At 42.0% G+C, this 236558-nt stretch overlaps 9 protein-coding genes across 16 annotated transcripts; 7 read left to right on the top strand and 2 right to left on the bottom strand.

The window, feature by feature from the left end:
- The first annotated feature begins 30085 nt into the window (after positions 1 to 30085).
- On the top strand, positions 30086 to 37977 carry fgf8b (fibroblast growth factor 8b). Of its 2 annotated transcripts, XM_054779175.1 has the most exons (5): positions 30086 to 30448; positions 30588 to 30624; positions 31407 to 31587; positions 33868 to 33974; positions 37507 to 37977. In XM_054779175.1, exons 1-5 carry the CDS (start codon positions 30390 to 30392, stop codon positions 37795 to 37797), a joined length of 675 nt encoding a protein of 224 aa, XP_054635150.1. In that variant the 5' UTR covers positions 30086 to 30389; the 3' UTR covers positions 37798 to 37977. The 2 variants fall into 2 exon arrangements, with proteins under 2 accessions (XP_054635150.1, XP_054635151.1); XM_054779176.1 differs by lacking the exon at positions 30588 to 30624 and having other exon boundaries at positions 30395 to 30448.
- Positions 37978 to 43662: 5685 nt separating this feature from the next.
- Positions 43663 to 52004, bottom strand: dpcd (deleted in primary ciliary dyskinesia homolog (mouse)). 2 transcript variants are annotated; one of them, XM_054780186.1, is made up of 6 exons: positions 51742 to 52004; positions 47706 to 47786; positions 47508 to 47632; positions 47194 to 47327; positions 46949 to 47051; positions 43663 to 43880 (listed from the first exon to the last, which is right to left on the bottom strand). In XM_054780186.1, exons 2-6 carry the CDS (start codon positions 47743 to 47745, stop codon positions 43776 to 43778), a joined length of 507 nt encoding a protein of 168 aa, XP_054636161.1. In that variant the 5' UTR covers positions 47746 to 47786; positions 51742 to 52004; the 3' UTR covers positions 43663 to 43775. The 2 variants fall into 2 exon arrangements, with proteins under 2 accessions (XP_054636161.1, XP_054636160.1); XM_054780185.1 differs by lacking the exon at positions 51742 to 52004 and adding an exon at positions 48490 to 48967.
- poll (polymerase (DNA directed), lambda) lies at positions 49058 to 58197 on the top strand. The gene is made up of 9 exons (XM_054780183.1): positions 49058 to 49098; positions 51401 to 51544; positions 51706 to 52003; positions 52554 to 52662; positions 53068 to 53406; positions 53935 to 54108; positions 55271 to 55399; positions 56826 to 56994; positions 57063 to 58197. Exons 2-9 carry the CDS (start codon positions 51430 to 51432, stop codon positions 57422 to 57424), a joined length of 1695 nt encoding a protein of 564 aa, XP_054636158.1. The 5' UTR covers positions 49058 to 49098; positions 51401 to 51429; the 3' UTR covers positions 57425 to 58197.
- A 5322-nt stretch (positions 58198 to 63519) lies between these two features.
- Positions 63520 to 83485, top strand: wbp1lb (WW domain binding protein 1-like b). Of its 2 annotated transcripts, none has more exons than XM_054780003.1 (4): positions 63520 to 63991; positions 75851 to 75953; positions 79036 to 79197; positions 80639 to 83485. In XM_054780003.1, exons 1-4 carry the CDS (start codon positions 63905 to 63907, stop codon positions 81409 to 81411), a joined length of 1125 nt encoding a protein of 374 aa, XP_054635978.1. In that variant the 5' UTR covers positions 63520 to 63904; the 3' UTR covers positions 81412 to 83485. The 2 variants fall into 2 exon arrangements, with proteins under 2 accessions (XP_054635978.1, XP_054635979.1); XM_054780004.1 differs by lacking the exon at positions 63520 to 63991 and adding an exon at positions 68045 to 74538.
- A 1302-nt stretch (positions 83486 to 84787) lies between these two features.
- On the top strand, positions 84788 to 94208 carry LOC129183047 (arsenite methyltransferase-like). The gene is made up of 11 exons (XM_054779850.1): positions 84788 to 84951; positions 85229 to 85262; positions 87289 to 87416; positions 87495 to 87645; positions 88265 to 88401; positions 89131 to 89200; positions 90984 to 91065; positions 91765 to 91896; positions 92072 to 92211; positions 92290 to 92412; positions 93103 to 94208. Exons 1-11 carry the CDS (start codon positions 84935 to 84937, stop codon positions 93202 to 93204), a joined length of 1116 nt encoding a protein of 371 aa, XP_054635825.1. The 5' UTR covers positions 84788 to 84934; the 3' UTR covers positions 93205 to 94208.
- Positions 94209 to 95592: 1384 nt separating this feature from the next.
- LOC129183046 (arsenite methyltransferase-like) lies at positions 95593 to 103351 on the top strand. Of its 2 annotated transcripts, none has more exons than XM_054779849.1 (11): positions 95593 to 95838; positions 96917 to 96950; positions 97407 to 97534; positions 98207 to 98357; positions 98491 to 98627; positions 98697 to 98766; positions 98845 to 98926; positions 100163 to 100294; positions 100424 to 100563; positions 100638 to 100760; positions 101562 to 103351. In XM_054779849.1, the coding sequence occupies exons 1-11, from the start codon at positions 95825 to 95827 to the stop codon at positions 101667 to 101669; spliced, it is 1119 nt and encodes a 372-aa protein (XP_054635824.1). In that variant the 5' UTR covers positions 95593 to 95824; the 3' UTR covers positions 101670 to 103351. The 2 variants fall into 2 exon arrangements, with proteins under 2 accessions (XP_054635824.1, XP_054635823.1); XM_054779848.1 differs by lacking the exon at positions 95593 to 95838 and adding an exon at positions 95971 to 96624.
- A 467-nt stretch (positions 103352 to 103818) lies between these two features.
- cnnm2b (cyclin and CBS domain divalent metal cation transport mediator 2b) lies at positions 103819 to 177237 on the top strand. 3 transcript variants are annotated; one of them, XM_054779455.1, is made up of 8 exons: positions 103827 to 105635; positions 157085 to 157228; positions 163473 to 163610; positions 167048 to 167217; positions 169676 to 169769; positions 170882 to 170941; positions 174357 to 174535; positions 175507 to 177237. In XM_054779455.1, the coding sequence occupies exons 1-8, from the start codon at positions 104147 to 104149 to the stop codon at positions 175786 to 175788; spliced, it is 2556 nt and encodes an 851-aa protein (XP_054635430.1). In that variant the 5' UTR covers positions 103827 to 104146; the 3' UTR covers positions 175789 to 177237. The 3 variants fall into 3 exon arrangements, with proteins under 3 accessions (XP_054635432.1, XP_054635431.1, XP_054635430.1); XM_054779456.1 differs by lacking the exons at positions 170882 to 170941; positions 174357 to 174535; positions 175507 to 177237 and adding an exon at positions 170126 to 170847 and having other exon boundaries at positions 103826 to 105635; XM_054779457.1 differs by lacking the exons at positions 157085 to 157228; positions 163473 to 163610; positions 167048 to 167217; ... (2 more) ...; positions 174357 to 174535; positions 175507 to 177237 and adding an exon at positions 151500 to 152086 and having other exon boundaries at positions 103819 to 105635.
- A 2700-nt stretch (positions 177238 to 179937) lies between these two features.
- On the bottom strand, positions 179938 to 210827 carry nt5c2b (5'-nucleotidase, cytosolic IIb). Of its 2 annotated transcripts, XM_054778854.1 has the most exons (18): positions 210569 to 210827; positions 206553 to 206672; positions 200382 to 200455; positions 193742 to 193859; positions 193524 to 193619; positions 193293 to 193384; positions 193145 to 193202; positions 192463 to 192556; positions 190461 to 190514; positions 190283 to 190366; positions 188360 to 188401; positions 188137 to 188244; positions 186496 to 186562; positions 186239 to 186409; positions 185444 to 185495; positions 185092 to 185152; positions 183120 to 183296; positions 179938 to 181761 (listed from the first exon to the last, which is right to left on the bottom strand). In XM_054778854.1, the coding sequence occupies exons 2-18, from the start codon at positions 206651 to 206653 to the stop codon at positions 181477 to 181479; spliced, it is 1734 nt and encodes a 577-aa protein (XP_054634829.1). In that variant the 5' UTR covers positions 206654 to 206672; positions 210569 to 210827; the 3' UTR covers positions 179938 to 181476. The 2 variants fall into 2 exon arrangements, with proteins under 2 accessions (XP_054634829.1, XP_054634830.1); XM_054778855.1 differs by lacking the exons at positions 193524 to 193619; positions 193742 to 193859; positions 200382 to 200455; positions 206553 to 206672; positions 210569 to 210827 and adding an exon at positions 193462 to 193513.
- A 4135-nt stretch (positions 210828 to 214962) lies between these two features.
- inab (internexin neuronal intermediate filament protein, alpha b) lies at positions 214963 to 218851 on the top strand. Its single transcript, XM_054778856.1, has 3 exons — positions 214963 to 216032; positions 216522 to 216646; positions 216761 to 218851. The coding sequence occupies exons 1-3, from the start codon at positions 214992 to 214994 to the stop codon at positions 217035 to 217037; spliced, it is 1443 nt and encodes a 480-aa protein (XP_054634831.1). The 5' UTR covers positions 214963 to 214991; the 3' UTR covers positions 217038 to 218851.
- The last annotated feature ends 17707 nt before the right edge of the window (positions 218852 to 236558 follow it).

A 236558-nucleotide genomic window follows, 5' to 3' on the forward strand; every position in this document is an offset into this window, starting at 1 on the left:
GAGCCGGCGCTGTCACCTGATCCGCTGTTATTTATTCTCAGAGGAGATGACGATGATGATGATGATGATGTGTGCATCACGGATGATGATAACAGGACAGACGGGGGGCGAGGGGAAAGAGAAGGTCTTCCACCTGCATCCTCGCTCGGTCCCACTGACCCGCCATCATTTATACTGCCAGGGCCCAAGTGCAAGGTTAGCGCCAGCCCCAGCCGCCATCAATCACTGCTGTGCTGGACGGAGAGAGGATGGGGGTCAACGCCTCTCACATGAGAGAGTATTTATAGATCACGGAGGAGGGAGGAAGAGAGGAACACATGAATGTGTGCCCTTGCAGCTTATTTTGTGTCTTTACGGAGAGAAGCACATACGATAGAAAAATAGTCAGCTCATGCCGTCCATTTGTGTGTAAAGCTAAATGCCATCCATTTGTGTCAGTGGAAACAGATGCAACTTTAACTCTATCCAATACTGTAGTATAATGTTGCAATCAGTGCTGTCATCCGTGAGGTAATGAGGTAAACAGCCACCAGAGGGCGCTCATTACCAACAAATGCATGTCAGATAGGCTTACTACTTGTTACGCGCCAACCAATCAGTCTTGGACATAGAAATAGAGGACACAATCATTTTAACTTGAAATCTTAATATTTGTGTTAGTACATCTAAAGTATATTTATGTAGTACTTTCTTCTAGCAGCTGGTTAGTTGTTTTCAGGTCTCCCACGGCCTCCTTTTATCCGCAGCCCGTTGCTGTCTGTCATGTTTTCAAACGTGCATGGCACGGGGAGATTCTGCAAATTTTGGTACCAAACCGATACTCGGTACTGTCACCAGTACTGATACTTTTGCTTGCAATGTTTCAAGATCATTGCGTGACTGATTCATTTGTTGATCGTGATTAGAATCACAGTAAAACACTGGGCAAAGATTTTAGGCAAACACACACACAAAAAAAATCAACAAACTAATTTATGAACAACCGAAAAATATAAAAGTACAACAACATCAACCAAAGCTTTTATTACAAATACTAGTTTCAGCAAAATAAGTCAACCACAGCAACAACTTCTCCTGGCTTTCATTGAAATCCTTGGCTTTCTGACCCCGACAGTGTGCGAGTTTGTAAACAATATCAGCTCAATATCAGATTACGTTATCGTCTAATATGTGTAACTGGCCACTGGCGTGTGGGAAAGACAAAAACATGAAAAGCAAGACAAATATGTTTAGAAATACAGATGAATGTTTTACTTATTGTGTTTTTTTTTTATGTCACAAGCAAGACAGAGCTGTTATGACTTTCCAAAAGTTACATTCGAGTCTCCAAAAGTGTCCAGTAAGACCAGAATAAGACCATCCAATGAAAAGATTTTTGTGGAATAGAGAATCTGGAGGAGTCTTAAAGGAAAACTGCCCATCATCCACACTCCTCATGTGAGTCGTGAACACATGAACTGCAAAAACAGCCGTACTTGAAAGAATCCCAAATGATATTAAAATGACAACTTTTCTTATTTCAAGCAAAACATTCTGCAAATGTCGCTTGGCTAGAATTCTAATAACTAGAATATTTCTCTCGTGACTTTTAAGAATATAATGAGTCCTAAAATAAGCAAGTTGTTCTTAATCACATCGCTAGATTGAAGTCAACTGTTCTTATTGTTAGGTAAGAAGTAAGCCAAGTGCTCTTATAAGATTCCCAAATTGAGATAAAAATGTGCTTTTATGATGCTAGATTTAAGCAAAATGTTTTTCTATATTTTAGATGTACAAGTATTATCCTTGGATTTTCCTGGAGACAAACAACCATTCATACCTGCGGACAATTTTTTTGAATCTTTCATATTTTTGGAATGTGGAAGCAAGCCAGAGGACACGGAGGTGTTCCGACAGCCACCGTGCAGCTAACATGTCTTCTCATCGGCATGTTAGTCATGTTGGTTACTCATTCCGCGGTCTGAGCTTTTCAACAAGAGGTCACTTATATGGATGGAACACTTTTATTGCAAAAGAAAAAAGTGTGATTGGATCTGAAATTCACTTCAATTAGGAAAACCTGTTGTCATAAACACGATCAGAATTTCCTTTTTGGCATGATTTGCATGTAAATTCACTATTTTTTACATTTTTCACATAAAAAAGAGTCATATTTTCTTGACACATTTACACAGATTTTATGACTGGACTTAATATAATACTAGATTTAATACTAGATTTATTATCATAAATCTAGATTTATTATCATAAATCTAGATTTATTATCATAAATCTTGGTACGTTACTACAAGCAAATGGCACCAATTCAGAGGAATGGCCCATACAGTACTCTACTTACAAAACGTGCAGTTACACAACATTATGTCTCGTCAAAGCACCTTCTTGCTGGAAAATATTGAGTGACTTGACAACACCCTCAGCTGGACTCGCAGCTGCACAATGTTTCCCCTGCAGATAGCGCCATCAAACCGCTTTCCACCCCACTCTCTACACCGACAGGAAAGCGTGACCAGTCAGATGTAGCGCGGTCTTCAGTGATGAGGATTTCTTATTGACTCCCCTCAGCCCCCACTTACCCTTGTCTCCCATTACACCCTCCCCACTCAAACGGCCCTTCTTGGGATGCGAAGGTTGGCATGGGGGGTAGTTGGGGTGTTTGATTGATAAGCGCCACCCTGCCTCAGCCTACTGACAGCTTCTGTTAAACATCCAGCAGGACTTATATCCACACCCCACCCCACCTTCCCAGCCCCCGCTTTGAAGGAGAACTGTCACTAGCTGCCGCTGTCACATACCAATCAGGTGCTTTCAACGCACTGATAATGTGCCAAGGAATTTCACCAGGACTGTATGGAGGGGAGTGGGGCTGTACTGTAGGCGGCGGAGATGTTTGCACTGCATGTGTTGTTTATTTCAAGCAGCTGAACAACAACATTCCACTGGAAAAGGATGCTCGCTTTCGATTTCCCAGCGGACAAAATTACTTGATTATTGAGAGAAAGCAACCAGCTCAGATGAGTTATAAGGCTGGAAACAAATACTTCCATTTTTCTTCAGTTGTTAAAGGAGGTCTGCTCCAATCCGTTTTTCAGGTGCTCCTCAGTGACCCAAATCCCAGATGTTGAAGGTGGAGGAGGCCGCATTCTTGGGTGATTAACGCTGTGTGACGACGTCCTCTAATTGAGATGTGGCAAAACAGGTCCGTGTGTATGTGTTTGTCTTTAGCTGCAGAGGTGGTGGTGGGGGGGGGGGGGGTTAAAGGGGTGACAAGGAGATAGTGTTGCTGATTGACATGTGAAGAGTGGCAAAAAAAAAAAAGTTCCGCTTTGGAATGCACCAATCTCCCAGCGTCCCATGTTGCTCGGGTCTGACGGTGAATTGTTAAAAGCATTCCTGGCAGTTAGGGTGAGGGTGAAAGGAGGGTGAGAAGAGACGGTCTGCTGCTAAAACAGGAGTTTGTTTACCCCTAAAGAGGCTTGAACAGTATCGGTGCCACCTTGAAACACAATCACACATGAAATATAGAAACAGTGAGAAAAGGACGATTATCATGCAAGCCTCCTCATTTTCATCCTATCGCTTTCAAAGCACTTAACTGAGCACAGCAGTTCAAAAGAGGATTGGTGGTCCCACCCCACCCCTGCCCACCCCACCATCCCAAACCCACCCACCAAGCCAGGGAAGGTGGTGGTCGTGCTCTGAGGCAAGGTCCATTTGGAGCGGCAGGTTAAACCGACCACACGACAGGGGCAAAAGGCCCCCACTTACAAGGTCTAATTGGTTTCACAGACTGCAGACTGCACAGGAAAGCAGGGAAGAGGAAAGAAAAAAGGCCGAGGGGGGTAAAGGGGAGCGCTGCAGCAGGGAGAGAGACAGATAAATGGTGGGCCGACAGAAGGAGGTCGGTACAGGAAGGAGGGATCAGACAGAGGACACCAGGGGGGACACTTAAGACAGACATCGAAAGTTTGATCATGTGGATGGAAAAGACAGAAACAAGCAAGTCGGTGGATGAATAGAAAGGAGGGATCAAGGCGACGTGGGAGGACACAGAATGATAGAAGGCTCTTGTTCCCATGATTAAATTGTTCCATTTTATTGTGACTTTTACAGCAGTAGAGAGACGGGTTGAGTTCGTGCAAGATGGTGGATTAGCAGCTCTCAATCCCAGGTGCATCACGTTAATAGTGATACCATTCAGATGCGCAACAGCTGCACTCTTTTATCACATTTGGACGTATTTCTGCCCAAACTGGGAACATATTTTAGATTTGACTTCAGTTCAAAGTACAGCAAACACAGACACATACTGGTATGGAAGTGTATTCGCTCAAAAGAATGTTTTTAGTCAATTCCATTTCATATTTAATACACAGTATACTCAATATGGTATACAGTAATCCTCATTTATCACAGTGATATGTTGCAGACCCCACCGTGATAAGTGAATTTCAAAGTAGGATTCCTTATTTAGAAATTAAATATTTCCGTAATTAGAGAATAGAAAACCAATTTATGACCATTTTTAGAGCCTCTAGACATGAAATAACATCCCTATAGTCACCTTTACACTCCTATTATCCAATATAGTAGACATAATAAGAGGAAATAAGCTGTTTAAGACCTGAATAAGACTCATGCTCATGTGTGCTACTGTACTATATGTTCCGTAGGGGACCTGAATGGCGGGCAGACAGGAAGGGACTATAGGGATTCCGAGCTGAGTTTCATCTTGCTGTGGGTTACGGCTGCAACAGTAGCCCGTGTTTTCATTACGGATTTTTATGACGGATTGTTGTGCCTGTTGTGAGGTATTCTAAACCTGCAATAAAAGCCTGTTTTTCCGTTTCCGTGTCTCACCGAACATTCCAGTAACGTAGCAGACACATAGAGACCACCGTAGAATACCGCATATCTCTGTGTAGCTTGTCAGCCATCCAAGTCATGGTAATCTGCAAAAGGTTGATTCGAGGCAAGTGGTGGACTCTTCTTGTTGGTTGAAGACGTCTCACCCTCAATCCAAAAGGCTTCTTCCGTTCAAGGTTTTAGGTGTGGAGCTCCTCTCTTTACACGTCCCTTCATAAGAAAGGAAAGACAGCAGCATAAACTCTGTTCACCTGCATCCCCAACACTGCGGCCACCGATGCGGTCAGGGAACGACCGGAACAAGACTCAGAACCAACCTCACGCTGGCCCAGATAAGCGAGTTACTTCAACTTTACCTTGGCACCACAATTCACCGACTGTTTCTACAAGCAGAAACATGGCTGTGCCGTGGGCTCACGTATGTAAGCCGTTTTCAAAAAATAGCATTTCAGGTCACCCAATGATGACACTTGATTTTCTTCTCTGGACTTTTTAATGATCAAAAAATGTAAAACAAATGTGACAGCCTAAGCCTAATGGCAAGTATTTCTCAGATGTTTTACAATGTTGTTTACAAGCTAATTGCTGATGCTCTATCCATTAGCTTACCAACATACAGTATATGCCTTCATTCCTCCACAGGAGATACAGTATGGCATGTTACACATATCGGTATTGGTATCGGCTGATATCGGTGTAGGAAATTGAGAGATGGAAAATATCGGCATATCGGATATTGGCAAAAAAGCCAATATCGGACATCCCTTATAAAAATACATAAGAAAGGTTATAATCGGACAAATACTTACAAATTCTCAATTTTTACAGGAAAATAATTTTTAAATGATAAAACTGCCTTAAAGCACAGTGGCCATTTGAACACACTATATCATCCCTTTACGATTCCATCATGTCTAATCTACATTTTATTTATTGTGTAAATAAGATCTCGGTAAATAACACGTCTCAAGGTAATGCAGTGTAATCATCATTAGGCTTAATTACAGCAAATTTGTGTGAATGCGTGTCAATCCCAAAAGGACATTTTATTACCCTGAAGGTCAGAGAGCAGAGCTGGCAACACATCGGCGGGAAGTCGTGAAGGCTCAAACATGCACAGACATGCAAGGCAATCTAGCAAAGTGAGAAAGCAGAATGGGCAAAGCAAACTGTATTTGCAAATTTTTGGTATTGTATATGCTTCCAAAACATGATGGAAAACAATTGCAGTCATTTTCTGAGCTCCATAATCTCCTCAATCTCACACACGGGGATGAAGTTTTAGTTCATATCCCAATTGCAGGATTATTGCATCCATTTACAAACCACCAGGTTTGATGGTATTTAAATTGATTGTATTCGTCTTTGTAAAAATGAACCAAACCACAAAGCAAAGTCAAAAAGCTGAGATAGCGTTGAGTGGAAAAAAATCTGGAAGTGCTCAGCAGATGAAGGAGTGACTTTGTGAGTCCTCAGAGTATTTATTTCTTTTTATATTCCGGTGAGCGTCATGTGTATTATTGGTAGGTATGGACCAACAAATGATATTCCCAGAAACATCTCCATGGGTGCTGTCACACGGCACGGAACCTTACACGTCTAATTTGGACTTTCTTCACAGAAAAAAAAAAAAGCTTGAAATCTTCAAGATCATATTTTCCTTTTTCTGTCTTTTTTTTGTCCTGAATATAAACAATTGTTCCCATCGCTGACACCTTTACCATCTTTCGGGGTTTATTGCTTTGGAGCATGTCCACGTCTTACATGTCTATGACATTTGTCCTCAATGGTCTAGACCAGACTAATAACGCATATAAATTCCTAAAGTGACTGGCATTCCCATTCCACGTAAAGTGATCTTCTGTCTGCTTGCCAGGAATGAGTGAACAAGACCACTGACACTCGTCTTCCACTATTATATGAGGGACTCACTAATTCTTATTGTTCCTGCCCTGCTCCTTCAGCACTGGATACCTGATGCAGATGTACCGTACAGTGGAAATCATTCATGGATTTTTAACTTTTCCATATTTTATTCACAGGAAACTATTTTTCAGCTGTAAAAAAAAAAAAAACATACAATCAAGTTACTGCAGGTTTTGACTTAGATTTGTATTTTAGTTCATTTAGCCATTTTAATCCGTGAAAATGCTTAAATTTAGGCAAAAAAAAAAGAAGTAAGCTATGCTTAAATATGCATAAGTTTTGACAAATAATAGGCTGTATTCAACAGCATGATTTATCAATTTATATATTTTTGAAAAACTGTGACGGAGTGACGCCGTAAAATTCAAACTGCAAACAAGTTTTGTCATGAAACTTTGATTTTGGAGCCTTTAGGCCACCATACAGATCACATAGAGAAATGTTTACCTTACCTTGGAGACTAATAATGTAGCTACTGACACAATTTAGGGTGTCGTGTTCGGTTCGGTTCAAACAAACTGTCACGTTTGCTCTGCCGGTACGGTTCATTTGGTCAAGTGTGAACACAATCAGCCAAACTGCTTGAGAGACGGGTCTTGAAAGTGAACTCTGGTGTGGTTCGGTTCGCTTGAGCTCACATGTGAATGCTACACCGACCGAAATCATGGACCAGTGTTAAAATGACAGTCAAAAGCATGCAGAGATGACAAATATGTAAGAGAAAAATGCAGTAGTGTCCCTCTGCTCTGGTCTCTGCTTCTGTTTGTGTGTGAGATAACGGTGCTCGTTGAAAATATTTTAGAAGCTTTTCATTCAACTTTAAGCCGCTAAAATAGATGAATATTAAAATAACCTATGTGTTCAACCCAGCAGATGTTTTGGTATTTTGGTTTGGAAAATGTAAGTTATGTCAGGACAGCTGTCCAATCAAATCTTTACTTTCAGCGTACCTACTTTACTGCACAGCATTTGGTGCCATGTCTAAAATATAAGTAAACCGCAACAAATTGTGCACCAAGTATCTTTTATGCATTTGTGGAGCACCAAAGCACAAGTGTGAACCATACTTGTCAACATTTGCATCTGAAATAAGGGACTTTTTCTGGAAAATAAGGGACATTTCTTCATCGCTCAAGTGTGGATCTGCTAACTAGTTAGCCCGCTGCTATACGGTATGTTTCATCTTGTATGTCCCGGCAGTGATTCCGTAGCCTACATATTAGCGTGGTGTGAACAAAGAATAATAGGAGCGTAAAGGCGACTATAGGGATGTTATTTCATGTCTACAGGGCTCTAATAATGTTAAAACCCGTATTTACAAAGTCATAAACAGGTTTTCTGTGCTCTGACTATGAAAATATTCATAGTCATAGTAATTCATAGTAATGTTTATTAATATTGAATCCTACTTTGTGGAAATTCACTTATCGCAGTTGGGTCTGGAATCAATTCACCGTGATAAACAAGTATACCTTATATTTGTAATTCTATTCATTTAGCCATTTTTATACTTGGAAATGTTTAATTTAGCCCAAGAATGTCATATTATTCAGTGCCGTCTTATTTTGTCAGTTTGGTTGTAGTCCCTGCCTTCTCCTGGCCTGTGTTTTCTTTTTGCAGATATGCTTGAGCGGGCTGGTGTGGGCAGGCTGGGCACACCTGGGGCTGATTGCTGGTTCCCCATTTAGGCTGACTGCTTGCAGCTGGTGGCTGCTGGTTCTTTGGTCTGACTCCTGCTCAACACTCAGATTGCTTTTCGTAGTTTTTGTATTAGGCCAGGCTAGCCCAGCTGCTTCCCAGCTCTTCAGCTAATTTTCGACTACTTCATGGTGTTGCTCTCTATTTTGTTTTTTGCTAATGCCATCGCCTTCTGTTTATGGACTATTTTTGCACTTTGCTTTATTAAAAAGACTAGAACCTCTCCACGAGATTTCAGCCTTTGCATCTGGGGTCCAAACCTTCATAAGAACGTCACAAAGAATACGTCAAATTTGCTTAAATATACATTTTCTTTACTAACAATACACCGTATTCCACCACAAAACAGCCATAATTTATTCATGAATTTATTCTGAAAAAGTGTGATAGTGTGAACAACTTCCATAAGTTATATGATGACCTATGGCAGCGCATTCAGGTACTTGTGGTAACAGCAGTGCATGAGCCATAAAGTAGGAAAAAAAACTATTATTTTACAGTCCAAACAACAGCACTGTAAATTCCAGTGTATAAGCCGTACCGCAAGACAAGCAGCATATGTCCATGTCATAAAATGGCATACTGAGGCGCGCACGAGTCCATGAGGACCAGGCAGCTCTTTATTTGATGGGAGCCAATCACGAGCTGTAAATAAAAACTCATGTCAACCCATTGGAGATTGCAGGAGGTCATTGCTCAACATAAAAGTCTGACTCACAGTGTCATCTTACAAACAACACTTACAAACTTAACACTCAAAGAGTATACCTATTAATTATACAAACATGTACCAATACGAATTTAAAGTGAGAACATCTGTTTTTCTATTAATGCACTTTGTTTGCAATGCTGCCTCTGTCCACCAGAAGGAGGCTGATGCCACTGCAGCACCCCAATTAATGCGTTGCTCAGATGCAATGCATTATGGGAAAAAGCTGTTTTTTTTCATTTGAAACTCATATTGGTACATGTTTGTAGTTTTTTTCCAGGTATACCTTTTGAGTGTTAAGTTGCTGTGTGATGAGTTTAGTCTTCATAGTAAGTAGACACCGTGAGTTAGACTGTTATGTTTGTGTTATGTTTGTTATGCTGTTATATACCCTATAATGCCGTTTCCAATGGGTTGATAAGCTCGTTGTATCCATAAATTAGCTGCACCGCTGTATAAACTGCAGGGTTCAAAGTTGAAGCGGACTTAATCTCCTTTATTAATTCCTAAGTGGTATTTTTGGAATGAAATATTCTGTTCCACAATTACACTGAGGTGGATTATTGACGTGCATGTGAAACGAGTGAGAGGAACTTGTTTTTTTCCATTTTGTTGGTCCCACTAGTGATATTCAAACTATTCTGCAGACAGCAAACATCAGTCCAGCCAAAGACGCCATCGTTGGCTCTCAACGTGTGATGGAATGAGACACTTTGTCATCCAAAAGAGAATCTCAGAAATGTAAAAAAAAAAAAAGAAAACCACAAAGAAACATTAATGAGCACACGGAGACGCTTGATGTCTGAACACTGGTGTGAGTAAACGTATAAGTTCAGTCTCCAAGGTGAAGGTCTGGATGGACAATGGAGTCGTGTCGGGCGATGAAGGGTTAAGTTGTCAGTTATTTGGAGGAGATAGAAGTTGAGAGCAGCCCATGAATCTTCAAGTCTCTATAGGCGCAGCATGGTAAAATAATTAGGCTTGCCTTTGAAGCAGACTAAATAAACACAACAGCACTCAACAGCGGCCCCATCCACTCTGTCTGTTCTCTCCCCGTCTTCACTTTCCCCCCCCCCTTTTACCTGCCACACTTAACCCCTCACGTTACCCACCCATAATCGCCATTCCTCCGTCTTCCACGCTTCTGTGATGGTGCACGTTCTCGAGGGGAGGACTGGTGTGGAGGAGGAAGGGAAGACGGGACAGGCACCAGGTGTTCCAGTCATTTTTAACAGTTTTTAAGGATGGACTTTATACTGAGGGGGTGTTGAAGGAACAGTGTTGCTGCAGCGTTTAGCCAGGAATCCAATAGCGTCATCAAACTGTTATGGCTCTCACGTTGTCTTTTAAACACCTGCGGGATGGAAAAAGAGTCAAGTTTAATACATTTTAATGCTTACTTCAATAGACGAGGGAAGGGAATTATTTTTGTGATATCTTTGCTTACTGGGGCCAAACCTCAACATGATGCACATGATCAACACCGTGGTCATCGCTGTATAAAATCCATTCAGTTTCCTGTTTAGACAAATATCGCCTATTCCCTTTCGGGTTTAAAAACAGTGTCCTATAAATCAATCAGATTTTATAACGCACTGACAATATTAAATACCACAACACAGCGGAACCCGTTTATGTCAACAATCCGTGGAACTCGAGTCAACTCATCAAGTCCTCATCAATATTGTGATTATTATAATGATAATCTGCAAAGGTTGAATCAAGGCAACTGGACATTTGTTTGTTGAGGACGTTTCAACGTTAATCCAAAATGTTCTAAATTTGAATTGTGGAGTATCACTATTTATGTCCCTGGCAGTGTTGCTTGGTCTCTCCTATGTAGACGCCGTTGCAATCCTCAGTGCTGTTTATGCAGCGCAGTGTAGGGAGAAGTGCAATGACCGCTACATTGGAGAGACCAAGCAACCCTGATGACCCATACATTGGAGAGACCAAGCATCCCTGATGACCTCTACATTGGAGAGACCAAGCAACCCTGATGACCCATACATTGGAGAGACCAAGCAACCCTGATGATCTCTACGTTGGAGAGACCGAGCAACCCTGATACAAATACACGGCACAACATACGAGAGCAGTTTCTTTGTGACGAAAGATGGTAAGAAGTCGTACTGCAGACATTTTTCATGTTTTTTTGCGTTTTGGAAATTACACATATCCTTGACATTATCGGCGCCAGCTTTTAACGTTGGGTGACCAAACGTCCTGTTTTCCCAGGACATGTCTTCACATTCTGTCCTGGCCGTCCACGCTTTTTTTTTGGTGTTGTTGTTTTTCAAATTGACCCCACCATTAGGGCACTCTGCTGTATGTGACGTAATCCCTGAGAGGCTGCGCGTGGGCGACTTTTTGAATTAGTGTTGCCAAAAAAGCTGCAAAAAGCCAAAGAAAAAGCAAAACACAAGCACGGAGTTAATCCTCCGACGCTTGTGGAGTTTAAGTCTCGTAAAATCGGGGCCGTCATGAACAACGACAGTGGAAATGACCACGTTCTTGTCACTTTAGGGCGCACATTTTTACCGAAAATACTGGTTACCTTCCGAAACCAGCACGTTCCTGCACAGGACCTTAAGTTCCTCTATTTTGTTTTTGGAACAATTTTCTTCCTGTTTTTGAACGTTCTTCCTTTGGGTTCTAGATAGTACAACAGTTTTCTATGGAAATGATCAGGCATCTTTGAGTAAACTTTGAGTATCATTTGAGTAGCTCGTTAGCAGGCGGAGGGTCCACGATTTATGTGTCCACTACAAAAGGCCACGATTTTTACACAGATTCATTCTCCAAGCTAAAAGATCCAACGATCATCACAGCTTGCAATACAGGTTACGCTTGACTGTGGATGTTTGTTTGTCTTCAACAAAACAAGATGCATGAGGGGAAAACATGTTGAATGTCTCTAGAAATCTACCAAGCATTCATCAAATAAATTACAACACAACATCCCCCCACAATGTTAAAAATGCATATTCCTAATGTTCAGTTTGCTCAGTGTGCATACTTGAATCACCCTATCGCAATCACACAGTTACTGCACTGCACCGATACGTTCCAGCAGTCACACCAATGTCCAGCACCAATACAACTAATTGTGGGGCTACGGAGGGGCGACACTAGGAGCAGCAACCTTTAAACGGAGCAATTATAAAACCGAGGGGGCAGTCGAGGAGCTGTCCTCACAGGGACTGTAGAAATTCTCACAATTTGTTCATTTTTTTTTCTTGAACCGCACCTCTTGGAGGACTGCAAGGAATCTTAAGAGTAGGACGGTGATCTCACCACCGTGTAGACTGACGGTGATGATGCATGAGGGACATTACGTTCGGCTCCAAAACTCCAGGTCCTCTTCTTTCTTTTCGAAGAAGGTGAGCCTGAGATAAATTCATGCTACAGTTTGGCTTACGAGCTGCCATCTGTTCACTGCCGAAACACCATTTGTGTTTGTTAGAATATGAAATGTTTCACTGTTTAATGTACACTGTTTATAACGCTGGAATCAGTTCGTGTTATTAGGCCACGGGTGTGATTCAAACATTCCACTGCAGCTTGTGATACTGCGTTCAAGTCGCAATATGGATTTGTTTGCTTTTCAGATCAGCTTCAGGTTACGAACTAGATTGTTATCCACTGATATTGCCTACAGTGGATTCCTGCACATTCGGGGTTCAGCATTCACGGTCCCGCAAATCGATCGCGAGCTACCTGGTTGAGTCGAGAAGGTACTGTCGCATAAAGGTCACTTTCTAGAGGTCATATAACATCAGTCAGCTCACCTCCTGATTCGCTGGTGCTAAGATTAAGTGCTGAACGGGACGTCTGAAGCTACACACGGAGATGCAACTTTCATCTTTATTACTCCGAGTACGGATAAACCAACCCAGAGTTAAGATGCCTGTATCTACAGCGAAAGTTATCCATTCACTTGTAGCGGCTAGTTATGTAGCAAAAAATATATAGTACTGGCATCCTGAACTCCACCATAGGAATGTGTGTTTTCTACTTTTCCGTTTGTGAAACTATTATTTCATGATGAATTGGAAAATGTGCCCATTGATAAAACTTTTTCAATAAGTTGCCTTGACTTCGGCTGCATTGTCTTTTGCGCCATCATTTTCGTGTCTTGTATATCTGTAACGTTTGACAGTAAATGCTAACTGGATGTCATGCATGAAGTGTGTCTCTAATGAAGGCTACGTACTGTATATGCTATTTTCACTGACATATTACCAGTACTCAGGTTATGCACACAATGAATTGGGAATTATTCAATAATATAAACTACTTTGATTACCAGTGTGTCAAAAATAGACATTTGGGTCTCTCAAAAAAAAAAAAACAGTCAATAATTTTTATTTTTTCTGAGTGTATCAGTTCGATTCGTTTTTGGTTTTTTTTGCCATTCGTTGATGGTCCGGGGCGTAACCCCCACAAAAAGGGGGATGTACTGTATCTCATGTATAATATATAATTACACAAACAATGCATTAATTGTTAATAATGTTTCTGGACCAAAAACCAAAAGTTACATGTTTAATATCCTCTTTTTTTCTGTAATTATTTGGTTTCATGTGACCGAGTTGAGTGTTGTTTCATGGGCCACCAGCATACACTACTTACATTTCTTCCAGGTATTTTTAATGAACACACTGTCTCTTTTACGCATGTAACGGAATAAAAAAACACTATTTGGAAGTTCTTCTTTGGAATCTTTTTTCTGGATATGCATATCCATGATTTCTTTTTTTATGTGTTTGTTTTTCAACTTTGTTGGTAAACATCCTAGAAGCTCCATTTACGGGCTGCCATGCGTTATTTAAAATAGCCACAAAATGATGATTTTTTTTGTTGTTTTTTTTTTGCCTTCCTCCCCTTGTAGCGTCAACTCTCGAAATTGAATGCGGCTCATGCAAACACGTACAGTATACATATACAGTACAGCGTGACGTAGCACAGATGGAGACATTTTTTTTGTCTGGAACAGCCCCAAGGAGATCAAGCCACATCTGGACGCTTCTGTCTCGCATTAGAAAAAACTTCTGTTAATGAATCTGATGAAATTAACTTGCCGTGCCGTGTTCCAATGACCAAACCCCTAACCTTAATGTTTCCTTTCTTGACAACGGCCCAGCTTTAGGGTTCATCTCATTTGTCTCATTTGCGGCCCTCCTCACGTGTGTATCCTCATAACGATGGAAAAAGACCATCTCTAGTTATAGGAACCTGTTTGAGTAAAATGAGCACTTTTGTTTGATTTTGTGAACTATTAACAACGTTACTCGTAAATTTGACATATAAATATTGTCTTTCAGAGCATTCATTTGGAGAAAATTACTTATACACTTCACTTCATTTTCTTTTGTTTATCCGGGTCTGGGTCACGGGGGAAGCAGTCCCAGTAGGGAAGCCCAGACTTCCCGGTCCCCGGCCACTTCTTCCAGTTCCACCGGGAGGACACCAAGGCATTCCCAGGCCAGCTGTGAGACATAATCCCTCCAGCTCTCTCCCGGCAGGCATGCCACCTGGGAGGCGTCCGTGTGGCATCCGGACTAGATGCCCGAGCCACCTCAAGGTTCGGTTTGGCTACTACTAGCAGGACTAGCCAGATTTAGTATTGTCCCATGTCTAGTTGTGATTTATTTTCATAATATTTTATGTGTTAGTACTGTGGAAAGGTTGACAATGACTATTTTAAGCTTACATTACATTTTACAAGTCCAACAATCCATTTTCTGTTCTGCTGGTCCCCATTAGAGTCGTGGGTAAGCTGGAGACTATCCCAGCTGACTTGGACTGGTCACGAGCTAACAACATACCTCAAATTCACACAAATGTACAATTTAGTCTCCAATTAACCTAACATTTGTGCTGACCTTTGGAGCTACATGTCTGGAGGAAATTGATGCTGAGTTATCAGGTGTGGGTGGAGTTTTATTACACCTCCACCGGTGACGTGCCGTCCAGGGAGGCAGGTGAAGCAGAGATCATGAAAAAACCTGAATAAATATTCATATCTGTCCATTGAAGTGTGTTATAAATGAAATCATTTTCAGTACGATTCCAATGGGTTTGAACATTTCCTGATGTAAAATTGATGAATTTGCTCATTCTGTCATGAAATACAGGGAAGAAACTTGAGACGGGGCATCATTATTCTTGCCAGTCGGACAATAAAATACAGACAAGTCATACTCCGAGGCACGCAGTACCCCTCCACACCGTGAAGGAGCGGGGGCATACTGTATGTGAGCTGGCCGGTGCCTGTTGTTGTCTTCCTTTTGTAGACACGAAAAGCCAATGCCAGCATTTTCTTTTAAATCCACAAACAGCAGCGCCAGTGTCAATGTGTCATTTAGAGTCAGTAACAAGTCAATGCAAATATTTTCATGCTCTGTTGAATGAACGAATTTGCCTGACAAGATGGAGGATTATTTATCCAAGCTCGAAAGCCTCTACAAACTGGACTTTCAGACAAAACAGAAGGTGATCACACAGTTTTTCCTCGCGTTTCAAAAAGAGGCAACAGGCTTTTATTGCACAATAACCACTAATAAAAATAAATCTCAAATGAAAACACAGGCTACTGTTGTGGCCATAACCTCGGTCAAGATGAAACTCAACTCCGAACCCCTGACATCACTTCCTGTCTGTCCCTCACTCAACTCCTCTATCACCGGAACACTTTTATTTATGTCTTAAACGGCTTACATTTTACTCTTGTTATGTCCACTATACTGGGTAATACAAGTGTAAAAGGCATTTTAGGAGTGTTATTTCATGTTTAGAGGGCACTAATAATGTTAAAAACTGGATTTAGAAGGACGTAAACAGGGTTTCTTTGCTCTAACTACAAAAATATTCTATTTATAAATAAGGAATTTCACTTATCATTGTTTGGTTTGGAACCAATTGTGATAAATGAGGGACTACTGCACTTTGGATACAAATAAAGGTAAGACCAAAAATGTTTTTCAGTTTTATTAATAAAAATAAATAAATCAATAGCACTTTAAACAAAAGTGAATTATTCTTGTTATCCTCTTAATGAGCAACCTGTATTAACTTAAAAAAAAAAACATCTAGTCCCTCACTAGCCATCACTGTTGCTAACTCCCCAGTAAGAAAAGTAGCTATTGGCTGTCCTAGATGATGCCATTGGCTAATTTGCATATTATTTGCATATGATGTCGTATCAGATGCTGTCGGAAAAAAGCATAACCTCGTAGGAGAGACAAAAAAGTGAGTCCAAACACCTTAATTGTGTTTAGAACTACAAATAAACTAGATTCCTGGTCTGTTCATTTAAAATTGGACATCACTTCATCAAAATAAAATAACTGTAATATTTTATCTCAGCTGGACTCACCTCCAGCCTCCAGTATGTACTTGTCCAGTGCTTGTTTCATTTATCTCACAACGTTCTTCCATCACGTTCTGACACACTGACAGGTAGGTGAGCGAGTCCGAATAAGGCTCGAATGTAATGAGTAGTAATTTCATGAAGATTAAGAAACATTGACGTTTTAGATCGCTCTGCAAAACGGTGAGATCCACCCCGACGGGATCACGACTCGTGCATGAGTGATTCATGGATGAGTAGAGCTCCACTATGCTCTCAGTGTGCCGCGGAAGCTGACTGTGCACTGACAGCTTGGGACTGCTTTGGGGCGGGGCGCCGCTGCTCAGTGAGAACAGAAACTGCTTTCACTTTTAAGTCCCCAAATACCAGAAAACTGTCCAATGGCACCAGAAAAAGTCACTAGATTTGTCAGTAGTTGCTTTTGAGAAAATATGTCGTCAAGAGGGATAGGAATGTTTTGACAAAGTCGCCAAGTTGTCAACACTGCCGGCCGTGGACCTCACCACACGTCACTGATCCTCGCAGCGGTGAATTAACACTAAAAAATAACGGCATTTAACATTTAACTCAAAATTCACTCTGTGGGAGTTTACATTTTTAAACCTCAAATTTAAATGCTACAATTCCTGATGTGACACTGGAACAGCACCTTGACTCTAATACCGTGCCGCCACTAGCAAGTATTCTCATGTGGAAGAGAAAGTGAACGTAAAAGTTTACTTTTGTACTTCATGACTGACTACGACTATAGCAAAAGCTCATGTTCTCCTACAATGTATCCACGGGATGGAAAAAATGATCACAGGATACTGAGAACGCAAGTACAAAGACCAAAACATGTAACGATAAAGATACAGAGAAAGATGAAGGTCGAAATGACTGAAAAGCACAGGGAGGTTTAAGTCCCAAAGGCCCACTGAATTTCCTCACTTTCTTCATTTTTTTTTTTTTCATCGTCCTCTCACTCCCAGGTCTGCACAGCTGTTTGCGAGCCGGGGGCTTTCTCCAGAGCCCAGATGAAAGAGCTGCCATAAGCAGGCCTGCAGGTAGGTCTGCTAAAGCCATTGCTTTGGCTGTCCACTGCCCACTGCATGAAATAAAAAAGGTAAGGGGGAATGGGAGAGGAAAACTAAAAGGAGACGATAGACTATGGAGAACCGAGAGGGTGAGATTGAAAACAAGGATTCAGTTAAAACAGATGGATAAAGAAAATGTTGAGGGACAATGAGGAGGAGAAAAGATGGAGATGGCGCCATGGAGGAAAATAGTGAGGGTGTGGGGGGTGGGGGGGGGGCGGATACCTGCTCTCAGTCAGCCCAGACCTCCCGCCTCCTCGCCACCCCCGATACCAGGAATGATGTCTGCTTTTATTGACTTTGTTAAAGCGTTTTCAATGCTGCTTCCTATGTGTTTACAAGATAGTAAATCATGGCCTGTGCACAGTCAGGGTTATGGGGCAAAATATAGAAGGAAACATCTAAGATGTCGGGTCACAAGAACACTTTGGATGTAGCCAACAACAACTTCGCAGCGTACGGCCTTGCTTCCAGCGCTTCATGTAACACAGGCAGCTTTCTACCTCTGTGGGGCCCTTTGTCTTCATCACTATCCTCACCATATGTTCACACAAGGAAGACCCACTCAAGTCACAGTGGCTTACAGGCATAAATGACAACGTTCTACTGCATATTGTCTCACGGTCCAAATAATAACAGGCAACATGCTTTGCTGATATCACAAAGTGGAATGAAGTCATGGGACTTTTCGCTGTTAAACGCATTAGATGATAACTTGAACGTGAAACGGGCAGAGATCACTGCTCTCTTCGGGAATACAAATCAGTCCCCACGGGATCCTGCGAGCCTTTTTTTGAGGCGCCTGAGTTTTTCCAAAAATTGCGATGGAAGTTGCAGCATTTTTTGGATGTTTGTTGCGATAAAAGGACCGCACGGTGGCCCAGTGGTTAGCATGTTGGCCACGCAGTCAGGAGATCTGGAAGATCCTGGTTTGAATCTCCGCTTGGGCATCTCTGTGTGGAGTTTGCATGTTCTCCCCGTGCGTGCGTCGGTTTTCTCCGGGTACTCCGGTTTCCTCTGAAATTCCAAAAACATGCGCGTTAGATTCATTGGAGACTCTAAATTGTACAAAGGTATGAATGTGAGTGTGAATGGTTTGTTTGTTTATACAGTATGTTTGTTTATACAGTATGTGCCATGCCATTGGCTGGCCACCAGTCCAGGGTGTATGGACGACGTCTCTCGCCCAAAGTCAGCTAGGACAGCATACCCCCACGACCCTAATTAAGCGGCACAGAAAATGAATGAATGAATGAATGAATGAATGTGGCGATAAAATTGGGAGAGAAAGTGAATGTTTCAATAAATCTGGACGTGGGTGGGGAATGCAGCGACACATTTGGACAGTTAGACAGTTGACATGCGAGTTTAAGCGCTTCTCGGGGACAGATGACGATGGTTGACTAAAATGTGCGGTGAAGTTGCGAGGATCGGACAAAGTTGCAAGGATTTGCAAGGATTTGCAAGATTGCAACATTGCGAACTCCGGGAAGGTCTGACAAATACACAATGTTGATAGCAAATGGTGCGAAGGGGCTGCCATCAGTACTGTACTGCTCTGTAATGTACTGTACTGTACTGTACTGTACTGTACTGTACTGTACTGTACTGTGCTTGTACTGTACTGTACCTTTCAATCACTGCAATTTGATTACATCCTACGCATTCACTTCTACAGCTACACTTGCACAATCCAAAAAGATCCAACATCCAACAATATATCTAGCTAAATAGGGTGACCAAAATGCAGTGGAATCCGTTTAAGTCAACCCTGTTTAGGTCGACAACCCATCTAAGTCAACCAACAGGAACTTCTGTACCTTCAAAGCATACTATTGTCTTCCGTGGTAGACTTATCAGCCATTCTTTCATCCCTTTTCCCACAGTGGCTCTTTTCGGCTATGTCGACAACTGCTTATGTCAACATGAGGTTTGGCGACTTCAACGAGTTCCACACTATTTTCACTCAGCACGATGCAACGATACACCACTGCAAACTACAACGACACCAATCATCCTGCTGTTCAGTACCTCTCCGATAGTTCTTGATTGTTTGAAGGCAGAATTGGTTTGTTCCTGTTGCGTCGTTTGTGAAGCATCTGTACTACAACTCATCATAGCGTCAGGTGTCACACAGACAAGGAACCTGTCAATACAAACTTCACAAGTCAGAATCAACATGAGGAAGCTTTGACCAGAGAGGCTTTGGTTGACTTGCATGGTCTGGGTTCAGTCTGGGTGTCTCCAAGGAACAAAACCAGTGGACAGTTTTATTCCAGATGGTCACAAAAGAAATCAAATTTCTCAATAAAAGAGAGGTGATGCTGGCCTGATGCATTCGCTTGCGGTTGTCGCTGGCAGTGTCGTTCAGAAAAATCCTTTTCCAGCGCCTGAAATATTTTCCTACTTCACGGCGGGCACGCCTAGAAATTTCAAGGGGCGGTGTCCCTCTTGCCCCTCATCTATCGCCTTACTAAGTTGCAAAGTTTACCTCCATATTCAGTTGTTCTAGTATGTGCTTGGTGCGGCTCACCACACTGTAGTATTTATATTAATACGGCCACCAGACTGAGGATACCTGAACTTTAGCCTCCTTCATGCATCCACGTTACAGCCTTCTGAGCCAGGTGACTTTATTATGGGCTGGCTCGTTGTCAATCGCTTTTCTTTGCCATTTGATGTCACACTCACACAAAAATGAGAAATGCTAGTCATTAAGAAACTACGGGTTAACTGGAACCACTAAAGTCCAACGCAACACAGACAAGGTTGCCAGTCACCATCCCATTACCTGTCTGAAATTCATTTTCCCTCCGGGAAAATAGAATCCCTGTCGGAAAATATTTATTTAATCTACATCCCAACGTGTTTAGCATGTTGGCCACACAGTCAGGAGATCGGGAAGATCTGGGTTGGAATCTCCATTGGGTATCTCTGTGTGGAGTTTGCATGTTCCCCCGTGCAAGGTTGGGTTTTCTCCAGGTACTCCTCCCAAATTCCAAAAACATGCGTGTTGGGTTCATTAAAAATTAAATGAAAAACAGCATTACCACATTAAGACTTGACACTGTAAATTATATAACGCACATGAACGCCTCACAGGGAGTACAGAGCACAACGTTGTTAATTGTTCTGTGTTCGTGATATGAGCAAATAAGTTAGTATGATGATTATTTTGTGCATTAAGAGTGTTTAAACTTGAAGATTGATTCATTGATATTGACAGCGGGTCTTCTTAATGGTACTGTGACTAATTAGTGCATTTTCCGAGCTATATGAGCCTCTCATTTGTTTCTTGACAGGATGGTTAGAGTTAGGGTTCGGGGTTAGGGGTTAGGGGTTAGGTTAGGTTTAGGGTTACTGACTATGTTAGAAAGTAGGGCTGTCTTTGACTAAGGATTTCCATTTGTTCGATTTTGTTGACTGTTGGAGTAAACTCATTTTTGCCTACATGACTACTAGTCGAATATTGTTTTTTTTGTTTTTCTGTAAGAGCACCGCTAAAACCTGTGGGCTCCAACGGCTGGTTTACGTGCAAAAAATGCAAGAAATGCACAGAGGGCACGCGTGTGTGACGTGCTGGCCGCAGACTGGCCGCAGAGGTCAAACAAACTCTACGGGCGCTTAGATTTTTATCAGGTTGCAAGAAAAACGTACACACTTTGTACGTCTTCATGTGCCATCCATATGGCCAACGTGTGTTTCTCATATGTTTTGCTCGTGTCAACTTTGGGCAAAATGTGTGTATGTGTGTCGTGCGCCACACGTGTACTTCACACACGTAATTAGTGCAGCCAAAGCACGTTCGTACGTCCTCCTGTGTTCATTTCTGTGCCTGAATGTGCCTTTGTTTTGATAATTATTTCTAATGATTATGTTTATGTGTAACATTCGTTGGCTGTTTTACTGATGCTTTGTATGCCATGTTGTTGCAGACCACAGCAAAAGAGCATAGAGATCACAGTCACCTCATCTCACCACAGCTCGTCACCACTGGTTACAAATAATATGTTTTAGAGCAACTATTCCAGCACCCACAAGCCACCGGCCTGGCACATGTCCCGGTGTATGTGCGTACATCCATGAAGGCACACACTCTTCGGTAAAGATTTCCTTTTCTAAAAAAAACAACATTATACAATGAAATACTAATTAAATATGCCAAACTAAGATGTTTTATTGCGAGTTTATTGAGGTTTGTTTTTTTTAAGCGTATCGGAGTAGGTGGTACATAACATTCAGGTCACATGTTTGAAGAGGTACGGGATTTAGAAAAATTGGAGAACCACTGCTCTACAGTTTTAAGTAATATTTGAGCTGTCGTACAAGTGCTAAATGCTGTAGTATATACATTAGGGGTGTTACCACGCACATATCAGACTCGCAAAACGAGATGATGGGATTGAGTCCATGAGAACGAGACGAGATTTTAACATTCATTTTAAGAAAAATGTAATGAAAACGAAGACCAGACAAACAAACTTTTTTTTATTTAACTGAGTCACAAAACAATGAAATGAATGTTGAAACGGTTTAAAATGTTTATTGTCCCACAAATTGATGCTAAACGATATCATTGTCAACGTTTTTTCAAACCAAATAAACCAACCAATCTAATGTTATGATAGTATATATTAAAAATAATAATAATAATAATAATCTAATAATAAATTAGGCTGATACTGTATCAAAATAGGCTATTTATAACAAAATGTATGTCAGAAATGTATGTTTGTGGTCACCCCCATGTAGTCAGAATGATACAATTTTGATCACATGACGTTTTCATATGATACGACCGTGATATTGATAATTGAATCAGCCTCCTCTGAATCAAATCGTCGAATAGATGAATATTCTATACCTTTTTGAATCGGTAAAATAATTTCAATTTGAAAAATGTTTCATGAAATTAAAGGAAAACTGCACTTTTTGGGAATTTTGCCCATCATTCACAATCCTTATGTGAAACATGAACACATATTCCACCTTATGTTGTATATTTTTGATGTGAGATTTCCAGCTCATTATGTCAGTACTGTTTGACTCTGACTCACAGGAGGAGATCACATTCAATGCACAAAGCTCTTTTTGGTCATGGGGAAACTTAACCAACCCTTAATCACATGGCTTGGTTTGGAAAATGTGAAAGTAGCCCCCGCATCCTTTTTTTCAGTATGCCGGCCTCGGTGGAAAAAGTCTGGACACCCGTGCCTTCGCGGGCCTTACATCCCCACGCATGTGTTACCACACGCAGGGGCTCTGTAATTTTGGGGAAATCTGTTGTCCGTGGCCTGCACGTAGAGGAAGTAGGGTATCAGGGGGGTTGCACTTATGGAGCAAGTGATTCGTGACACCCACGTGCTTGCCGCTGACCCTCCGTTGGTCGCTTTCAGATCGTGAGTGTGGCGTGTGACTCATGCTTCATGTAAGGGTGTCGTACGTTTCACTCGCCGGGGACGTACGTGTGTGGGCGTCGTACGAGGCTTGTGCCACCCACTCACTTCCACTGCAAGATGGGCGCACTGGCTTCCTACGGCACCTGTGACCAGGAGAACCAGCTGGAGGAGTCACCAGCCGCTGCTGTGGCCGGGCAATGTACACAATGTACTTTTAAACTTGCGACACACACACTCCCCCTCTGCATTGCTCTTGCGACCTGGCTGCGTGCAAGGTTTTCCTGCGTGCACACAGAAAATTATATGCATCCCAATTTTCTTTGTGCGTTCTGTCTGCTTGCGGGCCACGTGCGTGTCTCTTGCGATTTTCCCCATTTTTGCACGTAGCCAGCATGTACGTAGGGATGTAACTCCCCCTTTAGAGAGTGCATTACCGTAGCCTGTTACTACAGCTACTGCTGTCATTTGTCCATGGGCTAATTGCTACACCGTGTGGTATAATTGCGAGGCGTGGTTGTGTAGCCAAAGGCTGATGATGTAGTTTCTAATGTAGTAGCAAAGCAGCAGTGTTAATTATAACAGGTGCTAGAAGCTTTACACAAAAATACTGAGGTTTGAGTGCCTCTGCTACTTGGTGACGCTTATCATGTCTTCGTGTCTACACTCTCGTAGCCCGTTTTTATCTATTGTGTCTACCTTTCCATTGGCCTCATTTGCGAGTGTGTATTTTTATGTAGCACATTAGCAAGGACAGCGATACCTTTCACTTTATGGTCGCCTACCAGAGCGCAGACATTCACTCAGTGCTCCTCTGAGAATTGAACAGAAGTGCGCGCATCTTTGCCAAAAGGTTTTCTCTCCCAATGATCTCTGTCTTTGTCCTCACTCGCTGATACAGTACTCTGCATTCGTTAGCAAAGCCATCCAAATGAGAAAAGCAGCATCGGGAAGGCCGGGAGAAAAGGGAAAAAAGAATAGGGATCTGTGGCAAAACTGGACATGTTTCAACTCTTGTGAAGGCCTTGAAGCTTGGGGGGGGCGGTCTCAGGGGACAGCAGTCAGTTAGGTATGTAAAATATATTTATACGCTCACTGGACACTTCATTAGGTACACCTCCACAATCCAAAAAATATTCAGTACAAGACCATACTTGCCCCGGGAACTCCTATATGTTGCCCTTCTTTCTGGTCGCCCTTCCGTTTGAATAGTTTTCCATAAATTTCCTGTACTTTAATCAAAAAAAAAAAAAACCTCAAGTCAACTCTCAGGTACTTGTTTGTTTCTTGCGTAGACAAACCAGCAAACCAGGACGAGCTTGCGATACGTACACAAGCATTTTGTGACTTTAGAAGTGGATTTTTCCAGGTTTGACAAACCTTCGAGGCCTTTGGAGGCGTACTACTGCAAACTGGGCTGCGTACTAAGAAAATCAAAGGACGCAGATGCAACTTTGAAATATATAGATTCTCCTTTCTGGCATATAAAGCACTACAATCAACCAAGTAGAACACCAAGCTCCCACAATTTACAATTACTTGCCACAGTAGAATGGTAGGCAGAGCATTTAGTTATCAGGCTCCTCTGTTATGGAACCATCTCCCCCACTCAATCCAGGGGGCAGACACCCTCACCCTATTTAAAAGTCAACTCAAAACTCACCTCTTTGCTAAAGCATGTAGTTAGATTTGGGTCCTGATAAGCTAATACTCCTCAATGTTCCTTGGACTAAGACTAAGACTTGTGTCTTGATCTACCATCTAGCTACCATCTACTGTATCACTCTACTCTATTTTTATATCTTAACCCAACCGGTCGAGACAGACGGCCGCCCCACAGAGCCTGGGTTGTGTTCGAGGTTTCTTCCCCAGAGGGAGTTTTTCCTTGCCTCCGTCGCCAAGTTGCTTGCTCAGGTGGGGTTTCAGTTGCTGCTCTGTTTTTCACGTACGAATGTGGCCTCCATGTGTAAAGTGCCATGAGATAACTGCTGTTGGGATTTGGCGCAATAGAAATTAATTGGTTGATTGATTGAATATATTGCCATGTGCATGCGTGTCTGTTTTCCTCGTCTCCCGCCTCCAAACAGGCAGGAAGAGGATTCACTCTGTGCACTGGTTTCAGCACCTTGCCGCTTTTTTTCGACAGAGCAGCGGCATGAACTGAGTGAGCCCTTTTGTCAGTCACACAGTCTCCTCGCTCGGTGGGTGGAGGCGGGGCCGCTAGCATACACACACAGTATGGAAGAGTGGCAACTCGTGAGAAGCAATGCAAGGTAACTTATCTGAAATGAAATTAGTAGACTGCAATATATTGTCATATATTTTTTTTATTGTACTTTTCTTAGGAGTAATGTTAAAATTGCGTCTCATCTTGTTCCCGCTGGCCCGATCTCGTGCGTCATCTCGTCTCGTGAAGTGAGTGTCTCGTGACACCCCTGATAATTTATGGAAGCGCATCTTAACCACGGACCGCCATGACATGAGGACCGCTTGTACTCGTGGAAAACAAACCAACATCATCTTCAGGAGGAACGATTCCCAATTAAGGAGTTAGGATCCATTGATACCAAACTAGGACATATTTTAACATCACGCACAGTCAAAGCATTTGAGCGCTGGTGCATAGCCAGCCACTGGTGTGTTATGGTGAAACATTTGCGTTGCTTCAGGGGGAGTCAGTAAAAAGGTGCTGAATTATTCCAGGTGTCAAAATCCATCGTTGCAGCCCCCCACCAGAACTAATGAGGCAGGTCTATTTTCACCCCATAAATCAGGTGCGTCGCTTAGAAGGACTGATTTACGACTACGATGGCCTAAACTGGTATTATTACAAGATATGTTCTAGAGTGAACTGAAACGTGGGACTGCATTTACGACGAAGGAGCAGCGGTGTTAAAACGTGCTCAGGCTCACTTAGACGATCATCCAGTCGGAGGTGAAGCCTCTAACGTAGATTTGCCCTTCTGGTTCCGTTTAAACAGAACGGAAAGGCTTAAGATAAGTTTAGTGGTGGTGTTATTATATGTATGTACTTTTTCTACATGGATGAAAGTATGACGTATGTTATTTCTCTAGTTAAAAACTACCTAAAGAACTGATGAATACACACACAAAGAAGGCTACATCATTTTGGGATTACTGACTTTTGAGGCACAAAACATATCATATGATAATGTACACGTTCAAGTACATTTCCAGAATGAAATAGTGCCACAACAGGCTGCTGCAAAACTGAAAGGAAATAGGGAAATGAAAGTATAGAAAAATAAATGGTAAATAAAGAAAGGTCACACTTTGTAATAAGGCACACAAAAAGACAGTACCGGTAGTTACTGAGGAAGTAATGAAGAACTAATGAGTAGCGGTTAAGGTTAAGGTTAGGCAGGTTCGTCCCTCATTATCTACTGTCATATTGTAAAATGCTACCAAAAGAAATGATCAACTCTTTGTTTCCTACAAGATTGAGGTGATGAATTGGATGAGATAGTTCCACGGCTTGTTTTGTCTACATCTCAAAACCCGAAATAGCACAGAATATAAGTTGGACCACCTCAGGTTCTCAGGTTCTGGACAGGTGTGATACTACATGTGCGCACGTCTGACGGCGCTCACAGAGGTCGATGCTCAGGTGGTTTGCGTGGATGAAAACCGAGCGGGAACACCTCCAAAGCAGCGAATGGTAACATGCGGATCTGCTGCTCAGCGGGTCGTTGGGTCGTCTACAGGCTAGCTGTCGGAGGTTTTTGTCCGAGCTGCGTCAACGTAATGCACACTGCTTGTCTTCTGTGGCAAGTAATGATTTACCATCATATTGTATTAACTATACTAACACGCGCCTCACTGCACCTTTTAAGAAGGGAGTGCTGCTGTAGCAACACTTTATCGTTGACTTTTTATGGTACCAACTTATGGTGAATGGGATGTCTTTTCAGTGAAAAATCAACCTATTTTTGGGGAAAACATTTTTTTTTGTAAATATAAGCATAACAAAAATTGTGAATCCTGAATCGCAACCAGTTAACATTGTCAGTTTTCACTCACGTTTGCTTATTTGTGTGTTTTTTTTTTTTTTACATTTTCTTTCCCTCCTTCATCCCTGCATCATATATCTGCTGTATGTTGCTGATCTCTGTGGGCGGAGCTGCAGCTGCACACCTGCCTCCCATCAGTAATTACCAGGACTCTTAAGTCTTGCTTCCAAGCTTGCTCGAAGCCACATTTCACGTTTTTCCTGGCTTCGCTGGTGTCAAGCATGTTCCGCCTCATGTGGCGGAACCAGCAATTTTTCACCGGGGTGGCCAAGGTGAGACCATTACTCACATAGGGGTGGCAATAAGTTGATACCTGAATTGTCTAGATGGCCAGTGGGGTGGCCAGAGAGTGACCAGGGGTGGCCATGGCCACCCCTGGCCACCCCTGGCCACCCCGTAGCTCCACCACTGCTTTTGGAGCGTCTATTAAAGCAATTAATAGCTGAGCAGTGTGCCGAGGACATGTTTTCAATGCTTAGTTTCTGGATTCTGCTTCCCATCATGGCGGACAAACCCGCTCAGGGCTTAATACAGAAGCGGATGCCGATTGGCGCTCCTGTTTTAACTCTTGACTCCTCGGTTTACATGCCCACTCATGCTGCTACAGAGAGCTTCCATTACTAACAGATTTATGTGCTGAATCACGCTTCAGAAGTCAACATAGTGAGAAAACCTGACCGGAACCGACCAAAGTAATCATGGAAAACTTATCTACTGCTTGCAGTTCATGCAAAATGCGCTTTTATTGACGGCTCCTCCACATGGAAAGTTGTGTGCTGCAGTGAAATGCGTCCAAGCGGAAACGGCGGTTAGGCCGAACTAATGTTCTGCACCACAGAGTTTGCTGAAATTGTCCCCCAGACTGGCCGCCCCGTAGCTCCGCCACTGCCTGCCTCACATGTTACTACTGCTCGTGATTCGTATCTTTGCCCTTTTTCCTAACTGCTACTAGTAAGCTTTGTCCTTTTTGCTACTTTTCCTTTGCTGCTTTTTAGTCTTTTATTTGTACTTTGTTAGTTTCCCGGTGACAGAAGGTCACCGGTGGTTTTTGCTGTACTTTTCCACTCTTTGTTGTGCGGCCCCAGTTCCTTAATTAAACCCTGTTAAACCAACCAAACTCCTGGCGTATCCACCAGCCGCAACGTAAACATAGCCTCCATTCTTTTCACACTTAAACACGTGACCTGAACCAACTTTTTAAACACACAAATAAGTGACAACATGTAAAACACGACCTATCAGTCGTAGACATGGAGAAGGGGTAGGATTAAATCAACTGCTTCTTCCCACACCTTACAGCAGGGGTTCCCAAACTGTTCACAGTCGCGTACCGCATCAGACATCCATCAGCCATGCACCCTCTACTCCTGCACACTTAAACAACATAAACCACACAATCAAACACCTTTGATATGTTATTACATTTATTATACATTATGACATTATTTTAAAAAATCACGTCTTATTTTTCAGCTGCACACACGGCCGACTAACTTCAAACAGAGAGGCTTACGGGGTTTAGATACCGTATCTCCTGGCAGGTTTGTCTTCTGTTTGGTGAATTTATTTGCTCTCATTTAGCACACACTATCAGTCATCTTGAAAAAGCCTTCAAGATGAAAGATGTTTAATGCACAACATCAGCATCAAACTTATTTGGTCATCTGACACACACAACAATCAACAGCTTCATTCTGCACTGTGTGGCAGTTCACATGAGGCGTTCCATCACATTACGTAAATCTCAGTGTTCTGCGCTAACGTAGTCAGTCATTATAATTCACGCACCCCCTACGGTAGGGGTGGGCAAACTTTTTGACTCGCAGGCCATGTTGGGTTTAAAATCTGCCGGAGGGGCCGTCTATATACAGTATAGGTGGCATCAAGCAGGGCGACATGCTCGCTCACGGTGCAACGAAATGAAAATGCAACACATCCACAGCAAGTTAACGCGTCACATAAATCAACCACTAAGCAATTAACACAACACGTAACTTCAAACTGTTATTTCCAAATGCCAATGCAAAAATGTGACAAACGCGGCAAAATGTTGGGAGAAAGAGTACCACAAGCTACCCAGCATGCCTTGCGGCAGGGATATATGGTTGTTTTTTTTGGCATGGGTATTGCGAGTAAATATTTGTGAGCCCACATGGTGGTAAATGTAATCATGTGACTTGTTAAGCATGCCCAAATAAAGCAAAAGATCATCTTTTCAGGCATCATTGCAATGTGTTCATATGTTTGCACAATTGTGTATAACTCATCCCTCATTGTGGAATTGCACAACTGACAGTATGAACCTTGTGTGCACACTTGGGTTAAGCTGAAAGGAATGATTGGTTTGCATCTACAGCTATGCTATGTGAAAAGCATTTAGTGTTCACATGGAATACATATTACTTACATATGTCAGATGAAAACGTACATCAAGGTCTTCCCCGTGGGAGCAGAAACGCACCTCTAACCTGCAGCCGGGGAATATGTTCTAATGTAACTGGATATGTTCTTAAGTACATGCCAGCAAAGTTTTCCATGTGCTGACAGAACAAAAAAAACACACAATTCAACGTGATTTGACATGGATGAAGATATGCTCAGTTGTCGTTGACATGGTTTATGCTGTGCAAAAACACGCAAACGAGAGCACTTCTTGATGTGTGTGCATGTTTTGCCACAAATAAGCTCCAGCGTCTCTCGATGCTACTGGACGTGCATCTCACTCCCTGTAATAAAGGCATGTAAAGAGTTTCAACAAGTATTCGGTTTCAAATGCGCTCCAGCTTGAAGGCCACGCCTGCTCTCGCCGAGGATGTTGACTTTCACGCAAGTTTCGCTATTTAAATGTTGGATGGGCGCTGATGCTGCTGCTGGACTGGCGTGGACGCACGCAGGAGGAGACCGACTTTCGGCTTTTACGATCTGAACAGCGTACAAGGAGGTCTTTGCATCTTTACAAGGAATCGGTGTGGTCACTTTCGTGGATTTGGCTCGCCCTGTTTGTTAGATACTGTGCGTATCGCTGGTGCGCAAAGTTCCGCGCGTAAACGTTCCACTCTGCACAACTACCACTGAGATGCTTTTTGAACAGAGTTTCGTGTCAGCAGCAACGCTTTGCACGGATTTTCCCTTTGGATTGTTACAATGAAAACATTTGGCCAGATTTGAATGAGATGGAGATCGCAGCCTTCACCCGCAAGGGACACTGAGCGTCTATGGACCCCTTAAATTACTCCTAAACTTTGATGCTGCAGCAGGGAGAACTTCATTTGAATTTCTGAGACCTCCCAGCAGCGAATCAGCGGAGTATTCATGAATCAATATTTGAATTATTACAAGATGAGGCTGAGAACATCGAGGTTAGGTTATCTGTAAGTAAAAAAAAAAAAACACTTTAATAAATATGTGAGTTATTTAATTTAGTATTAAAACTTATTTGATATTTATTATATACATATATGTTTTCATTCATATTTTATTTTTGATATATTTATTCTTTTTCTGCCACAGGTTACTCCAGTTCACAGCACTTTGCTTTTACGCACAGGTAACTTTGTAAATTTGCTCTTCAATAAATCTATTTACTTTAATTAAAGCAAGGGTATACAAAGTGCGGCCGGTATACAAAGTCCATTGTCAGCTTACAGCTGCTTTTTATCGGCATATTTTAAAAATAAAATTAGTGTTAATGAGATATATTATTAAATTGTACACTTATTGCCACCTATAACCCAAAGCTAAGATGTTTTCTTCAGACGGTTTAGCATATATTGACCTCCACTGGATTAGTTTTAACGTCTTTAATGTCCAAAAAGTGACCCCCACATTCTTCAGATTTTCTGTATGGAAAAAGTTTGCACACCCCAGATTTTAAAAAATACGGTGAACTGAGTAATATCAAACAGCCATGATCAGGTATGATAATTGGACATTGCACAAATTGCATGTCTGTACATCTGCAGTGGGCTGCAATAATAATAATGAAGACATTTTATTAGGGGGGCTATGGCGATTGGCAAAAATTCAAACATCTTGAAAAGTGGCAAGATCTGGCTTTGACAGGTGATTGTTAAAACATATGTGCACTACTGCATTGAAGGGGGAGAAAAGTCAAGAAGGGGGTGAAAGATCACTGGTGGTTAAGGCAAATAACAAGCAGGGGAATTGTCCTCCCCGTGGGTCCTTTAAAGCATCCCTAAAATTGACAAACACCACTGTCAAATAATGACACATCAATTGAATAGAATGAATGATAAAGGCACGGTTCTCATGGGTTGTGGCAATTCTTTAGGAGTGAAATCAATGCGTATGTTTGCTGTTGTCCTGCAGAACACAGTGCAGTCTCCTCCTAATTTCAAGCAACATGTCACCGAGCAGAGTCGGCTGTCAGACCGCATGAGCCGCCGGCTGACTCGAACTTACCAACTGTACAGCCGAACCAGCGGGAAACACGTCCAGGTGCTGTCCAACAAGAGGGTCAACGCCAATGGAGACGACGGGGCGGCCCACGGTAAATGACAGCACTACATATCGATCCAGAATTTAGAAAAAAACAACATCCAATGAATATGGAAACCGAATTAAATGTCCATGTATACGCAGGGGAATGTCTGTTTCTATTTGGATCGTGTTACATGAACTGACTGACCAAGAGCTGTCAAATGACAACATTGTAGGGTGAAATGACCAACGTCTTATTCTTTGTCACAACCTGCAATGGTGTACACTTGCCTGGCGTGATGCTGAGTGGGGCTTGTGGACCTCATTCCGTTAGATGAGAAAGGAGACAATCATAAATACTAAATTTACAGAAATAATCACAAGTGAACATTGTTGTATTTATAGGAATATATTCATTACATGCAGGTATACCTATCATTGTGGTCAGTGTGGGTACATATACGTACATAGAGGGATAAGGTTTTTCCACAAACATAATACATAATAATCATATATAATAATCAGTATGAAACTTTTTATTATTAAGGGAGAAAAAAAATCCAAAGCTACATGTCCCTGTGTGAAAAAAGTGACGCCCCCCTAAACCTAATAACTGGTTGGGCCACCCTTAGCAGCAACAACTGCAATCAAGCGTTTGTGATAACTTGCAATGAGTCTCTTACAGCACTGGGGAGGAATTTTGGCCCACTCATCTTTGCAGAATTGTTGTCATTCAGCCACATTGGATGGTTTTCCTGCATGAAGCGCCTTTTTAAAGTCATGCTACAGCATCTCAATAGGATTCAGGTCAGGACCTTGACTAGGCCACTCCAAAGTCTTCAGCCATTCCGAGGTGGACTTGCTGGTGTGTTTTAGATCATTGTCCTGCTGCAGAACCCAAGTTGGTTTCAGTTTGAGGTCACCGACAGATGGCCTGACATTTTCCTTCAGCAGAATTCATGCTTCCATTTATCACAGCAAGTCTTCCAGGTCCTGAAGCAGCAAAACAACCCCAGACCATCACACTAACACCACCACATTTTACTGTTGCTATGATATGCTTTTTCTGAAATGCAGCGTTACTTTTACGCCAGATGTAATGGGACACACACCTTACAAAAAGTTAAACTTTTGTCTCATCAGACCACAGAGTATTTTCCCAAAGGTCTTGAGGATCATCAAGATGTTTTCTGGCAAAATGGTGACAAGCATTAATGTTATTTTTGTTCAGCAGTGGTTTTGGCCTTGGAACTCTGCCATGAAGGCTGTTTTTGCCCAGTGTCTTTCGTATGGGGGAGTCATGAACATGAATTTGTTTGATGATCTGAAACATTTAAGTGTGACAAACATGCAAAAAACATTTTTTCACACCACTGCAGATATAGAAGATGGAGGAATCTCCAATGAGTGCATATTGTGAGGTATATTAGCATACATATAGGACATAGTCTTGGTTAGTGCGCATAATATTGATTGTACATAATGGACATTCCTATTTGTAACAAATTGTTTTATTAATGACTGTATAGATTTTAATATGGACATGTTAAACTACACCAATAAAATAGGAACCTGGTCCATCCCACACACCGAGTGGTGGAATGTCAAGGAAGCCGTTTCATTTCTGTTGTTTTTGGCCGCCTGTGGAACAACATTTGACACGATTGCAAAACAACAGAAGCTTAAAGTGAGGTGTCAACATCCTTTATGAGTTATTTTGTGTGCTGGCGTTCCACAAATGGATCAAGTCATTGACACCTACTTTCAAGGCAGGCTATTTCTGGGCTTTGTGGCAAGAGATAGATTGCCAAAGTCCTGACCCGTCTGCAGCCGCCTTTCCACCCTTGCCTTCCATTCCTTCAATATCTGCCTTTAGGAGGCTCATTATGGAAGGAATGTTCCTTGCATTACTTCAGGACTCTGAGGAATATGAGAGGTGAGGCGGGCGTCCTCACACTTCCTTTCCTCTTTCATGCAGTCTTTTGTCTTGTGGATTTCTCACACACGCACGCCTGCTAAGTGGGTGTCACTCTTGTATGTGGCCCAAATCTGCCGACTTCTTTCTCTCTTTTTTGAAGCGCATCACAGCAACATCAGCGCAGACTTTTTGAAGACTTTGCTTATTTTTATATCCTCTGGATCACAAAAGGCTCAGGAGATGAGCACGTATGTCAGCCTCGCAATTCTGGTTCACCGGACAGGATGCTTTCAGATCTCTAGTGAATTCTGCTCTACACTCAGAGCCCATTGACAGAAAGACGAGCGAAGGTCGTCTTCACGGCAATATCACAAAATGATGGTTTGCACCACCTCTTCTCACTTTTACTTTCATTTGTGTTTGCCTGCGCAGCTAAACTGGAGGTGGAGACGGACTCTTTTGGGAGTCGTGTTCGCATCAGAGGAGTGAAGACGGGATACTACATATGCATGAACAAGAGGGGGAAGCTGATTGGAAAGGTAACTCTGACTTTGTTTTTTATTATTATTATTAGGCAAGTTTATTTCTAGAGCACAATTCATACACAAGGTCATACATAGTGCTTTACAGAAAAAAGGGCAAAATCACTTCATAAAATCTTTCCATAAAACAAAAACAAAAAATTAAAACTGAATCCAGCTAAAACTGTTTAAGTTGTGATATGCACAGTTGAATAGAAGCCTGGATTTGAACGTTGCCAAAGATGAGGATTGTCTCACATTTTCTGGAAGACTGTTCCAGATTTTTGCAGCATAAAACTGAAACGCAGCCTCACCGTGTTTAGTCCTGACTCGGGGCACCCGCAGGAGACCCCCTCCCTGAGCTTCTCAGAGCCTGAGGTGGTTCATGTGGCTCTAACATGTCAGAGATGTACTTTGGCCATCAAGACCATGGAAAGACTGTTTTAAAGTCTATTCTCTGTGCGACAGGAAGCCAGTGCAGAGACCTGAGTACTGGACTAATGTGCTCATATTTGCAGGTTCTAGTCAGCACTCGAGCAGCAGCATTGTGGATGTACTGCAGCTGTTTTTCAGCTTGTTTATAGAGCCCGGTGAGAAGGCCGTTACTGTGGTGGAACATGTGGAACAGTGTTGGTCAGGGGTGTCCAAATGTTCGGACTTTATTGGCCCTAAAAATAAAATATACAGTATGTATAATGAATGGGATATACTATTACTGTATATACAGGGGATACCCACACATTCACGGTCCTGCAAATTTGCGGTTGTTTGCTCAAAAAAATATATTTTTTGTTTTTTTGTTAAAAAATAGGCTGTTTTTTTCCGCAGAAAACACATCTCATTTGCCATTAGTCAGTAATCATTCCTAAATATGAAATGTACATCATACATGTACACTGTTAGAGAACCCATAACTTTATGTTTATGTCTTTTTGCTTCACTGATAATGTTTTTACGTGAAGCGTTGAGATTTCACACTCTGTTTGCTGATCCTTGAACACATCCTTGTGCTGAGATGCAAAAGTTTCTTTGGCTCAAACAGTCAATCCGGCCTCAAAACTCGCATTATTATTGGAATTACAACAGGCAAGCATTGTGGAGCCTCAGTCCTTCCTTAGCGATGAGTATTTGATACCGAAATGTGTTAAATACGTGACACATATTTACAGCTTATACGTGGATTCTGTCTCGATTGATAAATAGCAATTGAAGAGAGTTGGGGAGGGTTCTGGAGTTCTAAATCTAATCTAATAATTACAACATTATTGCAAATGTTGATCTGAAATCGAAGGAGAACATCAACATTGAGAAGGGGGGGTTGATGGCGAGCCATGTGTGAAAAATAGACATTTTTATTGCCGTCAATTACACTTTGGTTGTTCGCCATTCGCTGGTGGTCGTGGAATGTAACCACCACTAAATGTGGGGATGTATTGTATTCTAATCATTTGTTTTGTCACCTACAACACAGAGATAAGATAGCATATTGAACTGCACTCAAGTTCTTTTAGCAGCTTTTAATGTGCAAAATGTATCAAAGTGGCGCTCCTGCATCCTTAAATTTTTCTGTATGGAAAAAGTTTGGACACTCCTGGCCTAGGTAGTTTTAAAAAAGTCCAGTACTGTCTCTTACTGTTTGTCATGCTTTTCAAAGTTAACGCATACAGTCGTCCGTCGCCACTTCACTGTTTGAATTTTGCGGCTTCAATCCATCACGGTTTTTCCAAAATATAGGAATTCATAAATCATGCTGCTTTCTGCATGTACATGACAAAGTGTGATGAAATGAAATATTGTCGGCGTCAACATGCAAACATTATGAATTACCAGTAATAGATAGATAGATAGATAGATAGATAGATAGATAGATAGATAGATAGATCTCCAAGAGGAATTCACATTTCCAGCAGCTGCAATGATGTCATAATACAGGACAAGTTTCCAACAGGTTGTACAAAATATCAAAGACTGATCCAGATGATGGAATCATTCCGCATACCGTGATCCAGAATATGAAAAAAAATGGGGAATTGTCATCCTAGGAAGAGAACAAATGAAGCTACAAACATGCAACAAGCACCGTTACATATAGCCAAGACACTGTGGCATCTGGATTTGTTATATCTTCCAAAGATATGGAGCTAGATCCAGATCCAGCACAAAACCACCATTACGGAAAATGCAACAACTACTGAACTAACATTGATATCATTATGAATCCAAATGCTAATGGTGTGTTTTCATGGTCAAGGAATGTAAATATGTAGATAAAATACATGTAGGACATGTAGAATATTAATGCTGTAAATCCCAATATGGGGGGAACTATGGCGCTTGGTGCAGGTCTGTGCTCTGCGAGTGCTTTTCTAGTTATTATTGGGATTATTATGCTATTATTACTGTGTCCGTTGTGAGATCATTCAAACCTGCAATAAAAGCCTGTTGTTCCGGCAATCAAGTCTGATACTTGTGTGTCTCAGAGAAGGTTACAGTGAAATTACTGACACCTACTGGCCAGTGTACAATACTACATTGCATCTTTGAATGCATCTCCTGAATGTCTTCTATTCGTATTTTAATTGATTAAGCCATTTTTACGCTTGATTTAGGCAAAAAACTGGCTATTTTGTGCTTATAATTTGAATAATTAATGAAGTCGTTTATTGGTAGGAAATCCATCTCATTGGTGAAGCTGGAGTTGCACGTTAAGATGTCAAAGGCAAACTGCAACTTGCTTGAGGAGATGTTATGTACACGCAGCGAATATTTACACGCTTACTCACACATGACAAACCAACAGCAGCTGGAACAGGAAGTCACCCAACATGCCTTGTAGGTGACCAATGAGTGTACAATAGTATTGTTTTGCACGTAAATTAGCGCCTAAGCGTTTCTTCATATACGTGCGTTGGTTGCACTGTGAGTGAGGGAGGTTTGGTTTGATGGCCTCCTGCTGGTTTGCGTTTGGGCGTGCAAATCAGTCACGTGTCGGTCGGCAACGAATCGGCTCTAAGAAATGAAATGAAACAACAGGAGCCGGCTGGTGTCGTCAGGAGGCAATTGAGAGCCGATTTGTTTTTTTCCTCATCTTTTTCTCTGTTAAAGTGTGACGCCGTTGGGGCGGTTCAACACACGCAGCACACGGAGGAGGCGCCTTTGAATGGCAATCTTTACCTGGATGCTGCTTTTTCTTTTTGTTTTGCACTTTTTCCTTTATGTTTTGTTGGCGTTGTGTTGTTTGATTGTAAATTGTAGGAAATGTGCATGCGGCGATTTGACCTTGTCTATTGAGATTGTTTGTAATATATTTTTGTAGCTGTTCCTTGACAATTGAAATAAATCCATTTGAATAATAAAAACATTTGATATCATGCATGTTTTACATTAGTAATTCATTTTACACAATACACATCATGTGGTAATGAATTCATTTAAGACAACAAACAAATCTGAGCAGGGATCTACTGTACAATATTTCAGTTGCGTGATGAAAGAATGTTCCACTTTGTGGGCGTCCAAAATGCAATCACTTGTCTCTTTTTTTCCCCAGAGGAAGGGAAGAGGCAAAGACTGCATCTTCACTGAGATTGTTCTGGAAAATAACTACACGGCGCTCCAGAACGCCAAATACGAGGGCTGGTACATGGCTTTCACACGCAAGGGCCGCCCGAGGAAGGCCTCGAAGACCAAGCAGCACCAGAGAGAAGCCCACTTCATGAAGCGGCTACCTAGGGGGCACTTGTTGAGTGAGAGAAGGCCATTTGACGCTCTTCCTCTCTCCGTTCTTCCCCTAAGCAAGAGGACTAAACATTCCCATCAGCAGCGCTCCGGGGGCCGCTGAGAGCTGAAACCATGACATGAGAGGGGGAAGAAACATGTGTGTCTCTCCTTGTGGACCACTTTTGTGTTTTATGTCTAATCTCATAGTTACACTATTTCCCAATTCACTCAATTCATTCAATTAGTGGGAAATTTGATTCATTGATTTCTAAAGAATGTATAAAGTACGATGGAGCTAGACACGGCAGCTATCTGTTTTTTTGGGGGGGGGTTTCTGGTGGGGGGGTGTTAAAGCATCAGAGTTTGGCTTGATATTGTAAATCCCTCGAGGAGGCATTTTTATAAGCATTTTTACATGTATGAATATATTTGACTGTAAGATATGTAAATGACATCAAATGGATATTTATTGTAGAGCGTATATTAAAACCACTAAAGACTCCATTCTGTCATGTTGTTTTGGAATCGGATGCCAGCATACAAAATGCCGTTTGCCCCCCAAAACAGTTTTTTTTCCCCCCCCTCTTGGAGTCGGAGACCCAGATAACTGAAGGGCAATATCTGTGACAGGCCACAGAATTCAATGTGCTCAGCAAGTGAGACTTGGGCCTGAATGGCTGCAGCTACGCATTAAAAGCGATGAGGTCAGCCCACCATTTTGGCCCAAACAAAGGTTACCACCATGTAGTTGCATTTCTCACGATCGCACACCGTAACCCTCTGATCAAATGGGCCTTTGTGGAAGCTCATATAAAAGGGCATGTTATACAATAGCGGCTTGGAATAATAACACAAGGAGGGGTCAGTTATCAAAAAGAAGCCAGTCACACAGGGAGGGGTTGAAGGGGAGGGCGGGTGCAGAAAAAGCATCAGGGCCTGTGTGGCGAAATGTGGCATGGACTGAAAGAGGGGGAATGGCTGGGAAGAGGCATTCGGGAGTGAAAAGGAGGCAGAAAAAGGAGCCCTCTTCCCAGAAGCAGTTGAGCATGACCGTCAGAGGCCAAACGACAGGGGAGGAAGAAGCCCCCCAACACCCAGACCCGGCTGCTCCCGTCGTGCATGAGTTGGATGGCCAATTTGTTGGGAAAGCACATCTTCACAGCCCAAACAATGATCAAAATACCGCATCGCTGTAAGGATGCCTGTCTATTATGCAACTGTCAATGACAGTCAAACAGTGGAGCAGGATGGCTGCAAGATGTAGTAGTAAACACAAGGAACAAAGTGTTTTTGCTTTATAGACAGGAAAAAGTGGCAAAATCTGTAAAGAATCAGTTTGTTTTATTTGATTTATGTATTGAAGATGGGGACAGTACATATTCATGAACATATACACCATATGTGAATATGTCAGATCCAGCCTAAGGCTAATTTCCATCTGTTGTCCCTGGACAGGTTGATGTTTAGCACATTAAGACACAGTTAAAACGCATGAAGACACTGCAAACATAATAGAACACATAATAAAAACTTGAAATTCAATGATATCACACATGACCCTCCCAACACGAGACACTTACAGAATACACACTGTAAGTACACTGGAATACATTGCCGGTTGTCATGGACGGTACGCTACACCTGGCCATCATCATGCTCACACACCTGCTTGGACATACGCCACTTCTTCAGGTGACGTTTGAAGGCCGCACAACCAGACGAAGCTCTTAAGCTAACTGGCGCAGTGTTACTGCCTTCGAAGGGGAGGACATTTGTCTGAGAGGGAAAAGCGAACATATTCTCTCATATTCAACTTTTTTCAAAAGCAGTCATACAAAAACTTTTGGAGAGGCAGTCAGCCAACAGCCAGATCTCAGGCCAGGTTGACCTCGATCCGTAATATATAATGAAGGGGCATTCAATGCCATTAAACCTTCACCAATGAGTGTTGATTTCTGAGTCCATAGTAGTCCGTTCTGTGCTCGTGGCAGGAACGTATCAATGCCCCGCATTAAGAACAACTTGCTCATTTGACCTCATCATAGGATTTCCACGATTTTTTCACCTTATCTGTGGTGTAGCTCAGCAAAAATGCCTTTTGTTCCATAATGTAAATGTCCTGAATGATGTTGTCCCGTTCACCGATTGTTGGTGGTTCTTTTGACAAGCATTTTTTAGTTATTGCTTTCTTACTATCAGCCAATAATATCTGCAATAAATATCCCCTCTTCTAACTTCCTCTGGTACGTTTCCCAAGTAGGGTTTATCTCTCTTCTGATGATTTGTTTGATTGCAGAAATAACACCTGTCCAATACGTAACAATGATGGGACAGCTCCAGAAAATATGACAATGGCCTGCTGAACGCCCGCCCTCTGGTTTGTCAGCTTGGAGCTGCTTCATTCTGGGGCTGATGAAGACCTCAGGTTGTTCTTTCATATAAATTCTCTCCCCCATAGGGAACCAGATGTAGTATATTGTCTTTTTCATATGTTAGTCCAACCTTCCTCAGTTCATTTTATTTTTTACTTATATTGTCACGAGGCCTTTCTCTTCTTGTAGGGAAGAATAAATTCTACAAATCATTTTTTTATTGTTTTTCCATGAATAACATCAACAAAAATGTTTACGAGGCTTGCTCGTACTCCCCCAGTGATTTGAATGGGTTTTTCAAAGTAGGATCTTAGCTGTAAGTATCTATAACCTAAAATCTTGTTTCTCCAAATTGTGTGTTTCTGTGATTTGCTGTTTTATTCCAGATATTTAGGGGGACGGTGCTCCAGTTGGAGAGTTTATTTAGACTTAGTTTCTGGATAATCTTGTCCCCTAAGATAGACGCAAGAGGTATTTCTCAAAGCACTACACTTCCTGGAGTGAATGCTCGTGTAGCTGCATGAGGGCACACGAGGACTTGAAAGTAAAGCGCTGCAGTGCATTCATGACTGGATGAGGCTTTTCTTATTTTCTTTTAGCAGCATGACTGTCACATTGCAAAGCATTCTTGTTCATCCACAAATTTGGAATTTGGTTTAGGGTATACTGTGTTATTTTCAAAACGCGTTTTTTCAAATGTTTAATGAGGGTTTGAATCGTTGTTAGAGAACCAGTGTGTGGCATTCTAGGTGTGTGTGTGGCGAAAACGCATGTTAGGAGACCGGAGACGCCAAATCAGGGGTGTCCAAACTTTTTCCACCGATGGCAGGGTACCGGAAAACAAAAAGATGCAAGGGCCGCTTTGATAGTCTGGAAATCAGCACGTGTAGACATGCTAAGAAGTTTTATATATTTCAAGGAAAAAAAACTGCATCTTAGCTTTGTGATTTACTGTAAGTGAAAACAGCACATTATTATTAGTTTAACCTTTGCTCTTTTTTCCTTTTTTGCTGTCGTTTTCATTTTCCAAATAGTTCAACTTTCATCTCAAATAATCTTTGTAAATTTTCTTCTCATAACATCATGACATTATTCCCAAAATATTATAACTTTTTCCCCAACCTAATTTTACAAAAATTACAACTTAGTTTTGTTTTTCAGAATTTTTACGACTTTAAAAAATATGTATTTTTTTTCTTTAGCACAACTTTATGGGTTAGGGTGAGCGTCGTAAAATATATTTTTTCTGTTCAATTCTATTTTTTTAATGTGCTGTGGGGCAACAAAAAAAAAACAGCAAACACCAAATGACCGCCGGGCCGCAATTTGGACACCCCCAAGTGTCCATATGTGTAAATGGTTGTGTGATTGACTGGTGACCAGTACAGAGCGTATGTACCCTGCAGCTGGGATAGGCTCCAGCTCACCTGTGACCCTAATGAGGACACGCGGTATCGAAAATAACACATGGATTGTTTTAGTTTGAACAAAACAATAGAAGTCCTTCACAAAAATACAACAGACATACAGCAAATTTGCTGTGTAGAGAACACTATTTTGCTAGAGTTATGCTTTAATTTCAAAGCAGTTGTGGTTACGGCTTAGTCGTACAATTCATAAATCGAGCATCAAAAAGGTTGGTTATATAACCTGAAAAATGGGTTTCCCCACCAAATTAAAGTGCATTACTCCTCGTTGGATACCACACGAATTGCTCGTCAGAACGCCACTGACAGAAATTGTGGCAAAATATTTGTGTGATGTTAACAATAGTGTGACATCTATTTGGAACTAAGTCTCATAGAATCCAAATTTGCATCAATGATGTTTACCACAAAGCCGAGCCTCATGAAGCCTCGGGGGAACAGTTTGAGCACCAAAATTTCACTAATGGCTTTCAGGGTGGCCCGCGACACGCAAGGAACATGAAGGTATTCAGTTAACACAAATGGGACGTGCTCCTAACAGTGACCCCGGAACGAACAGGGATGGGGCATTGTGTGTTTTGAGTGCTTTACAAGGACATCAATGAAGGGAGGCTGGGCAAGAAGCACAGTGACGAGTGCAGAAAGCATGTATCATGAGGTCCGACTACACACTGTTCTGACGCAAAAATCAGCATTTTACACTTTTTACAAAATTATTTCACTGGGGGGGAAAATCCAGACAGAAAAAACTGTACAAAGTATCTTTATTCAAACTAAACATCGGGAGAGTTTTCATAAAAACTGAAGAACTGAAATGTGCTTGATGACAACCTTCACCCACTGACTTAAACTACAGTGGCCGGAATACACTCATTAACATTTGACGAGATTTGAAGAGTTGAAAAATTGCAAGAATTTATGTTTTGCACTGTTGGATCTTAAGGAGGTTCTGTCAGTTGATTAAAAGTGTAAGAGCACAGCCTTTAAAAGCCAAAATGTTGACAAAAATGTAGACTGAATGTGTGTATTCACATGTCACGATCGCTTGAAAGGCAACAGAGCTTTCTCTCTTTGAAGGCGGTGGGATTGTTGAGCCGCATAAGCAAGGCCTCCCTCTCGCAGAGCACCATTGCTGCTGAGCTTGGACGGAGTAAGACAGTCATTTGAAACTTCTTCACACATCCTGAGGCTCATGGAACAAAAAAGTCATGTGGTTGAAAAAAAAAATGTCACCGGCCCTGGCTGTCCATCAAGACACGGGACCATCCTTGGCCCAAATAAAGGTTGTTACTGGTGCCGAGTGCAGTCCAATAACCATCAGACGCCATCTGCCAGAGAAGGTTTTACGAACAAAAAACATCTTCAAAGGCCTCGTTTTTTTAATGCCACAAAATTGCCTGTTTGGAATTTGCAGGAGAGCTCCAAACATGGGACATTGAAAGGTGGAGGAAAGTTTTATTCTCCCTTGACGGTCCTGATGGCTTCCAACGTGACTGGCACGACGAGGACATCCCACCTGAGATGTTTTCACCATCACGATCCTTCAATGGAACAATGGAGCTTCAGGTTGCGCGGGGGCGTCAAACGGTAGCCGGCTGTGTGGAGATGTTGCAGGGGGCATCCCTCATGACTGAAGGCCCTCGTCTGTGTGGTAATGATTGGCTTTTTCAACAGGACAACGTTGCACTTCATTTGGGGATGGATTTACAAAAATAGACATGAGTTCCAGACGGTGGATGCCCTCCGTGAAGCCATCTTCACCACCTGAAGCAACAATCCCACTAGCCTCCTGGAAACACTGGCATCGAGCATGGCATCAAAGCAAACCCATTTTTTAGGTGATTAACAAGAATGACGCAGCTACTCATTACTCACTCCTTTTTATTTATTTATTTATTTTAGCTATGGTCTTAAACTTTTGATCATCTGATGAAGAGCTTATTTCACTTTAATGCTTCTTTGCAATAAATTGGTTACTCTACACATTTTTTGTGTCACTCCCATTTTTTCTTTTTGCATTTTCAAGCTCTACTAAGATCCTCCTAAGATCCAACAGTGCAAAAAGCACATTCTTGCAATTGTTCAACTCTTAAAATGTTGATGAGTGTATTTTGGTCAGTGTAGTTTAAGTGAATGGGTGAATGCGTTGTCATCAAGTACTACCATTTTCAATTCTTCAGTTTTTATTAAGACAAAATATTATTAAGGCAATTTGTCTTAAAATTTTGATCAAGAGTGTAGGAGATCCTTCTTGACATGCAGATCAGATGTACTCTCAGGCCCCGCCCCCAAGTCAGGATTCACTGAGTTTTGCAGTCAACGTCCCCTTCGCCAGTTCCCTTCAACTTCTTCAGCTCCTTCATCAGATTCTGCTCAAGGGTTAAAATCTCTTTGGGTTTCTTGTACTAAAAAGAGACAAAAGAATAACCAACTTCAGCCTAGTTCTTTTCTTGTCATCCAATAAGAGTTGAGTCAAATTTCTACTGTTGTTTCTCCAAAACAACACAAAGATGCCTTCATATAACTTAAGATGTCATTTAGGACAGTACATCCCAGCTTCCTTTTCCCTTAAATTTACAACTTTATTCTGGTAAATTTACAATTTTTTTTCTCTTAAATTTACAACTTTATTCTGGTAAATTTACAACTTTTTTCTCTTAAATTTACGACTTTATTCTGGTAAATTTACAACTTTTTTCTCATAAATGTACGACCTTTCTTCTTGTAAATGTACAACTTTATTCTCGTAATTTTACAACTTTTTTTCTCGTAAATTTCCAACTTTATTCTTGTAATTTTATGACTTTATTCTGGTAAATTTACGACTTTTACTCTCATAAATCTACACCTTTTTTTCTCGTAAATTTACGACTTCATTCTGATCAGATTATGACTTCCTTCTGGAAATCTCAGCTTATCTTTTTTTCCAATGTGGCCCTAATACTCCGTTGTATGACACAACCTCAACATAAACTAAGAAAATGAGCCTATAAAATGTTAACAATATTTAGCAAGTTAACAGTCACACAACAGCAGAGAAACTGAAATGCATGCAAAGGTAGACAATCGAGATAAAAGAATCAAATTGTCGCCTGAGTGTTCATTACAGCAGACAGGTCACGCGTTGGCATCCTTTCAAGGTGCACTAGGGGTGCGGGGAGTTAAAACATTTTCTGTAACAGATTTTGTCTTGCGCATTACTGGCTGCTCTAATCCAGGGGTTATCAATCTTATTGGGACTACGGATCCCTGACAGGAGAAAACATTTTCTAAGGATCCCTTTATAATCCTTGTGCTGCTATTTTTTTTATGCCACCAGTTGTAGTAGATGCCAACATATTTCAACCTACATAATTCAGACCTGTTTCTACAGAAATGAAAATTAAATCAGACATATTTTAATTTGAAACGATCAAATCTTACATTCTTGAACAGAAAATGAATACTAGCACGACTGGAACAATCCACTCTATCTTAAAACCAGTTTAAAGCGTCCTTAAGAGGTTCAATTTTAACATAATGACAACAATATTATTACTTTCTGTCTAGTATTCAAATGACTGAAAAAAAAAGTGAACATTGTAACAATTTTAATTAATCCTTGGATTCATGGATTCATTGGCAAAGAACATGAAGACACATGGCACATTGTGGCCTTCGTCATTGTTCTAAATAAAACTAAAGCGGGCCTTACGTCCCGACGTACGTCTTTCCAAAGGCACAGGCTGCACAATTTTGGGGAAATTTGTTGGCTGTGGCCAGCACGTAGAGGAAGTGAGGTATCAGAGGGGCAGTGGCGGAGCTGCGGGGTGGCCACCCTTGGTCACTCTCCCGCCACCCCAGTGGCCATCCCCACGGCTGAGGGACAATTTTGACACACGCGGCTCTGTGGTGACGAACATGAGTTCAGCCTAACCACCGTTTCCACTTGGACGCATTTCACTGCAGCACACAACAGAAGAGAGCTGCCTATTTTGTGGAGGAGCTGTCAATAACAGCGTGTTTTGCATGAACTGCAAGCGGTAGGTCAGTTTTTCATGATTACTTTGGTCGGTTCCGGTCAGATTTTCTCACTATGTTGACTGTGACTTCAATTCTGAAGCGCGATTCGGCACATAAATCTGTTAGTAATGGGAGCTCTTTGTAGCAGCATGAGTGGGCATGTAAACCAATGAGTCTAGAGTTCCATATTAAGCCCTGCGTGGGTTTGGGCACCATGATGGTGAGCAGAACCCAGAAACTATGCTTGAAAACTTGTCGTCGGCACACTAGTCAGCTATTAATTGCTCTAATAGACACGGAGGAGCTGCGGCCACCCCACTGGCCATTTAGGCAATTCAGGTATTAACTTATTGCCACCCCATGTGAGTAATGGTCTCACCTTGGCCACCCCAATGAAACACCTCTGGCTCCGCCACTGCAGAGGGGTTGCAAGTGTGTCGTACTTATGGAGCAAGTGATTCGTGACACCCACGTGCCTGCCGCTCACCTTCCCTTGGTAGCTTTTAGATTGTGAGCGCAACGTGCAACTCGTGCATGCTAGGCTGTCGTACATTTCACTCACTGGGGACGTACGTGTGTGGGCGTCGTACGAGGCTCATGCAGCCCACTCATTTCAGTTGCAAGATGGGCGTACTGGCTTTCTACGACACGTACGGCTATCGTGACCAGGAGAACCGGAGTGTACAGCTGGAGGAGTCGCCCGCCGCTGCAGGAGCCGCTGCCGTGGCCGCTGCCGTGGCCGGGCAATGTACTTTTACACAAACTCTCCTCCTCTGCCTTGCCCTTGTGACCTGGCTGCGTGCAAGGTTTTCCTGCGTGCACAAAGAAAATAATTTGCATCCCAATTTTTGCACACTGTCAGCGGCTTTGCGATTTTCCCCATTTTTGCACGTAGCTAGCACGTACGTCAGTACGTAAGAACCGCTTGAACTCCATGCAACTGTCATGATCATTTCTAGATGCACCTTATAGTTATCCATCCATCCATCCATCCATCCATCTTGTATTGCATATCCTCACTCGCGGGTATGCTGGAGCCTATCCTAGCTGACTTCGGGTACACCCTGGACTCGTCGCCAGTCAATCGCAGGGCACGTATAGACAAGGCCACCGTGCTGCCCGCACTTTATAGTTATGCATTTTTGAATGAAACACCATAGAAACACCATAAAATTGAAGCAATAGAAACCAGCCACATAGTCATAGTGGGGCAAGCGACACCTGTTGCACAACCATCTTCTGAGCTGAAGAAAGAAGTCAGCTTTTTGTATAAAACCAAGGTAACGAGAGCAATTCAGTAGACATAATCACAGCTCACACGGAGTAAGACTTCTCTTCTTGTCCAAAGAGAAGACAGAAAGGGGGCCAAAGAGAAAGAGGAAGATTACATCATTACAAACTCCCGCTTCCTTCAAGACAGAAGCACCTTCTCTCCCTGACAACAAAGAATATGCATTTTGTGTCCACTTACGCTCACTATTAAAGTGTTATTGGCATGAGTGAAGCTTAAGGCAGAGCTGTCCAACGGCAGTTGACTCCGATCCAGATCAGGAATAGCAAACTTCTTGTAATACCTGGTAGTACATAAAGAGAAGACAAATGTAGAGCAAACAGTGCCATCTATAGGAAACACACCGTCATTGCAACCTTGGTGCAGCTCATGTCTTTTCAATTCAATTGGAGTGATGAGTAAAGTGAAAAGGTGTGACTAATTACTTTTTATTTGACGTTTTGATGACAATACATCTCTCAGATGGCTGCACTGAAACATCAAAGACATCTTTTGGGTGGGGAAGGTTCCGGATTCTCCACTGAAAACTGGTCTTTGTATCTTTCCGCAGAAAGACAGGCTGTGGACACAAAATGAATGTCTCTTTAGAATCAGTGTGTGCAAATGTGCATAAATATAATACACATATATAGTACAGTACGCGTGTGTGTGTGTGAGTAAAGTTATATGTACCCAACTATTAGCATTGGACTCTAAGACATGGAGATATTTAAAAAAAACAACAAAAAAAAAAACGTACATTGGAACAGTTCTCTTTTATCATCTCAGCATCCAAACAGGTGACAGGACCAACACGTGGCTCTCCGACTTCTTCCTGCCATCCGCCCTGTGCTCCAAGCGTGCTTTTGTGACGCCACTTTCGTACTGCAAAGCACCACAAGTACCATAAACATAAACATAAACCATATACAAAATAAATGTATTACCCACAACTTACCAAGCAGTTCATCTGTTCTCAAGTCATACTCTTCTGCCATTTCTTTTCCATCCGCAAAGAGGTAGTGGACTTTCCGTTTTCCTGAGGTTTGGAATAGGTAAACATTAAAAGTGGGATGCAAATGAGCATGGTAATTTTAGCACTGGGTACCATTAATCATCAGCATAGTCACCTGGCATTTAATTTCTTCACCCATCAGACTTACAGTGCAGTATTTGTTCACAAATAGTATATATGTGTGCAAACGTTGTGTATTTATGTTTATAAAAGTTAGTCTTGTGTATTTGTGAGCTATGTATGTAGACACAGTGTATATATTTGTGAGCATGTGTTACACCTGCTTACAACTTGTGTGCTGCATTTATTCAACAATTGCACATTTTGACCATGCACCTAACGTTTATGCTGATTGCACAATACTGATACACAAGCATTTATGATACAACAAGTACATGGGGACTGTGTTTGTTTGTTTTTATTGCATTTGATGTATTTTACTTACGTACTTGTCTGCTTTCATCAGCAAACAGCTGTAGAAAAGTCATGTATTGTCTAACCATTTTAATATTTCGAGTGGTTCTTGTTTATTTGTTCTCTTACCGAGAGCGTATGATATGCAAAAAGGGGTTTGTGTCCCACCCGTTACCCCCTTGTTCACATTTACGTCTGCTAACATTGGGAGTCGGTGGTAGTAAGTTACATACAATACATCTCTGATCAAACGAATAAAGATAAATCCCAAATGCAGTGCTACTAAAACTTAGCTTCAATTCATTGTACTCACCATCGTGAATCAAAGCCGTTTTCTTTGATGATTTTAGGACGTCGACCCAGCTTTGCACGGACATATTTGTGTTGTGCAGAGCCACTTCCGGAATCAAATCGTAACCATGGCAACGGACCGAAAACTAACTACTTAAAGCTTCGCTTTTGTAATAGGCACGGGAAAACTATATTCTTACTTTTCTAAAAAAAAATGTTGCATATCCTGTAGAGATGTGTCTTTTGTATCTCAGTGCCAACATACGTTATCTGACGCCGCTTAACTCATCAAAATGTTCTCTGTCACCACACGAAAAGAAAAAAAAGAATCGTAAACATGATCTAGACCTGTCCTCTCTGCCATAAGGTCGTTACAATGTTTGACACGATTTAAGCAAGATTGCTCTGTACAACTGTACTGCATACGTAAAATACATTTAATTATTTAAAATTATCTAACTACGAGGTTGGATATTATAGTAGACTTACTTATGCAAGGTATTAACAATTATCTTTCGAAAATAAAACTAAATGGAAAAATAATGACCCGGAAGTAATTGTTTGTGATTTTTTTTCCGCATAGATGGTCTTCCGGTTGTTACAGCGTTTGTTTGGTTCCGTTTGGAAGCGGGTAAGAAACAAAGTTTCGCTAAATAACATTTAAAGCGGCTAAAATATTTACTTTTTCGTTACACGCCTATACAAATGTCAAAATGAAGGAATACAGCGAAAATGATTCTGCTCTATCTGGTTACAGCGAATTTCGTCTCTCTGGCCCCCTTTTTTAAACCTGATGTCAAAAATCTTGGGGTCATATTCGATAGTGGACTCAAATTCGACAAACAGATTAGCTCTGTCATTAGGACGAGCTTCTTTCAGCTCCGTCTTCTGGCTAAAGTGAAGCCTTTTTTAGGTCAGCAGGATCTTGAGAAAGCGATCCATGCTTTCATCAGCACAAGACTGGACTACTGCAACGCACTTTACGTTGGCCTGAGCCAGACCTCAATTTCGCGTCTGCAGTTGGTCCAGAATGCTGCTGCCCGGTTTTTAACAAACACGCCCAGACGTGAGCACATCACCCCGGTGCTGTCATCACTCCACTGGCTTCCAGTTCGTTTTAGAATCGATTTTAAAATTTTAGTATTTGTTTTTAATGCCATTAACGGCCTTGCTCCGTCGTACTTGTCGGAGCTTTTAACTATCCGTAATCACGGCAGGGCCCTCCGTTCCTCGGGACAGCTTCTGTTAGAAGTCCCACGGGCAAAATACAAACAGTGGGGCGAACGCTGTTTCTCCGTCGCTGCTCCCAGACTGTGGAACAAACTGCCCACTGACATTCGCACCACTACTGAAGTCGGCCTTTTTAAATCGAAATTGAAAACTCATTTTTTTAGACAGGCGTTCAACACCGACTAGGGCGGTCTTGTATTTTATGCATTTTTAGTTCTTGTTGACTCCCATTTTATGTACTTTAAAGGCTTTTAGCACTCTGCAGCACTGAAGCATTTTCTTATAGAGTTTTTATTCTGTGTTTACTTTGTGTTTATGTTTTATGCTGTGTTCTTATGTTTTGTCTTATTGTGAAGCACTTTGGGAGCCCGTGGGCTATTGTAAAGCGCTATATAAATAAACTTTGATTGATTGATTGATTGATTTTTGTCTGTAACCGTAACGTAGACGTTGTTGGCCAATGCAGATTGTTATACTTTTAAAATGGGCAAACTACTGCTGTCTACAAAAATGACAATTTGTTCCTACAAACGTATATTTTAAGGACAGCACTTTGCTCATTATCTATATCAGATTATATCAACGAAAGGGCGAATGACAGCCTATATGCAAACAGCGGAATGTGAAATGCTTCATTGGGGTGGCCAAGGTGAGACCATTACTCATATAGGGGTGGCAATAAGTTGATACCTGAAATTAAGCTAAGGCCGGAGGGTGACCACCCCCACGGCTGGGGGACAATCTTGACAAACGGGGCTCTATGGTGCAGAACAATAGTTCAGTCTCACCGCCGTTTCCGCTTGGACGCATTTCACTGCAGCACACAACAGTCCGTGTGGAGGAGCTTTGGGCGGTTTCGGTCAAGTTTTCTCACTATGTTGACTTTGACATAAATTCTGAAGCTCACATAAATCTGTTAATAATGGAACCGCTCTGTAGCAGCATGATTGGGCATGTAAACCAAGGAGTCTAGAGTTAAAACAGGTGTGTCGATCGGCATCCACTTCCGTATTATGCCCTGCGCTGATTTGGCTGCCATGATGCGGAGCACAATCCAGAAACTATACATTGAAAACATGTCCTCGGAACACTGCTCAGCTATTACTGTAATTGCTCTAATAGACGCTCCAACAGCAGTGGCCACCCGTGGCCACTCTCCGGCCACCCCACTGGCCATCTAGACAATTCAGGTATGAATTTATTGCCTTTATAACCTTGGTCACCCCAATGAAAAATTTCTGATCCGTCACTGCCAGTGGGGTAGCCTGAGAGTGACCAGAGTGACCTCACAACCATTCAGTTACTTAATATTGCCAGTGTATGGTACAGTAGTACTTGTGAGTAATTTTACAAACAATTCTGAAACAAAACTGGTTAAAGCTGAATACTTGAACTCGGCTAGTTTTCTAGTATGAAAGCATCACATTAATTGGAGAATCTAAATTACCCATTGGCATGAATTTGAGTGTGGATGTTTGTTTGTCTATGTGCCCTGTGATTGGCTGGCAACCCGTCCAGGGCGTACCCTGCCTCTTGCCCAAAAGTCATCTGGGATAGGCTCCAGCATACCCCCGCATCCCAAGTGAGGACAAGTGGCATAGAAAGTGGATGGATGGGCGGATGGAACGCATCACATGCTAAAGCAGTTGGGGATATACAGTTGGTGTAAAAGTATCATTCAGTAATTAATCTTCACTTGCTAGGCCCCTGGCTCGCCCCTTTAACTTGGAAGATGGAACCTTGTCATGGGATTATGAAAGCTTTCCCCAAAGTTAAAAGGGCCCAAGTTTCTAAGGAAAAGGATTCTCCTCCTGTAAAGAAGAAACCTGATGAATTTGATGTGACAGGTTGGTATTGTATTAGTTTATTTGTGTGCTGCATATATAATTTAATCAAAGGATCGTATAAGAGGGTAGTACTAGTAATATTATGGGTACAGTACATTATAAACAAAGGCCTGGTGATGTTAATGATGATGTTGCTTTGCTGTCCTTTTCTTTCTTCTTAGGAAATACATTTAGAAGCACCTCAATCTACATCCTACCTTCTGGAATCGGAAATGCCAGATGTCAAATCTTCCAAAGGCAAATTCAGCAGAATGGAGGCCAGACAGAGAGGTCGTTGTGTGCAGGTGTCACGCATGTTGTTGTTGATGACAACATGGAGTGCGACAGAGCTCTTCGGCTCCTCAAGGTGGATGTAATGCCCTCTGGAGTCCATCTAGTGAAATGCAGTTGGCTAAGCGGCTGTATCAGTGAGAAACAACTCTTGGATGAATCAAGCTACAGCATTGTTTTACCAAAGAGGTAAATGAGTAGTCATTGTTTTTCTGATGTGGTAAAAACTCAGGTTTACATGTATTTGCCTCTCAGGTTACATGTATTAGCCTTAAGGGGGAGTTACATCCTGATGTGCATGCTCCTACGTGCTGGCTACTTACAAAAATGGGGAAAATCGCAAGAGACACGCACGTGGCCCGCATGGATTTACACTCAGGCGCTGAGCTTATAGCTGACTGCTGGGCTGGTTAGCCCCGTTAGCGTTGTCATTACAACGTTGTTTAATTTATTTGATTTAAAAACTCTTGACATTCCAATTGCAGTGTTAAATAATCTTGAGAAATTCAAGTTTATTGCTTCTGATAAGGTGTACTCGTTTTTCGGCAATAATTTGCCAGACAATTAACGTCCAGCAAAATGAGTTATCGTGACAGGCCTAGCCTTATGATGCAGATGCTCCACTTGTACTTGAGGTATAGCAGTTGTCAGTGTTGCAGAGAGCCATCTAAGATGCCCTCTGTGTTACTGTGTGTCTATGATTGATTGCCTGTTGCTGTTGTTACTTCTTGATTTTTAGGGATCCTGGTACTCCACAAGAAAATAATGCCCATTTGTTGAATGACAAACCCACGACTGAAAATGCTGTAAAGTGTGATCAAATCAAGGAAGAAGAGAAAATAGACACGGTTGGTGACTATTAATTTGTAGAAAAGCCATAATATTTTGAATATCATTAATGAAATTTGTCATTGTCAAGGTCAATTGTGTCAGTGTGTGACGGCACATTAGTGTGCCATGAGAGATCATCAGGTGTGTGTGTGGGAAATTATCCAATTTTACTTATTGGTCCGACAATTTCCAGGGAACAATTAAATGCTCCTCCACGAGATGACAGAATGTACACGATTAACGTAACTTGTATCCACCTGTTTCCATTCATACAATAGAATTAAGTCAGGCGTGCTTGCCTTGGCTTTTTCTAATGTAAAATATGCGCCTTGGATCAATAAGGTTGGGATGTAAGCATTGAACTGTCATAAGGAACAGTGGAAACCATGTCAGCGTCACCTTATATTGCCATCTGTTTTCAGAGCGGAGAAGACAGCAAAGGAGATGTGCGAGGAGAAGACGACGGTGTCTCTCAGAGTCACCTGGAAGCTCTCATGACTGGCCAGCACCCCAAAGACGAGACTCCCGGACCCAGCCTAGATCCTGGTCACGAAACTGCCACTCATACGGCGATCTCGGGGAAGTGGGTCTGTGCGCAGTCTTCTCAGTCCAAGAGTAATAACTTCAACAAACACATCACAGACAAACTGGAGCTGCTGGCCAAGGCCTACACACACCAGGGGGACAAGTGGAGGGCGCTGGGCTACTCCAAAGCTGTTAATGCACTGAAGAGCTATCACAAGACGGTGACATCGCATCAGGTGATCGAATGCAGACGCAGTGGATAGAATTGTGTCGTAGTCATAGGTTTGTTAGTGGGATGGAAACCCTTACCTGGGAACAAGTTCAATGTTTCATCACAAATACAGAAATGCGTAACCACCACTCACATTTTGTATTTAGTTCTTTAATATGAAATAGATTTTCTTTAAGTCATGAAACTTTTTAGAACTCACTGAATTTTATGTCATTATTAAAGATGAATCATATAATTAGCTGGATCTGGTAGATAGGCAGGCAGACAAATATGAGGAAGAAGACACAATTGCTAAAATCTGCCTCTGGGTCTAGTGTCACGTGACGAACAGCACGATAACCTCATTACGTACTTATCACTCTCTCCCCCAAACTCCTCTGTTCACTACTTCACTTTACTGTACTTCCCTCATACTGTATACATTGTTTTTTATCTACCATTTTCTTACAACTTTCAGGTACTTACGCCATTGCTGGTTAGGTCTTACAGTATATTGCATAGGAGTAACTTTCTTCCTTTTCTTTTGTTTCAGGAGGCATGTCTTATCCCAGGGATTGGCAAGCGCATGGCCGACAAAATAGATGAAATTATGGAAAGTGGTCACCTGCGCAAGCTAGATCACATTGGGGAGGCTGTGCCAGTATTGGAGCTTTTCACAAACATTTGGGGTGCAGGAGCAAAGACAGCACAACTGTGGTATCAACAGGTAAAACATCTGTTCTCCATTGATTCAGACTCTATACCTTTAATCCTTTTCGGGTTCACTGCGGACTGGAGCTTATCCCGGCTGACACGGAGTGAGAAACACGGACTGATCATCTGCCATGCGCAGGACTGGCACATAAATTACTAAATCATTCACACCTGCAAGCACTTTAGAACATACAGTGGTGTGAAAAAGTATTTGCCCCCTTCCTGGTTTCTTATTTTTTGCTTGTTTGTCACACTTAAATGTTTCAAGACCCAAACCACTGCTGAACAAAAACAACATTTTGATGATCTTGATGATCCCGAAGACTTTTGGGAAAATACTGTATGGTCTGACGAGACAAAAGTTGAACTTTTTGGAAGATGTGTGTCCCATTACATCTGGTGTAAAAGTAACGCCGCTTTTCAGAAAAAGAACATCATAGCAACAGTAAAATGCTTGGTGGTAGTGTGATGGTCTGGGGTTGTTTTGCTGCTTCAGGACCTGGAAGACTTGCTGTGATAAATGGAAGCATGAATTCTGCTGAAGGAGAATGTCCGGACATCTGTTGGTGACCTCAAGCTGAAACCAACTTGGGTTCTGCAGCAGGACAATGATCCAAAACACACCAGCAAGTCCACCTCTGAATGGCTGAAGACTTTGGAGTGGCGTAGTCAAGGTCCTGACCTGAATCCTATTGAGATACTGTTCCATTACCTTCATGACGCTTCATGCTGGAAAACCCTTCAATGTGGCTCAATGACAAAAATTTTGCAAAGATGAATGGGCCAAAATTCCTCCCCAGCGCTGTAAGAGACTCATTGCAAGTTATCACAAACGCTTGATTGCCAGTTGTTGCTGCTAAGGGTGGCCCAACCAGTTATTACTGTAGGTTTAGGGGGCAATCACTTTTTCATACAGGGCCATGTAGCTTTGGATTTTTTTTCTCCCTTAATAATAAAAAGTGTCATTTAAAAACTGCATGAAGTTTTCAGTTGTGTTGTCATTGAGTAATATTTCAATTTGTTTGATGATCTGAAACATTTAAGTGTGACAAATGTGCAAAAAAAAAATAATAATAATAAATCAGGAAGGGGGCAAACACTTTTTCACACCACTGTATGTTTGACCTGTGGAAGGAAGCGTTTGTTTAGTGTTTTATGTGTTTTCAATTTGCTAGGGATTCCGCACATTGGAGGACATCCGCACAAAAGCCCACTTGAGCAACACTCAGAAGATAGGACTCAAGCACTATGATGATTTTCTGGACAGAATGCCGAGGGAAGAAGCTGCAGCCATTGAAAAAGTGGTATGTTGCTTTTATTTGTCCCCAGCAATTAGCATTCAGTCTCCCAAACATCTCAAGGCTCAAGTTTGGAAAAAATGACCAGCTTGTCTTGCTAATGTGAAAAGCTGGCCACAAAACAAAGCAACTCAAAGGGGGGAAGGAACTCTTTTCACAATTTTTTTTGTAGTTTTTCAATATTTTTTCTTTCTATAGCTGCCAGTAACTGCATGTGAGATAGATGACTGTAGCATGTGCCAATGTCATGTGACGATTTAACAGGTTGACCTCTCGGTATTTAGCTTACAGCAGATAGACACCCTTTTTGTGCACAACCTCGTGAGCTCATAACGGGTCTGCTAGATCGGTGGTTCTCAACTGGTTTGGCTGCAGGACCCACATCACCTTTCAATGACAAGTGGCGATACAAATTGCAGAAATGTTTTCATGTAAACTTCTGAAATATCTCTCTAAATAAATAATGACATATTTTACATTTTAATATAAACGGACTGCCTAGAGGGTGCTAACTGTTGAATTTGTTGCAAGTATTATATCCTGCCCCCTCTTTGTGCTCCAAGAATGTAAGCTGTGCCCCAGGTAGCAAAAGACATTAAAGTGCTGTTTGAATTTGAGGTAGTGCAAAATAACACGGTGTGCCAGCGCAAAACAAATTTCATGACAAGTTCAGCAACAATACGTGTTTATCCACAAATTCCAAAATTAAAAAAATATATATTTTCAAAATGTGTCACAGTTTTGAGTACATGGTATATTTGGAAGAAGAATCAGAGCGTTTGTACATGGACCTGGATGAGAAGTAAACTGGTAGTTAAACATTATGTGAGTCCAGGTGCTGTAATTCAACCCTCAATCGATAAGTTTCATAATATAAGGACCATTTCTTCTGCAGACCACCCATCTGCCTGGGCCTATTGATGGAATTGGGCATGAAACACCACCCAGAACATCGGCATACTGTACCTGGTAGTCTTTATTGTGGGTGGAATTCCCCCACGCAAGCTTGGGCTTTATGCCGCACTGTTGTCCAGCAGATATTACAAGCAGATATCTAGATATGTAGCTGTGTGTTGGGCAGACGGCAAGTTAAGTCCACACTCGATGTCCTTCCCCTCCCGCTCAAGCTTTGTTGTTGAGCATAGACCACTTTTTCTAATATTTTTGGATTAAAAAATTGTAGCGTGGAAATACAAAATAGTTTAATAGAACAAAGCAGTCTCGCCCGAAGTCAGCTGGGATAGGCTCCAGCATACCCGCGACCCTAGTGAGGATAACCGGCATAGAAGATGGATGGATGGTTGGATGGACGTTCGTAACCGCGAAAAGTAATATGGAAACCTCAGGGAAATGTATCTTATTACTTTTGTCCATGTAGATACAGTAACTATGGTTTTTCTTTTCTTTCCTTTGTATTTTTGTCTACGTTCAGGTGAGTGACGCTGCCCTGGAAATAGATTCCGGCCTGGTGGCAATGGCATGTGGCTCCTACCGCAGAGGAAAGACCACATGTGGAGATGTTGATGTTCTAATATCACACCCTGATGGAAAGTCCCACAGGGGTATTTTCAGCAAAGTGCTTCAGAGCCTCCATGACAGTGGTAAGCTCCGTCACAAGTTTTCTCACCCAACCAAATCCACTGAAATCATGTTGAAGTGTTCCGCCTAGGCTTTTTGACGGATGACCTGGTGAGCCACGAGGAGAACGGAGAGCAGAAGAAATACATGGGCGTGTGTCGTCTGCCAGGACCACAGCAACGCCATCGTAGGCTGGATGTCATTGTGGTGCCCTACAAGGAGTTTGCCTGTGCTCTCATGTATTTTACAGGCTCTGCACACTTTAATCGCTCAATGAGGGCCCTGGCGAAAACAAAACATATGAGCTTGTCAGAGCATTCACTTAATAAAAGTGTAGTACGTCAAGGTAGCGCCAAGGTGCATGCCGGCACTCCTGTGCCTACGCTTACAGAGAACGATGTTTTTCATCTTTTGGGGATACCATACAGACAGCCTTGTGAAAGGGACTGGTGATGCCTTGCACAATTCCTGACAATTACAATACCTTGCGCTTTTTAATTTAAGACATTTTAACTCTCTTCACACCAGACTGACTTGAATGTTGACATTATCCGAGCTCCACCTATGTGTCACCTGACTCTCGCGGATTCGTCTGTGTTTCTGCAATACTTCCTTCAGAAGGTTTACTACTCTAATAGTAAATCAACATGCACGTATAGCGTTTTTTATATGCACACTATTTTACTGATACAGTGAACTAATGAACTAAAGCTCAAACCATGGAACCTGTCAGTAATAAAATTTATTAAGCAGTAAATGTTTGTAACTCCCTTTTATCCCCATAAAGTGACTTTTTCTAATCCCTTGGACATAAAAAGTGTTGTACATTAGAATACGAGTACCGTATACGGCAAAAGGGTTCATGTTACTTGATTTCAAATAACGTGTGTATATGACACTTCCTGCCAAATAATGCTTTGTAAAGATAATCGTGTGAATGTGTAAAAGTGATGTCCGTCATTAGGACTTCACCATGGCTGCCCTCTAATTGACCCCTTGACCATTTGAGGCTTGTGATGCTTGTCAAACACATTACTGCTACTGTTGCCAGGCAACACCCCTTCCTGCACCCCCTTGACTTGTCTGAAGTGCATTCAAGTTGTCCTGTGACACTGGTACTGTTTGGGCTTAGAGAACCACACTAGTGAAGGAACTTGAAGGTTTTCACCCTCTCCACCTCAGTCTCACCAATAAACAGGGGTCTATGCGGCTCCTTTTCCCTTGTTCTTGGGTCGATGATCATCTCTTTAGTCTTATCTGTATTGAGAAGGAGATTGTTATCACGACACCAAGCTATGAGGTCCTCCACCTCTCTTCTGTATGATGTTTCAACACCACCAGTGATCAGTCCGATGACTGTAGTGTCATCCGCAAATTTAATGATGCTGGTGTTGTTCTGGGAGGCCACGCAATCGTAGGTGAAGAGCGTGTAGAGGAGTGGACTCAGCACACACCCCTGTGGGGTCCCAGTGCTCACAATTCTTGAGCTGGATGTGCGATTGTGGACTCTGACTGACTGGGGTCTGCCTGTGAGAAAGTTAAACACCCAGTTACAGAGGGAGGGAGACAGGCCAAGTGTGAGGAGCTTATTTGTGAGTTTGTGGGGGCTGACTGTATTAAAAGCAGAGCTATAGTCTATAAATAGCATTCTGACGTATGTGTCCTGGCCCTGTAGGTGAGAAAGGGCTGTGTGGATGGCAGTGTTGACTGCATCATCCGTGGACCGGTTCTGGCGATATGCAAACTGTAGAGGGTCCACAGTTGCCGCCGGGATGCTCTTTTTGATGTGGGTCATGACTAGTCTTTCAAAGCACTTCATAACAATAGGAGTGAGTGCTATAGGGCGATAGTCATTCAAGCAGGTCACGTTGCTCTTCTTGGGTACGGGCACTATGGTGGTGGACTTAAAGCAGGTCGGTACAGATGCTTGTGCAAGCGACAGGTTAAATATGTCAGCAAGCACATCAGCTAGCTCTGATGAGCAAACCCGAAGTGCACGTCCTGGGATGTTATCTGGCCCTGCTGCTTTTCGTGGGTTTGTTTTGTTTAGAACCCTGCGCACATCAGCTGATGTCACCATGAGAGGTGAGTCCTGTGTGCTCCCCAGGTTCAGCCACCCTTTCTGCTCATCAGGAGTTTGGGTGTCAAAGCGGGCATAGAACTCGTTCAGCTCATCAGGAAGTGTGGTTTGGCTGGACGTGGCTACGCTACTCTGCTGTCGATAGTCTGTGATGTGCTGGAGCCCGGCCCACATGCGCCGAGGGTCTGAGGTGGAATAGTAGCCCTCCAGCTTCTGTCTGTACTGTCTTTTGGCCTCCCGTATGGACCTCCTCAGGTCATATCTGGCCTTTTTGTAGTCATCAGCGGTGCCCATGACAAATGCAGTCGAACGAGCACGTAGCTTAGCCCTTACATCACAGTTCATCCACTGTTTTTGGTTAGGGTATTTTCTGTAATACTTGGTGGTGGTAACAGTCTCTATGCATGTGCTAATGTAGCCAGTAACAGCAGAAGCATATTCATCCAAATCAACAGTACAATCTTCCCTCCCCGCTGCAGTTTTAAACACATCCCAGTTTGTGCAGCCAAAGCAGTCCTGAAGTACTTGATCAGTTTCTTCATTCCACACTTTAACTGCTGTACGTACAGGGGGAGCTTTTTTAAGAAGTTGTCTGTATGTTGGATAAAGGAATATAGAGATGTGGTCAGCCTTTCCAAAGTGGGGTCTTGGAACAGCCTTCAAAGCACCTTTCATGTTGCTGTAGACTTGGTCCAGGATGTTATTTTCCCTTGTGGGAAAACTCACATGCTGGTAATATTTGGGGAGGACAGTCCTGAGGTTACAGTGGTTGAAATCGCCAGATATAATAAATACAGCGTCTGGGTGTTTGGTCTCAAGTTTATCAATGATGTCATGCAGGAGGCCTAGTGCATTAGCAGTGTTAGCTCGTGGTGGGATGTAAACAGCAGTTAAATACACAGCGCTAAACTCACGAGGCAAATAAAAAGGTCTGCATTTCACCATCAGAAGCTCAATGTCCTGCGAGCAGTGCTTTTCCATCGTCTGTACGTCTGTGCACCACCGTTTGTTTACGTAAACACAGACGCCGCCACCTCTGTGTTTACCAGACGCTAAAGTCCGATCTCCCCGGTAAGCAGCAAATGATTCCAACTGGATCGCCGAGTACATCAGCGAGGACCTCACCTGGTCTCACAACACCCAACAAATTCTGAAGAAGTCCCAAAGGAGACTGTACTTCCTGAGAAGACTGAGGAAATTTGGCATGCCCACCACAATCCTGAGTTGCTTCTACAGATGCACTATCGAAAGTGTCGTTACCGCCTCCATCACTGTTTGGTACGGTAACTGTACAACACGTGATAGGAAGGCACTCCAGCGGGTGATCAAGACCTCACAGAACATTGTTGGGGCAGCCCTCCCCTCACTGCAAGACATTTATAAAACTAGAGTCCTATGCAGAACACACAACCTCATCAAGGACAGCACACATCCACAACACTCATTATTCACACTCCTACCGTCAGGCAGACGCTACAGGAGTTTGAAGTCCAGGACCACAAGGCTGGCAAACAGCTTTTACCCACAGGCCATCAGGCTCCTCAACGAAGCACTCGCACACGCCGCACGCAACACACGCACACACTCATAGCACTTTATTTATTTATTTGCATTATTTACTTGTATTAATGTCTCTTCTGTTGTTGTTGCTTAATTTATTGGTATATATGTTTATGTGTTTATGTTTCTTATGTTCTTATTCTTTCTTGTGTTTTCTTTCTTTTCTTGGGAGAATGAACAGGATAAGATTTTCATTGCATGGTATAACTGCTGTTTTACTATGCACATGACAATAAAACTCTCTTGAATCTAGTGTGTGTTTGAGGAGGGATGACCGGTGTTCATTTGAAAAGCTTCACTTTCCGATTACCTCCTCATCCTTCACAAGCCAAGGGATGTCATTGAATAACCTTTAATAATAAATGATTATTGGACGATGATTAGACAGCCCAGTGGAGTGGGCGGAGAAGAGTGTCAGGAGGTCTTTGTGACAAAAGTGAAGAGAAAGATTTACAGGATGGTGTTGTGTCCTGATGTCCTGTCCTGATGTATAGTCTGGAGGAGGCAGCTCTGACCAACAGACGAGGCAGCGCTGAGTGTTGAGGATGGACAAGCAGTGTTGCCAACATGGCAACATGACTTTCCAAACCCTCTTGGCGACATATTTTCTCAAAAAGCAACTGCGTAACTACTTTTTCTGGTATTGGAGAGTTTTCTGGTATTTGGATACTTAAAAGTGAAAGCACGTGTCGATCTGCAGTTTGTTTTCTCACTGAGCAGCAGCAGGTGCTGCTGACAGGTCTGCCCCGCCCCCAAAGCAGAGAAACAGCCCACGTTCAGATGTCTGGGGGCCAAGGTCAGAGAAGCCAGGCAAGATGGAGAGATTGTGATTATATTGGTAGAAGGATGCTGGAGATGGAGCTGCCAAGGAGAACAAGAAAGGGAAGACCAAAAAGGAAGTTCATAGATGTGGTTACAGAGGACATGAAGATGGTAGGAGTGACCGAGGTAGATGGAATCACGCTGTGGCAGCCCTAAATGGGACAAGCTGAAAGTAGAAGAAGAAAGACTCTGATTAGACAGACATGAAACACAAAGGATATGCAAGAATTAGTCATCTGAAAACTCTTTAGTTGATTTGGCAGTCGTCGGTTAAGCCCCTTTTAGATTGTCCTGCAGAAGCAGGTTTAGTAGATTTAATGAGTCCTGATCAGAGCACTGGGCCTCTATAGCTTTGTCTTTGTGGTCTTCCTCTAGCTTATTGACCATCATGATGTGAGCGGGAACCCAGTGGTGTCTGCTCTGGTGGACATAGTCGTTCAGGTGAGCATTGCAATGAATGACTGCAGCATGGCCTGATGGAGAGAGAGCTGTTGATTTCCGTCAAGGTGCAGCATCCATTTCAGCAGTTCCACAAATACCTTCCGATCATCCACCTCAGCAACCTGTCCAGGATAATGATGGGTGGTCAAGTCGTCCAGAGAGCTAGGGGTTTTAATAAAGCCACTCCACTCGAGATGTTTAACATGGATGGATGCTTCGTATACTCCTCTGGCTCCTCAGTCTGTAGTTTTGACTTCCACTGGCCTCCTCTTTCGTGAAGAAGCACCTAGTATATTTCCCAGCATAGAGCAGGTGGTCCTCTGGCTGACCCAGAACATCCACCGTACACTTAATCATCTGGTATTCACAGTCTACAGGAAAGAGGTTGTCAGCAATGAGTAATGCCAGGAAGCATACAATGTCCCAGACGTCTGCACCTTCAGCAAGAGGAAGGCCGAGGGCATCTTCCGGTAACCTTCTGGCTGAGTCTTTATCCCAGGACAGGCATCGGAAGCTAGAAGATATAGACCGAGGTCTATTAACTTCACCTTGAGGGGCCAGTCCTGCTTGCGGACACACATTATATTGTCCGGTTTGATGTCTGAATGCAGGATAGATACCAAGGCACTTCAGAGAGTCCAAGGCCAGCAGGAGCTGCTTGGCAACTGAGCAGAGCTTCCGCTCTCGTCCTACAATCAGGTCAAACGGGTGACAGTCCAGCATCTCAAAAAACAAACAGGTATGTCCCAGGTAGTCAAATCTCTCAAAGACTTCAATGATATTGGTATGAGCTGGATGTGGGCTGCCTCTAGATCACGTGGTTGCAACCCAGCAATTGACAGCACCCACATGACTCCTGCGACCTTGCTTGCTCTCTGTACCTGCAGCAGGCGTTTACCTTTGAAGCACGCGGAGACAACTAGCGCAGCATGAGAAGAACAAGAATGAATATCAGAAAGTTTTTTTTAAGAGAGTCAGCATTCATTCCTGCAGCAGTGGTGAATATTTACTTTCTAAACTCCCAACTCACAGTTGTATCTGTTATTTAAACATGGCATACAAGGTTTACTTTGCAACACGGTGCTCTTTTTGTAGTTTTGTATACAATACATTTAATGTGTAAGAATTATTTGTACATACAGCAATACAGCACTGTGACAATATGGAATTTGTTTTTCTTGTGGTTAATGCTGTAAACATATTGTTACTGTGCGAATCCGCGTTTGTTTATATCTAATGTATTGTAATGCCCCTGGTTGTGGAGAAAGAGAGACTCACGTCGCCGATGCACTTCAATCGCTTTAGAGCGGAGAACAGTGCAACAATGCACATTCACACAAGGGCGGCTGTATGCCACAACCCAACGCAACACTCACCTACCTTCAACTCCCCTTAACCCCGAGCTACCACCGCCTAGTCGGGCTGTCTTGCTCGTGACGTCCACCGTCACTTCCCAAGCCCCGCCCCTTAAAGGCGCAGACACACAAATCACCGAAATGACAGTATTGACAGTATAGAAAACAGATGGATATAATAATAAATAATTTCTCTGTCTTTGTTAGCTGGTAGTGAAATTTTGCGCTTGCTCGCTACGTTCGGTCACATCCTGTGCGTCTCCTGGGGGCTTGTACTAAAACTCTAGTGACGCCTCTGGGAACAGACGCATTTATCGCTGATTGGTTAACCTTCACCCAGCTATCCAATTGCGATCGAGTCCGTTAAACCAGTAGCCATCCACGCAGCTGAACGCCCTTCACTTTGCGCACATGGATCGGGTCGAGGTGACCACACCACACCCAACAGACTCAAGCCAAGCCCTCATGCTAGCGCAACAAATTGTGCAACAGCTGTAAGAAGAAGAGTTGGTCCCTCCGCTCCGTGCCTTATTTACAGCTCCACGATGCCGGGGAGGCGGCACATGCAGCGGCCTCTCAGCGTGTCAGCGCCCGACAAGTAGTGGAGGGTATTCGGATGTGAACTACAACGGTTGCATGTTTTTGTCATAGTCGTTGAAACTTTTTTTTGGAGGAATGAGAGGCGCGTGTGTGGCTCTTAAAATGGGATTGTTTTTGCACAATGCTGCCTCTGTCACCCCTACAGCCTCCACAGCAGACAGGGTAAGCTGTCGTAAACAAGCTTTTCTCTGACAGGGATGCTAGCTGCTAGTTACCTGGCTAGCTTAGCACACTGTCATGGTAAACATTCACTAGTTCGTCAAACATAAAGCCAACTGTCGTTGTGTTATATAACATGTAGCTATATATTGGTGTTAATTATTAGCGAGCTTTAAGACGCACTGTCCTGTCAGCAAAGAATAATGTATGTTCGCTAGTAGCACTAGCTAACTGACCTAGCATAGCCAAAGTACAGGAACCCTCGAGGACTCAAGGCCTTGCTGTATGGTTTTTCTTTTGTTTTTTTGGAGCTTTTCGCTACAAGAAAGTTGCATAAAGTTTAATTTTTGAGTGTGTACACACCAACTTGTGACTGCTAAATTGGCTCACAGTTACTGTGTATGAATGTTTTATTGTTTTTAAGTCTTGCTAGGTTGGCTTGTCAGTACAGTAGTGCAGTCTATTTTTAGTCTAAAGAAGAATGTATGTTCTTCAAAAGAGAAGAATGTATGTTCGCTAGTAGCGCTAGCTCACCTAGCATAGCCAAAGTACACGAACCCTCGGGGAGTCAGGGCCTTGCTTTATGTTTTTGTTTTTTTGGAGCTTTTCGCAGCAAGAAAGTTGCATAAACTTTTATTTTTGAGTGAATTTAGCACTGTGAATGCTAAATTGGCTCACAGTTACTGTGTATGAATGTTTGATTGGTTTTAAGTCTTGCTAGGTCGGCTCGTCAGCACAGGAGTGCATTCAATTTGTAGTCTATGTAAATCACATAAATTGTGGTTTCAATGTTTAATAACTCCCAATTCCCGGTGTGTTTTATAAGGAGGACAGAGTTACAATTAGTATGTGTAACAAAAATGGCAAGTATTGATCCAGGTTATCACTATAGTGTGGTAAAAAAGGCCATTCATGTGCTTGAAGTGTTTAATTGAATTTCACTTGGTTTCTCTGAAATATTTACATTTTCTGCAAATATTAACACTTATAGTTGGCAAAAATGATCTCTCCTCGTCACCGGAAGAGTTCAAAGTTCTCAAAAATGTTCCTTACTGTCCAAGAAGTTGGGGTGAAAAGGCCAGTAACGTGCCAGCATGCTTTCACCGGCAATAGAAATCAGTTATTTTTGTTTCTCACCTGTTGTATTGTGTGCAGTATGCATATTTGTTTATAATCACATGCACCAGCAGCCTAGTTGTGCACATATTTTCTTGGTGAGTGCGTGTGAATTCAGCAGCTTTTTGCCGGCAGTCATGAAGCATAGCTCAGGCCTTCTCCCGCGGTACATGACATTTGACCTTATCTGTTTACAGTACATGACACAGCTTCAACTGCTTTTTAGCAGTCTATCAGCCGTGCCGCTATAATTAGTCAGCGCTGTCGTATATGACGACAAGCTTCTACCAGCGCCCTTCTGTCCGTCATTTTGTCAGTTATCTGAAACCACCCCCCACCACCCCCAAAAAATGCAGAACATCTACTTTTCAGAAAGCATACACGTGGAGTTGTCGTCATGTTCCATATCTGCGTGCGGATTGTGCAACATAAACCCTTATCACCTTCAAATCTCACAGCTGTTCCTTGTTTCTAACTCGGCTGTTTGTGGCAGTGATAAGGAACGAGATAATCGAACATAGTTTGTTTTTATGATGCAAATACAATGTCCGTGCTTTTGCAGTCTCCTACTGTCTCATGAAAAACGAGATAACCGTCAGGCTAAAGGCTGGACTATGCTCCTGCGTAATCACAACATCTCTTGATCCTTTCATGGCGCTTCACCTGGGTTGAGCGTGCGATGCGCAGTTCTCTGTCGAAACGCGGGGAGCGCTGTTTTCCGCAGAGTCAGCTCGGATCACGTTCACACGAACACGGATGTTTACAAATACATGCTTTTCTGTGTGTTCTGGCCTTTTGTCCACACGCAAACGTCAGGGTTTGTGTCCTGAAAGAAAAAAAAAAAAATCAGCCAGAGTGGAGATTTAAAAAATGCCAGCTTCAATATTTGTGTGTGAATGGGTGAAAAAAGCATGGATAGATAGATACTTGATTAATCTCCAAGAGAAAGTCACGTTTCGAGCAGCTCTCCAAAAATCCCAAAATAAGAAAATAGAATAAGAATAAATAAATAATACGGAACGGTTCAATTCCAATTTGTAGTGCAATAATACATTACAATGATAATAATTATTATTATTCATGATGAGGTAATAAGTCACGCTTTGTGTGTGTTTTTATGGCTCCCCCTCTGTTGTGTTAAAGTCGCATGGCGTGGGGGAGGAATGATCTGCTCATTCTATCAGTGGAGCAGGGCAGTGATAGTAATCTGCCACTGGAACTGCTCGTCTGTTGGGAGGTGATGCTGTGCATTGGATGATGCTGGTGGTCCATGATGGAAAGGAGCCTCCTCGGTGTCCTTTGCTCTGCCACAGATGTCCTTCTTCTTGAGGCTGCTCCCCCAGCACACTACTGCATACAGGAGCGCACCAGCTACCACAGTATGGAAGTTCTGTAGCAGCTTCTTGCATACTTTTTGGTTTGTGATAAGAATTTTTTTGTGTGTGAATGAGTAAAAGGAAGAGTTTTGGTTTGTGTCATAAGAAATGTGTGACATGATCATGTTTTTAAACCTCGTTTAACAACAGAACACCTTATTTTGTTACTACAAGTAAACAGGATGTGGCGCGCAGTGCTCTTATTTTGAAGGCTGAAGTGTGTTGAGGAGGTCTCTTGACTGTTGCTAAAGAGACGAGCTGTGTGCACGTATAAACCTGCCTCCTGCAGCCGTGGCCTCCATCCTTTATTTACACCAAACTTCCATGACATCAGTGGGCATCCTGAAGCCCCCGGTTACAGTAGCGTAGCCCTTTTCACTGCTCGCAAGCGCTAACAGCAGGCCGCAGCAGGCCGCGGCCTGACTCTTTGTTCCGCCAAGCTTTAGCTTTGGGCTCCATTGCTAGCTGTCAGTCTGGCAGAGCAAAAGGGGACAGTGGCTGACTTTCAGACTTTTGCGGGGGTAAAAAGATTGATGGATAAGATCTGTTTCATATGTAAGGCCGATCGACGAGCCCCCAAAATTAAGGAAATGGGCACATGCGTGCTTAGGCTATGGTTAGGCATGGCCCGGTATGAGATTCTGATGGTATGATGACCTTGGGTTTCACCGTATTATAATTACAGCTGTAAAATTCTTATTCTTTCTTGTGTTTCCTTTCTTTTCGTGGGAGAATGAACAGAATAAGATTTTCATTGCATGGTATAACTGCTGTTTTACCATGCACATGACAATAAAACTCTTGAATCTTGAAATGTGTTATTTTGAAATGTCTTCTTTTCTTTTGAAAAGAAAAGAAAAAAACTTTCCGTTGAACTGTCATTTTTAAACAAGAACATGATGGAAGTGGAACATACGTACGTCTATATAAATAACAATAAATTAAATAATAAAGTTCAGTTGTTAATGCAGTCTACTGTGGCTAATCCCGCAACTCATGTCACAAGACCATAAATGTTTTCTTTGTAAAAAACAAACAAACAAACAAAAACAAATCAAAATGCAATTGCTGGCTCAAAAAATTTATGACATAAATAACTTTGGAGAAAGTGTTTTTGTAGTTGTTGGATTGTGTATTTGCTGAGTTTTATTTGCTTGTGTCACCAAGTGTCATTTCTATTTCCAGGTCATGTGATTGTTGGTAGCAACTGTTGCTAAGTAAGCGATTGTTGCTTGTTGTTCAATGGAGAGTAAATCACATCTTCACCCTTTGGCGACCCTCCATGTGAGTAATATGTCGACTGACAGCAACACAGTGTACTTATGTAGTACACCGGTACAGCTGTGTTGTACTTCTATCGTACTTCTCTAGTCTTATGTGTTTACACATTAGTTGGATAGCTGCAAAGCCACGTGAAATACACGCTACAGGGTGCAGAAGTCTACGAAGGCACGCCTCGTCACACCGGCGCCGTTCGATGCTAACGAGGAAGCTAACATCAGCGATTTCTGTGCTGCAACGGCCAAGTTGCCCGATTTTTGCCAACACAGCTCTTGCATGTGGTTTCAGCACATGGAAGCTGAGTTCCAACTGCGAGGAACAACACAGGACATGACAAGGTGGCCGTGCTGGACCACCACTGTCCGTCATACCACGTGAACGGTGTGACAGTTGGAGTGGTTTTGAAACCGTGACTCTGTCATACCGTGGTCTACCTTGAAACAAGTAACCGGACCATGCTTTATTGTGGCCAGATGGGTCTTGATTGTGTAGGAGCTGCTAAATGTTTGCTCTACGCACCTTGCTGTAGCCGTTCAAGCTAATATTTGTCCACGTTCAGTGGCTGTTTAAGCTAATATGTGTTAATGTTCAGCGGATGTAACTTTAGCTATGATCCAAATTGTTGCCGGGTAGTTCATGAATGTGGAGAAAAACAGACAACTGTGTCTCCCATAAGTGGCTATTAAAGACATAAAGAACAGTACATATGAATGGACGAAGCCAAATGGTTGTTCTTTGTGATGTTAAAAAAGTAGCCATCACACTGCTGTGACCTGCATTGTTTGTGTGCAGACTGCTGGCCATCCAGGTCTACATGCTCGTCATAAAGTGAATAGAGGGCGGACAGCACAATATAGCTTGTAGAATTCCTTCTCATGCACATTTGCAGCCGAGACACTGTTGCCAGGTCTTGCGAAGAAACAAACGGCGAGCTCTCTTAAAAACAAGGCCAAAACGGCAGGGAATTTTCAGACAACTTTACAAACAAACACAAACCCAAATCAACAAGAAACTTGGGAATTTCTCAAACATATATTTACAAAAATACAAGCACAAAGTTGCTTCTATGTACTGGTGACTGTCAACGCTGGCCGAGATGCTTTGTTTTTTACAGGGCTTTGGAGTTTGCGGCTAAAATTTGAGACATTGCGATTCATTTTTTTCCATCCACTTGCACAAGTGCGAACAGATAAAAGTAATCGTCCTGTATTGAGTTGACAAGGGATGCACTTGTTGCTAATTACCATGAGAATGAAAAATAGTCTCTAAAATTTGGAGTCGGTCGACGAGAGCGGGTCACATGCTAAGCCTATCGATGCCGGTGCATGTGATCACTCACATTTCAGTCTCATTGCCGTTGGACTTTTCTGACATCTATGTTTACACACCTTGCCTGGCTATCACTCACTGGCAACAGCTGTTTTCCGCCTACCATCTGGTCTTCGGACTCCAAATGTGACTTTTGTCCTTAAAACATATGAGTAGTGCAGTTAGTTGGTAGCTCGTTTTTGTCCCACGGGGAAGCTACAAGTGGATATCACGCTTATGAAGTACATGCCAACGTCCTTTTTTTTTTTTTTTTTTTTGGCACTTAACAACTTTGCTCTCTTGTTATTCATCATAATAATTGTCTTGTCTTCAAAGCACTAGTTGTGTGTCTATGTTGTTTAACATAAACACGGGAGACAAATACAGTATAACACCGACAAATTTGTTTGGTCAGATTTTTATTTTTTTTTTTCGAGCAGGCATTTTTGTGACGCAACTAAGTTAGTATTACTTTTTTCAACGTATTGTTTTAAGAAGCCAAACTCCAGTGAATACCCGGGACTACGTTCTTCATCACTGAGCTTCGACCAGAACTGGACTTAGGAGACCAAGTGGGGGGTGAGGCGCTGTTTGTGGACTACACTGCTAATGGAGAGGTCATACAACTTCATGTAAAAAAAATCCCAACCATACCTTTTTAAATTAACAGTTTTGCAGTGTTCTCGGTTCATGTTCTGATATTTATGGAAAAAAGTTAAAGAAATCAGTAGATAAATCATTAAAAAATTGCTGTTTGTCATTTTAAAAAAATTGCAGACGCAAACAGCAGCATGACACATGACGGCCAATGGTGGCCATGGCCACCCCACTGGCCATTTCGACATTTCAGTTATCAACTTACTGCACCCCCTATATGAATAATGGTCACCCCAGTGAAAATAACTGGCTCCGCCAATGCCACTGGTTGTTTATACTAGGGACCGGAAATAAATGACTATTACTGAAGCAAGTTTGTTAAAACAAAAGTCATATATTCTAAATCACACCACAAATTGGTCTATAACCATGTCAAATGATTAGTACGACCCTAAAAGACTAAAAAAAAAAAAAAAATCCTATCTGATCGGAAGCCAAAAAGCGTGGATCGGGACATCCTTATTACAAATTCACCAGCAGTGTTGATTTGCAAATAACCTTCATGACTATGAAAGGGTACCTTTCATACAGCATAATAAGTAAGGGCTTGAACTAAGTGGATCAACAATGAATGTGTATTCAGGAATGAACTAATAACTATAGCCACTTTCATTCAGGAACAGTTGGGACTGTTCTTGGTGTCTCCTGGTTTTCAACAGCTTTTAATTCTGAGGGTTTAGGGAGTTTAATAATCTAGCAATTATATCTGGGATGCACACAAAGTACACTGCTGCTTGTTAGATTGGCTGACGGTGGAATCCAGTTTATCCACATAATTCTCTCTTTGTACGTCACATGTTATGTACAAAATTTTAATTAGAGTCTTAGACACAATCAGAACTAAACAGTCACCCCCTGTATACATCATTTGCTCATTTTGGGGGTGTCTTTCGACAAAAATCATTTAGTCAGGCATATGTACAGTGTTTCCCACAGGGTTGCAATCTACCTGTGGCTTTGGGTTGCTGGGGGACGTCATCATCTAATTTACATAATTGGCCATGACTGAAAAGTCTGACCAGACGGGAGATCTTCAAAAACACCCGCTCTGTTATTGTGTGGAGATTGGTAAAAGTGAGATTTTGGTTTGTGTCATAAGAAATGTGCGACATTATCTCATGTTGAAAGTTTATTTAAGAAGAGAACATGAAGTTATTGAATTCCAGGTGTGCATCTTTAGAAGCGTATGTGTGCGCCTTATAACTAGGGATGTCTCGGTCCACATTTTTTGGCATCCGATCTGATTTTTATTTTTTCTTGCCGATCCAATTCGGCACTGATCATTTTTGTTTTGTTTTTTTTAAATAATAAGCTTTTGTTACAAACATGAATTCGGGGAATTGAATATGGTTATGAAAATAGCTCTTCAAAGCATTACAATAATGCAAACAAAGTATTGCTGAATTTACTTTTTTATGACACAGCATGACCAACAATATTGTTTGACTTTTGGAACAAACCTCAGAGTCATGTTCCTAATCCAATAAAAGATCCAATAAGAGATCAAATTGGAATAAATGGGTGTGCTAAATACTTTTAGGGTAGATCAATTTGTGGTGTGATTTAGAATATATTACTTTTTTTTTTGTTAACAAACTCTCTCAGGGCCTTATGAAATCTGTTTTATTTTTTCCCCCAATTCATTTTTTTCCCATTTTAATTGTTTAGAATTCTTTCTTTCTTTTTTTTTCTTTTTTTTTTACCTTTTCCACTTAGTTTACCAGCATAGAGTGTGTGCTATTTGGTTAGTGAATAAAATGCAAAAATCCTTACATTTATTGATGCAATACATCATTGGCCCATTTTGTCCAGTCATTGACAAATAGATGTAGTTGGCTAACTTTTCTAATGGGATGTTAACCTCAGCACATATTGCTAAAAATTCCTCAACAAAATATAATTCCCATACTTGTGATTAAAGAAGATGTAGTAGCAGATGTAATGCCAATTGTGTTATTAATGTAAGATACTTTAATGACACCCTTATTTTGTTTACGCAATTAGACAAATGTGACAAAGAGCGCTCTTATTTTGAAGGCCAGAATGTGTTGTATGTGTTGTGTGTGTTGAGAGAGGCAGTTGACGGTTGATACATGCTGAGTGTAAGAATAAACGTGCCTCGTCTTTTTTCACTCAGAACCTGCACGTCGGCAATGGGCATTGGAAAATAGTCCTTACGTTAAAGCAGTAAAACACAATACTGTAAAAATATACTCATCCCTCCTGAGCCACACACACACACACACACACACACACACATACATACAGCTTCCGCTCTGGAACACACACGTAAACAAGATGGCTGCGGTGCTCATTAGTCCTACCCTAAAAGTATTTTGCAAACACATTTTTTCAAATTTTATCCTTTATTGGATGGACTTGTTTCAATTAGATGTGTCTTTTTTTTAATTAGGAACATGACTTACAGAGGTTTGCTGCAAAAGCCAAAAAATATTGTTGGTCATGCTGTGGAATAAAAAAGTACATTCAGCAATACTTTGGTTGCATTTTTAGTACTTTGAAGAGCTATTCTTAGAACCATATTCAATTCCACAAATTCATGTTTGTAACAAAAGCTTATTATAAAAAAAACAAACAAACAAAAAAAAGGATCGGGTCGGCAAGGCTATAAAAAAATTGGATCGGATTGGAAGGTTGAGAGAAACCTGCACGAGAAATAAATGCGTCCTGAAACACAAACTGCAGATGAACATGTGTTTGTGCAAAATGTGACTTGTCAGTGTTTAGACAAAACAAGTTTATTATGTTTGTTTTGATTGAAATAAGCTATGAAAATAAATGTTGCAAAAATGAGTAGCTCTCGGTCAAGTAACTCATAAGGAAGAAGGTTGGAAACCCCTGGGCTGAGCTATTGTTCTATTTTAGTTTTTGCTCACATTTTATTGGAAATGTTTAGGCCTATCTGTTTAAAAGAGAAATGTTTTTGCTCACATTTTGTCTCAGACAGGATCCATAAAAATCCCACCCCCTTCCGGCAGCCCGCAGCCACAGATAGATTGCAGTCATGTGACACTTACAGAGTTGGATTACTTATTTTCTAGTGTGGAATGTTAGAAAAGGTTTGATCAAGTGACATTACGCAAACAGAACAATAGTCAGCAACCGTAAGTAAGGAAAAACTCACTTTCTCACACCTGGCGGATGTTTCGGACGGCGTTGGTTGTTTGGAGGGGCGGAGGTTTGTTTGGCCTGTGTGGTCTCACGAGGATCTTCGTGCTGCTTCGGATGTGTGATAGGACTGGTCGTCTTGAACCTCCTGGGTTCTGTCCCTCCGCAGGAGACTTGTGCATGGCAGGTTTTGCACTCGGGTGTGACGTCTTTGTTGGACTTTGGCGAGGCCACGCGACCGACGTTGGGCCTGCTCCTACTTTGTTAGCACTGTTGCTGGATAGAAGTCCTAGAGCGGAGTCCGGAATGGACCGCTTGTATTGGAGATTTTTCAATGCAGGCCGATATCCGATATCAATATCTGATTGGGACAGCCCAATTTCATGTAATCCACACGGTTCAGCCAGGCCTGTGTTCCACCCAGACTCGAAACGGGGCCCACATAGTAAGAGTTGGAACGCTAGCCATGCAACTAAAAGCCTGGATCGTCAACTTAATATCCAGCGCGACTGTTAAGGTGTCAGCAGTGAGGTTAACCGACACCATACATGGGGATGGGTACTGAATGTGGTATTTTTATAGGCACCAACTGAATTTAGTCGGTACTCCCGAGCACCGATTCACATCAAATCTAAAGGTACCAATGTTTTGGTACCTAAACGGCAGTCTCCATGGAGTGTCATGGCGCCCCTCCTAACAAAGAAGAAGACAAAGCAAGAGGGAGGGGGTTAACACCAAAAAGGAGACAAAAGTTACAGATGCTAAAATAAGTCATATTTGTAGGTATAAGGATACAATAAAACCTATAAATGTCAGTGTTCTGGAAGAAGACACTTGTAATGTGACATGACGCCTGGACACATACAAGTATATCGGTGTTTAGAACCGACCAAACCAAACTACCAAAACTTGATTTTTGTATTCTCAAAGGAATTAAAACGGACTGAAACTCATGCGTGTGCGTTCGGTTACTCTGTGATAAAGCATACAACAACAATAACAGGTCGGTATGTTTAATTGACGTCTCTTGCTTCATCACATTGTTGTGGTGCAGCAGGGCTTGTTTTTGTATAAAAAAGACTGTTGGCAAAATCCCAAGCCACATCAGTACAACAGAGCGCAGGCTGAAGACGCAAACAAACTGAATTGTTGTGCGTATCAAGTGGCAAAAGCAGCCCAGGCGGCCACGATGAGCAGAAGCTGGGAAAAGCCAGCACATCGGTGAAAACAGCTGAAGTTATCTGAGCCGGCACGGCGGGACAGAACATTGTGTGTATTACTCAGTGATTTCAATGTTAAGCATCATTTTTGGAATATTTCAAAAAAGTCAAAATAAAAAAACTTTGTGTTTTGAGGCGATGACTCCATCAGGTGTGAGGCTGTGGCCACTTTTCATTTCAACAGCTGAGTTTGTGCTGATCAGGAGGGTTGTGTGGATTGGGCTTGCTGCTGCTGCTGCTGCTGCTGCTTGGAAATTTCCGTAGAGCAATCCTTGTTGGGCCGAGACTTGTGTGTGAGTGTGTGTGTGGGGGTGGGTTGGTGTGTGAGGCAAGAAGGGTGAAGCAGCAGTACAGTATGTTTGAGAGCTGTTTTTTGTGTGAGAGTGTGACCTATGAGGTGCTGGGACTAGTCTGAGATTTTGGACTCTGGATTATCATGCCTTTCAGTTCGGGACCCATGCTGGTAATTTTATAGAGAGGGAAGACTTACCTTGTACAGATGTTCCTTCTCTAGCTAATCATTAAGCTATTTTAAAAGAAAACATCCTCCTGGAAAAATCCCTACACCTTTCTCATGAGATTTTGATGACAGTGGTGCCTTGTCGTTTGCTGCTTCCATCTCTGATTACATAAACTCTTTCACATTATCTCATGAAACTCAGGTCAATGGCAAATGTCAGTAATGTGCTGAGCTGTGGTTTACTTGGTTGTCACCTATTATGTCAGATGTTGGTGGTTTGAAACTAGAACCAATCCTTGTTGATTGAGGATCCAAGCGCACTCTGACAAATGCCTTCTTTTCAGGGTATTTTGGTCCAGCAGATTTAAAAAAGAAATGCTCTCAATATGGATGGTAAACACTGAAATTCCAACAGCTTCCAAGCACAAGTGCTTTGCAGTTGTTTACTCCGCACGCATAGCTAAGAATAAGTGGCTGCCGACTGCTACGTGATATTGCCTTGTGGGATGTTTTTCATGATAGATCAGTGCTTAGCATACCCTACGTGCAGACATCACATATTCCTTTTATGAAATAAGACCTTTCCATTTATATTTACGGACTTCTATGCCGCTTGTCCTCAGTAGGGTCGCGGGTATGCTGCAGCCTAATTCATGGACACGTACTGTACGTGTCTTTTGTCTGTACTAGCATAATGTTGTTGCCCACGATGAAACCAAATGTGAAAGATGTAAACATGTTTTTGCATGGAATGACACTCATGATAGCAGTTAATGACAGCTGTTCTGTTCAACTTTTTTGAGCTTTTGCTTTTGTTTTGTTTTAATTTTATTTTATTTTTTAGATTCAAAGTTCAGTGATTTTTTTTTTCTTTTTTAATTAGGAAGTTATTTTAAAAGTATGTTCTATTAGTAGCTTGTATAAACAGCCTGCTGAAATGTGCGATGAAGTTTATGCCTGTAAATATTGACATTGTTTTCTCAGAGAATAGAATTGATTGCAACTGGACTGTTCAGGTTGTCTTAGAAGATGTTAGGCCATCCGAGCAGGCTTCATCAGTTCATGCTCAATGACTAAGTGGGACAAACACTAGTCAGACTAGATAAGACAGCTCTAGTCTGAGCTAAGACAACCCGAAAAGTCCAGTTGCGATAGATTGAATGCAATGAAGTTTAGTTATCTGAATCGCTTCAGACATTGCTATGTGAGCCCTATTTTTTTTTAACAGCACCCCATGATGTACTGTGTACTTTGAGATGTTTATTTTTCAAGATAAATTGTGCTTTAAATTGCTTTTTTCCTGCTTATCTTGCAGAGCCTACTGCTTTGTGAAGGTGTCAACAACCAGAGCTACATGTGCGAGTCGGGTCACTGCTGTGGAGAATCTCAGTGCTGCAGTTACTACTATGAGCTCTGGTGTAAGTGTCCTGCTATTTCTAGCCCACACTTAATACACACATTACATACTCATGCTGTCCACGTGAGGCAGCTTAATTCCTGATCGTAAAGATAAGTCATCTTCAAAGTCCATCTTGCCGAGTATCACGTTGATACGATTGTGAATAGTCAGCACAATCAGGTTCCCATGAAGATAGAGAAGTGTCCCCCCAATGCTAACTAAGAATTGGCGAGTACAAACGTGTTTGCAATTCTTAATGCTAAAGGAAAGTATTGATAGTTCCTTTACAAAAAAACGTGTGTTTCATTTCAATTTGGTCTTTTGGTGATCGCACACTTATACATCTGCTCTATTGTATATTGTCCTTTAAGTTCTTGAAGGTAAAATAGCAGAACCACTTTTTTTATTTAAATTTTTTTAGAGAGTAACAAATTTGGGGGGGGGGGACTCAAACAACAATGTGCCAGTGAGTATTGTCATTCATCCAGGTCATTGTAATTTTAGGGCACTGAATTGATCATAACTGAACTGTTTAGGTGGTCTTAGAAGATGTTTCACCTCTCATCTCATGGTCAATCACTAGATAGAACAGCTCTGGTCTGAGTGGATGGTGCAGGATCCAAAGTATCCTTTAAGGTAGAGGCACGCCCCTGACACCTAGGCTGGTACACCCATCTCCAGAAAAACAGTCTGATGTCTGCTGTCCAGTGCAGTGAGGAACGCACTGATTTCTATACGAGCTAAGTGGTCTTTAAAACCAGTTGAAAAATGGCAAGAATTAGCATTTTGCACTGTTGGATCTCAAGAAGGTTGTAAGTAGCGCTTCAAAATGCAAAAGCAAGAAATGGGAGTGAGACAGAAAAAAAAATCAGTAAGCAATGTATTGCAAAGAAGCATTCAAGTGAAATAGGCTGTTGAGCAGCTGATCAAATGCACCATAGCAAAAAAAACAACAACAACAACAACAAAACCCCAGAAACTCAAAAAAATTGAAATAACTGTCTTACCGCATCCAGACTCCATAACATCAACTGCTTCAATAATCCTTTACAATAACCGTGCAATAAACCTGTGGCTGATCAACATATACAGTACATAGCTGTAAATAGTGTATAGAACGTCTTGATTTATATTTCCTTGGTTTTGCACTTTCTATGCTCTTGTGTGCTTTTGTACTCTGCTTTTGCTGCTGTAAACGTGGAATTTCCCCTTGTGGGACTAATAAAGGCATACCTTGTATCTTATATCTTAAAGGCTGATCAGCTGATAAACAGTTGCAATTAATGGCTTACTCTATTTTTTTTGTCTTTTGTCTTTTTTATTTTTTTGCATTTGAAGCTCTGCTTAGAACCTCCTTAAGATCCAACAGTGCAAAATGCAAATTCTTGTAATTTTTCAACTGGCCTTAACATTTTGATCAGGAGTGTACTTTGGGTCCTGCATCTTCTCAGACTAGCGCTGTCCTATCTAATATTTGAGCCTGAGCTGATGAAGCCTGCTCGGACAATAGGCAAACCTTCTTCTAAGACAGCCTGAACAGTCCAGTTGCAATGGACTCGAAGCCCTGAAAAAACAATAAAACCTGTGCAACTGTTTGACACCACCCACCATTTAGCGTCCTCCTGTTTTGTTATGCTAATGTGTGCTGCTCCACTAATGAACTACCACTAGCCGCTCAGTCATTTTCAAATAGTGTCGATGTTGGTCAACCTCCATTTTTTTTTTCAAATTTGGAAATGTTTTGTTTTTTTCCCCCCAAAGGAAATAATGGGAATAAAAAATAATTTGTTCCACCTTACAACTTTCTGAATTGTACAAGCAATCTCTCTGGTAGCATATTAACATTTAATATTAGTGTTAAATGGTAAAACAAACTACTTTTCACTTTAATGATAAATAATGAATGTGCAATACTCAGATGAGTTCCTCTTGTCGTCTCATGTTCTTGTCTGAGCATCCTAAGTTGAGGCTGGACCTTTTTTGAAGAAAGTGCTATAAAAAAGCAAAAACACAGTGGTGGTTCAAACTCAGAATATTCCCTATTTCTTGTAGGGGCAGTCAATTTTAGAGGTTACTGCTACTACATAGACAATTTTGTCAATATGAAAAATCAAAGCTGTAGCATACACTTTTTCCAAGTGGACAGTCTAAGGAAATATTACAAAGCATATTCTCACGTAAACTGTACATCATTCTCAAGAAAGCTCTACTTGCTTTTTAAAAAAAAAACATCTTAAGTAACATTTACTAGCATATGTTTTACCTCCTGAAACTTCACTTAAAAATGCATAGTTTTTTTTACTTGGACTGTGCTTGTAAATTATTTACATTTTCTCAAGTAATCCTAGCTACAGCTACAGCTAATCGTTTAAATACTGTGCCGCTCACAAGTTGGTAGCTCATTCTCTAGCAGAAGCCAATCACGAGTTTATAAGGGAGCACTTGAGGAGCTTGTCAAACCATCGGAAATCACAGGAGGTCATTACTCAACATAACAGTCTGACTCACGTTGTCATCTTACAAAGAACTTTAAAGTCATCACACAGCAACTTAACACTCAAATAATAATAATAATAATAATATAGGCTTCAAGACAAGTATCAAATACGAGTTTATAATAGCAAACAACAGCTAGTTTAACTTTTACCCAGCATGCATCACTCCCAGCAAAGCCACACCTGGCTGCCACCAGAGGGAGCTCATGAGTGCCTCTGACATCACCATATGAACTTTTTGAGTAGATTTGACTTTGTATTCTCAAAATGTGATCTACTGATCCTACTGAAGTATCATGATCGAAATACACATAAGAAAAACAATATACAACATTTACTACCTAATACTAAGTCAACACATTCATATTATAAAGATTGTTTAAATAAATACATTAACTACATGTTTTCTCACATGGCTTACATGTATAACTAAAGTAACATTTACTGTGACAAAAATAACTTTGTCCAGTGTAGGTCGACTGTATAGTATTAGGCTGGTTCCAACAGAAATACGATTAAGACGCAAGCACTGAGTGGCTCAGTGCTTTGTGGCTATGACCTATGACGTACGTCCAACTCACCACACTAACATCTCTCTCACTGTAGGGTTTTGGTTGGTGTGGGCCATCATCTTCATTTTGAGCTGCTGCTGTGTGTGTCACCATCGGCGCACCAAACACAGACTGCAGCAACAACAGCGGCAGCACGAGATCAACCTCATTGCTTATCGTGAAGCACACAACTATCCCTCGGTGCCCTTCTACTTCAGTAAGACCTACTATACTTCCACTGTATTGCTTCATACGGAAAATAATATGTTGGCCTGTTGAATTGTAGCGCTATCCTGACAACTTTGAGCTGGATGTAGACTATGCAGTCATCCATCCCTCCGACTGTGACAAGCGAATATCTGTCAAGTAGAATTCCTTATTCATAAATTGAATATTTTTTTGTAGTTGGTGCATAGACCACCTGTTTACGACCTCGTTTTAACCTTATTAATTTTGACCCTTTTCAAGAAAATATTCCGTTTTGATATTACTATTTGAAAAGGTTGCAGCTTGAAGATGGTTCGAGATAAATGAGAAAATCATCAGTATGACCCAAAGTTTGTAATGGGTGTAAATCTACCCGTCTAAGTTGCATATTCTGACATCACCAGGCTCAGAAATGCTCAGATCGCCGTCTCCACGATACCCAACAAGCTCATCAAAATGTCTGATCCACTTGTGATACCCAGCCATCGTCATCATTTACTGCAGGATTTTGAACACCACTGCTGCCTCCTCAGCTATTAGAAGTGTAGGGTTAGGGTTAGACGACCACCCCTCACCATTAGTGATGTTTTGACCACCCGTGCTACACGCGCTGTACGTCGTCTTTTAGGAGAAACATGAAAAACATATTTTGACAAAATAGAAACTAAAGTCAGGCTGACATGACAATTTCAAATTTGTGTTCTGAGCTGTTGAAGAGCAAGCCTTGAGCCGTAACATGTGATGATGATGGTGATTTTAAAGACGTAATCGTAGAATTTGCAGAAGTGGCCGTAACGTATTTGCAAAAAGTGAGTAATGTACAGAGAAAAAAGCAAAGCAACGAATCCATTGGTATCACGATTCCTGGTTGCCGATACGATTCAAGGACGATATTGGTTCATTTACAGCAGCGGTCTTCAATTACAATTGAGTAAGGTCCGTTTATGCATTTTTTAAAAATTATTTCATTTTTATTTTTTTACAGCAAAAGTCCGGACCTAATTTTGCCTTAAATTGCATCAAACAGCCTCTTACCCGATTGACGTAACAGAGTTCTTGCAGCAGTTGAAGGCATTGCTTCCCAGGAAACACAGACGCCGAGAGGTACAATGCGGCCCGCTAGTGAAGCTCAAATCCTTGCTGGCATTTTCTCCTGAGGTAGCACGGTCCCCACAGCAAGTTCAGCGGGACTATGAGTATTGTTTTCGCACGCTCGCTCCTGTTGTGCCCCTTATCAGACAACACGATGAGTTTCATACGCTGCGCCCTCGCCGCTCTCCTTCCTGGACTGTAGGCAGCATGTACCCCTGCCACCTCTGATAAGGTTGTGCGTGTTTGGCATGCCAATGTGTGATTTGTACAGCCGTGCCCAACAACACTGACATGCCAGGGCTGTACATGTTCTCTAGTGCTTTATTAATCAAAGTGTTTTTCGTTATCTTTCTCCGAAGGGTTTCTACCAAGCTACCTCCTGCCAGATTATGAAGAAGTAGTGAATCGGCCACCTACCCCGCCCCCACCCTACAGTGCCTTACACACGGGACCATCCACAGCAGCCTCACAGCCTCATTCTGAGCAGCATGATGGACATGGTCCAACCATTCAAGCCATCCCAGTGCCTCCAGACGCTGAGCGCCTGTGTAGCAGGCCCAGTCTAGAAGAGCCACGACCCCCTACCATGGAATTAAGTCCCAAGGCGGACGGCAAACCAGCGCAGACAGCACAAGACTCGGCCATGATATTTTTGTCAGAGGGGCTCAATAGGGAGGAACTCGGCCACGAGGAGAAAAGAAGCGACTGCAAGGATCCTCTTCTAAAGGATATGTCTGACGACAAAGATCGACTCCCTAATGGCAGGCGACGACGATTTACTGGGGACTCTGGGATCGAGGTGTGTGTGTGTGGCTCCCGCGGGAGCATTGGCTGTAGTGGAGCAGGCAGCCAGGAAGGTAAGGAGTTGAGGGAGCTGGACAGCCTCCTCGGTCGCGAGGGAGATGATGAGGAGGCCGGAGACTTCTGTGACAGTTGTGTTCAGCGGTCGTCTTTCAGTGTGGAAGAAGAGCAGGAGTTGGGCGGATTGGAAAGGAGGGCGGTGCCGGGATCCTCTCAGACACCTCACCACACGGGCGGCGCCTCATTGCACGCTCCAGTGTGTCTCCTCCTGCACACCATCAGCGAGCAGGATGGTCCCCACCAGAGCACCAGCACAGAGCCGCAGGGTTGAAAGACGCCTCGTTTACGGCACACTCGACACAGGATGTGGAAACTTTTTATACGGCAGAAAGACTTTGAATCTGTGTGTTGGTGCAGATAAGTTGTGGGATCAGGAAGCCGAATTTCAAAGCAAAGATGGAGCGGTTGATGACAAAACAGCCCGGATACACACTGGAACATGGAGCGTGGACACCAGACATCTTCTGCACATGAAGCAGCTCCCTCGGTGGCTTTGCATCTTCCTGAACACTTGACTCATGCCAAAGACTGTACCTCTGCAACAACAGCAGCAGATGGATGATCTCATTAGGTGCATCCAACCAATTGCAACTACCGGTATTTCTAAAAGGCTGCCTCCATAGGCAGGAAGAGACACATTCAACAGGTCCTTCTAGCATAAACGTGTGTTTGAGCGAGCAAGCAGATAGTGTAGCCACATCTGACCAGGAAGTCCTTTATTCAGAAAACAAACTCCACTTGGGTCCTTTTCTTGTGCTCTGTCTGAACCACTAGTTAAGTGCATTAACAAGTCTTTATATGATGAGCAGTTCCTATTTTGCACAAAATGTATTTATCTTTTATAAATGAAGCTTTTAACAACAAGACCATCATTCTCTTTTTCATAATTCAGTCTTACGTGGTTCATTACTTAGGGGCTCGAATGGAGGAGATTTACTTTTTGGGTCATAAATGGTCTTTTTGGTAACTTAATGAATGTTAGCAGTATGTGCCTACAATCACAACATGTACTAAACCAATGGGCCTCTTACGCATTCTCATATGAGGACTTAAAGGGATAGTTGGGATGTTTTGACATGAACTTCATAAGCAGTGTAGTACGTGAATTCCCCCCTCCACCAACTATCCCTTTAACATTTGTCTCAGTTTTCTGTGTCAGCAAATAATCACTTTGACTCGCTGCAGCGTATAAAAGCACTGATTCCAGTGGCAGCGTTTCCACTTATCATGGACTTTGTTAAATTAAACAACATATCGTACCATTCTCCTACAGCGGTATTCACAAGTTCCCGTTAAACACTTCTAACAACAAACACATGCATAAGCCATAATTTGCACAAAACCATGTTCACTATGTGCCCATCTTCTAATTGTGTGCTGTTTAAAAACCTGAGGAATGACTTGTGTCTTTTAGGGCTTTTTCCCCATTACATCACGGTTGAAAGGGTGTTAATCCCAGGACCACGTGTACATGGCAAAAACACAACAACTGCACCCTGGAGCCCTGTTGAATAGGCAAGACCTCACGTTAATAAAATGGCTTCATTGTACAAATACCTTATGACTGAATATGCCTCCACAAACGAGAGACAGGGAGGTGAACAGTTGAAAAGGACAATGCTGCGCAACAGAAATCAGATGACCACATGTAGAAGGTGAGTGAACTGATTTCTACGGTGTTGGCAGAATGTCTTACACCCGCCCTATAAATCTTATAACAGTTCTAACACACAGATGAAGAATGTGCCTAGAAAAAATACAGTCAACTTTAAAAAAAAAAAAAAAAAAAATTATTTTATTTTATTTTTTTTTACAAATGCACTCAGTTATACACACACATTTTTGCAGACAGTCTATGGAACAGCTAGCAAACTTTACAAAGCACAAGGTTTCTATCTATTGTTGATGTGCATACATTGAAACAAAGCCGCCTCTGAAAGCACAGTCATGGTGTACCTTTTCGTGTGATTACCCCCATCAGAGCAGTTTCTGCAACATATAAATTGTTTTTGTGGTACAAGTAGTGGAAGGATGAGTTCTCTTTCATTGAGTGTATTTCATCTTAAAAAAGTGATTTAGAAAAAAATCATAAACCATGTTTATTTAAAAAAAAAATGTGTACAATGACGTGACTGGTTATAGCCAAAACATTCAAATTAAATCACTAGCTTTATTTGTTTTGCTCCCATGGTGGTAAAGTCGTGTGAAGGCTACACTGTGATGGAACATGCTTGTTAAACCACATCAAGTTCAGTCATGCCAAAGACTCGTTTTGTTGGCCATCCATTGTGTGGATGTGCACATATTCTTTCAATGTTTAACTATGCCAACATCAACCAAGCTGGATGTACTTTGAATAAACATTTCAATTTTACTTTTAAATTGTACTGTCTTTGTATGACAAATAGTCTTTCCTTTTCTAAACCCCACGAGTTCCCATGTAGTTGTTGCTGGAAGTTCAGGGGTCACCAACGTGGTTCCCGCGGGCACAAGGTAGCCCCCCACGACCACATGGGGTGCCCGCAAGCCTGCTTTTCATTCAGGTTTTCAGTTAATGTGAGAACACTAGAAAGAAAGGTATTCTGAAACATAAAATGTGAGTTGTGGATACCAGCATTTTGGGAATGTTTTGGTAAAACAAGCATATTTGATCTGTTTGGGTTGAAATAAGGTATGAAAATAATTTCTACGAAAATGAGTAGCTAGTGACCATTTTCATTTTCTAAAAGTAGCTCTTGCAAGAAAAAACGTTGGTGGCCCCTATCCATCCGATACCAACTAAATACAGCAACTGTATTGTCGATAACAATACTATTTACTTGAAATGTTTCAGGATCCTTGAATGACTGATTTTTGCCTTAATTTTGTTAATCATGATGATTGAAAATCAAAACTAGGCAAACGTATCTACAGTGGTGTGAGGAAGTGTTTTCCCCTTCCTAATTTCTTATTTGTAAGTATATTAGTGCGTGTGCGAATGTATAAACGAGAGGAATTAACTTAAACTTCTTTGCAGAAAGGTGCTATATGAAAGTAAGTACACTGATTTGTATTCATTTACAGCGCAGGCTTGACTCCTCCAATATGGCGGCGACGTTGACGTATCGCAGCGGCGGCGGCGTCACTCTAATGTATGTCTATGGATCCCAACCTTTTTTTTGAACAATCTTTATTAACAACAGCCAAGTATACAAAAATAGTATACCATTAACAAATAACCAAAGAACATAGCCAGGGTTATAGCAAGTAAAAACATTTAAATTACAACAAATTGTGTATTTTTTAGAGCCTTTTGTTGCCAGATTTGTTAAAAGTTGAATATATCGTTCAACATCTTTGAGTAAAAAAAGTGAAATTTGTTTTTTTTTACTATGTTTGTATTTGTAGATGACAAATTTGGTCAAAATTATCAACAGATTTATCAGAAAAATAAGCCTTTTATGGCTCCCACACCTAGTCTATAGCGCGTGACGCCGCAAACGTCACCTCCCAGGCTACGCCCCTTAAAGGGCCAGACACACAAGTCACATGACAATATATAAATACAACTATATTAATGTAACAATATCAACGGCATAACACAAAACACATGTATGTGACTTCATCATAGAAGAAACATGAAAAATATCGATCTCATCATGGTAGCATCGCTTCGATACGAATACTACCGTCATTGTTGATGCTGTGGCTATTCGGCTCGATCCGCCCACCCTCCCTTAAATCACTCTTGTCCTGTCAACGATTCTTTTCCGACACAACTTTCTCCTGCACGTTGAGGAACTTCATCTCCAGTCATGGCTGATAAAACAAGGTAAGCATCATCTACGAACAAACATACAAACATATCGTCTGTTAGCCAAGCTTTTAGCGTACTGACCGAGTGGTGGCTGTGTTTCCCGATACGGAATATTTATAGTATTACTTGACAAAGTACTACAATGAATTACACGGCAAATACGCATATTTAAGAAGGGATTTGATTCGTGCATTTGAAACCTTTATATATTGAGCTAGTTACGGTTAGCATACGAGTGTTAGCTAGCTTTTTTACGATCTGAAAGATAATGCTTTTAATTGTCTTTTTAAAGCTTTGTGGATACCACCGTTCACCTGGATGTTAAGGTAAGGTATTAAAACATTTAACATGGTCTTGAATACTAAAACAACTGTTTTGAGGTTGTTTTTCCAGTATGACTACACTTGATGCATAGTTTTATTTTCCCTCCTTTACACAATAATCTGTACAAATACTTCATATACTGTGTGTACTGTGTATAATATGTAGTAGTAGAGTAACATGAAACAATGCCTTGTCTTGGCCAGTGAAGCCGATTCTAATGTGATTTTTATTGTCTCGGTGTTCTTCTCTCAGACGTGCATTCACCTAATGTAACCTTGTGACGTCACTATCTCTGTCCCCACCAGCCAGCAGTGGCAAATGGTTAACCAATGCATAGGTCACCACCAGGGGGGCGTCTCATATTAGTTAACCCAGGGAATCCTCACTCACAGTGACAGCTGGTTTTCACCTCTGCGCCGTGCCGGGATTGGAACACCAATAGAAATGACATCTTCAAGATAAAACACTCTTAATGCACTAAATAATCATCAAACTTACTTATTTGTTCATATGACGCACACAGAACAATGAACCACTTCATGCTCCGTCTCCTTTCTGCTCAGGCGCACTCGTAATTGTGAGTGTTTCTTTTCTTTTTTTTTCCACGTACGTGTGCCCCATTTTGGGATACGACTGAGTATTAGGTCCACATTGGGGGAAAAAATAATCTGAGATTTTGAGAATAAAAATGGTAAATTTCCGAGATTAAAAGTGTACATTTAAAAGAAAAAAGTGGTAACATTAGGGCCACATTGAAAAAATAATAATTGGAGACTTTGACAATTAAGTCGTAGATTTACAAGGAAAAAAAGTCACATATTTATGACAAAAAATTCTTAAATTTACGAGGAAAAGTTGTCAATTTATGAGAATAAAAGTTTTAAATTTTACGAGAAAAAAGCTGTAAATTGAATAGGAAAAAAGTAGTACATTTAAGAGAAATTTATTTCATTTGTAGTAAATTTATGAGAAAAAAGTCATACATTTACGAGAAGAAGTCATAACTTTATGAGAATAAACGTAAATTTATGAGACAAAAACTGTAAATTGACAAGGAAAAAAGTCGTACCTTTTTGAGGAAAAAGTTGTAAATTTAATGAGGATAAAGTCACACATTTACAAAAATAAAAATTTACGAGAACAAAAATGTACATTTACGAAGAAAAAAAGTCGTAAATTTGCTAGCAAAAAGTTGTAAATTTACAAGAAAAAAGTTGTAAATTTATGAGAAAAAATATCGCACATTTACGAGAACAAAAGTCGTACACATGAGGAAAAAAATAATTTACGAGAAAAAAAGTTGTCAATTTAATGAGAAAAAAGTTATAAATTGACAAGGTAAAAGTCATAATTTCATGAGGAAAAAAATGTTTAAATTTATGTGAAAAAAGACAGAAATTTACGAGGAAAAAAGACAGAAAATTTACAAGAAAAAAATGTGGAAAATTGATGGGAATAAAGTGTTAAATTGATGAGTTTAATATTAGGTGTCATCCATGTGAGGGAAAAGTAGAGCATAGCCCTTAAGGAAGGAAGGAAGGAAGGAAGGAAAGAAAGGTTTTATTTATAACGTGGCAGCAAACCAGAGTAGTTGAGCGTTTAGCATTTAGATTAGCTTTACGACTAAAGTGAATGTATGACTTTATTTTCATAAATGTACAACTTTTTTCTTTTAAATCTACAACTTTTTTCCTTTAAAATTTACGACTTTATTCCGGTAAATTAATTTCCAACTTTATTCTCTAAATGTCAGGTTATTATTTTTTTTCCAATGTGGCCCTACTACTCGGTGGTTAACCAATGGCTGAAACAACGGCCAGCCATTGATGCAATGAGCATCACTGTAGTGGCCTCAGTGGTAAACTGATATAAAAGCGGTAAATGCCAGTAAAAAGTGTGGTTGGTCTTTGCTTTTAACCACTTTTTGTACTGGTGAACCACTCTGAGGTGCCCCCTGGTGGTGGCCAGTCCAGTGGTTAACCACTGTCCACGTTTCGATCTTGGCGTCTTTCCTGTCGTCTGATGTAGGATTATTATGGAAAGACATTGAAGAACACCTCAGACCTGAAGAGCAATGCCTGCGTGGCTCCAGCCCAGCCGGTCCCAAAATTCATCCTCCAGGCTCTGAAGAAAGTCCATCCCGATGTGACGGACAGGTTGTCTCCACACATGTTCACACATTTGATGAGCAAAGCAGTCAGGAGTATTCCTGAATGGGCTTCCCTCTGCTTCAGATATTATGGTTGCGGTCTGGTGGTGCCAGAGTGTTTGGAGGGCTGCAGGATTCTGGACCTGGGCAGCGGGAGTGGTAGAGACTGCTACATGCTGAGTCAGCTGGTGGGCGAGACTGGCCATGTCACTGGCATCGACATGACTGAGGATCAGGTGGGCTACGGTAAATCCATTTGGTACACGCACTCGCTGAGCATTGGTTGATGGTCCCATCACTCTTCTGCTGCTGTATTACAGCAATTTTCTTGAGTCTGTGAATTATTTGCCATTTTATTTTGTGCATGGAGTGAAGCTATTTGACTATTCTTTATGATTTAACATTATTTTAACAGAATATTCAAGCGGCAACCTGGTGTTTGTGCACTTATTTGCTTTGTCAGTTCAAATCTTCTATTTCTGAATAAAGAAATTAAAAATGTGTTGATTTTTAAAATCCAGTTAATTGATTAATCCAAAAAATAATCAACCAATTAATGGGTTATTTAAAATAATCGTTAGGTGCAGCCCTACTTCAAAGTGTTGACCTGATGTGACCATTGTTATGTCATTTGCAGCAAGACAACACATGTTCCCACAGAATTGTATGCACCTATTAATGTCCAGTCAGGTTTAAGAACGAACGAGGGTGAGACTTGGGATTAAAGACTTGAGACTTACATGAGACTTGCAAAACATTGACTTCCTCCCACCTGTGGTTGCCACTGCAGGTACGGCAGTTGATCAGCTATACTATGAATGCTGAGCTCATGTGTAAATCTCTTGTGTGTTCTAGCTTGAAGTGGCCAGGAAGCATGTGGACTTTCACATGAAGGAGTTTGGCTACAAGAAGCCCAATGTGACTTTTGTCCACGGCTACATCGAGGCCTTAACAGAGGCGGGTCTGGAAAAGAACTCTTTTGATATCATCATGTAAGAAATACATTTTCTTGCCTCTTGCTGTCACTTGCTTGGTAATTGTGTATACAGCCATCCCTCATTTATCGCAGTTAATCACCCAGCAGTGATGTGAAGTAGGAGTCCTTTTTTTATAAATCAAATATTACTTCAATTACAGCAAAGAAAACCTATTTACACCCTTCTTTAAATAGACTAAACATGTTCTGGTTTTAACACTATTAGAGACTTCTAGACATGAAATAACACCCCTATAGTCACCTTCACATTCCTATTACCCAATATAGTTGACATAATAATAATTAGGGATTTTACAGTGTTGTTTACAAGCTAATTGCTGATGCTCTATCAATTAGCTTCACAACACATAGAGTATGTGTTCATTCAACCACTGGAGATATGTCATGTTACACGTATTATAATAATAATAAGAAGAATAATACGAACATCAGAATTTAGAACGCCAACAGGTCGTTAAGTAACACGACCAACACCTAGTGACCAATGTAGAATACTACATATCAACATGTCTTTCATTATATTTCTATTTTAGTTTATTTAGACATGCTTATGCTTGAAAATGCTTCATTTAGGCTAAAACTACATCACATTTTGCTTAAACATGCATATATTTCGACTCATAATAGGCCGCAGTCAACCACAAGACAGTCGCAAAATTTGAAGTGTGATGTGGCGAGGGATGAGCGTACATATATTTTTCAAATTGTCACTCTTATCACTTAGCTCCAACTGTGTGGTGAATCTTTCGCCAGACAAGAAACGAGTCCTGACCGAAGCCTTCAATGTGCTCAAGGTACACGAAAAACTAATTTGAAGTTGAGTTTAAATGTATTACTGTGGCCTAACATGTCCTTCTATAGCATTCAGGGTTTCATAAAAGATCAATGCAGTCAGATGTGTGCAGGATAGATTACGTTGTTTGATGTTCCTTTCAAATGTGTTTATCCTCCCGGCGAATTTTCTATGTGTTTCCATTCTACTGCAGCTTCACATAAACCTAACTCTAACCCTAACCACTCATCCCCATCAAGTCCTCCCCTGGCGAAGGCAGGGGTGCCCAAAGTGCGACCCGGGAGCAAGACTTTAAAGTCACAGTAATAAGAGAAAAAAGTTATAACTTTACGAAAATAACTTAGTAATATAATTTAGTAGCATAAAGTTGAAAGAAAAAAGATGTTATTTTTTTATACTTGTAATATTATGAGAAACAAAGCGACGGACGAACAAAGTTGTAATTTGGAAAATTGGGTTGCGGAAAACAGTTACGTTACAAGAATCCAAATTATTATGGGAATAAAGTCATAATTACGAGAAGAACATTTACAAGATGAAAGTTCAAATAGTTGGGGGGGGAAAAAAACAGGATCAATTGGGGAAAAACCCGCTGCAATTTAGAATAAAGTCAAAATATTACTAGAAAAAAGTCACAATATTATGAGAATAAACTCATGTCATTTTAGTAGCATAGAGATAAAATATTAAAGAAAAATAAATAAAAAGTTTTAATTCTATGAGAAACAAAACAATAAAATTGCAATTTTTGGAAAATTAGGTCAGGAAAATGTATAATAAAGGGCTGTCAAAATAACGCGTCAATTAATTTGTTTAATTATGTTAAATTTTTTTGTGTAATTAACGCATGAACACCAGCGCAAGCGCGCCTCTCTGTTATGACGGCAGACGGAAGCACAGTGGAGCGTCCCCACACCGCCACATAGTCTGCCGTTCTTTTCTAACTTGATTGTCCCTTCATCCTGGGAACCACGCTTGCTCATTCTCACCACAAGAACGCCACATGCATTCAGGGACACTCCCAGCATCACAAAAACTGCTTTAGAATGTGCGTGCATGTGCATGTGCATGTGTGTGTACTGTAAATAAAGAGGAAGCTAAAGAAAATATGGATATTCTTATCACTCACTTCCTAACTCTTAATTGAGACGTACAATTTGCTACATTTAAGTATGCTGGAAAATGCACTGAAAACGAGTAACCTTCAATGACGTGGTGTCTTTAAACGCAACCCCTCATTGCTCATAATAATACGCTTTAATGTGTGATTCAAATGCTCTGCTACTATTAAAGAGACGAGTGTTAGTATTATTTTTAGCTTGGCTGACATATTGGGTTCATTTGGAGCTGCTAACACATACAAATATATCATCCTGTCATTTAGCTTTCTCTTCATTAAATGCAGTCAAAACACACATAGTTGCTAATGGTGATTAATCATGATTAATTCATTAAAAAAACTGTGATAAATCTGATTTAAATGTTTAATCATTTGACAGCCCTAAATATTATGAATAGAAAGTTGACGAAAGTTATTTACAAAGGAAGTTGAAAGATTAGGAAAATTTGAAAACAAACCAACATCAAAAATGGGTTTAAAAAAAAACTGATCACGTTCTAATTGATATAGCCTATCTACATGTGTTGGTTTACTGTACATAATATCAAAGTGCCACTTGCAGCCTTTCGTTTTTCAGTATGTGGCCCTCTGTGGACAACGTGGTGTTGCTGTGGTCTAAGGCAATGTCAATGTTAAGCATGTACTGTCCTCTACTGATTTTCAGGATGGGGGTGAGTTTTACTTCAGCGACGTCTACTGCAATGGAAGACTCACCGAGGAAATTAAAAACCACAAAGTCCTGTGGGGTGAGTACGATAAGTGTACTCCTGACATGCATAATTCAATTGTATTGATACAGCGCAAAACCTCCCTCTGGGGAAGAAACCTTGGACGGAACCCAGGCTCTGTGGGGCGGCCGTCTGTCTCGACTGGTTGAGGTATAAAAATAAGTAGAAAAAAATAGAATATGGGGGTATACTGTACGGCGAAAGTGGCTCAACAAAGTCGGGCTTTGTGCTCAAAAGGCAACTCGACAAAACGTAACATCCGCGATCAGACTTAACTGTACCTTTTGTTTGGACAGTGACAACAAAATAGCTCATAAGTGTTACATTTTTTGGCAGTGCAATGCTATAGCTATTCATGTAAGAAAAGCATGGAAGTTGTGAGATATCAGCTCTTAAAAGAAACTCTTATGAGCTATATTTGTTATCATTATTATATTTGTCCAAACAAAGGTACCTTGCGTTGTACCAGCCATTAAAATGATCAAGAAACTGAAGAAACAAGGGTGATCTAAAAAAAAATTCTAGGAGTGGCAAGTAATCAGAAATGGTGGGGAGCTTGGTGTTCTCCTGGGTTGATAGGGTCCTAGGAGCTCTTTAAGATATACTGGTGCCTGACCGTGTAGTGCTTTATATGCCAGAAGGAGAATCTTCAACTCAATTCTAAATCTGACAGGTAACCAGCGCAGTGAGGCTCATAAGCTGCTTCTCTCATGACAGGTGAGTGTTTAGGTGGCGCGCTGTGGTACAAAGATCTGCTACAGTTGGCCAAAGAAGTAGGATTCAGCCCCCCAAGGCTCACGACAGCCAGCATCATCACTGTTGACAACAAGGAACTGCAGGGCGTTCTGGGTACGGTGCTTGTTTTTTCTTGCCAAGGCAGATTGGCAAATCCAGTTTTAAACTTGATGACATTGGAAAGTGTGTTAAATATCTGCTTTAAGTCTGTTTTATTGGGTCATGTGATGTGATATGGTATATTGTGTCAATAAAAAAAACATTTTCTTGATTTTATTTCCATCTGCAGGTGACTTCAAGTTTGTCTCTGCCACATACCGCCTGTTTAAGGTCCCTAAAGGCGGCACCAAGTCATGTAAAGTCATGTACAATGGTAACATTACAGGCGCAGAGGAGACCCTGCGCTTCGACTGTCAGTACACCTTCAAGGTTTGTATCTTCTGGACAACCAAATGAGCTCCTGTGGCTTTTCAGCTGAATCTTTACCCAAATGTGTGCATCTGACAGGCTGATGAAGTGGTGGAGGTAGATGGCGAAGTAGCCTCCATCCTGACCCATTCCAGATTTGCACAAGACTTCACTTTCCAGCCACCTGGAGGCTCCTGTGAACCCTGTGGAGACAAATCAAAGGTCAGCGGTGCTATATAAAATATCGAGAAATGATTACTTCAAGCACCAGAGGTCAATGTTTGAAATTGGGCACACCCAAAGAGGCCCACTGCACATTCTCACAAACACACACTCTCAAAGCACACGTATACACTCATGCACATGCACAAGGTCAAGCAGCTGTTGCAAAGTCATAACCACACTGCGGAGTCATGCTGACAACCTTGAACAGGAAGGAACGTTCTCTTCTCAAGCTCATTGAATGCCATCTTCTCAGCTCCTGTGGTCATTCACGAATACATTTTCATCACGCACAAAACACACTTTTCAGTGACCTAACACAGCGTGTGCTTGCTTATTTTGTGGATAATGTTTACAGATGTTCTTCACACGTCAACCTTTGGACTGTTTCTCTAATGTGATAGCAAGCGTAGGTACTTGTTCAGCAATACCTTTTGTTTGGCACCTGTTATCTCCATTTCTGTTATATTGCCACTTTATCTGCTACCCACGTCTGATAAAGGAGAGAAAGTGCAACCACCAGTAAACCCGCACTGACGGGCTTGTTTGATACCTTATTTTTTATGACATGCAACAACACTATGAATGTTTCTTTGTTTGCACATCCTCTAGAATGATTTTCAATGAAACTTAATATAAAATAGTCCAAAATTGTGTTGCATTTCTTTTAAAACAATGTCAACTATATAGGCAGGCACCGAGGATCCTTTCGAGCTGGCTGAGCAGCTGCAGAGTCCAGGCTCAGCCACAGGGGGGTGCTGCAGTACCAAGTCTCCCACGTGCTGCAAGTAATTCATTCCGTGATGCAAGTGACTTCACGTCATCATCACATCTTGGAATCATTTCAGAAACATTCAAATGTCTTGACATGATTGATTTTACATATATATATGATTTTACATATACATACATATTGCAGTTATCAAATTTATTCATACCCTTGTTGAGATTATTTATATGTGTGATTAAATGAATACATTTTGTCTATTTTGTTTGAGTTAGTCATGAAAAAAAATTATTAGACCACCTTGTTTCTTGAGCTACTGATACGATTAAACAAACCTTTGTTTGTACAACAAAAATAGCTCATAAGAGTTTCATTTTGTGGCAGTGCAATGCTATAGCTATATGTAAGAAGTTATTATCAAGAAAACCGTGGAAGTTGCTAGATTGCAGCTCTTAAATTCAACTGTGTATATAAATGTACACGTGTAGTTACCTGAGATTGCAGTACTTTTACACCTTTAACACGAGTCCACCTAGCAAAGGGTGCAATCTCTGCAGTACCACTTTCCATTTGATTGACTTGTTGAGTCATTATTAAATCTGAAATGATTAAACCAGCATATTGAGCTAATTATTCTGTATTAGGAAAATAAATAGTAAGGATTGCATTAATAATGGGTGAGTAGACATGTATTTGATTTTTTACAATCGTTTTTAAACCCTTTCTTGACAGTTGTTGTGTTGACAGATATTTGTTTCCAATGTTTTAAGGCTGTAAAAGCCCTCACTATACACTTTACACACTTTTCTTAGTCAGGCATGAACATTTTATCACATTTCTCTCGTTTAAACACTCAAAGTTCAAATTTTACTGATCAACCTACCAGGTTGGACACAAGAAATTAAGTGACTCACGTGCATTTCACTCCTCTGCCTCGTTGTCCTGGCGCCGCTCCGCTGTAGCTTTTGCATCCTTGTTAAAACATATTGCTCCTGTCGTCATATTTGCCTCAAAGGGTTAGTTTCTTCTATTGTTTAGAGCAGGGGTGTCAAACTCGTGCCATGGAGGGCCGAGACACTGCAGGTTTTCTTTCCAGCCAGTCACTAAAGCAGGTGATTTTAATGATCAACACCTTCAGTTTGAGGGAAGGAGTTCATCAATTAAATAACCTGCTGAAGAAACTGGTTGGAGAGAAAACCTGCAGCGTCTCGGCCCTCCAGGGCACGAGTTTGACACATGTGGTTTACAGTATTGACGGCTATCAAGCCGCTCACACGGTTAGCTAGTTTGGTAGCCATGACCTCAACAGGAGACGGTACGAAGGAGATCAATTGGCAGTGGTTTACAGCCAATCAGGACGCAGAAGACAATGGGAGATGCAGACAGAAGCGAGAGAAATAGCGAGTTTAATCCTACCCCCCATCTGTTTCACATCAATTGCAATACATTTGTTCACTTCCTGTATTCCAAATGCACTTTTAGCAAGTTTAAAATCTATAGGGAAATGGTAATGTAATGTAACAATGTGGTCAAAGTTGTCAGTGTAAATCATTCATATAACAGTCATAATAAAGAATGAGTATAAAATAGAACATAGTTTGGTGAGTACTGACAAAGAACTCACAAGAATGAAGACTTAGTAACGAGTGTACAATTCTGTTCATTTGTTATTTTGTACGAAGAATAATTTATTGATCATTTTGTTTCTCGTGTAATTCCAGTGGTGTGCTTTTTATTGGCGTGTGGCACATTGTAAAAACTAAATTAAAAAAAAAAAGAAAAATACAGCAAAACACATTCTGTAGAGAAAATGCTGATACTAATAATTAATAATAACACAAAGTTTTATCTTTAAATATGTATGTTTGTTTTTTTTGTATTTAGGTTGTCTTAAGACATTTCAGCTCAGATGAGAAGCTAAGTGTCTTCTGTGGCAACCCCAACAGCCCAGTTGTGACCTAGTCAGGCTGGAGCTGACAATATTCACAGACGTGCTAATGTTTAGCACATGAAGTGATTTGACCTATTTTGACTTAATTTGTCTATTGTGATGGGTCTTTGTTTTTGTATTTGATTTATAATGTTATACAATACAGGAGAAGCGGCATAGAAAATGGTTGGATGGATGTTATATAATATATTTTTGGAGCTGCTCATTGAGGTTTAAATACATAAATTTAAATAAACATTTAATATGTTGTTGTTTTTTTACATTAGTAACTCTTTTTACCCAATACATACAGAATTTGGTAATAAATTAATTTAAGACAAGAAATAATCTGAGGAGCCACTTTAGAGACGAAAGAGTCAGCTCTTTTTAGTGAGCAGAGCCAAAAGAACAGACTCTCTAAAAAGACCCGAAATTTCCATCACTAGCCAGCACACTTACGTCATGCTATTTTCTACCGTGGGGCGGGGCGTTTTCGGGAGAACTCCAGACGTTTATGTCTTTAATTTATTAAATTGAATCAATCTTTTACCCAGGTTAACTGCATGCTCTAATCAGTGGCCGCGGCCACCACCGGTCACACTCCGGCCACCCCCACAGCTGGGGGACAATTTTGACAAACGCGGGTCTGTGGTGCAGAACTTTAGTTCGGCCTAACCGCCGTTTCCGCCTGGACGCATTTCACTGCAGCACACAACTTTCCGTGTGGAGGAGCTGTCAATAAAAGGGCATCTTGCATGAACTGCAAGCTGTAAGTAAGATTTCCATGATGACTTTGGTCGGTTCCGGTCAAGTTTTCTGACTATGTTGACTTTTATTTAAATTCTGAAGCGTGATTCAGCGCATGACTCTGTTAATAATGTAAGCTGTCTGTAGCAGCACCAGTTGGCATGAACACCTAGGAGTGAAGAGTTAAAATGGGAGTGGTGATCGGCTGTTACTTCCGTAGTAGACCTGCGCGGGTTTGGCCGCCATGATGGTGCGCAGATTCCAGAAACTGCATTGAAAACATGTCCTCGGCACACTGCTCAGCTATTAATTGCTCTAATAGACGCTGCAAAAGCAGTGGTGGAGCTACTGGGTGGCCACCCCACTGGCCCGCTAGACAATTCAGGTATCAACATACTGCATACTGTACCCCAATGAAAAACCTCTGGCTCCCTATGGCTATAATATTTGGTTGTTGGATTACGTTCAATTTTATGGTAACATGTCCTCCAATTCTATGATATTCAATGCACAAAATGTGTCAAAGTGGCACAAGGCTTCCTTTAATTTGTACCAAAAAAGTGTGTACACCCCTGCTGTAATGTGTGGTTGCACAGCATCATCTTGTATGCAGACCGAGTAGGACTCCTGTTGTTCCCGTTAGTGAAGCACAGGGGGTGCTCTTGGACACACAGTGGACTCCGAACCCAACATTAAACGGACATTTTAGTCGTCAATCTGTCCAAAGTGCTCGCAACAAAACTTTTCCTCCCCAACTTTCTCCTGCGTGTAGCGGACTTTGGTCCCCGATAATGTCTGACAAAACAAGGTAAGAACAAAAAAACTATAAACACGTACGCGTTTGGCTTTTAGCTTGGCTTTTAGCACATTGAGCTCGTGCATGGTGGCCATTCATGGTTGATGTCCCCACTTTATATTTCATATACGACACATTTATGGCAATCTACACGACTATTAAACATCAGTATAGTTGTTGTATTTTAGCTTTGCATCTTGTGCTTGTACATCTTTAGTTAACTTTTGTGAGGCTATCATTATACGAGTGATATTACTAAACTGTTGAATTGTATTACTTACTTACTTTAATTTCTTTTTTAAAGCTTTGCCGATACCAACGTACATCTGGATGTTAAGGTTGGATTTTACGTTTATTTTAAATATAGCAGAATGATCAGTTTCTTATTGTTTTCAACTTTAGCGTTTATAATACTGCATATTTGCATATTTGCAGTATTATAGGATTATATACTGCATATATGTAGTATTATTGACGTTATTACTTCATACTTTGACTTGTGAAGTCCTGCTCATGGCAAAACTAGAATACAAACGCTGCCGTTTACATTATTCTTTCTACAGTTTCTGTAAGTTGTCTAAATATTTTGACTCTATAGTGTACACACTGTTTATACTAATGTAGAATACTAGAGTAACACTTGAAAATACTGACAAATCCTTGTATGATGAACAAAACTGGCCAATAAAGCTAATTGTGATGTGATGTTTATTGTTATTAGCAGCTGTTCTCGCAGACCTGCACTGACCTAACATCACTACTCGTGACGTCAACGTGTCTGCCCTCTCATGTAGGATTATTATGGAAAGACGTTGAAGAACACCTCAGACCTGAAGAGCAATCCCTGCGTGGCTTTAGCTGCGCCCCTTCCAAAATTCATCCTCCAGGCGCTGAAGAAAGTCCATGCTGATGTCACAGACAGGTTATCTTTACGCATGTTGACACTTTTTATTGGCAAAGAGACAGACGCTCTCTTATCGATATTGGCAGCATCTCTTTCCTCAATCTAAGAATCAGATCGTACAGTATCTCTTATAATGAAAGAACTCATGATGCTTCTTTTGATGTGATGCCGCTGGATACATTACGCAAACAAACACAAATACTGCAATATCCAACGTAAGGTACAGATGAAGTACCATATTTATTTAAAACATTTTGTCTCAACAGAAGACATTAAAGGGATAGTTGGGATGTTTTGACATGAAGTTGTATGACATCCCCATCAGCCGTGTAGCACATCAACAGTTAGCTACTTATATCTATAACAGAAGTTATGTGTTCACTTGTAGCGGCTAGTTATGTAGGGAAAAAAAAAGTGTATTGTTTGATTTTTGCTTTTCTTGCCGTCATGAACTCCACAATAGAAGTCAGTGTTTTCTACACGTCCGCTTCTTAAACTTTTTTTTCATGACATGGAAGATGTGCCCATTGCTGAAACCTTTTTAATATGTTGCCTGGACTTGGGCTGGATCATTTTCATTTCTTGTATATGGGTCATGTTTGATGGCAAATGCTAACTGGATGTAATACATGAAGTGTGTCTCCTGAGTATTAATTGTAATATTCCTAAATGAGCTTCTCTCTCTTGCAGATATTTTGGTTGTGGTCTGGTGGTGCCAGAGTGTTTGGAGGGCTGCAGGATTCTGGACCTGGGCAGCGGGAGTGGTAGAGACTGCTACTTGCTGAGTCAGTTTGTGGGCGAGACTGGCCATGTCACTGGCATCGACATGACCGAGGATCAGGTGGGCTACTGTGTGTTGGATTGATGCATACAGTCACCGGATGCTGCGGTAGTGTAGATGTGGTTCTGTTATGTGCTTGCACCATACACTAACCAAAGAACACCATACTCACTCATACTCGCATGTGTTGTAGCTTGAAGTGGCCAGGAAGCATGTGGACTTTCACATGAAGGAATTTGGCTACAAGAAGCCCAATGTGACTTTTGTCCACGGCTACATCGAGGCCTTAACAGAGGCGGGTCTGGAAAAGAACTCTTATGATATCATCATGTAAGATTATGCCTCCTGCTCACTCTCTGTTTGTTTTGCATTAACTACAAGTTTTGGTTCATCACTTAGCTCCAACTGTGTGGTCAACCTTTCTCCAGACAAGAAGAAAGTTCTGAATGAAGCCTACAGTGTGCTGAAGGTAAACTTGTTGTATTGTTGGTAAAAATGTAATGAGACATGCCAACTTCAGATATTGGCGATGTACACACTCACTCAGGATGGTGGCGAGTTTTTCTTCAGTGACATGTACTGCAATGGAAGACAAACGGAGGAGATTAAAAACAATAAAGTCTTGTGGGGTGAGTAGTGTTCATGTTCTAATGATATACAGTGGTGTGAAAAAGTTTTTGCCCCCTTCCTGATGTCTTGTTTTGTTTGCGTGTTTGTCACACTTAAATGTTTCAGATCATCAAACAAATGTAAATGTTAGTCAATGACAGCACAACTGAACACTTTATGCAGTTTTTAAATGAAACTTTTTATTATTAAGGGAGAAAAAAATCCAAACATACGTGGTCCTGTGTGGAAAAAGTGATTGCCCCCTAAACCTAATAGCTGGTTGGGCCACCCTTAGCAGCAACAACTGCAATCAAGCGTTTGCCATAACTTGCAATGAGTTCTCCAGCATGAAGTGCCTTTTTAAGGTCATGCTACAGCATCTCAATAGGATTCAGGTCAGGACTTTGACTACGCCACTCCAAAGTCTTCAGTCATTCAGAGGTGGACTTGCTGGTGTGTTTTGGGTCATTGTCCTGCTGCAGAACCCAAGTTGGTTTCAGCTTGAGGTCACCAACAGATGGCCTGACATTCTCATTGTTCCATTTATCACAGCAAGTCTTCCAAGTCATGAAGCAAAAAAACAGCCCCTGAGCATCACACTACCACCACCATATTTCACTGTTGCTATGATGAACTGACTTTTACGCCAGATGTAATGGGACACACACCTTCCAAAAAGTTAAACTTTTGTCTTGTCCGACCACAGTATTTTCCCAAAGGTCTTGGAGATCATCAAGATGTTTTCTGGCAAAATTGAGACGAGCCTTAATGTTGTTTTTGTTCAGCAGTGGTTTTGGTCTTGGAACTCTGCCATACAGGCTGTTTTTGCCCAGAGTCTTTCTTATGGTGGAGTCATGAACACTGACCTTAACTGAGGTAAGTGAGGCCTGCAGTTCTTTGGATGTTGTTGTGGGGTCTTTTGTGACCTCTCGGATGAGTCGTTGCTGCGCTCTTGGGGTCATTTTGGTTGGGAAGGTTCACCACTGTTCCATGTTTTGGCCATTTGTGGATAATGGCTCTCACTGTGGTTGACTGGAGTCCCAAAGCTTTAGAAATGGCTTTATAACCTTTTCCACATTTCTTCTCACTTAAGTTATGTTTTAACAGGGGTTGGGGGGGGGGGCAGTCACTTTTGTGACTAGTGTGACAAACATGCAAAAAATAAGAAATCAGGAAGGGGGCAAACACTTTTTCACACCACTGTACATACGCTGCAGACAAATGCCCGAGGATGACACTGTACTTTTTCAATGCAGGTGAGGGCTTTGGTGGCGCGCTGTGGTACAAAGACCTTCTACAGTTGGCCGAGGAAGTAGGATTCAGCCCCCCGAGGCTTGTTACTGCCAGCCACATCACTGTTGACAACAAGGACATGCAAGCCAGTCTGGGTGTGATGCTTGTCATCTATATTTGTCGTTTGGTTCCTTTCCTTATTGTATTCCATTAAGATCAGACTGTTGAGCAAACTGTTATTTGATGATTGTAATAATTGACTTTTCTCCTGTTATTCATTGCAGGTGACTTCAAGTTTGTCTCTGCCACATACCGCCTGTTTAAGGTCCCTAAAGGCAGCACCAAGTGGTGTAAAGTCGTGTATAATGGTAACATTACAGGGGCAGAGGAGACCCTCCGCTTCGACTGTCAGTACACCTTCAGGGTTTGTATCTTCTGGACAATCAAATCAGCTGCTGTGGCTTTTCATGTGAATATTTGCACGTTTGCGTCTGACAGGCTGATGAAGTGATGGAGGTAGATGGGGAAGTAGCCTCCATCCTGACCCATTCCAGATATGCACAGGCCTTCACTTTCCAGCCACCAGGAGGCTCCTGTGAACCCTGTGGAGTCAAACGAAAGGTCAGCGGAAATGATTACTTTAGCACCAGAGGTCAATGTATTTGTGGTATCAGCTTGAAAATGGGGGACACACCCAGAGACGGCCCACCGCTTTAACTGGGCTCGCACACAGTCACACTCGAAGAAACATTCCGCACATTCTCACACACACACTCTCTCAAAGCACACATATGCACTCATGCACAAGCGCAAGGTCAAGCAGCTGTCTCAGAGTCATAACCAGACTGTGGAGTCATGCTGAGAACCTTGAACAGGAATGAATGTTCTCTTCTCAGCTCATAGCCTGCCATCTTATCAGCTCTCACGGTCCTTCTGCGAGCGCATACATCACCAGACAACACTGTAGATGTTTCAACAAACATAATCTTTACATTTCCTACGGAACACCCTTTTCAATGACATAAATTAGAGGCTGAATGCTTATTTTGTGGATAGTGCTTTTAAGATATGCTTGGTGGTTGTACCGTCGGAGGGAAATCAAGCTTTATTTTACAGTAATCCACCATGCTTGTTTGTGAGGTAGTAATCAAAAGCCTTTTGTTTGGTTGATCTTGTTAGCGCCACTTTTGTCCTTTGCTGATTTAATGAACAACCAATGTCTGATAGAAAGAGATAAAGAGCCACACGTTACAAGCAAACCCACACTGATAACAGAAGCCTTTTGGTGTTCTAATATATGGAATACGGCCAACATAAATATCAATGTTGTTTCAACTTTTTTGGCATATTGTCTAGAATGAAAGTTAACATAAGAAAATACAAAAGTGTCATCTCCCATTCCTTGTTGAACTGATCATTCAGACAGGCACTGGGGATCCTTTCGAGCTGGCTGCGCAGCTGCAGAAACAAAGTCCAGGTTCAGCCACGGGGGGGTGCTGCAGTACAGAGCCTGAAGCCTGCTGCAAGTGATGGTTGGAAATACATCCAGCACGCCAGCATCTCAGTAGAATCACATGGTGATAAACAAGCAGTTCAGTGTCACAAATTCTTGTTTGTTTTTCCGTACGCTCACTTACACAATCCAACTACATCCAATAACATGCGCTGCAAGCGGTAAAGTCACACCCAGTAAATTTGGTTTATTGGTTTTTATATTTGATGGGACACGTATGATGATTTCATGATAACGGATGTTTAGTATTTTCTAGTCATTGCTCTCCTTTTGAAACCTTACATGTTTGTTCTTACGTAAAGGCAGCCTTGTGAGAATCCTGGACAACATAACAACTCCTTGTCTAAACAGAATTGGTTGTGGTAGTCTCAGTCTAACATTTACAGTGTTCCCTTGTTTATCACGGGGGATAGGCTCCCAAAATAGCCCGCAATAAGTGAAAGTAGAATTTTAATGATCAACCTACGAGGTTGGACACAAGAAACGCGTATTTCACTCCTCTGAGCGTGCCGTAACGGCGCCCTACAGCCGCGTATATTCTACATTCCTTCAGCATGTACACAAGTCCAACGTTATGTGCGATGGTTATCATCCTCCACTGCCTTTTGGGCGCAGAGCGTTTCGTCGACATTGTGGGTTTTGTCGGTGAGAAACTTGCAAACATACAAAGTCTGCTCGCTAGCAAGGTAGCGATGACACAGGAGACACGGCAGGGCAGCACACAAAGGAGATGGATCAGGACACAGGATACAATGGGCGGGGAAGACAGACGAGAGGGAAGAGAGAGAGAGAGAGAGACACTCACCTTCCCACAATGAAAACAGCTGTGAACAGCGATAGAGCGAGGGAACACTGTATATTACAGCTTATATTTGGTTCAAAACATGGCCTATTTTTCCTATATGGAATTAGAGTATCTTACAAATGTGAGTACATACCTCACATTTCAGCATTTAACACTGAGTATCTTCTTAAAGGACAATACTATAGAAATGAAGCTTGAAAGTACTTTAGTGTAGTACATGTACAGCTCTTACAGCATCTTAGAGTTACTCTCCACTGAAAATGAATCAACACACTGCCGTTATGGTCTAAATACAGTAGCTGGTAACACAGTGAACGTATAGATAGATATACATATACTGTAGATGTGTTCTTGCTGGTGTGAGCAACATTGTTATCTAGCACTGCTATAGTCCTCTTTGCCACGAAATTGATCAGAGCTGCACAGGATGTTACTGGAATCCTCCTCCATGATGTCACGATGTTTTCCCGCAGATGGACTCCTGCACCAGACCATGCCGCTACCGCCACCACGGTTGACTGTAGGCACTTATCTTGATACTCACTTGTATTTCCAACTATTTAGACAATAATGGCTAACTGCTATACAAGCTGTACACTGACTACTCGAAAGTATATCCATGTTTCGTTTTTATTGTATTGTCCCCTGAGAAGATACAGTATACAGTATAAAAATGGTGGATCAGGGCTGTACTAGCTTTTAGTGAGATACTGTAGGAGTATTGATTGGCTATAGTGAATCAGCATCATTGATTACAGTCTGTACGTTAAGCAGTGTCAACATGATTTCCGTATTTGTTATTTGTCTTGACAAAACACCTACAGATGGCAACATTTTCACCATTTTTGTGTGTTCTGAACAAAGATTTGGATCAATAAACTGCATTATCCCAAAGTGTGAATTATTTAAGGCAGATGATACGATTTGACACCACATTGCAGGGGTGTCCAAACTTTTTCCCTCAGAGGGGTGCATTCTGAAAACTCCAAGGATGCGGTGACACTTGTTAAGATTGTTATGATTAAACACATTCTTGAAATATTTAACTCTGTGTAGTGAATGTAAAGAATATTTCACTTTTTGAATTGAACTATTGACATAAATGAACTTTTTATATATATTCAAATTTATTGCGATGCTGCGTACTGTGTATATTTAAAGATAAAGTTTTGCTTTGTAGTTTTTCGTGTGAACATTTCAGCTCTTCTCTGTTTAATTTTATTTGTAGAATGTGGAAATGGCCCTCGGGCTGCACTTTGGGCACCAATGTCATATTGTAGAACTAGGGACATCATCGTACACGTGGCCCATCCTGGTTCATATTTGGCATTATAATATACGGTGATACATGTTTAAAAAGTCAGGAGAGGGATCCCGTCGGTTTGTTAACATGAGGTGCACTTGTTTTGAAATTTGTTTCGTCACTGTGGCGGCAGACGCCCCGCCTCCGGCCTGTAGCCCTCTCCCGATTGGCCCCTGTCCCCGTCCGTCTCGAGGAAATTGAAACAGGCACGAGTTAGCCCGTAAGCCTGCGCTCCAGAAGCAGCAGTGTAGTCCACGTAGTGGGAACGAAGGGGTCCTGATGCGCAAGTCACGGCAACCCTCGGCGGAGATGAAGGCGGACTCCGACTGGCTCTGATTTTTAAAAGTATTTTTCATTCAGCAGGTTGCTTGCCGACGGTTGTCATTATGACAGCCCCGTTATCCCCAGAACCCTCCGCTGCAAAAATGGCGTCAGTAAACCGGGTCCGTGCGTTGACGTTAATTTTCTTGACTGTCACTGGCTGTTTGGTCACCCCCACAAGTGGCAAGGAAGGGTCCGAGGACACCGTTATTACTGGCCTCCGACTGGAGGACACGGACGACATTTCCTTCATGGATAAGGGCTTCTTGCGGGTGAGTGAGCGCTCTCGGGTCAAATTAAGAGTGTACGGGCAGAACATCAACAACGAGACCTGGTCCAAAATTGCTTTCACGGAGCACGAGAGGAGCCGCGCGGTGGGGAGCCTTGACGCTTCCTCCTCGGGGGACAACAACAGCCGAGAGGACTCGTCCGGCTTGCATCCCTGCGGCATTAGGACTTCAGATATCATCATTTTGCCAAACATTATTGTCAACAGAAAGACGTCCGGAATAGTTGAGATTGAGGTGAAACCTCTACGGAAGACGGAGAGGAGCAAATCCTATTACCTCTGCATCGCCACCTCCACACCTGCCGTGGCCGGTACGCACGACCCGTGGACGGAGAATACCTGGATCTACCACGACGGTGACGACACCAGGGTGATCGTAGTGGAGGAAAAAAAGTTTTTGCTGCCTTTCTGGCTCCAGGTCATCTTCATCTCTATGCTGCTATGTCTGTCTGGAATGTTCAGCGGCTTGAACCTGGGGCTCATGGCTCTGGACCCCATGGAGCTGCAGATAGTCCAGAATTGTGGCACAGAAAGGGAGAAGAACTACGCCAAAAAGATCGAGCCAGTCAGGAGCCAAGGGAATTACTTACTTTGCTCGCTTCTGCTGGGGAACGTGCTGGTGAACACCACGCTGACCATTCTGCTGGATGATATTGCTGGCTCAGGCTTGATCGCTGTGGTCATGTCCACCATTGGAATAGTCATCTTTGGGGAGATTGTGCCCCAGGCCATCTGCTCCAGACACGGCCTGGCTGTGGGTGCAAACACCATTTTCTTGACAAAGTTCTTCATGCTGCTCACCTTCCCTGCTTCCTACCCGGTGAGCAAGCTGCTGGACTACCTGCTCGGGCAGGAGATCGGAACCGTGTACAACCGGGAGAAACTTCTGGAGATGCTGCGCGTCACAGATCCTTACAACGATCTCGTCAAGGAGGAGCTCAACATCATCCAGGGCGCGCTGGAGCTGAGGACTAAGACCGTGGAGGTCGTGATGACACCTCTTCGGGATTGCTTCATGATCCCCGGCGATGCCACCCTGGACTTCAACACCATGTCTGAAATCATGAAGAGCGGATACACGCGCATACCGGTCTTCGAGGGCGAGAGGTCCAACATAGTCGACCTTCTCTTCGTCAAGGACCTGGCTTTTGTGGACCCGGACGACTGCACGCCGCTAAAAACCATCACCAAGTTTTACAGCCACCCGTTGCACTTTGTCTTTAACGACACCAAGCTGGACGCCATGCTGGAAGAGTTTAAGAAAGGTAAGTGCTGATGTTCTATCCACGTTCTATCCTTCACGTTCCCTCACGCACCAACTCCGCAAGACGAGCGCGCGACACGGCCGACATGATCTCCCTTAACCCTCGAGTGACAAAGGTCATCACGAGTTGACCTTTCACCTCCCTGGACGGAGGAGGAAATGACCTTTTGTAGGTCAAGTTGTGGTGTCGTTGATGGGGTGGGGGTTTGGGGGGCATGTTTGTTCTTGTTTGACCTTACAGAGGAGTGAAGTGGTTCCATCATTAATAAGGTGCACTTGCCACAGCTTCAGCACTTACTTCCTGTGTGTGTGTGTTTGGTGGAGAGGGGGGGGGGGGGGGCGGGGGGGGGGGGGGGGGGGGTCCTTATCTTTCCACATCACTTCCACTGGCTTTTAATACTCACTAAGTTTCATCTCAGCCCCCTCTCATTCAATCTCTCTCCTATTTGTCAATGCATTAGGACACGTGGGAGTGGCCTAATGTTATCAGGTGGGGGCATCTTGTTTGAGAACCTGCTTAAATCCCTCTCTGTTGCTCGCCTGAGTGATGGTGGTGATAACCTCTTTTGTCCAGCCCTGGAATGCAGTCGTGTGGATAATGAATAACAGCCTCTAACACCCTCAAGCCCCCCCTCTCGCGTTGTGTTGTATGTATGCGCATGATGTTTGAGAAAGATGTTTTACCTCACTCACACCTCATCATCCCCACCCCGCGCAAGAGGCACATCTCACAGAGTTATTACTGGCCGTGTGTGAGGATTGGCTTCATCTTGATGCTCACGTGGAAGCGTGGATCACCATTTTACAGATCCGATTTAAGATCGAGCGGAACCGCGCTCAGAATGTACGCAAAAATGCGCCTCGGTTCTCCATCAACTAACTTATACGCCTTTTCCACTGGAGCAAGCTTTGGTGTTGGTGCTGGATTACGTTGACGTGCGTGTTGCCTGCGAACTGACTCCAACGCCAGTTTCATTTTCCACTGTCCTGGGGGGGCCATGTCATCACGTCACAGGGGTTGTTCTTTGTTCGTGTAGGTCTCGCTGCCTCGTAGCTGTCTTTGTCAACAATCACTTCTTCAGAGAGGGTAAAAGTGAAGTTTAATGGTCATTCATTCCTTTCATTCGTCCTTTTTATGCTTTTCTAATTGATTTCTGCATGTAAATCTATAATTGTAAAACAATAATGTGTTTTGCGTTAACATTTTTGGGTGTGCGGAAGGGTTCGCATTGTTCCTTATAGAAAATCTGAGTACGTTTCGGTTTGAGTCGACCCTTCGGGAACAGATTAGTGACGCTAACCGAGGTTCCACGTCTATTTTAGCAACAATAATAATTCTATGTTTCATCGGCACTGTCAGAGAAGTATTCATCTAACAATACGGTTATTATTGTGCTTGTCGTTTGAGAGAGCTGAGGGCTACTTGTAGCTGCGCAACTATTAGAAACATGTCGCGCTGTGACGGGCACCGCTACAACAGGGGTGTCCAAAGTGTGGCCTCGGGGTCATTTGTTGGCCCGGAGCACATTCTAAAAACAGAATTTAACAAGAAAACAAACACAAAAAAAACGACAGCCAAAATGGAAAAAAACACCAGTAATTTTACAAAAATACATCTATTAATATTAAGTGAAAAAAGTTGTAATCTAACGAGAAAAAAATTGAACTTTATGAGAAGATATTATGGGAATAAAGTCATAATTACATGAGGAACATTTACAAAAAGAAACCTGAAATAGTTAAAAAAAAAAAATATTAAGAGAAATATTAAGAGAAAAATTTCAAGAGAATTAATTTGTAATATGAGGAAAAATGAAATTCAGTTTACTAGCATAGAGTTGAAATATAAAAAAATAAATGTTATTTTTTAAAAGTCATCATATTGTGAAAAATAAAACACAATAAAGTTGTCATTTTTGGAAAATTAGGTTGGGGAAATATGTATATTATGGAAATAAAGTCATGATATTACCAAAAGAAGATTTAGAAAGATTAAGAAGATAGTTGAAATATTTGGAAGTTCATACTAATGATACGCTTTTTCACCTACATCACAAAGCTGAGATGCAGTTTTTTTCTTGGTATATATATCTATATATCTATAACTTCCAAGCAATCGCTCTGGCTTCTTCAAGCGGCTGTTGAAGGGAGGGCTGCGGGGTCAAAGTTTCCCGCCAATCTGGCTGTGTTCACAGCACACGCTCAGTTCAAAGCGTCTTGTATTGTAGGTCATCGTTCATTCATTTGTGGGCTTTCACGGTCGCCTGAAGTCTTCTCACAAAGGGTAAACCTTGCAATGTTAGGTGTTGTTTTGCGTTTGATCTGAGCTTTTGAAGTGTGTGGCATTTCTGGACAGGTGGGGAATACTTGGAGAAGCCTACACGTGCGTAAGCTTTTCTACTCCTGATAGTCAGTCATTCTTGTGTGTGTGTGTGTGTGTGTGTGTGTGTGTGTGCGCGTGTGTGTGTGTGTATGAGTAGTTTGTTGAAGATTTAGTAGCAATATGTGCTGAGGCTGACATCCCATTAGAAACGTTAGCCAAGCTGCATCCATTTGTCAATGACTGGACAAAATGGGTCAATGGATTTTTGCATTTTATTCACTAACCCAAAAAGCACACACTCTATGCTGGTAAAATGAGTGGACAAGGTAAAAAAAAAACAAGGTTAAAAAAAAAAAGCAATTCTGAACGATTAAAATGGAAAAAAATCAATTTGGGAAAAAATAAATGGATTTCACAGGTCCTAAAAGAGTTTGTTTAAAAAAAAATGTCATATAATTAAAATCACAGCACAAATTGATCTATAACCATGTCGAATGATTAGTAGTACTACCCTAAAAGTATTTTGCAAGCCCATTTCTTTCCAATTTGACCTTTTATTGGATCTTTTATTGGATTAGGGACCTGACTCACAGAGGTTTGTTACAAAAGCCAAACAATATTTGTTGGTCATGCTGTGTCATAAAAAAGTAAATACTTTGCTTGCATTATTTTTAATGCTTTGACGAGATATTTTCATAACCATATTCAATTCCACAAATTCATGTTTGCAACAAAGGCTTATTCTTAAAAAAAAAAAGAAAGATCGGCAAGACTATTAAAAAAATTGGATCGGATCGGAAGCCAAACAAATGTGGACCCCTAACATCCCTAACGCCCACTAATAGTATGTGCCATTTTTGTACTTTGCTCACACAATTTCGTGTTTGTTATTTGAGGTCTTAGTAGATCAGGCCCTTTGTGTTCTACCACTCTGACATCTCCCATTGCACCCGTCTGTGTGTGGTCTGGTTCCCTATGTGATGTCATGCATTCAGCACAGTGTGTACAGCGCAGCGCAGGAACCACAGAATTTTAAAATGTTTTCACATAAAATGTGAAAACACGAAGGTGTGTCTTTAAGTTTCCAACCATGTCATAGAAATAGTCTTTTTTTTTTCCAGAGAAACATCAGTCATCACAATTTAGTGAAAGAAAAGACTGTAAAAGGACAGTGTAGCCTTGAAAAAGGTCTTGGTTTAGTCTCAACTCAGTACCGCTGTCTGGGTTGGGGGCTTCACTGAGACTTGGAGTTAACAAATTGAGACCGACACCCTTCTGGAAATTTTTGACCCTTTCACTAATCGCTCTTTCTTCCTGCGACTTCCACAATTACTGGCATCCAGGGGTTACTTGCCCAGCAACAGGTTTAGCCTTTAATGAGAGGGTCACTTGGTGCAATTTGGGACCTAATCAAGGAGGAGAGTCAGAAAAAAGGAATTTATCAACCCCCCTCCAGCATGTATTACATCCCTGGAAGTGGAAGTTTTTTGTTCATTCCAGCCTTTAGTGAGGTTGGATGTTTGAAGAGCTCGGATCAGGTTATGCACAGGCTTTTGGCTCCTCTGCCCCTTGGCAAGGCAGGACACCCGTCTAACTTGAATATGGGAGGCAGACCAGAGGGGCTAACTTTTTCCTGATCATCTCCAAGATGGCATCATCACCAAAGTTGCATTATTGACCATGTTGCAAAACGTGCTCGTGTGGCATTATCTCATGTTTTTAAAAAATCCATTTGATTTTTTTTCCCCAAATTATGTTTTTTTCCGTTTTAATTGTTCTTTTTCTACTTATTTTACCAGCATAGAGTGTGTGCTTTTTGAGTCAGTGAATAAAATGTCCATGAATGAAATGCATTCATTGATGCAATACGTCATTGGCCCATTTTGTTCAGTCATTGAGAAATGGATGTAGCTCGGCTAACGTTTCTTATGGGATGTCAGCCTCAGCACATATTGCTACTAAATCTTCAACAAACTGTAATGCCCGTGCTTGTCATCAAGGGAGACGTAGTCACGGATGTCATTCCAAAAGCGTTATTAATGTAAGATATTTTTATGACAGTTAGACGCGGCAAACAGTGCTTTTATTTTGAAAGCTGGAAGTGTGTTGTGCGTGTTGAGAAGGTGTCTTGACGGCTAGGACGCGCTGGGTGCAAGAATAAATGTGCCTCTTGTCTGGAACCTGCATGTGGTTAGCGGGCATTGTGAATTTCTGTAAAAGCCGCAGGGTTCAAAGTTTAAGGAAAATGTAGCGGGTTATACACCGGCGTTTACGGTAATATGTATTTACACCTCGTGTCTCACTGTACTGTAGCGTTCAGGGGAATTTCCACTGGAGTTTGTAAATAACACTTCACCTTATGTTTTTCTTGTTAGCGCTTAGTCTTTGTTACCCATGTAGAGTTGGAATTCATTGTTGTTGTGTGTTAATTTACCTGTTACATGTTGAGATGTTTATTTTTGGGTTTGCATTGTGAGTAAGGGGCTATCGACACAGAAACGTTTAGAGGTCAAAAGGGCAAAGTATTTTATGGTTTGAGCCTCTCATCCACACGAGAACCGCGTTCTGGCTGACCTGAAATGGTATTTTTTGAAAACGGCTTCCAGGGTGGGAAAATCTCAGAACGCCGGCTTGTTGTTGCCGTGTAGACAGGGGATACGAAAACGATGACGTTACAAAACCACCGCCGCCTCGTCTCCGTCAGGTGACCAGAAGTGAGCTTCGACGACAAGCCAGCATAATATCTGAATATTTAGACGGACATGACGGTCGACTTATATGTTGTTGTCTCTTACTCCATATCGACTCACAGAAGTAATTCCAATTCTCGGAAGCGGAAGACAACGGACTTATGCGCATGCGTTCTTTCTTCTTCTATGGTTTGGTGTGTCACGTGGGTTCCGCCTTAGTGGTTGTTCACAGCACCACACGTAGGTGTGCTTGTGTGTTACATCGTTTTCACTCTGGATGCAACTATTTAAAAATCCGGCACAGTATGGACGCGACTTTTTTCAACCCGACAAAAAAAAATATCCCAGGAACGTTCCCGTGTGGACCAGGCCCAATACTCGTTGTGTTGAGTGACCATCTGCCTGTTGAACTGTGTTGTCAAGCAAGAGAAAAGGTGAGCAAATAGTGCCACATCATTCTGTGGTGCCAAAATTTACTGTGGCGGGCCACCACAGATAAATCCATCTCTGGGAAACGCTGATTTACTCTCTGGTGTCTCTGGTACCCTCAGCCCGCTTCCGTGCAGGCGGCATGGGTTCAGTTACCACGCCTACCACTCAGTCATGTGACTGTTGTGTGTGAGTGTGAATGGTTGTCTTTCTCTGTATGTGCCCCGTGATTAACTGGAGACCAGTCCAGGATGTAGTGCCTTTTACACAATGTCAGCTGGGTTAGGCTCCAGCTCTCCGCAAACTCAAACCAGAGCAGGGAGCCGTAGAGAAAATGAATGGATGGATGAATGGCTGGGCCATGGACTCTCTGGCTGAATTTCTGGTGTCGTAGTCGAGGTGTGCACTCTCTGATTGCCTTCAAATACAGTATGTGCTGGGCTGCTCCTCACTGATTGTGATAAACCCTTCCCAACCTTCCCTTCCTTCTGTTTACCATCAGTCAGTGTTTCGTAGCCCTCACTGCACTGTTTGGGAGTAAGGCCAGCAGTGGGAAAGAGCCAACATGAGCCCCGGCACGTCTTGATCTAGATCCCTGATTGCTGTAATATAGGCCAATCTATGCTTAGTTGAGCTCCAACCCAACACACTTCCCCTGTTGACCACGCTCAAATACTAACAGTAACTGTGTGCATGGGTTCAAACACTCTGATTCCTCCTTGCGTTTGTTTGTGGGGCATGTTACAGGAAGGAGTGTTTGCCCGATCACCTTTTGGTACTTATTATGTAAGAATTGTGCTGATCGTGTTCAACAGGCATCATGTTGGGAAAACCACCTAATCTTTCCTGATGCGGGACATTCCTTTGAAATCACCGTCACCACCACTTCTTCTGCCAGTGCAGCGGAACCCCATCGCCCCCCCAACGTCCACTCGCATTTGACCTCTAATTGAACTGTTGCCATCGTGAAACCTCTAGTACCTGTACAGACATTTTTAATTTGAATTCAATTCAATTACCATATGAGTATAAAGTTAAGTTAAACGCTGTTAATATTATTATAATGCCAATGTCAGTCACATTACTTTAGCAACGTCTGGTTTATTCGTCATCTTTACACATCCGTTGCTGAGTCTTGGTCATATTGAATGTGCTGCGAAAAGGCCATGGAAAGCCAAAGCTATAGCAAAACACATGCCAGTGTATCCTCTACTGTTATACTGGGGGCGCCCCACCCCACAAGCAGGTCAAGTTAATTGAATGTAATTTAATACTCATTTTCTATACAATTCTCAAAAGTAATTGGAGGATACTCATAGAGAACATTTTTATACATTGTCTTTTTACTAAACAAACTAATTATCTTACCTCATTTATCTTAATTACCCGACAGCAAGCCATTTCTGCCACAACGTGGTCACATATTGAGTCACATATTTTCGTGCATATCTGCTGCCGGATGAGTGATCGCATTAATTACATGACTTAAATGTCCTTATTTTGACTCAGTGGACTCAATTGGAGTCTTTCACTTGCTTTTTACTGTGATAGTTTGTGATGAAATGTAAGTGTGGAGGACCTTGGCGCGTGTTTGTGATGATGCTCCCCCCCAGTTGCCACCCAAAGCTGTAAGCCTAGGGGAAACGGTGGATGCAGAGAGTTAATCTTTTGAGGTCGCATTACCAATAGTGAGCTCTCCTGTGATGTCATTAACGCCCGCAGTTTCAGTTCCAAAGTTGTGTGCACCTTTTATAGGTGTATTGTTGCTTTTTATACTATACTTACGGATATGGATGTCTGATATTGGCTTTTTTGCCAATATGCCAATATTGTCCAACTCTCAGTTTCCGATTCCAATATCAACCGATACCAATACTGATATGCGTAGCTTCACATATCTTTTCCTTGAGTAAAATTGTTCTATAGTAAAAATACTCTGAAATTACTACAGTTATTTGGTTGGCTACTCCACCCATCTCTGAGTAGATAATTCATGTATTACATGTTTTATATACGAATACATTTGTGTATCTTATGCCTTGATTTATGTTATTTTTGGAAACATTTAATTTATTAATTTTATTTTATTTAGTTGATAAAGTTGTTATATTAGCCATCTGAGAAGATAAAATACATTGTTTTTGGTGCCTAACTGTTTCCCAAGTATATTAGTGTGTGTGTGTGAGTGTATTAACTTAAATGTCTTTGTAGAAAGGTGCTTTATGAAAGTACAGTCAAACCTGTCTATAGCGGCCACTAAAGGGAAACGGCAAAAGTGGCCGCTATAGGCAGGTGGCCGTTATAGACAAGTTGGCGGCCATTTTGAATTTGTGCACGCACATATTAACATGTCTGTGATTAGAAGCTTGTTGTGTTTGCAGATACATATAATTATACTGTTACATGTTGACCAGTAGAGGGCACTGTGGGACGGCGGATAAAAGTTGTAAAGAACAACTAGGCTTGTTATTCCACACCACCCACAGAACAAAGCTGTGCTACTATATATATGGCAGAGTATCATTACAGCTTTAGTTCATCAGGAAGTGACGGGAAGTGACGGTGCGACGTCACGAGCAGGAGAGCTAGGCTGAGTGCTAGCTGTGAGTGTCGAGAGAGTTGGAAAGTGTGTTTATGTTGGCGTGGATGTAAAGTCCTGCATTGTTCTCCGCTGTTAATAAAGCGATTAAAGTGCATCGGCGACATGAGTCTCTCCTTCCCCACAACAAGTGGCATTACAGTATTGACGAGTGCACATTGTCTCACACCAGGAAATAAACGGTGTCACTGTCTGCAACAAGCTCCAAAGAAGACGGCTTTCTCTTTTATGTCGAACAACTGACAGTTTGTGTGGATCTTGTGAATGATTGTGACTGAGCTAGGACTCAGTATTTAAAGTCTACACACGACGGCTTCATTGATTAAAAAACGAAACTTTTTCGTGCATGAAGCTTCTGCTTGAGTCGGTATTTTGGCCGCTACATGCGGTCAGATATTGACCAAGGGATACAAAAATGGGTGGCCCCTGGCCGCATTAGACAGGTGACCCCTCTTACGTCTGTAACGTAAATTTTCTGCGGGGAATTTTTTTTTTTAGTGGCCGCTATAGGCAGGTGGCTGTTATATTCAGGTGGCCGCTAAGACAGGTTTGACTAAGTACATATATGTGTATTCACTTACAGCGCAGCCTTGCCACATCCAATATGACGGCGACGTTGACGCCTGGCTCAGCGCTCGATGCTGCTATGTAAATAGTTTTGACAACAGACCTTCCTGTTTCCCAGCGTACTTTGCTGTACTGCTCTTTTTTTAAAGACACCGTGAGTAAGACTGGCATGTGGAATGGTAAACCCCCCCTAGGCAATTTCTATGGAGCTCCTAAGTTCATTGTGAGCTCTGTTGTTACTCCCCTTGCTAATTATAGAGTTACCTGTTCCTCATAGGCTTGTGAGCAGCACAGTATAACTACATGATGCAGCAATTTTGCGACGTTTGCACTTAAAGCTCTATATCGGCCTTCGTTGTAGGGATAAAAACTGTACAGATGTTGGCTGACATCACGTTTTTATGCCAATATTGGGCCGATAATTATCAGTGTCCGCTATTATTAGTCATCCCTACTGACAAAGAATAAAAACAAGTTAGCTAGTATCTTACGGGTGGGTATGGAAGAAGTTACTCTAGTTTAGGTCTGCAACTAAGAATTATTTTCTTAATTGGTTAATCTGAAGCTTTTTGTTGTGATGAATCAAGTAATCTGTTAGGCACCCGGATGGATTTAATATACAGTCGTTAGTTGGTTCCAAACCCGACCACGATAAGTGGATTTCCGCGAAGTAGGTATTAAAGGGATAGTTGGGATGTTTTCACATGAAGTTGACATGTGAAAACATGACATCCCCGTGAGCAGTGTAGCCCATCAACAGTGACTTACCCTCCACTTGGTCCCTCGAGTCCAGTTCTGGTCTGATTTTTGTGACGAGGAACGTAGTTCCGCTTAGTTGCTCTGGTCACTTAAGTAAAGAGTTTGCCTTCTCAAAACAATATGCGTTCAAAAGAGTAATACATTAGCATCACAAAACCGTTGCTAACGAAAAAGTCAGACCTCTCAGTCGCTCTGCGTTATTTTCACAGTGTTTACATGCACGGATGGAGAAGCGCATCAGTCTTCCTCCGCTGTAGAACACACAAACAACAATGAACAGGACGTAGTGATACCAACGGACGGAACGCTGTTTAGGAGCAGCGTCTCTACTCTGAGCACCTTCCGGATATCTCTTAGGGCTGGGGTCGGCAACCTTTAGCATCAAAAGAACCACTTTGCCTGCTCTTCAAGTGAAGAAAAACGCTCTGAGCCGCAAAACACGACTACTTTTCAGAAAAAAATGAGTGCTTGTTTTGAAAATGCCTTTCAACGAACTAGAGCTGCAACGATTAATCGATGAATGGATGATTCATTGGTTATCCAATGAATTGAACATTATTTTGGTAATCGAGTAATGGTTTCATTTAAAGATGTGCTGTAAATATCCTGATGTCAGCCTCTCAAATGCTACTATTTTTGAACGTCCTTAGTCATCCATGAAAGCAGACCTATTCTCTTTGTGTTTCAGGCACAGCAAGGTACTCACACACACCAGCTTTGACTTTGGAAAAGAGCAATCGACATTTTTGCGTCTTAGTGATATCTTGTGAAGCGAACCACTGCAGAGATGAACATTCCCATCAAAGTATTTATCCATATATGATTTGTGGAGTTTTAATATTAATATTAATATGAAAATGTTTTAATATTAATAATTAGAATAAAAACTTGAAAAATAATATTACATTTCTGTTATAAAATATCAGTCAATTCATTATGTGTAGCTCTTCCACTAATTTTTATTAAAAATGGGTTTTAGTTTTGAGTTCATATTACTCCTCTGGGTAAAAGGAGTCCCGAGTCTTTCATAGTCTACACCGGAGGTGTCAAACTCGTTTTCTTGTGGCTGCCGTCAGAGGGCCGCTTGTAACAGCTGTCCCCATACGGGACAGGCCAAAAGTTTGGACACACCTTCTCAGTCAATGTGTTTATTTTCATGACTATTTACATTGTAGCTTCTCAAAATTATGAATGAACGCATATGAAATGATGTACTTAACGCAAAAGTGTGAAATAACTCTAAATATATGAGCTTCATGAGGTAGTCACCTGAAGCCGTTTTCACGTCACAGGTGTGCTCTGTCAGGGTCACTTAGTGGAATTTCTTGTTTATGGGGGGGTTGGGACCATCAGTTGTGTTGTGTGTGTGTGTGTGTCCAAACGTTTGTCCTGTACTGCATATGAATATAAATACGACTGTAAACAATTGCCCATGCATTTGATTATTATATTTTTACTAACAAATGGATGGCTAACCTGCTTTGCAATGAGAAGTGAAGCGAGAATGTGAAGGTGTCAAGTATTTATTGTTGATAACAAAAATGCTTGGAATGTCTTGTTGCACGATCAGATAATATTACAGTTTAGAAGTACAATGTTTGTGTCAAAATGAAAGAACAAATACATTTAGAAGGAAACAGGTGACGTGCGTTGTTGACACACATGATTCCCAGGTCACATAAAATGATATAGCGGGCCACGTCTGGCACTCGGGCCTCGAGTTTGGCACATGTGGTCTACGTGGTCTATGTGGTCTACGCGGCACAGGCAGTTTCACTTGCAGGCCAATCAAGTTACATTATTGACATCCGATAGAGATAGATTCAGACGTTTCATTCACAAGCAGATACAACTCTATCAACACACTTAACTGCCATCAATGCTCCATGTAACTATTAAACCCAAATGTTTGTTGTTGGAGCTTCACATTGTGAGGTCAGTGTTCCCACAGAACTGCAATCTATTTGTGGTGGTGGTTTCGAAATTTGCCAAATTGGCCGTGATGCACTTGCAGAAAGTGAGTCAAAACAATGTTTAGAACTACCAATGAACTTAACTCTGTCCATTCTTGACGTTCGTTTCTTTTAATTTCACAAACAAAATACAGCCATCTGTGAGTGCTTTTAGATTGGGGGGGACGGGGGCGACTCTCTAAAAGTCTCCTCACTACTGTAGATTTGTGGCTATTTTTTTTAAAAAGAATATCAAAAGGTTAGCGACACTCAACCCTCCTGGGGCGTCTTCTTATTTTCTGGCAGACCGGGTGCGTTATAGGGATGTCCCGATCCACATTTTTTGGCGTCCAATTTGATCCGATCCGGTACCGATCCTTCTTTTTTGTTTTTAATAATAAGCTGTAGTTACAAACATGAATTTGGAACTGAATATGGTTATGAAAATAGCTCTTCTTCAAAGCATTACAAGTAATGCAAGCAAAGTATTTACCTTTTTATTCCGCAGCATGCCCAACAATATTGTTTGGCTTTTGTAACAAACCTCTGTGAGTCAGGTCCTTAATCCAATGAAAGATCCACTAAAAGATCAAATTGGAAAAAATGGGCGTGCAAAATTCTGTTAGGGCAGGACTAATCATTTGACATGGTTACAGACCAATTTGTGGTGTGATTTATAATACGGTATCTGCCCTTTTTTTTTTTGACAAACTCTCACGCAATGGTAATTTATTGACGGTCCCTAGTATAAACAGCCAGCAGTTACAGCAGCACTTCCTGTGTGAGCTCTCCGCACTATGACACAGCAGTCCAGGCACAGTGAGGGGGAACTACCGCTGTAGCTACGTAGCCCAATATCCAACTAACTTCACCACGGTACACCGCGGACATGTCTGCATGGTGGTGTTGCCTTTTCTTCTTCTTGCGGGTGGCGGGAGTCGAGTGGCAACCGGCTTTGAGGCGCATTAACAAACCTACCACGTTGGCGTGTGGCCGAACAACATACGACAACCAGCTCGGCCCGATCTCGTGTATTTTGTCTGATCTTCAAAATACAGACTTGCAGCTGATCCCGATCCTGAAGATGGGATCAGGATGTCCCCAGTGCGTTATAATGTGTCTATGAGCGCAGAATCTATTTGTGGCAGTCCACATTTACTTGTGGCAACCCACTGGAGGTAACATTTATGGTAAAGAAATTGAAAATAGAGAAAAAAGTTTGATTTGGAACCACTCTGTGTTGTGTTTTACGGACTTGCATCAACTAACTGCGGCTCACTTTCCTGTTGAAAGTGTCTCAAATACAACACAGTCATAGTGTGCGTTTATAAGACTACATTTCGTCTGTTTCTTCAATTAGCTATTATGTCTTTCCTGCATTTTTTGGTCATCCAAAGAAAGTTTCATTTGAGCTTTAGTTGAATAGCAGGTGGCAGTAGTGTGCCGAAACATAAGACTGAAGAAGATTGAAGATGAATAGCAAATTGGATTGATGTTTTTTTTTTTTATTTAAATGCGTAAATATCCTCTGATTTCAGCCTCTCCGATGTGGATATTTAAAAAATGTCCTATTATCCTATTATCTTTGTGTTTTAGCCAAAACAAGACATTCACACATGTCAGCTTTGAAAACAGTGATGGGCGTGATATGTTGCGGCCCCAACCACTATGATCTATGGCCTAACCCGTTACCCCATTCATTCAAACAACAAGCCTCACACTCATCCACTAAGAAAATGATCATGATTGTATTTTTGTGTACATTTATTGTTTTACTGAAGCTTTTTTTCTTATGATTTAACATTATTTTAACAGAATAATCAAGCGGCAAGCTGGTGTTTGTGAATTTATTTGCTCTGTCAGCTCAAATCTTCTATTTCTGAATAAAAAGCCATAATTATAAAAAAATTCTTCTAATCCGATTCATTGATTAATCAAGATCGATGAATCGGTGATTCAAATAATCGTTAGTTACAGCCTGAGTCACAAGTGTGTGGTGTGACAACGGCTTGCCACAAAGAATAACAGATGAATTGGGCATGAGACTCGCAGTGTTTGTGAAAAGGCAGACGTGATGAAATAGGCTGGCCACCATCACTGATTTTTTTTGCGCATTTGGAGCTATTTTTAGCAGGTGCAATGTCACAAACAGGTTGACGAGGGACGTCCCAAGCAGCATTTTTGGCGTCCGATCCCGATCACATTTATTTGTCCTCAGATCCGATCTGATTTTGAGTCCCAAGCTGATACTCTGATGCTATTATTGGGGTGCATGATGAATGAAATGTAATGACAACTTTAATGTGACAGCTGTCAAGTTTAGTTTTAAATCACCTTGTATGTTTTCCTGTACTTTTTTGTACAACTCCAATAAGGTAGCGTCAACACAGCGTGGATCCATACATTCTAAAAGACGGACCCACAAACCCCACATTCTCCACAGCAGAGATGGGCAGGTTTTCAGAATCAACAAATTTACCTACCTTTTCAGTGATCCATTTTGCATTTTTGCTATATTTGGGATATTTGGTTTTCCTCCGAAAGTCCAGAGTTAGTTTCTTTGACATTGGAGCCTTTTCCGCCTTGCTAACTGCTTTGTGCTGCGTTTTATATTTGGTCTTCAGATGACGTATTCAATTTGTGTTGGTATTGAATGCAGCTCTGCTCGTACCACCCCTTGGCATTTTGCAGACTTTCTAGGACTACAGTACAGTCCTCCCTCGTTTATCGCCGTCCATTGGTTCCAGAACCAACTGCGATAAGTGAGTTTTTTTGAAGTAGGATTCAGTATTAATAAATGGAATATTTTGGTAGTAGGAGCATAGAAAATCTGTTTATAACCTTCGAAATACAATTTTTACCATTATTAGAGCCCTGTAGACATGAAGTAGCGCCCCCATAGTCACCTTTACACTCCTATTATTTTATCTTTGTTCCTACCACCCATCACGGGATCACTGCAAGGACTAGGCCTGTCACGATAATCGATAAATCAATTAATCTAATAAGAAAAAAAACAACAGGTTGACGCCCTCGAAAATTGACATGTGCATGTATGTGTGTCTTTCATCCGCTCGTCTCTTTATGCCACAGAGGCGGCATGACAAGAGGGTTCACTCTGCATCTGTCTGTGCGCATTGGTTCTATATTGGAATGAACGGAGAGAGTGGACCCTGATGTCATTCAGCCTCTTTGTGGAGGTGGTGCTACTAGTGAGGGTTAGCAGTTAGCTTCGTGAGACAGCATGCGCTAACATGAAGAAGGTGCAGAAGCAATGTTTTTTTTAGGCGAATGCCAGAGCCGACAGCCACAATGTGGGAACATTTCGGTTTTAAACAGAACAAACACAGTGAGCGCATGAACCCCGATGACCGACACGGACAGTTTTCTCACCTGGGAAAAAAAACTACCGATGTAGGTGCCTCGGGCAGCGGAGCCTTCGTCCCGACTGTAACGCTTACTGAGGCGTTTGGTTGGCAAATATAACCAACAGTTAAAATGGTGCGCTCTCACAAACAATGTCGATGGCTACATTGTAAAAACATACGTACAGGCAACTTCTGTGTCACGCTCATGTCGCACACATGGAAAAATGTTATCGATAAAATTGATTAGTGACGATAATTTGTAGCACAATTATAGACCAGCAAAATTTGTTATCTTGACAGGCCTAGCAAGGACATAAGAGACGGCTGCCAGCTAACTATTTAACCTCTCCAGTTTACGTATTCTAAACTTAAAAAGTGTTTCAAACAGAGTGGAGGAAAAAAGGACAAAGTAACCAAAAAACGTGCCACTTCCACACGGAATGGGAGGTAACGTCATTTCACTATGTCACGGCGGAGAGCAGATGCCGTCAAGGTCGGCGGGCCGATCGGCTGATCATTCCCCATCTTTGATCAATAAAAGAGGCAAAAATCGGTCCGATCGCGAACCCCGACATCTGTAGTTTGGGCTTTCTGCTGTTATTTTAACACTGTTCACTTCTTTCAAGGTGTGCAGAATATTGTGTTCTATGGTTATATAAACATGGAACCTACCAAAAGAAAGGTTAGACTCCCGTCTTTTATCAGAAAAAAAAGTTTCTTTCTTCCTATTTCCGTTCTGGAGTAATCAGCAGTAGAACTTAGGCAGGTGTCAGGAAAATATCAGTTCCCAACTAAAAAAGGGAGAAAAGCTTTTTGTGAAAAGATACATTTCAAGCATAACTCGCACTTTAACACAAATATTTTTTGCTTTTGTGACAGCTCAAATATCTAAACAAGTACACCAACATAAACAACACAAAAAACATCAAAATAGCAATTTATTTACAAATATAACACAATGAACTATTTACATTTTTCACATTTGGAACTGAACTATGTGTGTGCACATGCGTGTGTGTGCGTGTGCATGCGTTAAAATGTCCCGACAACACGCAATGTAACAGCTGTCTTTATGCAATGGCTTTCTCTTCCTGTCATGTGTGGCACTTCTGCCACTTAGTGGCCGTTTTTATGGCATTAAAATTGCTCTGAAGCCTAATCCATTGGTGAAGAGTTGAATCATCACCTTCTTTAGCCTCTTGTGCAAAAAACAAACAAACAAGAAAACATACAAGACGTACGTTGCTGGGATCTGGTGTTCGGGTTTATAAAAACGCATATTTACGTCTGTAGTATTGAATGAGTTAAATAAAAATAACAATCAATCACAACATTTCTGATTTTGAATCAGTGTCATTTTTGTTGTCGGAGTATTGACAAAAAACAGATAAGTAGCCCAGAAGTATTCAGAAGGTGACACAGTGTGTCAATGCAGACATCAGCTCATTTGCATGTACACTTCCACTTGACTTTTATCAACATCGTGTGTGTAATACGCTGTTTACGTTTAATGAGGTGTAACATTTTGTCGGAGCTTGTTTTGGGTGCAGCAAAATGCGGCGTTATACTCTGGGAATCACGGCAGCTGAATCGCAAGTTCCACTGTTTGGTGTTATTTATTTCATTGTCTTTGTCACAAACCTTTTCATGTCACAAAATGACCAACGGGCTGAAATTGGCATCAGTTGGTGTTTAATACACAACAGGCATGGAAAGCAAGGAAGTATTTGACACTGTCATGCCCTGTTTGTTCAGTTTTCACGTGGCAGCGGCATAGAAAATGGTTGGATGGATTTTCACGTGGCGATGGCTTCAAATCACTCTCGTCTGTGCGTCATGACCCTCGAAGTGACTGCATTGTCGCTGGTACCCCTTTCAGCTGAATCACTCTTTTGGGTTTGCTTGCTTGTTACTTCTCACGGTGCTCACTTGCAGCACTCTGTGTGTGCACTCATCTCGCCCCTCATCTCCCCACTGGGACAAAGACACTGAATGACTGACAGGAGGGTTCACTCTCTCTGTTCATTCTGCTATAGAACCAACGCGCCCAGGTGTTGAGGCAGATGCACAGAGTTTCATCCAGCCTGTTTGGTAGAGAGAGGAGGAAAACAAACACACATGTCAATATATCGCAAAATTCCTTTTTATTTATCGTGTGATTAATTGATTTATTCATTATGGTGGCAGGCCTACAAATATGCAACATAATGTCATGTCTTTTTTACCTGTCTGCAGACAATATTATTCTACACAGATAGCTGAATAGACACATAAATACTGTGAATATATATACTTAATTAATGCTCATCAATAATCATAACTGAATTACTATTATTACAGCTATATCAAAAGCTCTGCCTAACAATGGGGGCCAGAGCAGCACCGCCTGCTCGATGACAACAGCGATTAATCTACATTAGTAAAAAGTATTCAGTCTGACCAGAAAAATCCACTAGATTTGTCGCTAGTCGCGTTTTGGAAAAGAGAAGCGGGAGGGATCTTAACTCTTTGTTGTTTTCAGTTCTGACGTTACTATTCCAAAAGGTTGTAGCTTGAAAATGGTTAGAGATGAAGGCGTACTGTAAATGAGAAAAATCATCAGTATGACACACAGTGTGTGATGAGTACATTGGCTCATCTCATGTGCATGTCATAGAATTGGTCAGATCCCCGTCTCCACGGTACCGGCTCATCAACATGTCTGATCCACTTGTGCTACTCTTCCTCATCTCTCAAGCAAACCCAGCCATCATCATCGTCATTTATAGCGGGATTTTGAACACCACTGCTGCCTCAACCGCTATTATTACTGCTATTATAAGCATCTCGCTGTCTATTATGCCTGTGAATATTATCATTCATTCAGGTCATTGTATTCTCAGGTCATATCTATTAGCAGTCTATTTTATGCCGCTGTTTCTGAGGGGTTTTTTTACATTCCCACTACTCCCCTCACCATTAGCGGTGTTTTGACAACCCACCACGTACCCTCCTGCCACCCCGAACACGGTTTAGCAAAGCATCAAAGGCTCAAGTATGCTGCCTGTGGACTGTCATGACGAGCGGACACACTGCTGCACGCACACGGGGCTTCAAAGTCTATAAACATTTAAACTCTGCCATCTGCTGGTGTAAAGTATGAACTACATGAGGCACCATATTTGCAGAAATGGCTTGTCAGATGTAGTAATGTTGCTTGTCCCAATTTTACGACTAAAGCTCAATACTAGCTGAATACAGTCATAAAGTCGCTAAGCTGGCAACACTGAGCCCTCCTCCTTGGTCTTCTTATTCTCCGGCAGACCAGGTGCGTATGAGGTGTGTTAAGAAACAGAGTTATGATGCCATCTGCTGTATGGAGTTGGAACAACAAGCTACATATACCGACAGTCCCATTATAATGTGTTTATGAGCAAGGGTGAAAAGCTGTGGCCAAATCTATTTGTGGGGTCCACATTGAACTGAATGAACATCCTGACATACAGGATTAACAAATGGAAGCTACAAAATGGTCATCAACGACCTCGCAAGTGAAACACTTGCTTTTGCAGGTCTCCACGGCCTGTAATGTCCATGTTCACTGGCGGTCACCGGGTCAGCAGTTTTGGAATTCTTCACTTTCTCCCAATTAGCTGTGTAAAAAGATTTGGTGGCAACGGCCTTTGTATGAATTCAAATTGCTGGTTGAAGAGATGACATTGTGGTCATTCATCACTGATAGCAGCTCTCTGACCTTGTCTGAAAAAAAATGCAATAGATAAAAGACAATAAAGTGAGACAGGTGAGAGAACGAACGGAAAGATAGTCAGCTGATAGGTGCAGTGAAAAAAAAGGTGTGTTTGACATGTCTGCTTTGACCTTTTGGGCTTCCTTGACCAAGTTTGTTGTGTTAAAAGGCTGGCTTTTGAATTAGCCTACATTCTTCAGATTCTGGTTCAAAATGGAATGGGCTTTTTAAGACCAGATTAGTACAACAGGAGGAGTGTGAATCAAGGCGCAGTGCATTCCCGAAGCCAGTCTGATCGGGCGTTATGACCGTTCTTAACATGTATCACCCCTCTCCACCCATCTCATCCCATGGACGCAAAACCACCAGTCCAACGGCGGTGTACTGGTACTTCTGTAATGATGAAACCTTCTAAACGTTTTGGACACACGACCAATGTTCTTTATAACAAGCTGGCGGCCCAACTAAAGACACTGTCAGAAAGCCATGCGCTTTTTTTTTTTTACGCTAATACAGGTTTCTCATTAAAAGGATAACAAGAAAAAGAAGAGAATAATTCCCTTTTGTTAAACAATTTTATTAACGGAAAAACATTAGCGGTCTGACCTTTTTATTTCTACAAGAAGTACGTGCGCCCTAGCATTCTCCAAGCAGGAAAGGACCTGATACTTGTTGAAAATGGGGTTCCTCCGCAAGTTTGGAAACGTATGGAATTGGATTTGCTGAATTTCCAGGTGGAAAAGTATGGAAAATGGAATCTCAAGCATGGAGAAATATTCATGTTACCACTGCTCTGTTTTCTGAAAGTTAAAATTATGAATAAGCAAAGGAAAAAACAAATGCAATGATGTGTTTTTGTAAGGCGCGTGCTCGGGCAGCTAAGAGGTTTGTGTGAGAGCACACAGTGGGCGAGACATCCCGGAAAACCTTTGGGAAGATTGAAGTTCAATGGCCAGCGTTCTGCTCTTACCCTCTTCTAACTCTTTGTATGAGCTACGTGACCTCGCTATAATCTCCTGGATTGAAATGGTGACATCATGGCACCATATTACCTTAACTTGCACTGCATGGCATCAGCCACGGATGACATCGTGAAAAAAGTTCTCCTCCCATTCCTTGTGGAATTGGTATGTTCTTTGTGTCTTACTTTGTCCTTTTTCCCCGCTCACTCAGTCTTTAATGTAAGTGTCACCATTATTCTTCATAATAAAATACAGACAAATATGATATGCGAAGGCGGTGTAGCATATTTTCATGCTCTGCTGAAAGAATGAATGAATGAGTTTGACTGCCAAGCTGGAGGATTATCTATTGAAACTCTCCAGAAGGTGCAGCCCACCACCACAGCTTCAAACAATCTTAAAAAAAATAGATATATACTTAATTAATCCTTTTCAGTAATCATAATTGTATTGCTATTATAATAACAATGGGGCCATAGCATCATCGGCTGCTCGTTGAGAAGAGCGATACGTGATTTCACGTTAGAGTCTACATTAGTAAAAAGTATTCCGTAAGACCAGAAAATGTCACTAGGTTTGTCGCGAGTTGCTTTTTTGAAAAAGAGAATCTAGAGGGATGTGAATACTAGCTAAATGCAGTCATAAAGTCGCTAAGTTGGCAACACTGATCCCTCCTCCTTCATCTTCTTATAAGTGAACCCTCTGCTCACCCAGTCTGTTTGGTAGAGCGAGGAGGAAAACAAACGCACATGCACATTTCAATATATCCAGGCGGGCAAAATTATCAAGTTGTTTTTATTTTTCATGTGATGAATTGATTACTGATTATCGTGACAGGCCTACACTACTACAGCAACTTATAATAATAATAATAATATAATAATAACAACAAGTTAGTATGGCTTATTATCATGTCTACTATGTTAGGCAATATGAGTATGAAGGTGAGTTGAAATGGGTTGTGATTTCATGACTAGAGGGCTCTAATCATGGTAGAACCTTGTTTAAAGGTCTTAAACTGGTTTTCTGCTCTAACTGTGAAAATATTCCATGAATGAATCCCACTTCATGAAAATTCACATATTGCGGTCGGGTCTGGAACCAATTAACTGCGATAAACAAGGGACGATTGTATGCCTATGAATATTCTTTCTCATTCATCCGGGGTACTGAATTCTCAGGGCATTGAATCGATCGCAACGGAACTGTTCAGGTTGTCTTAGAAGGCATTTTGTTTTGCCTCTCATTGAAATGACAGCACCGTAGGATCCCTGTGTAAAAGTCTGATCACCTTCTGGAGAGTTTGGATATATTATCCTCCAGATGGGCAAATTCATTCATTCATTCGGCAGAGCATGAAAATATCTTGCATTTGCACTCGAGCTGATGCTGGGGCTGTGCGGGGAAAAATGAAAAAAATACAAAAAAATGGAAGGACGGCGCTGACAGGCACTTTCCAGCTTACACATGACCCCCCAAACCCCACCCTTCATGATGAGGAGAGTGCTGCAGCGCCTTTGTATATGACATTTATCTGTATTCTATTGTCCGCTTAGCGAGAATAATGATGACATTAAAGACATTACACAGTATTATTATTATTATTATTATTATTATTATTATTATTATTATTATTATTATTATTATTATTATTATTATTATTATTATGGCCACTTGCTGACAAACTGGCAGGCGCCATGATCCAAGTCAGTGCACTAACCCCAGAAGAGACGCTGGCAGCAGCCTCATTTTAGGCTTCTGCTCTGTTTGATCAAGAAATGTGCAAATTCTGCAGTTTTTATTTAAGAAAAACAAGTGGAATCCTACAGAAAATACATTTATAATACGGTTCAATAAACAAATGATTTTGTTATCATTCATTTGTTTACCTTTCATCATTGTTCATTTCTACATGTTTATGTCTTTGTTTCACTGATAATGCTTCTCATGAAGCCTTAAAAGGTGCTATCCTTCACTTTTTTTAACCCCAAAAAATATGAGAGCTGGGGTGATCCGATTGATCGGCCAGTGATCAGTATCGGCCGATTTCCGTGAGAAAGCACAGTATTAGAATATACCGATACTTGTTTTATAACGCTGATCCCATCCGCTGATCGGCTCCGCCCCCATTGCAGCATCGGGCCTATAGCGGCCGTCTCCCGCCCACTTTCCCTTCACAAATCCAAAACAAGCATGGCTGCCATGTGGGACTTCCTGTCGTTGTGAGAGTGATACAAGTTTTGCATCCTGCAAAACACGCCATGAAAAATGCCCGTCCGGGGTGGCGCGTTAGAAACCTTTAGTTTGGTGCGGCATTCGGGGGGCGGGCACTTGGCAGGGTGTGGTGAGTTATCGGTTGTCGGGCGGCGGCTAATGTAGCGCCCGTGTGTGCGCGGCAGGCGGCGGCGGATAGCCCAAAAACAGGTTGGATTGGTCGGACTGCCTGGGGCCCCTGGTGGAGCGCCATCAACCTGATCTCGCATCTACATTCTCCTTAAAGAAGGCGCCTGATCCTCTAAGTTTCACCAGTGACTTTGAAAAAGTAAGGCAAATGTGTTTTGGTCTAAATTTGATGGTTCCACTTTCACATCATATAGCCCAGGGGTCACCATCGTGAGCCCCCCAAGACCACAAGACACCCGCAAGCCTGCTTTTGGTCTCAGAATCTTCACTGTTACGAGATAAACTGAATGGGATTTGTCATTCAGCTCACTCACAAAAAGGGGGGGTGGCTTGAATGGCTGTCTCTCACTCACTGCCCGTGCACACGCACGTGCACGCAGTCTCCGAGAAGCTCACGTCACCTTCTCCTGCACGTGAGTGTGGCTTGCAGGCTCTGAGCGGGAAAAGGGCGGGATACTGTACAGCATGTTTGAACGCTCACGCCCCCCCTGCAGTCCCTCACCACAACACTTTGTTTGGTTGTCTTTGACCGCATCACCGTTACACGCTATGAAAAGCAAAAATGAAAACTCTCCATAACTTTCTCAATCAAATAGCTTGAACACACACACGTTTGCCACACTTAAGCAGTTAAATCTCATCCTTTTCAGAGCCTCTCCGTCTTTAGATTCCAAAAGCCGCTTCACGAGATTTTAGGGGTGCCACGAGACACCCAACTCACAAGATGAGACGAGAGACGGGTGCTTGAAAGTGATGCAAATGCAGTGAGCGTCAATAGAACCGCTCTGTGATTAAGCGTGCAGACAAGTCCGAACATCTACATGGGTTGATCTGACAGCTCTTTAAGTAAACTCGATCAAATGTAGAATTACCACAGCTTCGGCTTGGACGTCAACAAGTTGCAAGCAGCTGTTCAACTCAAAGCCACACGTCATTTGCTGACACTGTGAACACCGAGGTAGGTTGGCTTGCAAGGTGTGTGTAAAGCACTGAATGTGCACTTCCAAAAAATGCCACGCACAGTGCTACTTCCATGTTACTATTCAGTGTTCCCTCATTTATCGTGGAGGATAGGTTCCCAAAATAGCCTGCAATAAGTGAAACCTGTGAAGTAGTTATTGGTGTTTACATGGCGAGTTATTGCTAATATTCCAGTTATGATAGGATTATTTGACTGCATGTAAACGTACTCACTGATCTCTTCTTATTCTCTATCAGGCTATGTGGTAACAAGCGGGAGTCCGATTATAATGTGTTTCTGGGCAAGCATGAACAGGCAGCACTAAATCTGTATGCGTCCAAATGTATTTGTGGAATGTATGGGAAACATTGTCCCACATCGGGAAAAGTCCACGGTTGCAGTGTAGTGGTTCTGGTTTTTCATGCTCTCCTGGCTTGTGTGGGTTTCTGCTCACAGTGCTAACACACGCATGTTTGGTGAACTGGGGGCAATTGTAGCTCATCCGGAAGGACTTGTACTTTGGAACTGGAAGGTTGGAGTTGGAATCCGGCTGAAGGCAGAAATAAATGGCAACTATTTCTTGGAAAGGTGCTAGTTTGCTTTCTTTTCTCGTGCCCTTGAGCCAGGCACCAAACCCCTTCGACCTTAGTTCAAGGAGCGCAGCACCTTCTCCCTCTGACATCGCTCCTTGCCTGCCTGCATGTGTGCAGTCTGCTTCTTTGTGTCGCGTGCAACTAAAATATACGGCGGAGTGTACATTGAATTTCTCTTCAGGGATAAGAATCAGCGTCACAAACATAAAAGTTGAAGACTCCAATGTGACGAGCAAAACTAGCTACCTATGTGTCCATCCTGAAGGACCAGCCACAGTAAAACCAGTGGGAAGGTTAGCATGCTGCCTTGCAAGGGTAGATTGCTGTTTCCCGAATGATAGAACCATGTAAGCCAGGATCAATCAAATCAAATCAAATCAATCAAACTTGTTTTCATAGAGGAGTTCACAGGTATGGATGCCCTCAGAGGGCCACCTGTCACTGTCAATATATATGAATATAATTCTAGTCATAAAGCCATATTATTTGTGTGTTTTGAGATTTTTTTCATTAAATAAAAGCTACAAGTGTAAGAATATTAAACTTGATTCAAGAAAATATGACTCTTTCTTTTTTATCGTCTTTATAAATGTAAAAACTAGTGCCATTCAAGTCAAAAAAAGATTTTAGATAGTGTTTGTGACAATACATTTTTTAAAATGAAAGGAATTTTAGACACAATCAAACTTTATTTTTTTAATAAGAAAGTTCCATAATAACAAATAATAATAAATAATAATTACTGGTTAGCATGGAGGCCCTACAATCAGGTGACCTGGGTTTAAATACCCGTTTGCATGTACCCGCTGTACTGTCCTCTCACATCCCAAGAATATGCATGATAGGTTACATGGAGACTCTGAAAAATGTCCAAAGGTGTGAATGGAATATTCCCAAATCTAGAATATGTACATTTTGCTTTAATTTAGCCTCATAAAAGCAAATGTTATCTCAATTTATGAATCTTATTAGAGCATTTGACTTAATTCTTACCGTGGAAGAAGAACCTTTACTTAAATCTAGCTATGTGATCAACAACAACTTGCTTAAGCTTAGACTCCAATTATTATTTTAGGACTCCTTATATATTATTATAAGACCGCATGGTGGCCGAGCGGTTAGCATGTTGGCCACACAATCATCTGTGTGTGGAGCGTGCATGTCCTCCTCGTGCGTGCGTGGGTTTTCTCCAGGTGCTCCGGCTTCCTCCCACATTCTAAAAGCATGCACGTTAGGTTCATTCATTCATCTAAATTGTCCATCGGTATGAATGTGAGTGCGAATGGTTGTTTGTCTATATGTGCCCTGCCGTTGGCTGGCCACCAGTCCAGGGTGTACCCCGCCTCTTGCCCAAAGTCAGCTGGGATAGGCGGATAGGTGAGGATAAGCGGCATAGCAGATAAATGGATGGATGGATGGATGAATTTTAGCCAAGTAAATTTTGCTTACTGGTATAATTTTTGCTTAAAATAAGAACTTATCTTATTTTAGTTTAGTTTTTGCAGTGTATTTTATTCATTAAAAAAACCCAACCAAAAGCTCAAAGTGACTTTTGCCCGGTACTGTACTTGCTTCACCATTGGTTGACTGGCAGGTTGTACATCTTTTTAATCCTCATGTATCCTGTAGATCCTGCTGCTAAAAACATGACGTATTTTTCTAAAGAAAGCCGTTGTTGCCGTAGCTCTCCATGCATCCATTATCTCAATTAGTGTCTAACTTTGAACAGAAAATCAGGCCCGTCCAGGGTAAGTCTTGAAGAGCCATCCAGTGCAGCACACGGTACAGCCGCATGCTAGTTCAGCAAGTCCCTTCCCCCTCCTTCCACATTCCCTCTCTCCCTCTCCTCTCCATATTGTCCTCTTGCCCATTTCCCCTAGTGTTATAAATTACAAACGACACAAACCTCCAGGCCTAATGCCCTGCCATGGACGTGTTCCAAGCCAGACTTTTTGGAGAGCCAAGAGGCTGGCTTCATTGATAACACCGGGCACACTGTCCGTCTCTCCATTTACTGGCAAGAGGAAAGCCTTAGACGGGTTCTCTGCAAGCCCAAAAGACACTAGTGCTGGCAGTCACTTGAGGGGGACTATTTTTCCAAGTCTTCAATGAGGCTACGTTCACACTGCAGGGTATGATGCCCAATTTGCATGTTTTTTTAAATTGGATTTTTTATGTTGTTGTTCATATTGCCAAAAAAATGCCCCTCGTCAATGTGAACTCAAAGCGTCCGGGAAGTCACACGCATTCCAGCGTAAAGATTACGGCAGCGTGTGCGCTCCTCGGCGCGTTTGTGGCAATTTCTAGGATTTTGTGCAACGGGAGTCGATATGTTCTTACCCAGATGATCCTGCGCAGCAGATTAAGAAGAAAGAGGGCGAGGATGTTGGCAATGGCAACTCGCTGCGATGTCTTTGCCGAGGAGCGTGTGTGTGACGACACTTTTTAAAAATAATTTCCGGATGACAAGAAGAGCTTTTGGCTACGTGGGCGAGTGAGTACCTTTGATGAAAGTCTCGGTAAGCACGGCGTTCCACGTCTTCCGTGACGTATGTGTGGGATATATGCCACCTGACCGTTCATACTGCAGTCGCATGTTTGGAAAAATTAGAACTGTGCTGCTCAGACCGCCATGAAAACACCACATACAGGTCACATATGAGCAAAAAAATCGAAATTGACCTGCAGTGTGAACGTAGCCCGAGAGAATGGCAGTGATTCATCCGAGCAGCAGAATAGAATTGTCAGTTACTGATAAAATAATCACAATAATGTCACAGATTTGTTGACGCCAGTGGGCCTTTTAATGTTTTTGTTAGAAGAAAATTGTACGCATGACAACAATACTGCAAAATTTTTTGCACTTCCTGGTTGGCAGAAGTGGAATCCCACATGCTCAGGTGCATTACGGTTCCCTTCTCAGCCAACCCACGTTTCAAATGTAGCGTCATACTTCTTGATCGCTGTAGACTGCTTACTTAAATGCCCAGATGTCAGCTAATGATGGCAGTTTTTCACATACGTTCCCTGATTAGTGGCGGGCCGCCATGAATACATTCGGACCGCCACAGATCCAGTTGGTGCTACCTTTTTATTATTTTAGATTTGGCCTACCTGTTCCTCACTCATGAACGCACATTACAGGAGGTTTGTCTGTGTAGCTTGTCGTTACAATTCCAGCCAGTAGATGGCATGGTAAACTAAGCTACATTTCAAGAAAGTAAAAAAAAGTTCAATTTTAAGCAACCATTTCTTCCGAAAAATAAAAAATAAATCTTGTCTAGCAATTTTTTGTGAGAAAAATAATCTTATATTAAAAAAGTACAGCCAGCCAATTCTTTTGAGGATATTTTTTGGCAGAAATGAGTTTTCTTTTTTTCTAATAAAAAGCTAAAAACCTTATTTGGATTATGCTCCAACAACAGATGAATATAGATTTGTCTTAAATTAAGAATAACACTGGTTTCTAAACTTTCTAAATTCAAGAACAGACTCACACACAGAAAATAAATCTACACCGCAAAAACGACATTCCAAGAAAGTAAACAGGTCCCATTTTAAGCAACCATTTCAAGATTTGCTGATTTCGGACCAATGTGAAGGCAGCACAGCAAATTTCATAGAGCGTACCAAGACTTATGATATTAAATCTAGTCATAAAATCTGTGTAAATGTTTCAAATTATTCAACTTAATTCATGAAAATATGACTCTCTTTATCTACTTTATAAATGTAAAAACTAGTGAATTTACATGCAAATCGGGCCAAAAAAGAATTCTTCTTCTAGTGTTTATGACAATAGGTTTTCCTATTTGAAGTGCATTTTAGATGCTACACAAACACACTTTTTTCGTTAGAAATAAAACAGTCCATCTATATAATTTGCTTCATGCTTGTTGAAAAGGAGTAACCAACATAACTAACATGCCGACAAGAAGAGATGTTAGCTGCACGTTGGATGAGTGGTTAGTGTGTTCGCTCCGCAATCAGGGTTCAAACCTTTGTCGGAGCATCTCCGTGCGGAACCCGCCTGCTCCCCCTGTAGGTATTCTCTGCGTACTCTGGTTTCCTTCCATATTCAAACAATATGCATGATAGGTTCACTGGAGATGTTAGAATAAGGACATTTTACTTAAACCATTTTACTTAATGTGATTAAGAACAACTTGCTTTTTTTTTTTAGGAGTTTTACGACTTTTTAGGACTCATTATATTCTTAAAAGTCACAAGAAACATATTCTAGCCAAGCAACTTTTGCTTAGCCCATTGGCAGAACCTTTTGCTTGAAATCATTTTAATATAATTCGGGCTTCTTTCAAGCGTGGCTGTTTTTGCAGTGTGCTTCCTAGAACACCTCATGGAGAATATCAAAACTTTGCAGAAGGGAATTCAGTGTCGCCGACTTACCAACTCAAAAAAAAGCGACGAGCGACGTATGTAGTACTTTTTATGGTCTTATGAGACACTCCTGGAGACTAACATGAAAGAACGTTTCACTCTTCTGATCCCGCTGGCCGCATAGAGCTACAACATCCCTCAGTAGAGCACAGACCTCTGCCAAGATTGAAAAAAAAAAACATTTGTGGAGTGTATTTGGGTTTGTTTGGCCATCTGTTAGTTTGCAGGCTACTTCCTGGTTCATGGAGGATAACAAACAGACATGGGGTGCCATTATGATTCTGGGCCATTCCTCTGATGCCATCATGTCTCAATCTGGAATAATTAGTGTCTTTATTCAAATATTTGCACATTTTTGAACCCCCCCACCCCAAAAAAAATGTTTTTGTTCCACTGAAAAGAGGCAGTTTTCCGCAAAAAACCTGGACTGTCAAAACTAGCACATTAACAACGGTAACTCATTTATTTCATGAATTACGTTAACATTTTTTTGCGTAATCAAGGCATGCGCACCACGTCAAGCCACACCCCTGTTATGATGACAGACGGAAGCATCGTGTAGTGCCCCCGCACAGCCACACAGAGTCTAATGCTCTTTTAGAACTTTATTATGACCTGAACACATCACCAGCACTGCCATTCCAACACCATGTACTGTATGCATCTCCAACTCCAAGCAAACACGTCTCCAGTCCTCCTCGGAACGACGAGATGCATTCACGGACACTCTGGAAATCACAATAATGTCTTAATTATGCACGTATGTGTGGTCTAAATAAACAGAAAGACAAGGAAAAATAAATAAGTGGATTCTTACCACTCACTAACGTTAACTTTTTCTGTGGAAGTACAATTTGATGCACTTAAGTACGCTCGGAAATCACAGAAAATACGTCTACACTCAAAACATGTCTTTTCGGCTACTCTTGTGTCTTTGAACGCAACTCTTCATGGCTCGAAATAACAGTTCATGTGTGATTCAAATGTTATGCTACTATTAAAGAGACGTGTGTACAGCATGCATGTACCGCTGTTGAAAAGAGCTGGCTGTTTTTACATGTTTATGTCTTTATCCTTTACTGATAGTGTTTTTTCGTCAAGTGTTGAGATTTTGCACTTTGTTAGGTGGCTCTTCAAAAGTCAAACCAGCCTCAAAACTCGTGGTGAGGTAAACACAGGTTAATAACTCATTCTAAGTTGTTATCCGACTGGCGTTACAGCAGGCAAGTAGTGTGGGTTATGCGGACGCGGCTTGGAGAAGTGCCTTCTCTGGCCCGCTAGCCTCTTGTGCTAGCCTGACGACCAGGCTAAAGCCTACACCGTGACTGCCATTCCATCATCTAACATTATCATTCGTTAGTGATGAATGCACACATTTTGTACTTTAAAGGCATTTAATTGTGATTTTTGTTTGTGTGTTTGTTTTTTTTATTCAGGAATTTTTGGAAAACCGTGATAGAGTTGAGGGACCGATGTTGGAATCGAGACCTAGCAAGCGATGAAAATATGTTTTAAAATACAGTTAGCATAAAATGAACTGGGGAAACATTGTAATTCCAGATTATTTGTATCCAATATTAACAATGAGTTTGAGTCGTTTGCAGTATGCTGGTTCCGTATGCTGACTTTCATGCTGCCACTCAGTTGCCGTGGTAACAATCGGCCTAAGATCTTTCACCTAAAGTCAGCGGGAATGGGGGGCGTTCTGCTGTGTAAGTTGCAGTAACCTGTCCTAATTTTTATGTTGTTTTGACCAGTAGTTGTTCTCTGACCTGGGACCATCCTGTCCACAAACCAAGGTCCAGAAAGTGGTTCTATGTGTTCTCCGATACACCACGTTTTCAAAGATCACTGCACAAAGCATGGCAGATTGTGTTTTATGAAATACTCGGCTCACTGTACCTTTAAGGATTTCCTCTTGGCTAATTGCTTTTATTCAGGTATTAATTTATCCATCCATCCATTTTCTATGCCGCTTATCCTCGCGGGTCCCTGCAGACTATCCCAGCTGACTTCGGGCAAGAGGCGGGGTACACCTGGACTGGTCGCCAGCCAATGGCACTTATAGACATACAACCATTCACACTCATATTCAACCATTCACACTCATATTCAGACCAATGGACAATGAAGCCAACGTGGGAGGAAACCAGCGTACGGAGAACATGCAAACACGCAGAGATGGCCAAGTGGAGATTCAAACCCAGGTCTTCCCGATCACCTGATTGTGTGGCCAACATGCTAACCAATCAGCCACCGTGCGGCACTCCGGTATTAATTATGAGTTTTAAAGCTCTGCGCATGTGCAGTGTGCCAAACAGGTGTATTTTCATGTGTTTCATTTGTTATTTCACAAATGTTTCCCATGCCTCGTGCTTATTTGGTATTATGACAATCGTTCTGTTGTGATTAATGTGATTATTGTGTACTGTATTACTGTGCAACTACACATAAGTAATTGTTGTAAATCATGCATGAAGGATTAAAAAAAGAAAAAATACCATATTTTTTTGGACTATAAGTCACACTGTTTTCATAATTTCGGTGGTCCTGCGACTTATAGTCAGGTGCAACTTATATATTGTTTATATTGCTTATATATTGCTTGTATATAGTGTTGCTGAATAACTGATAATGTGTTGAGTTAACATACCGTACGTCCATTCAGCCTGTTGTTCTGTGTGCTTGTGTGTCGTCAAATAGCTTGCCTTCCCAGATTACATGTCTGTTCTTGGTCTTCAATTTTGTGAAATAAATTTCTAAATGAATGCGACTTATCGTCCAGTGTGACTTACATATGTTTTTATCCTCTTCAAGACACATTTGTTTGACTGATGCGACATATGCTGCGGAGTGACTTACAGTCTGGGAAATACATACATAGTCTCATTTCAATCACAGGACCCTGAAGTCAACCATAAACTCAACTAGTGATGTGCAAATTGTTGGTATTGTGCCATATGATCATCAGTATCTTCAAGTGAGACTGCGTGACACTTTTGTTCGCATGCTTTAGAATGCACTCATCATTCATCGGTTGCAAAACTTACATAATAGAGCAGCACCTGACCACATGCTCATTCATTTGCTCCCACTGGTTTCCCATTGATGCATCTACTTATGACTGAGGCTCTGAGGAATCTCCACCCAGGGGACATTTCAACAACAAACGCAACCAGCTACGACGGCATGCTGCTTCTCTGAATGAATAACAATGTTTTTCCAGTATTGTGTGTGTGTGTGTGTGTGTGTGTGTGTATACGCTGCAGCCGAGTGGTCTTGTGACCAAGGCCTCCCCAATAGAAATAGTTAGTCTTTTGAATCAGTATCAGACTGTATTGTTGGTGTAACGACAAACACTGGCGCAAGCAAGTGCACATGTATCATCGTGTCATGTGATCGCTCCTCGCTAGATATAATAATAATAATAATAATAATAATAATAATAATACTTTTATTTATAGAGAGCTTTTCAAAAATTCAAAGACAAGAGTAGAAAGTAACAAAATAACAGTAGAAAGTGAAAACCAAACACCAGAGTTCAGAAGAAATAGTGCAAAGTGCATACAAAAGACAAGATGAAGCGTTTGCAATGTAACGTATGACTAAATATGCAGGTTTTAAAGAGTTGTCTGTTAAAAGCGGTGCGGAGCAAGTGTGTTTTTAAGTTAGTCTTGAAAGCGTAAGGTCAACAGTGTCACGGGTGTGTGGCGGAAGCAACAGCGACATTAGGGGTGTAACACTTGTTTTAATAACAATTTGATTTGTATCGCGATTCGTGGTTGATTCAAGGACGATACGATCCGAAACCATTCAGTAACTTTTTAGCCAAAAATTCAAGCAGTGTGGCTGTGAAATAATTACGCAGATACTGGACAGGGCGGGTGAAGTTTCCTAGAGTCCTGTGTTTTTTTGTAGGGGAGTCAGGTATAAATGAATTATGGATATAATCAAACAAGTAAACAATTCATGGCAAATGCATTCACATTTTATTTGGCTGAAGTGCAACAAACACTTGTCCTGAAGCTCCCGTCCTTGAGTTTGGAAGGCCTAAAGTTGGACTTGACTTTGGATGTGACTGGATGTGGTCCAACACTATAGAAATATAAAGTATAGAAGTATAAATCCAGTATAACGTGGCGATGACATCACAGGCAGACTGAATGGAGTGTAGTGTCGGAGGTGTAGAGCGTCTAAGTCGCTCTTTACCGGACAAAAACTCACCAACTTGTGCTGCTTGGAGAGGACGTGTCGGCTCCAACCAACCACACTGTAACCCTTGGCAACCACAACAGTCGCCTTTACATGATGTCATCCATGCTTCCCACTCAACAGGCATGACTAATCAAATTACGCCACATCAAACTGTCACACGAGTTTAACGAATAAGAAAACACACATCCATGTAAAGCCTGCCGTGCTTAAATCCAGTGCTTTATTTCCTAGTATCCATTTAATCCATTGATTACCTTTTAAACCATGTTCGATCAATACATGTCGTCCTGAATGGAAACTTTGCTGGACACAGACGGATGTAGTCGGATCATAGGAATATAAATCGATGCGTCCATGTATCGATGGATCGTTACATCCACTTTTCATCGTAAACATCATTTCAAATACAACACAATCATCCACTAAAACAAAATGTTACGCACATAATGAACCCTCCTGTTATTCTTGGGGGCTCAATTCGACCCCATTCAATGTTTGTGATGCAAAAAATAGAAGCTGACCTTTTTTTGCTTCATATTTCATGCCCTTTCATAATGTGATGGGTACAAATGATTAAGCATAAAACGATGATGCTGATATTTTTTCAATGTGCTGAACACACGTTGCACATTGCTCGGGGTTCAGTTTGACCACAAGCCGTTTTAGCTGTTAAAAACCTGTCTGTGTGTGTGTGTGACAGGGGGCACAGTTGATACTTTTGGGGTGATACATTACTTGGGGGAGGGGAAACAATGTATAATGCAGTATATTCAACAAAACCACTTTGAGCTACAGTACATGTGAATGGAGGATGCCGAGTGGTTGCACTTCGTGATGTAAAAAAAAGTAGCCATCACACTGTGGCGACCTGTGTTGTTTCTGTGCAAACTACTAGCCATCCAGGTCGAGATGCTCGTCATAAATTAAATAGAGGCCAACGGTTGTGTCTGGCAGGTAATTGTTTTGCATAATCACTTCAGTGGAGATGTAGTTCATATCACAATGTGGCTCGTAGAATTCCTTCTCATGCACATTTGCAGCCGAGACACGGAAACATGTTGTAGGAGAGGTGCTTTGTTTATATGTGACGTAACAGGTCAATAGGTCAACAGGTAAACCAGAAAACCCAAACTTTTACCTGTGCTGAAAGAAGCATAAGCGCCATCTAGTGTTTTGGGAGGCACACAGTGTATGGCCGGTAATCACGGTGGCGTGCATTTCAACAGTGATGTCACACTCATGTGTCAGAACTGGAGAAACCAAATCATTTCAGTAATGTGACTAATTTAGTGCATGGAAATGTGGGAATGTACTGACTACGTACTGTAGTGGTACCCATGACACTTGACCTTTACATCTTGGAGCTAGAAAATCACATTAGAAATGTATTTATTATCAGTAATTTATACTTTTTAGATATGAGTGTTGGCTGGTGGCTGTCCATAGTAGTGTTTGCTTGCTTGCTGTAATATGAGGTGTGACGTGTTTACTATTGCTACAGCTCCTACTACATGCAAGAATCTACTGACCTTATCAATATAGTATCAACCCAACCCCGTTGTGACCCAAACTGATTCGTTAGTTAATGCTATAGTAGAAGTAATAGTTGTTATTATTACGAGTAAATAGCGGTGAATTCAGTTATCACTTTCAAATGTTCTCACTGTACACATTAATGACTCCCCGTCTGGTTCCACTGTATCACTATTTGCTATCCTCCACTTGCTCCTGGTCTGGATTGTTGCCTTTTTTTCCTTCTTGTCAAAACAAGTCCCGATTCTTTTCAATTCAGTTTGGTTTATCACTGTAAAATTTGGAACAGCCAACGCTCATCTGGCTTCTGTTTTCCCTGTGAGGTGTCAAGCCAGATGGTGATTCAGGGCTTCCGCTACATGTAATTGATAGTGGCGGTGCGCCACTACAGAATAAAAGCCGACACATCTTAAAAAATACAATAAAGTACAATTTAAATGTTGGCAGTCACATAAAACACAGATCACCTCTATTTTGTTTTTGTCAAAGTAGCTGCAAGGTGGATACACCTGTGCTATCATAACCCTGGACACATGGTGCTACTTGCAAACAAGAAATACAAATGGTTTTGAATCATTGTGATTTTGTGTTAACCAATGAAGGGAGAGCAGTGTTTCTACCTACCTATCTCTTCTTACCTGCGCTATGATGCTATGGGAGGGTGCCAAAAATGCAAATGGGCACACTGTTTCAAAGTAAATTGAACTAGAACCACTTGGTGGAAATGTGGCTGAGCTGACCTTGATGTTTTTGCTTCTGTTGTTCAGATCATCTCCCCTGCAATTCCTTGTTTGCTTAATCAATTCCTCTCTGTCTGGCTACTCTGCAGTGCTCTCTTCACTCTGCCCTGCTCCTACTCAGCATCACTGAGCTGGGCCTACATCTGAATTATTTAGGCTCTACAAGCGTGGATTTACACTGCACATGGACATTTCCTAGTTCTGATTTAGAAGGAAAGATGAAAGACAGAAACATCCTTTATTTGTCCCGCAAGAGAAGTTGCTTTTCGCATGCATTTGTTGCAGGGGAGCACGATACTTGTCAGACCGATATGAAGGATTATGAACAGAATAATCGTTTTCACTCAGTGATGCGTTCCCGTCTGGATGCAACTTCAGTGTTCCCTCGTTTATTGTTTAGGTTCCCAAAATAGCCCGCAATAAGTGAAATCCACGAAGTCGTCAACTTTATTTGTTTACAATGATTATATATGTTTTAAGGCTGTAAAAGCCCTCAACATACATGTTATACACTTTTCTCAGACAGGCATTAACATTTTCTCACATTTCTCTCTTGTTTAAACACTCTCAAAGTTCAAATTTCATTTGAATCTTAATGATCAACTTACAAGATTGGACACAATAAATTAAGGGACGCGTGCATTTTTCACTCCTCTGATCGTGGCTCGTCCTGGTGCCGTTAGGCGTTTTTGTATCCTTGTTAAAAGATATTCCTCCTCCTCGTCCTCCATGAACCAAAGATTCACTTACAGTATTCCAGGCACCCTACAGCCGCGTAACTTCTGCCTTCATTCAGCAGAAGCAGCTAGCCATCATGCAACAGGAAACAGGCAGTCCTGCACTAGGGAGATTGATTGACAATGGTGTACAGCCAATCAGAATGCAGAACACAATGGGCGGCTTCTCCCTTAGCCAATCCGGGTTGTTGTGGCCCTATATATACTGAGATGAAGTGGACACATTGGACACGTCTTCAACTCTCACATGAGTATACAACACCCTGTAAACTGTTTCTTTCAATTAAGAAACATTTAGAAAGTCAGAAATATGGTGTCACACGATGATGTTTCTTCGGGATTAGACTACTGTAATAGTCTGTTCTCATGCAGGGTTGCCCCTAGGATATTTTGAAGCTGTGGTGGTGGGCTGCATGGGAGGGCGGACTGCCGCCACTGTGTCACGCAGCTGCGTCTGCGATTTTTTTTTATGGCAATGGCAATTGCAGTGGCAGGGCACATGGAGACAAACAATCATTCACACTCACATTCATACCGACGGACAATTTTGAGTCTCTGGTTACCCGGAGAAAACCCTCGCACGCACAGGGAGAACATGCGTACGTGTATGTTGCGTATGTTGTTGCATCAAACAATTAAAAGCTAAGTGAAAAAAATGCGACTGCAGCAAAAATCTGAGTTGAAAAATGAAAGAAGAGATTAATTTAGCAGAAAATGCGATTCATTAAAAGTCTCCAAAAGAATTATGCGTGTTATGATGTACTGGATATGAACAGACAGTCTTTTGCTTTCATCATTGGCCTTTATAATCGGAAAGATGGGTCACAACGGCTGAAAGCTTTCTTTTCACAGGAGGTAGATGTCGGAGAAATCATTTGCAATGTTTTCCCATCACCCCAACATTGCTCTATAAATGCCAGTGCTCAAATATTTGGAAACATAGTGGGAGAGCAAGACAAGGAGGGGGCCAGTGATGAGTGTCCTCAACAGATACTGACCCCTCATACTCCAGCCCGATCTCCCCAAGCCGTGTGTGCCTATTTATAGGCGAGAATTACGCTATGGAAAAATATGACAACGCTGCATTCCCTAAATACACTGGGAATGGTGGAAAAGAGCAAACGGTTTATTCTCTGAAGGCCAGAAGTGGAGGTTTCTCACACTTGGTGTATGGATGGATGGGTGCATAGGTGGGGTTTTGGGCCGATGCAACAACAAGCAATGTGGCGCTTTTCATGATGACATTATTCACGCATACACATTCATGAATGAAATATTTGAAGAATTAATATCACAGAGGTGTCTTCGGGTACTCCGGTTTGCTCCCACATTCCAAAAGCATGCATGTTAGGTTCAATGGTGACTCTGAATTGTCTGTGGGTGTGAATGCTTGTTTGTCTATATGTGCCCGGCCATTGGCTGGCGACCAGTCCAGGGTGTACCTCGCCTCCCGCCCAAAGTCAGCTGGCTCCAGCATAACCCTGCGACCCTAATGAGGACAAGCGGCATAGAAGATGGATGGATCTACTATATCACAGAGAAGAGGGCATGTCTGGTACTAATTAACCAATTAAATATTGTCCATTCCTAATGACATTTGTCAAATAATCAGTGACTGAGCTATTTGGCCTTTATATTTTTTAACTGATGCTCTTTTTTGCTACTTTAGGGTGCAAACGCGCACTCTTTCAGCAATTTTAATCAAACTGCAGTTCATTTTCTCCTGTGAAATGGTTTGGTCAGTTGTGAGCACCCCAAATATACACTCCACATGTCCTCATACATGCTTCATACAAGCAACGTCTTCTTTTCACTAGCCTTTGTCACACTGAGGATGTTGCATTGTGTTGGTATTTGCAGTTAAATATCTATATAAAATAATATCTATTGTGCCTTATGGTCACAAAAAAATAACCAGATTCATTTTTTTTTAGCAATTTACTGGAATGGGAATGAATGGTTTAGTGTCCATCCATCCATCCATTTTCTATACCGCTTCATCCTCATTAGGGTCGCGGGGGCATGATGGAGCCTATCCCAGCTGACTTCGGGCAACAGGCGGGGTACACCCTGGATTGGTCGCCAGCCAATCGCAGGGCACATATAGACAAACAACCATTAACACTCACATTCATACCTATGGACAATTTAGAGTCGCCAATTAACCTCACCTGCATGTTTTTGGAAATGTGGGAGGAAACCGGAGTACCCGGAGGAACCCCCCCCCCACACACACACACACACACACACACACACACACACACACCGGTACATTAGCACGTTAGCTTAATTGGTGATTCTAAAATTTGGCTATAATGCTTGTTTGTCTCTATGTGTCCTGGCGTCCATGACATTAGATGATGCAATCGTCAAATTTGCATTATTGTCCATGACACACGCATGTAATTTTTGTAAAAGGCTAAAAGAAAATATGATACATATATTTAATAACAAATCTTTGCGGTACACTGGAAAAAATAAATGTTGTATATTGTTTTTGTTAAGTACATTTGAATCATGATACTTTAGTAACATTTACTTACGTAGGATCAGTAGCAGCACATTTTGAGAATACCAAGTAAAATCTAGTCCAAAGTTTGTTAAAATAGCTGTTGTTTGTTATTTTAAACTCATATTGGTGCTTGTCTTGTATATTTCCTCGCTATCTTTTGAGTGTTCAGTTGCTGTGTGATGAGTTTAATGTCGTTTGTAAGATGATACCGTGAGTCGGACTGTTATGCGATTTCCGAAACTCCTCGAGTGATACCTGATAACTCGTGATTGGCTCGTGCTAAAGAATGAGCTAATGACCTGCGAGCGGCACAGCAATTAAACAAATAGTAGTAGTTCTGAAATATAGGAGATGCCACGAGATTAGAACGTGGTCATAAATTAGCTGCACCGCAGGGTTCAAAGTTTAAGATAAGCACGCTGGGTATTACGGTATCTATTAAGAACTTTTTGTAGGACATTTTTAATAAGCAAGTAGGGATTACTTGAAAAAATGCAAAATACAGTCTAAGTAAAAATAACAACACATTTACTACACAATGAAGTTTTGTGAGGTAAAGCAATATGCTGCTAAATTTTTAAATGTTAAATTAAATGTGTGAATTACTTGAGAATGATGTATAGTTTACAGGAGAATGACCCTGGTAACATTTACTTAGATCGTCTACGTGGAAAACGTTAGAGCTTTTTTTAAGTAAATGTTGCTCCAGATTTTTTTCAGTGTATTATTAGTTATTAGTATCAACATTTCAGTCTTTTCTCATTACATTATGCTTTTTTGCGCTATTTGCCCATGTTTGCTGTTTTTGGTTTATTTTATGTGTACAATGTGCAATGGGCCCAGAAAAAATGAGCCGCGATACGCAAATGGTCCCCGGGCCGCACTTTGGTTTTCAGTGGGAAGGCGAAGTGTTGGAAATGATGGAGGAGTGTCTCCATGCTCTGTCTTCTTAGCACTGTGGTTAAAAAAACACCTACTTTTTTGTCCCTCCTTTGGCTATTCCCTCTCACAAGGCAGTATTGTGCCGCTGTTGCAGCTTGGTGTTACCTCTGAAGCTAGAAAATTGTCAGGTTGACTTTGACACTCCATTATGTGTCACTGTCGTTCACACAGAACAACGTGACAGGAAAAAGTCCAGAAAATACAACTTGTAAGGACCGTTTGGAAGGATAATGTTCTCCCTGCATCCTTGCTGGCTATTTGCAATAGATTGTCTAGGTAAATCGTTTCACTCACTGCTCCATCCAGCAAACATTCTTCCTGTTTACATTCTTGCGCCTGCCGCTGACCAGTAAGAGAAAATCCCACGTGATTCACAGTGATGTATTTAGGTTTCTTACCATGTGAACATGAACCAAGGAGGGAAACTAAACTCTCTTTGAGTGTGTCTGAAACACTATCTTCTAATATACCCTTCTAATTAGGGATGCAACGATTCCTCGAATAATTCAAGTACCTCCACTACAAAAAATAATCAAGGATTTTTTTTTCACCAATGTGCTTACGTCACCTGCGCAGAGGACAAAGAAGGAAGCGGATGGCGCGGCAAGCTTAAAGAGGAAAACAAAGAATAAAGTTGCAATTTTGTCGCCAAAGAAAATGTGTCTAAACAGCAAGTTGACCGCGGTGACGCGTATCTGTTGCAACGCGGCACTTGCATACCACAACAGAACATCTTATATGTTGCATCATCTCTACCCGAATGGAGCGGAAGATCTGATACAAGGTTAAATTAACGTATCGCAGATCACTGAGATTAATGTTAATGTACCTTGCTAACATAACGGTAGCCGTATGGAGGGCTAGCTTTCTCTTCATTATGACTACTTTCCAATGTGTGGCAGTGTATTACCATGGTAACGTGACTTTATACAGGCTTTATTTCATCTGCAAAAACACAGCACTGTGACGGAAAATAAAAACATTTTAGCTCACTGATCAGTAGCTGCTGATTTCTAGCAGACCGTACTGTGCAATGGAACAAGGAAGTGCGTGTCTCACTCACTTACTTGAGCGTAATGTGTTCCACTACAGAAGGTGTCTTCATTTGATAACGTCATATGTCATTTAGTCTTAGTAAAGTCATTATTATTTCTCTACTTTTCCAGTAAATAGTTACAGTCTGGGAAGGATGAATCCATCTACAAAAGCGCCATCGTGTAGGCCATCAGACTCAAGCAAATACACTTTGTTCCTATGCACAATGTCAATAAAAGGCTTGATTATCTAAAACAATGTAACCAATTAGCCGTTCATTATTTTGTGAAATGTTTTATTTTCTCTTGTGTTTAGAATTACGACAGACTCTGCTGGGACATGAAAAATAACTATGGTGGAAATGACAAATTAGAGTTGCTCTTTAAAACATGTTTTTTTCCACTACTCGATTAATTGAAAAAATTTTCAGTAGAATACTCGATTACTAAAATATTCAATAGCTGCAGCCCTAGCTATAATAATACTACATTTTTACTCAAGACAACAGGCTTCCTTCATGGATGAACGTGATTTGACCTGTGAGTCTAATGTGTGTAGTACGCCTGTGTGCTGGACATATCAGCGTACATATCAGCGTCTGCGCAGCCAGACAGCCTCAGATGTCAAGCAGCAGTGGCGGCTTATAGGATCCCAGATGACTAGCATGCACAAGGACACACTCTCACCGCAGCTACTGTAGTTGACAAGTTGCAAGTCTTTTACTTCCAGTCCCTTCTTTAATAAGCCAGTTCTTGAGCAGCAGCAATGGCGCAATGTATTAACAATGCTTATATGGTCTTGTAACATGTTTCTGGTAAGCAGAAGCAATATATTTTTTTTTAAATGCAGTCATAGAGACAAAACAATTTAGAGTGTCGCTACTGTCCGACTGAGTCAGACAGAAACAGGAGATGCTGAACGAGACTGAATTTATTGTATCCCACCGGGAGAAACCTGAGGGATACTCAGGATTTATAGCTGTCAGTCTGACACCACCGATGCGTCCACTGGAGATTTGTGTGCGTTTGTGATATTAAACCAAGCTCGCAGTTTTTCGGATCCCGTTCAACTGATGTGTATTTTGTAAAAGTGCATCTCAACATGGTGCTCACTACACACACGCTAAACTCATGGAAGCATGGAAATACGCTACATAGAGCGCTACGTATTACACTACTCACAAAAAGTTCTGGATATTCTGCTTTCGGGTGAATTTTCCAGGTACAACTAAAATGCTTAAACTTCTACAGGTGAAGCTAACTTCTCTAAACATTGAATGCACATGTCTAACTGTTCAGTGTTTTAGTAGTTTTTGTACAATTTGCTGTTCCCTAACAAGGGGCTGAATGGCAAAAGTATGTGATTCATGAATGGACCAATAAATGTCTTGGTTAAGCTAGAATTGGTATTGAAACAGTTCTCTTCATTAAGCTATTCACATTTTGACATCATGAGACCAATATTACACCTAATAAAGGATCAGCAGTTCCTTGCTATTAGACGGACGGACGGACGGACGGACAGATAGATAATTGTTATTGCAATGAACATCCATCCATCTATCTGGAAATACTTTGTCATTTCCTGTGCTAGTCCTTGTTGGAACTGGGCTTCGATGTGCTGAAACCACAGGCATGAGCTGTGTTGCCAAAAGTCGGGCAACCTAACCGTCGCAGCTTAGACAGCACCGACGTTAGCTACCTTGTTAGCATCAAGCGGCGCCGGTGTGGCGAGAGTAGAGTTTTGCATCCCGTGGCGTGTGGTTTTAGTGCGTATTTTGACATGTTCACTGTCATACTGGACTGCATGAGGAAATCCCTACCATGTTTAGTGTGGTTCAGTGTGGGGCTTCCATGTCCATCAGGGTTCCCTGTAGGTTTTTTTAAAGCTGTGGTGGTGGGCTGCATGGGAGGGCGGACTGCCGCCGCTGTGTCGTGCCGCTGCTTAGTCTGCATTTTTTTTTTAAATGACAAATTTATGATTTTTTTAATTTATTTATTAAATTTTGGGAGAACATTGCAAAACTGTTAATTTAATGGCAAAGTTGCCAAGAGCACTAACATGGAGTCTAAAATGTAATGTCTAATGTAATGTCTAAAATAAAAATTCCTGCTGTCAGCAGGCCAATTGCACGCGCCGTCAAATCTTGCCACATCTGTGGCGTTGTGCTGTGTGATAAAACTGCACATTTCAGAGTGGCCTTTTATTGTGGGCAGTCTAAGGCACACCTGTGTACTAATCATGGTGTCTAATCAGCATCTTGATATGGCACACCTGTGAGGTGGGATGGATGATCTCAGCAAAGCAGAAGTGCTCACTATCACAGATTTAGACAGATTTGTGAACAATATTTGAGAGAAATGGTGATATTGTGTATGCGGAAAAGGTTTTACATCTTTGAGTTCATCTCGTAAAAAATGGGAGCAAAAACAAAAGTGTTGCGTTTAGATTTTTGAGTGTACTTTGACAAAAACAAAGTAGAGGCGATCTGTTTGTGTTTTGTGTGACTGCCGACATTTAAATTGTACTTTATTTACAAATCTCCACTCAGTGTGCTCACCTGTCGTTAAATACAGGTGTCATGTTTCAATCGTAAAATACTAAGAGGTGAATTCTTTGGTGAATTACTGCTAGACTACGTGCTACCTGTGGGAGACCCCTGTGATAGCATCACTGTCTACAGTGGGATGTCAGTATTCACTGAGATGGCCAGTACAGTGGAACCGCAGTTAGTGTTGACTAACTGAGACACCTCATAAAACACCTTATTGAGATGGCTGGCCCGTTGCTGTTCTCAAAATAGCCCGCAGTAAGTGAAATCTGCAAAGTAGCCAACTATATTTGTTTACAATGATTATTCATGTTTTAAGGCTGTAAGACCCCTCACCATACACTTTATACACTTTTCTCAGACAGGCATTAACATTTTCTCACATGTCTCTCTTGTTTAAACACTCTCAAAGAACTTGAAACCTTCATTTGAATTTCAATGATCAACCTACAGGTCTGACACAATAAATTATTAAGTCACTCACGCAAATTTTTCTCCTGTGACCGTGCCTTTTCGTCCTGGCTCCGTTCCACTGTACTGTAGAGTTTTTGTATCCTTGTTAAAACATATTGCTGCAGACGAACCGGAGATTCATTTACAAGCTAGCAGGCCAGCAAGCTCGCGATGACACAGGAGACATGGGATGTCAGTATTCACTGAGTGGGCCAGTACAGTGGAACCTCATGAAACACCTCATTGAGATGGCTGGCCCGTTGCCGTTTGGGTGTGGCAGATCTTCCCCTTAAACAAATGCAAGAAAATGGACCAAAACACAAAGATTTGTCTTTAAAAATACGTATAACATTATAAGGCAGCATTTCAAGAACGCTGAAAAAGCATGTGACAAACAGCAACTCTACAACTTTACAGAGTGAAACATTGCATTATTATGATATATTATTATTATTGGTATGTATTATAACAGTGGTTTATTTCGTCTGAAAAATTTAGCGTCATTTTGTGAGACAATAAACGTTTCAAAATGCACCTGCCTTGTTTTGTGACTTGGTCAAATAAAAAAAAGTTTGTTTGTCCAGTCATATTTTTCATTGTACTTTTCTGAAAATGAATGCTAAAATCTCGTTTCGTCTCGTTTTCATGGACCCGATCTCGTGCATTGTCTCGTCTTTTGGATTGGGTGTCCCGTGACACCCCAAGTTATTAATATCGACATTTTAGCTTTTTCTGGCTACATTATACCTTTTTTGCTTTTTGCTGGGCTTTTTATTTTATTTCTGCTATGTGCCACAAGCCCAAGGAAGGCAAGCCACACTTCGGTCACCGCTGCTCTGCATGTTTTGTCAGGAAGGCGAGGTGTTGCCAGGCGATGGAAGAGTTTCTCCAAGCTCTGCCTTCTTGGCACTGTTGCTGGTCAGGGGCTGGAATCACGAATGACTGCTTCACACTTGGAGGTGAATGGCCACTCCCGCTCGCTTGAGTGGGGGATATACTTTGCCTTTATTGACCGCTTGTATTTAATTACCAAGTAAATGCACGATGCAAGAAACATTTCCCGATCTCTTCTACACATGAGGTGCCATCGCGAGACCTGGCAACCGTGTCGCCATGTCATAGTGGCAAATGTGCATGAGAAGGAATTGCACGATCTACATGTGTGCTATCAACTATGTCTCCGTTGATGTCACTACGCAAAACATTTACCTGCCAGACAACTCTTGCCCTATATTAAATGTATTCATATGTACTGTACTTTATGTCTTCTTCTTATGTTTTCTCCACATTCATGATGACCCGTCAACAATTTAGATCGTAGCTATGCTGCAGTTACATGAGCACATATTAGCGTGAACAGCTACAAGCAACAGCCACTCAACATTGACACATGCTGTATTATCCTGAACTGCCACGAGCAATGTGCATAGAGCGACCGGTTCTACTCAGTCACGACCACTTGGCCAAATGTAATTCCGGGTTACATCCTGTTGTTGAGACTGGTGCATGCGCAGAACGCGGGCTTCGCTCCAGTAGCACACACATGCAAGAGAGGGAACTAGTTTCTAGGTATGTTAATCTGACTTTTAAAAAGCCAAACACAATCTGATTGAGGTGTTTACATGCATGTTTAAAAGCTAGTTTAATGCCAATTCATGTAATATTTTTTTTAATGGATGTAAACGTACTGAGGAGTGTTTTTCTGCAGGATTAGTGAAAGTAAACACGTCTGACTATGAAACAAGTGATGCCGACATTCCTTTTAGGACAAAGTGATACTAAGAGATACTTTTATGAACCGGAATACACTGATGTTGGACTTCGTCAGATGGAGTTACAACGGTCAGAGAGAGAGAGAGGTGTGCGAGATGAGAGAGATGGTCCAAGCTGAAGCTGAAGCTGAAGCTGAAGCTGGGAGTAGACTATGCCTATATCCGCTTTTGTCCACGTTACTTTGACTGATTTCCAAATTACACTGGACATCTATGTCAATTTCTTTAGGAACTCACATACAGCTAACATTGTGACTGCAAGCATCATAGATATGTGGGGACGACCACACTTCCGCGTAGCTGACAATAATAATAATAATAATAATAATAATAATAAACAGTCATTATATGATGTATATATAATGATATGTAGTGGCTTCAGTGGTAATATGACTTTTGGTTACTAGCTGACTCTTGCTAGCCTGTTCCGAGTGTAAAACTGTTAGCATGTAAACCAGGTGGTGATAGGCGTCATCTAATTAGCTAGTATACTGTAGCTACTTCTTACGTGGGGTGCTGGAACAGCAGAGGGGCGTGCCGCGAAGGGAGTTTAGTGGGTTAGCAAGGTCTGTTGAGTCTAAAGCCAGGCTTGCCTGTACAACGAACGTGGCTCTCTTTTAAAAGGGTTACATCACCGCGGTAACTGGTCCCGACCAGGTTACGTCCAGACTTTCAGCTTAATGGACTATAAAAGCGCCGCTGCATCACTGTGTAACTCATTCGGAGGTGGCATCACCACTTGTTGAGCACCTGGTGGACCTGGGAGGAAGAATAATTTGGGCAGCACTATGACAGGAGTGGCTTTTTCAAGATTGCGCTGCTCCGATGGCATTCCCTGAAGAGATACATTTCCAGCTGAGGGAATTTGCTGCATTTGCTCACTTTGCTCAGCCCGTTGGTCTTCTTATGTTACAATATCTGCTCTGAGGTGGGGATGCTCCGATCAGGGTTTTATGATACCGATACCGATTACATGGATTAACTGTCCATTTTCAAGTGATTTGTGATGAGTGCTATTGACTAGGGGCGCCATATGGGGGAGGGACAATTCCAAGCGCCCCTAGAAAATAGGTAATTATTGAAAAATAAACTTTTGTGTCAATTGTCTTTTTTTTTGTGCCTTTATTTGTGTGAAATGATTTTTGTGCTATTTGACACAAACCTGAATTTCATTTGATGCAAGTTTTGGAGTAATACAAAAACAGTAATATTTGAGTTTGTATTTGAGTAATACAAATTTAATAATAATAACAATAACGATAACAAGAACAATAATAATAATAATGGCTTGATTGTATATTGCACTTCTCAAGGTACCCAGCGTGCTTCACAGTGAAGTGGACCCATTATTCATTCACTCCTCAGTCCGTTTTGTCAGAGTTGGGTCAAAGTACCGGTACATGTTTTGGATGCTGCCTATTTTGTGGAGGAGCTGTCAAGCTGTCAATAAAAGCGCATCTTGCATGAATTGCAAGCGGTAGGTAAGTTTTCCATGATGACTTTGGTCGGTTCCGGTCACGTTTTGTCTCTATGTTGACTTTGACTTCAATTCTGAAGCGTGATTCAGCACATACTGTAAATCTGTTAATAGTGGAAACTCTGTTCTGTTCTGTTCTGTTTACCCTGCACACGTCCAACTTGCAGTACAACTCTGAGCTCTGCCGTGTACAGACGTACGCGGACGACACGGCCATCGTGGGATGGATCAGGAATGGACAGGAGGATGAGTACAGAAAACTGATCCAGGACTTTGTCAAATGCTGCGACGCAAACCACCTGCACCTCAACACCAAGACCAGGGAAATGGTGGTGGACTTCAGGAGAAACAGGACACACCCTGAACCTGTTCTCTGTGGAGGTGGCTCACACCTACAAAGACCTGGGAGTGCATCTGGATGATAAACTGGACTGGACAGCCAACATGGATGCTCTGTGCAGGAAAGGGCAGAGCCGTCTGTACTTCCACAGAAGGCTGGCGTCCTTCAACGTATACAAGAAGCTGCTACAGATCTTCTACCGGACTGTGGTAGCTAGTGTCCTCCTGTATGCAGTAGTGTGTGGGGAGGAGCAGCCTCAAGAAGGACGCCACATGCCTGGACAAACCGGGGAGGAAGGCGGTCTCTGTCATTGGCACTGAGCTGGACAGCTTGACACCGAGGAGGCTCCTTTCCATCATGGACAACCAGCATCATCCAATGCACAGCATCACCTCCCAACAGAAGAGCAGTGTCAGTGGCAGATTACTATCACTGTCCTGCTCCACCGATAGAATGAGCAGATCATTCCTCCCCCACGCTATGCGGCTTTTCAACACAACAGAGGAGGAGCCATAAAAACACACACAGGATTGGACTTATTACCTTATAATGAATAAATATTATTATGTCATATTGTTATTATGTCTTATTATTATTTATTACTTTTATTTATTATTATGTGTTATTGCACTAAAAAATGGAAGTGAACTGTTCCGTATTATTTATGTATGTATTTATTGTTATGTACAGTATCTAGCTAGCTCTTTGTAGCAGCATGAGTGGGCATGTAAACCAAGCAGTCTAGAGTTAAAACAGGAGTGCTGATCGGCATCCGCTTCCATGTTATGCCCTGCGCGGGTTTGGGCGCCATAATGGGGAGCAGAATCCAGAAACTAACCCCACTGGCCATCTAGACGATTCAGGTATCAACTTATTGCCACCCCGATGTGAGTAATGGTCTCACTTTGGCCACCCCAATGAAAAAGGTCTGGCTCCGCCACTGTTGCTAGTATTGGAGATAAACTTAGATACAGTAAATGTTTGTGTAAATGAATATAAACTTACCTGATATGTTTACTCTGGTGCCAACGGGTTCCCATGCCGCTTTTGTCTTTATATCTCTCTATGTTCTTAGAATTGTCAAGTAGCTCTGGGACACCTGATGCGGCAAGTATTACTTTTTCCCTCCATGTTTACCGGCAAGAGCGTACTGATTGGCATCCTGTCCGCTCAGTGGTCGCTCAATGAAACTCCCGCTGACTGGTCCTCGTCTGGGCGACAGCGACGAAAAGTTTAAAATTTTTCAACTTTCTGGGATTGCGTCGCAAACCTTCACACGCACCAATTTGGCGTGTCGCTCGGCTGGACGGTGACTCGCAATAATCGGCCTATCGCTCAGGTTCCATTGAAAATGAACGGTGTGGAGGCGATGTCGCCTCCCGTGTGTGGCGCCCAGCGTGCTGAAGGTTTTTAAGAATTTCTTTTGGATTTGTGTGGCGGCTGCAGTTTGTTGTGTAAAAGGGTACTGTACTGTTCTAGTGTTATTACCGTACCTCACAGACTGGAACAGCAAAGTGGGCATTTACAGTAGTGTGCCTTCATAAATGTTTCTAGAGCTGAAAAGAAAAGCTGAGTCGATGCCATTAAAGTGACGGGGGCCAACATTGATCAGTTTCACACTTCTGTGTTGCCCCCCCCCCCCGCCATTTGCAATTCCCTCCCTGGGCGGTTTAGAGTAATTGCATGCTCAAGGACTTAGAAGGCCTGATTGCTTGAACCCACTGAGGGTCCGTTTGTGTTTTTGTCCTTGTAAAATCTTTGTAATAAAGCAACACTCGGAAGAAGTCACTGACATTAGCCCGTTATTTTGTTACCTGCCTGAAATACTTCTTAATACGGTGGCACATTCTGTGATCCATACTCTAATGGCTTCATATGTTAATTACCTGAGTGTTTATTCAAAGCAGCTCTGCACCGCATACACACGGTTTTGTGGCATTCAGCCTTCCAGGCTCAGAGCACCGTCCATTGGTGTGCTGTCATGGTGTTTGTGAGCAAGCAAAGAGCCGCAGTGCAATAAAACGTTCAGTGATGAGCCCTCTCTACCAAAGCTGCATTAGACAAAAATGTCATGTCATCCTCTGAGTAATGTACCTGCGGTTTCAGTGAAAAAACACACTCACTCACACACACACACACACACACACACCCACACACACACGTGCATGCACATTTGACACCCTCCATTATTTACACCAGGGTATCTGCATGCAAACGACCCATTCCGAGACAATCTGATCACACAGCGGAGGCTTCGCCTTGTTCTGTTCCTTCACTTGGTGAGAATATCGCCGGGGCGGAATGGAAAGTTCATTTTGAAGGGGCTAATATTAGCCTGGGCATGTGGAAAATTCCTTTTAAATGATCACAAGCTGAGAAAAGGCAAAGAATTTGTTTAGCGTTTTGCTTGACAGTCTTGACTGCATACGCGGCAGTTTGTTTCACTTGTTTTGCGGATGGTGCACAGGAGGGTCCTGGGAACACAGATGTGGAGGGAGGGGAGCTAAGGGGGCTCAATGATGAAATTCAGGACTGTGTGACTGTCTTTGACTGTCACTGGGTTTATGTCTGCTCTTTTTAAGGCCACTTGGACCAGTTCTCTTCTTGTTCTTGTTGTTTGTGCCCCGTTTTCACTGCACGGTACCAACTCGGCACGGCTAGACTCGCTATAGATGCTTGTCTCTTGGAGTGGTTATTACAGTGTTTCCCACAGAACTGGAGTCTGTTTGTGTTGGTGGGGTAGATGATGTCATTGTCCGGCACATGAGTACTCATTGAGAAGAGCGATACATGCTTTCATGTTAGAGTGCCTATAAGACCAGAGAAACTGCAAGATAGGAATCTGAATACAGTTGTCCCTCACCCCATCGCGGTTTGAATTTCGCAGCTTTACAGTGTCACGTTTTGTCAAAATCATAGCAATTAATAAATCATGCTGTTTTGTGGTTGAATACAGCCTATTAGTAAAAAAAAAAGAAAAAAAAGTGCATATTCAAGCAAATTCTGCTTATTTGTTTGCCTAAATTAGGCATTTTGAAGCAAAAAAAAAGGCTAAATGAACTAAAATACAAATATAAGAGATTCAAGAGATACGTCGCCCAAAAACTCAACTCTGAACCCCCGATGTCACTTCCTGTTGTCCACACACACACATTTATTGCAACACACATGAGCACGAGTCTTATATATGTCTTAAATGGCTTATGTTTTTATGATGTCTACTATATTGGGTAATAGGAGTGTAAAGGTGACTATAGGGGTGTTACTTCATGTCTAGAGGGCTCTAATAACTTTACAAGGTTCTAAACATGTTTTCTATGTTCTAATTATGAAAATATTTCATTTACAAGGAATCCTACTTTGCAGAAATTCACTTATCACTGTCCTGTCTGGACCCAATTAACCACGCTAAACAAGGGATTACTTACTCCCTAAATATGGCTCACTCACTAAGTAGGCAAGTAGGTCCTCTTGCTTCGTCTTCTTATTCTCTGGCAGACAAGGTGCATGTTAAGAAGCAGAGTCATGATGCCATCTACTGTACGAAGTTGGCACGACAAGCTACATTCAAAGACAGTCCCATTGCAATGTGTTTATGAGCGAGGGCGAACGGGTAGTGCCAAATCATTTTGGTTCGGTTAGAGTCGGACCTTCGGGAACGGATGAATGATACTTACCGACGCTCCACTGTATCAAAATGAATTCACTTCTCAGTATGCGGCCCTTAGTACAGAAAGTTTTCACACCCCTGTCTTAAAGGACTTTATGCAGTAGGTGCTCCCAGCTGCATAACAGGCGCCAACATTTGAACGATGGAATAGTGTTACGTCCCGCCTCTCTCACACGCACAAAAACTAGTTATTTTTGTTGTCCATCAATGATAGCAATTTTCATTGACTGTATAGCCTATCATAACGGGGGTTGGGTATCTGGTATCGATTCTGATTCCTCATTTTGAATCCGGTTCCTAACGATTGTCGATACAGATGCTTTTAAGAGGAAGGGTCATCAAAGTTTGTGTGCTTTAAATGAGGGTGCTTAGCAGAGTTCTTTTTGGATTAAATGTCTGAACTTCCCCGTTATTTTTTTTAATGATATGAACTTTTGATCGACTTTACTATGAATTTTTCCCAGATGACAGGAGTACACTTTTTATTGCTTGACTTCCCTGATTGTGACTGCTTAGAGGAAGTGCGACGTAGCACATCCAAGACGGGGGCACTCTATTATTTCTACACCTTGAATCTGGAGGTGTTTAATCATGTTGGGCGGGCACCCTCCTGTGCATATCACTGTGTTGCAAACGTTGCACTGAGCCGACTTAAAGAAGACAGCAGCTTGTTTCCTATTTGGTGGATTTATTAAGCTGTAGCAGCCTCAGAGAAAGTCATACATGGGTTTTACTTTTGCACCTAAAAGCACATAACCGTGGTCTCTTTAAGGACCGCTGAACAAAGCGCGAAATCATAATGCTTGACAAAAAACATTCTCAGTGAAACAAAGTAGGGATGTCTCGATCCGACCAGTGTCGCTACGGAGCCCAATATCCAACGTCCGACATGAAACTAACTTCACCACGGTACACCGCGGACAAGTCTACATGGTGGTGGTGCCTTTTCTTCTTCTTGCGCGTGGCGGGAGTCGAGGGGCAAACAGCTTTGAGGCGCGATACCACACCTACCGTATTGGAGTGTGGCCCAGTTACGAACGTGTTACGGCAACCGGATCGGCCCGATCTAGCGGCGGAAGTCGATATTATCCGATCTTCAAAATACAGCGGCTCGGCAGCCGATCGGGACATCACGAAAACAAAGACGTACACATGTTAAACTTGTGGGCTTTTGAACAGCAACTGTGACATGAAAGCATGTATTGCTCTTCTCAATGAGCAGCAGGTCCGTCTTGTTTGTGATCTTTGAAGTTCATTTATTAAGCGTATTTGTTGTGCTTTTCATGTTTGTTTTTTTTTACTCACTTTGTCTCCCGTAATGGTGTTCCTCTCCCCTACAGCATCCATTCCAATTACATGCAAATGTGTCATGGCCAATTGTTATGCAAATTGGATGATGAAGTCATTACCCCCCACCCCTGAACCCACCACCACCACTAATAGATTGCAGTCTTGTGGGACACACACGAGGTGTGGCTGAGTAGGGAGTAGGGAAGGAGTGCAAACATGCATGGTTTAAGAACGTTTGGTAAATCCCGCTCTGAACCTCTCTAAGAACAAATTCTAACTCAAATTCTGCCTGTTTGTTCATTCTCACACCAACCTCCCCCAACTCCCAGCCCACCACCACCACCACCACCACCACCCACTGCTTGACCTATATTCCACTATCACAGTATGACCCTAACTTTGTAACTTGCCTTCGTGTTTGTGTGTCTGTGTGTGCATGTATGATTTGCTAGGAAAATCCCATCTGGCCATAGTTCAGAGGGTCAACAATGAGGGTGAGGGAGACCCTTTCTACGAAGTTCTGGGTATTGTCACCCTGGAGGACATTATCGAGGAAATCATCAAGTCAGAGATCCTGGACGAGACAGACTTGTACAGTAGGTTACCCTCTTAAAGTTCCTACCACCTTCATTTTAGACAAGGCCCGATCGTGTGAATGTAATGCATTTTGTTAACTTACAGGTGGCTCCAAAAAATACAAGTATAATAGAAAATATGTCGCAACAAAAACATGGGACATAAATAATGGTGAATTTCATCCTGAATTATGCACATTCCTCATTTCATTCCAGAAATGACCGGTTAAGCTGTGCCTTTTAATATATATTTATTTTGTCAATAATATCCCGCATTGCCATGCGTAATATTGAAAAACATAGACCATTCCCTCATAAGTAACTCATATAGTTGTCATAAGCAGCATTAATCACAGACGAGAGAAATCGGGAAATAAAAGAAAAGTATTTATTCTGCATAAGATACCTAGCTCAGACCCAAAGTGAGAAAAAAATGCAATAATAAGTACTTTATGTACAGTGGGACCTCGGTTAGTGTACGCCCCGGTTAGTTTGTTTTTCAGTTAATGTTGTTTGGTACATTTTCCGATGCAAAAAGGCGCGCATCTTGTCATGTTATTAATACACTGTGTGAGTTCAACTGTGTTCTTAATGTATTCTTTTTTTAAGTACCAAACATCCTTCTTAGCAGTCTTGCTTGTTAGCTTGTTACAACATGCAAACCATGTAGTCACCCATCTATGATGTCATCAGCGGATGACTATGTAGTTCTTTGCTAACTAACACAGTTACGCCACAAGTCTCAAAAATGGCGACACAAAACACGTATTTACTGTTTTACTGTTATACTGTAGTTGTACATACAGAAAATAATTCTAAATGCACATACAGTGGTGTGAAAAGGTGGTGCATGTTTGTCACACTTAAATGTTTCAGATCATCCGCCAAATTTAAATATTAGTCAATGACAACACAACTGAACGCAAAATGCAGTTTATAAATGAAACTTTTTATTATTAAGGGAGAAAAATCCAAAGCTACATGTCCCTGTGTGAAGAAGTGATTGCCCCCTAAACCTAATAATTGGTTTGCCATAACTTGCAATGAGTCTCTTACAGCACTGGGGAGGAATTTTGCAGAATTGTCGTCATTCAGCCACATTGGAGGGTTTTGCAGCATGAAGTGCCTTTTTAAGGTCATGCCAGAGCATCTCAATAGGATTCAGGTCAGGACTTTGACTAGGCCCCTCCAAAGTCTTCAGCCATTCAGAGGTGGACTTGCTGGTGTGTTTTGGATCATTGTCCTGCTGCAGAACCCAAGTTGGTTTCAGCTTGAGGTCACCAACAGATGGACGGACATTCTCCTTCAGCAGAATGCTTCCATTTATCACAGCAAGTCTTCCAGGTCCTGAAGACCATCACACTGACACCACCATATTTTATTGTTGCTATGATGTTCTTTTACACCCGATCTAATGGGACACACACCTTTCAAAAAGTTAAACTTTTGTCTCGTCAGGCCACAAAGTATTTTCCCAAAGGTCTTGGGGATCATCAAGATGTTTTCTGCCAAAATTGAGACAAGCCTTAATGTTGTTTTTGTTCAGCAGTGGTTTTGGTCTTGGAACTCTGCCATGCAGGCCGTTTTTGCCCAGTGTCTTTCTTATGGTGGAGTCATGAACACTGACCTTAACTGAGGTAAGTGAGGCCTGCAGTTCTTTGGATGTTGTTGTGGGGTCTTTTGTGAACTGGTGGATGAGTCGTTGCCGCGCACTTGGGGTCATTTTGGTTGCGAAGGTTCACCAATGTTCCATGTTTTGGCCATTTGTGGATAATGGCTCTCCTTGTGGTTTGCTTGAGTCCCAAAACTTTAGAAATGGCTTTATAACCTTTTCCACACTTATAATTCATCTCAGTTAAGTTATGTTTTAAGAGGGGGGGGTGTAATCACCTTTTCACACAGGGCCATGCGTTGGATTTGTTTTCTCCCTTAATAATAAAAAGTTTCATTTAAAAACTGCATAAAGTGTTCAGTTGTGTTGTCATTGACTAATATTTACATTTGTTTGATGATCTGAAACATTTCAAGTGGGACAAACATGCAAAAACATAAGAAATCAGGAAGGGGGCAAACACTTTTCCACACCACTGTAAATGACGAAGTGGTTCTCACCTTCTTTATGAAAATGCACATGCAACTTTGGCTCCATTTTGGGTTATTTTGCCGCAGTGATCAAAAGAAAAGCAGAGACTACCGAATTCAAGAAATAACTCATGGCAAAACATGAATGTGGTGTCTGTGTTGATCTTGCTGCCACATCCTGCCTTTGTCAACAATCACGTCTTCAGTGAAGGTAAAAGTAACATTAAATGTTCATTTATCCCGTTCATTCGGCATTTATATGCATTTGAAATGGTTTTCTGCATGTAAAACTGTTTTGTGTTAACATTTTTGGCTTTCTGGAACACATTAATTGGATTTACATGGTTTCTTATGGGAAAAACGGATTTGTTTTAGTACATTTTGGTTGGAGAACAGATGACGCTAATCAAAGTTCCACTGCATTCATCAATATTTAAAACAAAGTCAGACTAGCCATGTATTGAGAAGCTTCCCACTTCGAGTGGTGCGTTGCTTTTTTGTAGCTGATTAACTTTACACAACTTTTCACAAGTAAACGTCGCTATCTGCTGACGTTGTCATTGCATCTGGTGGTCTGTGTTAACCTCTTTGGCCTGCTATTAATAATGCTTGCTGAGTATGTTTCTTTACATATATGTATATTTTCTATGTTAAATATGAATATAGCAAAGTGTTCGAACACTGGGATTTTATAAGCGTTAGTCTTGGCGAGATTGGGTGGCATTGGCGAGTGGATTGAGTCAGAAAAGGCCATAGAAAACTGTAGTTATGCCATAAACTCAACAGATGGCAACAAAGACCAGCTGGTGACTCCAAAGCACAATGTAAGACTTTGAAAACCGTTGAGCTAGTGTACGTTATAGCTGATATATAGCTATATCTATCTAGCTACATGTATATTGATAGCTCACTTGTGGGCAAATAAGGGTCAACTCTAGGGTTGGGTATCGTTTGCATATTATCCGATACCGGTGCCAAATTGGTACTTTTGAAACAGGGCCATGCCCGGTACTTTAAAAAAAAAGAAAGCGTACAGATTTCATGCAGAAACAATGCCTTTTCTTTTTAATGGAATTTTCTGACATGCGAGTTGAACAGTAATTGAAATATTTCAATAACACACGTCAAATGATGCAGGAATTGATCATTCAATTCTGGCGGTGTTGGACGACTGTGACTCCGGTGTTTGCTTGTTAATCCTACATGCAAGACTTGTGCACTGAGCCGAGTGAAGTTTCTCACAAGATATTCCACAATATCGCCTTCCAGCACAAGTGGCTGAGTCAGCATCTTTTCAGGTGAAGTACAACAAAACTTTCAACCATTTTGGCCAGAACATTTGAACTTGATGCTCACCGTCGTCTGTGCAGTTGAAAAACTAACGTCAAACGTAAAACCGACACGACAGTTGATTCGGCGGGCGGTGACTGTACCTCATTTTTGCCTGAGGCACTGATCCGGTGTGTAAGCCGCTAGTTTTTTCTTAAACTTTAAACCCTGCAGTTTATACATCGGGACGGCTAATTTATAGCTAAGTTCTAATCTTGTGACATCTCCTTTACTTCAGAACTACTGCCCATCATTTAAATACTCTGCCGCTTGCGAGTCAGTGAGGAAACGGTAGCTCTTCCTCTTTTTTTTTTTTTGTTCTGTCCAGCCATTAGGGCAGATAGTATTGTTGATCTAAATGCCCTTACATGCTCAACAGATTTGCTCTGCTAGGGAAAAGTGTGAAATACTCCTCCCCTGTTATACAGAATTTATTTGACTTTGACGTTTTGTTCTTATGCAAATTTGGAGCAAACGGACAGGAGCAGGAGGGGATAGAGAAGAAGAGAAAAGAAAGCAGAGGGGGGAGTGCGGGGACAAGAGGCGGACAATACAGAGAGAGACAAGGACAACAGCAACAACAACAATTGCGACAAAAATAACAAAACAACAGAAACAAAGAGGACTGCATCAGCAGGCAGGAGCCAATCACGAGCTAGCGGTGCACTCACGACGAGCTTGTCAACACATTGGAAATCACAGGAGATAGATGAAACCATCATTGCACTCTGCTTAAGGTTGTTTACATTGGAATACAACTGCATTTTATATGTTTTATTCTATTTATTGATGTATGTTATACGTAACCGGATATGATGTTTACATCTGCGCTACGTGCATTGCATACGATTTTACAAAGCTCACTACCGTGTTCCTACATGGAACACGTTGCATGAGGGACAGGAAGTGTAACTGCCCATGTAAACAAACACAGTGCAGCCCAGCCTTTGGCTGGCGGTGGTCATGGAGAAGTCAGAGCTTGAAAGCCTTTGAGATTTGTATTTATTGGAGAATTACCTGACGGCAGTGTGCAGTTGTTTGTGTTTCATTTAAAAAAATCATCAAAGACATTTGCAATAAAAGTGATTGAATTATTAGATTAGACTCTCTTCAATTGCCGTTGTTCACTCGTGACGGAAGCAAACAAGGTAAATGCTAAAGGTGAAATTCCGGTTTAAGGCCTTTGTAAGGCCTTACACACTTATTCCACACATTTTCAGGTATAAGATCGGTAAAAATAAAATAGATGAATCAGAGTCACAGGCTAGCATGACAGCCACACTTATGTCTTTTGTGGGGCCCCCTTCACCTCACTCCGAAGCAGTAGTACGAGATTTTCCTGCTTTTTTTTTTTTTTTTTTTTTTTTTTTACCAAAAGTCCACAAATTTCCAGGGCCACGAATTCTGACTTGTGAATGTGCGGTGGTCTACTGCATATAAAATAAGAAAACTTGAAAAACATTACCTACTGTATACACTGGTGTGAAAAAGTGTTACTGATTTCTCATTTTTTGTTTGTCACACTTAAATGTTTCAGATCATCAAACAAATTGAAATATTAGTCAATGACAAACTGAACACATTATGCCGTTTTTAAACCTAACTTTTTATTATTACATCCAAAGCTACATGGCCCTGTGTGAAAAAGTGATTGCCCCCTCCCTCGTTAAAACATAACATAACTGAGATTAATTGAGATCTGTCAGTGTGGAAAATGTTATAAAGCCATTTCTAAAGTTTTGGGACTCCAGCCAACCACAGTGAGAGCCATTATCCACAAATGGCCAAAACATGGAACAGTGGTGAACCTTCCCATGAGTGGCCGGCCAACCAAAATGACCCCAAGAGTGCAGCAACGACTTATCCAAGAGGTCACAAAAGACCCCACAACAACATCCAAAGAACTGCGGGCCTCACTTGCCTCAGTTAAGGTCAGTGTTCATGACTCCACCATAAGAGTGTCCCATTACATCTGGTGTAAAAGTAACTCCACATTTCAGAAAAGGAACATCATAGCAACAGTAAAATATGGTGGTGGTAGTGTGATGGTCTCGGGCTGTTTTGCTGCTTCAGGACCTGGAAGACTTGCTGCGATTAATGGAAGCATGAATTCTGCTGAAGGAGAATGTCCGGCCATCTGTTGGTGACCTCAAGCTGAAATCATTTTGGGTTCTGCAGCAGGACAATGATCCAAAACACACCAGCAAGTCCACCTCTGAATGGGTGAAGTTGCAAGTTGATTTGCAGTTGTTGCTGCACAGAGTGGCCCAACCAGTTATTAGGTTTAGGGGGCAATCACTTTTTCACACAGCTTTGGATTTGTAACTTTGGATTTAATAATAAAAAGTTTCATTTAAAAACTGCATAAAGTGTTCAGTTGTGTTGTCATTGACTAATATTTACATTTGTTTGATGATCTGAAACATTTAAGTTTGACAAACATGCAAAAAAATAAGAAATCAGGAAGGGGGCAAACACTTTTTCACACCACTGTATTTTATGTAATATTATTATATATTATACATAGTAATTTGTAATAGAAGTGTAAGCTGTTAGCCAATTGTGGTATCACTAAGGCCTACAGACACATGCTTTGTGCCCATTTATTTGTTGGTCCAATACATATGGCTGGAAGTAATGCTAAGAATGCGTAAGCTGACAGAGTCGCCCCCTATAGCTGTCTTTCAGTTCTGAGAAAGACGCCACAGCTATGTTTCTGGAAAAGCAATAAAGTTAGGGTAACTCCAGTTTAGTCACCCTGTGACCTGGGACCTCCGTGGGTGGAATGGCGTGGACTGACTTCTGCAGTATATGAGCGTGTGTCTTCTGATCACTTCTCACTTTGTGCCTGCAGCGGACAACAAGACGAAGAAGAAAATCACCCATCGAGAAAGGAAGCAGGATTTCTCGGCCTTCAAGCCTACCGACAATGAAATGAAGGTTAAAATATCACCTCAGCTTCTGCTGGCTACCCTGCGTTTCCTAGCAACAGGCAAGTGGGCTGCGTTACTGCTTGACTTCCCCCAGTGTGCCCTTAGCCCCTCATTGCGAGGAGAGTTTGTTCATGTGTGTGTGTGTGTGTGTGTGTGTGTGTGTGCGGTGTGCGTGCACATGTGCCCGTATGTGCTGGGAGTTTTGGGGCGAATGGGTGCAGAGCTGGGTGAGTAGATGTGTGTAGAATGAGTATTGTGGTTGTGTGTGTAAGGGAATGAGTTGTGTGAGGACTGACAACCAGCGTGTTGGCATGCATGCTTGTGTGTGTTTGTCAAGAGGTGGGAGGCCTCTTGGGAGCGCAGCACGGGATGGTTCCACAGATTCGAATGCAAAGTGGGAAAAAAACACAGGTATCTACTTGCTGGCGCATCATACGCAGAAAGTTACATGTTGTGTCAGCTCACAGCTTTAAAAACACCAACGTGTTTTCTTGCTCTCATTCCTCTGTGACATCACTTCCAGCATTTTTGGACTAGGTTGGCTCCCACACAAGTCCACATGCTTAGTATAAAATTTGAACTATTTCACCCGCTTTTCATTGGGTAAACAAGCAACCGAATACTCAGCCACTACTCATATTCCTCACAGCAGATGGGATTTGCTTTAGAACTTTGACCTCACAACTAAGCGTTGGTTAAGTTCCTCTAAAGGCTATTAGCAAGGAGTGCTTTGGTTTACTCCGTCGTGCTTGGACTGTACGTCCTCAGGTGTATTGGAGAGTGGTCATTGTATTACCATTAGGGCAGGGCTGTTCAAACGTTTTCCACCGAGGACCGTATGCTGAAAAGTCAAAGGATCATACCTGGCAACCCTACCATTTTCCCGGGGAAACTCCAGCATTTTGCTTTCCTTTTACCGCGTCATTCCCGTTTTTTTTAACTTGCATGGAAAAAAAAAACCTTTCCGGTATTCCCAGAAGCTAGCACTGTTATTTTATATCGGCAAAGTCAGGTCTTCAAAAGAAAAGTACGCAAGTAAAACACGGTTGGTTGCATGGTGCACCTTTGCAACTTGCACTACACCAGTGCAGGTGGTGACGTGGGGGTACGGCCCGTGTTTTCCCCTGTTCATCGGAGATTTCCCATATTTTCAAATGCAAATGTTGACAGGTATGCAAAGGTTGCGGTTGTGTTATATATACAGTATATACTGTATATGTGTGTATGTGTGTGTGTGTGTGTGTGTGTGTGTGACAAAGCATATGGTTCAACTTTATCTCATGACTTTCAGCCTTTTTCCTCATTTTTGCGTTTTTTGTTGTGTTCTTATTGATATATATATATATATATTTTACAATTATAAATTAGGTCTGTCAATCGATTAAAAGATTTAATCACATTTGGTCCAGAGCTAACCCATAATTAATCACAATTAATCGCAGATAGAAAGAAAGGTTTTTATCTTTAATAAGTGGGGGTGTCACAAGATCTCACGATCTCTCTCTCATGCAACAAGATTTCTCTTTATTTCTCTAAAACAAATGTCTTTTGGGCACCAGGCCTCGAAGGTAAGAAATTAAAGAATTCATCACACAATAAACGAAAATGAACTGGATCATTTTGCCGGCTTCAATACATTGCCATGTGCATGCAGGTCTCTCGCCTCCAAACAGGCAAGAAGAGGATTCACTCTGTGTATTGGTTTCATTACCTTGGTGCGTTTGTTCCATAGAACAGCGTCATGAACGGAGTGAGCCCTTTTGTCAGTCATAGAGTCTCTTTGTTTTGGTGGGTGGAGGCGGGGCCAGTGGCATACACACAGAGTCCATACTGTATGCTGAATACAGTAAACATCGCACCCTGACAGTTGTTGCTGGACTAGGGTGGCTATGATTCACAGCAAACAGACTTCACTACGATGTGCTGCATTGAATGATTAGATTAGAAAACGCCAACGTCACTGTACACACTGCAGCGGGGCTAGCCACCTGCCATGGGCAGGCGAGGGGCATCCGAGCATCCATAGAGTGGGGGATATCCACCCGCTGTGGCCGAGAAAGGGGGCGCTTTCATCGGACACAAACATGGCACTCTCTCAGCCAGTTCAGTCATGTAAATTCCCCTCGCTAGCGAGCGATTTATTTTAAAATACAACTTACAATGAACATGCTAATGTGATTTTTTTTATTTATCCGCAACGCGGGACGTGCGCACGTGATAGCCCGAACGGTGGTTGGATTCGTCGGACAGGATGGCCGGCCGTCGGCGGCGGTGCAGGAAACTGCCGTGCGTCCTGCTGGATGCTCTGCATCCAAAGTCTCCTCAAAGAAGGCGTCCGATCCTCTAAGTTTCACTTACCCGCCAGAATTATTACCAGCACCAAATACTCCAACCACATCACACCCGTTCTCTCTAACCTCCAAGGGCTTCCTGTCTGACGCCGCATTCAATAGAAACTCCTCCTGATGACCTTAACACTCCATAACCTGGCGCCCCCATACTTGCATGACCTGCCCTCCACATCCCGTCCCGCTCACTCTGTTCATCATCCGCTGCCCTGCTTGCCACTCCTCGTTTTAACTTGACTGCTTTCAATGCCTCTTCCACTACACATCCTACACATCTACTGGACTCCATATCTGTCCATATCTTTAAATCACAGCTTAAAACTCACTTCTTCAAAACTACGAACTCCTCTTGACCTTGTATTTTTAGTATTGAGTGTCTGGATGTTCCCCCTTTGTATTATTATTTGGATTTCTGTGTTTTATTGTGATTGTTTTATTGCATGTAAGGTGACCTTGAGTGTTTTGAAAGGCGGCAACAAATAAAATGTGTTATTATTATTATTATAAACAAACGGAGGGTGCCTGCTGGGATACTGTATCATGCATTTTTAATGTATAATTCTGTATAACTGCTAGAACTGTAAAAAGGGAAAGCTGGGATGTTTTGACATGAAGTTGTACTGTATGACATCCCCCTCAGCAGTGTAGCACATCAACAATGACTTACCCCCCCACTTGGTCCCATGAGTCCGGTTCTGGTCGGAGATCCGCGACAAGGAACGTAGTTCCGCTTAGTCGCTGGGTCATTGAATGAAGACGCTCGTATCTTCTTCCGCTGAGGAACGCACACCTAAACAAGATGGACGCGGCGCTCCGTCGCAGAAGAAGATGCGGCGTCTTCATCACATACACAACAACGGAGAGGTGACAGTGCGCAGGGATACGACAAAGTAAGAGACAAGTGTAACAGCGAGTGACTAGTGAGGTCTGATTTTTTTTGAGGAGGCATTTTTACTACTCTTTTGAACGCATATTGTTTTGAGAAGCCGAACTCTTTACGTAAATGACCCAGCAACTAAGCTGAACTACGATCGTCGCCACTGGACTCGCGGGACCAATTATGTATGATAATGTACCACATCAACTCTCAGATGCTCTCAGAGGTCGTTGTGCTGTCATTCTCACAGCCTCCTTGTCTGTCTCTGTAGAAGTCGACCTGTTCGCACCACCGCAAATGTCTGAAAAGATTCTGCTGCGTTTGCTGAAGCATCCCAATGTCATCCAGGAGCTGAAATATGACGAGAAGAACAAGCGGGCGTGTGAGCACTACCTCTTCCACAGGAACAGGCCTGTGGACTATTTCATCCTCATTCTGCAGGTTAGTGGGAAGATTAGTACGCAGGAAATATCCATTCACTCTGCTGTTTTTATTCTAAAATGGACGATCCCATAATGGGTAGTATGTGACTCTGCTGCAGATTGAGGCTCTTAAAGGGGCCCCATCCTACATTTGCAACTTTTCAGGCATATGTACAGTCGTCCCTCAGTTATAACGGCTAATTGGTTCCAGACCCGACCACCATAAATTAATTTCCGCGACATCGGATTCAATGTTAATAAATTGAATATTTCTGTAGTTGGAGCATCGAAAACCTCTTAATGACTTTCTAAATACACTTTTTAACATTATTAGAGCCCTCTAGGCATGAAATAACACCCCAATACTCACCTTTACACTCCTATTACCGTAAATTCCGGTGTATAAGGCGCACCTAGTTAATTTAGAGGAAAAAACAGATTTTTACATATACTGGAATAAGCCACACCAGTCTATGAGCCACGTCATAAAATCACACTAACAAGGAGACTGTGAACCCGTTGGAAATTGCAGGAGGTCAGTTTATACAGTGGTGGAAAAGTGTCTGCCCCCTTCCTGATGTCTTGTTTTTTTTGCATGTTTGTAACACTTACATGTTTCAGATCATCAAATATAAATATTATGTAAATATGTAAAAATTAGTCAATGACAACACAACTGAACACTTTATGCAGTTTTTAAATGAAACTTTTTATTATTAAGAGGAAAAAAATCCAAAGCGATATGGTCCTGTGTGAAAAAGTGATTGCCCCGTAAACCTAATAACTGGTTGGGCCACTCTTAGCAGCAACAACTGCAATCAAGCGTTTGCCATAACTTGCAATGAGTCTCTTACAGCGCTGGGGAGGAATTTTGCAGAATTTTTGTCATTCAGCCACATTGGAGGCTTTTCCATCATGAAGCGCCTTTTTAAGGTCATGCCACAGCATCTCAATAGGATTCAGGTCAGGACTTTGACTAGGCCACTCCAAAGTCTTCAGCCATTCAGAGGTGGACTTGCTGGTGTGTTTTGGATCATTGTCCTGCTGCAGAACCCAAGTTGCTTTCAGCTTGAGGTCACTGACAGATGGCTGGACATTCTCCTTCAGCAGAATGCATGGTTCCATTTATCACAGCAAGTCTTCCACATCCAGAAGCAGCAAAACAGCCCCAGACCATCACACTACCACCACCATATTTTGCTGTTGCTATGATGTTCTTTTTCTGAAACGCCAGATGTAATGGGACACACACCTTCCAAAAAGTTCAACTTTTGTCTGGTCAGACCGCAGAGTATTTTCCCAAAGGTCTTGGGGATCATCAAGATGTTTTCTGGCAAAATTGAGACGAGCCTTAACGTTCTTTTTGTTCAGCAGTGGTTTTGGTCTTGGAACTCTGCCATGCAGGCCGTTTTTGCCCAGTGTCTTTCTTATGGTGGAGTCATGAACACTGACCTTAACTGAGGCAAGTGAGGCCTGCAGTTCTTTGGATGTTGTTGTGGGGTCTTTTGTGACCTCTCGGATGAGTCGTGGCTGCGCTCTTGGGGTCATTTTGGTTGGGAAGGTTCGCCACTGTTCCAAAGTCCCAAAGCTTTAGAACTGGCTTTATAACCTTTTATACACTGATAGAGCTCAATTCATCTAAGTTATGTTATGTTTTAACCTGGGGGGGGGGGGGGGGGGGGGGGGGGGGGGGGGCAATCACTTTTTCACACAGGGCCATGTAGCTTTGCAATTTTTTTCTCCCTTAATAATAAAAAGTTTCATTTAAAAACTAAATTTTGTGTTCAGTTGTGTTGTCATTGACTAATATTTACATTTGTTTCATGACCTGAAAGATTAAGTGTTACAAATATGCAAAAAAAAAAAAAAGAAGTCAGGAAGGGGGCAAACGCTTTTTCACACCACTGCAAGTGAGCTTATCTTCCAAGACCTCAGGCTTCGGTTCAGCCAGAATTAAAAAGTAACTGTGTGTGCTTTGCTTTTTCTTTGGCTTTTTTTTAAGCAAATTCCAAAAGTTGGACCGCCGTTATGAAAAACGTCACGTGAGGCTTCAGCATATAGTTCAAGAGCTCGGTGCAGAAGTGGCCGTGTCCCAATACTTTTGTCCAAGGTGCCCGCATGCGTCGTCCCTTTGTCTTCAAAGTTAAGGCAGTGTTGTTGTGTTTAACCGTGGTGATTGTCCTTTCACACGAGCGTAACTGCTGCTACACAAGTCATCTTCACCTTACACGCTCATCATTTGGTATTGAAGTCCATAATAACAGCCTTGAGCTTATTTTTATGTCAGTTATGAATGCTTAAATGTTACTTAAAACATGCCTGCACATTTCATGAGGTTTCTTGATGGCAGAAGAAGGATTATTTTTGTTTTCTTTGTTTCCTACGGGAAAATTATTTCCAAATACAAACAAATTGGAGCTTGTGACGTTTGATATGACGTTTTGTTTTTTTTTTTATTCTGTGTCTGACTTCTACAGGGCAAAGTTGAAGTGGAGGCAGGAAAAGAGGGGATGAAGTTTGAAGCGGGACCTTTTTCCTTCTATGGAATGATGGCCCTGACCGTCTCGCCAGGTGAGATTTTGTGATCATGCAACTTGCTTGACCGATGATGTATTTTCTTGAACGCAACACTGACTCAGGTTGTCCCCTAAAACTCAGATTAAGTGGAATATTTGCCTGCTAAATTCAGCAGACAACAGAATCACATTGTTCTTGTCAAATGATGACACACTTTTTGTTACACATTGCTTGACCAAAAATGAAAAAAAATGATGTTTATAAAAAGAAATTATTCTCTAAAGCCTCATGAGCATAGTTTTTAAGCATTTAACTTTCTATTAGCACACAGGGATGGGGGGGGTCATAAGTAAGGTAATATGTTGCATTGTCACTCCTCAGCTTCATCCTTATTTCTTGCAACCATTAAGCTCAACGAGACCTGAGAGACACCTACTGGTGAACAAGAAGAGTGTCCTGCCTACTGTGTGCAGCATGAAATTCAATTGGCTCCTTGGATTCTTCATTGTCCTAAAAAACGACTGAGTCCCAACCACTCATTAGAAATCATAAGAAATGATCCAATTTCACTTCATTGATCCAAAATGTATTATTTTGTAGACTGCAAATAACACGTATTTGTTCATTCATCTATGCCAGTGCTTCTCAAATAGAGGGGCGGGCCCCCCTGGGGGAGGACTTTCAATATTAGTGCAGACCTGCCAACGTGTCTGAATTTGTTGTACTCAGCACGCAGTTTGACTCTTGAAAATGTTTTCATTTTGCATTCTGTTGCATTTTTCTGGTTTCAGCTTCCAGTTCAGTCTGCACAGTTCAAATAAATCAATCAATATATAGATGTGATCAGTTTCTCTGTCGTTGTGCGTTTCAAACATTTCTGTCTCCCACTGGGGGCACGACAGAAAATAATTGAGAACCGACGCTGTGCCGACGCTGTACAGTGACAGGCAGAACAATGAAATGTTCTTCCGGCAGATGGCAGATGGCACTTTTTTACCATGTTTGTCATGTCAGATGTGGGCCGTGGCTCATCAAAGGGTGGGGAACACTGATTTAAAAGTCATCATTTGAATCCAGCGATGTTGATGTCCATGTCTAAATGTACATGTATGGTTGTCTCTTAACAATCTCTTCTTTCTTTTCTCTACCGTCCCTTCCCCACGAAGTCCCGCTGTCTCTTTCTCGAACCTTTGTCAACAGGGCCGATTCGTTAGCCGGATCACCAGGTACCGTACGCATCTCTGTCTGTACACGCACCCATTTCATTCACATCCTTTATTACCACGAAATAGTAGAAGCATACCTTATTTTGCTTTGAGTGGTTAAAGTGGTGCATGTGGATCAAACAGAAGGAAAAGCCGTGTGAAGAAACAGACTTTAACGTCCTCATCCTCTGAGCCATTATTCAAGTGGGCTGAATGGTGCAGCAGACTGGAGGCCCCCGATTGGACCCAGGCCCCCCCCCCCCCCCCAACCTTTAACCCTCTGACTGCATAAACAAGACCTACTGCTACAGCCCCCTGCTGGACACCACTGTGCGTACATACAAAGAGCCGCACGTACACATATGTTCACTTGCACAGGCACATGTTTAGCATGCACAGACCGCACCGCGCTTCAAAGCACTCAAATGCAATTGTTTCATTCCAACATGGAGTCAGACTGTCACACATTTGTGTTAGTCTTGCGTTAATGCACGCGTGTTTTTTGTAATACAATGACCTGATCCCCGCTGCCTTTTAAAAGTGGAGTACTAATCTGCAAGAGTTCACATGCCAGGTCTTTGGCCCACTGTGCTCGGCCTGCACAAACACATGCATACGCACACACGTCTCATCCACACACTTATTCCAACGTGGGATTACATACATTCCAGGCGGCGTAGTACCATTGGCTTTGGCCAAGCTGTTTTCGCTTTGTTGTGTGTGATTTCCGTTAGGCTCCTCAAAGGAGTGGAAAGAATAATCTGTCTTTAATTAAAAAAAAAAAAAAGAACAAATCTTTTCTGGGTGGTGGCACATTGGAGCATGCACACTGCATCACTGCCATCCACCCGTTTAGAAACGTCCTTCAAGTATACGGTGTTCCCTCGCTGCGTCGCGGTTCACCTTTCGCTGATTTTTTTTTTCTTTTAACAGCGTATGAACACGCGTTGTGTTGTGTGTCCTTGTGGCGTGTTAGAGCAACCTATGGGTGCTCTGTTGTATGTGTGTGTTATTGTATTTACTCCTGCTACCAGTAGAGGGTGTTGTATGCTCATGTGAGAGTTGAAGACGTGTGCAGCTGGAGTAAAGATGTCGTCCGTCCACCTGGTCTCTAATGTGTGGCGGCTAAATATAGAGCCACAACAGTCCTGATTGGCTCAGGAAGAACACGCCCATTGTGTTGTGTGCTCTGATTGGCTGTAGACCATTGTCACTCAGTCTCCTTGGTGCAGCACTGCTGTTTGCTGATGACTTTATTCCCATAACATTACTTTATTTTTCTGCAACTTTATTTTCCATAAATATTACAACTGCATTCATTGTTTTGTTTGTTAACAATCATTAAAAACAATTTTAAAATAACAACTGTATGCTACTAAAATTGCATTATTTTTCCTCATAATATTACAACGTGATTCTCATAAAATTCTGACTTTTTCTTCTTAGATTTTAACTTTTTTCGTCTTAATATATTGACTTTATTCTTGTAAAGTTATTATTTGGAAACCCCTTATTTACACTATTTGGAGGGGATGATGCATGATAAATAATAATAACAATAATAATAATAACAATAATAATAAGCAATATTAGTATGAATATTAATAATAAGCTGGCTACAAGTTTAGGCCCTAAACAGGCAACACAAACAATAAACAATAAGAATAAGCATCTTGGCAGTGAGACCGCTATCCAGTCAATGATAGCTAACGTTAGCAGGGTCAAATTGCAAGAATGTACGTTTTGCACTGTTGGATCTCAAGGAGGAGCCGATTGGCTGTCCGTCAAAAACGTCTTCAAAGGCCTCGTCTCCTTCAGTGCCACAAAATTGGAATTTGCAGGAGAGCACCAAACATGGGACATTGAAAGGTGGAAGAAAGTTTTATTCTCCCGTGACGGTCCTGACGGCTTCTGAAGTTACTGGCACGACAGGAGACCCCGGCAGAGGTGTTTTCCACCATCATGATCCTTCAACGGAACAATGGAGCTGGAGGTTGCGCAGGGGCGTCAAACGGCAGCCGGCTACGTGGGAGCTGTTGCGGGGGGCATCCCTCATGACTGAAGGCTCTCGTCTGTGTGGCAATGATTGGCTTTTTCAACGGGACAACACTTCACTTCACAAAGAGGAATAAGCTCACTCTTTTGGCCCATCCTGCATGTTCCCCTCATCTAAATCCAATGGAGAACATTTGGGGATGGATTTACAAAAATGAGTTCCAGAAAGCGGATGACCTCTGTGAAGCCTTCCTCACCACCTGGAGCAACATTCCCACTAGCCTTCTGGAAACACTGGCATCAAGCATGACATCAAAGCAAACCCATTTTTGAGGTGATTAACAAGAATGACGCAGTTACTGTTTTGATGGCCACAAGGAGGTGTTCTTAAACGTCTGTCTGCTAGGTATATTTTTGAACATAGCATTTGCATTCGTACTATCATCATCCATACCGCACATTTTAGACTATTTTGACTGATCTTTCAGTATATTGTGTTCTATGGTTATATAAACGTAGAACCTACCAAAAGAAAGATTAGACTCCCGTCTTCCATCAGAAAAAAAGTTTGTTTCTACCTTTTCCTGTTCTTTAGTAATCAGCAGTAGAACATAGATAAGTTTCAGGAAAACATCCGTCCCTGACTAAAAAAGGGAGAAAAACAGCTTTTTGTGAAAATATCAATTTCAAGCATAACTTTCACTTGGACACAAATATTTTGTGACAGCTCAAATATCTAAACTAATATCTAAAACATACCGCCGACGCAAAAATCATCAAAACAACAATTTATTTCCAAATATAACACCATCAACTATTGACAATTTTCACATTTGGAACTAATTTATGTGCGTGCATGCGTGTGTGTGTGTGTGTGTGTGTGTCTGTGCGTGCATGAGTCAACATTTCCCTATAGTGCCTAACCTTCTGCACGCTACACTCCTCCGTGCTCTCCCACTTCCTCCTTGCTGTCATGTGTGATTTGTGCTAACCTGATCCCTGCCAAGCTCGTATCAGTTGCACGTCGTTTTTATGGCTTAAAAGTGATGTGAATTGAAGTAAAAGTGAAGTGAAGTGAATTGCATCAGTGGAGAGTTGCATCGTCACCCCTTTTTGCCTAAAAGACGTATAAATATGTTGTTGGGATCGGGCGTTCGGGATTCTATAAAATTAGAACTACGTCATGTGCTTACAAAAAAAGCAAATAATCAAAAGTTACACAACATGACTTCTCCTCAACGCATCGACTTCCTGGACAATGTGGAGTGAATTGACTTGTGATACGGCGCCCTCTGCTGGATCCAGTGCCATCAAACCACTTTCTACTGAAGTTCACAATCAAAAACAAATGAAAGCAGAGATCGAGTGCATGAAATAAAACTGTTCACACACACGGCGTGTTTTAATGTGCTAAAGTGACATTTCCTTACTTCCCCTGCAGAGAGCAAATCGCCACCGCGGCCGTTTGGACTGAATCATTCAGACTCTCTGAACAGGAGCGATCGAATAGACGCCATCACCCCAACGCTGGGCAGCAGCAACAATCAACTCAACTCCTTCCTGCAGATCTACGTCCCCGACTACTCTGTCCGAGCGTGCTCAGACCTGCATTACATAAAGGTGAGCAGAAAGCACCTTGAGGGTGTTTCTGTCAACACTAAATTGAATGTCTGTTGCTGGTGGAGGAGACCTCTGATTGGAGATCTTTTCTTTTGGTTTCACTCCACTTCCCTCTACTGCGATACTGCTGTAGTAGTGAATGAGTGAGTGAGTGAGGGTTCACCCATAAAACTCCAGCCCGAGTCTTATTTCGAGACTGGAGGGAGTGAGGAGGACTTGCCTGAAGTCCAGACATTACACACCTCACCTTAGAGAAGCAGAGAAGCAAACAAGGTCTGGAGCCCCAACAAGACTGATCTAAAACACCTGTGCTCCTCCCCTCAGTTAAGTCCAACATCTGAAAAAAGAGAAACACAGTGAGAAAGGAAGGAGAAACCAAAACAAGCAGAGAAACCACAAGGCTGCTCACCTGCAGCAACAAACTAGTGTCACTGCATAGCGTAACAAATGGCAATTTATTGACGGTCCCTAGTATAAACAACCAGCGGTTAGAGCAGCATTTCCCGTGCGAGCTCCCCGCACCATGACACAGCAGTCTGGGCACAGTGAGGGAGAACTAGCGCTGTAGTCCAACGTGAAACTAACTTCACCACGGACATGTCTGCATGGTGGTGTTGCCTTTTCTTCTTCTTGCGGGTGGCGGGAGTCGAGTGGCAACCAGCTTTAAGGCGCATTACCGCCCCTACTGTGTTGGAGTGTGGCCCAGAGTTACCAACGCCGTACGGCAACCGTATCAGCCTGATCTCGTGGCGGAAGCCGATATTATGCAATCTTCAAAATACAGCGGATCGGCAGTCGATCCTGATCCTGAAGATGGGACCCGGACACCCCTAGACGTAACGATGCTTAGCTTTCTATAGATAGTTGTGGTTCTGTGTAGACGCCAATGAGAACCAATGATGGCCTGCACACTAAGTCATGCTTAAATACCTCTGACACATGACCTGACATCCATCTTTGCCGTTTCCCAGGTAACACGGCAGCAGTACCAGAACGCAGTGATGGCGTCGCGTATGGACAAGACGCCGCAGTCCACAGACAGCGAGTTCACGAAGATCGAGCTCACGCTGAGCGAGCTCCGTGACGGCGTGGAGACCTCCGGCGTGGTCACCAGCATAGCCAGCACCACCGCACCCGCCCCGGCCGTGACTGTGTCCTTGGCAAACGAGACGTCCCACCTGCTCAACCAGCAGCACAACTGCGTGGGCGTGAGCAGGAGCAATCACAGCGCTCACAAGGAGGGGCCCATCTAGCCCCTGCCAAGCCCGGTGGAGACCCCAGAGGTGAAGCGGTGTAGCTAGAGGCGAGGGAACGTGGGGGTGCCCTCAGATGCTGCCCCCCACTCAGTCTGTTAGTGAGGCCCTCTAAAGGGGCGGGAAGTGGGGTGAGGTGGGTGAAACACCCCCCGCCCGTCAGAAGCCCTGCTCTGCTACACCCTCGTACAGACGGTGCTGTGACTGAGCTTCCTTTTGGGACAATCTGACACTTTCATAGCGGAAACTTAGACCAGAGGACAGAGTTACAGTGTGCATGCAAGCTTCCCTCCCGTACCCCCCCTTCCACACACACACACACACCACTCAGGCCAAAGACCTTGGTCCCCCCCTCCTTTGTTTGTTACACTGGACACACACTGCTGTTTGTTTGCACACAAACGAACGAATCCCACCTTTTGCATCTTTCAGGGAAACTCAGAGGAGCCCATCATCTGCATGGACTCACGGAGCAACGGTTTGGCAAAGACTGCACCAAAAACCGCTTTGAGAGAAACCATTACATCACAAACCAAGAATGTTTTCCTGTATTTATTTATTTTATAATATTGTATGTATGTATGTATGTGTATATATATATATATATGTATATGTGTATATATATATATATGTGTATATATATACATATGTATGTATACACATACATGGTGTGATGTTCAGTGGCATGTAAGCATGCTCTTAAACGTCACATCAGAGAGAATATGCTACATATGTGGAGCTAAACGTCCATTCATGTATATGAGGGGGTTTTACACATACAGTATGTACATTACAGATGGTCTTATTTTTACTATTGTATATTCTAAATTGGGCATTTTCACCCTTAAAAAAAATCACACTATTGCCTTTTAAGAGAAAAATCATAACAGTAATTATTTTAACAAAGTGCAATGAAGAGAACTTTATTTAAGAGCTGATTATTAATGAGTGTATTGTAAATTGACAGATATGTTTGTATGTATGCTGCGTATGTATTTGTATGTCTGGACCAGACTAAAGCCAACATCCACATGCAAAATGTACCTTCCTCTCTAATTGGAGGCCCCCCATGGTTATCAGCTGGACGCTGACATGTCACCGCCCCCACACCCCGCCCCCACATTGTGGTGTGTCTTAAAGTTTTTGTCCTTTAATCAAACTTGACTTGCACAGTATTAATGACCTCATCTAACATGTTGAGCATCGTCAACGCCACAAGAAGAAACCTCAACATCCACCGGTGACACGCGACCTTCCTTTTCTAGTCTCCTCTCGTCCGTCTCCCCGTCACACGTTACCCCCACGCCCCACCCCGGCAGCGCTCCAGCCCACGGAGGCTTTGTGTTTGACAGCAGTGAATGTGAACGTGCACATCATAATCCATGTTTAATAATTCTTTAGTTACGTCAAGGCTGCCGTGTCACAACTGTTGTGGCTGCTCATTAAAAGATTGACATTGATATTGTTTGCATTTCATGGTCGCATTTTACTTGCATTTTTGCACTTTCGTCAGTGCCTCCCGGAGGACTGCAATCTATTTGTGGCAGAAATACAAATTAACTTTTTTTAATGCCACTGCTTTTTGTGTTTTTGCTATGGCGGCCATGTTGCTACATTGTCAACACGGATCTCTTCTACGTGTGAGATGTGTTGTGGTCGCCACAGTACCAATATTAGTGAAGCAGGACGCCCACTTAACCCTTTACCTTCCACTACATCGTCACGGTACGCCCGACTTTTGTTTTTGTAATGGCTACATATTGGAGCTGACTCCACTGCTGACGTGTTTTTATTTCTGACTTTGGAGAAGTTAACGCTACTGTAGGTGTAGTGTTCCTTCCTATGTTGCCATGTGGAATCTATGCACGCAGGAAGGACTTTCCGCCAATGCTTGAAAGGACCGAACTACTGTAAGTACTACATGTTACCATGAATGTACCTGTTACTACATGCTCACAGCATGGAGAGAAAACCATAAAAGCTTGTTGCAGGTTTTTGAAGGTGTTTTAATATCGGTCTTTGTCGGCACCATAGGTGGATCCCATTACGTGCAGTTATGAGCTGCCGCTTTCTATCGTTTTTTATAACTCTAGAAGGCACAGGAAAGGGATAAGACGTGTGTGTTCATGTCTCACATAAGGATTGTGAATGATGGGAAAAATTCGAAAAAAAGTTCAGTTTATATTTAACTGCTAATTGGTAGTAAGAAGTCATCAGCCGAAGCGGTGATTTTTAAACACTGTAGTTACAGCTTTCGACCGCTGGAGGTCACTGTTTCGTCATATAACTTTATCAGTGTTGCCAATTTGGCGAGTTTGTCGCGAGGTCTGGCGGCATTCCAACCCTCCTTGACGGCACATTTTCTCAAAAGCAACTAGCGACAAATATAACGACATTTCTGGCGTCGTTAGGGATTTTTATGATATTTGGGGACTTAAAAGTGAAAGCAGGTATTGTTCTGCATGTTGTGTTGTCACTGAGCAGCAGCGGGTGCTTTCGACCGGTCCGCCCCGCCCAAAGGCAGCCACACACCGGCAGCATGATGTGGAGCTCTCCGCATTGAAAGTGCAAATGAATCACGCATGCGCGAGCCGCGAGGGTGTAGCTCGCCCTGTTATATACAGCCAGAACTAAAACACAAATGTTTCTTAATCTTCAGTAAAACTGGATAAAAGAGGAGGGTGTGTTTATTGTGTTTACATTTTATTGTTAGTCTATTGCTACTCTCTGTTTGTAAAATGAAGTTGATTATTTTACAATTCTTGGGGTAAATGTAAGTAATTGATAAGCCTACTGTATGACGCTCAGTTGCTATGACATATATTCACCACAAGAGGGTGCTACTCACGACGCACACAGTCGTGTTAACGTGAGCGATAGAATAAACGCAGCATCATCTGTTATTCGCTGTTTAGTTGTGCTCATTTAAAAAAAAAATCTCAAAAGCCAACGTGTGATGGGAGAACTTTGAGAGGCGCTGGCCGAGATAAAATATTAAAGTTTATCTTTTTTTTTTAATTAACATACCAACAATCAAGTTTATTTGTAGTTCTAAACGTAATTAAAGTGTTTTTACTTTTTTTGTCTCTTCAGCATTTTGCAAAGTCATATTCAAATTACACAGTGACGTCATGTTGCGACTTGTACTTCAGCCAATAGCTACTTTTCTTACCAAATAGTTGGCAAGGTGGTTCTGAACTTGGTGGCAGGTTGTGTACACATTATGGGTTTGCACGTGTGTATGCAGAGCATTTTAAATTGTGACAAAATACTGCAGTGAAATACAAGGTTGAAAAAAAGCAACAATGAATGATCTCAGCTTAAGGTGGTGTTTACAACTCTACAAATGGAACTTCCTGGTGGGGTCCTCTATATGGTTTACTGACACTTTATTTCGTTGCAGATTATTTCCTTTCTCGGACTGCTGGTTCGCTGATTTTTTGTGTGGAATTGTAGTTCTTTTTTTACAGTGTATACAGGCTGGGCCTGGCGCTAAAGAAGAAGTGCATTGTGGGAAGCTGAGTGTTGTAGTTCTGCGCTTTAGCACGAGGCGGCGGTGTCTCTCTATTTTCTCTCTTAAGTATGGGCGGTGCGCCCATTGCGTTCTGCGTCCTGATTGGCTGTAGGCCATTGTCAATCAATCTCCTTCGCGCTGTCTCCTGTTGTGGTCACGGCCGTAGACATACACGCCGCATCGAGTGGGTTTGTCCACTGCTGCAATACGTCAACGTCGCCGCCATATTGGATGTGTCTGCGCTGTAAATGAATACATGTAAATGTACTTACTTTCATAAAGCGCCTTTTTACAAAGAAGTTTCAGTGCAATTCCTCTCGTTTATACATTCACACACACACTAATATACTTGGGAAACAGTTAGGCACCAAAAACAATGTATTTGACCTTCCCAAGTATATAAGTACAGTGTGAATGTCACTTATTGCGGCCTATTTTGGGGACCGATCACCTGCAATAAACGAGGGCACACTATATTCATTTAACACTTATAAGAACTAACAAAATGCAAAGCAGTACAGTTTTACCTCACTGCAAGCTACAATAATACACATTTTTAACGTAATACCGTAGCTTTTTAATACAGCTCTTGAATTGCATGAGGTTTTTTCAGTGCGACAAAGACAGTCAAAAAGTATGAAAAACTATCTTTATTATACATTTGTAGGTCATGTACACACTGCAGGAACATCTGGGAATAAAGGCAACACTGCATAATGTACATGCATAAAATCATTTTGGAAAATGAGGTGACAGTGACAAGTTGATGCATTCAGGACTTCATGACAGTAAGGAAAAAAAAAAGTCTCTCATTGACTTGAGCTCACTGTTTTGCAATCGGCTCCAAGACTGAATGTGTTGTTGAAAAGGAAGATCATGGAACACTCCACTTATACACACTAGCTTAGAATGACAGCTAACATTTTAGTTCCAGCATTTAATGTGCTATTCACATTTCCCATTCCTTTTTTTTTTTTTTTAGTAGTTCCAGCTTGGGTTTGCATTTGTTTTCCAGTGCAAATTACAGCCAATACATTTGTAAAATGCGTTACACTTATAATATAACACATGCATGTTTGAAGTTATGCAATGAAAACTCTCAAGACAACTAAAACATTATATTTCATTTGTTTGAATTAAAAGGAAACGCTACTGAACCGCGTCATAAAGGTTCTGTCGTGTGTCAGGCAAGAAATGAGGTCACAAAAAGGAAATAAAGGAACATCAAGTTGCTTAAAATTTAGTTCACGGCAGCTCATTTCACCTGTGTTTCAACAGTTTGGCTCTTTTTGCCTTTTCGTCTAAAAATCTCCCAACAGAGCTTTAGAATGCATTGCATGACAAACCTCACATTAAAGCAAAAAAAAAAAAAAAAAATGCAAAAGCAAACGCAATACTCGGGTTAAAAAAATACTGCCCTTTTAGCTTCTCCTGCTGTTTACACCTGGCAGCTACTCACAAAAGCACGACGTGGCTGTTGTCATGGCAACTATCAGCGTGCAATTGAGTGTTGCCTGGTAACCACGCATCGGGTCAACAGCCACCCATGCACAGCGACACCTTCTCTCCTCTTGGCGGTAGATGTGCACTTACACGCACGTGCGCGTGCGCGACATGTAAAATGACAAAATGATAAGTCAAAGCATGTTGTTCCCATTTTGCGTATGTAGCTGCTGTCATGGACGCCCGTAAGAAGGAATGATGTGCTGACACATCATCACGCCAATGATAGTCACGCGTCACGCCGACCTTACCCCATAGTCACGCCTGGAAAGGTCGCGTTGAAACACAATGGAGTGTCTTCTGTCTGTTTGACGACCAAAGAAAAATCCATTACAAAAAAAAAATCATGTTTTGAAGGAGTCATCATGCATGCAGTCGTGTGACAAGTCATGTGATGTCTTCCTTCACACTCGACTCAAAACATTCTGTGTTGTTGTGTGTGCATACAGTATTGATAGACACACACACACACGCACGCACACGCACGCACGCACGCACACACACACACACACACACACACACACACACACACACACACACACACACACACACACACACACACACACACACACACACACACACACACACACACACACACACACACACACACTCTCTCATCGGGATATTTCACCCTGCCACTCCCTAGAAAACCTTTAAATGGCCACAAAGATTCATTCCTCCTCCTCCTCCTCCTCTTCTTCCTCTTCTTCTTCTTCTTCTTCTTCCTCCTCCTCCTCCTCCTCCTCATCGTCATCCTCGTCATGGCAGTGGGTGATCTCCTGGGGGGTCTGAGGGAACAGGTTGGGAGGCTTGATCTCGCTGAAGGAGCGGGTCAGCTGGTTGCGTTTGCACTCCAAGTCCTTGCAGTCGCTGCAGTGGTTGCGGTTGCGTGTGGCGAGCGGCGACTCGGCGTCGATGTCCACGTGCGTGTGCTCCACGGTCGACTCGTGGGGCATCTGAAACGACACCACAGACGTTCAACACTCGCTTTCTGCTGCACTTTTATTGAGTTCTGAAAGAGGTCGTTCCTGATGCCATGCATTCGGGTGTGTAAGCCGCACCCACTAAATTCAGAGGATTTCTACGTATATAAGCTGCACCGTTGTATAAGCCGCACTCGTCCACGTCATAGAACGGCATATTGTGACGCACACGAGTCCGTGAAGACCAGGCAGCACTTTATTTGACACTCACAAGTTTGTCAACCCATTGGAAAGTGTCCTCCAATAAAAAGCATCATTGAAAATGGATGGATGGCACTGCAATGCTGTGTCTGACCACCAGAGAGGCCAGGGAAGTCCAGAGCCCAGAGGGAGGCTGACGTCACTGCAGCACCCTATGAATGCGTTGCTCAGACACAATGCATTTTGGGAAATCTTTTTATTTTAAACTTGCATTGGTACCTTTTTGTATATTTCTCAGGTATACTGTTGGAGCGTTAAGTTGTTCTCAGTAAGATGATACCGTGTGTTAGACTGTTATGTTGTTATACTGTCCACTGACTTCCAATGGGTTGATAAGCTTGTTGTGAGTTCCCTTATAGCTCATGATTGGCTTCTGCCAAAGAAAGAGCTACTGTTTCCTCACTGACTCGCGAGCGGCACAGTATTTAAACAATTAGTAGTAGTTCTGAAGTAAAGGAGATGTCCCGAGATTAGAATTTAGCCATAAATTATCTGCACCGCTGTATAAACCGCAGGGTTCAAAGTTTAAGAAAAAAGTAGTGGCTTCTACACCAGAAATTACGGTATTTTCCTTAAAAACGTGATTTATTCTCACAACGAGGAAAAGGCTTCTTGAGACGTCATCTGTACTTCTGTGTAGAAGGTGTCGGACGTTTCGCTCCTCATCCGAAGAGCTTCGTCAGCAAACATTCTCACAACATGGCTATTTTATTGTCATTTTAATATCTACTATTAGTTTCAAGGTGGCCCTCATCCTCCTATTTCATGGAAATGTTTTGTATTCATAGAGGTTCGTGTGAATCAAAGAGATGAAGCCTCTTTCCACCAAACACTGCAGTTCTGTTCCATTTCTTTGGAATATTTTTCAAAAGCGTCCAAAATAAATAAATGGAATCAATGAAAATGTCAGAATAAGTGACTCACACGCAACCAGACGGCTTATTTTGTCTTGCACTAATCATATCTAAGATGAAAAGACACAAAATCGTTGTCGCTTTTTGATTATTGTGTGACATTCCGTTTACGGTATCGCCCCAAAAAGTACAGTGGCCAGTTGGAGTCAACGGAGCCACTTGATGGAACGCATCTTAAACACGCCTCGTGTTCTCCTGTGGCGTGTCGGCACTCACGAGCACGTGTGCAGCTCTGAAGAGGTAGCTGAAGGGATAGTAGAGCAGGTTGATGAAGGAGGCTGCGTAGAGATCGGCGTAGCGCATCACTTGAGAGGCAAACAGAGTCTGCCTGGAGCCGCTGCGGAAGAGGCTGCCCATCATGCCGTAGCACATGTCCATGTCGTGGGTGACTTTCTGAAAGACAGCAAGAGGTTGCCGAGTCAGTACAGAGAAGAACTGCTCTTTCAGTAGGACTTACCAGGCAGTGATGAGAGGCAGAAATGAGAGCAGACTCAACCATCTGAAAGTGCTTGAAGGTGACATTGTACCAGTAACATCTTGTAAGTAATGTAGAGTCTTGACACAGACACACAGTCTGACACGCTTTTTAAACCTTTTTCAACCTTAACACACCAACAGCAGTGCTCAGTTCCTCTCCACACCAACACACAACGCACCACTTCCTCATTATCCACCAATCACACTCACGGTGCGTGCTGGAATTGTGAACACCAGCAGGTCGCTACACTAACTTAATTTTGCTCAATTAATACACGACTCTTGCATGTAGGGTTGACTAGCAAGTACTGTTCTAGCGCTTGTCTAACATCGCAACTATTGTGCATCAATTTCTGCTCTTGCAGTATTTTTTCCGTACATTCTGGTTGCTGCTGGTTTTGCTGAGATTAAGACAATCCTTCTTTTAAGTACTGGTTCAGGCACTTTTTAAGCACTGGCACTTTTCATAAGTACTAATTTGGCACCGGTATCGAGCATGTTATATCCAACCCTACTGGTACCAAAACAAGTTTAGAAAATTTAAAAAATATATATATTTTAACATTTTTCCATAATACTAAATCCCATAATAATAAAAGAGTGCATTTGCAATAGTTAGTGAACAAATATATTGCAATTGATCCTATTCCTTTTGGACATTACATTACAACATGACACATTTCAACTGTGAATTGTAATATGTGATGTATTCCAATGTAACTTGCATGCATGTTCAAATAAATTAAACCATAACCATAACCATCTAATACACCGAAAATTATGGTATTTGCATACTGTTTGCGTTCTGTTTACGCATAAATTAAGCACTTGGCACGCAATTCATGGCCGAGAAGTGACCACGCTCCCGCACAACTTATTTACACCTTGTAAAGAAGTGTTTACGTCGAGAGCACGACAATAGTACGCGTGACGCGCATTGTTACTGCAAGGGTATGCATGGTCACCACCGCTTTTTATTATTGGTTCCGCTGTGTTCCGCGTGACGCCACGCAACAGCAGGCGTCACCCTGAGCTTCATTATTTGCAGGGCACCTACAACATGTTGAACTCCAGAGAAGAAGCTCTCATTGCAGAAAAGAAAGGCAAGTCAACATTATCTCACAGCTGCAGAAAGAGAATGCAGAAAGAGCAGGAAGGAGGTATCAAGTAGAAAAAAGGAGGCATGGACAGTAAGACATGATCACTTTTTAACAGAAATTCACAAGGAAAATCCAAGAGGCTACAGACATTACTTGACGATTCCCCCTGACTTGCTCCAAGAGGTGGTGGCAAAGTTAACCCATTCATGTGCACGAGACACGCTTCGATACTGCCGCATTGTTTAGGCATAGGTTGCGATGCATTAGTTCACGGAAATTATGCAAATTTTGAACATTTCACAATTTTCTTTGCGCACCGGCACACAGTTTACACATACTGTATGTCACACATGTTTACCACCAATTTACTCACTGGCACGCAAAATTGTGAACTACTGCGGGGACAAAATGCATGCAAGTGTAAACGTGGCTTTAACTTGACTGTGTGGTTATTCATTAACCTTGAGACCCCAGCAGCCACTCACTGGAGGAGCACCATCAGAACTAAGATAAACCCCGCTTGACAAACACACTGTACATGTGACATCAAACTGTGACGCAAGCCCCGCCCCCTTGGGTCGTCATGGAAATGGAGGCAATTCAAGCTGTACCTTCACTCTTCTCTGAATAGTGCTGATGTCTGGCCTCTCGTTACTGCTGCTGTCCAGATGCCTGGGGGGGGGGAGACAGTGAGAGGTGATTAGAGTGGAGGTGTTGGGGGAGGGGGAGCTGATATCAGTTTGCTGAATGAAGAAGGTGGTGCAACAGCAAGCGGTGCCTGGTTATAAATAACATCAGCGAGGCAGGTTATCGGGCAGCTCCTTTAGACTTTACACTTTACCCAGAGGAGCTTACACACGTGCACACACACGTGCACACACACACGCACGCACACACACTGGTGTTTTTTGCAGAGAGCAGTGGAATCAGAGCAAGAGACTTGGAAGTGTTAAAAGTTCTTACTTGTACAGTTCCGCCAAGAAAATGTCAAGGCCTTGCAGCTCCTCAAACAAAGCTGAAAAAAGAAAAATGATGTCACTGCTCGCATGCATTATGTCATGATCTTTATCAGCTAACTTATGTACACATCAATATACTGATGTTACATTCATGTCAATGCAACCAGGGGCAGACTTAGGGGCAGAGGGCCCCAAACGTCTCATAAAAACTGATTACAGTTTTTTTTTTCTTCGATTTAAAGTACATCTTACTGTTCCAGTCTTAATTCATGTGCTTAAAGCAACATCAAAATGCCTAATCCATCTCATGCAAAGGACTATTCCATGTTACTGCGCATGTGCACACTGATTCCGGAGAACGGGAGCAAAACAAACTTGTCGGCGCGGTTTGGAGTAAAATGACGCGGCGTTACCCCACTGGAGCGGAGAAGAGGAGAAGGTGAGGAAAACAGTTTTTATCGAAACTACCAAAAGTGTCAACCTTTTTCAGTCACAACAAACGAGTGACGTTTTTCATCATAAAGATGTGAGTACTAGAACGGTAAACTATGTAAAATGTTACAGTAAAAGCATTGAGGTGGGGGGGTGTATAAACGTGGCAATGTAACTAGTAACTTAAGCTGACAGATAACTGTAACCGATTACAAAAGCAGGAAAAAGTGTCCTAAATTAGTACAGTATAAGGATGCGGATGGCCCCAATGACTGGGTTTGCCTTGGGCCCCCAAATGGGGGACTTCATACGCCCCTGGATACAACCAGATTCAAACAGGAACAGAAATGTCCATGTAGGGCCTCACAGCTCTTGTCGGTCCACACGTGCAGCTCCTGAGCAAGTTCAGGAATGACCAAGAAGGTCCTCCAGCCTTGGCGTTTCTTGGACTTGAGTATGTCTCCGAAGATATGATCCCCGATGTACACGATGTCTTTCCCCTTGGCTCCCAACAGGTCACACACGATGTCCGAAGAACCTGTGGTAAAACAGCATACAACATCACAAAGAGGGAAAACCTTCTGAATGACCACAAACACCCGAATGCCACATCCTACGTCTTACCTCCAGAGTAGACGATGCCGTGCTGCAGAGGTCCTGTGTAGGTGCCAATCTTTAGTCGCCCTGTGGTCTGAGATGGCAAAATACTTTTTTACGATGTTTAACACCGAGATGGAGCTTCTTAAAGGTACAAAACGTACATCTTCAAGTAGAAAACCAAGGATTGTACTGTGTCATATAGTCAGTATATGTCAATAGACACAGATGACGTGCATACAAGTACAGTATGTGTGTGGACAGACAGATCTTGCACCAGTCCACAGGTTAACTTGAATTCATTTATGTCAGCCTGTACCAACGTGTTGATGACTCAGCAGTACTAATGCTGACACAGCTGGGTTTAGCCTCAACTGCAGCCTTGGTGATTAAGTGTTTGCAGAAAATGTATGAATGGATGGAAGAAAGTCTCATGTCTGAGAGGAAAAACAACTCTCTAAATGATTGTGGTCCATGCCTTCTCTACTGCAATGTAAACATCATATGCAATCTGCTCTTTGCCCCGCTCCACTTGCCACCCTCCTCATTAACCTCCACAGCACCTGCCTACAAGTACTTTACACTTGTTACCTCTGCCAAGCGCAGCGCAAAGTGCAAGCGCAGCATTTTGGGGGTGATAGGGATCACCGTCTGGATCCTGGATTTTTTTTAAAGGATTCTTTAACATTGTGACGTTGGAACATTGGGATAGGACAATCTTTGGCATTTGTGCACATAACTCCACAACAAAATGGTCAGAGCACTTGTTCGGGGGATTTAGCCTTCCCTGTACATTGTGCTATCATGTTAGGCGTTAGCATGCTAACATTAATACTTTAGCATTGATAGCATGTTAATGTTAGCATAGTACCATTTTTAGCCGTGTTCATGGGTAGACACTATCATGCCAGGTGTTAGCATGCTAACATGAGCATAGTAGCATTTTTAGCCATTTTCATAGGTAGACAATAAGTAGTATCTGTCCTGGCTGCACACAGGAAGTGTGAGTTCTAGGTAAAAAAAAAAAAAGCTACAAGTAGATGAAGTAGTCAATTAGCATGTATCACATGTTTTGATAAAAGCCATATGCAGCAATTGTAATTGTTTTTTGATTTGACAAATATTAAGTACATTTGATCAAATGTGGAATTATTACAACTTCTGCTTGGACGTTAGTAGCACAGCAGCTGTTGACCTCCAATAAAAAACAAAAGCAGCCACAAGTCGCGACCGAGTGACGCTGGGAGCACGCAGTGCAGATAGGATTACAGGGTTTACACTGTGCGAAAAGCACAATCCTGCCTCGTGTACCGCCACTTCCATATTATGTGTATTATCATTCACAGTAGCGATGCCGTAGTTCACAGTCGAATTGGCTTCTGGCCGCCCTGTTCTCGTAAGACAGCTCTCCTCTAAACGAGAACTATCGTCACGGTTTAATCTCGCGAGATCTCGTGACACCCCTCGTAAACACTGAAGAAGTCGTGTGTGGCTGGGTACTGATCTACTGATCTTTTATTTACCATCCTGGTGTTTGATTCAAACTTCAGAATTTCTTCAATGGCAAAAAGTGTCTGATGACTAATGTGCTTTTGGACAGGTGTACTGTGTGATGTGGCTGCAGAGTGCATATGCTTGTCATTTCTACGTCACCATCGAGCTGCTCACCGTGTCCACTTGTCGGAGCACCGTCCCTTCGCCAAAGAACAGCGGCTTCCTGGCGTCCACCAGGATGAGGTCAAAGTAGGACTGCCAGGGTCGGTGGGAGGTACCAGGCTGATGTGTGTGCCACACACACGCGGATTATAAAAATACAAGAAAGCGTGTGATACATAACCCTCTTTATAAGACTGAGTTGGATTTCAGTACAGTAGATGAAGAGAATGTTTACCTTCGGGCCGTGGGGGAAATCAAACAGGTAGGTCATAATTTTCTGTGTGGACCAAACACAATCAGTTATGAAGGTTTCAATACATGCTCTGATGACTGCTAGAAAAACAGAATAGTACTGTGCGGAAAACAAAATGACTGCTGGAGACACTTGATGTACAGTGTTCCCAAAATGGCCCGCAATTAATGAAATCCAAGTAGCCAACTTTGTTTTTTTACAATTACTGTATGTGTTTTAAGGCTGTAAAACCCTCACAGGCATTAACATTTTCTCACATTTCTCTCTTGTTTAAACACTCTCAAAGTTCTAACTTCATCTGAATTGTAATGATCAACCTGCAAGGTTGGACACAAGAAATTATTAAGCGACTCTCGTGTGTTTCACTCATCTGACCGTGGTTCTTCGTCCTGGCGCTGTTCCGCTTTTAGCGTTTTTGTATCCTTCTTAAAACATATTGCTCCCGTCGTCGGATTTTCCTCGCACGGTTAGCTTCTTCTGTTTCTTCTATCGTTTACGGCAGGGGTCACCAATACAGTGCCCGCGGGCACCAGGTAGCCCCTCACGACCACATGAGGCGCCCGCACGCCTGCTTTTCATTCAGGTTTTCAGTTAATAACGTGAGAACACTAGAAAGAAATGTTTTCTGAAACATAAAATGTGAGTTGTGGATACCAGCATTTTGTGCATGTTTTGGTAAAACAAGCATATTTGATTTGTTTGGGTTGAAAAAAGGTATGAAAATCATTTCTACAAAAATGAGTAGGTTGTGGCCATTTTCATTTTCTAATAGTAGACCTCGCAAGAAAAAACGTTGGTGACCCCCGGTTTATACGGTATTGGCGGTTAGCAAGCAGCTCACACGTTTAGCTAGTTTGCCACGACCACAACAAGCGACGGCACGAAGGAGATTGACAATGGTGGACAGCAGTGGTTCCCAAACTTTTCACAGCGGCGTACCCCTTCAGACATTTCACCTGAAGCCATGCACCCCCTACTCCTGCACACTTTAAAACATACACCTTTTTATCTTTATTAACTTGAAATATTGAAGATAATTCATTGGTTAATTCATTTTATAGCAATTCCGGGTCAAAAATGGGTATTTTCACATAAGTTTCACATGAGCACTGATAAATAGATAAGCAATCATCCTACATATCGTTTATAAATAGATAAGTAATCATCCTACATAAGTAATCATCCAATATATCTTTTATTCCAGTCTAATGTTGGCATGCTTCCGTTTGAATGGATTGAATTTGAGCATCACATTTTTTGTCCACTCACGCTGGCTATGGTTTAAGTCTGCATATTCATGTAATACCAAATCGAAGGGAAGGTTTAACAATCATGATAAAGCAGCACCTGAAGTACAAAAAATACATACAACCAACGCTAAAGCCTCATTCAGCTGTCACCATGACTGGAGAATCAGCAAACGTACTTCTTTGCTCATACGAGGCACACAGAACAACGACCAACTTCGTGCTGTGTCTCCTTTCTGCTCCGTTCTCCTTCCAGGCACACTCGTAATTGCGAGTGGTAGGCACTAATTGTTTTTCATTTTTATTCACGTATCCCCTATTACAATTGGCGTACCCCTGGAGGTATGCGTACCCCACTTTGGGAACCTCGGGTCTACAGCCAATCAGGAAGCAGAAGACAAAGGGCAGTGCAGACAGAAGAGAGAGAATTGAGAGAGACACCGCTGCCTGTGCTAAAGCACAGAACAACACTCAGCTTCCCACAATGCAATTCTTCTTAAAGGGCCAGGCTCGGCCTGCAGCAGCTATGTTAAAAAAAATCAAAAAAACACTGAAATTGCACCTAAAAAAATCTGCGAATCAGCGAAAGGTGAACCGTGATGGAGTGAGGGAACACTGTACTAGGAAATTACGAGTGAGGCTTAAGGGTCTTACTTACCTCAGTATATTTGTAGTCACTGTTGGTAGCCAAAAAAACCTTGGCGACTTCATTCATTCGGCTGAGGAGAAGAGGCAACTTCCCCTGTTGGGATGCAGAAAACCGTCAAGGGGGTGACAAATAAGCCTCCTTAGGGATTCCAGAGTGTGTGAAGCCTTCATGAATACAAACTACTTACATCTTTCACAACGTACTTCTCCAGATTCTCCACAGTTTTCTCCTTCAGAGTCCCCTGAAATGTCAGATGTATAAAGTTCATGCAGCTTCACTGTTGGCATCCAAACATCAGTGTAGACTCATTCAATGAGTGAAGAGTAGTTAAATAACTACGCAAGGACAACTACGCAGCTTGTGTACATAAGACATCAGGTTGTGGGCCCAAGGGTTTTCATCCTGTCCTTAAAGTCTGTTACTCTGTACATTATTTCCTGACGATGCCAGCTAAAAAAGAAAAACGCATTAAAGTCCTTACAGTTAATGCTTACAAGCACGTTTTAGTAAATGCAAGAGAGGGGAATCGAGTGATTGACTAAAGTTTGTCGCCCTCTACGACCGTATGGCCCATTTGAGCAGCCTAGTACCGGGCTACATCCGAATTACGTCACTAAATACAAGTAAATAAGACAGGTGATGTTGGACCTGAGGAGGGTCCTTGCTCACCTTTTCTGTTCTAGTTCATCCCAAAGGTGGTTGATGGGGTTGAGGCCAGGGCTCTCACGTTCTTCCACACCAAACTGAGCATGCCTTTATCTATTTTTTTTTTGTGCATTAGTGCATGGTCATGCTAGACTAGAAAAGGGCCTTTCCAAAAATGTTCCATATCATTGGAAGCATACATTGTATGGATATACACTTCCGGTCAAAAGTTTTAGAACACTCATCGTTTTGCAGTTATTTATTGAAATTCAGGTGGTTCAAGTCCAATGAATAGCTTGAAATTGTAAAAAAAAAATAAAATAAAAAAATAAGGTAGGGTTAGCCAAAAGTGAAAACTAATGCGTATTTCAGAATGATACTGTTTCAGGGACCACAAAATGGGTCAACAATTTAAAGTTGTTGTGCAGAAATGGAGGTTGATCAAGCCTTGGCAGTTGGTGCAACTCATTCCTACAGCTGTTCCACGTTCTGGAGTTCAGTGTTCCCGCGCAATATCGCGGTTCACCTTTCGCTCTTTTGCGGATTTTTTAAAGTGCAATTTTGCACGTTTTTTTTTTTTTTAAACAACATATGAACGCGCATTGTGCTCTGTGCCCTCGTAGTGTATTACAGTGATCTATCGGTGCGCTGTTGCGTGTGTTTGTTATTGTAACTACTACTGCTACCAGTAGAGGGTGTTGTATACTCATGTGAGAGTGGAAGACGTGTCCACACGTGAACTGTTGTCTCAGTAAAGTTCTGATCGGCTCAGGGAGAGTCCGCCCATTGTGTTCTGCGTTCTGATTGGCTTTAGACCACTGTCAATCAATCTCCTAGCTGCTAGCAATTATACATGCTAAATGAAGGCAGAAGTTACGCGGCTGTAGGGCGCCTGGAATACTGTAAATGAATCATCAGTTCATGGGGACGACGAGGAGGAATATGTTTTAACAAGGATACAAAAACGCTACAGCCTAACAGCCCCAGGACGAGCCACGATCAGAGGAGTGAAATACGCGTGAGTCACTTAATTTCTTGTGCCAATCTCATAAGTTGATCATTAAAATTCAAATGAAATTTGCACTTTGAAAGTGTTTAAACAAGACAGAAATGTGATAAAATGTTAATGCCTGTCTGATAAAAGTGTATAAAGTGTATGGTGAGGGGTTTTACAGCCTTAAAACATATATAATCATTGTACCAAAATATAGTTAGCTACTTTGCCGATTTCACTCATTGCGGGCTATTTTGAGAACCTATCCCCCGTGATAAATGAGGGAACACTGTACTTAGTACCTCCTGTGTCTGCATAAAAACAGTGTTGGGAACATGCTGTGGTACTATACCCTCGTGAGCATCAGTTGAATAGCATTGTACTGCAGAAACTCCTCCAGAGAAATTGGAGTGTTCTAAAACTTTTGACCAGTAGTGTAATTGTGAAATGTACAAAAGCTACTCCAAGGGTCGTTCAATAAGGATAACGTAAGCGTGTATTTAATGAGAGACACACCGAGGCGAGAGCAGCGCTCTCACAGAGTCTGTACCTTGAAATGGACCCAGTCAACAGCATCACGGACGTCTTGGAACATGCTCTTGTACGACATGAAGAGGTCTCCGTCCTTAAAACCGGTTTCACAGCTAAAAGGTGGAAAAGCAGAGACACACATATACGGCTGTCGCACAGCATCACGCGGTATTTTCACAGTATCTTTTCAAATACATTTGTTTTAGTTCTTTTTTTGGGTTTGTCTGTTTGCTTTTAAATGGGATAGCCTTCCCTTGATGGAGAGGTCCCCAGCCAAACAGGAAAGCATTCTCCCCCTAAAAGACCAACAACGAGGATTCAGAGGACAAAGACCATGCAGCCATTCCAGATGACATTTTCACATGTACAGGCCATTGGACAGTGTCAACGTTAGCATCCACTGTTAATCTCACTTTGAATGAGATTTCCCTCTCTCTTAAAAATTAGTAAAACATGTTCAACTACATCTGTGTTATGAAAATGGCAAACCATGCTGTTTTACAATTAGTAGAGGTGTGAAGGTGAATGACTAGCTGTTCCAGATCAAGAACATCATTTTATTAACTGAGAGAACTGCTGTTTGATTTCAGTGTGCACCCTCCCATACGGCGGGGCTTTCCTTTGCCCCAGGTTGGTTTGTATTCCTCAACATGCCCCGCCCGCCAGCTTGCTGCATGACAGAGTAATGTGCACCTTCTTACCTTGTGTATCTATCACAGTTGGAGAAGAAATCCACTAAGCATGCAAAGAGGTAGGTCTCTTTAAAAAACAAAAAGACATGTGTCAGTGGCAAGCATCATGCAACACATACGCTGACGTAACTCCCTCTTTGTTGTGCAAACACCTTACCTGGCAGGTTGAAGAGCGTGTTGAGGATATAAAAGCGCTCGGTATCATCTCTCTGGATAAACTTGTTTGGGTAGCGCTCACGGATCTCAGGACTAGGGAGAAAGGAACCCGTTCAGGACAGATCGTGAGGACGGTGTTGCAGGCAAGTATACCGTTTGAGGACACAAACCTGACAGTGATACTAACAATCTTCCTCAGAGACGAGGAGAGATGAATGTTCAGAAGCCTCACCCTCTGAGGAAGTTGAATCCATGGACGCAGACCAGTATATTACCGTAGGCGTCAACCTTCAACAAGTTTCCATACATGGTGTCAAACACAAGGCCCCTGCAATCAATCATTATGGGGTACTGTTAAACGTCTGTATTCACGACTTCATCTCAGGAAAGGCCACTAAATTAGCTTTGAACTACGAGTGGCGACAGTTAGGAGACGTGTGATTGGCTCACCTGGTAGGAAAGGACGGATCATAGACAAAGCTCAACAGTTCCTGCGGGTAACCGATGGAAACCAGCCGCTCCACCGTGAGCTCGAATCCGAGTGACTCGTACTCTGGTGATTTATACACTAGAAAGGAAAGACACAAACATATCAAATTTACCAAATGACACATTTAAACGATTACATTTTAGGCATCTCTTGCTAGCTAGCCATCATTAGCTTTACTTAATTTCATGGCCTTTTTTCCAGCAATCCTGTTGACAAAGTAAAACAGTAAATACAGTAGTGGGACAGAAAGATTCATTCTTTTTCCTCACGAGTGAACCGGAGCCTACCCCAGCTGGCTTTGGGGTGAGAGACGAAACACAATCCCGTCCTCAGTCGCACGATCACACAACACATACACAGTGTACAACTAACCATTAACATTCACACTTGTGGACGATATAAATTAAACTAACGTGCATCTCTTTGGAATGTGTGAGAAATTTCCACAAGGTCAGAAACTCCTGCCTCTGACGCAGATGTGCTAACCACGCTTCCTGCGTGCAGCCGGGACAGATACCGTAAGCGGGATTGTGCATAAATACAACTAATTTGTAGGAATCTTTGTGGAGAAGTGGCTCAAGGGCCAAAGAAGAACACATTATGGTGCTTTTTCAGCAACAATTGGGTCTTTTATACAATACTGTTTATGCCCATTACATCAATCTCGAGCTAGCGGTCGATCGTGAAAGTAGTTTGGGTTGATCACTTTAAACGTCACCTCATAGGTATCATATGACATCAGTCAGCTGATTCGCTCTTCCTACCTGCAGAAATGGTGAACGTCACGTCTCAAACTACACACGGACTTTATTATTCCACAGATCAACTAACTCGGTGGTAAGATGCCTATATCTATAAGAGACGTTATCCGTTCACTTGTAGCGGCTAGTTATGTAGAAAAAAAGTGAACTGTTTGAGGGCTTTGCTTCACGTCATGAACTCCACTACAGAAATGCATGTTTTTCCACACTTCCGTTCCTTAAACTATTATTTCATGATGAATTGGAAAAATGCCCGTTGCTGAAAGCTTTTTAATATGTTGCCTTGACTTGGGCTGCATTGCCTTTTGCATCATCATTTTCATTTCTTGCATACCTGTAATGTTTGACAGCAAATGCTGACTGAAGTGTGTGCCAAATGAATGCTATGTAGCTATTTTGACGGACAAATTACGGGTTGTGTACTCGGGTTATGTACACAACTATTGAGGAATTATGTGTCATTGTCTTTACTGCCATATCGAATTGAATTGTGAATTAATTGTGAATGATACCAGCTACTTTGATAACCTGTAAACTTTGAAACTGTGAATGTGAAATACTAATCATTAGTAATGCTGAAAAAGTGCATGCACCCCGATATATTGTCTATGTACAAGGTATACTCATATTTATAAAGATGGTAAATATACTGTATATTTTCTATATTTATAGTAGGAGGTAGATCTTTGGGACTCGGTCATTTTAAAAGTAGCTCGCAGGCTGAAACGGTTTGAACGGTTCTTTATCCAGGAACATACTGTACATCCACAGTGATTTTCTAGACAAGGATCAGGTACGCAATTTTTAGATTTTCTTTCATTTACGCAGCGTCAGAATTGTACACACGGACTCCAATATACACTACCTAAATGGTACAACTTGCATGTCACATAAATTGCGTAAAAATAAAAAGGCATTGTTTGCAGACAAACTGTGTGTGTTTTAGAGCACAAGCAGCATCTCCAAAGTGCAGGTTTGGCACTGGTATTGGATAATAAAATAAATGACACCCAACCCTACTCTTTGGATGCACAAGATTTGATAGACAGCACTCGTCGACAGTGACGACCAATACTCATTAAAACGTGAAAGCCCAAGGAGATCAGTGAGGATCAAAAAAGAATTACAGGTTGGAAAGTCTTATGATCCCATTTCTAAACAACTGCAGTTTCTAACGTCATCGTCTCAAACCACTGTACATAAGTGCATGCTATGAAATGTGAGCACAACGTATAGTTTGCATAACACCAGCCCTGACAATGTGTGTGTATGATGGTATCACTTTGCTTCTATCGCAACATACGCTACCACCACTGTGTCAATGAGACACAGTATTTGTCCTTTAGGCAGAAATGTGCCTTATAAATGCAGCGAACTTATTATCGCTGAATGCTGAGCTTAAACGACCACAGCCTTCTTCTGCTTCTGCTTGTTGTATACTGCGTGACTGGGTGGCTCCACAGTTTTATGGTCCTATATCTATTAAAAATAACTCCGCCTTATCTCGTGGGTGGTTTGGATAGCTCATTTCCTGTGAACGCATGTCACAAGAAGAAAGAAAGTGCTGAATGTGCTGCAGTTGGAGTAATAGGAGGAAGAGTCAAAGGACTGCTGATGTCGGTAGGGTTTATCCTGCGAGGAACATAAAACGCTCACGTATGCTGTAACGTATACAATATTTCAGGCTTGTTCCAGAATGGTTGATCACCTGACAGATGGGCTGTCACAAACCTCTGCGCTATAGTGTGGTGCAAAAGGTGAGCAGATGTAATTATCAACTCCACACTGACATCTTATCTGCCCCCACTTCATGGACAGTGAATGTAAATGCTACTTGGACAATGACCTATGAACTGGACCTGTGAGTCACACATTGACATGTCAGAGATAATATAGCTGATTACGTTGATTTATGGTACACGTGAGTCACTTGGGATTTGTTTTAAAGCTGATAATATCCGCCCAAGACTACAGGATGCTGTGATGATTCAGTATTTTTGATAACATGTTTACTCCTTTGTGAAGTCCCTTCACACACACACGCACATGCACACTACACTAAGACTGGTTGATATATTGATATTTTAAAAATATCGATATTTACTGTAAGCACGATATAAAAACAACCATATCGTCCATATCGCCTGATGCACTTGACAGGTTGGTGTTCCTGGCACAAAATAAGGACATGCTTGTTTCTTCTAAAAATGTTTACCTAAAAAATAAGATTTCAATTTAAAGTATTTTTGAGTTGCTGACATTTTAAAATGTCCTTTTAAACAGGGCACTCCTTCACATTTTGTTCTTTTGTGCTTTTGTTATTCGATGAGGAGCATAGATAAAGGTTTGCTATCAAAAAGATTACATTTGACTTTTTCTACATTTATTTCAAACAAACAATGGGCTACTTTATTTTAGAGGCTATTTTTAGATACAATTTTTAAAATGTACATCCTGCATGAAGCTTTAAAACTAGAAAAACATCCTCATTTAAAGTATTTATTTTAATAGAGGATATATATCATATATGGATATTCAACCTAAATATATTGAGAAATGAGTTTTGGTGCATATCGCCCAGCCCTACTGTACATTCCTGTGGGTTTGAAAGAAAGAAACTCCTGAAAGTTTTGCACATGAATCAACAAGGACACTTGATCAAGCGTGAAAATGAAAAATAGCCAAACTTTCAACGGAAGCTTAAATGAGCCCTCAGCAGACTGGCGAGCCGGACCCTCGCCACCGCCAAGAGCCACATATTTACCCTGAGGCCAAACTGGAACTGTGACGAGCTCTGAGGATTAAAATGGTATCCGACCCTGAGACAAGAACATGTCAGATGTTATAAATATAAAATGGAGAATGTGCTTGTTGATGGTGCCTTTCTTTAATCCCGGTGGGATTGTGGGAGGCCTCTGGAGGGAGAGAAATGTTGCCTGATGTTGATGACAAGCGGCTAATCTTGCACCCTTTCTGCTTGTCTTGTGCCAAAAAATGAGCAAAACGTAGCAAAGAGTGCAGTAACATACAGGAGACATTTCCTTTGAATGAGGCCTTGTCCTGTGCTTTGGCATGCTTGCTAATCCTGAGTCTGTTTCTGTATTAGAAGCACGTAGGCTCTTGGGGCTCAATGCCCTGTTCGTCTCTCAGGCCTCAGTAAACAGAGGGTCTGGGCCCTCTGCCCAGAGCAGTAGCACTCACCAATTACACTGCCTTTCCATGTCCTCTTCCCCCAACTCCCTGCTCCTCCTCCTTCCACCTCAATCGCCTGTCGTTTTCCTTCCCGAAACTGTGGTTGGCTACAAAGAAACCTATTTTAAGAGTTGTTTGCCCTTGGTCACCTCTGCCATCAACATTCTCACTTTCTCTAGATCACTGCCTACTCTCTTTTTACATGTTGACCTTGAGATGGACAGACCTCAACATACCACATCTTAATCTCGGCTGCCATTTAGGAGATGATTCATGTCTTTCCATAATAATTATAGGATGGAGTTAGCTTCACAGTTGGCCACTGCCAACAAACCAAAAGGTGTCCTGCACACCACAGAGTGCTTGGTTGGGATTGTGTGGAGGTGTCGGTCTTGACTTGACATTGATGTTGCCTTTTTTAATTTTTTTCAGCAAAACCCAAACCATTTTACACCGGCAAGAAGTAGGAAGACGTGCCGTTTTTTTTTTTGGTCATGCAAATACAGACACATACACAGTGTTTGACTTTCATATGTAGCTTTGCCGTCTCCTATTTCTTACAGTGGTCAGTGGAGTTATTTGGAGAATCTTAACTGTTGATCTTAACGTCTTTGACCGTTGTTCATTTTTTTGGCTCATGGGAGGTCGCCTCTGCTGTGCTGGAAGCTCCTTCTCGCATTTCCAACACTTGACATGATGAACGTGTGCAATAACGCCTCCCACCCCCCAACACACACACAAACACACGCAGCCTCCATAGAAGTGAGGTGGGACACAACCTTCAAAACAGAGAATATCATCATGACATTCCTGTCAACTGTTCCATGCTGAAGTGTTTCTAAGTGTACGTAAGTGTGCTTGTTTACTTGTTTGGGTGTGCGTATTTACATTTTACAAGCTGGGCTATCCCAGGTCTATTTGTAATATGCACCCCCATCCCACAAAGTAAACAACACTGCACCTTCTAATAATAGACCACTGAATCACTTATGTATTACCAGTCCTAAGCAGAAACAAGCAGCTATGTAAGACTCATCCTATTCTAATGTTTGGATGGTACGCAAATGGAACTCAAACTCAAATATTTGCCTGCCGTCATTGAGCACATTGTAGTAAAGGAACCAACATTCCTGGCAAAAGTCTGTTGGGAAACTAGGTCAAACGTGAGTATCACATTGTGTATGTGTGTCACGTTCTCCTTTTCAGACCACAGGGAACTATTTTTCAAATATTTCTAGTTTTTGATTATGCACAAATATGCATTTAACAACTCTTTTCTTGTGTGTTATTAATTGTGCGTTATCATTTCTGAGGAAGATCATCAGTGCTTAGAGCTCCAGCTCCCTGGATTTGATAAAAGGACACATGATAGCCATGCTTCTTGCAAACATTGACACTTGGTTATGAGCTCCCATAAAGAGAGTCATGTCAACAGCTGAGCGTCCTGCTCTCTGAGCAGGAATGGAGTTGCACGGCCAGAGAGGGACTACAAGTGATTCCCGTTCTCATAGGAGCCATCACTCGAAAACTTCACAAACAAACGTGACCCCCTTCACAAAGTCAGTTTATTTTTGGAGCGGCAGATTAAAATGGGGCTGAGTCACAGAACAACGTGGCAGGATAATTTTGGCCCAGTTACTGGTCGGTAGGACAAAGTATGTAAACAACTTTGTGTGGCGTGCGTTATGCTGAACTTTCATAACATGCTTGCTAAAGAGGAAGAGCTGCGAAGCTGTGACTGTCACTTCATTAATAACTAGGGCCGTCAAAAATAGCTTGTTAACGGCGGTAACTAATTTATTTCAGCAATTAAGTTTTTAGCATAATTAACGCATACGCATCATGGCAAGCCACGCCTCTCTGTTATGACGACAGACGGCGGCACAGTGTAGCTCCCCACAGAGTCACACAGAGTCTCCCGCTCTTTTACAACTTTATTCTGACCTGAACACATCAACAGCAGTGCGATTCCAACACCATATATGTATCTCCTACTCCAAACAAATCATTAGTCTTTGCAATAACACTTCGTCATTGTCGTGAGATGCATTCAGACACTCCCAACATCATAAAAACGTCTTTACTATGTGTGTATGTGTGGTCTAAATAAACAGAAATGCAAAGAAAAACAATAAGTGGATATTCTCATCACTCACGTTGTAACTCTTCATGCAGAAGTACAATTTGCTGCATTTAAGGATCCTCGAAAAGCCCAGAAAATTCACTTAAAACATGTGAATTCAACTTAAATGATGTGGTGTCTTTGAACGTAACTCCTCATTGCTCATAACAACACAGTTAAAGTCTGATTAAAATATTCTGCTATTAAAGAAACCAGTGTTAGTTAAATCGATTTTTTTTCTTAACTTGATTTAAATGTTCAGTTCATTTGACTCTGTTACCATATACAAGTATATGTCATCCTGCACGATCATTTAGCTTTCTTTCAATAGAATACAGTCAAAATGGGCATGGTGATTAATCATGATTAATTCATCTGAAAACCATGATTAATCTGATTACAAATTTGAATCATTTGTCAACCCTATTAATAACATTCAATTCAGAGACATATGAACATGTCTACTTCTGTAACCGCAATGCAATATTTCCACTGCTACTTTTGTGTTTAGGGGAGTGTACGTACCTGCCAAAGTGTAATCCATATCGAAGCCGAAGCACTTAATCTTCTCCATTGCCAAGCTTCTGTTGACAAACACTCTAGAGGAGACACACCAAAGTACATGTGTTACATGCCTTCAACAATAGCACCAATTCTCAGGCACAATGACAACTAGTGTTCTTGGTCAAAAAATGTTTACTTGAGCTGTTGCATAGACTGAATGGACCTTCTACAATCCAGACTGGTGGTCATAATGGGTGCATCGAGCAGCCATATGAGGCTGATAATGAGAACATGGAACAAATAAGCCACAGTAACATGCCTGAGTTTCTGATATGGGCATTGTGTGCTGATGTGATAATACATTAAAGCAGTCTTGTGTTTCTGCACTTTAAATATAACGGGCATCATCTCCATCGGCAGAATTTCAAATACTAACAGTTGCCAAGAGGAATGGTATAGAGCCCAGGTCTCAAACTCAATTTACCTGGGGGCCACATGAAGTATTGGAAGTAGGGCTGGGAATCTCAGGGTACCGCACGATAAAGGTACGATACGCTATGCACAACTATATGCACTATTCTTCCATGTTTAGTCACGGGCCGCAAAATATGACCCGGGCTGTGAGACCCTTGGTGTAGAGCAGGGGTGTCAAACTCGTGCCATGGAGGGCCGAGACACTGCAGGTTTTCTTTCCAGCCAGTCACTAAAGCAAGTGATTTTAATGATCAACACCTTCAGTTTGAGGGAAGGAGCTCATCAATGAAATCACCTGCTGAAGAAACTGGTTGGAGAGAAAACCTGCAGCGTCTCGGCCCTCCAGGGCACGAGTTTGACACATGTGGTGTAGAGGGATGTTAGGCTTGTTAAAAAATTGCTAGCCACCTTGCTGAATTCCATTACTGTTTCCACTCTAGAAAACACACTCTGCAACAATGAGGTCAACTATCAGGCAAACATTTTTAATATTGTTCACTAAAATTGTGAAGAACCTGCTAATGTGACAGGAACATCTATTTGCTCGCTTTTAGATCTGCTATTCCAATCATAGAAGGAATTGTAGGAGACAGAAACAGATGTTCCACCATTACATGCAAAAATGAAGCAGCACACTACTATTTCTGGCAACGACTATCTCTGAGGTTAAGTGACAATGGGCCAGGATACTGTCCCAGCTCGTAAATCAGTCAGTGTGTGCACAGTGGCCACATTGATAGACTGTATTTACATAGCCTGGCTGGCACTGCCAGCTTAAAGGCTCACTGCTGGGACAGAACGCCTGAGCACATCTTTACTGTTTCTATGTCAATGTGGAGATGACATACTTCACGTAATAAACACATTTTAATGTTTCACTCCCCCAAATCTTCAACTAAATGGAGACAATACGCCATTTACTTTCCATCATTGTTCCACTTGCCAAAATTTTGAAAAAGATTACATCGATCACGTTTTCACACACTTTCATTTCTCAGCTGTTTTGGAAAAAGTATGCAAACCAGCAAAAACAAAAAGATTCAGTATCAAACATATATACTGTTGAGATATATATATTCATATACACTGAATAGCAGCTAAATGGAATAACAGCTGAACATTACTCATCAGTAAGGGTTCAAGCCAGAGAGCAAATACCTTGCAGCAGATCCGTAGTGAACGAGCTCCCATTTCGATGTTTGTCCAGGAGAGGAGTGGCGATGCATTCTATGTCAAATTAAACCTCACTTTGACTCTCTGACCTGCCTCGGCGGGCCACCACAGGGCCAACAAACAATGAAACCCCCCCCCCCCACTCCACCCTCTGTCACCCACCCCTCTCTGCTTTCTTACCATTCAGACATTTTCTGAGTTGCAAAAATGATTGTGGTTATTCTGCGTCATTCTCTATTGTTGCGTGTCATTAGTCAGAGTTGTTGTTGGCTGGCGTGACATTTATGGGCCTTCAAAGACATCCAGAACAGTCACAAGTCAGGCAGAACTGAGCAAGCTTCAGCCACGTCACTCAGTTAGTGGAAGAGGTCATAGGGGATGTACTTACTTGCCTTTAGCTCAGGCTTACAGAGGTTTCAGATTCTCTTCCTATGTTCTCATAAATCAAAGCTCCTAAATATCTCAATGTGAAATTGAATAAGGAAATAAAACATGTTTGTGTGTACTCAGTTTTCACCACTGACTATTTTAGGCTTCACAAATTCGTACATTAAAGTCAGCATACGGTGGAACCTTCAGGTTGTTGTTTTTGCTTGTTTGGAATTTAAAACATTTTTCCCATCGGAATCAGTGCAAACTACATAAATCTGCTCCCGCACGAAACTGTGTCATCAGGGAATAATTTTAAGTAACATTTTGTGTTTTGTTCAAGCAACAAAACGTTTTAAAGGGGATCCTATTCTGCTCATTTCAGAAGCTTTTAAAATGATACTAGAACCCAGTGGGGCAGTATATTAAGTTCCTTTTAATAAATACTCCATAAATATCAAGTTGTGTACAGGGTAAATGTGCATTCTGGCGACATCCTAAGGTTCCACAGGCTCCTCTTCGACCACGCCTAATTTGTCAGGGGTCGAGGGTCGAGGTTGCTTTCATTCAGCTCTTGTTTGTCCAGTGTTGTTTTGTTACATTATTACAGTCATTTAGGCTTGTCACAACAACAAATTTTGCTGATCGACAATTAGGCTACAAATTATCGTCGATAATTGATGTTATCGTCAACATTTTTTAAAATTAATTATTGACATGAGACGTGTAATTCACATTTGAACCACTAGATGGCATTCAACTCATGAGTAGCCCCACCACCACAAAGAGGCTAAATGAGATAAGGGCTCACTCTCTCCGTTCATTCCACTATAGAAGCAAGGGGAAGGGGAAGTGACCCGCCTCACAGTCAGGAAATCCAAGTACAAATCTCCACTGGAACATTGCTGTGTGCACTTTGCATATTCTCCTCCGTGCTTGCGGGTTTTCTATGGCTTCCTCCCGCATCCCAAAAAGATGCATGTTAGGTTAATTAGAAATTCAAAATTGCAGTTGCAGTTGTAGTTGAAGATGCAATCACAAGAATGGAGAGGCGACAGTGTGCAGGGACAAGGCAGGAGCCAAATATAGCGCCGAGCAATTTGTGAGGTCTGATTTTTTTGAGAAGGCAATTTTATGACACAAATGCACTACTCTTTTGAACACATATTGTTTTGACAAGCCAAACTCTTTACCTAAATGACCCAGCAACTAAGTGGAACTACGTTCCCCGTCACAAAAACCCAATGAAAATTGGACTCACGAGACCAATTGGGGGGGTAAGTCTCTATTGATGTACTACACTGCTGATGGGGGTGTCATACAACTTCATGTTAAAAAAAATCCCAACTATTCCTTTAATGCGCAGGTTTACTGTACAGTGTGCACAAAGCACATAATGCTTCCAATCCTGCCTCAAGCACTGCCACTTCCATATTACGTGTATTATCATTCATAGCAAGATCTCGTGACACCCCTCATGTACACTGAACACATTTGTCAGGGCTCTGTGTGAGATAAATTGTGATGAGATGTTGATGATAATGACATGTGAGATAATAGAGAAAGTCACCTTGTAGACTGCCTTTAACAGAAAACAGAGGAATAATCAAGGCTGATGACATTAATCAGCTTAGGATCCTCATTTTCTTACTATGGATGTGTGTGTGCGTGCGTGTGCGTGCGTGTGCGTGTGCTTGGGCACATGTGGAGGTGTATGTCGTCTGACAAGTTCATCAAGCCTCTGAACAAGTCACATAGTGTGAAATGGTGGTGTCTAGTGCACATGTCTTTCATCATGCTAAACATTAAACAACATACAGTACGTTGCATCCAGACCAGCACGGCTCTGTGGTGTTTACAGTCAACAAAGTGGACAAGACACTTGCACGGTAAAAGAAACTGTACAAAGCAACTTAAAAGTCCAAATGATCTCCATAATTACAGTGTATAAGGTCATGACCTCAATAGTGTCGAGACACTTTTCTATGAGGCAAAGAATTTTGCATGACAAGTCATGAAACCACACCCAACGAATCCCGTCTATGAGACATATGCTAGTGAAACGCCTTTACTCCAACACTTAATGGGATGTAAAAGTAAAAAAAACAGTTTAGTCAGTGAGATGATTCACAGTTTTTTGGGTTGAAATGGTTACTCAAAAAAAAAAAAACAAAAGCATCCCCTCCTGCAGTACGGTGGAACTTCGGTTTTCGTACACGCCAGATTCGGTTTTCGACAAAAAATATTGCCACAAGTACGCGTCAGTTTATGTATTGCCAAACAGTACGCCTACAAACTGGTCAAGCGCCCAAACCAAGCATCCAAGCATTGGTAACTCAGTCTCTGCCAAGAATGTGATTCTTTTAGAGTTCAGACACATTAGACAGATTCTGGCCATGAAATCCTTGAATCATCTTCATTATGTGTGTATGTGGGTGTGGTTTATTTGTTCATAGAACGCACACAGAACCATATGCAGTCGTCCCTCGCCACTTCACGGTTCAAATTCCATAGCTTCACTCTATCACGATTTTTCCAAATTAATTAACAAATTATCGCTGTTTCATGGTTGACTATGCTCTATTAGAGTCCAAATATAGGCACATTTAGTCGCTATGATTCCCGTGTTAACGGAATCGGGGGCATAATCGCAGACTTGGCCAATAAAAACGGAATCTACTGTTAAACGCGGAATTCCACGGAAAGTGACATGTGAATGAAATGATGCCATCGCAAGAAGAGGGAAAGTTCATGTGGGGGAAGTATTTCCACGGCGGGCCGCTCAATCTCGGTGGAATCTCATTACAAACACTACTAAACATGTCGAAACGGCGGAAAAAAGCCTTGGAACCTCCTCTCTTACGGAGCGTGAATGGAAGCTAGTGGGGTTAGCTTAGTTTAGCAGAGCGTGCTGGTGCAGCTGTGTGTGTGTGTGTGTGTGTGTGTGTGTAACTCAGGCTGGATGAGTATATTTTCATCATGTTGTGTTTTAGTGTTATTGTGTTAGTTATTGTGTGTTACTGTGTTTTTAATGTAAGGACCATTTTCCAATGCCCACTGACGACGTGCAGGTTCTGAGTAAAAAAAAGACGAGAGGCACGTTTATTCTTGCACCCGTCCCATATCAACCGTCAATTGCCATTCTCAACATGCACAACACACTTCCAGACTTCAAAATAAGAGCGCTCTTTGTCACATTTGTGTAATTGTGTAAAGAAAATAAGTGTGTCATAAAAATATCTTACGTTAATAACGCGATTGGAATTACATCTTCCTTGATGACAAGCACGGGCATTACAGTTTGTTGAAGATTTTGTAGCAATATGTGCTGAGGGTGACAGAACTGCTGAGGGTGGCCTAACTTAAGCATTTCCAAGAATAAAAATGGCTAAATAAACAAAAAGACAAATATAAGGCATTTAGAAGACATGGTATGTAAGATTCTACACTGGTCACCCGATGTCAGTAATGTTACACTGATGAGCCACTACAGGAAGTGTGCTGTCCAGGAAAAGTAATACAAATGTAAAGCTGACTATGGGGTGTTATTTCATGTCTAGAGGGCTCAAATAATGTTTAAACCCCTATTTAGAAGGTTGTGCTCAGGTCTTCTATGCTCCACTAAAAAAATATTCAATTTGTAAATAACAAATCCTACTTTGCGAAAATTCACTTATCACGGTCAGGTCTGTAACAAATTAACTGTGATAAATGAGGGATTACTGTACAACTCTGTCTCATTCCTTCCTTCTTCAGGCGCTGTGCCGTGCTCTGATGAGGCATTCAAAGGAAATGTGTGATTCTGAGTGTGGTTTTTTTTTTTTTCTGACAGCTGCAAAAAAAGGGGCAAGTGCCAGAACTTTGAAAAAGAAGGTTTGAAACACTAAGGAATTCAAGAAAGAACTTGTAGCAAAGTACGAAAGTAGTGTCTGTTACAACAGCATTGTACTGTAGAGGTTCCTTAGTTAAAACTTGCTGCAGGAGACTTTGCGGTAGATGTGATAACCACATGCCCCACCATGCCACTTAGTAATGTACCGTATAAGAATATATGCTAATGTATGCCTTTCCATACATGCTCCATTACAACAAGTTGACGGTGGAAATGTTGAGCATCGGCATTCTGCATAAAGTGCACATGAGACAGCTCAGACAGCCACGTAAGGCGTTTCTTACCTGTGGTACGGCTCTCGTCTGTATTTTTTCATTGTCATTCTGTCCATGTTGGCAGGCAGGTCTGCATAGTTCTGCAGTCTGTCACTCCATGAAGTGGTCATCTTTAAAGTATTTCAGTGTCTGAGGAGATAGGTAATAACAAGTCTGTGTCAGTTAATTTGTCAACATAGACCTGTCATTTAGAAAACAGCAAATGAATAATGATGGCAATGGAAGTAGAAAGACGTTTTAACTGTTATACGAGGGTAAGAAGTTAACCGCTGATTACATGAAAATGGTAAAACAACAAATCATCTACTTTAGGGAAATTAAATCTACTCAAATCATTTGAATATAGTTTGCATCAGTTACAAAGAATGGCCAAAGAAAGATGCATGGTTACCGCGAACAGTAACTCTACAGTCACAGACAGATAACCGTATCTCCCTACTAGTCAGACTACTTTAAATCAGTCACAGCTATGCCAAAATTAAACAGTTAGACCAGGAGTGCTCACGCTTTTTCAGCCTGCGAGCTACTTTTAAAATGACCAAGTCCCAAAGGTCTACTTCCTACTAGAAATATACAGGTATATATTTACTATATTTGTCAAAAAAAATATATATATATATGAGTATGTATTTATGAGTCTGTTTTCTTTGGCTTACATTCTTGTTTATTCCATTTGTGGTAGTTGTGACAATTTGCTTCTTATGAGCTTTTAATTGTCTCTGTGATACTGTGGAACCCTGGTTTGGGTTTTTTCGGTTAATGTCGAAAATGTACGCCACAATTATATTATTATAGTTGTACATGCATACAACAATTTGTAAATGCATATAAATGATGGATGAAAGGGATAAATTAACATTTAATATTGCTTGTACCTTCATTGAAGACTACTGTTCCCAAAGACAGAATGTGGTAGCGAGACAGCCCACGGACACCAGCTTCCTGTTGTGTCATGGGTTACTTCTTGAATTCAATAGTGTTTCTCACAACCTTTAGCAAGCTGCTGGCACTTTCTTTGGCTCCATTTTGGGTTACAGTATTGAGGTGAGAAACACTATTGAATTTAAAAAAAAAATGTCAAAACAGGAAGGTGGTGGTGGTTGATCTCGCTGCCACATCGAGTCTTTGGGGACAGCACGCCAAGAATCACATCTTCAGTGAAGATAAAAGTAAGCTTTAATGTTCATTTATTCTTTGCATTCATCATTTCATTTACAATTGTAGCTTGACATGCACAAAACCATTTGAAATGCATATAAATACTTTAAACTCATGTTTTGTGTTAACATTTTTGGCTTTCTGGAATGGATTAATTGGTTTTACATTATTTCTTGGGGAGAAAATTGATTCGATGAATGTCCGTTTCGGTTCGAGTCAGACCTTCTGGAGTGAATGAATGACGCTAACTAAGGTTCCACTACTTTTACTATTTTTCTGCATTTACTATTTTGTGATCGATGCATCAATTAATCAAAAAAATAATCGACCGATTAATCTGTTATTTAAATAATCATTAGTTGCAGCCCTAGTCAATGACATTATCACATTCCACATTAGCCACACTATCACACTAGTTTGAGAAACAGCTTTATGCTTGTACATTCTGATAAAAAAAGGCCAAAGGCAAAAATGTAAAATGTGAGTACACCAACACTTCTCTCAAATGGACTAAGATCAGCCAGGAAAAAGTAGCTCAGAAGCACTTTTAACTGTATTGGAGAGGTTTGGCTGCAAAGCATGAGGGCAGAGGTCAGCTTTCCAGCACTTAGTGTCAGCAAAAATGCGACTAAACACGTCCAGGCAGATAGGCAACATCCCCATATGTCATGCAAGGCTACACCAACACTTCAATCTATGCCATGTTTCGCCGATGCTTTCTGATACCTCTGCTTACACTTCGACGTGAGCCTCGGTGGTGTCGGAAGGGAGCTCAAGTTGGACAAGAGATGTCAGCGCAGTGCACTTGACAAGAATGCACTAATAACCAGGTTCCCTAAGTAGGAAGGGGATGGGGTACGTGAATAAAAATAAAAAACGGCTTAACTACATAAGTGCTAAACATTGAGATTTACGTAATGCGCTCAAACGCCTCATGTGAACAGCCACAGGTGGTAGTACAATGCAGAAGAAAGGTGACAGCAGTTCTGTGTGCCTTAGATTAGCGGAAAGAAAGAGCTACCGTTTCCTCACTTACTCGTGAGCAGCACAGTATTGAAGCAATTAGTAGTAGTTCTGAAGTAAAAGAAATGTCACAAGATTAGAACTTAGCCATAAATTAATCGCACCGCTGTTTACGCCGCAGCGTTCGAAGTTTTAATAAAAAACAGTAGCGGCTTATCAGACCAGTCCAAACGCGAAGCCAGATGGGAAAGGCTCCAGCTCATCCAGCTCCCGAATGAGGACAAGCGGTATAGAAAATAGATGAAACAGATTTACATTTTTGTTGTTTAACAAATGAGAAAGTACTGCTGCACCATTTAGGGTTAAATAACTTGTTGCCAGCTGAAACATAAACACGCATGGAGTAATTATCCAGTGGGTAGCAATGTTCCAAAACTCGTATTTTAGCGGTGCAAATATCTGACACTGCATGCGCACTCGATTTGGAGAATCCGTGGGGACGTCCTTAAAAATGCTATTTTCTCATAGAATATGGGGTGTATTTTCATTCTTATACATGTTTGTTTGGTAGATTACTTCTTCCTCTTCAATTCTGAATCACATTTACCGGTGTACTGAGTGTTGGACCACATCGACTCAAAGGAATGCAAAGTCCAACTTTAAGCCCTTCAAACTCATGAATTGGACCTTCAGGAGAAGCTAAACGGTATATAGAATATTAATTCACTAATATCTACCTGCAGATGAAATTTCATTAAAAGCTGATGCGAAATATGTTTTTTTTTAACCAGAATTACTGCATACCTTTTACTACTACTACATACCTATGGACAATTTAGAGTCGCTATAACGTGTATGTTTTTTGGAATGTGGGAGGAAACCCAAGTACCCGGAGTAAACCCACACAAGCACGGGGAGAACATACAAACTCCACACAGAGATGCCCAAGCGGAGATTTGAACTCAGGTGGCCAACATGCTAACCACTCGGCCACCGTGCAGCCCTAAAAGCAAATAAAATATGGATAATTTAGATATCATTATAACAAAATCATGCTAAAAAAACATTGATTTTCTCAGCTATGGAGTGTATGGTGGATGTTACACATTCCTGTCATGGATGACAGACAGCTATAGGTATTTCTTGTGGTTAGTGTGGGGTGCCATGCTAGGCCTATACATGACAAATATGACACTTGATTTTCTTCCATGGCCTTTTCATCTTTTAAAACAGATTTTCATAGCCTAAGTTATGATGTATTTTGTAGTACGGTTGTACTTGCCAAGGTCCGTGGGTGGATCACAGCTTTTGTCTTGACTCAATGTTAAAGCAATGGCAACCAAAGGCACTATCTCCCGTTATGAAATCTGCTCTAACCTCTTTAATATTTGGGGTAGAGAAGTGAATGAGGTACCAAATTAAAGTTCAAGACATGCTTTATCAGACAGAATTAATCACAGACTTGCTTTTACATATTTCAAAATGTTGTAACATTGCTAGAATGGGAGGATGTAACCTATTTGCTTAGGTAAATCCAAGTGGTGACCTTCTTGTGTGTGTATTACAGGAGGCAGAATGTATAACGGGCATTGTTAGACTTGAGGGTGGTTACACTCAATATATTACGCAATTACTAATAGCTACAGCAGCATACTGTAAAAAGTAAACATCCGCAGTTAACACACAACAGTAACGGCCAGTGTAGAATTAATGAGGCTAACAGGAAAACAACACACAGTATTTTACGCTAAACGAGCAAACTGTATGCGAAGCTCTCCTTGTTCGACACTGACGGAGTTGGCCAGATGTGCCCTGGGCAAACGCTTACAAACGCAAAGGCCATCAAGTGCAGTGACAGGTTTCATCGCGTTTAAGTTAGCTGCGACTAGCATTACTGTACTCACCGCTGAGATCCTGCACAGCCAGGAGGTCTGAGCATGCGCCTTGTGTAGCAGCGTGAAGGTGGGAGAAAAGAAGGGCTGTTTGTATTTATACGGAAAGATGCAGTCAGACCACCTGATGTGTGCTCTGTAAGGACACGCTGCAGAATCTCCACTCAGTCTGTTCTGCTGTTTTTCTGTCCCTGCTGCCAGCTATGAATGGAAGGCATTCGTGAAGGCGGAGACTCTTCCTGCCTGTCAAGAGGAGGCGGGGCTGGCTGTCGTCATGACGCACGTGACCCAGGTCATGGCGTCTTTACGAGTGATGGAAATTTCTCTAAAGAGTCGGCTCTTTCAGCTCCCAGGTGGCTCCTCAGATTTTTTTGCTGTCTTAATAAATAAAAAAAAACATGATATCAAATGTTTATTACTTAAATGGATTTATTTAAAACACAACGAAAAGCTGCAAAAATATATTATAATATAATGTTAAATTCTAATAACAAAGACCCATTTCATTTGACAAAATAGGTCAAATCTCAGGAACGAATCGGCTTTAAGAGCGCCACAGCGCAATTACAACTGTAATACTGTACAGTCCATTAGTGCTGCCGCCACACATGCTTCATTTATTGCATGCAAAGAAAGGCGTAGCCTTCTTTAAAGTATTTCTTCGTTTTTCCAACAGGGGGAGGCAAAGTCCTACTGTTGGATTTCTTGTTCGCCGGCCAACCACAAAACTAGCAATAAAGTTAAAAAAAAAAACATGAACATATTCATGAATTTGGCTGAATTTGTTCATATGTCATACTGTATATCTCAAGACATAAACCCCATTGGGCATTTGTGGAGCATCCTCAAATGGCAGGTAGAGGAGCACAAAGGTGTCTACCATCCGTCGTCTTAATGGAGTAGAAAACAATTCCAGAGACAACACAAAATATTCACACTTTGGGCATATTTGGGACATTTTCACTTCAGGAGGATACTCACTCGCTGCCAGCGGTTCAGGCATAATGCAGGGGTCGGGAACCTTTTTGGCTAAGAGAGCCGTGAAAGCACATTTTAAAATGTATTTCCATAAGAGCCATATCCTGTTTTTAACATCGAATACAACTAATACGTCCATTTTTAAGCAAGATCGTCAATTTCAGAATATAATAATTCTTATTAACACATTTATACTGAAGCTATCCATCCATCCATTCATTTTCTATGCCGCTTCTCCTCTTTAGGGTCGCAGGGGTGTGCTGGAGCCTATCCCAGCTGACTTCGGGCAAAAGGCGGTGTACACCCTGGACTGGTCGCCAGCCAATGGCAGGGCTAACCAATAATAAATACCATTAATGTGGCTTCTGCTGCTGTATGGGTTTGCACCGTACTCCTAATCTTTCTTTTTGCCTTCTTGTCCATCAAAAGGGTTTGCTCTGCAGAATTATTTGATTAAAGGAGGTAAGTTTACTTCTTGAGCTCTCAATGACCCTAGTAGGCTACCACATTATCTAGTAATAATCAAGTTTTGGTGTCTGGTCTGGAAAATATCAAACAAGGATGGATTAAAACGGATAAGAAAGTTTTAGACTATGAACGTTATTTTTAGCGCTGTGATTTCTGTAATATTTGACTTTAAAATGTCAGCCAAAAAAATGAAAATAAATAAATTTTTATTGTCTGAGAGGCAGATGTGTCTCTTTTTATGATGGCATCTGGCTCTCAGACAATAAAAATGTATGTATTTTCATTTTTTCGAGCCATAGGTTCCCTACCCCTGCATTGACGTCTGTGTGTTGAGTTATTTTGAGGGGACGGTAAATTTACGCTGTTGTCCAAGCTGTACACTGCCAACTTGAAATTGGATCAAAATATAATTTCTTTAGTGTTGTCCCGGGAAAAAAATATAATAAAATATTTACAGAAATGTGAGGGGTGCAGTCGCTTCTGTGAGGTATATACAGCACATTCCTGTATATCAAGCATATATAGCCGGAAATGTCATTACTTCTCCTAAAGTGACCCAAAATACATACAAATGAATTTGTTTTGTACAGGTGGGCCCATTTTTTGTACACAGAGCCGGTTCAGGTCAAACTTGACCCATGTCCATTAAGAGAGATTTCATATACCAGCGTGGGTCACATCAAGGAAACTGATGGTTTTAGGGTTCGTGAAACTGTAAAACTCTGCATGCCGGTTTGTGTGCATTTTTTATAGGACAGTGATGACAGAGCTGAAGGGCGACCTTGACACTGTGACGGGAACTGTGCATTCCCACCACATTTGTCTGCAGCTTTCCCCGGAGACAGGCAGGTTCTTGTAGTAACTTGGGTCGGGAGAGTGGTGCTGGGGAGTTCATAACATCATAAAGCTACCTGAACTTCCATTTCAGTGACTGTCATAGTATAAATACTGCACAGCGAGGGTGTACAGACCCTTGCCTGATCTTCACCTCTGATAAGGAGGTGACAGTGATTTGGAGGAGGATAGCACACCATGTGGGACTCTGATTCCAGCGCCTGTGATGAAGATGACTCTGATGTAAAGGAGCAGGCAACATGTTGGAAACCTGTTGGTGTTGACTTCCACATCAAGTTTCAGGCAGGGTGGCGGTGGTAAATGTCATCTGAGTGACTCCAAGACCCACAAAAGTGGCCATTTCCAACTGATAGTTTGTCAACTACCCAGCTTTTACTCCGTCAAGCTGTTAAAAATAATATCATTGCAATGCCAAACATGGATGGGATCAATCGCTATGGTCAAAAATAGAAGACTGTGGATGTGACCGACCTTCTGTAAATCTACATGAAGCTTCTAATGCTGGCTGGTGTGTACAGGTCCTGAGGTGAGGATGCTTCTAGTCTGGAACACTGAGGGGAAGATATAATATACTGATAGATATAATATACTGCACATGTCACCTTGCTCAGATTCCACAATTGTGAGACAAGACCTGCAAGGCCTGTGATTGACAAACTGGCAGCCATCAGCTGTATCGGGGGCAAGTTGATGAATCTCTCTCTTGTACAGCATAGAGGGCGGGACATTTCTTATGTTAGGACACCATACTGTTTATTTTCTCAAAAATTTCAACTTAAAACAGACTCCTCCTGCTTGCTGAAACAGGGTAATCAAACATTCATGAATGGACCATTTAGACAATCTAAATAGAGCTCTACTTTAAAATGGTCTATAGAATTCTTTGGGTCGAAATAGATCATACTCACTTGCCTCAGCTAAGGTCAGTGTTCGTGACTCCACCATAAGAAAGACACTGGGCAGAAATGGCCTGCATGGCAGAGTTCCAAGACCAAAACCACTGCTGAACAAAAAGAACATTAAGGCACGTCTCAATTTTGCCAGAAAACATCTTGATGATACCCAAGACCTTTGGGAAAATACACTGAAAATACATGAGACAAAAGGTTAACTTTTGGAAGGCGTGCGTCCCATTACATCTGGCGTAAAAGTAACTCCACATTTCAAAAAAACAACATCATAGCGACAGTAAAAAAAAAAATGGTGGTGGTAGTGTGATGGTCTGGGGCTGTTTTGCTGCTTCAGGACCTGGAAGACTTGCTGTGATAAATGGTACAATAAATTCTGCTGAAGGAGAATGTCCGGCCATCTGTCGGTGACCTCAAGCTGAAACCATCTTGGGTTCTGCAGCAGGACCATATATACATACCATATGCCTTTCAAAGTCAACCTTTATACCAGCACTTTGCATATTTTAATGTTTGGGTGCAGGGTTGAAAAACGATAAGTACATCCTCTATAATGTATCATTTCACTTATATCAAATAAATCAAATAAAAATAATCTACAATATAGAGCCTAGGTTCCCAAAGTGTGGTACGCGCACCCCCAAGGGAACGCCAATTGTGATAGTCTGCACAGTACACTTAAATTCAGTTTCTCAATATCAAACCACTGAGCTAGTGACATACAGCAGCTTTTGGAAGTGATCAGTGATCATTTTTGGTGGATTTGAATCATTTGGCAGAGCATTGTTTTTACAAAGGATAAGATTTTCGCCGAGTTGCTGAAAGGAATGTTCCATCTCCAGCTCCCATGCAGAGAACTGCATCCAATGAGCGGGCATACACATTACCATTACAGTGATTTTTTTTTTTTTTAATTTTAAGTACAAAAAGTAAAAGTGACGCATGTAGTTTGGGGGGCATCCGAAATCAACCATTATGTCTGAGCCATTTGGAGCAAATCAGTGGGAGGGCCGCATACAGACAATTTTGTACATTAAAGACGCACACAGCCAATCCCATGTAGGTCAATATTTTTTCAATATTAGGACCAATAAAAAACGAGCTGCGGTCCGAAAATGGCCCCGGGCCACACTTCGGTCACCACTGTATTAATTAATAATCGGACCGCCCTCCCCCATAAAAAGGAGACGCGCCCACCGCTCTGTTGTGTCTCCATTCCAACCAGGATGAGCTACGGATCTGAAGTCTTCTCCTCTTCCTCCTACCGAAGGATCTTCGGGGAATCTCCCCGCTATGCTTCCACCCCGTCGCGGACAGCCATGTCCTCTCGGGGGGGTTACCGGTCCTCCTCGGCATCCCGGAGCAACGTCGCATCCCTGGGTTCATACAGCAGGAAGTCAGGGCGCTCCTTCTCGTCCATGCCCGTGGAGACCTTCGACCTGACACAGAGCAGCGTCCTCAACAATGAGTTCAAAATTATTCGCACCAATGAAAAGGAGCAAATGCAAGGTCTCAATGACCGCTTCGCCATGTTCATCGAGAAAGTGCGCAACTTGGAGCAGCATAACAAAGTGCTGGAGACCGAGCTGGTCGCGCTGCGTCAGAGGCAGGCAGAACCGTCCCGCCTGGCCGAGCTGTACCAGCAGGAGATCCGCGAACTGCGCTCCCAGCTGGACGAGCTCAACGGGGAGAAGTCCCAGCTTCTCATCGAGAGAGACAGCATCGAAGACGACCTCCAGAAGCTCAGGGGTAAATATGAGGACGAGTTCCGCGCCCGGGAGGAGGCGGAGGCAGCCCTCAAAGCCTTTAAGAAAGATGTGGATGACGCCACCATGGTGCGCCTGGACCTGGAAAAGAAGGTGGAATCTCTCCTGGATGAAATCAACTTCCTGAGGAAGGTGCACGACGAGGAGGTGGCCGAACTCACGGATATGATCCAGGCTGCTCAGGTGTCTGTGGAGATGGAGGTCTCCAAGCCGGACCTGACCTCCGCTCTCAAGGAGATTCGCAGCCAGTACGAATCGATGGCATCCAAGAACCTGCAGTCCGCCGAGGAGTGGTACAAGACCAAGTTTGCTGACCTCTCTGAGCAGGCTACCCGTAGCAACGACGCCATCCGTGCCAGCAGGGAGGAACTGAGTGAGTTCAGGAGGCAACTGCAGTCCAAAACCATTGAGATTGAGAGCCTGAGAGGCACTAATGAGTCCCTGGAAAAGCAGCTCAGGGAGATGGAGGATAGGCACAATGTGGAGATTGGAAGCTACCAGGTAATGCAACTGTATTTATTACTTCACTCTCTATTATTACTTCATGAACAACGTTATCAGTTGGGGGGGTGGCGGGCGCTGTCCGCGGTGCTGAATTTCTCCCGGGACTTCTCAGCTCAGCAGCTGCAAGTGACAACGCCCACGTCCTTATGTCCCAAAGCAGCAGACTGCCACACATGAGGCGCATCTTTAAGTGGACAAGATAGTAAAAATGCTATTCAAGTTAAACACACAAAGGCTTCATGAATGTTGCTCAATGTGTTGCTCTTCTTGTTAAAAATAAATCACTGTGACGCTTCTTGCAACACTCTATAGACGGGATTTGAATTTCTAATAATTTGTCATTTCTACAGCCTTTTCAGTCTCAGGCAAAGCAGCCTTTTTGCTGAAAGTCAGTCTGGGCTCCGTGAACTCGGCCAGTTCTAGGGTGTCAGGCTTTGCGTTGAAGACTTTTTTTGTCAGCAAAACGTTGACCTGTGTGTTTCATAGGACAACATGGCAGATTTGGAGAATGAGCTGAGGGCTACGAAGAGTGAGATGGCTCGTCACTTGAGGGAGTACCAAGACCTGCTGAATGTCAAGATGGCGCTTGATATTGAGATTGCAGCATATAGGTAAGAGAGTTTGAGCACCGTAACGTAAAATGTAAGAAAAATACACACATAAACATACATTTTGCCGTATTTATTGCTCCTTTCCAATCCCCTCATCTTCATTTTTACCTACAGGAAGCTGCTGGAGGGTGAGGAGACCCGCATAGGGACAGGAATCACCTATCCCAGCCCATCCATTACTTCAGGTGGCGGGCAGAGCTATAGCTACCAGACCCGCATCTACACCGGTTCCGGTAAGAGCTCCAAGAGGGAAGGCAAGGATGAGAGCCAGCCGCAGAGCAAGCCGGGAGTCAAGGCCACCCACGAGGTCTATGAGGAGACAGTGGTCACCACCAAGAAGGTGGAGAAGCAGCAAGATGCCGGTGATACCTCCACCAATCAGAAAAACTAAGCCCCGAGTGTAAGCCTGTTTTAATTTGTGCAATTCCCCTCCTTTATTTATTTAAAACAAGCCCGGGGTCTTTGCACTTGCACCACCACACGGACCAGATAGTTTGCCTTCTCATAAACATCTTAGAATTATGTGTTGGATTCCCACATATTAGCACAGGGAAAGATGTACAACTCTTTTTAATGTAGCTTCTGTTTTCTTTTGAAATAACAAAGGAAATGGATCATGGTTCCACAATACCAATCACTCTGTTCAACACCACTTTGTCCACCTTTGTTTTTCATTCACACATCCAAAAGAACAAGCACTTAGCCAGAACACGTTAGAACTCTCTGGTCTGGTCTTTTCAACAGAAATCATAGACATACACTCAGTAGATTGCAACTGGTTCAGCACCACTACCGCAATTCCAGGAAAGGCATGTGTGCAACCACTATGCATAGGTCAGATATTTTCAACATGTCAACTGTACACTCAAATGATCATGAGCAACTTCATCGACGTGATGCAATACTTCAGTTCAGCAAGGGAGCACACAAGCGATGGCGGGAAACCATCTAGAATTGACACTCAGTAAAGCCGTTCACCAAAACTGTGGCTTTTGATGTTGTCAGTTAACTCTCTCCTCGCACACATGTCCAAATCCATGTTGGTGCATCAGTTTACGTGCATGTAAGTAGCCCTCGGGGGCACTGACCTTCCTCAGTCACAATAATAGTAGCTATTTAAATGAGCGTAGGAGTATTAATCTGGCTTAATTTGCATGGTATATGTAGATGCTTGCGTCATGCAAAACACTTATTTAGCTAAAATGTGACTTAGGCTAAAGATCTCTATCTAGTAATGCTATGACGATAAGGATGAAAAAGATGAGTTTGAGCAAGAGTGACGCGCAAGAGGCTGTATTGTAAATGACTACGACGAGATGTGTGTCCATGTTTCCACGCTTCATGATGGCGCTTTGTAACCCACAACGCATATCACTACGCCCAAAGACCAAACATTCAAACTACAGCAAAAACGCAGCCCAAACCCACCGTGTTTTCAATGTAACCTCTCGCTTTGGAACTTTGGCCATGACTGGATAAAAATGTCTGTTGTAGTATGACCTCACCAGTACAGTTATGTACTTGTAGCTTCTTCTTCTTCTTCTTCTGCTCGCTCACTGCCAGCTTAAACACAGCGACGTTACTCTCCTGCCGCGAGCCGTGACCGACCACGCCCTGACAAGCTGCACTCACACATCAAATGAACAAAAAAGCAACAAAAAAAGCGTGATTGTATGACAGAATATTCTGGAACGGCTTGTTTTACTTGTGGCTTAGCGATTGATCTCAGTACTGTAGTCAGTGTGTATTTGTTTCTCTACGCAGTGGCCTATCCTAACGTCTACAGTACATGCAAGTGTATGTATGTTGCGCTCCAGAGTCGTAATGGTTACTTTTACAATCCGACTGTAAACCAAATACATTTTCAAGGATGTCTAACAATCCCACCACTACAGCACTGCCAAAATAAAAGCACCAGGTCGTGGCATCACAATACAAAATGTGTGAAAATGTCCAATGCAAGGATGAATATTGTGCCATAGACTAAATACTGTAGGATATAAAATGCCTTAAAACACCAGCAGCTTTGTATCTGGCCATGTGTGTGACGTGAATGATTCTGTTCAGTGGAGTGTTTCATCACTAGCATATTATTTGCATTTATTAGAGCTTAGGGATTGAATGTAGTTGATATGCTATTCTCTTTACTGTTTCAACTTGCTATGTATCGCTGTGAGACACCATCCCAATAAAGACTTGGCATTAATGAGGCTGCACGTGCTTGTTTTATGCATTTTTCTGTTTATAGATTATTCTTATTGATTTATTGAATCAATCCATCCAGTCCGGGGGTCGAGACGATGTGGTCCTGATGGCCTCATCGGGCTGTGACCTTCAGTGGGAGGATTGCAGCTGACTGTGAAGCTTCTGGGATGAGACTCAGCACCCCCAAATCTGAGGCCATGGTTCTCAGTCGGAAAACGGTGGTTTGGGAATGAAGTCCTGCCCCAGGTGGAGGAGTTCAAGTATCTCAGGGTCTTGTTCGTGAGTGAGGGAAGGTTGGAGCGTGAGGTCGACAGGCGGATCGGCGCAGCGTCTGCAGTAATGCGGTCGCTGTAACGGACCGTCGCGGTGAAGAGAGAGCTGAGCTGGAAGGCAAAGCTCTCAATTTAGCTCCCCATCTATGTTCCCACCCTCACCTATGGTCATTTGAGTCGTGACCGAAAGAAGGATATGGCGGATACAAGTGGCTGAAATGAGGCTGGACTCACCCTAAGAGATAGGGTGAGGAGCTCGGTCATTCGGGACGTGCTCAGAGTAGAGCCGTTGCTTCTCCACATGGAGAGGAGCCAGTTGCGGTGGCCCGGGCTGCCTCCCTGGTGAGGTGTTCCGGGCATGCCCAGCCGGGAGGAGGTCTTAGAACACGCTGGAGGGATTATGTATTACAGCTGGCCTGCTGACTGGCATCCCAACGCTGTGTTGCAACGCTTGCTATGTAAATGTTAACTGTAACACGCATGGATTATTATTCATGCAAAAAACCACATAGTGCATGCTTTTCCTGCCTTGATTCATCAGCAAAACTAAATGTTTTGCTGATGAATCAGCTGATGAAATACTTTGAACCAAGAGGCACCAGAGAGCTGTCTCCCCTAACGTGTATTCTTTTCCTGACACGGGGCAATAGGTCAGATGCATACCACAAAGATGATGGATGATCTGCTGCTGTACTGTGTGAAGTCCTTTGTGACACATACACCCCCTGCCCCCACTGCTCCACACACAACGCCCTAGACCTTGAGCATCACAGACCAGTCTGCAAGTCCTTCCCTTTTTCTGCCCACCGATTGGGTGGGACAGCCTTGGTACTTGGTGTGGATGTGCAATGCAGGGTGTAGTCCTACAAAGATTTATACCTCTGCAATGCTCCCAGCAGATGGTGTGGTAAGGGCCAGCCACTAAAAAAATGGTTATAAAACAGCCCTCTTTCAGTCGCTTTGAACTAAAGGAGAGGACTCAACACACCTTAGCCCCTTCTTCATAACCACAGGAAACACACGATAGCATTAAAACACATGAATAATAGCTGCCGTCTTGTATAAAACATTATCTCATTTCCTAGCAGGGATTCATTTGAGATTCATAATTGCTCAAAGAGAATTGATGTAATCAATGTATGTAACAGCTCAACCACTCCTGTGTGTGCTGTTAGATATTTACTGCACACATGCTTGTCTTAAAATACCTGCAATCCTCCCTTCACAACCAAGACACAGAATGCTATTATTTGAACACCCGATACACAGAATGCTATTATTTACCGTAATTCAAATCTCTTTACGGAGTGCGCCCCACTTTTTCCTCCAAAAAGGCTGAAAGAAAAACACATTATTACAGGCGTTCCATAAGAATTTGCCATCTTTGGAAGCTCTGTTACCAAGGTTCTGAGGACTCAACTATTTGTGGATGCACAGCATGAATGTAATCTCTGTCTGGCTGCTTATTCACACACATGCACATTGCCTCGGCTTGTGGAGTTACGTATTTTCTCCCAGAGTCTGTCTTTGGCTCTCTTCGGGGATGAAGAAGCAGGTTTTATGGTCCATCCGGTGATAAGTGTCAGTGCGAGGCGGTGCCGCTAGTGCAGTCCACACTCGGGAGCCGGGTTATAAATTTCACCAGTTTGTCAGCATCTCGGGATCAAAGTAATTTGTCTTCTGTAACGAATCAACTAGGCAGACATATTAAATGTGAATAACTGTGACCTCTCCAGTACACAAGTGGTGGTGGTGTCATTCCCTGAACAAGGTTGAAGTTGAACTTTAATGAAATTTAGGAACCTTTTTTTTAGCAGGGTTTAGCAGAGCACTAGCTGCATGTATTACTACTGGTCTTAAGTAAACAATTCCTTTTTTATACCGACAATTAGCATGAATGCGATGAAAAGGCCCCTTAGTACCTTACATTAACGTTTTTTTGTTCTCCAAGAACAGGTTACAGTATGCATAGTTGATCCCCTACATTCACGATTCAGCATTCATTTCTGGCCAAAAAACAATTTTTCCCCTCCGACAATAGGCATTTTTTTCTGCAGAAAGCACATCTCATTCACCATAAGTCGGTAATAATTTCCAAATACGTGATAATACTCTTAAAATGTTCAGCATACGAACGTAATGGGGTGATTTATTTCACGGTTTCAATTGGAAGGGCAAAAGTCCTACAGTCGTCCCTTCCTTGAACGCTTCACCGACAGCCCGGGTGCACAGCTGCGCTAATTAGCTTGGTTTAAAAGCGTGTCAGTCTACTGGTCACTCTGTTGGCATTGTACGGCGTGTCCCCGGCGATGGAATTGTGCAGATCATTTCTGCTGCCCTGTGTGAGCCGTGAAGGAACGCAAAGGTAACTTTTGTGGATTTTCCACATATTGCCGCTTTTATATTTGAAGTAGGCTAAGTGTTTACATCTTGTTTTTCAGTGCTGCCTTGTTATGCCTCCTTATGCCTGACGCTCTTTCCTAGGTTATCCATTTTTGCTTGCTCGTCTTTTTGGCTCTCATGTTGCTCACTGAATGCTCATTTTAGTGTGATTAAATGGGAGCGTCTTCTGTAGCCATGGCCAGTTTTTAGGGAGTTTGGCACTGCTCTAAAAGTTCCTTTAGTGTGTGCTCTGTCTCAGCGTGACCTGTTGACCTTTGGTGTATGATGCCCTCCTGTCCTCTCATTCAGCCTCTTTGTGGATACAGTGGGTGGACTCTGTAACAAACTAGCCTGGTGAGAAAGCATATGCTAACTTGAATGAACGTACAGAAGCAATGGTTTCTAAGGCGAACGCAACAGCCCCAGTGTGGCAATATTTGGGTTTTAAACAGAATGAACAACGTGAGCACATTATGTTCAAAAGTAGCGACAAGGCGACAATCCTCATAGTCCCACGGAACATTATGTGGGAACCGCACCACCTCGGTAGAAAGCGTCAGCCTGGCTTTGAGCTTTGCAAGTTTACGTTTTTGCAAGTCTACGTTTTTCCTGGGAAGAAAGCAGGAACTCTGACACGTCAGCCGGGTAAGAGTCCTCACAGTAAACGATAAAGCCAGTCACAGTGAGCTGAGGGAAGCGGCGAGCCAGACACACTGGTGTATATTATGCAATATAATGAATGAAAAAGATGGTGTAAAACAATGCCGATACAATTGATTATCGACGATAATTTGTAGCACAATTATCAACCAGCAAAATAGTGTTTGCTTTAGAGGGTTTTTTTTGTCTTGTTTGGGTTTGCTGTTCCTTTTATACTTTAGGAGTGAGTACCAATACATTTTACTTTCAAATTGTTCAGTAAGTGTGTGAAGCATATTGAAGAGAGACTGGGGAGGATTCTGGAACTGCATCTAATCCAGTTGATACAACAGGCAGTCTTGTTGCAAATGATCTAAAACAGGAGATCATCAACGTCAAGCTAGCAGGACGGTTTGGAGGGGGAAGGGCAGCGAGCCATGTGACAAATAGATTTTCACGGGCGTCTCAATTACTTGTTTTTTTTTTTTTTTTTTTTGCCGTCCGCTTGTCGTCCCGGAAAGTAACTCCCACGAAAAGCAGGGCACCAACTGTAGTGTACTGTACTAGTACTGTATATACTGTATTTTGATATGCATGATGCCATTGCTTGATCTTCGGTGTTTGGCATAATGAACGTGATAGCTCAGCCATCCTGAACAAGACATGTTTTATTCCAATTGGTTGAGCCATGCTGGTCTCATTCACTCAGTGTTTTTGTGACGTTTCATCTCGTCTCTCAGTAACAAAAGCAGCTATCGGCTGTCCGAGAACTCGCTAGATGTCGTAAAATGACGTCCTCATCTAATTTGCGTCATTGCCCATTTACTGTGTTTACATGACTTGTTCAAAGGGCATTTGTGAACGCATTCTCCAATTTCGGATCAACATTTTCAATAAAAGTGACTGTTGTAACACACTGATTAGTTCCAGCTTCAGTAACACTCTCGCTCTCCTAATTGCCACTGTTTGCTCGTGATGAAGGAAGCTAACAGGTCCGTGAGAGCTACTCACTGAGTTGACACTCAGGAAAACGGTGACAGTAGCGTTTCGGCGGGGAATTGCAGTATAGAGAATAGAAGTATATCTGCATCGGTAAGTCTTTGTTGATGGGGGTGTCATACAACTTCATGTCAAAAAATCCCAACTATCCCTTTAAGAACGATACATGCTTTCACGTCAGCACCTCCTAAAGTCTCCAATGTCTCTCAAAACTTGCTGGATTTGTCACTAGTTACTTTTTTTTTTTTTTAAAAAGCTAGAGGCGTCTGAACACTCTTAAATATACAGACACCGTCGCCAAGTTGGAAACATTGACCTGAACACGAACAGTACTGACTGCCACTAGAATTAGCAAACCAATTAAGTGGCACACTATTTCTATTACTAATGATGCTTAATCATCTTTTTCATCTTGTTCTTGGCAGGGCTTCAAATGGTAATGAGCAACTGTAATGCTGTACAAAGTTCTTATCCAGCAATATAATGTTTCTTTAAACACCAAGGCAGCCTGCTTCAATGCATTGTTCATGTGCGTCATCCTACTGTTGGGCTGGATATTATTTTCGGTCTCAGTGCCAGTGAGCAAAGTGTTAATTTGCTGCTGTTGCCTTGGCATCTGTTGCTAGCATCCTTCTGTGCTCTGGCAGCCTTGGGGAGCGACTGCGTTGTAAGAGATGGAGAGGTCTGAAGTGAGGCTTAATGCACACGCTAAGGATAAAAAAAATAGAAAGTTTGCAAACCTATTCGACATTTGACATCCAGTGAATGTTGACTTTAAGAGATGAACAAAGACAAAATGTATTTTGTACAAGATGACCTTCACCTCCTTGCCTGGCAGAAAACGCTGAATCACTTTGAGGCAGACCGTGTGATGTGTCCGTCACTGTGTGTGTGTGTGTGTGTGTGTGTGTGTGTGTGTGTGTGTGTGTGTTGTTTTTTTTTTTTTTTCTTTCTTGAGGCTAATAATAGCAGAGCCAGTGCAGCCAGACAAACAGACTGCTGGAATATGATGTTTCCTGAACAAATGCATTCCTCATCCCTATCCCTGACCTTTGCAGGAGGTTCCCTGTGGATGGAAGGAGTGGCAAAAAATACAATTACATTTGCAGGAATGCCCTTTTTCCCATATAACAATAGAGTATTTTTGCTGAAAGCTTTTAATGGCGCGTGCCATTTACTGGAGCAAAGGTGACATTTGATTGACGTGATGTCCTGCAGCTTGCATTTTTATTTTATGTGGCCATTCATTCTGTAGTGTCATTATTACTAAGTTTGCACATTTGATCAAATAAATGTATGCAATACACCACACCACAACATGAACGTTAATCCTCAAGCCTTTCAAACATTCATAGAGGGCTTCATAAGAGAATCTTAGTTGCAGAATAGTTTCCAGTGATTTTTTTCACTTCACTAAATTCAAAAACAGAAAAAAAGTGAAATAACCTTCATGAACTTTGTAAATTTGTGTTTGGATATCCTTCCATTCCATTTCCTCCCAATAAGTGATGACATTGAAGTTAACCAAGGGTACACTGTGTGAAAGATGTTCTGTTGCGTGCGTGTATTCACATGAGACTCATTATTTTGGACGCAGGATGGGGAGGGCGCAGAACCACTTCAAAACAGGTTTCACCAACAGGAATATTTCTTTAAGGGTAGCCTGATGCTGCAGTGATGTGCATTATGGAGCTAGATTTTATTTTTATTCTTTTATACACTACCGTTCAAAAGTTTGAGAAGGCTCCAATTTTACCCCAGTTATTGAAATACAAGTTTATATGTGATCCTAAGTCATTTGGAATTAGAACAAGGGAAGCAGTGTGGCTTATGTAGATGCAGCTTGGAGAAACGCCCTCTCAAGCCTGCCAGCCTCCAGGCTAAAAGCTACATCGTGAATTCAGGTGCATCTGTTCATTGTCTGCACCGCCCATTGTTTCCTGTGTCCTGATTGCTTTAGACCGTTGTCAATCAATCTCCTTCATGAGGCTGGGCCGTGTCTTCTGTGTCATCGCTAGCTTGCTAGCTTGTAAATGAATCTTTGGTTGAAGGACTGCAGCAATATGTTTTAACAAGAATACAAAAACGCTACAGCACAGCGGAACGAGGCCAGGACGAAAAGGCACGGTCACAGGAGAAAAAATGCGCATGACTGACTTCATTCCTTTAGTCCGACCTGGAGGTTGATCATTAAAATTCAAAGGAAATTTTAACATTGAGTGTTTAAACAAGAGAAATGTGAGAAAATGTTAATGCCTCTCTGAAAAACGTGTATAAAGTGTATGGTGAGGGCTTTTACCGCCTTAATCATTATAATCATTGTAAAAAAAACAAAAAAAAAACTAAGTTGGCTACTTTGCAGATTTCACTATTTTGAGAACCTATCCCCTGCGATAAACGAGGAAGCAAGCACTGTAATGCATTTTTCTTTCTGCCTTTTTGGAGGAAAAAGTGGGCCGCACTCCATAAAAAGATTCGAAAAATGCTGTGTATTGATAATGAAAACGTGTCGTAACATTGTTGTCCCTGTCATGTTCAGACTACCATCCATTTTCTTTACAGCTTATCCTGTTCAGGGTCAAAGGTGACTGGTGTCAAAATGGGCTGACTTATGGTGAGAGGCGTGGCCTCGACAGATGACTAGCCAATCACAGGATTGACACAAGGAGAGAGACGACCGTTCACGCTCACATTTATAATACGGACTGTTAAGAAACATGCATGCGTGATTGCTTAAACGCTCATGCATCCCTCAGCCTGTTTGATGACCAGAGGATGCTGCTGTTGCGTTATCCATAATAGAGCAGCTGAGCTATTCTGGGCTTTTCTGTTGGAGCTGCACACTATGACACAGCATTTTAAGAGCTGAAGCGAAGTCAAAGACTCAAAATGTAATGACTACGACCTGACGAATGAGGTTAAAAAAAACAGAAAATACCCAGTATGGTAATGGTTTGATTCATTTGGAACACGCATACAAGTTACACCTGAGTGCATCACACAGTTCACAGTTCCACATGTCCAAAAAGGAGTGGGGAGAAGCAGAGCTTATTTAACCACCCCCCCAGATCCGTTTCACATCAGTTGCCATTCATTTGTTCACCTCCTGTATTCCAAATGTAGTCTTTGTCAACTGCGAGTATATTGTTATGGTGCCTTTTCACCTTCCTATGTGGTATATAATGGATTAAATGGTTAATAGTTGACCGTTTGATAATGAGTGATGTACTCACCAGTAATGAAGAGTTAGTGGTCAGTGTAAGAGTGATTAGACTTAGTATTGTACGCATCTTCCTTGCACTTTTGTGTGTCAAAAGGTTGAGTCGTTGATTAGAGTGGTGATGCTGATTGTCACCACTGGAGCAACAAATGAGAGCTTCCAATCTGTGCTGCATATTCCATGCAAGAGATCATCAGAGATGAATTCCTGGCTTCAGATAAAATATTAAAACGACTTCTGTAGATGTGCTACATTCATCACGTACGTTCATTAAATCCAGCATTTTATTATTAGCCTTAGGTGGAATAAGAGCACATCACCACGATCACTCATTTCCTGTACGGCTAGACAGGTGTGAAACCGGATGATGTCAGAGAGCGTCATCTTCCCTCATCAATCCTCACGCTGCAGGCAGTGCATCACAATCCAACACTTTACTCCTTTCTGTATTTCCATGCCGTGTACTATAATTTAGTGTTTGTAGTTTGACTTAACTATGACTGCGGGTTAGTCAGTGGTCAAATTCTCCTTAACTCGTCAGGAAGAGATTTTTTTATTAGATCCTTCTTGAGCTGATTGAAGCAGGTGTGCACAAGAGATGAACCCAGGACAACACTGCAACAGACCAAGCTTAATTATAGTCCTGTTTTACCGGGATGATTGATTTTCAAGATCCTAGAGGGCCAGCAATTTGGGCAAAATATAGGCCAGGCAGGGCAAGTGTATTTCTAGAGCAGAGTTCATACACAAGGTCGTTCAAAGTGCTTTGCAGGAAAGAAGGGTAAAATCACTTCATAAAATCATTCCATAAAAACATCAAATCATTCTAAAATTCTACAAATCACTCCATAAAACAAAAAAAAGATTAAAAATGAAGAGTGCAGCTAAAATACATTCAACAAAAATATAAACGCAACACTTTTGTTTTTGCTCCCATTTTTTATGAGATTAACTCAAAGATCTAAAACTTTTTCCACATACACAATATCACCATTTCTCTCAAATATTGTTCACAAATCTGTCCAAATCTGTGATAGTGAGCACTTCAACTTTGCTGAGATAATCCATCCCACCTCACAGGTGTGCCATATCAAGATGCTGATTAGACACCATGATTAGTGCACAGGTGTGCCTTAGACTGCCCACGATAAAAGGCCACTCTGAAATGAATTTGAATAGAAGTGTTTTCAGCTTGGATTTGAACATTGGCAAAGTTGAGGATTGTGAACACGTCAGTGAACACGTCATTTAGCAGGTTACCTTGGACAAAGGGATCTATATGCAATGAAAAAATGCTCTCACGGTTTTGCAAATTGAATCAATAACATTATTTGACTGTACAGTATTGTTATTTGATGGCAAAAACACATGCGAAAAGGTATATGTTTCAAGTTTTCAATATTCAGTTTTCAATTCAATTGAAGAATGTAATGTAATTTATTTCACTGTTTCAGTTGGAGGGGCAATAGTCCTACATTCGGTGCTCCCTTGAAGGCACCACCGACAGCCAGGGTGCACAACTGCGCTAATTAGCTTGTTTTAAAAGTGTGTAAGACTACTGTTAGGTCATACATCGTCTCCAGCTGGTTCAAAATGCAGCTGCCCGCCTGTTAACTGGCACCAAGAGACGGGAGCATACAACCCCTGGCCTCTTTACACTGGTTACCTGTTACTTATAGGCTCCAGTTCAAAATTCTCCTTTTGGTTTTTAAATCGTTGAATGGTCTGGTTCGCTCATACTTATCTGACTTACTGACCGTTTATGTTCCCGCTAGAACTATGAGGTCCAGCTCACAGCTCCTTTTAACCATTCCCAGATCAAATCTTAAATCCCGGGGTGCTAGGGCCTTCTCTGTCGCTGGTCCGAGACTTTGGAATAGCCTGCCCCCAAATATTATCTTCACAGTCACTTTTAAATTTGAAATCTTTATGGAAATCTTACTTTTATGGACTGGCTTTTAACACAGGTTAACCTGGGCATTGTTTTTATTGTTTTTTTTTATTGTGTTTTTAAAATATTTTTAAATTATTTTTATTTTTTATTGTTTGTACTGTTTAATTAGTGTCATTAATTTGGTCCATTGTTTTTACTATGTTAGTCTTTTTGGCTCATGTTGCTCACTGAATGCCCATTTTAGAGTGATTAAATGGGCGCGTCTTCCATAGCCATGGCCAGTTTTTAGGGAGTTTGGCACTGTTCTAAAAGTCCCTTTTAGTGCGTGCTCTGTCTCAGCGTGACCTGTTGACGTTTTGGTGTAAATTAGGTTTCACTAAAGATTTGCTACTGTACGCACTGCACTTTAGCCTGGTCTAATTTGGCAGTTTAGTGTTTTGATTTAGAATTTTGTTCATTTTTTTTTTTTGTATTATTTGGGTTTGCCGTTCCTGTTAGTTTGCTGTGTTTTGTCTTGTTTGCTTCTGAACCCCCCAAATTGGAGCCAAGCAGTGTTTTTTATATGTGTGTGTGTGTGTGTGTGTGTGTGTGTGTGTGTGTGTGTGTGTGTACACAAGATTTGTGCAATAAAGTAACTCTTTCTATGCTAATGGCAATGGTTTAATTTATTTGAACACGCATACAAGTTACATTGGAATACATCACATATTACAATTGACAGTTCTGCATGTCCAAAAGGAGTAGGAAGAAGCAAAGCTCATTTAATCCTACCCCCCCATTCGTTTTACATCAATTGCAATACATTTGTTCGCTTCCTGTATTCCAAATTTACTTGCTTCTAGTTCAATACATAGGAAATACATGATATATGTATACAAATATATATATATATATAAGGAAGAGATGATAGGGTAGCTTCATGGTGGTCTAGTGGTTAGCACGTTGGCCACACGGTCACAGGCTGGAGATCGGGAAGACATGGATTCGATTCTCCCCTGTGAGGATTTTGCATGTTCTCCCCGTGCGTGCGTGGGTTTTCTCCGGGCACTCCGGTTTCCTCCCACGTTCCAAAAACATGCATGTTAGGTTAATGGTTGGCTCTAAATTGTCCATAGGTATGAATGTGAGTGTGAATGGTTGTTTGTCTATATGTGCCCTGCCATTGGCTGGCGACTAGTCCAGGGTGTACCCCGCCTCTCGCCCGAAGTCAGCTGAGATAGGCTCCAGCATGCCCCCGTGACCCTAATGAGGAGAAGCGCTATAGAAGATGGATGGATGGATGATAAGGTAATGTAATAATGTGGTAAAATAGCAGTCTAAGTTCTTGTCAGCGTAACTACTTCATACAGGATCATATGTATGCGAGAGACAGAACAGAACATATTTTGATTGTGGGTGAGTACTGACAATGGTAATAAGTGTGGTAGTGATTTGAACAAGTTTTAACTTGTCTTCAGTAAAATAAAACTGTGGTGTATTTTTGTCAACTATTCCACCTGTCTGTCGTAGACGTCCCTGTGTTAAAATATGTAATAGGGCACCCTCTGTTGGACCTACAGACCAGTGGGCCTAACCAGTGGGATAGGAGAAAGACTAGACAAATGGGGGAAGGGGACAAGGCAACAATGAGCATAACACATAAGCAGTAACAATGCAATTATGTGGGGGGGGTCTACTGCTTTTAGTACTGCTGCTTCTCATAATAATAAGACATGGAGTGACAGTGTTGTCTGCAGCTGTAACGTGGTATCAAAGATCAACATCAAAATGGAAAATTCTATTAATTGAAATGGGTCATTTAAAAATATGTAAAAAAATACAATCCACATTTTGCATCATTACCAGATGCATTGTACACAGCTCATAGATTGTGCAGATGTGTACATTTTCATTTATTCTTTTATTATAAATGCACAGAACATTGAAAAAACTGCCTTGGAAGGCATGTGAGCGCAAAGCAGAGTGTGCTGTCAGAATGGAGGAACAAAGGGAGGCAGTATATTGACAAATCTCCACACACTATATGGACTTCAAACATTCACACATGCAGAGGGCAGCTGGCAGGGGGAGGGGGAGGTGTCCTCTCTCATCATTTGCTCTTTATCTGGGGAGTAGGACACGTACACCTCCAGAGACGTAAAGATGGGATCTTCTGTCTCTGCGGCTGCAAACGCTAATTACAATTCTTCGTTGATCGATCCCTAGAAGTGATTGATTAACACGCCAGTGCATAGGCTGATTTGGACAACACGTCAGGTTTCAATGCAGTGGCATTCTTTGTATACGCTGTCTGCTCCGTCGCCTCAGCCTCCTTAGTTCGTGATCACTTCTACTTTTTAATAACAAAATAAGAACCTCTCCATCACACGTCCAAATTACACATTCACAAAAAGTGCTGATTATCAGGCATTTACATATTCTATCCATTTGGGTTGTGTATTGGAGGCAAAAATTAATTTACTCAGTTCACAGTTCCTTACTCAATCCGTTCCACAACTTGATTCCACACAGAAATGCTGAAAGTTGTCCTTGCATAAAAGTGTTTTAGGTTTAATTTGTCCCTAAACTCATATTTCTCCTCTCTTGTTGAGAAGAATTGTTTTACGGGTTAGATGGTAGAGGACATCAATATCAACTCATGTGGAGAACCGTCCGTCCCCAGATGAACAATTTTAAAATGTGAATAGATGTGTTTGCCTCCTCCGCTTTTCCATCCCTCGTCTTCCACCTGCTGAGTGCTGACTGCAGTCACTCCCTGCCTCCTGGCAGTCTGCCCACAGGCTGATATACTGTGTCACTGTACACACATAAACAGCTATTGACTGGCTAGAAAGCACCACAGGCTTTACATTATCTTTGACAAGGTCGTAATTCAAATTGTCAGCTGATTTTTGACCAATGGGATGAAAAGGGGAGGCCTCGTTTGGCAACGTTTCTGCCTTGGTCATCGGTTAAAATATTTACCTACCACAATTAGGTGGCTTAAGTGCGTGCATGTTCATGTGCATGTGTTGTGGTTGCAAGCCAACACCCCACACTTAAAAAGATGGATGGAGCAAGATAGGCTATTAATTAAAAAGCGGTTTAAAGACTTGCACAGCCATGTCGAGCTGCGGGGAGACGGTTTTGTGTTACTTGTCGATGCACACAGACAGACACAATATTATGACCACTTGCTTAATCTAATGAGGTGCGGCACCTTCATGAATATTACATCATCATTAGCCGATATTATCGGTCTGATATTGGCATAAAAATGTAATATCAGTCAATATCGGCATTGATTTTTTTCCCTATAATGAAAGCCGATATTTTATATCTTAGCGCCACAGGCAACATTGGTGTCGCAATACGTCAACACGCAGCATATACTTGAGCCGATGCTTTACTTAACCATGTTCGGGATGGCAGGACGTGGTGGGTTGTCAAAGCACGGCTAATGGTGAGCGCCACCATACTGGATGTGGCAAGAGTCGGCGCGCAGAAGATGCGTCACTCGTGCTACAAAGCAAATCCCAGGGAATAACATTTCACAGGCAGTGGCGGAGCTACGGGGTGGTCCTTGGTCAATTTATACCATTTTTATTTTATATCTGCAATGAGCCACGGGCCACATTTCGGACACCCTTGAGCTAAATACACCATGTAGCTATACCAGAGAGTCTATGAATAGCATTAGATACACCACTGCATATGATGCAGTTTAGTTCTACACCCGTCAAATTTGAGTATTTTTATATTTCCATTGGCAGAATATGTACAGCTCTGGCAAAAGTCTAAATAAGTGAAACTGACCAAGTAGACAGTAGGTGACAATCTTATGTCTGAGCAGAGACAGACCGCTAAGAGACAACAGCTCCTTGTGGATGGAGGGACAAGGTGGGAATAATGATAGGACTCTTGGCAAATGGGAGATACTCAATGGGCATTTGGCTTAAGTGTAAGGATGGCGGGTGTGGGCAGTTGATTGGCTTGTGAGAATGCAGCCTCTGATAAAGACAAGAACAGTTGACAGAGTGAGGTTAGACGGAGACAGATTGTGACCTCTACTCATTTAACCTTCTCAAGAAACACACGTGCTTTCCGTCATTCAGCAGCATGGAGAGCTGGAGAATGAGATGTCACTCTGTACTGTGCGGTCGCTTATCGGATCTAAGCCTCACTGACAGTGTTCTCAGCGTACGTGTATTTTTTCTTTGTAATTACATTCTCTCAGAGGGTGGTGACGCCCCATTTCTCATGAGGAAAGATCATGTGGATTACTCTGATTGGCTAATTATGGGCCTAAAGCGATCGAGTTTTTCCAGACACCAACGACTGAAAAATATTTCATTATTGTAATATAAATTATTGTTGTCACATTAAAATGAGCAAAATCTGAATTACAAATCCACAAAGCTAACATTAATACAGATTAAGATCAGCCTTGGATGCCAGTCGCCCTTAGCTCAACATGGTAGGTACAGAAATACAGTATTTGTTATGCAAGGGCAGGGCTGGGCAAACGTTTTCTCATTCTGGGTTAAAAAATGTACCGGTTATATGTTTAAATTATGTGAAAATGACATGCTATGTGCTACATATATACTGTACGGTGATGTGAAAAAGTGTTTGCCCCCCTTCTTGACTTCTTATTTTTTGTGCATTTTTCTCACACTTAAATGTTTCAGATCATCAAACAAATTTAAATATTCGTCAATGACAACACAACTGAACACAAAAAGCAGGTTTATATGAAACTTTTTATTATTAAGGGAGAAGGAAATCCAAAGCTACATGGCCCTGTGTGGAAAAGTGATTGCCCCCCAATTGAGAACGTAAACATTCATACCACTCTGACAGTGTAAGGGGAAATATTTTTGATACAGCTGTATTAGATCTGGAAACCAGAAACCATTTTAATTACAGTAAAAACTAGGGATGCTCCGATTAGGGTTTTATGCTGCCGATATCGATCATCCATGAGTGAAATCAGCTGATAGAGATATGGATCACGTAGATGAAGTCTAAATGTTCTATTGGCTTTATTAGGGGTCACCAAGGTTTTCTCTGATGAGAGCAACTTTTACAAAATGAAAATGGCCAACAGCTACTCATTTTTGCAACGTTTATTTTCATATCTTAATTTAATCAAAACAAAACAAATGTGTTTTTTTTTTTACCACAACATGAACAAAATGCAACTCATATTTTGCATTTTTTTCTAGTCTTCTCTCATGATTAACTGAAAACCTGAATGAAAAGCAGGCTTGCAGGCGCCTCATGCGGTTGTGGAGGGGGGGCTCACGTTGGGGCTCACCCTGGGCTCTATGATATGAAAGTGGAACCATCAAATTTAGACAAAAACATATTTGCTGTACTTTTTCAAATTCAGTGATGAAACTTAGAGGATCAGGCGCCTTATTTAAGGAGAATTTGGGAGATCAGTCCGGCCAATCCAACTGCTTTTCGGGCTATCCGCCTCAGACTGCCATGCACAAACGGGCGCTACATTAGCCGCCGCCCGACCGATGATCACAAGCAATAACTCACCACACCCTGGAAAGTGCCTGCCCCCCCCCAAATGCCGCACCAAACTAAAGGTTTCGAACGCGCCAACCCGGCGAGACATCTTTCATGGCGTGTTTTGTATCACTCTCACAACGACAGGAAGTCACACACTGCAGCCATGCTTGTTTTGGCTTTGTGAAAGGAAAGTGGGCGGGAGAAGCTCGCTATAGGCTGGATGCTGCAATAGGGGTGCAGCTGATCGTCATTATACGATATACGTATCGGCATATGACGGTACCATGCTTTTTCACGGAAATCGGACGATACTAGTAGAAACACAAACCAATATGAAAGAATACGGTAACAAGCTTCCTTTTATTTTGAAGCACACATACTGTATGCATGTTGTTTTACATCTGAATCCTGACAGCAGTGATTTTATGGCGCTAACAACTAACCCCAGAAAAATGGGGGAAATATAACAGGCAGACGCTCACACTCAAGCGCGCGCCACATGCTCCGGTGCTCGGCCCCAGCACCCCATCTCTGCTGGCGTTAGCGTGTGTGAAGTGTCTTCAGTCTGTGCATGTGTGACCACACGTCAGCCTGCCATTGTGTTTGCGCATAAGAGCCACTCCCCAAGGACGTTCTCATTAGGCCGTCCTGCCCCTCCTCTGGTGTCATCAAATGGATGTGACATAGTGAAAACACCCTTACCGTGTTTTTGTCTTCCAGGATATAAGAGATTCATGTTTTCATGCAATCGTAGAATGTTTACCTCCTCCCCTTCCACGGTAACACGCAAAGTAATCAGGACACCCATTCCCTTCCAACCTCAATGAGCTGATAACCTTCAATGTAAAGGTGCTCCAAGCGCTTGCGCACACACAGCAGATTAGGATTAGGTTCAGATACTTTTAACAGGCTTCTGGAATTCATTGAAGTTGTGCCGATCCTTATCAGCTTGTTAATTATCCTCACTGTGTCTCCTTCAAAAGCTCTCATATGTGTCCACACCACAGAGGGCACCCTCCCTGGAAGAGGAAACAGTCATTTATAATTAATCTATTTTTTCTGGATTATACTAAATTTTTGCTGGTTAATGAAAGGATGAGTTCTTCCAGACAAGGATTAGCTTGTAAAGCAGATCTTTCTCCAGTTTTTGGTCAATGAATGTGCAGACCCTAGGGCAATGTCTTGTGTTTTGGGTACCGGTAGTTCTGTCAAAGGAGGGGGAAACTACTTGGTCTTGAAGATCCCAATCCTCCAAGCACTTTACCTCAGCTTTTGCCTAGGCAGCACTGGCGCCCGAAGACAACTTGGGCACACAAGAAGATTCCATTCCAACACCCGAGACCTGACAGTCTATCAACATGTGCTTTGACCGTCAAGTCTTCTATTAAGTTGCCGTCCTGATGCATAGTGGCATAGTTGCAACAAACTCTGATTTTAATTTCTGTGAGACACAGAATGTATGAAGACCTCTAGCTCGATGAATGAAACTGCCATGACCGAGATCGGACGCCGTCTCTTTTCTGTATCCAGTGCTGGCTGCTTTGGAATACTTTACCATTGGCCCTGACATCAGATAGTTTTCACTGCTACTGAGAAAACGTTTTGAATTGTCAATTTCTGATCTTTGTGCAGGTCCATGAAGTATCCAAATAGTGTCTGAGTGTTTGAAAAGCACAGTTTATATAAAATGTATTATTATTATTATCATAGTATTTCCATCTCCCTTACTTCCACAGCCATCCAAATATGGCAAGCGTGGTTGCCCCTGAAAGAGGGACAAACCAAACTAATGTGCACATTGCTGAGGCCATCTAAAAGTCCCAGAGAAAGTTCTTTCTGAGAAAATGTAGCTACATCATAGGCTTTTCATCATCTTGAGCTGAATTTGCTTACAGCCATTGTAAGGGTATGCCTTCCGTAAGGCATAGAGAGTCTACAACCTGCGTGCAGGATTCAGTTCTCCACTTAGGTCAGTATTGAATAATGCAGACCCCCCTTGCATTTCGTCACCCAAATAGAGGAGCTCTTGTGCCTGTGCTCTGCCTTCAGAACCATTATTCTGCTTGGATGGGCAAAACGCTCTCAGATTCCAACGTGCATGTACATACAAGAGCACCACTCAATCTACTTGTAGCTCATATGTCAGAAAGAAACTAATTTAACACAAATATAGCATGTAATATTTTCAGATAATTGTGTATTTGTATACAAAATGCACTTGCACCTTCCATGTTGAAATGCTGCCCTGCCCCTCCTGTCCTCTGACTCCCACCCACCCACTGGGCAGCCTCTCTCCTCCTGTCCTTTCTCTCCCTTCCTCCTTTCCTTTTCCTCACTCCTCTTCTCCTTGAGCTGTTTCAACCTCTTCTGAGAGTCACACTTCATGAATTATTTACACCTGCATCACCGCGGGGGACTGCTGCTGCGCCGCCTGGTCGTTTACGGCTCAAAGACATATACAGTATTTTCCAAAAAGCAAAAAACTGAAGCACGCTCAAATTTTTGGGGGTTTCTCATGCTGACACACCATTGTGCGGAGATCTGCTGCTGAAAAAACATGACATCATATTGGAGAAATGAATAGGGGCGAGGCAGGGCAAGCCTCGTTTGATTGCCATTATGTGGAGTACATCCAATGAGAAGAACAAGCAAGACGTGGAGTCATCTTCAAGACAACCGTACGCCAATTTCAATCAATTGGAATAGCCTCTGTGATGAAAGAGACACATTTGGTGAATTTAACCTTCATGCAACGTGCGGTGCTAGTTCTCACAGCTGCAAAATAACCCCATGATT

The sequence above is a fragment of the Dunckerocampus dactyliophorus genome, chromosome 6 (genome assembly GCF_027744805.1).
Source record: "Dunckerocampus dactyliophorus isolate RoL2022-P2 chromosome 6, RoL_Ddac_1.1, whole genome shotgun sequence".
Taxonomy (NCBI): Eukaryota; Metazoa; Chordata; class Actinopteri; order Syngnathiformes; family Syngnathidae; genus Dunckerocampus; species Dunckerocampus dactyliophorus.

Coding starts and splice junctions, on each gene's coding strand:
- fgf8b (XM_054779175.1), top strand. CDS start 30,390: ATGAATCAATATTTGAATTATTACAAGATGAGGCTGAGAACATCGAGG. Junction 30,449..30,587: donor ACATCGAGGTTAGGTTATCT/GTAAGTAAAAAA, acceptor TTTCTGCCACAG/GTTACTCCAGTTCACAGCAC. Junction 31,588..33,867: donor AGACGACGGGGCGGCCCACG/GTAAATGACAGC, acceptor TTGCCTGCGCAG/CTAAACTGGAGGTGGAGACG.
- dpcd (XM_054780185.1), bottom strand. CDS start 48,553: ATGTCCGTGCAAAGCTGGGTCGACGTCCTAAAATCATCAAAGAAAACG. Junction 47,328..47,507: donor TAAAAGAGAACTGTTCCAAT/GTACGTTTTTTT, acceptor TTGTGTCCACAG/CCTGTCTTTCTGCGGAAAGA. Junction 43,881..46,948: donor ATAACACTTTAATAGTGAGC/GTAAGTGGACAC, acceptor GTCTCTTTTTAG/TACAAGAAACCCAAAGAGAT.
- poll (XM_054780183.1), top strand. CDS start 51,430: ATGGAACCTTGTCATGGGATTATGAAAGCTTTCCCCAAAGTTAAAAGG. Junction 52,663..53,067: donor AAGAAGAGAAAATAGACACG/GTTGGTGACTAT, acceptor ATCTGTTTTCAG/AGCGGAGAAGACAGCAAAGG. Junction 53,407..53,934: donor AGACGGTGACATCGCATCAG/GTGATCGAATGC, acceptor CTTTTGTTTCAG/GAGGCATGTCTTATCCCAGG.
- wbp1lb (XM_054780003.1), top strand. CDS start 63,905: ATGAGAGGCGCGTGTGTGGCTCTTAAAATGGGATTGTTTTTGCACAAT. Junction 75,954..79,035: donor TTACTACTATGAGCTCTGGT/GTAAGTGTCCTG, acceptor CTCTCACTGTAG/GGTTTTGGTTGGTGTGGGCC. Junction 79,198..80,638: donor CTCGGTGCCCTTCTACTTCA/GTAAGACCTACT, acceptor CTTTCTCCGAAG/GGTTTCTACCAAGCTACCTC.
- LOC129183047 (XM_054779850.1), top strand. Junction 91,066..91,764: donor AAACCACAAAGTCCTGTGGG/GTGAGTACGATA, acceptor CTCTCATGACAG/GTGAGTGTTTAGGTGGCGCG. Junction 92,212..92,289: donor ACTGTCAGTACACCTTCAAG/GTTTGTATCTTC, acceptor TGCATCTGACAG/GCTGATGAAGTGGTGGAGGT.
- LOC129183046 (XM_054779848.1), top strand. Junction 96,951..97,406: donor ACGTACATCTGGATGTTAAG/GTTGGATTTTAC, acceptor CCTCTCATGTAG/GATTATTATGGAAAGACGTT. Junction 98,767..98,844: donor AAGCCTACAGTGTGCTGAAG/GTAAACTTGTTG, acceptor ACACTCACTCAG/GATGGTGGCGAGTTTTTCTT.
- cnnm2b (XM_054779455.1), top strand. CDS start 104,147: ATGACAGCCCCGTTATCCCCAGAACCCTCCGCTGCAAAAATGGCGTCA. Junction 169,770..170,881: donor GGCCCTGACCGTCTCGCCAG/GTGAGATTTTGT, acceptor TTCCCCACGAAG/TCCCGCTGTCTCTTTCTCGA. Junction 174,536..175,506: donor CAGACCTGCATTACATAAAG/GTGAGCAGAAAG, acceptor GCCGTTTCCCAG/GTAACACGGCAGCAGTACCA.
- nt5c2b (XM_054778854.1), bottom strand. CDS start 206,653: ATGACCACTTCATGGAGTGACAGACTGCAGAACTATGCAGACCTGCCT. Junction 193,385..193,523: donor GGATTCAACTTCCTCAGAGG/GTGAGGCTTCTG, acceptor CTTTCTCCCTAG/TCCTGAGATCCGTGAGCGCT. Junction 185,496..186,238: donor CGTGTGGACCGACAAGAGCT/GTGAGGCCCTAC, acceptor TTCTTTTTTCAG/CTTTGTTTGAGGAGCTGCAA.
- inab (XM_054778856.1), top strand. CDS start 214,992: ATGAGCTACGGATCTGAAGTCTTCTCCTCTTCCTCCTACCGAAGGATC. Junction 216,033..216,521: donor TGGAGATTGGAAGCTACCAG/GTAATGCAACTG, acceptor TGTGTTTCATAG/GACAACATGGCAGATTTGGA. Junction 216,647..216,760: donor ATTGAGATTGCAGCATATAG/GTAAGAGAGTTT, acceptor TTTTACCTACAG/GAAGCTGCTGGAGGGTGAGG.